Below are 288,358 nucleotides of genomic sequence, written 5' to 3' on the forward strand. Positions count from 1 at the left end.
GGCCGGTTATAACATGCCCAAATCGTTTTTTTAATCATATATCAATTTTTTCAAATGGAACAAGGGTTGCTCATTAGCATATTTGGAAAAAGCTTTTTTTGCGAATAATTTGGTACCACACACTTGGTATTTCGAGTCAAATTATCGTTATGAATCCCATCTTATAATTTCAAATAAACTATAAAATGCGAAAATGTCAAACGTTGACATATAATATGTCATTCTAGTCAGAGTATCATTTTCTATCAAATAACCTAAAAAAAATACCGTGTGTCATTTAAAAATCAAATGTTGTTGCAATTTCCGGTAAAACAGGAAGTGGCCAAAAACAATTGAATACGTCAATCAATCCGAATTTATGGCATATACTAACATACAAAATTTCCTTTTTTTTATCTGAAAAAATTATAAAGGTGAGCCACTTTGGAGACGCACCCTGTATGTTTATCCATCTGGTTAATTATAAATATGAGAAACAAAGACCCAGCCACATTTTGGTGTCCTGATGGAGTAGAAAAATGAAAACCATCTCTTGTTATTGCCAATTATATTATAAATCTACTTCAGTTCCTTCTAGTATTAAGCCAGGACCCAACTCCATAGATACTGATTTGCTATTCAGCATGATGGATGATTTATTGTCATGGTTTTCCATGTCATTTTCCTTCTTTAAAGAAAAACGTCTTACTGCAGTTAAGGCTGCATTCACAGAATCCCTTCGTGTACCTAAATGAACGAGATAGGTAAAGTCGTAGAATTTGAAAAGTAAAGGTACGTTCAGGCTGAGAGCGTCGAGCGTCGCGTCGCGTTTGCGTCGCGTCCACCCCTTTGAACTCGAACCGCGACGCTCAGCGGACGCTAGCGCAACGCCAAACGCGACACTGTCTGCCTGAACGGTCTAATTTAAGTTAAGTGAATTGATTCCATTTCGACACGCGGACGCGACGCAAACGCGACGCAACGCTCTCAGCCTGAATGTACCTTTATTCTTGATGTACTAACTATAAAATTACCTGAATATCTTTTAAACGAATCCCTTTGATAATTGGTCTTGCGTAACATTCCTCTAAAGTTGTAAGGTGGTTCGTCCGAATCGCTGTCTCTTCTGAAATTAAAACCACAGATTAGAAGTTAAGAAAAAACTCAAAATTTTTGAGAGGATGCAGTCAATAATCACCACGTAGGCTAATAAAACTACTTTCTCAATTTGTCCAAAAATCAAAGATTTTCCTTAAGCTTTTTAACCAGGACACCTCAATGAACATCTAATGATGTCTCCTCAATGAACATCTAAGCTAAGAAAGAATGGCGAATGCAGATTCTGTGGGAAGAATGGAACAACACCAGAACGCCTTATCAATGAGTGCGCCGAGACGACAACCATTCGTGCTGTAAACTTTGGTATGACTGGTATCGAAGATGGAGAACTAACCTCTGTAAAACCGTCTCAAATACTAGCTTCTTTCAAAGCCCTGAGACTGTATAATGAGTAATAACTCAAGAAAGCGAGACAATATCCGACAAACTATATTTTTAATCCGTTTTGTACGTCGTCCGTCGAAATATGCCCTGATTACTTGGACAGACTATAGACTATATGGTACAATCAATATACTCTGTTTTTTTTCTCAGGTAAGATTTCGACAGACGATGACAGAAGAAAAGCAGATGACGTCCCATACCAATCTATTTATTTTACTAAAAAAAGTTTCTAATAATTTTTAAGTTATCTATGGATGGGTTTAAATATAAATCCGTCATGCGTCGTGTCTTGTTGTTTTTAACCAGAACCCACTGGTACAGACTTAATATACTCGAATTCCTTGTTTGCAGGGGTTGAATTTTTAGCAAACCCATTCTCATCAACTCTAAAATCATCTTGGAAGTTAAAAACCTACCTTTTTCCATTAAAATCAATTAGTTTTACCTAAATTTTTCATTAGTTTTCCCAGCAGAAACATTTTGTTTCTGAGTTTTAAAGTTTTTTGAATAAATTCCTTGATCGGTATCACTGTCGTTGCAGGGTTCTTTATCCATGACAGCCAAAGATTTTCCTGGATCTCTTACGTAAGGAAGTGAGGTCAGTTTATCATCGTTATTTTTATTAGATTCGGAATTTATGTTGGTTTGTCCTGATTTTTCTGTTCTCCATTTGTACGGGCTGTCCCAAGATTCGGTTTCAGAATTACCACTAAAAATCATATTTCGTCTTTGATTTTTTCCTTCATACAGAGTGTCCCATTTTAGTGTGTTTTACAGGGTTTCTCGTTTATGAGTACCTAGATATACAAAGATGCGGTTTTCACATCACTGTGTTTCTGTGTCCCAGAAATAAGTGCAAATATTTTAACTGGTAATATAGTTCAACCCCAGAAACACGCCTATAAGGGTTTTTTCGCGAAAAAAAAAATTGAAAATTCAAAATTTTTTGAAAAAAATTTTGAAAATTTTTTTAGTTTTTAGTTAAAAACCATAATTTCTTGATAATATGGCAACATAGGTATTAGATTAAATTTACAAGAAAGAAAATCCAGAAAAGATCCAGTGGTTCTCAAAATTTTAGCAAAAAATCATTTTTTTCGGAAATTTTCAAAGTAAAATAACTCCGTTATTTTGGCCTTATTTGAAAAACGATAAAGAGAAAATATGTTTCTTTTATCGAGATCTACCACCCCTTAAAATATTTGCACTTATTTCTGGGACACCCTGTATAGGGCAAATTTGAAAATGTTGCAATTTTCCACCCCCGTGAAAACTGCATCTTTGTATCTCTACTCATAAACTAGAAACCCCATAAAATATGACACGAAGATGGGACACCCTGTACAGGGTGTAATAAATTAATATAGTCTACAAAATGAATAACTTTGAATTTTGACCGTTATTTTTTACCAACATGGCAAATATAAAAGCCCTTTGTCCAAAAAGTTATTGATATTCTTTAAAATGAGTGCCTGAACGAATCAGATAGGTAACTCTTTTTACTTTCGTGAAATAGAAAAGGAAAATTATAAAACAAGTGACAGTTCTTCCTCTTCTTGCAAAAATCAACGCGAAATGTCATAATTGACAAAAGTAAAATGTCATCAGCCTTTGACATTTCTAAATATAAACCGTCTCTAATAGAACAGCCTTGGAGCGAGATTTATGACGTCACGCTAGTTAGATACCACGGATTAATAAATATGTTGTAGAATACACGGAAAACATAATTATTCCTCGTATTTTTGGTTTGTATTTTAAAAATGATATAGTTTACATGAACTATACATAATATATAGTAATAAATACTTTGGCAAATAAACTATGAACCATACAAATGCATCAAATGTTTTACAATATACAAATAATGAATAGGTACATAAGATAATGGGTAAAATGTAAAATATATTTTAAATTTTGGGCTTTGAATATCGATCTAATTTAACAAAAAACATTCAATATCTACTAATAGTGATGTATTATTATTTGCATTCACAAAATTTATATGTATATTTTGCAAGCATCAATGTGCGAAAAATTATATTTGCAAATAATACAATATCATAGAAAAAAAGGCATCAGCGATGGCTATGAAATGAAGATCGCTGTCATTTTATATGTAAAATTTTCTAAAATTTTTGATTTTTGGGATTTAGGTTCGGGAAAACGCTGATTAAGTTTGCATTTGGTTTTCATTATTTTTTGGTTTAAAAAAACGTTACAGCTAACGTTTATAGCCTTCATCAGTGCTGTGTCATATGAAAAAATGTCGAATGTAAATGTGTCGAATATAATCCAAAAATTACATATACGAGGAATGTTTTCCGTGTATTCTACAACATAATTAATCCGTAGTATCTAACTAGCGTGACGTCAGAAATCTCGCTCCGAGGCTGTTCTATTAGAGACGGCATTGCATCAGCATGGCCCGCAAGTTGCTAACCTAATAAAACTAACACTAGAAAAGCCCGCGGGAACTGTCAAATTCAAAGTTATTCGTTTTACAGACTATATTAAATATTATTATAATATAATAAAGTTCAGATATTTAAATATATTTAATTATTATTTTTATCTAAAAATCTCATTGTAAGGACCATATTTGTCCCAAATTTAATTGGGCTTGATTTATGTAGCACGACTGCTTTAATTCAATTAAAATTAGGTCATGTACAGGGTGTCCCAAATTGGAGGGTTTTCATTAGAATGTTTTTTTACTTACCGAATGTTTGTCAAAGGATCGCACATGGACGATGTATCGAAAAATGGAATTTCATCTAATCTAAAACTTATTTTAACAACAGTGGGCTTACTATCGCTAAACCAAGTTGACTCTTGGGCCTTATTGTCTATAGTTTTTAAATCTACCGGGTCTTGGATCTTCCTACATTGATAAAAAGCATTTTGGTTATATAAATGAACCTAGAACATGTCATTAATAAGATAAAATTAAATCAAGTTAATGATTCTAATCAAAGAAATTTACCTGTTGGGAAAAATTATAAAAATCTCTTAGCTTAGCGCCTCTATACTGCAACAAAACGTAAAACATACTTTTGTTTTTCCATTTTTTAGCGAATGGAGCTACAAACTGGGCATCTTTTTCTGTTAGTGCTGGGTAGGCTTCAGATAACCGTCGCCTTGTATTCCTCCTGTACGCTAAAATATTTCTATCCGTAAAAAAAACAACAAATTGAACCTGTCCACCTTCAGAAAATATTTTTTTTATAAAAATTAAGGACCCAGAGCACGATTTTTAAATTCATTGTTGCCAACCATGGACACATTCGGCGCCGTGCTGACTAACTGGAATTTAAATTTCATGCTGGAGATTCAGGTGGTAGCTCTGCTGTAAAAACTGTCAAGTTGCCGTATTTATTTATTTATTTTCTGACATTGACATTCGTTTTGACACTTTAGTTTTGTATTACGTGTGTTTGGTTTAAATGAAGTGTGTTGTGATATTTTAAGATTAAAAAATTTTACTGACAGACCTTGCAGTCGAACAATGTTCTTTTTAGAACCTCTTTTAGTGTGAAATGTACAAGATAGCTTAATAGCCGTAAAAAAATCATTGCAACTTTATTAGAATATTTTGAACGGGAAAGCGGAAGTAATGGCCCTTTATGTCCCTTAAGTGCTATTAAGAAGGTGAGTTTTGTTGATGTAAATAATCTGTTTATAAACTTACGTGCATAAAAATCGGCCCACTGTGAACTTTTGGTTTTAACTGTGTCTTTTAGAATCTATTTATCATGGTAAGTAAAAAATATGAGCTGTTTCAAAGACAATTTAACATGCTTTAATATGAGCATAAATTTATTCAGGGTACTTATCGTTTATATGCGTACCAACGGGTCAACAAATAAAAGGTATTTGTGTTGTGGTGATAATAAGAATAACAAACTTGTCAAATATTGCAATTACTGCCTTTGTAATCGAAATTTTCACATTGTTCTTTTATTCTTTGATTAGTTGTGTTTCATTGTTTGATTAGTTGTGTTTCATTGTTTGATTAGTGTTTCAATTTAATGCATACATCACCGGAAAAAGCCGCCCAAGTATTCGCTTTAATCGAAAATAGACTTAAACAGAGAACTGTAGCTCGGCAACTACATATGACACGCGGAGCGGTTCGAAGAGTGTGTGAACTAGAGATGGGCAAAAGTAACCGGTTTTTTGAATAACCGGTATTTTCCTCTAAAATAACCGGTTATTTAAAGGTAGTTTTTTTTTCACCAGTTAACCTAATAACCATGCATTACGTTCAATAACCTATAGCCGGTTATTTTTTAAAAAATCGTACTTATTTAAAACAAGTAACAATTAAATATTAGCTGTTTGAATGGTAAATTTCGAAGAAGCGAACGGCACGGATCTTCCAGATATTACGACGATAACGGGAGATCCCGCTCCCGCTCCCAAAACGAAAATATATGTCATCAAACATCAAATGTCAAAATTAAATCAGGCATCAGGCGAACCCTGATGATAATAATCAAAACAACGGCCGAATGGCCCTGACAGGTCAGGCCGTAAAACAAAGTACTAATGGCATAGACTACTACTAGCCACCAGCTAGGCAAGTGATACGAACCTAACTTCAAATAGATTCTCTAAATTCTATATTTAAATTTTTACCGACTTTAACGGATTTTCAACGGTTCTTCAAAAGTTTTCCATGGTTTCGCCCAGTTTCACCCACGTTTCACCGTAAATATATTTTATTTGTAGTTTGAAGTCTCTCTTGAAGCTTAGACTAAAGAATACAAAATTGAAGTTCAAGTAATGAATGAAGATAATCTTTCATTATCTATTCATTCAGTCTCCTTATTTTTCTTTGGTATTTGATTAAAATAACTTGGTTGTAGATTGTAGAACTTGTGAGTTGTGTGGTTTATTTGAACGTTAAGTAATTACTAGTTTTAATATCATATCCATGTCTACTCAAAAAGTGAGGTTAGCATTTTTATTTAAATTCATTTTGTACATATACATACTTACATTGCTACAATCTCTATTTAATCATGCGATTTAACTAAGTTTATTATCTAAATTTGAAGTAGACCTATGAAGTGTAGAGGTAAGTAAACCTATAGGAAAACTAAATATTTAGTTTTGCTAGGTTAGGTTATTTGAATAACCGGTTAATTTGTGTCGGTTAATTTTGTCAAGTTATTATTTTTTAAAGATAATTCCGGTTAACCTATAACCGGTTTTTTACCAATAACCGCCCATCTCTAGTGTGAACGATATGAGGAGACTCGATCCTTTCGTAGTCGCCCTGGAACTGGTAGAAAGAGATATACAACGGATCGTGATGACCGCTTTATTGTGTCAACAATGTTAAGAAATCGGCGTCTTAATGCTATTCAGGTGCAACAACAGCCCCGTGAAACACGAGGAGTGACTATTAGTCAGTGGACAGTAACACGAAGATTGAAGGAAAGTAACATGACCCCCAAAACACCCGCAATTGGTCCAAAACTTACCCCAGCTCATCCTGCGTTTTGCACTGGAACATCTGAATTAGACACTAGAACAATGGGAATCTGTTTTATTCTCAGATGAGACCAGGATATGCCTCTATGGTAGCGACCAAAGAAGAAAAGTGTACCGGAGGCCAGGTGAGCGATTCGCAGAATGCTGCATTGAGGAGCGGATTGCTTATGGAGGTGGTTCCTGCATGATCTGGGACGCAATTTCTATGACTGCGCGAACCGACCCAGTTTTCATCCGTTGGGGCGACCGTCGCGTCGGCACGGGAGAGGAGGTTTAACTGGTGCTAGGGATATTGAGGAGATTTTAGCAATTCATGTGGTACCTTACGTCGACTACATTGGAAACGAATTCACTTTTATGCATGCCAATGCGCAGGCACACACATCAAGAATCGTACACGATTACATTTCAGAAGTCGGATTTCGGGTTATGGAATGGCCAGCGTGCAGTCCAGACTTAAATCCGATAGAACATTTATGGGATGAGCTAAAACGAAGAATTCGTACTAGACGAAGAGCCCCAACTTCTATCCCAGAGCTCATTGTTGCAGTAGAGGAAGAGTGGCTTAACATCCCGCAAGAAACAATAATATTTGCACTTATTTCTGGGACACCCTGTATAGGGCAAATTTGAAAATGTTGCAATTTTCGACCCCCGTGAAATCTGCATCTTTGTATCTCTACTCATAAACTAGAAACCCCATAAAATATGACACGAAGATGGGACACCCTGTACAGGGTGTAATAAATTAGTATAGTCTATAAAATGAATAACTTTGAATTTTGACCGTTATTTTTTACCAACATGGCAAATATAAAAGCCCTTTGTCCAAAAAGTTATTGATATTCTTTAAAATGAGTGCCTGAACGAATCAGATAGGTAACTCTTTTTACTTTCGTGAAATAGAAAAGGAAAATTATAAAACAAGTGACAGTTCTTCCTCTTCTTGCAAAAATCAACGCGAAATGTCATAATTGACAAAAGTAAAATGTCATCAGCCTTTGACATTTCTAAATATCAAACCAATACCGTCTCTAATAGAACAGCCTTGGAGCGAGATTTATGACGTCACGCTAGTTAGATACCACGGATTAATAAATATGTTGTAGAATACACGGAAAACATAATTATTCCTCGTATTTTTGGTTTGTATTTTAAAAATGATATAGTTTACATGAACTATACATAATATATAGTAATAAATACTTTGGCAAATAAACTATGAACCATACAAATGCATCAAATGTTTTACAATATACAAATAATGAATAGGTACATAAGACAATGGGTAAAATGTAAAATATATTTTAAATTTTGGGGTTTGAAAATCGATCTAATTTAACAAAAAACATTCAATATCTACTAATAGTGATGTATTATTATTTGCATTCACAAAATTTACACGACTTACACGATTACATTTCAGAAGTCGGATTTCGGGTTATGGAATGGCCAGCGTGCAGTCCAGACTTAAATCCGATAGAACATTTATGGGATGAGCTAAAACGAAGAATTCGTACTAGACGAAGAGCCCCAACTTCTATCCCAGAGCTCATTGTTGCAGTAGAGGAAGAGTGGCTTAACATCCCGCAAGAAACAATATCAAATTTGATCGAATCTATGCCAAATCGTATGAGAGATGTTGTTAGAGGAGGTCATACCCATTATTGAAAATTTAGTTTAATTAATTGTCAATAAATAAATAAATAACATACCTCTTAGTAATAAAAAACGATAATTTGTTTCATGCAGTAATTTAATAATTTTAATTCAAAGAAACCAAAATACAAATTAATATCTCTAAACACTTTTCAAAGAATATGAAATTGTCTTTCAAACAGCATGTATTTTTTCTTAATCTGACAAATAGATTCTAAAAAATACATAATTAACTTTAAAATTTTGCCTTGGGCCGATTTCTATGCACGCAAGTGTATATTTATAATTAATTTATTTTTCTTTCCTAAAATATTTTGATTAAAAAAAAATATATAAAAGTGGACAACGCTGTGCCGGTCAAACTTAATCACGTGACTAAAAGTTTATTTGGTGTGAACTGTTGTTATACCGTATGATCGTAAAAAACGGCGTCCAGTTAGCTTGTAAATGACGATCGATTTCCCATATAATTTTACATATAAAATCACATCGCTGACGCCTTTTTTTTTTCGATGATATTGTACAAATCCAAAGCAAAAAAAATTGAAAATTTGACCGTAGATGGACAGGTTTAGAAGAATAAATACAATAATTTTACCTTTCTGGATAATTTCAGCTGCTTCTTCTTGAGTTAAACTGTTACTGCGTCTTCTTCTTTGAATCTCCTCAACTACTAAAATCAAAATTAATATTGTTTCATCGCTATATACTTTTAAATGTCATTAAAAAAACTTTGTTACCAAGAGAAAAATATTTAAAGTTCAGAAGTCTCTATAAATATATATTTTTTGTATCAAATACAACTTACCGCATGATTTCCTTCGTTCCTTTGCTTTCTTGGCTAGTCGACATTTGGTTAAGAATCCTCTGAAAATGCTTTGAATTTTAACAATTTTCTTTACTTGGGTTTCGTACAACCGAGTTAAATATTCCTCGTTGTAGTACTTCAAGAAAACCTTCGATTTTCCCATCGCCCAATCTTCCATCTTGAGCCTGATCAACAATAATCGACAGTTTTCTTTGGTGACATCCACATTTTCATCAAATTCAAAAGCCAAAAACTGGTACCTGAAATAAAGATTTTTTTACTAAATTAGTACATTCATTTCAAGTTAGTACCTTCTCAAGAACTCTGAAAAAATTATACGTTGAGGATAGCCAGACTGTCTTATTCTAGCTGTTTCTTTGACTGCCAAAGCTTTGACTTGCTGTCGTACCAACTCAGTGTGAAAACTGTCTGGATTTCCTTTAAGATCCGATTTAATACATCTAAAAAAATAATTTTCCAATTTTCATTTTATTACATGAAAAACGGAATAAAATGGGAGAGATTTACCTTACAAAATGTGTTCCTCCAGAACTGTCTCCAACTGATAGTTCTTTTAACAAATCCAGACACAGATATCTAAAGACTGATCCAGAAGTTCTCATGTTTTTAGTTTGGGAAAATTGATTAGAACGAGTTATCTGGAACAAAATAATATTAGAAAAATAATACCATAAAGTAACGTACAAGAAAACATATCAAACACTTGTGACGTTTTTATTTCATTACATTTTATGCAGTATCAAAAAAAAACATGAAATTTATTAAACTAAGAAAAATATTTTAAAAAAATTCTTACCTTTCTAGCTTCTTGTTTGGATTTAGTTCTTGTGGCTTTCTTGAAACTCAAAATCAAGTTTCCAGTCTTGTTTAGTTTGTTCGAAAACAAAGTTTTGATAATTGAATTCTCAGACTCTCTCATAGTTTCGATAACTTCAGGCGGCAAAAAATCTCGGTTTTTATCGGCAACTTCCTTGGCAGAATAAGATACTGTTCCTGTATAATGAGCTACCGAAAATTCTTTACTGTTTGAAAGTTGAACTCTTGTAAATTCTTGGCTCTGTATATTTTCTAAAATATAATGAAAAGAATAAGAATCTTTATTTAAATTATTTAGATCAATATGACATGATTGTTTACAATTGTCAACAAGTGACATTTCTGTTGGTTGGATTTTGTTTAACAGTAGTCGTCATGGCTGGTTATGATGTGTAATTTGTAGGCATATAGGGTATATTAGCCAAATTGAAAAAAAAATCGATATCAAATTAATAAAGGTGTTTTTGAAAAAACGTTTCGTTCAAAAAGTCGGTTGGTATTTTTAATTATTGCGCATCCAAACCAAACCAAAACAAAAACTGTTTATACAGGGTATGTCACGGAAGAGTAAATAACATCAGCTTTCTTATTTTTAATACAAAACCCATATTTACATAATATTTTATAAATAAAGTTAGAATGGCACTGATAAACCGGAAATTTAGTCGGACATATTAAACCCTCAATTATTAGCTCCCTCTAAGTTTTTTGATATGTTCTCATTCCTTAAATTTTTCATTCAGAATTCATTTCATCAAATTTTTAGTTAAAATACATAATGTCTTGATAATATGGCAACATAAGTAATAGATTAAATTTACGAGAAAAAAAAAACAGAAAAGATCCGGTGGTTCTCAAAATTTAAGCAAATTTTATTTTAAATTTTTACAATAAAGTAACTCGGTTATTTTGGACATATTTGAAAAACGATTAAGAGAATATATATTTCCTTTATCAAGATCTACCAGCCTTGAAAATATTTGCACTTATTGGTATAATAAAAAATTTCCAAATTTTCCACCTATATTCCAGGAACGTTTATTAGTAAAAGTTCCCAAATTATACTCAAATTCTCTTACCCATAACATATCTTCCATCCAAATTCTTCTTCGAAGCATCATCAATAATACTCAGCAAACCATACGGTTTACTCAGCAACTGATTCAACGTATCTTTATTATCAAAGTAGCTGATCGGCTCATACTCTACGTCTTCCATCTTAACATCTTGTAGTTCCCAGGCAAAGACTCTTTGAAGATAATGAAACTGAAGTTGTTCATTGAAACAATTCACGAAAAATTGAGGCAAATGGTTTTGTTTGAAGCATTCGAACCCAAAGAAGTCTAGCAGTTTGATAATGTATTTATCACCACTAGAAAATAAAACAAAATAAATATACCGGTTTTTGCTTTTTTAAGTTTTTTAAAGTCATACAATATAGCTTTTCCCATTTCTAGTTTGTCATTGATCACTTCGACGATATAATCAACAAATCTACTGTAAAGATTATTGGCCAGAACATCCCTGATATCTCTTGCTTCGTCTGCGGTGGTTTTCTTTCTGATAATACTTCCTAAAAGAGAAAACAAGATAGAAAAAGTGCGAAGTCTCGTAACATAATTCTTCCTCTACAAAAAGTTATGAGAACACTGTTTTTATTAAGATACTTGGCCACATATCTAGGAAAACCAACAGCCTAGAAATCGAAGTGTTAGAAATATGATTATATAAACAAAGAATTGGGTATCTTTCTTCGTATGTACGACGAATTCGTATCGGAAAGGTTCTGTGTTTTTATTATTTAATTGCTCTAAAAGTAGATTATTCTTTGGTATGATTTTTTACCTCTTTTAACAAGACAGTAATTGGTCATAGCCCATCTAAGTTTTTTCTCGTCAATTTCCATCAAGTCTGCAAATTTTTCAACGTATTCTCTGTTCTCTACGATGGACGATGAGTCTTCAGAGTCTTCTTGAAAACGTATTTCACCTAGACACAAAATACTATACCGGGTGTTCTATAAAAGTGGCTCACTCCTATAACTTCTTTATTTTTTCACGCAAAAAAAGCGAGATTTGGTATTTTATTCTATGACATAAATCAGGATTGATTGACGTTTTCAATTATTTCCGGTCACTTCCTGTTTCACCGGAAATGACTACAACTTCTGATTTTTAAATTTTACCTTTTTACTTTAACTGATAGAAAGGTATATTATTTTAAATACAGGGTTGTTCACCACATACGACACGGAGTATTGTAGCTAAACGATTAGATTTTTACAAATTGTAAGTTTCGGGTTCGTTGAAGGACTATTAGAGCTACAATTTAAAAATATTTTTACAAGATACAGGGTGTCCCAAATAAGTAAAAAATATTATAGTTATTTTTTTTAAATGAAACACCTGTATATTATTCTATTTTTAGTTTCTACGATTGAAATAAAGGTAAATTTGATTAAGGTTTATCACACTTAAATCTTACCGTTTATGAAATATTTTCAATTTTATGAAATTGCAGTAAAAATTTTGTTTGAACAACCCTGTAGAATAACATAATATGTATACTTGTGACATTTTTACTTAAAAAATAGCATTTTAAGTTTCAATCTATGTAGAGAGTGATGGATCTGATCTTAAAGAAAATTTGACTCGAAATAGCAAGTATTTAGTACCATTATTCAAAAGTTCGTTTATTTATCTAAAAAAAAAATATAGGGAGGAGCCGTTATTAAATAAAAAAAAATATTTTCTGAAACTCATTCAGCCTTTTTTACCACTAGTCATATTTTGTTAATAAGTTTTAAACTTGCCTAAGTTCAAAATAGCAGAAACAATAGTAAAAACAGTAAATATCTGTTCTTCCGAAAATTCGAACTCTTCCAAATAACTAAATATCTTCTTGTATTTAATAACATTTTTATCGATGTTGTCCCTTGGCTTATTTCTGTCCTGATTCTTTTTCGAGTCCTCCGGTATACGTAAATACCTGTATTTTCTTTCTGAGTCCAGTTTGTATTTGTCGGTAGCGTCGATACTTCGCAACCCATCATAGATGTAGTACAATATATGAAAGTTTGAATGATCCCTGGAATATTTTACGAAAATGAAATGCAATTAAGTATTTTTTTAATTTAAAAATGATTACATATCGACTGAGGAAACTCTCCATTTTTCCAGGAAGTGTACTTTGAAGCTTGCTGCTGTCAATTTACCAGTTTTTCCATAAAATATTGTAGTTTTTAAGACAGATCTAAAAAATTAGTATACAGGATGGTGCATCGTGGTTGGAAACATAAGAAGAAAACAAACCGAATCACCTAAAGATCACTTAAGCAAAAAAGGTTACAAGACAACGTTTATTCGACGTCGCAGAAGCTTTTACTTTGTTGTAGTACTAGTTCAACGTCGGCACAACGTTACTACAACGTTTACATTTATTTTAATACCTAAGGTACAGAGCTAACTATTTTTTGTAACCAACGTTGCGTTTAGTAAACATGTGGTCGCAAGTCGTGCAAACGCTACTATACTATGTAACTATAGTTGGGTAACTAGTTGTATAAAAAACAACAAATAAAGTTGATATGAAATGATGAAATGAAGGATCGATTTAACTGTCAAGACTTTCGACGAATCGAGGAAATACAAATCGAATTAAAACGTTATTTCTAAGCTTACCATGACGTTGTTTCTTTTAGAAAAAAATACCTACCTTGTTGAGTAAGTGTTTGATGGAGTGCTGGCATGTATCAAGGCATGTATCAATTTTATACCGTTTTTTATTCGAAATATATTGATCGGATCTTGGTGACCAATAAAAAACAAGTGATCAATTGCATGAAGGTAGTTTGTTGTTTTTCCCGATCCTGTCTCACCTGAAATAAAAAAAAATTTAGTTTCAAAAATAGCATTTTTAATAGAATTTTTAGATTTTTTTTAATGGTGTATAATACTTTGAATATGAAAATATCACCCTGGTCCATATCCCCAATTGATCATTATGGTTGCTTTGTAAAATATGTTTTAAATATCTAAGATAACTTATTACCTGTAAAAACAATATACTGTGGAACGTTATGATGTAAAGCATTTTGATATGCTGAATCAGCAATCGCATAGATGTGAGGAGCGTTATCTGATGTTGACTTGCCCAAGTACTTCTTGTGCACCTACAAAAATCAAATTATAAATCTGAAATTTTGTAACAATACAAACACTGTAACTCAATTTTTTTTTAATTATTTAAAAATATAATATAATCATACTTCATCTCCGTATATATTTATTTTTTTGTTGGGATTCAAACAAATCAATATATCTCCAATAAAACTATATATCTCGTCTTTCAAAAATCTTCGTTCCATAGTCTTCAAAACGGTTTTTTCATTTATAATAAGCAGATCTGCCAAATCTTCTTCTAAAATTTCCTCTAAATCGTTTGAAGTTGATGTTTTTATATATTTGCCCAAAACAGTTATCTCGGGATCATTCGTTTTGCAGTGTTGATTTCTGACATCTTCAATCAGTTGCTTTATTTCGAGTCCTAACTAATATTAAATAAGATAAATAAAAAAATAATTAGTGGAAATAATAAAAATAATAAAGTACTTACGTGATAGTTTTGTTCAGGAACTGCCTGTAAGTATGGGTGTTCGATGAGCTCAATGATGTAAGGTCTGTGCTCAAAGTTTTTAACAAGACATCTAAAATTGTGTATGTATTATACAGGGTGGTCCGGCTTGTATTCCGGAAACTTCGGCAGCATATTCTGCAGATAAAAATAAGTAAAAAAGTTCGTAAAAATTTATGTCCTAAATATATATGCTTATAGTTTCGGAGATACAGGGTGTAGAAGTTTCATTTTTACTCCCCTCTATACCATCCGTGTATTAATGGATATGACTAAGAAAGTCCTTTAAGAAGATTTAAATGTGAGTAACATATACAAGTTGTTTGTTAAATTTTTGAAATTTTTTTTTTATTGTATTTTGCTCTCTTAACTTTGTAGTGTCCTGAAGATGCAAATAAATTTTGCGAAACGTCGACAAATTTAAAACAAAGGACTTCCGTTGATTTCTTTCGATCCTAATCCAATTAAAAAAAACACACATTATATATTATTGGATCGACAACAATAAAAATTGTTTTAATATCATTTTTTCGAAAAAAAAAATTATGATTAATTTAAAAAAATAAAAAGCTACCAAATTTATAATTTCAGTCAAATAACTATCTACTCAACATGTTTATTTTTTGTCACTAAAGACGCGTATTGATTATTTCCATTCTAACTATCTTGAGATCGGTTGCTCGTAGTGATTTTTACCAAGAGACATTTTTTACGTAAAAGATCACGGAAATGTATATTTTTTGACTCAGTAGTTTTATACAGGTACGAACGAAAAATTATTACTCTCCAAAACAGTTAAACCTCATGTACGTGGCGCACCGTACAAATAAGAGTCATATTGACATCAAAATCAAATTTATCCTGTCAAAAAACTCCCAGACATCAACTTTCATCCAAATATTGACGTTACTGCAGAAATTATTTGGAAAAAATCGAAATAAAAATGAAACTTCTACGCCCTGTATCTCCGAAAGTAAGAATTTTAGGACATACATTTACAGGAACTATTTGACTTATTTTTATCTGCTGAATATGCTGTTGAAGTTTCCGGAATACAGTTCGGACCACCCCGTATACTGGATGTCTTTTAAATAAGTGCCGCAGAAATACGGCAATCTTTTTTTTTTTTTGAAAAAAAATTGTGGTTGTGTTAAAAAATTGTGGAAATTATTTCTTTTTTAACAAACTCGATGTAGAAATTTAAGAAATTAGAACTATATTGAAAATACTAACTCGTTAATGAAATCATAAAAACCTTCTTCCCAATAGGAAATCTTTTCCAAAGATGGTGGAGGATTCTTTATTATTTGATTCAAAGCTCTGGATGGATGCATGTTCAAAAAAGGCGTTTTTCCTTCACCTAGTTCGATGGCTGTTATTCCTAAACTCCAAACATCAACTCTAAAAAAAAATGTTTCTTAAGAGTCTTAAGACCAATCCAAACTATGCGTTGATGCGTCGATACGAACCGCATCAGACCACAGTGAGTACGGAGTTTTAAGAATATTATTTTTTTTAAGGCGAATAACCTTTAAACTTTTTTGTAATAAAAAAACTCTCTGAGAATTTTTCATCTCAATAAATTATATTAGCAATATATTTTCATAGAAGACGCTAAAATCAGTATCACCATTATTTATTGGTGATCGCCTCACCGATTATCGTAATATCCACCATCAACCTCCTTGATGTTTGCTGTTACCACTTCTGGAGCCATCCAGTATGGTGAACCTACGCATTCCCTTAAAACGTCGTCTTTCTCGTTGAGTCTTTTCGCCAAATTGAAGTCGCACAGTCTCACCTCACCTTCACGAGTGAACATGATATTCCTAGCCTTGATATCTCGATGAATGATGTTGTTATCGTGAAGGAATATCACAGCCTAAAACATTAGTAGAGTTTCGTTATTTATCAGTTATGTTTACAATAATTTTCTAAAACTTCTGAGAATGTTATTATATTTTTTGGAACGTATTTGTTTTTCGAACAAAATGTTTATTAAAATGTAATTTACTAGTATTTTTTGTTAAGTTTCTTACCTTGACAATTTCTTTCAAAATATAAGCTATATGTTCTTCCGACAGTTTACGGTTCCTTTTTATCAAATTATACACTAAATTCAGTGCAGTGCCTCCATCACAATTCTGCAATAAAAATATTATTTTTGTTAAATACTAGACATTAGTTGACATTAGTAAAGTTACTCACATCTAGAATGAACCACATGTCACCATTCTTTTGATAGGCTCCATGAAAAGTTGGAAAATGTAGTGGGTTTTCCAGAGTTTTCAGAACTTCGTATTCTTCTTCTATAAACATTCTTGTGACTTTGTTGTATTTCTGTACTTTTACAGCTACTGTTTTCTGATCCGATTCATTGTCAACAGCTGAGTAACTATACAAAATTGTGTTTTTGACAAAATGGTGAAGGATATTATTACAAAAATTATAATTTATTATTTTTCCTACATCCAAATTTGATGCCTAAAGTTATACAATAAATTTTATCCACGACTCATCTATAATTTGATTATTATACATGAGTTTATGAAATTACACCATTACGAAGAAACAATGTTAAAATTCCCTCATTTTTCTGCTCTAAAATTCGATTTAAAAATTTGAAGTTTTCAATGTTATTTTTGCATTCATCTATGGGTGGTTTCAAAAGTTGTTTTTTAAAAATAAAAACATATTAATATTATCTAAAATTTTTTTATAGTCCTGGATAATATATATATAGGATAATAGGATAATTTTTTTATAGTCCCCAAATAATAACAGCCACCATTATATGCTCGTTGAATAATATACTATATTATGGTATTTATTTATCATTAAACACCAATGAAATGAGTAATGTGATAAACCAATTTTATGATCAAACATTCTTTGTATGATTGTATGATCTCCATTTGATTACTAGATAATCTTTAATAAGTATAATCAAATTATATTTTTTTGTACTTACACTTTGCCAAATGTTCCCTGGCCCAGTAAATCTTGCAGGATGTATCTGGAACCCGGATCAGGAACATCGGCCATCTTTGATTTCATTTTCTTAAATTTGAACTTTAAAATTTCGAATCAAAATAACTGAAGTTTCTAAAATATTAAAATAACTATCAAATAACAAATTTTTATGAAATTGAAAATAATGTCAAATCGGAATTAAATAAATTATACGATTAAAACACATTTATAGATGAATGTGTTGTAGTGTAAAAATCCCGGGATCCCGGTGTATGTTTATCTCCGAAATCCCGATATTAAATCCCAGGAGCCCAAAAATCTCGAAAAATTTAAATGCCCAATCTAAAATGATTCGAATTTATATACTTTAGTCTTTCAAAGATCATATTTTATTTATACTAAGTTGTACGTCAATATCTAAATTTCTTTAAGTTATATTTCCCTGTTTGCTATATTATTTCATTTTTTTTGCAACAAGAATTATTGTATTTTTTTACTTTTACTAAATATGAATGTTACTTTGTTTTGTTCTGTTTTAATAAAGCTCTTTCCTTATTTTCTTTTTAATATACAGGGTGGTCTGAACTGTATTCCGTAAACTTGGGTAGCATATTCTACAGATAAAAATAAGTAAAAAAGTTCGTATAAATGTATGTCCTAAAATGCTTAGTTTCGGAGATACAGGGTGTAAAAATTTAATTTTTATTTCAATTTTTTTTTCGGGAATGCAATTCGGACCACCCTGTATGTAGCTGCATTTTTATTGATTAAGTATTCCCCCAGTTTGTGGTATTTCTTAAATTAAATTTCTCATTATGATAGTCAATTCCAGGATTTCGGAATCCCGGGATTATAGGTTCTTATCCCGGGATTTCAAACCGAGATCCCGATCCCGAAAATTGGAAACCCTATGCGTGATTAATTACTTCTCCCTGATATTATAGCCATCGTCTGTTTTTACTACTCTGAACCGCGCTTCTTTCACATCGTTTCGCATAGTTCTCATCACACCGAGATGGCAATGACTAATTGGCGCGCCATCTTTTGAGTAATTGCCTCGATTTGCGTCAGTTAGGAAATCGTTTCGCTAGCGCATAATTGCCATGATTTTTCCATTACCGGTGCGATCAGGGAAATTAGCATGGTGCAAATGGAGCGCTTATATCGTTACGTAACGCTAGGAATGTCCCCTAGAAGCACTTGTATCTCCTCGAAACTAGAGAGAATTTATTAAAACTGCTTCATGTAAGGACGATTCTGTGTGACACTAAATGCTTGCCACCGATTGTTAATTTGAAAAAATCTTTGATTTTTTTAATGTGTCATAAGAATTTGCGAAGGTTTGCAAAGAATTGCGAAGGTCAGTGGCGTATAGGTACAGCTCTATCAATCTAAAGGTTGTAGGTTCGAAAAGTGGATAGTTGTGAGATGGCCTTTCGGGAATAACAGATATGTGCTTGCGGATTAAGCAAACGGATTCAAAAATGAATAAAGAAGGAAGCAGAGTCAGTATTTTGAAATTTTTTAAAGAAATTCTAGCAGTGAGTTCTACTGTTCAGTCCCAATAAATATCGAACTGCTCTCTTTTGAAGTTTGAAAATACGATCAAATTTTGTTTCGCAGCAAGTACCCCAGAATGGAAGGGCATAACGAAGATGTGACTCAAAAAGGGCATAATAGGCTATTCTAGAGGTTGATAAATTAAGTTCCTTAAAAACTGATCTTAACGCAAAACAAGCAGCGCTTAGTTTCTTCGCTAATTTCACAGAGTCCACGACGTCAATAATGGTGGTGTTATTAAGTACAAAAGGTTGTATAGTACTTTTATATGACAAAACTTTAGTTTCTGATAGGTTGAGGCATAGGAGATTAGAATCGCACCAAGATTTAATGATCTATATAGTATATTATATAGTACCGTAACATCTGTGCCGCTCCATGTGAATAGTACTAATACAAAACAACAAATAAATTAAGAAATTAATTAAAAAAATATTACTTGTTAACAAAAAAATTATTAAATATATTGAATGCTAAAATACCTTATAATTGCGTAGAATTATTTCACTCTCTAAATTATAAGTATTACAGTTATAAATTATATACACACGTTCACATTTTAATTAGCACACAAAATTAACTCGAATTTATTACACGTTACATTTTTGCAAACCTTTTTAAAGCTACTACATAGTTTTTTAATGGTCTCTGGCAAGTCGCAGTTACTTTTTTTAAATCCCTTAATAGAATTAGAACGTCTAACAGGATTTTACACAATCCTCGTGCTATAATCAATACGGAGGTAAATTATAGGTGAATATATAATTCAATCCAGAAAAATTTAGTTTAATTTCCAGAAAAGTTTAGTTTAAGATCTAACGGTTCTAAAAATTTAAGCAAAAAACATTTTTTTTGTAAACTTTCAAAGTAAAATAACTCGTTTATTTTGGACTTTTTTGAAAAAACGGTAAAGAGAATTTATGTTTCTTTTATCGAGATCTACTAGCACTGAAAACAATTGCACTTATTTAAGACTCACCCTGTAGAACATTTAAAAGATTAAATACTATTTAATTCTAAAAATAAGTTTGAATCACCCTGTATAAAAAAATCAAATATGCTATAGGTACATTATTATTAATTAATACAAATTTCAAATAATTGCTTGAATGTAAAATTTTAGAGTTAGAGAAAAAAGAGACACTTCCTATATGAAATAAAAATAGCTCAGAATTATAACACTAAGTAGGTACTTTCATTCTGACAAACGGGAAATAATCAGTAAATATCATCAATTAATTATAGATAAACGACATTTCATATCCCAATCAACTTAATTACTAATTATTTCTGCAAAGTATCAAATGAGTCAAAAACATACAAAAACAGAAAATAAAAATACTCGAGACAATATTGTTATTAGCGTTCAATAAACTATTCGCTGGAAGTAATTTTTTAATGATTCAGCTGGCGGTTTTTCCTTATCGTTCATATGTTTCCGCTCTTTTTGACGAACGCAACGAGAATAACTAAATTTATAAAACTAGCCAGTAAACACGAGTACCACAGTACGAATGTCGCCGCCACTCGCGATGTAAAATCAATGACATCGACTGACTAGTTTTTGAATGTGTAAACAATGCTTTAAATCGAGAAACAAGCGCTATTGTTTATGTTTATTTTCGTTTTTGCTCAAGAAAAGTGATTCAAAATGGACTGTTTTGATAGTTGTGTAAAGTGTTTGGTGTTGTTTTTAGTGTTAACTAATATAGAATCAAGTTTAAGTCAAAACTGTCAGTCTAAACAGACTTGCGGACAGTGTATACAGGAATTAGGGTGTTTCTGGTGTGGTCAACCGGTGAGTAATATCTGCATAATTGCACAAACAATCAAATTACTTTTGTCACCTTTTATTTATTTCTATGCTCGGTCTGTGATTCATTCAGTTGAAGGTTTTAAATATAACAAAATAGTTAATTCATAGTTTTGTTCATAACTTGTCAGAAAAAAATACATGAAAAATTAATTGGTCCGATGTACTCTATACAGTGTGTTTCAAACAGCATGTGCCATCTCTCGTGGGGAGATTCCTCACATAAAAATAAGATTTGTGTTTTCTATATCAACATAAATCCGATTCTGCTTTCTTTCTTAACTACAGGGGGTTGTGGAATGTAGAATGTTTAGGGAGGGAGTTAATCACCGCGACCTTCCAGATCCATTGCGTGTTCCTCTTTCTTGAGTTATAACAAGTTATAACTCATCATATAGTCAGTGTAGTAGTATATCGTATATATATGGTGTATCGTGTAGTATATCGAGTGTCTTAGACCGTTGGAGGTTACGGATGGAGTGTTCCAGGTTCTTCAGTTCCTCCTTTAATTGATTTCCGCTTGGAAAACAGAACGATTCTGGTCCAGTTAGTGGAGTGTTCGCTCCTTTTCTAGCTAGATCATTTGCTTTTTCATTGCCTTCTATCCCTTTAGTGAACAGGCACCCAGAGTAGGAAGACTTTATTTTCTTTGCCTAATTTATTCAGGTTCTCTAGGCATTCTTTGACCAACTTCGAATTGATAGTATAATGAGTTGATCGTGTGTAGTGCTGCTTAACTACAGGAGGTTATTTTTTTTTCTCGATTTATTATAATTTTTTTTCCGAGTGCTTTTAGTGATTCCAATGAAATTTTAAGGGCAAAAGTTACTATAAGCGACAAATCACCCATAAAAAAACATCCAGTATATAGAGGCCTTCTGAAACACAAAATAATAAAAGTTTCTCTGCGGAAATACCTTTTTTTCGACTTTAGAATAACTGAAATCAGTTACATGAAAACGTGTTCCTGCTTTAGATTTTAAACACTTTTCTGGTGTAAGTATGAGCTATAGTAGCACAGAGGGATACAGATTATAAACTTTGTTTTTTCTTTATTGTTTTTCGTGGTTCCAATTTTCGGAATCGGGCACTAGTTAGGTGACTAGTTTGCGCACATAGCACGCCCACTTATGGCCTCTAAAATTGTGCACAGCGCCTGTGTCAGCTAAACAAAAATTGAGCCCACTTTTAAGTGCCTTAGTTAAAAAAATCTAGTATAGTATCCTTTTTGATTGTGAAATGTTTTAGGTAAATGGTTCCTACTGTTTATCAACAGTTCAAGATTCACTATGTCGATCTCGTGAGAAAGAGAACCCAAGGTCCTCTTTTCAAATACTAAAAAATGGTGAACTGTCAGAATCTCAACAGATCAGGCCTCAAAGAGCTAGACTGTCATTGAGGAAGAACGAGAAATATGAAATCAAACTCCAGTATCAACAAAGTGTGAATTATCCAATAGGTAAGCTATTCTGTCATAAAAATAAACCTAATTAAAGGTAACAGTGTATTTTTTTATCGTAACTGACACTGTTTGACTGACCGGAACTGAGACTTGACTGACTTATGTGAACTGACCTTTACACATTTGATTTTTTTATAAACGGAAAACGGAAATTATATGAACATTCAAAAAATAAAATTATTGTTTCTTTTAGATTTGTACTACGTGATGGACTTGTCATTTTCAATGTTATCCTCTAAAGAAAGAGTTGGTACATTGGGACAAACGATAGCCAATGAAATGAGGAAGAAATCTAACAATTTCAAGATTGGGTTTGGCAGTTTTGTGGACAAACTGTCCTTACCATACGTTAATACCAACCCAAGCGCGTAAGTATTAGTACACTCCAAAAAAAAACAGAAAAATAAAAAACTACTAAACATTATACTAATATTTTTACAAACATAATATGACACCCAATAATAGTTGTAATAGCTATTATTTTATTAATTTATTATTCTGCTAAGTTATTTTAATGTTGTAAAAGAAATAAACTATTACAATATAATAAATATTATTCTTTACTAGAAATAGTTTAGTCAAATATTTTTACTTCATAGAAACATATACCAGGTGCGTCTCAAAAGTGTCTCACCCCTATAACTTTTTTATTTTTTCAGATATAAAATACGAGATTTTTTGTGTCAGTATATATAACATAATTTAGGATTGATTGACGTATTCAATTATTTTCGGTCACTTCCTGTTTCACCGGAAATTACTACAACTTTTGATTTTTGAATGACACTCTGGGAATTTTTTTACTTTGTTCAATAGAAAATGACATATCATATGTAAACTTTTGATATATTTGCTTAAAAAAACATCGTCATAATCAAGGAGCCTTGGAAAAAATAGATCTGATCGTCTAATGTTTTTAGCGTCTTGTCCTGCCCAGTAAAAGATGGCCAAATCGTATTTTTAATCAAATCTCAATTTTTTCAAATGGAACGAGGATGGCTCATTAGCATATTTGGAAAAAGCATTTTTTACGAATAATTTGGTACCACACACTTGGTATTTCGAGTCAAATTGTCGTTATGAACCGCATGTTACAATTTCAAATAGCTCAGATGCAAAAATATCAAAAGTTGACATATGATATGTCATTCTATTCAGAGTGTCATTTTCTATCAAATAAAGTAAAAAAATACCGATGGTGCCATTTAAAAATGAAAAGTTGTAGTCATTTTTTGTTGGTAAAACAGGAAGTGACCGAAAACAATCAAATCTCGTTTTCTTTTATCTGATAAAATAAAAAAGTTATAGAGATGAGCCGCTTTTGAGACCCACCCAATAATAAAAAAAATATGAACAATTTTTGGAACTAATACCATTTTATTGCATATATTATGTTAAAAAATGTATGATAACATCAAACCACATAAAATAAAAATTTGCCTTCTATTAACTGATACTGATTCACCAAAAACCAACAAATATATAAGGAACTAAAAATAATTATTCTCAATAGTGTACTTCATTTACAATAAAACAAATTCTGATTATTTTACAGATTAAATTTTTAGAAGTTTAGAATTATTAGATATTAACAGATGATATCAGCAATCCTCGGAAGTAATTCATGTAATCTTCAAACTAAAAAGAGTTCATACTATAGAGAATCAAATTTAGAAAGATTAATTTACACTTAACACTCAAAAAATTAAAAAAAAAACACACTTTTTTTCAAACGCCACAAAAGTATTAATTTTTGCGACGTGATTGACAATTTAATTACCAGGTATTACTTTTAAATCTTTTTATATTAGGAACGTTTGAAATTGTTTGAAAATTTAGTTGTGGCGTTTTAAAAAATAGCATGTCCTATTCGGAGTAAAAATGACTTTTTGTGCCTCGCCTGTAATGTCGTCGTACAGCCTAGCCACAAAAAGTTTCATTTTTACTCCTAATAAAACAATATACTATTATTCTTAAGTCCACTGTTTTTATTTACTTTATCTTTATATGATTTTATTTTTTTTATAACAACAGGCGAATATATTAATAAAATAAATGCTAATTTGTTTTTGAATAGTTTAAAAAATCCCTGTTCCAACAATTATCAATGTGAGTCGCCGTACAGTTTCAAAAATCACTTGCCCATGACTGACGATCCCAGGCAATTTTCGGACGTAGTGACCAAAACTCGAATATCTGGAAATATGGACACTCCAGAAAGTGGATTCGATGCCTTGATGCAAGCCATGGTGTGCGATAATATAGGGTAATGTTTTTAAATATTCCTCTGTCAAAAGTTATTTTTTTTAAGTTTATTATATCATCAGTCAATCAATTATTTATTTATTTCCATAAAACAATGTAAAATTATTGTATAGGAATAGTCAATAAATTCTTAAAACTAACACAGATAAATAATACAAAATATACAAAAACAAACACAACAGATCATAATAAAATTATCATATACTCGTAGGTCTCATATTACAATTTGGAGGTATTCCTCCACACTATAAAAGTTCATTCCCAACAAATAATTTTTTAAATTTATCTTACATTTATTTAGCGTATTACAGGATTTAATTTTAATAGGAAGATTATTAAACATACACATAAAACACTTTACCGATCAGTTTTGTCTGTCAGGTATAATAAAAGACGTCTAGAAAACTGACTGCACTTCTCCAGCTATTTTTTAATCTGTCCTATGTCTGTCTTCTACCTGGCATATAAAACACATAACGTTTTATCTGTCAGGTAAGCCAAAAGTAGCTGGAAGTTTTACCTGTAGCTATATCAACTACAGCATTGTATCAGTATTTATCAACTACAGAAGCATTCGCCGTTGTTTCTTAGCTTCAATCTACTGAGTTGTCCGTTGAGGAGAGAATGTCCTGTTAAAAACCCCGTGACAGTGCGAAGATTGTTCTTACTTCAATCAAGCAAAATCTTTCGAAAAAAATTTCTTCGACTCCCATGTTAATAAATTGATCGCTCTTAAGGCTAAGGCTCTTAAGTTAAATGCCTATTTCCTTCCGATAGTTCCTACCTAAGAAAAGTTGTACGTATCTTTCGATAGCGTAGAAATTGACATAACTAACTTATCAAAAATTAACATTAGATAAAAGTATAAAGAGTTTTTAGATGCGTTAATCATTTGCAGGCAAATATATTTACTAAAAGCTTTTTTTTAAATTAAACTTGCGTCTGGATACTTTTTACTTTTTTTTTCAAAAACATATGCCAAGAATATTACTTTGAGCATAATATTTTAGATGGAGACTTGAAGCTAGACATCTCTTGATAATGTCAACAGATGCAGTGTCACATATCGCAGGAGACGGCAAACTTGGAGGCATCATTGAACCAAACGATGCACAGTGTCACTTAGAAAGAGATGCCAAGGATAATACAGATACCTATACTAAGGGTAAGACAAGAATCTTAAAAAAATCTTAATCTTCTTTTTTTTGTTACCCTTTCCAGTTTTCCTTTTCAGATTTAGTCTATGACTATCCTTCGGTATCTCACATTAACTACATAGCTAGAAAGAATAATATCAATATTATTTTTGCCATAATCACGAAAAATGCGACTATTTTGGAGAACCACTACAGAGGTATATCTGCTGCCATTGATGGTTCTAAGCTGGCGATTTTAACTGAAAATTCCAACAATATCGTAAACATGGTTTCAAGAATTTATGACGTAAGCACTTACATGTATTTATTTTCTGTTTAATTTATACAAGGTGTCATTAAAAAAAGAGCAAGTATTTTAAGATCTGGAACAAAAGAAACATATATTCAAAAACACAAACATATGCAAAATGTGGTTAACGTAAGACGTGGCAACACTACAAGGCATATGAAATTTCAAATTTGATACTAGCTCTTATTTAAGAGACTCCCTATATATGGATACCTACAAATTAATATACACAGGGTGTAAATGAATAAAGTCCGAAAAAATAGTTGACTGTCAATTACTTCAAACTGATTTGGAGGTAGTAAAAATTAAATAAAACTTGTATTTTGACTTTTAGGAAATCCAAAGTGCAGTAAAAATAACTTCAAACGCCAACAAAGATGTCAGCGTGCGTTTCAGTTCTTCATGTCCTGGATTTATCAATGGGAGTGAAAGTGGATACTGTAACGTTACCTTGGGACACACTATAGATTTTACTGTGACCATAGAACCCTTGGAATGTAACCCATATGGTAAGAAGAAAAACTATAATCTTATATTTATTATACATCAACATAAATACAATACTTACATATAAATAAATTCTTTTTTTACCACCTTATCGATCAATTTTTTCATTTTTATTTTTGTGGTATTGCAGATGAAGGCTTGAAATTTGTACAAGTTTGTAGTATTAAAATTAAGTATTTATTATGTATTCTTCATTGTAGATAATAACAAGCGAATCATCGAGATCAAACCTGAAGGTTTGAAGGATAGTTTGACCATAGAGCTGGAAGTATTCTGTGATTGTGATTGTGCCAAATCCAAAGAACTTTCAGCTACCACTTGTTCAAGCCAAGGTGATTTTGAATGTGGAATTTGTATTTGCCACGATGGGTGGTTCGGTGAAAACTGTAAATGTGGCAGAATGGCTGATGGTAGTGAGGATGTCGCTTCCTGTATCAAGCCTGATGGAACTAATAAAATATGCTCTGGTAATTGCCTACACACATATTATTATTTTTTTATTTCCTTAAAAGTACAGATTCATAATAATCTCTGAAATAAGTGCATAAACAATGTCAAGAAAAATATGAAATTTTCAACAATTTTTTTTTTTGCAAAAACAAAAACAAAAAAGGCGTATTTCTGCGTTCAAAACATTTTACCATTTTAAATACATGCACTTATTTCAGAGTTACCCTGTATATATATTTTTTATTGCTTTGTTGGATCATATCAGCCGTCTTTGACAACGTTTTTTTTTACTCGATCGTATGGTATATATAGAATTAAATAAAAAATAAGGAATTATTTTTAGGTCAAGGCAAATGTATTTGCGGAAATTGCAAATGCAAATCTAGGCAGAACGAGAACGAGCATATTTATGGGAAATATTGCGACTGCGATGACTTTTCCTGTCCTCTCAAATGTTCAGGCAAAGGAAAATGCGATTGCGGAAAATGCATTTGTGAAAAAGGTGGGTAATAAAACAAATCAAATGCTATAGGTTATAGTATCTACTTTATTAAATTATAAAGATTTTTCCGGTGCATTTTTTTTATTTAGAGTCATAGATCTTTTGTCGATGTGTATATGTAGCAACTTTGGTTATTATTTTATTAATTTCTGAATACATACTAGGTTGGACTGGATTAGGTTGCGACTGTTCTACTGAAACCAGTCAGTGTATCGAACCAGGTACCAAAGAAATTTGTTCTGGACATGGAGACTGTGTTTGTGGTCAGTGCCAATGCAGGGAAGGTACTGAACGAAGATCGGGAGCTTTCTGTGAAGATTGTACCAGCTGCTCAGCACAAAGGTCAGTAGAAAATGTAATTAGATTAGTATTTTTCATATCTTATACTTGATATGTTGTATTCCACTAACTGATTCACCACGATATACTATGTATATGCTAAATTGAAATTAAACTTTGTATAGTTAACTCCTTACTTGCCATAGCCTCTCTCTAAGAATGGATTTTGATCAAATCCCATTTTTAGTATTATTTTTCGAGTGGAACTCAAGTCCTACCACAATACCCTTCCAGATTTATATACTTTGCATAAAAACAATTATAAAATAAACACAGAAAAACGCAACAATTTTTTTTTTAAATCAGCTGCAAATATTTTAAGTGAAACGTCAAACAAAATTGACAAAATAGCATAGCTTCTGTCTGTAATGTATGGAGTTGATCTCTTCTTAGTCTTTTTATTAATCGATAATATATTGCAATTATTACAAAATAAAATGTAGTACACCTTCTAGAGTCTATTAGACAAAGATCAAGCTTCTAACTAACGCCCAATTGCATTCCTTCAACACTATCTAAGATCATAGAAAGGTTAGTTAAAAAAAGGCTGATATCCTTTCTGTTCAAAATTCTTACTGAACATCAATTTGGATTTCTAAGCAACAAGCCCGCAAATGATACTATGTTTTCCCTCCATAATAAAGTTTACTCCATTACTATCATTCTACAGCAACAATTTTCTGTGGCATTCGACTATATCAATCATAAGATCCTAATTAATAAAGTGCAGCACTATGGGTTCAGGGGAACATCTCTTGAATAGTTTAAGTCATATCTGAGCAATAGAAGTCAACTTGTGAGGGTGGATACCACGTTGTCTTCTAGAAAGCCAATAGAATGTGGAGTACCTCAAAGCTCAGTACTAGGCCCTATTTTGTTTCTTCTTTTTATTAACGACATTGCTAACATAAACATCACTGTTAAAATATGTCTTTTTGCGGACATACATTAGCTTCACTTGGAGCAACAAGGACGTCACGGCACTTCATAGGATTATATCAAATGACTTAATCACCATTAAATCTTGGTGCTATTCGAACCTCCTGAGTCTCAACATGCGACTCAATTTGACCGCATTTTCAAGCTCCAGAAGAGAGCTGTTCGATATTCACTGGGACTAAACAGCAGAACTCATTGCCAGGACTTAAAAAAAATTACAAATATTAACTCTTCCTTCCTTATTTATATTTGAATCCGTTTGCCTAATACGTAAGCATGTATCAGCTTCTCAAGAAAGGCCATCTCACACTCATCCACTCAGGAACGCGGAGCAAGATCTTTATCTACTTACCCCACGCTCAGAGTTAGTTAAAAGTTCAATATTATACAACTCGAAAAAAATGTTCACCTGCCATTTGAAATCAAATCCATAACATCATTTTCTTCATTTCGCAAAGCATTGAAGTCTTATTTACTAGACAAGGCTTTCTACGATGTAAATGACTTATATTTTGATAATCGAATTTGATCTTGTAAGCACTGGTCTAATATTTGCTATTACTATATTTACTATAAACTTACTAAATATTGTTGAATCTTATTTTTATTTTTTTATTCTTTGACATTGTAAACATTTATAAATGTTTATTTTAAACAATAAGACTGACAATGTAATTTTTATACTTGTTTTGTATTCTCTTTTGTTTGTTTATTTTTTTACTTTACCTTTGTCTACAAATTGCAAAATTTTTTGACAATAAAGGCATTATTTACTTAAAGTATAGAAGGAGATTTCAGATAATCAAAATGATTAACTAATTATTCATCTAAATTAAAAACTGTATTTATATTTTTTAATATTCCAGATGTGATGAATTCAGGCCCTGCATCGAACACCTCATACTAGACGAGAAAAATAACACTTTTAATAACAATTTTAACATATCCGAAAAATGTGGAAACCTGGACATCCAACTGGTGGATGCTTTAGAAGAAACCTTGCCAGAAGGAGCTAAAAGATGTCGGAATTTAGTCGATGGCGATTGTACCATTAATTTCATGTACAGCTACGATGATCAGACTATAATGCTGACTGCTGAAAAGAAGAAATCATGTCCAGAACCACCAAACATACTGGGTAAAGCTCAAACAAATAGTATAAATAAGAAAAAGTTTAGTCAACAGTGATATTTTTGGTTTTATTAAAAACATAATTTTTAAATGATGATGTAAAGTATATGTGTTTTTCTTATTTTTTCAGGGCTAATCATTGGCATAGTTGGTAGCATAATACTAGCGGGCATAGTATCACTAATAATTTGGAAATTAGTGACCACGATACACGACAAAAACGAATACGCCAAATTCGAGAAAGAGCGCGAAAATATGAAGTGGAGCAGACACGAAAATCCCCTGTATAAACCTGGAACTAGTACTTTTACCAATCCTCAGTATGGCAGAAATAGCCAAAGGCAGTCGGTTAAATATACCAAAGAAGGTGATCAGTTAAAAATGGACAAAGAACCCAAAGAGACAGAAACAGATGATCATATGGATTCAAAATAACTCAAAAAAGACTTTTTGAATGTGAAAAATCAAGTTTTTTTACTACTGTATCAAATTGCAGGTGCCTTACTTATTTATATTTAGAAAATAACAGAAATAAATTCTTTTTTTATCTTTTGAAAATGAAAAATAATATTCAAGCTTACAAATATTCTGTATAATTTTATTATTAGGTACCTAAACGAGATTTGGTGTGAAAATTACGCTGCCTTACAGGTAATCTATAAAGAAAATAATCTAATTTATGTCTATCCCATTCTGTCTGGACATCAAAACAAATACATGTATATACAGGGTGGCCCAGTCTTTCGGAACAGACAAGTCATTGCAAATAAGTTTAGTTATAGTCTGTCCAACAAATCAAAAAATGAGATACTTTTAAGCTGCGAATTAGATCGGCAGACACAACTGTCACTATCATGGTTTAAACTAATTTAACTATAAATTTTATAATAAATAAAAATGTCAATATTCCATGGGTATAAAAAGTTATAAAAAAATGCATTTTCTAAGAAAACTTGAAGGGATGGGTAAAAAATGGTATAAAACAATTTGATAGACAATTAAATTGTGCATCTGATTCTCCTAAAATATACAGGGTATTTCATTTAAATTAAACAAGTTATTGCCGTTTAAAGCTTGAAATTATTTAAAATAAAGTTTTAGACACTCTGTATGAGGTAGACTTATTTTTATTATTGCAACACAATAACTGATCAATAAATAAACTTCAGTAAATATTTAGTATTAAAAACTTTAATACCCTTGGAGAAATAAAGCCTTAAAATTCTTACTGCAATTTCACAAAATTGAAAATATTTTTAAAACGGTAAGGTTTAAGTGTGATAAACCTATTAATTAAATTTACCTTTATTTTAATCGTAGAAACTAAAAACGTAATAATATACAGGGTGTTATATTTAAAATTATTAATTTAACCAGATAATTTCGCTTTCCATCGTGTTACCTTAATAAACTGCACTAGCGTTTTCTATTATTGGAACACCCTGTATACTTACCTTTAAAAATCGGATCGAAGCGTTGATCCAGTTAAAATATACAGGTAGGGACAAATTTTGAACTAAAACAACATTTTGTAATTGGTTTTTATTTGATCGCGTATCGGCAACATATAAAAAATGTTTTCACTTCTATGTACAGGTACTATATATTTGTTTTTAAAAATTACAATCAAAAATATTACTATAAGCCCGTTCACATAATAGATCGTCCTTAAATCTTAAAAATTCCTAATATAACTTCGAAATATTATTTATTAATAGGTAATAGTATCTTTTCCACTTATTCCGATCGTTACAAACAGAAAAATAAGAACAAAAAAACTAAAAAGATATACACTAAATTTTGGTTTGATTTTTTATTAATTATAAGGCCATAATATATGAAAATATTCTTTTAAATTCAATAAATATATTTCATTTTGGGGATATTTCTTAACAGAGAAAAAATAAAAAATTGTGACTAAACTACGACAGCTGCTACTTTATATTTAGAAATTCTGCAAATTATACGTGATTTAATATACATCACACATCACAGTAGCTGTAGAAATATCATTTTATTTATTAACCTACTGTGACGTTTTATTTAAATTCGTTTTTTTACAGTCATATTGTTTTCCATGACCATAAAAATACAATATATGGTCTGTCCAATGAGTGAGGGAAGATTTCGACAGATGGCATCCAAAAAATGACAGAAAATACAATTTACCTGTGAGTTAAAATGACAGACACAACTGTCACTGTCGAGTATCATCTCTTTGGTTAGACTATAGCTGACCAGTAATATATTTTGATTTCAGTAGTCAAATATTTACAGGGTGGTCCAAACTGTATCCCGAAAACTTCAGCAGAATATTCTGTAGATAAAAATAAGTAAAAAAGTTCGTATAAATGTATGTCCTAAAACGCTTTTTCGAAAATACTGCGTGTAGATTGTTTTTAATTCAATTTTTTCTAAATAATTTCTGATGCAACGTCAATGTTTGGATGAAAATTAGTGTCTGGAAGCTTTTTGACATGATAAATTTGATTTTGATGTCAATATGACTCCTACTTATAGAGGGCGCCACCTACATATTTTTTAACTGGCTTGAAGAGTAATAACTTTTCGTCCATACCTGTATAAAACTATCGAGTAAAAAAATATACATTTACGTGAAAAAGGTCTCTTGGTAAAATTCGCTAAAAGTAATGGTTCTCGAGATATTAATTTGAATCGAAATTATCAATACCTGTCATCACTGACATAAATTAAACAAGTTGACTAAATAGTTATTAGACTGAAATCACAAATTTGAAATGTTTTTGTGCCAAAAGTTCAACAAAAAATGTTTTTATCATCATTTTTTCGAAGATTATTTTTTCACTCAGTAGTTTTATACAGGTACGAAAGAAGTTATTACTCTTTAAACCAGTTAAAACACATGTAGATGGCGCCCCCTCCAAATAGGAGTCATATTGCCGTCAAAATCAAATTTATCATGTCAAAAAACTCCCAGACATCACATTTTCATCCAAATATTGATGTTAATTCAAAACTTATTTGGAAATAATCGAAATAAAAGTGAAACTACACCCTGTATCTCCGAAAATAAGCATTTTAAGATATATATTTATACGATTTTTTTAAATTATTTTTTTTCTGCAAAATATGCTGCCGATGATTCCGAAATACAGTTCGGACCATCCTGTATATAAAAAAGGCCAAACGCAAGAATATTTCATGTTTATTTGCCAAACTATGACAATTTGGTAGTCAATAACCCTTTGAATAAGAAGACTAAGGAAGGAGCATATCAAAAATCTTAGGTCCACCGCGATGGGCCTCAAATATGGCCGACTTAAATTCCGGTTTATCAGTGCCGTTCTAATTTTATTTAAAAAATGTAAAACTATGATGTAGGGTAGACGTGGGGTAGACTCAATATTTTTTTTTATTTTACGTTGTGAATAAATGTTGGTAGTTATTAAAATTGTTATAAAAATATAAAATTCTAATAAAAATAGATAAGTTATAATAAGTATCTATTAACACAAACATCCGATACGCTACTGAAGCAGGTAAGTCAAATTAACGTATTTAAATTCTTTGACATCTGATCTTTGACAAGTAGTAAATAAAAGCTAAAATGCAAGAAAAATATATATTTAGTTAATTTAAGTGAATTTCATAAATGATCGGTTTACTACACGTATGTAGTACTTCCTTAGTCTTCTTATTCAAAGCAATAACCCCAAAATAATCAATAATTATGATATAGCTGAAATCAAAATAATACTGTGTTGTCAACTAAATTATTAACTTTTTAGATCATAGAATTGCTTGAAACAAAACCTTTTAAACAAGCCCGAGCAATTATAACCTCTACAGGAAACAAATTATATAGATATAAATATATTTATTTGTATTTTAAAATTGGCCCTTACGAAGTTATCACTCAAATTAGAATAAATTAAAAAACACCTAGGAGTTAGAGCACATCTTTTAATGTCGATTATTATTAAACTATATTACATCATATTATTTTAAAACGTTTATATACTAGATGTGCCCTATTCTAGGAGATATACTTATATGAAACTTACGGAAAAAGAATTTAAAACAGCATTTCAAACACAACCTTCCTCGTTTTGATACACTTGTCAAAAAAGGCAGTTAATATCACAAAAACAACTTCTTCAATTGTCTATTCGCTAAATAATCTATCGTCTAACATCCGATGTGAAAAGTAATTGGTAACACTCTGTAAATGTAACAAGTTTCCTTATATATTAAAAATTGATATTAAGTTAACTATGTTAAATCATTAATACACATGCTGATTAGGGTGCACCAAAAAAAAAAATATATTTTTTTATTTTAGTTATATCGTTCACGATGATGAAAAAAAAATCTTGTAAAATGTTATTTCTTTCTAACAAATCAGCTTGTTGTTGTTTTCTACAAAACAAAAAATAACCATTTTATTTTGTAGAAAATATATTTTATTTATCTTATTGTAGGTGCCCTGTCTATTTATCTTATTTACTTATAGCTCTCGTCTACCAATCTGAAGGTAGTGGGTTCGAATCCCACACCCGGCATTTCATCAGCCGACTATTTTTATTAAAATAAAAATAGTTTGGGTACCTAGGTTGCCTTAAATGAGTACTTGGGATTCACAATTCTGAGGTAATAATAGGCGGTTGAAGCGTAGTGCTAGCCACATTACCTTCCCTGTATACCGAACGGCTCTGGTATAGTAGTAGCAAGCTGTACCTTGCTACTCCCAAGGCGTTAAATGCTATATACGGGAGCTATTATTATTAAAAAGATTTTTTTTGGTGTATCCTAATGCTGATAAAACTAGTAAGTAAATTTCAAGTAATTTTAACCGAAAAAATATTTCTGAACACTCAGTTCCACACGCTTATTTAAGACTCACTCTGTATAATGCTATAACGGGCTTAGTTTCTTAAAAAAGTGCAAATATTTTAAATGGCGGTACTGGGTGAGCACACACATACACTGTTACCTTAACTTAGGTACCAGAGCACGAAGGTCACAAGCTAAAAAGTTAAAATACTTGCAGTTATTTAAAAGACCCTGTATAACACATTTTTAAATGATTGAAAAATGTCAACGTTCTGTTTTTTTTGTGAACGAAGAATGTTGAATACTGATAGCTGAACAACCCTGTACAGGAATCAGCGATTTAGCTATTTTGATAAAAAAAAAGGAAACTCCCAAATGAATGAATCGGATTAAAACTTCAAAAAGAATTTCAAAAAAATAGAGTCAAGTAAATTTAAAGAAAGAAGTTAATAAGGAAAAATAATATTAATATATGTTAATAACAAAGCTCAAAATTATATTTTTAATCCCGAATACTATACGAATGTTAGAGACTGTCTTACACACAAACCACAGATAATAAAGCATACCCTCTTATTAAAACAATACTCTTCTATTGATATTATAGTCTCTAGCAACGTTTTCGAGAAAGTATTTTAAGAAACCTGGGTCTTTGATATATCTTTTACTATGCTCTCTGGAACAGCATGCGGCCCGTCTGGCCGCCGATACCCGTTGCGTTCACTACTGCGCATCGGAAGAAGATAATATTTTTTTTATTTAGACTTTACTATCAGAATATAAACAAAAATAAAATAAAAAAGTTTTTGCCCTGACCCGGTCTCGAACTCTAACCCCTCACTTCGATTCGGTCGATTTATATTCATTACTAGAATTTAAAGGACTAATAAAAATATAGGATCTTCTTTCAATGCGCAGTAGGGAACGCAACGTTTACCGTCAGCCAGACGGGCCGCATGCTGTTCCAGAGGGCATAGTAAACGATATTAAAGGCCAAGGCTTTTTTAAAATACTTGTTTTCCCGACGTTGCTAGCTCTCGTACTATTAGGAAGCAAGTAAGGGTTATTAACAGTAATTAGGTTAAAATGCAAATAAAATCCTCTACATACTGTATATATTTTCATTGCGAACTTTTGGAAAACATGCTCCTAAACATCGCCTCTAGCCAATTCGCACTACTATTCGCTTTCTGCACTTCAACTGCCTTACACACCTCACACCTAGATACAGAAAAATAAAACACACCTTTGAAACCAAGTACTGTACGATCGAAAAAAAAACGACGTCGTGTCGGCTTTGAAACGACAGCGATCTTCATTTTTAAGCCAACCATGACGGCGTTTTTTTTTCGATCATATGGTAATTTCACGAAGAAACTTGGAACCTCCGAAAGAAACACACTTTGTACATTCCAAACTAAGTTTTAATGAATCATTTGTGTGAAAACCTTGTATTTAAAAATAGTGATTAAAAGTCTTTTGAGTATTACCAGTTACTTTACCCAACCAAACAGTCCTAATTGATAATTTTAAAGTAAGCTACTATAAATATTACTGTACAAGAAAATGTGTGAATTTATGTTATGTATGTAAAAGAGTAAATTAATAAAAGTTTGCATGGTTTTATATAATTTAATAATACTACCGATGTTTTGAATATTTTTAGATCTTCATAATAGTTGATGTTGTATCATGTATGAATGTATCTTAAAAAATTGAAAACAACGATAGGGGAGAGAGTACAATTAAACAATAATCTATGAATGAAAAGCAAACATTTATGTATAAAAATAACAAAAAAACTTCATTTTGTTTGCTTATTGATGCTTTAACCAGATATAGCTTCTAAAGTGTCTTTTTACATGGCTTAAAACAGGACAAGAAAAAGCCCAGAACACACAAGGCGCCAAAATAAAACACTAAATCGATCCTTACTGAAAATATCAAGTCTTTATTAAATAATCAATAAACAAACGTAAAAAACAGCAGTTTTGTCACTCGCGGCTAAATTCATGCTTACAAAGAAAAACTCCTTAACCTAGTGACTAAAAGTTTACTTATGATAACGTGACGTGTCTATATGACGCCGTCGACGGCTATATAACTACTTAAAAATACTCCGTATATATTTTTAAATAATATGAAAATAGAAAAAGAAATGTACAGCATGTTCACTATATTGTAGCCATTGGTGATCTACGTAAAATATATTGTATTTAGAGAAAAGTTTTATTGATGAAATTGTGAAGGTTTGGGCAAATAAAAAATATCTATTCGACCAAGTTTAGGTATCAGACAAAACTCTAAAAAACTTTCATAATATAAACTTTTTTCTAAAACTAATATTTGAGGAGATAGGTTGGCTAAAATAAAAGTAAACACCCTGTACACAATGCTCTAAAACACTTTTTTGATTCTAAAAGGATGTTTCACTAAGATTTATAGAGTTATAAAGATCTTTTAGATAACCTTGAATGAATGGATTGATGAAATATGGTTGTGATTTTCATAATACTTCTTGTTATGATCTTATACAGAGCAACCCAAAATGATTGAAATAGTTGGCAATACATCGTTAGAGGATATTAGAATTAGCGATTGGTACTGAATGAACAAATTATGAGAATTCATTGAGACTTACAACAAGATAACTAGATAAAATCATTAGATATATTTCTGAGCATCTGAAATGGAATTATAAGGATATCGTTAATAAGGGTGTCCATTTTTTTTATAACGAGAAAACGTCAGTAATCGCGATAATTTAAAAATTCAACTCAAGAACCACATTAGATATTGAAACTTCTTTTTTTTGAAGTTCGGATCTTTTACAAGATGTATAAATAAGAAAAAATCGAGAGGCGTGTTTTTTTTTTCATTCAAAAATTTAAAAAACCCCATCCATTGACTTTTGGTGCATAGCAATTTTCAGCAATCCGTGTAACTTTTATGTCACATACTGTCTGCGAAGAAAATACAGCAGAAATATTAAGAACGTTTTTGAAAAAAAACTACAATCAATTATTTCTAATGGATTTCGAGATATCGATTTTTGAATTCAGAGTTCTAATAGCGCGACCACTGTCAAACACCAACTCAATTCCTTATATTCTTTAATCAATACAGAAGAGCATTTTCGAGCACAGTTTATTTATTAAACATCAAAAACTTATAGTTGGATGATTCAAAATACAGTTAACCTAGGAGCATCAAAAGAAAATCATCAGAAACAATAACCCACTGTAATTCAAGTCTTGACAAAATGTTGTTAAAAACTTGACAAAGATAAAATAAACAAAAAACGCAGAAAGGCACCACAAACTTTCAAAAATTCAAACCAAATATATACTAAGAAGATACACGAAAATACGATACTAAAATGTTTAACTAAACTTAACAATAAAAAAGTGTTTTAAGGCACTGTATAAAAATTTAGACAATATAAAAGTATATGTAGTCTTATTTTATATATAAAGTAAGAAAGAAATATAGAAAAAAAATTACGGGCTGCGTATATAACATTATACTCCGTCGGGCCGTCATACATTCACGCCAAACCCACGCGCAAATTACAAAGCCGGACCTAAAGGAAAACCTACACCTACCGGTCATCTTCCTGCTGTTTCTCTCCCACCTCTTCAGTCGCTGCAGTAGCCTGCTCGATACTCTCCACTATCCCGCTGTCTTCGGCAAAGTTCTTTTCGACACTCTGAGGCTTGATCTCTTCCGGTCTTTCGATGACGTCGATCCTCCCGCTCTCCGGGTCACTACGACCAGGTTCGCAAGGAGTTTCAAGGGCTATTCGCTCCCCATCCTCGGGTCCGTCCTTGGTGACGATGGGGTCCTCCTCTGGGTTGGTTTCAAGGAGGGGGGATGTTGTGGACTGGCTCTCTTCCATCACGGGGTCGAAGTTGGAGATGGACGATTGGCTGGCGGACATGGAGGCGGAGCCGAGTCGCGGATGGTAGAACGATTGCGATTGGTCCTTGTGGTGAAGGGAGGAGACGGGTTTCACTTTGACGCGGAAGAATTTAGTGCCTACGGAGAGGTGGTATCGGTTGCCTTCCTGAAATAAGAGTGTACTTGTACAGTTAGGGATTGAAACACAAATATATTCCTAATGAGTCTTAACATACACATATGGCCAAAATTATTGCATATAACGATATTTTATTTTGGACCTAATGATTCTTTTTATATTTTTGGACATATTGGCTTACTACACGACTAACTAATATAAAATTAAAAATCTAAGTGCAACTAGGCTGTTTATAATTTTATTTCATAATGAGTGAAAATCAACAAAAACAAATTTCATTTTAAACAGAAAATGTTGAAAACAATTTTAACTATTTCTCACAACTAATGGTGGGTTCATACAGCCAAATAAAATAAAATAAGAATAAAATAAAATAAGAAATAAGGAATCCTTATTTGTGTGCGTTCATACAGTCAAATAAAATAAAATAAGAAATATATATTTGCTCATGCGCAGTACGATGAGGCTGGATAAAAGTTAACTTTTACGATTGTTTATAGTAATTTTACTATTTATAGTATATTTATTTATTCGTTGCCTACTATATTATACATTTTACTTATGTGAAATTATAAAATAAATTAAATCAAACTGAAAATATTTGTAGGTTAGAATTAAGCGTGCGCAAAGCCGTTTTTCACATAAAATAAAACAAGAAGTTAAAAGATAAAGACTTCTTATTTTATTTGTTATTTTATTTGGCTGTATGAACGCATGTAAGGTATCCCATATAACCAACTTTCTTATTTTATTTTATTTTATTCTTATTTTATTTTGTTTGGCTGTATGAACCCACCATAATAGTCTGTATTGCTTCCTCGAGCCTCAATGCAAGCTCTGAGACGACGTGGCATGCTCTCAATTAAGTTGTCCAGAAGATGTTGAGGAATGGCTTCCCATGTTTCGCCCGCAGCAATTTTCAATTCATTTAAGGTACGGGAGGGATCATTCCTTTTGGCAATATGGCGTTTTAGCATGTCCCAAGCATGCTCGATCACATTCATATCTGGAGACATCGGTGGCCACCACAGTTTTCTTATACCCTCTTCCTCACAAAAATCGCTAACCGCTAAAGTGCGATGGGGAGGAACATTATCGTCCATGTAAACAAATTCATCCCCCACTGCCCTTCGAAATGGACGCACAATAGGCTCTAAAACGTCTCTAAGATATGAGGCATATGTCATCGTGCCATCAATAAAAACAAGAGGAGTTCGAGTTCCGTGCATTATACCTGCCCATACCATAATGCTTCCCCCTGAAACGGGACACGGGGTTGAGCTGCATTCAAGCGTGCTCGTCTTCCAGATGCTCTCCAGACCAAAGTTCGTCGCGAATCTGACACTAGGCCTATTCTTGTTTCATCACTAAACATGACCAAATTCCTATTAGGTCCATTTGCTCTCATCTCCTCAGACCATTGTAGTCACTATGCTGTAAATTTAGCTTCGGAACACGTAGAGGTAGTAAGAGAACACGTAGTACGGTCTTGTACAGCAGTAGTAACTCTCTCTCTACCTCTTCCAGGCCGGTCTGCAACCTAGTTTGTCTCCCTGATTTTTTTTAATATTCGCGAAACATCGCTTTTGTTTAACTCCTACAATTTCAGCTATTGCAACTTGCCGGTAGCCCTGTTGAGACAGTGTTACTATTCTGACTCTATTAAACTGTGAAATAATGTTTCTAGGCATTTTAAGGCCAAAATAATGGTCAAATTTCTTCTGAAACCCCAAAGAAACCACAAATCGAAATAAGCAAGAATTTGTAATAATATTGGATCTGAACGATAAACATTTTAACAAAAAAATGTTTATTACAGATTATCAAAGCTACGTATAAAAAAGATTTTTTAAATTCCTTTCCGTATATTTTTAAAGATATACATATTCAATAATTTTGGACATGTGTGTAGTGTTGAACTTTAGATGGCTAAGTAATAGGATGACTATTTCAATCTCTATCAAGAAGATATCTCTATCTATTTAATAAGATATTGAGTACTTAAATACATATCTCACCCTTCTAGCATGGCAAAAGTCCTTATTCACAACTTCCCCAGTACAATACGACTTGTTAGGAACCTTCTTATTAATGGACAATCCCAACCTCTCCAGAGAATCGGTATGGAGAAAATAGGCGTACTTTGCCTCCTGCAAAATCTTTTTTTTATTATTATAGAGAGATTTATTACACAGAAATTTAGATTTTTTTAATATTAAACCAAACCAAACACATATAATAAAGATCATACCGAATAAACTTTTAGTCACATGATTAGCTTGACCAGCACAGCGTTGCCGATTTTTCAATATTTTCTTTTTATCAAAATATTTTTGTTTCCAAAATGTTTGCGCCCCAAATGACGTAACAAAAAGATTATTTGGCATCGATTGTACTTTAGTTATTCATTGCACAAACCTGCAGAATCCGGAAGTTGGCGTACAGGGGGTCCCAAATCACCAGAACAATGTCCCCTTTTTTGCAGGTGTCGATGCTCAATCTGGGTGGCAAATGGAACGGTGCGATTTCGCTTTTAGAGAGATCGTGCGACGGTAGTAGTGATGTCTGAAGAGGACTAGTACTGGCATCCAATTTTTCTAATTACAAAAAAAATAGACGTAATCTACAAATTTAAAACACTCAAATTGATGAATGTTTGATGAAAGAATAACCACACCATAATTTCACAGTAATACAAGAAAGTCCTTTGCTAGAGGCACTAAACTCAACCTTACCTTCGCAAACAGCAACAGAAGTAATCATTTGAGTTTCGCGTTCGCTTTTAAGCTTGTGCAACTCCTCCTCTAGTTCATCCTTCTCTTTCTTCAACGTGTCAAATTCCTCCATCATCTGACAGTCGATACGTTCCTGCTCGCATTCCGCCAACTGTTGGATCGTAGTCTTGAGCTTGATAACCTCCAAATTCAAATTCTTCTCCCTCTCCCTCAGAGTGTCGATTTGTAAGTCCTTGTCTTCCGCTATGCGCTTGGCTACGTCCTGGGATAGCAAGTCTTTCTGCATAACGAACGACATTTCTAAGTCTTTTATTTTTTCTTCGGTTAATTTGTCACAGCGTTGCCGCTCTTCTAGCACTGCTCGTTCTTTTTCTATTTCGAAATTGTTCTGCATCTGCGCTAAGATGGTCGAAGGTAAACTAGCAAAGTCGCCGGATTTTTCTTTCTCCAAACTCGACAACGATGGACTTCTTTCCATGGTCATTAATTTAAATCTGTAATTATACACGTCAGAAAATTAAGAATACTTATGCACTTAATTACTCGACTTAGCTAGACCTAGCTAAACAGAATTTGGCTGCTATCTCACCGGCGATAAGATGCCGTGCGCAAAAAACGTTCCGCACATATTTTTTGGCGCCCAACGTGGGACCTATTTCATTAAAGCCTATCACTTATATTTTATTCAATTTTTATTTTAAAAATTTTTAAAATAAAATAAGTTTTTAATTTTGCATCTAAAAGAAGAATAAAACACAGTGTGCTGCATTTATAAAAATTGAGAGAAAGCATTTTAAACATTACAGTGTTGGTCACACCATAAAAATACCCTATATAAAATAATGTAGACTTTCCTTCGCTAATTTGATCTGTTATTCTTGATGTTTAGGAAAACAGGTAAGTATTAATAAAATGGTTAAATTCACTCCACATTTTTCCACTTTTCGCTCATGCTTCGTTTAGGACACCCTGTATATAGTGTTAACTTCTAAAATATCGACGACCTCACGACTGCAAAAAGGTGACGTACGCAGGGTGTAACAAAAAAACGATATACACATATTTTTTGGTGCCCAACGTGGGACCCATTTCATTAAATAGTGTCATTTTTTATTTTAGGTAATTTAACAAACGTTAAAAAGATAGTAGTGCCATTTTTAGTAATTTAACTTATAGAATTTGCATAAACTTGAGATATTTAAATTTTTATTTGTTTATTTTTTGGGCATTATACAAAGAAAATCAGTTATGTAGTTTTATAGGCAATTTAAGACTGATTTAATTTTAGACTGAATCTATTTTTTGCTATAATCATTTCGAAAAAATGTATTTTGATAATAGACATAGATGAGACCTATTAATGTGTTTTTGTGGTACTTTTTTTAGATTTTGTTAAATTCAAGAGTTTGATATACCTACTAGCCTTACCTAAGCCTAAATTAATTTAAAAAAAATAGAAGACTGAATATGAGTTTTAATTTTGACTTACCTAGATTTTATATTTTCTATTTCAGCTTTGTGTTCGTGTCTTAAAAATTCGGTGGTTTCCTTTAAAGCTTTTTCTTTTTCAAGCTCTTTCTCGCGAATTTTCTTGCAGAGATCTTCGATTTCATTGGCTTTATCTGACGTAAGTTGCGCCATTTTTTCTTCTAAATGTGCTAACTCTCTCGAAATTTCCTCGTTCCTATCTTCAAGCACCTTTTTGAAAGAATGTCAAGTTACATACCTGTATTAAGTGTGGTATAGTTCGTCTCATATAACTTTTGAAATGTCAGAAAAGTTAAATTTAATATGTATTATATTGTTCTATTAAAAGTAAAAATCATACTTCTTGTGACGAGGCTGTACGTTTGACGGACAAGCGTTAGCGAGCCAACATTCAATGCGATTTAAAAAATGTCAAATGTCAAAATAAAGAAAAGTAACGTGAGAAGAACTATCATACAAAACCTTTATTAGCCTTACCTTCTTATCTCGCTCTAAAACCTTTATAGTGCTCTCCTTCTCTAGCAAACTATACCTAAACGTATCCCTTTCATGCTCCTGTTCTTTCAACATAACCTCAGCTAATTCTTTCTGGCTTTTATCGATTTCTACATCTAAATTTTGCAGGGAACCGCCGAGCCTACTGTACAATTCGGTAAATTCCCTGCTCTCACTAACAAACTGACTCTTTAAGTCTCTAAGCTCGCCGCGCAACGTATTTACATCTTGTTTGGATAACGAGCCCAAATTCGACAGGATTCCTTTCACTTTCTCGTATTGGCTCCTCGAAATTTGCAAGTTGTCCTAAAAAGAAACAATTAATTGATCCAATTTTATTCATAATTGCTATATCATTTATATACAAAACAAATGTGTATAATGATGAATGATAAAATAATGGGAAAAGCTAAACAAAAAATGTGTTTATAACAAATAAACATGCACTTAAGCTTCTGTAATGTAAAAAAGGAAAGGAAAGGGTTAAATTCAGTAAATTTTTTAATAAATAATTTGCTAAAGCTAGCAGGTATCTATCTTGAAAAAAATTCTATATTCTACTATTTTCTTAAAATCCCCAAAAAAATTAAGCAAAATAAAACGACATAGGTAAGTTGAGTGAAACAAAGTAAAAAAAAACAAGCTTAAAAAATAGGCTAATAAAGAATAACTAATAGTGTGCTGTACTAAAAAAAATATGTATAAATATGAGTTATTTACTGTATTATTAGTCTCCTAAAAATATAATTCAATTATCAGTATATTTAAATCAAAATGAACCAAATTAGTAAAAATATTACATAAATAAAAACTGAATAGAATATTAAGAGAAATAACACAAACCTAAACAAAATGTGCTAAAATAAATATTAAAAATAATATAAAATATGAAAATTACAAACTATACAAAAAACAAATAAGGATAATAAAAAATAATATTTTCTGATAAAATGTATAAGATAAACTAAAATTCATGTATACGAAAATGTCAATTTTCCATGTATTTAATTATTTTTTTTATATTTAATAAAAATATCAAGGAAGAAGCGTCAAAATGGCTGACTTAAATTCTGGTTTATCAGAGCCGTTCTAATTTTATTTAAAACGTTTTAAAATATAAACTAGGGTAGACTCAATAATTTTCAGATTTTGTTTTACGTTACTGAAACAATAAAATAATTAATAATATTATAATTATTCATTGATAAAATATGAATATAACAAAATATGCCCCACGTTGGGCGCCAAAAATAAATGTGACACCAATATAAAATTAGTGTTAGACTTTTTTGTTGGTATTTTTATACGATTGAATGCATAAAACATATATTTGGGTTATAAGATCGTATACACTATTATTATTGGTATAGACGTTATTATAAATGCTCTATTGTTAAATATCAAATAGTTCTTAATAACAAAAGAGTAAGAGTATAAATTTTTTTAAATAAAAATCTACGGAGACATAATAGTAGCAAGAACTTCCCGAACCAAGATAGATACCTGTAACATAGCAACGACAATATTGGCGTTGTCCAACTGCCTAACGAATTCCGATCCTTGGCTGTTACCAGTCCCCACACTAGATGGCAGGCTCTCGTCGATGTAGAACTCGTCACTGACAAAATCCTGCTGCTGATGACACATCTGAGGCGACGCGTTATCTCGGGGACTCTGAGGCGACACAGACTTCGAACGGCTCAGCATCAGACTGGATGTTCCGTAATGTGACGCGACATTGCTTCTCGCAATATTCTCGGATAAGTGTAAAGAACTCGTGCTAGACAAGGAACTAGATTGTTCTTTTGAAAGAGCCTGGTTGTAGTGCGAATTAAAGCAACTCTCCGTTGTGGCATTGCTGAAGTTTTTGATGCTCGAGAGCTCATCAATCGAGTCTAGCGAGATGTTTTTGATGTTGGTGAAACTTTCGTTCGTGCTGGTGCTGAGCGTTCGCTGGTCGGTGTCGAACGATTGGGAGGCTCTGTGAAAGGAGCGGGGAGGTTTTTTGGGAGGTAAAACTTGGTTTCTCGCCTGGAATTAATCGGAAATTGAACAGGGATTGTACAACAGTATAACCTGGGCTTTACAGAAGCGACAGTATGCGTAGCACAGAGTGGTATATCGGTCTTAAAACTGATCAAGGTAAGTCGAGAATTTAAGAAAAGATGGCGCGGATGAGTCTTAAATAAGTGCAGATATTTTCAGGGCTTGTAGATCTCGATAAAAGAAACATATTTCCTCTTTACCGTTTTTCAAATAACTCCAAAATAACCGAGTATTTTACTTTGAAAATATACAAAAAAATATTTTCGCTTAAATTTTTCTTCTAAATTTAATCTACTACCTATGTTGCCATATTATCAAGAAATTATGTTTTTTAACTAAAAACTAAAAAAAAATTCAAAAAAATGTTCCCGAAAAAAATCCTTAAAACAAAATTATAAACGCGTTTACAAGGGATAAAAAAAAAGGGAAATACTAACCAGGGATAGGCATTTAATGGACTGCCTTTTGTCGATGACTTTTTTATGTTTTGATGTAAAATACATGTTAAAGAGGTAAAAAAATATAAAGATATAGAAATGGCACCTCTCTTCCTTCCTAACCTACACTTTCAATTAACTTTTTGGTCTAAATTTTAATTTCTACAAAAAATTTAAAAAAAAATAATCCCAAATATAAGGAAATTAAAAAAAAAAACGTTCATCTCTTATATTAACCGTCAACTATACAAAATTTGACAATTGACTATTCGACGTCCTTAAGATTATAGCCCAAAAATATGACAGTCACTTAAAAATTAGTCAACAAACAATTCGCTAGTGTCGCTTCTGTATTGTTAAGTAATTCGGTGCCTTAGCACTGATTCTAAATATATTTCACAGTCGAAATTACTTCTGAGCTCAATGTGACGCAACTAGTTTAAAAATTTTAACTATACTGTAATCTGTAATGCTAGTAAATATTTTTTAATCTCTTTATTATCTTAGAATATCGACAGTTTCGACCCTTGAAAAAATTTACAATCAGGGACATGGTTAGAAAACAGCGTTTACAAATTATTAATATGCCTCTAATAATGACATTTAGTGTCAAAATTCTTAAAGCATGTTTTGTTAAGTCTCTCCAAAGAACGGATACATATAACAGTGATATATTAAGAGGTAAATGTTATTTTCTGTCATTTTTTTGACGTTGGACACTTATATCCAAACAATTCACTAACCTCTGTGCTCGTCGACGCGTCTTGTTTTTCCGTAACTTTCGGGGCGGAAATGACAGCCTGAGCCGCCCCTTGGGGAAATGTCAATTCGAGGGGGCTCTGGCCCACCTTCTCGAATTCTTCGGTGTCCGTTTCGGACTCACAGCCTCTAAAAAAAATCAAGAAAAAAATAAAAGTTAAAAAAAAAAGATTGATATAAATCGAAACTAACTTGTCGTCTTTGAGGTTTGGTAATCCGGGTACAGTAACCAGACAGGGTTCGCTGCCAGTCGCTTTTAGGAGGTTCTTGTCCAGGTTACTGGCAAGGCCCACATCTGATACAGCCTGGATTAGTTTGTCTTCTACAGCTTTCGCGTCATCAACCTTAAAGTACCAAAAAAAAACTTAAAGAAAGAAAACATAGCAGATCCAGCCCAGATTAATTAAAAAACACTGTTATGTAGAGTCTCTAGATACAGAGTACATACTGCAATTAAGGTACTAAAGTACTACTTTTGGAGTAAAACAGGTAGAGGTTCATAACATGTTGGTATAGATTTCAGTGACGTACAATACTACTAAAAGCATTTGATTTTTACTCTGAATAGAACAAGCTATTTTTTTCAAACGTCACAAATAATTTTTTTAAACAATTTCAAACGTTCAAACAAAGCAAATAACTTTCAAAGTTATTTCTGTAACATTTCTAAACTTTAACTGTTAAACTCGTTAGACAGCTCAAGTGAAGATTTGCAGGTCCAATATTAAAACAGATCAATAAAAAATAAATAAATCTCATCATTATTTATATTTTTATAGCTAACAAAACATTCACAATTACTTTTTGTCTTGTTTCTCATGTTTTCTTTAAATGCTCCTGACTTTGAACAATGGCTGCATGATAAATTTAAATGGTCCTAAAAAGTCATTCTATTTAGTTAATAAAATTTATTTACCTTTACTCCATTGCTTTTGGATATAAATACAAAATATTATTACAAATTTTAGAAATTAAATGAGAATTACACTCGTACTTCCAGTATTTGCTTGATTTCTGTCACATAAATGACATTGATTGACAAACAAAAGCAGAAAAACTATAGAAATGGAACATAAAACCATAACCAAGGTAAACAACAGAATAGACCCTAAGATTCATCTCATAAATCCATCACATACTGGCAACGCTGTCGCTATCGCTTGTCACTCAAAATTGATCACGTCCATCGGAAATTGTTTTGCGATTTCTTTAAATAATATCTTTGTGAAGTTTGAAAAAAAAAATATTTTCTCTGAGGTAGGCAACCTTTTTTTCCCCTAAATTCTTTGCACGCCACTGGTAATTTAATAACATAAAAAACAAATAAACTTTCTAGCTCCTTACCTTATCCTTCTCCTGTTCCTTTGCGGCACCGCCCGCCTTGCCCAGGAAAAAGTTCGTCACGCGGTCCATATCGGGCAGCGTCAGACTCTCGGCGAACTCGGGCAGCTCGCGCCTCAGTCTCTCCACGTCCTCCCGCGTGACCTCGGGCAGCTTGGCGTCGAACATGGCGGGCGCCTCGATGGCGAAGGGCGGCGGCACGTCGCCCATGCCCGGAAAAAGGGTGTTGAGGAAGTGACCTTCGAACTGGGCGGTGAACTCCTTACGCCTGGTCAGTTCCTCGTTGTGGATGGTGAGGTTCTGGCAGGCCAGGTCGGACGCCCACTGAAACGTCACGAACGTGCGTCAGAAACGTCAAAGTAGTAAAAGAAATTTTCTATTAGAGATACTGGCTGGTTCATAATTTTCGGGTAGGTATTCTTGAAACTGAGAGAGTAAAACACCCAAGAGAAAGTGTTGAGTAGTTCTACAGAGAGACCACAAGCACAGAGTATATAGCTACGCAACAGAAGCCTCCTTACATGTGTACAGTTGTAGGTATCAAATGGAGACAGACTCTTAAAGCCTGTCTCAGAACCAGATATTTTAATGCGGTAGTTTCGCTACTACATCATAGAGGGCCATAAATTTAAAAGAATTTTGTGTAGCGTTGCCATTGTGTAATTCATATTCTAATAGTCCCTGATAAAGCCTACCTTCAAATTTGTTACATCATTTAAACATATTAAAACAGATCAGAGCGCTTTTTACAAACAGAAGAAATTTGTTATTATAGTATTTTTTTAATCAATTAACATTTTTTGGACTGCATTTTAATAATTATTTCATTATTATTATTACAGTTGAGGGTTGGAACCTTTGGTGTTACACAGCAAAATAAAATTACACTAAATCACCACAATACACCAAAACACTTTTACTTTTACACTGGACGCGCGTTTCGCTAACCATGTTAGCATCAACAGCAGATGATTATAAACTAAAGTACAATCTACAAGTTGAGCGTTTATATACTCGCCCAGTAGGTACCGAGTGGGCGTGGCAAAATCTAGCCAACCCAGTCAGAGCCCACTGAGCGTAACAGTTAATTTCCGCCACTAGAGTAGTAGGAACAAAGAACTTGAAGAAAGGTCAGGTATTTATGAAATTTCTTGTAAAGATTGTAATCAGAAATATGTTGGGCAAACAAGAAGATCAATATTAACTAGATTTAAAGAACATTTCGCTCAGATAAGATATGGTAGACCGGATAAATCTTGCGTTGCCGAACATATTGTTGAAAAAGAACATTGTATAGATCTTAATAATTTAAAATTAATTAAACAAATCTCAAATTACAGGCAATTAGATGCATATGAAAGCATCAGAATTAATAAATGTAAAGATAGTATGAACAGAGTCAACGGTCCAATTCCTTCAAGTTCTTTGTTCCTACTACTCTAGTGGCGGAAATTAACTGTTACGCTCAGTGGGCTCTGACTCGGTTGGCTAGATTTTGCCACGCCCACTCGGTACCTACTGGGCGAGTATATAAACGCTCAACTTGTAGATTGTACTTTAGTTTATAATCATCTGCTGATGATGCTAACATGGTTAGCGAAACGCGCGTCCAGTGTAAAAGTAAAAGTGGTTTGTTGTATTGTGGTGATTTAGTGTAATTTTATTTTGCTATTATTATTATACTCATATTTCATTACTAACGTTCCAGTATTAATAAATATCACTATCAATCGCCCTGTATATTATTAATTTTAAAGGTAATTGAAGATATTGTCTTAGTTCAGAATATAAGATAGTGTATATTAAAAATATATTTTATGAGTATGTTTTGCAATAATATAATTAAAATTATTTTAAAAGCCAAACGAATAATTAATATCTGACAAGAAAAGAAGAATAGAAAGAAACTATTATCAGCTTACTTCGGGTTTCTCTTATTACCGATTCTGAACCGTCCTAGAACTGTGATGCGTATGCGCAGAAGGAAATATGACACTATTTCATTTGCGCATGCGCTGCAGAGTTCTAGGATGGTTCAGAATCGGTAATAACAAGAACCCGAACAAAGCTATCATAAATTAGGTATACTATATGTGTACAGATAAAAAACTTAGAAAATCTTTAGAGGCCATAAGTGGGCGTGCTATGTGCGCAAAAAGTATATCACATAAAATTAATGATACTCACCATTAAAAACAGCTGAGAAAAAGCTCTTCTTCTAACTACTTCGACCACGGCGTTGACATAAGTCGTCGGAGCTAAGTGCACCTGCTGGAAGACTTCGATGTGTTTCCTTAACCTTTGCAAATGTTCGTGGAAATACACTAAGTGAGAATCAAGCTCCCACAGTTTGTTTTCAATATTCTGCACCCACCTACACCGATAATTAAGTTTAAAAAAAAAACTAAAACCAGTAAATTTGTATATTATCTTACCCTATCCTAGCACATAAACTTTTACTAAGCTCATATTTAGCTCTGATAACTCTATTTCTGTCTTCCATTAGTTTCAGATGGCATTGCTTTATATATTCTAATTGTTGTAAATGAGTGGTGCAGAGGTCTGGCAGTATACTTATATCTTTTGTGTGTGAAGCCCTAGTTTCGTTCTAGAAGAACAGAAAAATAGGTGAAAACTTACAAATAATATATTAGAAAATATAATTTAAAATGTCGCAATTAGTGATATTTGATAATGTAAAAAACGTATATTCGATACCAATTAAACTTTTAGTTATGTAATCGAGGGCGCGATTTTTAAATTCATTATTGCCAACCGTGAATATATTCCGCGCCGAGCTAACAAACTGGAATTTAAATTTCCCGCTGGGGTTTCAGATGGTAGCTCTGCTGTAAAAAATGTCAAGCTGCCACATTTATACAGGATGTTTCAAAACAAATGCGAAAAATTTCAGGGGGTGATTCCTTGTTCAAAATAAAGGGTAGTTTGCTTTATAAACGTTGGGTCAAAAGTCAACCATTAGGGAGATATCGCGGTACAAAGAGGGCGGAAAAGTAATGTTTTTATTTTTTATCTTGAAAACGAAAAATGATAGACTAATGAAATTTTATGGAAGTATTAGTGTTATGTAACTTTCTGGTAATTTTCTCACTTTTTTAAAATGAGTGGAAGGGGTTGAAATAAACCGCCCCTATCATTCTTGTTAACGAAATTTAAAAAAAATCTTATGAAACACATGCAAAAAAATTAATTTGGATAGCTTGGTTTGTTTAGATACTTTTTTATCTCTTGTGTTTTTTTGATAAAACTCGCCGATTTGAAATTAAAAAATAAAATGTAAAGCATTACATGTCAGGATAAAAAACATTTTTAGATAAAGAATCTAGTGATAATAACGCTAATAATAAGAATCTAGATAATAACGTATTGCAGTAGAGTAATGTCAATAAAATAATATTAGAAACATCCTAAAAAGTGACAGCGCACTAGATTTTTTCCTAAAAAAATTAGAGCAGCCCACTAGATTCTTTATCTAAAAATGTCTTTTGTCCTGACATGTAATGCTTTACTTTTTATTTTTTAATTTCAAATCGGTGAGTTTTATCAAAAAAACAAAAGAGATAAAAAAGTTTCTAAACAAACCAAGCTATCCCAATTAATTTTTTTGCATGTGTTTGATAAGATATTTCTTTAAATTTCGATAACAAGAATGATAGGGGTAGTTTCCACTTCATTTAAAAATAAAAATTACCAGAAAGTGTGTTTTCATAACAGCAATACTTCCATAAAATTTCATTAGTCTATCTCTTTTCGTTTTCAAGATAAAAAATAAAAACCTTATTTTTCCGCCATCTTTGTACCGCGATATCTCCCTAATGGTTGACTTTTGACCCAACGTTTATGAAGCAAACTACCCTTTATTTTGAACAAAGAATCGCCCCCTGAAGTTTTTCGCATTTGTTTTGAAACACCCTGTATATTTATTTCCTGACATTATTATTCATTTTGACACTTTAGTTTTGTATTACTAGTTTTTAGTTTAAATGAATTTAAGCTTGAAAATGTTTAAACTAGCAGACCTTGCACTCGAACATTGTTCTTTTTTGAACCTCTCTTAGTGCGAGGTGTACAAAATAGCTTAACAGCCGTTGCAAAAAACTCATCGCAACCTTATTAGAATATTTTGAGTTAGAATATTTAAGTGCTGTTAAGGAGGTGAGTTTTGTTGATGTAAATAATAACTGTTTACATATTTACAATTAATTTATTTATGTTTCCTAAAATATTTTGATTAAAAGTAAATATCTAAAATTTTCATTTCTAAAAATGAAAAATAAGGCTTAGAAAATTCAAAACTTTAAAACCTGTATCATTAAATGTAAATAAATCAATTTTGAACATTAATAATTGTTTAATAACATTATTATTGTTAACTATGATAATAAATTTGATGTTTTAACACAAATATTTACTTTAAGATAAACACAAATCAAAATACAAACTTTACGAAAGCGATAAATCAAACAAAACTTACTTGTTGGAATGCTTGGGCCATATCAGACTGATGTTCAACATATTTCTTTATTTTTCTCAACAATTCTTCCAAATCGCAAAGTCTTTTACCCAGCCCCTCAATCTCCTTCCTTTCCGGTTTCTCAGCTGACTGCAGAGTCTCAGATATGTGGTTTTCCAACGAAGGCATTATTTCATTTTCAAACTGAAAAATTATTAATAAAAAATACTGTTGATACGCAAAAAACAACAGGGATATTTGAATCTAAGCCAATAAATAGATTTGAAGGAATTGAACTTAATCCTCGTGGCATCTAAAATTAAATTAAAATGTATAGAGAAATCAATCAAAGTTGGCGTGTATGTCAAAAAAAAGACGTAAAAACTATTACCAACTTAAATTTTTAAGAAATAAAAATCCTACAATAAGAAACAGCAAAGAATATTATACATAGTCATTGATTAATCATGATCCTGCTTAAAGCGCTTGACGTAAAAAGCTGATTTTTGGCAAATGGATTGACGGTGGGGTGTAGAGGTTCGATAAGGAGGGGTTTCTCGAATCTCAAATTCCAAGAGGGTGAAAACGCCCCTCAAATATTACAATATTTGTTATTTAAAAAACGGTTAGTCTTTCGGGAAAACGCTTGGAGAAGCATAATTTATTTGTCTTTTTTACAAATTTTGAAATTTTTTAAAAAATTATACAGGGTGTTCCAAAAAGTTGGGTAATTTCTTAACCACGATTCTGCTTGACGTAAAGAGCTAATTTTTGGAAAACGGATTGACTTTACGGTGTAGAGGTTCGATAAAAAGGAATTTTTCGAAACTCGAATTCTAAGGGGGTGAAACCACCCCTAGAATATTTTTTATTTAAAAAAAGGTAAGTTTTTCGGAAAAAAATATCACAGTTTTGACAGAATGGCATCGTTAAATTATACATATGAACATATTGAAATTAATTAAATCAATGAATAATAATAAATATGTGAGGCAAACGGTTGAATAATCATAAGATGATGATGATTAAGAATTTTATTTGACACCTGTCAAAAGTCAAAGTAAAAAAAGTGTCTTGTGACACGCACGCCATCTTTTATCAATTTTCCAATATTTCTCATCTAAAATTAATTTAAAATGTGCAGTACCTTTCGCAGCTTATCTCTACAGACAGAATGTAACTCTTCCAGACTATTTTTATTCTCTGACGAAGATATCCATTCGTACAGGGTTAAATCTCTTGAACCTTCGTTTTCTTGAGAAATATTTGTCGATTCTGATAATTTGGAACTGTCCAGCGGTTCTTTTTGAGCTTCCAACAAAATATCTATTACAGGCATCTTCTGAAGGACATTCTTATCTTCTGGGAAACTAAATAAATAAAATAATATTGTAGCTATTTTTCATTACTACAATCTACAGGGTCCTGCGACAGTGTGTCTGGCATTTATAGGTACATACTATAAAAAGGAACTTAGGAATTTTGATTAAGTGCGTGCCTAAAGTACGAGGGATGTTTTTTAAGTAAGTACCGTTTTGCGATTCCGCCGCCGCAGCGCTACGGTCGGCGTTCCGCGCATGCGCGCTGGTTACCTACATCTCTTGTCTATGCACAGACGCCAGTACAGTCTGATTCTTCATTGTATACGTTGTTTATTGAGTGTTTAAGATGCCTCCGACAATCGTGAGCCCCGCCGATTGTGAAGTACGGGCTGTCATAAGATTTCTTAGTGCTAAAGGCGTAAAACCGATCGATATTCATCGTGAGATCAGTGAAGTTTACGGACAAAACATTATGAGTGATGGAATGGTAAGGAAATGGGTGAGAGCATTTAAAGATGGCCGCACAAATGTGCATGATGAAGAACGGAGTGGGCGTCCTTCGGTCGTTAATGAAGATTTGGTGCAGAAAGTGGACGAAAAGGTGAAAGAAAACAGACGCTTTACAATTCCATCATTGTGCGACTACTTTCCTCAATGTTCTAGTAGTGTTTTGTATCGCATTGTGACCGAGAACTTGAATTACCGGAAATTGTGTTCACGTTGGGTTCCGAAAATGTTGACGGATTTGCACAAAACCCAACGTTTAGGCAGACTTTCCTTGAGCAGTACCACAATGAAGGTGAAGATTTTTTAGACAAAATTGTTACTGGTGACGAAACATGGGTGGCCTACGTCACACCAGAATCGAAACAACAGTCCATGGAATGGCGATATTCATCATCACCCAAAACAGTGAAGTTTAAGCAATTTCTGCCCGGAAAATCATGTGCACAGTTTTTTAGGACAGAAAAGGAGTATTGCTAGTGGAGTTTCTGCCTCGTAATGAGACAATCAATGCAGCATCTTATTGTGAGACATTGAACAATCTGCGCCGTGCAATCCAAAACAAAAGACGTGGCAAGTTGAGTAAGAGTATTGTTTTGCTGCATGACAATGCCCGTCCACATGTGGCTAATCGGACCAAAGATCCCATCAAATCTTTTAAATGGGAACCTCTAGATCATCCTCCATACAGCCCTGATCTGGCGCCCAGTGACTACCATTTATTCCTGCACTTGAAGAAACACCTGGGCGGTCAGCGTCTTCAAGACGATAACGAAGTCAAAACAGTTGTGATACAGTGGTTAACCAGTCAGGCGGCAGAATTTTATGAGGAGGGTATTGAAAAACTGGTGCCACGTTATGACAAGTGCCTCAATATTCACGGAAATTATGTAGAAAAGTAGATTAAGGTACAAGCTTTCATGTAAAAATAAAATTATTGCGATATCTTTGCACGTTTTTTTTTTAATTCCAGAACGGTACTTACTTAAAAAACATGCCTCGTATATGCTAGCGCGTATTTCAGGAAATATTTGAACTTCTACAGGGTTGCTCAAAAAAGTGTGAGCGGAGCGAGATATTTTTTTTAATAATCACCCTGTATACATTGCATTTTTGGCTTCATTCTTAATCTTGTAACGGTAAAATACCAGAGAAATATTATTAAGTGGCTTTGATAAAAATTTACCGTTGAAAAAGCCATATGTAATATAAGACAGCGAATATCTGCGAAACCGTTAAAAATATTAAATTACTTTAAATACAAAAAATGTACATTTTTTAATTTTGCATCAAAAAAAGAAATAATATACAGAGTGTTCCGTTTAAAAAAAAAACGAAAAAAAAATTATATTTTACAAAATTTGGCATGGGATTTTCAACATCCTGTTTGATTTAAGATTACGAAATTTATAGCAAAGTAAGTACAGACCAGCTACAGTAAATATTTAGTATAGTTTTGATTCCAGGGCCTTTCTTGTATATTTAATATTTTTTTAAAGGCTGAAAAAATATTTTTGTATTTATTTATTAATATCTCTGAAAGTATCAAAATAAATTTAATAATATCTTAGGATAATATGAAGTAATCAGAAAGGAAGTTTTTATAAAACGAGCAACATATGATGGACACACTGTTGCAAGACCCTGAATAACATTTCTTACTGCTCCAAAAGATCAGAAAAAGCTGTCTTGTCGGCCATAAACTCATTATAAACCTTCAAAAACAGATCCCATCTCTTTCTAAATTCCCCCACGATATCTTCTAAGTTTGCAATAACAGCAGACCATCCTTGTTGCTGCAGGTGCTGATCATGAACCAAGTTTTCGCAGAACTCCAACTGAGTTTTAGCTATATTAAAAAAATCCATAGCGACTAAAGTTCTGGTTTTAACGGTGGCTAGAGAGACTGGAAGGTTCATGCATTCTGTAAGCCGCTGTTTGATTTCTAAAATTGATTGATTATACACCCTGTGTTTCAAAAAATACAGGGTGGCCCATCGAAAACGTTCCGCAAGGCATAACGGCCAAGGTATTTTTTTTTTCACAAAATTCAAAAACACGTCAATTTTGTTTGTGAGGGGGACAACTTTTGAAGGGGGGTCAAGTATTCACAAACAAAATTGACGTATTTTTGGATTTTTTGAAAAAAAAAATATCGTGGCCGTTATGCCTTGCGGAACGTTTTCGATGGGCCACCCTGTATGTGCCATCTCTTGTGGGGGGGATTCCTCACGTAAAAATAAGATTTATTTTTTATATCAGCATACAGTACGTCTGTCCGTTCTGTAGCTACGGGGTATCCGTGAGAGGGGAAACGATATTCTCTCGATGTTTTTCGTAAAAAAATTAGACGACGCGACCCATCAATAAAAATTCAACAAATTTGCAAGTGGCCAATAAAATGAGTGGGCGGAGCGATTTGCGGTGACGTACTCGTCAAGTCGACGTATAAAATATATTGCTGTTTATTTAAATGTTTTATAAGGATTATATAAAAAATAATCCTTCTTTTTGCGTGGAGAATCTCCCCACAAGAGGTGGCACGTGTTTTTTAAACACACTGTAGAAATTTAATATGGCTGAAAATATGAAAAAAACTCACCTAGATCGTTATAGTTGAGACTTTTCAAAATATCTAACCTATTAGGTTCATAATTTGTGCTAAACAGATAGATGGGATTTGTATCAGTACCAGCCATGTACGAACATAGATTCTTTTTGACATCTAATGATTCACCCCCGCTTATAAGCAACACCTGTTGGTCCTGGGGTATATTCACTTTTTCCTTAATTTTGTCTTTTAAATCTTCCACACTAAACATTTTAAAATAACAAATTTAATTAAGAAATAAGAACTGTAAGACAAAGTACAGACTGTACCACTTTTCATGTGTTTTATAGGGTTTTTCGTTTATAAGTTGAGATACAAAGATACAGTTTTCATATAACTTTTATAGCTACTTTTTTATGAAACTAAAGACGCTACACACAGATCTGTCCTAACCCTCTAAGTTCCTGAAATTCAGGACAAATTTGAAATTGTTGCTATTTTTGACTCCCCTGGTATCTTGGTTATCACAGTGAAAACTGTGTCCCGTAGCGTTTTTCACGTAGAATACAGTGGCGTAACTAGTTTTTCGCTGGAAGCTGTCATTTTCGACATATGATTAAACCTTATGTTTTTTTAAATTGGACACCCTGTATATTATTTTATATTTATTTTCCCCAATATACTCTATACTTATTTTCATAAATAAGACAAAAAAATGCATTATTTAATATTTTAACATAAATCAATCTAATTTAAAAGAGTATTATTTTATTTAATTTAATTTATTCACAATTTTATTAACAACCAGAGATAATTTTGCTCTCTATGGTGTTATCTTAATTGCACCGAAAATGAACTTTTGCAGCTTTTAACAGACTGTCAATCAAAATTATAGATATTTTCTACGTACTAGTGCAATAATTTTACACACAGAAACTAGCGTGGAATAGCCTAAACTAAAATTTGACATTAAATAAATTATTCCACTCTTTTGATTACCTAATTTAAACCGGCGGCCTATGTTAAAAAGTTATATGTTGTCATAAAGTCCCTAGATATATTGTCAATGTGTACGGCGACATCTTTCGGGAGAGCGAACAACCACTAAGCGTGTTCTCTATATTACCGATGGAGATTCCATCGGTAATACAGGACACTTTTTGGAGCGCCATCTCTTAGACACTGGTGGAAAATCAAGGATGAAATAACGGAAATTGCTAGAAGAGTAAAGAATACTACAGTGATCTCTAGAAATTAGGAGAAACGTCCGCTGAGGTATTTAGAGTGCTTTCAGTACATGGTGCAAAAACTTAAAAATGGCAGTGTTTGGAACAAGAATAGCATTATCCTGCTGTCAGATGGCGCCACTGTCGGTCAAAAATATGTTTGTTTCGTGTATTTTTAGTGAAATTGGTAAACTATTCTTTTAATGTAAGTAATTATAACGACTGCAATTTGTCTATATTTTCTGTAATTCCTACCATGCCTGCAGCAATAAATTGCATTTCTTTTCCAGATAAAAAAATAGACAAACTGCAGTCGTGTAATAATTGTGAAGACATAAAAATTAATTATTTTGAGTTGAGTCTTCATTCAAACCTTTGAATAAGAAGACTAAGGAAGGAGCATAATGCTATCCATGTATTCATGCGTGGTGGGCGGAAAAAGCACTCTAGGGTGGGGATCCTTGACAGTTCTGTTTGACGATTCATTTGACACATTTGAATTTGATTTGAAATTTTATGGATTTGTCAGTCTTTACAGAGGTTATTTTATGTTATTTATTATTTATTCTACTACTGATAGTTGTATAAAGGTAGTAAATCTAGATGGAAATTGTGGCAGAACTTAAATTAACAGTGACACTATCGCGATTTATCGAAAAAGACTCTAAAATAGTTGGTTGTGTAGCGTGCGGTAGATCTCGGCAAAAATTGAGTGAAATAATGGAACAACTTTTCGCTAGTAAGTGACTATATAATATACATACGTGTAGTAAACCGATCATTTATGAAATTCACTTAAATTAACTAAATTATATATTTTTTTTGCATATATTTTTATAACAATTTTAATAACTACCAAATTCACAACGTAAAATAAAATAACAAATTATTGAGTCTACCCCACGTCTACCCTACATCATAGTTTTAAATTTTTTAAATAAAATTAGAACGGCACTGATAAACCGGAATTTAAGTCGGCCATATTTGAGGCCCATCGCGGTGTACCTAAGATTTTTGAATGCTCCTTTCTTAGTCTTCTTATTGAAAGATTCCAACCGACGATATAGGAATATTGCGATTAGGTATAATACATTGCGATAGATGGCGCTGCTAAAAATTGCTGTTAAGGTAATGCAGATTTCTTTTTTAAATTTAATTTGTAGTCTTTTATCCTGGTCATAGATGGCGCACCAAAAAATGTTGTACCAATCTTTTGTACGTAAGATTTCGTTCTGTTTTATTCTCTTCTGTGAATAGAGTTAATAGCAAATTGGACTATTTGGCGAAGATTTGTGTGTTATATTTAATTAGTATTGTGTGTATAATTGGAAAATAAATTCGTTATAGTGTGTATTTATAATCCATTTTTACCTTGTTTCTGAAAATAGGTATAGAGGATATTATATTTTTAGATATTTTTATATTTTAGCTCATAACAAGGTAAATAAAAAAAATATACAAAATATCCCATTTGAAAAAACTTAATTTTGTGCCATATTTCGAAAATGACAGCTCTCAGCGAAAACCTAGTTACGCCACTGGATTCTATATAAAAAACTCTACAGGACTCAGTTTTCACTTTTTCGATAAGTTATAAGATAACCAAGATATATACAGGAGGAGTAAAAAATACCACAATTTCAAATTCGCCCTATATTTCAGAAACTACAGGGGCTAGAACAAATCTGTTTGTAGTATCATTAGTTTCATAAAAAAATAGCATAATAAATAAACCTTATCTTTGTACTTCTACTACATAAATGAAAAGAAAAATTCAGACACCCTATACAGTGAAAATAAACTCTTAATTTGAACAGGTCGAATAAAAATTGGAATGCTATTCAAACAATTCCTAAACTTGGCACCAATTTTTGGCCAAATTTCATAAAATCATCGAATATAAAACACAAGCAGGTATAATTTAGACCTTAAATTTAACAAAAAATAGATTTATGAAGCAAAATTTGTACATACCTTTGCATAATAGTAATTTCATTATCAAAAGAGATCATGTCCCCTGGCTGAACGAAAAATACATAAACCATTGTGACTGTTTTTTATATGGCTCAGTTTCAACTTTTACTTGTCTAGAAAAAAACGAAAATAAAGCTCGATAGAAACATTGTTTAGAGGTGATTAGAAAGGAAGATAACAGATCAGATATAATGAATCACACAGTAGATTTTATTTGTATTTTCTTTTATTTGTATTTGAATTCTAAATTAATTGAACCTATCTAAAAAAAAGCTGCTGATTACCATTATCAACCCTAAAAGATTTGATTCAAATAAACTAAGAATAACAAAATGATGTGGCATTAACACTTCTTGCTAACATGTTGCATAATATTTTTATAAATATGGTTTAAAAAGTGATCTCATGCATATAAAAAAATAATAAGAAAATGTTCAAGTAAAAAAAAATAAGTTTAATGAGATGTAATGATAAAATAAAAGGAAATAACATAGGTAGGTAACTTACATGAATAAGATAAGGTTTGGTAAACAAATTAACTTGCCACATTAATAACAAAAACAATACACAAAACGCATTTATGTAAATATACTTCAACTAGATAGTTTCCTGCACAGAATAAGTAAATTTAGGGCATATTTATTGGTACTGGAATATAATTTAGACCTAGTATTATTAAAAAAAGAATGATTTTATAACTTTTCATAAATATTCTTAAAGGCTTCTTAACACCTAACTATTCATTGTTATGTAAATAAGTACAACTGCCTGAAAAAGGGCTATATAAATAAAATAGGGAAGTACCTAGACCCTTGCATACTTTTAGGATTAAGGAATAAATGGTTTCAGGTAAATAATGACTGGTCAAAGCAGCAGTACAAAAATACAGAAAAAATCTATAGAAATATTACCTGCTATGATCCTTTCTGTCCTTGTCTACTCTCCTACACACAACAAAGAAAATGCAATTAAAAACTACGGTCAAAAAGCAACAAAATACATTTTAACGACTATGTCTCACCGTACACATGCAAAATACCTATAAAATTAAGTTACAAACAAAAGTTTAGATGAATGACACATACGATTTAAGGTGATTTCGACTTGTGTTCTCAGGATCATTCAATCGTTTTCCATTTGATAAAGAACAGTTCGAGCACCATTTTTCCAACGCGTTTTCACTTTTTCCACAACACTAAACTAAATATTGTCCATTGGCCGTTTACAAAGCAATAAGGCAACGAGCCATTATGCTAAAATTAGGCTTTTTTAGCCAAAGCGCAATTCTATGTCGTCCATCAGCTGACAAGGAAGTGTTTTGCAAACTGAAATTTATAAAAATCAAGGACATTTCCATTTAGCGATGTGTCAAACCCGAATTATAGATTTCTTCCTATAACAGATTTCTGTATAACTAAAATATATTGTTTCTACTATTTTCCACAAGATGGCGCACCGGAACAAAAACAAATTTGGACATTTGAACTATTTTATACTTTATATTTTATAAATTGTAATTTATATTAGCGATAAATACAGCTATAATTATGTCAATCTTTTAGTGTCAATAAAATTTCCAAAAAGATTTAGTTTGGATTTGGAACAAATTAAATACCATGTAAAAACTTGCCCTGTATTATGAGTTGCATATATTGCATAATAAAAAAATTTAAAAACTACAAAAGTAGACAAAAAAAAACTATATCATTTGTAGAAGAAAAATTCAAATGGTTATTAGATGAAGAGTTTCTAAATCAACAAGAAGGTTTGGTCTCTGGTTTGGTAAGGAAAAAATATAAAATGAAAAAATATAAACAGATAAACGTCAGATTTGACTTTTGATAAACCCCTCCTTCCTTTTAAAATCTAATCAGCTGTTTGTCTATTTAATTTAAAAAGAATGTTTAAAAAGTTTTTATTAATTACCTGTAGAAAGATTTTACGAATCGGCTAGTGACAGTACTCTTTAAAGACTTGAAGACAATTAACAAAGAGTTTGCTGTTTTTCTAAAAATTTAAAAGGTACCATTCTAGAACGTAGATATCTCAAGAAAAATAACTGGTAATCATGCAGGGAATAATTGATTTAAACATTGCCAGTGATATCGTTGATCTTGAACGTTTGGCCCAAACTAAAGATGTACTGAAAGTGAAAAACCCACAAGTTATTGAAAAGGTAATGAAAAACATCTACACAGAAATTTCCAAATCGTCATTAAACCAAGAAAAATGTTACATACTTTGCTTACGCTATCGGCACGCTGTAAATAGACTATGCCAAATAGGAGACAGGAAATTTGTTATGATAAAATATGAGCATGAACTTTCAAGAGTCGAGGACAAAATTGAAGAATTAAGACCAATTTTAATATCCAGATATGAAGAACATCGAAGGAAAAAACAGAAAGAGTCAATAATATATGTCCAACCAGAGACTCCAGCTAGTAATTATGTAAACGGAGACTCACCTCTATTTTCTAGTGAATTTATATCAGCAAAGCAATTATATGAAGCAATAATCAACAAGATGAACATCCTGGTTGTTGATATTCGACCTACCAATGAGTTTGAGGAGTCCAAAATTAAATTCGAAAACATTATTAATGTACCAGAAGATGTATTAGGCCCAGGACTATCTGCAAATGTCATACAAACCAAGCTGAAAGACGATGCTCAGAATATATGGAACAAAAGAGACAGTTATCTTATTATTGTGTTTCTTGATTGGAATTCCAGTTCTGAGAATGTAACCAGTACGAAACTGAGCTTTCTAAAAGCGTCTATAACAGAGTGGGACATCAACCGTAACTATAAACAAGCCCCAGTAATTCTAGACGGTGGTTTTCGAGGGTTTTTGGAGAGCTATCCAATTTCAGTGTCCAATGTTAACGTGAATTTTGTAAGACACAATGAAGACATTGATGAACTATTAGAACTGGAAAATATCTCATATCCTGAAGAAAACACTGGTGTGATGCAATTGAAGCACTTCACAATTCAGGAACTTGAAGATTCAGTTAATAATGAAGAATCGGAAGAAGAACCTGAAGAGTTACCCAAGAAAATTAATAACATTGAAGAAATTGAGAAGAAAAACATAGAAAAAGATATAGATATAGGGCCTAAAGGTGGTGGATCAGCAGTTGATAAAATGCCTTCAGATATAACCAAAGATGAGACGACACCAGATATAATCCGAAATAAAATTGAGGAACACAGAATGAGGTTACTGAATGAAGCGAGAAACAAGAAAAATAAAATGGTCGGTGGGAAGGCAAAAGGCTCTGAAGGTGACTCATCAGGTTCTGAATCAAAAACCAAACTTCCTCCTCCGATCAGGAGGGAAACTAAACCTAAAAAACCCATGCAAGTCTTTGGTGGATGGTGCGGTCTAGTAAACATTAAAAATACTTGCTACATGAACACGGTATTGCAGTGCTTAAAGTGTATTCCCATTATCAGGAGTATATTGCTGGCGAATTTCGTTAATCACGTCACTAGAAGACCTCCAGAAATTATCCTTGAATTTGCCAGTGTTGTTAGAGCTCTTTGCGAAGGAACTGAGTACGATAAAAAAGTATACAGACCAACTAGTTTTTATGATGTAGTTTGCAAGTTAGATCCGGTATATAAGAAAGGAAATCATGAAGATTGCATGGAGTTCTTTCTGTTTCTTTTAAATCACCTTAATGACGATTGTGCTCAGGATATAACAACAAAAGTTATGAGTGAAAGAGAGAAGTCTTGGTACTCTCACCTACAGGGTAGGACCTCTTTCTGGGTGGATTTGTTTTACCATCAGTTTCAATGTACAAAAATATGTCAGGTGTGTCACTTGCAAGCTGTTTCATATGAAACCGATAATACATTAATGTTATCTGTCCCATACCGCGCGACCTTGAGGATGGTACATTTAAAAGAATTAATCCATGAATACATGGAGGACAATCAGATATTGGACTATAAATGTTCAAGATGTCAAAACATGAAGGTGATAAACCGAAAAAACATCATAGTTGAACCAGAAATCCTAGTTATCGTCTTAAAAAGGTACTACCAAGACGAATACCAAGAAACAAGGAAAAATAACGTTTGTGTGAATTTTGACTTGTCTTTTCAGTTTGGAAAGTGCTTTTACAAGTTGTATTCAGTTGCTCAGCATAGAGGTACGATGGATCATGGTCACTACTACGGACATGGGATTCTAAGCGATAATACCTGGGCAGAGTTCAATGATGAGAGAACCACGAGGTTTGAGAAAGACTGGGATAGTATAAGAGGTTCTGTATGTGCCTTCTTTTACTGTAAGGAGAATAGAAATACTTCGAAAATGTGATTTTTAGCGAATAGATTAAAATAAGGTTTAGTTTTAATTTGTTTTTAATGTTTCAACGCAGCTATTATTAATCCATTCCAAGTTTTTTGATTTTTTTTTTATAAAAATAATGGTGCTTGAAAGTTATAAAGACAGTAGTAGACAAATGTAAATAAAAATAAGTACTAGATAAATATAAAAAAAGGTAAATTTATTATAATTCGCAGTTAACCTTTTGTTGTAAATAACAATAATACCTAAATAAAGTTATTGTTATTAGGGATAAATGAAAACTATATATTTATTAAAATGTTTATATTGTAATAAAAAGTTTCTTGTATTTTCATGATTTTAAACTTTTACATAAAGAACTATTAGTAAGTATATTGCTTTTTATTTATTTTCTGTACCTACCCAATGTCCCAAAAACAAAAATCACATACAGAAATGTTTTTTGCATTATTTTCATTTTGTTTAAAGAAAAACTGTAGGACTAAAAATTTCTTTATTGAAGTTGTTGAATTTTAATTCTTCAAATAAAGGGGTATATGTATTTGAAAATGTATTAATTTTATTATTTTTTTATATAAGTATAGGTATATATTTTATTTTTTACAAGACATTTAATAGGACAAATTTTGTACAAGAATAAAATGTTTTTTTTAAACTCTTATTAAAAAACTGTGTCGAGTTGACTTGAAAAAAGATCGTTGTAATTTTGTATACATGACAAATTATATGGAAAATATTATCAATGGTGAATTCCAAGCTAACTTGACGTCGTTTCTTTTCTCGATAATATGGTACATTTATTAATGATACTTTGTATATGATTAATTTATATATTCATTAGATATAAAATATAGAGAACTCATTTTAGAAAATTTAAAACTTGCACAAATAATAACTGGCCAAAATAACTATACAGGGTGATCCACTGTTTTTAAAATGATCATAATATCAGGTTTCTGTTTGCAGACAACATAGAAACAAAAATAAATTAATTATAAATATATAAATAGTTATTATATATTTACATCAACAAAACTCACATTCTTAACGGCACTTAAGAGACATAAATGGCCATTACTACCGCTTTCCTGTTCAAAATATTCTAATAAAGTTCTCTTTTTTACGGCTATTAAGCTATCTTGTACACTTCGCACTAAAACAGGTTCTAAAAAGAACAATTCGTTCAACTGCAAGGTCTACTAATACACATATGGGTCAATACAAAACTAAAGTGTCAAAACGAATGACAATGTCAAGAAATAAATAAATAAATGCGGCAACTTGACATTTTTTGCAGCAGAGCTACCACCTGAATCCCCAGCGCGAAATTTAAATTCAAGTTGGTCAGCTCGACGCCGAATATGTCCATGGTTGGCAACAATGAATTTAATTTACTAAAAGTTTAATTGACATGAAATATAAGTATAGTTTTTGTACAGTCAATCAAATTATTAAAAAAATATATCTGGAAGTACTTTTTATAAGAGTAATATTTTATAAAAACGATTGGAGTGAAAATCTTAAACCAAAAACCCGATATAGTGCTTTTTCGTAAAGCTGGGTCACCCTGTATATGTTAATTATCTTTCACATAAATCTTTAAATATATACATTTCACGAAAATATATTTAAAAGTGATAAAACTTCAAACATGTCAGTCTTGTGTTGAGAAATACCATACGATCGAAAAAAATCGGCGTCAAAGATGGCCGAGGAATGACAATCGATGATAATTTAGGCGAGGTCAGGCCCTAGACGTAATTTCTTGACCCATATTCTCCTTAATTTTTTTAATGGCTCTTCCTTTTTTAATCTCTCTATGATTAGTGTTAATTTACATCTACAGCTGTCTTTGACGCCGTTTTTTTTTCGATCATGCGGTACTCTAGAATAAAAAAATAAATATGAGAAAAAATTTCCAATTTCTAATGCCGGGTACCAAGGCGACGAAAAGTAAACACGATTTTCAGACAAAAACAAGACAAACTTGCGACAAAAAATGGGGAATTCTGACAAGACAAACTTGATACAAATTGTCCACACCGCAATGACAAAAGTACAACAAAGTCAAAAGTTTGTTTGTTGCGATTTAGTTTTATTAACCATGTGTGATTTCACTGGTCTCCTACTGTTGGCAGCACACGCCACCCATACTGCGCCGACAACTTGTAAAATATACGAACAAAACATAGACACTTTGATCTTTACCGACTCGAGACGGGACATTGAAAAGTCCCCGAATTTTGAAACAAAACAAAAATGAGACAAAAATGTCACAGAAATATATTGGATTTGTCGCAATTTTGTCGTAAAACATGAATGTTTCTGTCTTGTCGTTGTTTTGCCTGCTTGGTCTGGACCAGAGAGAAACTAATAACTAAAGTGATTTCGTAGACAAGTTTATTTTATCACCGCGCATCCCAGACGCGCATAGCGTTTAGCCGGTCAAAAAAGGAAGTTTTCAACTTTGCAAGCTAAACATTTGACAGGATTAATTAGATTGTCAGTAGTTTTTTCTATTTCTTAGCTCTAGAAGGAGATAACTAAAATCTGTTGATAATCGGAGTAATAAATTGTTTTTGACTGAAGGTGCCTGTTCTTTTAGCTTGTCAGAAGAGAAGATTATTGTCATTATTGATTATTTCAGGTTCCACGATTTGTTTTGTGGTTGAGATCCAGAAATAACGTTTCCTTTAAAGGTTTTTTAAGGCAATTATTTTAACATACCTAATAGTAATAGTGAGTACACATAATAATCGTACATTGCTAATTTACATAAGCATAACCTATATAAGATAAATCTGACTGTAAAAGTAAAACATCACATTCTTTTCTGATACCTATGGAACGACTAGGTATTATACCTGGTATTATTACCAGTAATACAAATTATTTTCTTCAACTGATAGGTTCTTGTTATAGAATAAAGACTATCAAAAACATTGAATACCTGCGGGATACCTACTGATGCTCTAGGCGAGCTCCCATCCGTGCTTCCCTGTTCAATCCCAGCCGAGTTAGATAAAAAAGATATTGAAGATTGCAGCCTTGAGTTGGAGTATGGAGTTAAATAAATTATTATGTTCCTACACAGTATTTTATTTATATGTTTTAATAATGCTTTAAAGTCTAATAATAAATTTTCGTTGTCAACAAAATAATCTAAAAAAACTACGAAGATTTCTTATTATAAGCTTTAAAAATTAAGATTCGGTTCAAATATACAAATTTTAAATTTTTGGCGCCAATATATAGGTATAAATGCAACCTACTAATGCACTAACACAGTCTTCAAAAATTAACGTTGATCGGTCTCTCTCACTTTAGTTATTAGTGTTCTCTCTGGTCTGGACCCGGCATATGACTTTCAAGTATTTTAGACATATTAATGACTAACGACACTTGTCTTGATGTCATACTTCAATAATTAATAATTACTAAACCATGACAAACAACTCCAAATGTTAGCTTTCCTGTCCTTCATCATGCGATTTCAAATGTTCATTATACAAGTTCACTTCAACAAACAATTTATCACACATCCCGCATTTCAGGTTATTGTTTGGTTTAGACTTTATGTTGCCACATTCGTCCTCGAATATCACAATGTCAGTGATATTGTGCTGAGCGACCAAGTGACTTTTCAAATCGGTCATATTCACAAACACTAGGTCGCAGTGAATACACCTGATGACCTCGTCGCTCTGGTGTTTCTTCACGTGATTCGTTAGACAATTTGAGGAGGAGAATCCTCGTTGACAGTAGTTACAGATGTAGGGTTTTTCGCCAGTGTGAATTCTTTTGTGGACTGCTAATGAACTTGAACCGTTGAAACCTATCAAAATGTTGACATTTAAATATCATAGCACATACATATACAGGGTATCCCAGAAATGAGTGCAGATATTATAAGGGGTGGTAGATCTGGTCAAAATAAACATATTTTCTCTTTACCATTTTTAAAATAAATTGAAAATAACGGAGTTACTTATCTTTGAAAATTTAAAAAAATAATCGCAACATTTTGAGAACCGCCGGCAGATATCGCCAACTATATCCAAGTAACCGGATCAAGCCCGGATTTCAGTTAATTCGACGCACTGTGTTGCCATATGTACAAGAAAGTATATGTTTAAAAGTAAGTCATAAAATCACAACACCTGAGGAGTTTGCAGAGATGCCTTACATTTTTAAGATTGTGATATTATTACATAAAATAAATTAAAAGTTAAATGTTTAAAAGTTAAAAAAGTTAAATAAAAAAACTTACCCAACATTAATGCCCACTTGCACCGTTTGTATAAACTTTGTTTGAAGCCTAAACAGTGATTAACTATAATAAAATACTATATAGTTAATCACTGTTTAGCCTTTAAACAAAGTTTATACAAACGGTGCAAGTGGGCATAAAAAAGATACTTATGACAGATCGAGTAACTGTACACATCGATCGAGTAACTGTACATTGTGACAGTTCTCTTTTTCGATACACATTTAACTAAAATACACTTCACTGTGCTGCTTTACTTGTACATGCTATTATTTATTATTACAATAACTACTAAAATAACAGTCCCCATTTTTAACTTAACACATTATTTTCATATAGGCTTCATCACAATTTGAACCACTGATTTACAAAACACCTTGAAAAGCACACATTACTTTGAATACCTTTCTGAATGAATAAATGTTGAGAATTATAGTCTCTTATCGCCACTTTACGAACTACTTTCAATCTAAGAAAATACATGTTTCACTCAACAATTTTAAATACGTATTTTGTTTTTTCGCTATTTTTGCGATGTATTTCGGCAATTTCATCGACAGCCCAACCGTCGACCAAGAGAGCCGCGCATCACTGGTAACGTGGTAACTGCTCACTGCTCCTTTGTCGCCATGATACAAGAAGGTTAGATAAGATCCTTGGCGGTCGCAAATCTGTTCTCCGCGCGCATGACGTCACTAGGGTAATAATTTTCTGTTAAGCTCCGCCAACTACATGCGCCATATCTTCTCTCAAAAGATCCCTGGCGGTGGCAAATCGGTTCTCCGCGCGCATGACGTCACCCGGATAGTAATTTTTAAGCTCCGCCCACTACATGCGTAATATCTTATCTAACCTAGAAATTTGTCTATGAATTTATAAATGTAGAACTATGTAGAATGTGAATAACATAGGAGGTTGCAACACTGCAAGGTTTAGATACACCTTAAGATGCGTATTCATTATCCGAACGAACGAACGAACGAATGAAAGTGCGGTATATTTAGACGGGGACCGAACGCATGCGGCCGTTCGTTCGGTCGTGCGCTCGACCATCCGCTTCGAGTCGGTACACCAAAGGCGTTCGCCTGCGTGCGCTTTCAGATTTAAGGTGCGTATTCATTATCCGAACGAACGAACGAACGAACGAACGAACGAACGAATGAAAGTGCGGTATAATTAGACGGGGACCGAACGCATGCGGCCGTTCGTTCGTTCGTGCGCTCGACCATCCGCTTCGAGTCGGTACATCAAAGGCGTTTAGACGTCATGGTACAAAGAATACAAGGTACGATGATAGCGGCTCCAATTTCGTTCAGTTCGCGCATACCACCTGTGACGTCACTAGGAAAATAATGAATAAATAAAAAATAAAGAAAGTTGACAGGAGATCTGCAATTTTTGGGGTTATGGTTAAGAATTGTTTATTTTAAGACTTTTTAGTTCGTTTAATTTAATAATTACTAAAACCAGCAGTTCCAAAAATATATTTAAAAATAATAATTATCTATTAACATGGATTTGGACGATAGGTAAGAATACTGAATTTATTTCTATATTCGGTATAAAATTGTTTATTAGGTTTTTAGTTTGCGATGTTTATGGTAAATAATTTTCATTTTCATTGCCTCTGAATTCACATGAGGACAGAGTTGAGGATATCTATGGAAAAGTAACCACAAGAGGAATTGTTACATCATTTAAAAAATATTGGGAAGTTTATTGTTTCCCATCGAAAAGTAGAAAATGCCAATGCAGATGAACGTATTGTAATTGTGATAGAAGTAATTCTAAGGGTGAAGTTTATTATAATTAGTGGAAGTAATACCAAGGGTGAAGTTTATTATAATTAGTGACCTCTGCTTCTTTTTATATGTAGAAGTTTCTGGTTTTGAGAATAAATCGGTTGAACGACACCCAAAATTTAAAGGAAGTATTTGCATACCCAGAATATGCCCATCAAGGATTATATAGCTCAAATTTCCTTTAATGGTAGGCAATTATTCAATGCAAATTAACTTTTTAAGTGACTAAAATATTAAATAGTTTACAATATGGTATATCACTAAAAATATATTACTTTTAGGTACAATTAGGGCCCGATACATTTCAAAAAGTAGAATATTATTTTATATTAAATGAGGTATTGTACTAACAATCAATTTATATTAATAACGGAGATTAAAAATAACAGAATAAATAGTTCTTTTTCTTATACTACAAAAATAAACTATAGAATACAACAGTATTTAAAAAAAATAAAAAGTGATGTTCCGGCCGAGATTCGAACTCCGGTCTCTCGCTTCCTAGCCCGACTCCTTATGCACTGCTCCATAGTAACTTGCTTAGCGATAATTCAATGACGGTATATAAACAAAAAAAAAACAGGTTTATAACAATATCTTGACGATTTGAACTGGCGCGCGAATGAAGAAATGCGTGCGGTCTTCTCGTGCGGTTCTATCGTGCGGTCCCCGTCCATACCACTAGCGTACGTTCATTCGTTCGTTCGTTCGTTCGTGCGGATAATGAATACGCACCTTTAGAGAAATCTGAGGTGAATAAACAAGTGGCACTAAAAAGTTTTTTCAAATTTTCCGGAAAACGTCAAGAAAAATTTTAAAATTTCAACATTTTTTTTTTCGCAAAAAAAACTCATAGGCGTGTTTCTGGGGTTGAACTATACTACCAGTTATTTGCACTTATTTCTGGGACACCCGTATATACAGGGTGGCGCACCTCATTCGCCTCGGTTGATTATACGAAAACGGAAAGATGTAGAAACAAAATATTTTACGGGTATATGTGGGAAAGCAATGTGCATAACTTAAAATTACTTTGAAATGTACAGGGTGTTGACAAACTTTTTTATTATAGCATGCATATTTCAATATCTCAAAAACCAAAGCATTCAATGTGTAAAGATACAAGAAAAAAGACAATTTTTGACAGTTAATTACAGTTAGTCAGTTTCTTAATTACCTTTTTTGCAGACTTCACACTTATGACTCTTCTCCCCAGTATGTGTCCTCACATGTTTTGTAAGTTCATTCGACTGGCAAAAGGCTTTGGAACAAAGAGAACAAACATACGGTCGTTCTCCTGTATGCGTTCTAATGTGAGCGATTAAATTTGAACTTGTGGCAAAAGCTTTAGGACATAAATGACATTTGTGTGGTCTTTCACCTAAATAAAAATTTAAAAAAAGATTTTTTTATGTATAAAACAATCTTATTCTAACCTGTATGTGTTCTCATGTGTTTTTCAAGATCCTGGGCTTGGCGACAACCTCTGGCACAAACAGGACACTTAAATGGCCTTTCATTGTTATGTATTCGCATATGTATTTTAAAGTTACCGCTATGTGAAAATCCTTTGTTACATATCTTACATTTGTGGGGTAAATCGGCTGCACACATATAAATATAAAAGAATATAGATATTTTGTAAGGAAAACGCAAATAAAATTACCACCATACCATAGTTATGTATCTTCATGTGCCTATTTAACTTAACCTTAGTTTTAAAACCTTTGCCGCAAATTGAGCAATGTTTTCCATCGTCGCTTTCAGTACTCTGTAAATCATTTATATTTTTACAGCTCACATTAACTTGCTCAAGAGACTGAGCTGTCTGTATTTGATTTTGAACAGGCAAAGCAGGTTGTTGAATTAGGTGTATTGGAGCTGTATATGCTGTGTTAAGTGCAAATGCAGATACCGGCCTTATAGGACCTTGTATATTATAAGATTGCTCTGTTAACTGTTGATTTGTTATATTACTGTATGTTATCTGAGTAACTGCTTGATCATGTGTCATAAAATGATCATAATTCGGGTTCTCAGGTAACATAGAGTCTATCATCTTGTTAGTTTCTCTAATATAAATACACTGGTTTATAGGTTGAGAATCTACCTAAAATCATTAACACAGTTTACAGAAGACAACTTATATGATTCATAGTTACTTGGTGAGGTTGATTGGCATTAATATTTGGCTGTTCAATACTAATCACTTCTTTTCGATCCCTTAAACTAGCTAGATATTGCCTCAATTTTACATCAGTCTTCTCACACTGCCGTTTAAATTGAAAGCAAAGGTGTAATTTTGACGCGCATTTGTTACATATTTGACTAGGAAGATTGTCGTTAGGCCAAACCTGAAAATATTGTAATAGATAATGAAAACATACAGTTTGTAGATAATAAACAACTAATATTCACCTGAATTGCGGCACAAGCCATCATCTTTTTGTACATGTTCACTTTAAATAAAGACATCATCGTTCCTTTATCCATACAGACTCTGCAAATTTTCGAAAAGTCCAACTCCATGGTTTATTTTTAAGAAATTTTGGGAAAAATACATTTAAAAATACCTTTCTTGCCAAGTTTATTTACCAAATTTTATCGAAAAACTAACCTAAAAATTGTTTGTCAAACTATTTGACAGGTAGACATGATTACAGATTACAGGTAGCTATTTTTTGAAATTTTATTTTTATATAAATTTATTATATCTTCTGTGTGATAGATGGCCGAAGAGATGGTACTTTCGATCTACGAATAAAAGGGGGCGCTAAAATCGTACCGTTGTCTTGTTTTAAATCTGTGGTTTTATTTTCATTTTATAATTTAGTATTTTCAAATATTTTACATGATTTTCAATTTGTTTAACTCATATATAGCATATATCAAGTTTTCGCAATATAGTATAAAATAATTGGTACTTTGGTATACCGGTACTTTTACTAATGGCATGATAAATGAAACATTTTGCTTAAAACACATTTCTACAAATTTAATTTTAGATTTATAATGGATACAAAGGATACAAATGCAGTTAGAGCTTACGAATTATGTTATACTTGTCTGTCCAATAAGAACTTGGTGTGTGTTCCTAAAGATCATAAAGAATACGAAGATTTTGTTGAACTATTTTACAAATTCACTAATTTGTACATCACTGAAAATGTAATAACTATTTGTGAAAATTGTATATTTAAGCTAAACGAGAGCCACCAATTTCGTACTGTTTGTATAGAATCATATAAAACTTTCAAGACTCTTACAGAAGAATTTATAAATGAAACATCAATAGACCCTACTACAGAAGACAAAAATCAGGAGAATATAGAACCAGCCAATACAATTGAATCATCTGAGACAAATCCTAGAGAGAATATTGAAAACACCTGGAATGTCGGTTATGAAACAATATGTGGAATATGTAAAAAGCAATTTAGCAGCGTTTTAGAACTACGTACACATTTTACATCTCATGAAGAAAATAACGAACTTGAAAGTACAGAATCAAATGAAGATCTTTGCTTCAACTACGTTTGTAGTAAATGTAACACAAAGTTTTCTGTGCTAGGTGACATAAAGCTACATATTGATCAACATAACAATGAATCATTAAAATCTATACCTTCCAAAACCAGAGAAATGCATGAAGATTACCAGAATTTTGAAAATGAACATTACAGAGTGAACTATACATCATCAAAACCCTACGAATGTTTATATTGTCCAAATACATATGGCAGACTGTGTGATCTAAAAGTACATACGAGAATTCACACTGGAGAAAAACCATATAAATGTACAGTTTGTGATAAACACTTTAGGAGAAAAACTCATCTAACTATACATATGAGAATACACACTGGCGAGAAGCCTTACAGTTGTAAGACATGTGGAAAGAGTTTTGCTCAATCCGGAGACGTAACAACTCATGAAAGGACACATACAGGAGAAAAACCATTTGTTTGCAATGTTTGTAACAAGTGTTTTGCACAAAGGCCTTCTTTGAAAACTCACTTAAAAAAACATTTTTTGCTGTCTTAAAAATGTGTCAATTAGTTTTAGAGACACAATATGTATCCAAAATATTACTCTCAACTCAACTACTCTGATAAAAAATATTAATAAAAGCCTAAAACAGTTGAAACTGCACTTGTATGCAGAATTTCATATTCTATTAGAATATGTCTTGATTTGTGCTGAAATGTTGATAGTGTTAAAAAAGATGGCAATCAGACGATCAATGTCAAATCAAAAATAGATATGTTTACTTAATGTATACAGAATGATATAATTACTGAAAAAATTATAGATGTATAAATTGTTGGTAAAATAAAACAATGAATGACCTACAAACTATTTTTATTTCAAAGCAGACATTTTGCGTTAATACATTCTTATTTGACGTTATTCTTCTGCAAGTGCTTGATATAATATATTGAAAATTTCTTCTTTTATTTCGCGTCTCCTTATTGGACATTCAATCTGACTAACTTTATAAGCCACATATTGGGCAAATACTATATCATCACTACTTAGCAAGAACTTTAAAACATCAGGACTATTTGATGATATTAAAGAATTAAACTGCTCTTCGGGAGACATCTCACTAAATGACGAATCGGTTAATCGATAAAAATAATCGGTTTCAAAGGTTTCATCATCGTCTTCGCTCTCAGTATCATACTGTAATCGTAAAAATGCACGACCACTGTCAGAGCCTGCATCTTCCTGTTCGACTGGAAAATCTTCCAAAAATGTTAACGCATTCAATATATTATCATCGTAAGCTGAACCGTCATTGCTTGTTCCTCCCCGTAAATTATATTGGTATTTTCTAAATGTCCCTTTCAAACTTTTCCATTTTGTAATTGCATCTGATTCTAAAATTTTAAAAAGTTAATGACAAATATAGGTAGAGCTATCTGTAACTTACTGTTTAACCCAAGGACCTCTGCTATGGCTTCCCAAATATAATCTTGACATTCTTTATTGTATTTGTACACGCGGTTCTTGGGATTATAGAGACTTGGAAATTTTCGGACCAGTTTTATTAATTTGTAGTGGTCGTATTCGGAGCCTTCGGTGTTACTTATACCTGTAAAATTGAGATTAAATTCAGGAAATCGTGTGAAGTGGGTGAAGCGTACCGTTTTCTTCAGCTACACGAAAAACGTGAGCTCTTAAATCCATTCGGTAATTTGCAGGGTCATTTGCCCCCTCAACCGACCCAACCGACATACTGTTAACGATAAAGAGTGTATGAAAATACAAATTAAATCAAATACAAGCCTACAAGTAAAAACAATCAACAAACAACGCAAAATGCCAAGGTAAATGACAGATAGATAACCACAGATAAAAGAATTTAATTTGAAGACCTGAAGTTCGGCAACCAATTATACTTTTTTTAAAATTATTTAAAACAAAACAATATTTATACAAAACTTTTGTATGTAATTGAGTAATAAAATTAAGTTTCACGTTTCTATGAATGAGGGCACGCCTGCATTAATATTTATATTAACCTGTTAAATATTTAATTTTTGAAATTGAAATAAAAAATCGGAAAACCGCAAGTTCTAGTTACTTTGACTGCTTTGACCCTGTACTAGATTTTGATTTTTAGCTTTTTCGGTTCCGTTTTAAAGGCCGCCGATATTAGAACTATACTCTTTCGTTTTTAGGTGTAAACGCTTCTTGTATTATTCTTTAAATTGATGTTTTTAACGTTTAATCTGGATTTGACCAGATTAAGTAATTTAAACATAAGTTTAAGAGACGCGCTTAGTTGTTACATGAACTAGACGACAAAGGATCCGTAAAGCTTTATCTTAATTCATGAAAATAGCGTAAAAGATATCATTCATATTATTATATGACCGAGCTTGGGTTCAATTAGTCGAAAGAACAACATCGCGATATCAACATCGGGGCATTCAAAATTAAGATATTTTAATGCCGAATACTGCGACGCTATAAAACAAAGCGTGCTATGACAATTTTTTGTTTTAAAATAAAACATCAGTAACAATTCATATTTTTACAGCTACTTATAAGTTTAGTTAGTTTGTTTTATTAAGATAAACCAAAAAAACTGTGATACAATGTGGATAATTCAAATAGTAAGTATTTTTAAACGTATTATTATATAAAATTAAGCATTTTTTTTTAATTGAAGGTTTCTGTTTGTGTTTTTTGTTACTTGACTGATGCTAGAACAGTAATAAAAGAAAATGGTAGAAATATTGTTAGAGACGATACTGAAAAGACGCCTTTTACATTAGATGAGTTTTTGAATAGTACTTACGGTGTTTCTTCCTGGAATGGATCATGGCTATCAGGTATTTTCGAAAAAAAATCATTTTTTTATTCTTCAAAACCGGTTCTCAATTATTATTAGGTACGCGTTTTTGTTTGTTAATATTTTGGTTCAGTTTTTTAATGAAACAGACAAAAAACTTTGAGTCATATTTTTTATGTTTACTTAATGGAATTAGATATACATACGTAGAAATCTGGTACCTTTTATTTATTATTTTGTCTCGTTATATCTATTATTTTTTTAAATTTAATGAATATCGTAGTTAAAAATGAAAAATATACTTTTCAAATTTATGCAAAATTTTTACTTATAACTTCAAAATAAAAACACTAAATCACCACAATACACCAAAACACTGTTACTTTTACACTGGACGCGCGTTTCGCTAACCATGTAGCATCATCAGCATATGATTATACAATATCTGCAACACAATATCTGATCAATAAATAATCTTCAGTAAATATTTAGTATTAAAAACTTTGATACCCTTGGAGAAATGAAACATTAAAATTTTTACTGCAATTTCTTAAAATTGAAAATATTTCAAAAACGGTAAGGTTTAAGTGTGATAAACCTTAATCAAATTTACCTTTATTTCAATCGTAGAATCCAAAAATAGAATAATATACAGGGTGTTCCATTTAAAAAAATACAACTATGATATTTCTTACTTATTTGGGACACTCTGTATCTTGTAAAATATTTTTAAATTGTAGCTCTAATAGTCCTTCAACGAACCCAAAACTTACAATTTGTAAAAATATAATCGTTTAGCTACAATACTCCGTGTCGTATGTGGTGAACAACCCTGATAACCTCAAAGGGGAGGAAAGAAAATTTTAAATCTTAATTTGTTTAAACTTTGTCAAAAATGTTACTCATTAAAAATCGTCAGAAAATGTCTTTTATACTTCTTTACACTCAGGAATTTTTTAGAATTTTTTAAAGTGGTGGAACAATATAAAAAAAATTAAAAACTTTTTTTTTTCTAAAATCTTCTGTTTTAACTAACTTATATTTTTGTTTAGTTTAAAAAAGTGAGTAGAAATAAACATAAAGATTATTATAAAAAAATGAGTCCGAGGTTTTAGAAAAAAATGAGTTTTTAATTTTTTGCATTTTTTTTTAATTTTTTGCAATAACGCAATTGTAAATTAACATTAACGCTTCAAACATCTTCTAAAACAGTTTTTTTTTATTACTTCGAAACAACGTTTGTGGGATAAGACCGGTTTTGCAGCTTAACAAATATTCAATTATATATATTCAAAATTAATAATTATTATAATAATTCAGATTTATGATTCAGGCAGTAAGGCAAGTCTAAATCAAAATAATGTTTTTTGTCGTGGTTTCAAAACATCTTGTTAGAAAATTGAAGAGTATAGGGTTGGTGCATTCCCCGCCGGTGCTGCCACCGCCGGAGAATATCGTAAATAACGAATATACAGTGGTGGCCAAAAGTATGGAAACTTTTTTAATTTGTCATTTATGCTGAGAAATTAAAATATGAAATAAATCGACTTATATAATCGTGACCTACAAATAATTTCCTACAAAACCTAATACATTTAAATAAAAAATTACAGCTATCAAAAAATATATAAAAAATTATGAATATTTTCTTGGTCAAAAGTATGGAAACTTAAGAAGAATGTTTATTAAAATTCAAGATAATATAAAAATTACTAATATTTAGTGGAATATCCCTTTGAATTAATTACTTCTCTACATCTTCGTGGCATCGAATCGATCAATCTCGTACAATCTTTACTGGAAATGGCCGCCCATTCAGTTTTTAGCACTTCCCATAATTCATTTTTATTTGAAATAGAATGGCTTCGAATTTTGCTATCCAAATGGTCCCATAAATGTTCTATGGGGTTAAGATCCGGAGACTGTGAGGGCCAATCCATTAGTGGAACATTATGTTCATTTAACCAATTTTGAACAAACCGAGATTTGTGCTTGGGATCATTGTCTTGCTGGAACAACCATCTGAGTGGCATTTCTTCATCAGCATGAGGCAGCATATTATTCTCCAATATGTCTTTGTATAAAAAACGGTCCATTATCCCATCAATTTTAACAAGAGGACCAACACCTGAACGAGAAAAACACCCGCATACCATTATACTCCCACCCCCATGTTTTACTGTGGGCATCTGGTACTTATGGCTGTACCGTGTACCTTTTGGTCTTCGGACATAACGTCTCCCGTCACTACCAAACAGTTGAAACTTGCTTTCGTCGCTGAACAGTACAGTATTCCATTTCTGATAAGACCAGGTGAGATGATCTTGAGCAAATTTAAAGCGGGCCATCCTATTTTTCTATGATATTAGTGGTTTCTTCACCGCAACTCTTCCAAAAAGTCCCATGTCATCCAACCTTCTTCTCACCGTGCGTGCAGACACCGATATTCCCCTTTCACCCATTTCTCGAGAAATGTCTGTGAATGTTTTTCATGGATCTCCCATTGATATTCTCTTCATTACTTTCATTGTCCTGTTGCATAACTTTCTTGGTCTTCCTGACTTAAAAGCTGTTGAAACGTTCCCTGTTTTATTAAATTTACGAATTATTTTCGAAACGGTGCCTTTTAAAATGTTTAAATTTTTACTTATTTGAATTTGTTTATAACCGCTGTTGTATATAATTCAACTATTTTATTTTTTTAAATCCGTAGAGAAATATTTAGACTTGGGCATGATGTTTATATTTATCTGAAGCAAATCGTACCGTTTATCAGCTTAAACTAAATAATTTTAATGTATTTATTTATGGTTTCCATACTTTTTGGCCACAAGAAATTTATTGTTCTCCTACAAAAACTGCTAAACAGATTTTTGGAATACTTTTATTTGCTGATAAGCTGTTCATTTATATTCCTGAGAGTTTAAGCATAGCAATATTTTCTGTGATATTTTAAAAAGTAAAAAGTTTCCATACTTTTGGCCACCACTGTACATACAAATACACGGGTTTAAATGGCGAGTAAACGAAAAAATTAGTATATAATTATTCTAAAAGTGTTAGAAAGTATAATTTGTGGAAATTCTAAAGAAAAAAATAAAAAGGTTAATATTTTGATATCTTCAGAAGGTCTAACTTGCATTATAATTTATTATTCAACAACATTTATTATTCACCACTATGGTAGCAATAAGCATAGTTTTATCACCGGTTTTGCTAGTGGGGTATAACTGCAGCTATTTCGGCTATAATGAAATTTTTTCAAGGTACATAATTATAATTTTAGAAGATGTTCATAAAACATTTAATCACTAGTTGATTAAAAAAATATACCATTAATATTGCAAATTATATTTCATCCTCCCATAGTATACAGGGTGTCATTGAAATGGTGTAAAAAAAATCAGGGGGTGATAGTACTCCTAAAAATAGTAAAAAAAGTTCCTATAAGTATAGGCCGGAAAATGCACATTAAGGGAGTTAGGGGCACTGAAAGGGCATGAAAGGGTGAATTTAAAAAACTGTTGTTTTGAAGTTGTAAGCTTAAAAAACGAGATAAAATTTCGAAAAAAAATGCTCTGCCATAAATTTTGACCCTAAATCAAATGGTGATACTGAAAAATTATTTGGAAAAGCGGAAAGGGTAGTTTTTGCAAGGGTAGGGGGTTGTTTTGTGATTAACTTTTTAGAGTAAAAAAAAAATTCAAAGTACAATAATTATTTTTTTTAAAAATATAGAAATTTAACTTTTTCATTCAATTTGTTCATTTAGCAATCAAACATCTGTATGTCTAGACATATCTACTTAACAAAACACATTATTATCTAATTGTTTTTTTTAAGATATTGTTTTTTATTAATTGCCTTTTCTTTCTTACTTTGTATATTTCTGATTTTTATCGATTTAATACATTCTGATAACCCGATCAAACAAATATAAATATGATTTTATTTTTAGACACATCGTTTTTGTACAAGGACTCTGGAGATTTCTACGAATTCAACATTGTTACCAAAACGTCAGAATTGTTTTTAAATGGATCGTTTCTCGTACGTATAAGGATAACGAAAATATAGATGGATAAAGAGATAGTTTAATAAGATATATACAGGGTGATTCTTTAATTTGGAGATCGTGACTAATTGCGAGGTTCTGAATGAAGCTTTAGGATCAATTTTCAGTACAAAATTGGGTGTTTCAAGTTAAGATGACTGTGAAATTGCTTATATTTAATAGAACACGAAATTTTAAACACATTTAAGTTTCACTGAGAAGTTTGTTCGTCTAATTTCAATAAAATAATTCAAAACGTCAAAATTAGTGGTAGTAATTTTCAGTTAGTAGAAAAAAAATTCTGATGAATAAAAATAATACATTAACGTTTAGAAGACACCCGGTATATTTAAAATTTGTTTTTTAGGATGAATATGATGGTGCTTCTGTATCGTTTTCTCCTGATCAAACCTATGTGTTGATTAAATATAATTCCTCATCTGTAAGTATAAATTTGTTTTTACTAAAAAAAATTATGTGATCAAGTGAAAATAATGTTAGACAGTAATAGGTTCCAAATTTCCATACCGTTTTAGAGAAAATTATTATAACGTGCACAGGTTTTTAGGCATTCCACTACAGTAGTGTGTGCAGTATATGACAGAACAACAGGGTATGTCTACTAAATACAATATTGTGACTTTATTAAAAGAATAATATTTATTTAAGACAATACTATGACGTAAATAACAAAAATGCCGTCCAGTTGGCACAGTTCGATACCCAAGGCCACGGGGTGGTTTACGTTTATGAAAATAATATTTATTATTTGGAAAGTATCCTTGGAGATGCAGCTCCCATACAGGTTACATGGGACGGAGTAGCTGGAATTATCTATAATGGAGTACCAGATTGGGTATACGAGGGTAAGTACCATACGATAAAAAAAACGGCGTCAAAGATGGCAGGGAAATGACAATCGATGATAATTTTGACGAGGTCAAGCCCTAGACGCTATTACTTGGTCCATACTCTACTTTCTATAATTATTAGTGTTAATTTTGACAAGTTTTATGTCAATTTTTAGTAAATGACGTCTAGAGAATGACCTCACATTTAAAGGGTTAGGCTTTCTGTATTTTTTGTTATACAACATTAATCATATATAATATGGCTATATAATATAATTTATGATAATTTTAGAGGAAGTACTGGGTTCTGGTACAGCGTTATGGTTCTCCCCCGATGGCAAACATCTAGCCTACGCCAAATTCAATGATACCAATGTAAAGGATTTCTTCTATTTCTTGTATGGTACGCCTGGATCATTGACAGATCAGTACCCAACTGTAGCTGAAATCAAATATCCAAAGGTAATAAAATATATATCAAATTCACTAATACAAAAACTTAAATCAATTTGTAACAAAGTAATATATGATATTATATCAATCTCAAGTAATAAATTACAGTAATAATATTTATGGTATTCAATAAAGTTTGGTTTAAAAAATTGGATATAATAGGCTTAAGTTTGTCGATGATTATATGTCCCTGTAGACACGGAAAAATGTGTATAGAGTGTGTATAACACAAGATGAATAAAAACTTTTATACAGGACGTATCATGTAACAGTTACCAATACTAACTTTCATATTTTAGGTACCCTGTAATTTAACAATTCACTTTTGAAAATACAGTTTTTATAAAGTTCAACATACGCTTGGTGCATTTCAATTAATTTCAACAAATTCCAACCGCAGCGCACTATACGGCAGAAACCAGAAATTATCAATATATAGTTCACGCCGCGCCGTCATGTCATGTCGATTGCAACAAAATAATATTGAAATCGGGGTTTTGTCATAATATTTAAGTATTTTAGTTTTTTGCTAGTGCAGTTATTGAAACTATAAAACACTCAGGTACGAGGTTTGTGTGATGTAAGCTGTTTCGGGTAGTAAAAAATAAGTGAAAAAAAAATCGAAAATTATACTTTCTAACACTTCTAGAATAATTATATAGTAATTTTTTCGTTTACTCGCCATTTAAACCCTTGTATTTGTATGTATTCGTTATTTACGATATACTTCGGCGGTGGCAGCACCGGCGGAGAATGCACCAATCATAGGCTGATTCACTTTCATAAAAATTGTATTAAAACTCCTCACAAATCCGCGTAAAAAGGCGTCCTATAATTTTACTTCAGAGATTTTACTGCGTATTCTTGGAGTCATTAGGGCAGATTTATTTATTTATTCATATTCTAGGTGGGCGAAACCAACCCTGTAGTCAACGTTTATGTTTATAATATTGAATCCAACACCACCCAACAGTTCATCTTCCCAGATACCATCAAAAATACCGAAGAAAACAATGATTATGTTTTGTATGGATTGTCTTGGGTCTCGAATACGGAAGCGGTACTCGTATCCACCAATCGGATCCAAAATGAATCGGTCGTACTTAGATGTGGCTTAGAAGGATCATGTAACCAGGTAAGTACTGGCAAATATATATATATAAGCGTATCGGAAACAGGCGTTGTCATGTTCTTATATTTGTACCGGCTCTGTTAAAATTGCTGATATTTATTTATTCTTTCACCTCTTAATTAAATATATTACCTTTTTCAAAAGATACAAATTTTAAAAATAAAACTTTCTTAATGATATAAATCGTACAATAAAAAGTATGGAACTGATATGGAACGGAAGCTTACGTATAGCGTCAATACAATAAAAAATATGGAACGGATATGGAATGGAAACGAAAGGTATAGTCAAAATCAACCTTTTATGGACACTTATTTTTAGTATACAATAGAATAATATATGTAAGAAAAATAAAAAAAATTGTTGTAGAGTTAAAAAAAAATATCAAAAAAGTAACAGTTTCAACTTGAATCACTTATATAGACTTGGTAATTTACAACCAGCCATCAATTTGGATGATTGTGATCTTTAATCACGCCAATACCGTCAATTATGAGCTTAAACTCGTTAAAAAGTTTTATTTTTATTGATGGCGAGCTTAAATTGAAAAGGAACAAGTCATGGATGCATTATCTGTTAAGTCTGTTGCTTTATCAACACTTTTTTATTACTGAATGAACGAGATAACACGTAAGGTTACTATTTATGATGGTTTTATTATTTTTATTTCTAAAAATTCTAATAATAGAAAGTCGTAGGCTAGTTTTAGTGAACCCTAATCGACATTTGATTTCGGAAAATCGAATATACATAATATATCATATTTTACGCAAAATTGTAAAATCTACAGGGATTTTGTGCCTAAACGGTTAATTTTAGCGAAAATTTTCATAAAACCTTTTTTATAAGAAATTTTATTCTCTTTAATTTTGCTCTCCTCAAATTTTCGCGAAAAACGCATAGTTTTCAAGATATTCACAAAATACCGATTTTGGGCGCCATCTTGGCAAGATATTTTAGTGGCTATATCTTCTTTCATTATAATTTTTGCATTGTTAAAATCTATTCTGTGTCCTGTGTCCCATGAAAGCTGACAAATCTTATATTTTTGAAAATCGCCCTTTCTTAAATAATCTTTATGTTCTTTAATTCGAACATTTAATGATCTAGATGTTTGACCAATATAAAATTTATCACATTCACATGGTATTGTGTATATTACATATTAATGTATATTAATAGTATTTATACTAAGTTTAACATAAGTTTTCTCTCAGGGTGAGATATCCTCGATTGCAACTATTCAAAATATCACCCTGTATACCTTATTCTTCTTGAGTCTCAGAGATAATTTGTAAATTTAGCTTTAATTTCTATATCTATATTTAATTAGATTATTTTTTTAGAAAAAAAAACACAGCATACTCATTAATCATATTATGGACATGTTTTTTAAATAAAATTATTATCTGATATGTAGTACATAAGTAGGTACTTAGGTTTAAGTCTCAATGAAAGATGAAAAGGATATGATTCTCAGAGACAATTTAATGTATTACATTATTTTTATCAATCGATTATATTAATAGTTACCTTTCAAAACATTTAAAAAATAAACATGATGTTTTTGGTTAAATTATGAAATTAAATATCTTCATTGTCATTAATTATTTTGATATTTTGCACAGTTGAGTTTTTTATTATTGATTGTTATCAAGTATGAATTACTCAAAATTAGCTAGTGAGCCTATACAGGGTTGTTCACCACATATGACACGGAGTATTGTAGCTAAACGATTAGATTTTTACAAATTGTAAGTTTTGAGTTCGTTGAAGGACTAGTAGAGCTACAATTTAAAAATATTTTTAGAATATACAGACTGTCTCAAATAAATAAAAAATATCAAAGTTGTATTTTTTTTAAATGTTGTATATTATACAACATATATAAAACCTTGTATATTATTACATTTTTAGTTTCTACGATTAAAATAAAGGTAAATTTGATTAAGGTTTACCGCATTATTGAAATATTAAGGTTTTTGTGATAATAAAATAATAATTTCAATGCTTCATTTCTCTGGGCGCATTTAAAACTATTTTCTAAATTTTGTGTTGCAATAATAAAAATTATACTACCTTATACAGAGTGTCTGAAAATTTATTTTAAATAATTACTAGCTTTAAACGGTTATAGCTTCTTTAATTTAAATGGAACACTCTGTATATTTTACGAGAATCAGATGCAAAATATAATTGTCTATCAGATTGTATCATACAATTTTCTACCTATCTCTACAAGTTTTCATAGAAAATACATTTTCTTATAATTTAGACTTAATTTATCAATATACCCATGGAATTTTGACATTTTAAATTTTTTTAAAGCATCAAAAAATGTACAAAATGTACAGGTGCAAAAAACGATAATATTGTAAGCCCGTTTGTTTACAATTATTTTTAGTACGAGTATTAATGAGTTTTTAGTAAGAAATGTCGAGATTTTGAGTCTTTTTTTCTTCTTTTTGAAGTACGTTCTTATACTATTTCCAGTCCTTATGTGATTTATTAAAATGTCATTCCATTCTACCATTTTCTTGTACATGACTTTAGTTAAAATAAAAAGTCTTACATCCTTTTTTATTTGCTGGTAATTGATTTTTATTGATTTTTTTGGTATAGGAAACTTCATACTCACAATCTGGAGGCTGGCTGAGTCCAAGAGTACCAACTTACAACTCTGATGGGACCAAAAGGATTGAAATTCTACCACAATCTGTAGATGACGATTATTTTGATCACCTAGTTCTATCAGAAGCAGCTACAAACAGTCAAAAACGTCTGACATATGGAAACAGGGTGGTCACCACACTGTATGGATGGGATCAAACAAATAACTTGATGTAAGAACTAATATACGGGGTGTCCCAAATTCAAGAGTTGCCAATGGGATTCATATAAGATTTTTTGAAAATTAAAAAACTTTGACTACTTCCGAAAATATTTTGAAAAAAACGAGATAAATTGTAAGGTCTATATTTTTTAGCTACTATGGTGGTTCAGTGAATGGTACACCTTCTCAAAACCAAGTTTATGTTGTCAACACTGAAACAGGTGAAGATAAATGCTTGACTTGTTCCTTTGAAGTTGACGGAGAAAAATGCAAGTATGCTTCAGCATCCTTCAGCAAGTCATTCAGCTATTTTACTAAAAGCTGTTCTGGGCCCAACCCTACATACGTGGTGGTACAAAATTTGAACGATGTAAGTATTAAGTAATATACAGGGTTCTACAACAGTGCTCCTATAATAAGAATCTTAGGAATTCTCAACTTTTAAAAACCATATTAAAAGTCTACCCCAAAAAAATTCCTTGATATCAAAATTATACCAGGTATTTACTACAGTTGGTCTGTACTTACATAAATATCGTAGTCTTAAATCATACAGGGTGTTCAAAATTCTACACGAAACTTTCTAAAATATAATATATTTTTTCTTTATCTTTTTTAAATGGAGCACTCTGTAGAGTGAGTATGTTTTGTTAGTTGGAGAATTAAAAAAATGAACACTTTTTGCATTTCAAGTATTTCCAAATTTTTAACAGTTTTGCCTATAATTGCTGTTTTATATTACAATGTGACTTTCAGCAACGTAATGATTTTAGTCTGGTATTTTACTATTGAAAGAGTAAAAAACATTTTATATATTTTTTTAAGAAATCAATTATTAAAAAATGATATTTTTGATTATGTATAGTTAAAAATTAAAATTTTAAAACAAGGATTGATACTATTTTATTATTTTCAGGAAAACGATTACTTGGTTTGGATAGATAACGCAGAAGTTAGAGAGAAATTACAAAGCAAACTTCAGTATGTCCAGGAAGACTTGACAGTGCCAATTAATGACGAGTTTAGTGCCAGAGTTAGGCTGATTTTACCACCAGATTTGGACAAGACACAAAAATATCCTGCCATTGTCTATGTGTAAGTAATAAAAAAATATTTATTCATCATAAAAAACAAATGGTATAAAATAATTTCCAGACAAATTTCATATAGTGTTAATGTTTATTTAATTTAATTTTGTGTCTTTGATTTATCAAGAAAAAACAATTTTAATGATACATCAACCATATCTCAAACCACTCAACGTAAGAAGCTCAACTTTGGCATACAGGTTGATTCTAGGGTGTAGAGGTTCGATAAGAACGAATTTTTCGAAATTCCAGTTCCAAGGGGGTGAAACCACCCCTCAAATATTACAATATTTTTTATTTAAAAAACGGTCAAGTTTCCGAAAAAAACGCTTAAACACGTATATTTTATTTTACTTTTTTACATATTTTAAGGTTTTTTAAAAATGTATACAGGGTGTTTCGATCGGGTCATTGATTAATCACGATTCTGCTTAAAGCGCTCGACGAAAAAAGCTGATTTTTGAAAAACGGATTGACTTTAGGGTGTAGAGGTTCGATAAGAAGGGATTTTTCGAAACTCGAATTCTAAGGGGGTGAAACCACCCCTCAAATATTAGAATATTTTTTTATTTAAACACCGGTGAGTTTTTCGGAAAAACTCTTAAACACGTATATTTTATTTTGTTGTTTTACATATTTTAAGATTTTTTAAAAATTTATACAGGGTATTTCATAAAATATGACCATTGATGAGTAATCACGATTCTGCTTAAACTGCTTGACGTTTAAAGCTGATTTTTGGCAAACGGACTGACTGTGGGGTGTAGATGTTCGATAAGGAGGGGTTTCTCGAATCTCAAATTCCAAGAGGGTGAAAACGCCCCTCAAATATTACAATATTTACTATTTAAAAAACGGGTAGTCTTTCGGGAAAATGCTTGGAGACGCATAATTTATTTTGTTTTTTTACATATTTTGAATTTTTTTAAAAAATCATACAGGGTGTTCCAAAAAGTTGGGTAATTGATTAATCACGATTCTGCTTAAATTGTTTGACGTAAAACGCTTATGTTTGGCAAACGGATTTTTCGAAAGTCAAATTCCAACGAGATGAAACTACCTCTCAGATATTACCAAGTTATATAATAATATCGCCATATTGATTTTTCCGAGTTTTTTTTCTCGTGCTGACATCAATATGAGAAAACTTTATCCAGTTTGTATGTTAATGGAAATTCTTGGTTTGCTTTATCATCACCATTACAAAAGATTAATTCGACGCGAACGAAGTCGCGTGTATACGCTAGTTACATATAAACATCATGTCAGTCAAAGAAGATTTATTATTATCTCCTAACTATAGTTTACGTATTAAATTATTAAATGAACCCTATGAAGATCTGTAATAATGCATTTTCTGATCCATATTCTTCTTTTACGTCTAGTTTTTTACGCAAAAAGATTTCTAAGTTTTCTACTATATGAACTGTTTTTTATGTTTCTGTTCTGGCGATTTGTTTCACCATTCTATGCCTTTGTTGGTACTACTGAAATAAAATAAAACATTTTATTTCAGATATGCTGGACCAAATTCTAATCAAATAAACGATATGTTCGGCGTGAGGCTTCAAAATTATTTCGTAACCAACAGAAAATATATCTATATCTTGATTGACAGTCGAGGTAGTGGTAGAGATGGCCAGAAAAAAATGTTCCAAATTTACAGGAAACTTGGAACCATCGAGATCGAAGACCAAATAACTGTTACCAAGTAAGTTTTCAATATTTTTCGTACTTTTTTTATCTGTGTGCCTACAAATCAATGTGCAAAAATTTTTAAACGTAGTTTTTTTTTGATGAAAAAAAATGATTGAAAAAAATTTGAAATTTCTTGAAAAAAATTTGATTTTTTTGATTTTGAATGTCCTTATGCTAAAATCGAAATTAAAAAAAAATACTACGACCTCGAAGCTACCATTGTATGAAAATAAAATTTAAATTAATTTTATACAGTGTGAGTCTTTTAAACAAGTGCACATATTTTTAGGGATAGTATATTTCGACCTCAAAAACACGATTTTCGTACTTTTTTTATCTGTGTGCTTACAAAGCAATGCGCAAACATTTTTAAACGTAGTTTTTTTTTGATGAAAAAAAATGATTTTTGAAAAAATTTGGAATTTTTTGAAAAAATTTTGATTTTTTTGATTTTGAATGTCCTTATGCTAAAATCGAAATTTAAAAAAAAATACTACGACCTCGAAGCTACCATTGTATGAAAATAAAATTTAAATTAATTTTATACAGGGTGAGTCTTTTAAACAAGTGCACATATTTTTAGGGATAGTATATTTCGACCTCAAAAACACGATTTTCGTACTTTTTTTATCTGTGTGCTTACAAAGCAACGTGCAAAAATTTTTAAACGTAGTTTTTTTTTTGATGAAAAAAAAATGATTTTTGATAAAATTTGGAATTTTTTGAAAAAATTCTGATTTTTTTGATTTTGAATGTCTTTATGCTAAAATCGAAATTAAAAAAAAAATACTACGACCTCGAAGCTACCATTGTATGAAAATAAAATTTAAATTAATTTTATACAGGGTGAGTCTTTTAAACAAGTGCACATATTTTTAGGGATAGTATATTTCGACCTCAAAAACACGATTATGAGTTTTTTTTCGCAAAATTTTTTTTTTGAAAATTCGGTATTTTTTGAAAAAAAAATTGGAATTTTTTTAGTTTTTTGTTAAAAAACATGATTTCTTGATAATATGGCAACATAGGTAGTAGATTAAATTTACAACAAAGAAAATACCGAAAAGATCCAGTGGCTCTCAAAATTTTATGAAAAAATCTTTTTTTGCAAATTTTTGAAAATAACTCAGTTATTTTGGATTTATATGAAAAACGGCAAAGAGAAAATATGTTTCTTTTATCGAGATTTACCAGCCCTGAAAATAGTTGCACTTATTTAAGACTCTCCCTGTATAGAGGGTGTTTCAAAACAAATACGAAAAACTTTAGGGGGTGATTCCTTGTTCAAAATAAAGGGTAGTTTGCTTTATAAACGTTGGGTCAAAAGTCAACCATTAGGGAGATATCGTGGTACAAAGATGGCGGAAAAATAATGTTTTTATTTTTTATCTTGAAAACGAAAAAAGATACACTAATGAAATTTTATGGAAGCATTACTGTTATGAAAACACACTTTCAGGTAATTTTTTTACTTTTTTAAAATGAGTGGAAGGGGTTGAAATAAACTACCCCTATCATTCTTGTTAACAAAATTTAAAGAAACATCTTATTAAACACATGCAAATGCTTTAATTTGGATAGTTTAGTTTGTTTAGAAACTATTTTACCTCTTGTGTTTTTTTGATAAAACTCACAGATTGGAAATTAAAAAATAAAATGTAAAGCATTACATGTCAGGACAAAAAACATTTTTAGATTAAGAATCTAGTGATAATAACGATAATAATAATCATCTAGATAATAACGTATTGCAGTAGAGTAATGTCAAATAAAATAATATTAGGAACATCCTAAAAAGTAACAGCGGCCGACTAGATTTTTTTCCTAAAAAAAATACAGCAGCCCACTAGATTCTTTATCAGAAAATGTTTTTTGTCCTGACATGTAATGCTTTACATTTTATTTTTTAATTTCAAATCGGTGAGTTTTATCAAAAAAATACAAGAGATAAAATAGTTTCTAAACAAACTAAACTATCCAAATTAAAGCATTTGCATGTGTTTAATAAGATGTTTCTTTAAATTTTGTTAACAAGAATGATAGGGGTAGTTTGTTTCAACCCCTTCCACTCGTTTTAAAAAAGTAAAAAAATTACCTGAAAGTGTGTTTTCATAACAGTAATGCTTCCATAAAATTTTATTAGTCTATCTCTTTTCGTTTTCAAGATAAAAAATAAAAACATTATTTTTCCGCCATCTTTGTACCGCAATATCTCCCTAATGGTTGACTTTTGACCCAACGTTTATGAAGCAAACTACCCTTTATTTTGAACAAGGAATCAGCTCCTGAAGTTTTTCGCATTTGTTTTGAAACACCCTGTATTTTTTTATCCTTTTTTTCAGATATCTTCAGGACACTTACTCATACATCGACAAAGACAACACCGGAATTTGGGGTTGGAGTTATGGAGGATTCGCCTCGACATGGGCCTTAGTAAAAGACGTCGATCACGTGTTCAAATTTGCTCTATCTGTGGCACCTGTCACAAGCTTTATATACTATGACACAATATACACGGAAAGATATATGGGCTTGCCTACGGAAGATGACAATTTACTGGGCTATAACAACACTGATATCACAAGAAACGTCGAAGCCTTAAGAGATAGGTTATATTTCGTTATACACGGAAATGCTGATGATAATGTGCATTATCAGCAAACTATGCTGTTGGTGAAGGCTTTGGAAGCAGCAGATATCATATTCAGGCAACAGGTATTTATTAATAAAATCTTAGTGATGATTGCGTAAAATATGTGATCTAAAATTAACATTTTAAAAATTTAGATTCATACATAAATTTATAAGCTGCTTATACTAACACAGTAGAAATAAATAATATGTTGTTTTATTAGGAGTAAAAATGATATAGTCTATAAAATGAATAACTTTGAATTTTGACCGTTATTTTTTACCAACATGGCAAATATAAAATCCCTCTATCAAAAAAATGACCGATATTGAACGAATCAGATAGGTAACTCTTTTTACTTTCGTGAAATAGAAAAGGAAAATAATAAAACAAGTGACAGTTCTTCCTCTTCTTGCAAAAATCAAAACGAAATGTCATAATTGACAAAAGTAAAATGTCATCAGCTTTTGACATTTCTATTATATTAGACCAATGCCGTCTCTAATAGAACAGCCACAGAGCGAGATTTATGACGTCACGCTAGTTAGATACTACGGATTAATAAATATGTTGTAGAATACATGGAAAACGTAATCATTCCTCGTATTTTTGGTTTGTATTTTAAAAATGATATAGTTTACATGAAATATACATAATATACAGTTAATAAATACAATATAATATATACCTATTTATAGTAATAGATACTTTGGCAAATAAACTATGAACCATACAAATGCAGCAAATGTTTTACAATATACAAATATTGGGTAAAATGTAAAATATATTTTAAATTTTGGGGTTTGAAAATCGATCTAATTTAACAAAAAACATTCAATATCTACTAATAGTGTATTATTATTTGCAATCAGAAAATTTATTTATATATTATAATGTTTACTGCAATTAATAAACTAATATAAACTTGCCAAAAGATGACCACATATTTTTTTAAATTATTATTCTTAACACAAAAACTATCTACATTGACTATGGAGTACGATTTCAGCCATATTGTAAAACATTTGCTGTATTTGTATGGTTTATAGTTTATCTGCCAAAGTATTTATTACTATAAATAGGTATATATATATATATATATATATATATATATATATATATATATATATATATATATATATATATATATATATATATATATATATATATATATATATATATATATATATATATATATATATATATATATATATATATATATTGTATTTATTAACTGTATATTATGTATATTTCATGTAAACTATATAATTTTTAAAATACAAACCAAAAATACGAGGAATAATTATGTTTTCCATGTATTCTACAACATACTTATTAATCCGTAGTATCTAACTAGCGTGACGTCATAAATCTCGCTCTGAGGCTATTCTATTAGAGACGGCATTGCGTCAGCATGGCCGCAAGTTGATAACCTAATAAAATTAACACTAGAAAAGCCCGCGGGAACTGTCAAATTCAAAGTTATTCGTTTTACAGACTATACTTTTTGTGACGAGACTGTACCTACGTATGACATTACAGGTGAGGCACGAAAAGTAATTTTTACTCCCAATGGAACATGCTCTCTTTTCTCAAACGTCACAAATAAATTTTTAAACAATTTTAAACGTTCCAAATAATATAGAAACATTTAAAAATAACATCTGGTAAGTAATTATTATACAGGGTGGTCTGAATTGAATTCCGGAAACATATTCTGCAGATAAAAATAAGTAAAAAAGTTCGTATAAATGTATGTCCTAAAATGCTTAGTTTCGGAGATACAGGGTGTAGAAGTTTCATTTTTATTTCGATTTTTTCCAAATAATTTCTGAAATAACGTCAATATTTGGGTGAAAATTTGTGCTATTTTTGATGTCAATATGACTCCTTAAACTCCTTAAAACTTATTTTGATGTCAATATGACTCCTACTAGTAGAGGGCGCCACCTACATATTCTTTAACTGGTTTGAAGGGTAATAACTTTTCGTCTGTACCTGTATAAAACTACTGAGTAAAAAAATATACATTTACGACGTTTTTTACGTGAAAAAGGTCTCTTGGTAAAAACCGCTACGAGTAATGGTTTTCGAGATATTTGGAATAGAAATTATCAATACCTGTCATCAATGTTGACATAAATTAAACATGTTGACTAAATAGTTATTAGACTCAAATCATAAAATTGAAATGTTTTTGTGCCAAATGTTCAACAGAAACTGAATCGGTCATTTCAGAAACAACATGAGTCAAAAATTACAGTTTTGAGATATTCATGACTCATGTGGTTTCTGAAGGAATCCGGTATTTTCATAGGCTGCAGTACATTAAGTTAAGCCAAGACTGGTGTTGTTTCTGCACGCAATGGTGCGTTTGCGTATAAAAAGAAGATTATTGTGGAAATATCAATTTCAGAAAAAAATTACTCATGTTGTTTCTGAAATGACCGATTCAACTGTTTTACCATCATTTTTTGCAGAAAAATTTTGGTTAATTTAAAAAAATAAAAATTTCCCAAATTTATTATTTCAGTGAAATAACTATCTACTCAACGTGTTTATTTTTCGTCAATAATGACATGTATAGTCTGTCCAACGAGAAGATCCTTGATAGTGATAGATGTGTCTGTCATTTTAATTTCAAAGTAGTTTATTTTATTTTACAAAGAAATAAGTTGGTACAACTGGAACGCATAGCAGGAAATATTTAAAATTTGATTGACAAGTGATTACTTCAAAATATTGTGAAAAAAACTGTATAAAACTGAAAAAATGTAATCGAGTTATTTTATTTAATAAAAACGGTATGTGTTAATACAAAACAAACAAGAACAAGACACTACATACCAAAAAAATATAAAAAAGAACTATTATTTACTTTCAAGCTTTATGAAACTATCCGCATTTATGATTATATTTATCAATATAACTTATGTACAAATACAAATTTGTAATATTCCACAGGAATAAATAAAACAACATAGGTAAATAAAACAAACTATTTTATTAATAATAACTCCTACCAAATTTTATACCTTAAAGGTTGATTAATTAACTTTAATCTTAATTTTTTTAAACCAGTACCTTTTGACATTATTTTTCTGCAGTACTAAAATCCATTATTTGCCTATCGTGTGATGTCGATATTTTACAGCTGCTCCAGTTTTTAGTATGTGTTTAGTTTGATCCTTCTACCTTATACGAGATGCACTTATCTACGACGAAATAGTATACAAACTTTATCGATGGCAACTTCATTGGTGTATAAGACTTTCTGCCTGGGCAGCGAGTATTAACCATAAACTGTGCTCTGGGTCTACAGTTAATTTTCACTCGATTTTTCCTCCACTTGACTTCAAAAGACACAAAACACACGTAATAATACGAATCAAAATGCATCTTCTTCCAAAACGCAGGGTATTTAACAAAAGTTGACACAAAATTATAATCTATAATTTGGCAAGACTTTGACAAGCGTCAAAAATGACAAAAATCTAAAGGCGAGTTCATACGCATCGGCGTCCGTTTATCGTTCATCGTTCCGTCAAACCAATAAAATTGAAATACGATCTGTCATTTTTTAAATAAACCAATAAAACTGGTTAAAAACAACAAGACACGACGTATGACGGATTTATATTTAAACCCATCCATAGATAACTTAAAAATAATTAGAAACTTTTTTTAGTAAAATAAATAGATTGGTATGGGACGTCATCTGCTTTTCTTCTGTCATCGTCTGTCGAAATCTTACCTGAGAAAAAAAACAGAGTATATTTACTATTTTCATCCTAAATATCTTAAGAACGGTTGCTCGTAGCGATTTTTACAAAGAGATATTTTTTACGTAAAAAATCACAGAGATGTATATTTTTTCACTCGGTAATTTTATACAGGTACGGACAAAAAGTTATTCCGCTTCTAAACAGTTAAAACACACGTAGGTGGCGCCCTCTATTAATAAGACTCATATTGATATCAAAATCAAATTTCTCACGTCAAAAAACTCCCAGACGCCCATTTTCATCCAAATATTGACGTTATTTCAGAAATTATTTAGAAAAAATCGAAATAAAAATGAAACTTTTAAACCCTGTATCTCCGAAACTAAGCATTTTAGGACATACATTTATAGGAACTTTTTTACTTATTTTTGTCTGCAGAATATACTGCTAAAGTTTCCGGAATAGAGTTCGGACCACCCTGTATATCGAGAAACTATGGTTACACTCGTCGAATTTGACACTTTATGTCAGTTTAATAATATATTTTCGCACTTTTGTGCTCAGTGTGTTAATTTTATGCCTAGGCGTTAAAATGACTTTTTTATATTGTCAGTCACGTCGCAAAAAGTAATACTTTTGTGACATTTGAAAAAAAAATATTTTTTTATCATAATTTTTACGCTTATGATGCTCATTTGTTTGGTTTAGTTTGGAAACACGCTTATTAAAAGAAGCAAGGGGGCTTTGCTTACAAAAATTATCGGTATGGCATTAACTACAAGGTTATACAGGGTGGACCAAAATTGGCTTGTTTCTTGTTGCAATTAACCTGCTGAAAATATTATAAAAAATTACGATCAAGCAAAACTACGATATTTTATCATTTTTTCTCAGAGTTATCCAGATGAAAATCACAGTCTTTCTGGCGTTTCACGGCATTTGTATCACACAATTGATGCTTTCTTTGCTAAATCGTTTGGACTTGAGAATACAACAACACAAACTAGTAAAAAACTTCATCGAAAATACTTGTAAAATAGGTATAGAAATAACTTATTTAAAAAAATTTCGGCAGTGAATAAAAATAAAATTAAAATAAATTGTTAAATACTTTGAAACATTTTTTGAATCAAGTTATACAGTATTGTACATTGTTTTTTTTTGTTATAAGTAAAATATTAAAAAAATAGCAAACGCTTGTTTTATTTAAAACCGTATTTTTTAAATAATTTCATTTCTGGGTTTGTCATTTATAAAGGCCGGGCAAAACTATTTCGGTTTATTGTTTTGATGTAATATATTTTCATCTTGCGTGCTGTGGCATTGCTTATTATGATAGAGTTTTTTTTTGAAAACCGCATTTCAATTTTATGAAACGAAATTATATTGTTCCGATCTAAATTGAGGTTTATTAAAGAATTTTTATTGGTAATTCCAAGAATAAGTCCTTTTTATTTGTTTAAATATGTTTTATTCGTTTTGACCCATTCTATACGAGCAAAATTGTAAACAAACCGTTTGTTTTTTATACCGTATGATCGTTAAAGTAGGTTTGAAAATGATTTAGCAAAAACTAACTTAATGTACAACGAACTAGTGGAAAAAAAAGACATTCTAATAAATAACATAACACTGAAAATAGTAGAAGAATATACAGGGTTGTTCACCACATACAACACGGAGTATTGTAGCTAAACGATGAGATTTTTACAAATTGTAAGTTTTGGGTTCGTTGAAGGACTATTAGAGCTACAATTTAAAAACATTTTTACAAGATACAGAGTGTCCCAAATAAATAAAAAATATCAAAGTTGTATCTTTTTAAATGGAACACCCTGTATATTATTACATTTTTAGTTTCTACGATTAAAATAAAGGTAAATTTGATTAATGTTTATTACACTTAAACCTTACTGTTTTTGAAATATTTTCAATTTTGTGAAATTGCAGTAAAAATTTTAAGGCTTCATTTCTCCAAGGGTATAAAAGTTTTTAATACTAAATATTTATTGAAGTTTATTTATTGATCAGTTATTGTTTTGCAATAATAAAAATAATACTACCTTATATAGAGTGTCTAAAAATTTATTTTAAATAATTATTAGCTTTAAACGGCAATAACTTGTTTAATTTAAATGGAACACCCTGTATATTTTATGAGAATCAAATGCACAATTTAATTGTTTATCGAATTGTATTATACCATTTTTTACCTGTCTCTTTAAGTTTCCGTAGAAAATGCATTTTCTTGTAATTTAGAACTTATTTATCAATATACCCATGGAATACTGACATTTTAGATTATTTTTAAAGATGTGCGAAATTTTTAAAGGGTACAGATACTAATATTGTCGATATAATTCGTTTATTTCATTAAAACATAAAAAAAACTGTTTAAATATTTGTTAAAGAGGACCAATTAATATGATTCCAGTATTCAAACTACATTAACTGACTGTTTGCGTTGATTGATAATAATTGCCCCAAATACTAAAAAAGAGAGTTTTGTATGTGTATTAGACAGTGTGGTAAAAAGTAACACCTTAAAAATGTTATTTCATTTTTTAATAAATGCTTATTTATAACAATAGAGACGTTCATTTTCATAACTTATTATTATATTGATTTCTGATTCACATCCACATTTATTTAGAATAATTTTTAAATAGTTCTTTTTGCATACAAATGGGTTAGTAATATTATCGTTTTACTAAAAACCTGTACATTATGTATATTTGTTGCTTTAAAAACAATCTAAAATATCAATATTCCATGGGTATATTGATAAATGAGGTCTAAATTATAAGAAAATGCATTTTCTACGAAAACTTGAAGGAATAGGTAAAAAATGGTATAATACAATTTGATAGACTATTAAATTGTGCATCTGATTCTTCTAAAATATACAGGGCGTGCCATTTAAATTAAAGAAGTTATTGGTGTTTGAAGCTAGAAATTATTTAAAATAATTTTTTAGACACTCTGTATGAGGTAGGATTATTTTTATTATTGCAACACAATAACTGAGCAATAAATACTCTTCAGTAAATATTTCGTATCAAAAACTTTGATACCCTTGGAGAAATGAAGCCTTAAAATGTTAACTGCAATTTCACAAAATTGAAAATATTTCAAAAACGGTAAGGTTTAAGTGTAATAAACCTTAATCAAATTTACCTTTATTTTAATCGTAGAAACTAGAAATGAAATAATATACAGGGTGTTCCATTTAAAAAATACAACTTTGATATTTTTTATTTATTTGGGACACTCTGTATCTTGTAAAAATATTTTTAAATTGAAGCTCTAATAGTCCTTCGACGAACCCAAAACTTACAATTTGTGAAAATCTAATCGTTTAGCTACAATACTCCGTGTCGTATGTGGTCAACAACCCTGTATATATAATTGGGACTACTAATACACAGATCGAGATCTCTACTACCAGAAATCAACAATTAAGTTAGCATGGAGTACTTATGGAAAAGACTCAATCAGATTCAAATAAAGAAGAAAACATTCGACCAATGTGTACATGCAGTGTGTATGCATGCGAAAGCTGGACACTTAAAACGGACATCATAAGGAAACTGCAGGTCGCAAAACGCTCAATGGAACGAAATATGTTGGGAATAACCGAGAGAGACCGTTAAAAAATAGAGTGGATACGACAAAAGACCCAGGTAATAGATGTCATTGACTGAGTCAAATCCCCCAAATCGCAATGGGCAGAACACCTGGCAAGAATAACGGACTACAGATGGACCACAAAAATTACAGCATGGTACCCAAGAGGAATTAAGAGGCCTAGAAGAAGACCAAACCTAAGATGGGACCATGATATTAGGAAAATAACAGGGATAACTTGGGCCAGCATAGTCAACAATAGACAATAAAGGGACAACTATAAAGAGAGTATCTAAATATGTGAGAGAAGGTACACCATAAATGGAAATGGTTGAATAAGCTGAAAATGATGAATTGCATAAATTGTATCGAGTGATAATTGTATAAAGTAATGTGTCAACAAATTAAAAATAAAAATCATCCGAAATATTCTAAAAAATCTTTTATGTATATATTTTATATAGCTCTTTATTAAACATCAATTTATCATTTATTAATAAAGCTGTTCAAGCTGCAAAGCCTTTGTTTTGTTTTCTTTTCTAATTTTAGGTGCAGAAAATCGTTTTGTTCTCATATCGTGTTGTCGCGTGTCTATCAATCAATAGTGAAACGATAAATTGACATGTTTATTTTCCGGAAAGGGAGTTTTGTGGTTTATCACTCCATTAGGTAGCTATTTAGTTACTTAATTAAACCAACTTATACTTAACGAAAAACGGTTAAAGTAGTGTTGATGTTTTTTTGTTATCAATCAAATATTTACTCCACATCAGAATTGACATGGAATAAAAATCGCTGTCATTTTAAATTACGTAAAACAGATATTAATAGTAATTTTTTGATACAATTTTATCGTCATGTATAAAACAATATTTTTTCCATAGCGAGTTACGTTATAAAAAAATATTCAGAAATTATTATTTGAAGGCATTTATTACGAGTAGAAAAAATATTTTGCTGGGTTGGCGTTGGTTTATATATAATTTGACAAATAAATAAAGCTGTCTCTTTAGTTGTCAGTTTTGAGTCAATATTTTTTAGTTCTCTTTCGTGTCGATTGCTGATTGAATTGGAGCCAGGAATGGCTCAAAACGAAATAAGTAAATTACCAACAGATATTCAGGCTGAGACGACAAACGCCATACCCAAACTACTTTCATTTAAATCCCGAATAACTTATGAAAAGGAATACAAACATTTTCAAAAATGGAAGCAATTAAAAAACGTGCGAGAAAAAATAAAGGTTTTAACATATCCTCGCTGTTAAAGTACCGTATGATCGAATAAAAACGGCGGCAGCGATGGCTATGAAATGAAGATCGCTGTCATTTTATATGTAAAATTATATGGGAAATGTCATTGATCGTCATTTCCAAGCCAACTGGACGCCGTTTTATTTCGATCATATGGTACTATTTTATCTACTATTTTTGATAAATATAAGGCAATTTTAACAGTTGCTATGGAAGAAAGAATATTAATTATTTTTCTTTTCTTACTTATTTCTCTATTTTTCTTACGTTTTTTATTTCACACTCCCCCCTATGAACAGTACCACACTGGGTACAACTTATTTTGAATTTTCCCTGTGACACGACACTGTATCTTTGTTCCTTCTGAAAGATGTTTATCATATTCATATATGGATGGAATCGATATCGTGAGACGCCATTTTTTGACAGTTTTTTTTGGACGTTACACCTAACTCATTTAAATTCTTTCGAATTTGTTAGTTTTTTTTGAGTTTATTTTGTGTTATTTCACAGTTATTTTATGATCGGTTTTATGGAAAGTGTACATGATCGGTTTTATGGAAAGGAGCTTTGAAAACAGACAAAAAATATGAAAAATATTGTTAACAACTTTTTATCAATAAATAATTAACACCTGTTCAATGAGCCAAAGAATATTTCGACAGATTACATCCAAAAAATACAGACTTTGAACAGAAACTAATCAATTGTAAAATTCCTTTAGAGTGAATTAATTAACATATTTTTATTTTTGTATTTTCACATGTATTTATAGTCTGTCCAACGAGAAGATCCTTGACAGTGAGAGATGTGTCTGTCATTTTAATTTCAAAGTAGTTTATTTTATTTTACAAAGAAATAAGTTGGTACAACTGGAACGCATTGCAGGAAATATTTAAAATTTGATTGACAAGATGACAAGTGATTACTTCAAAATATTGTGAAAAAAACTGTATAAAATTGAAAAAATGTAATCGAGTTATTTTATTTAATAAAAACGGTATGTGTTAATACAAAACAAACAAGAACAAGACACTACATACCAAAAAAATATAAAAAAGAACTATTATTTACTTTCAAGCTTTATGAAACTACCCGCATTTATGATTATATTTATCAATATAACTTATGTACAAATACAAATTTGTAATAGTCCACAGGAATAAATAAAACAACATAGGTAAATAAAACAAACTATTTTATTAATAATAACACCTACCAAATTTTATACCTTAAAGGTTGATTAATTAACTTTAATCTTAATTTTTTTAAACCAGTACCTTTTGACATTATTTTTCTGCAGTACTAAAATCCATTATTTACCTATCGTGTGATGTCGATATTTTACAGCTACTCCAGTTTTTAGTATGTGTTTAGTTTGATCCTTCTACCATATACGAGATGCACTTATCTACGACGAAATGGTATACAAACTTTATCTTTTTTCTGCCTGGGCAGCGAGTATTAACCATAAACTGTGCTCTGGGTCTACAGTTAATTTTCACTCGATTTTTCCTCCACTTGACTTCAAAAGACACAAAACACACGTAATAATACGAATCAAAATGCATCATCTTCCAAAACGCAGGGTATTTAACAAAAGTTGACACAAAATTATAACCTATAATTTGGCAAGACTTTGACAAGCGTCAAAAATGACAAAAATCTAAAGGCGAGTTCATACGCATCGGCGTCCGTTTGTCGTTCATCGTTCCGTCAAACCAATAAAATTGAAATACGATCTGTCATTTTTAAATAAACCAATAAAACTGGTTAAAAACAACAAGACACGACGCATGACGGATTTATATTTAAACCCATCCATAGATAACTTAAAAATTATTAGAAACTTTTTTTAGTAAAATAAATAGATTGGTATGGGACGTCATCTGCTTTTCTTGTGTCATCGTCTGTCGAAATCTTACCTGAGAAAAAAAACAGAGTATACAACTTTATTGGAATACGTCAATTTGACTTAGATGTTTCAGTAGCGTATCTGTATTTTTGTTATGAAATTATTTTATTAACTTCTACTATTAGAAATATATATTTCTTCGCATTTTTAAAAACTAAATAGGTAATATTTTTTGACTCAAAGGAAGACAAAAGCAGCAAATTACTGAATTTATCAAACTTTATATTTTATTTAGTTAAAAATAATAATATTTTCATAACATGGCAGCATACATTTACAAGAAAGAAATTACAGAAAATAATCGGTAGTTCCCAAAATTTAAGCAAACATATTTCTTTTAATTTTCAAGGTAAAATAACTTGGTTATTTTGGACTTATTTGAAAAACGGTAAAGAGAAAATGTGTTCCTTTTATCGATATCTACCAGCCTTGAAAATATTTACACTTATTCAAGATTCACCCTGTGTAGTACATCGATATTCTACCAGCTAAAAGGAACAGACAATTTATTTTTTCAACTTAAATAGACCCGCCATGGAAATAGAGGTCTCAATATTTACCTTAAAACAAATTTCTATTTTAATTTTAATTTTTACTTAACTTTTCGAGTCTAAGAACCATTCTAAACCACTCTATAGGTACAAAAAATTATATAAACATTAAATTCATACTAAACTCTTTAAAATTCCTCAGCTCCAAAACATTTCCTTAAGCACCTATTATCCCTCCTGGACTGAACCCCATCATCCCATCCTGCTCTCATCCAGAATTCCCAACAAACAACACAACAGCCTCACATCTTAACGATAATTAGCACAATTAAGAGCCCCAACTCCTCGCGCCATCACGCCGGACTTGCCTCCACACTATCCAGGACGCTTTTCTGGACTCCGGGACTCTCAGGACCGCCACGGAGGGCGCTGGCGGAGCCAGGCGGCATCCTGCTTGCGTCCCGGCTAGCCTTGCTGATGCAGTATTCGTGCGGGACCGGGGCAGGACATGCTGCCGACTTGGCACCGCGGCCAGCAAACACGTCACAGTCGCTTCCTGGACCAGCAACTTTTCCCTCGGCACTTTTTTGAATGAAAGTCTGGATTTTAAGTCGGGGTTTTAGTAGGAAAGGAATGGGGTGTCGGTTTATGGTAATCGGAACTGGAAATAAGGCTAGTGTCGTTTAGTTTGATTGAAGGTGTTAAAGTTACTGATGGTGCGGATGAATCTTGTGGTTCTGACAGAAAAAGGTAAGTCATACGCTTGAGGAGGGTTAACAGCGCCTTATTTTTGAAAGAAACTCAGTGTTTGTGTCAGAAAATGTTAAAAAACTATAGGAAAAAGCATTTTATAAAAAGATTTGAATGAATCGTTAATATTTAAATTTTACTAGTTATAAACCCTTCAAAAACATTGTTGTCGTTTAAAGATATGAAATTATTCTGGTTTTATCAGTTCATCCTTGATTCTGTGTCTTGAAATCCTTCCTTGATATCTAATATACAGGGTGGTCCGGAAACATATTCTGCAGATAAAAATAAGTAAAAAGTTCCTATAAATGTATGTCCTAAAATGCTTAGTTTCCTAGATACAGGGTGTAGAAGTTTCATTTTTATTTCGATTTTTTCGAAATAATTTCTGAAGTAACGTAAATATTTGGATGAAAATTGGTGTCTGGGAGTTTTTTGAATTGAGAAATTTGATTTTGATGTCAATATGACTCATACTTGTAGAGGGCGCCATCTACATATTTTTTTAGCTGGGTTGAAGTGTAATAACTTTTCGGCCTGTATAAAAAAACTATCGAGTAAAAAATATAAATTTACCACGTTTTTTGCGTAAAAAGGTCTCTTGGTAAAAATCGCCACGAGTAATGGTTTGATCAAAGAAAAAAACGGCGTCAGAAAGATCAGAAAGGATGGTTATATAAAAACTGTTTTAAGAACACATGAGGAATTACACCACAATTTTTTAGACTAATTAGAAAACACCCTGTATATTGTCAACTTGACAATGATTGTTGATAAATCAAAAAATACCTTTTCTGTGAAAAAAGCCCGATTTTCGCAGGAAAAATTTTGGTTTTTATTGAATTTGGGCCTGCGTCTGCAAATACCGGTATGTGTTTTAATATTCTATCTATCTAAATTTTAAATATCATAGTCAGAAATAGTTTTATTATTTATTAACTGTAAAATGGTATACTTATAAGGTTTATCAAATATTGTGATTTACTTTCTACCTTGTAGTCAAAATTTATACTTAATAAACTGTAAAATATATATATATTCTTATGTTTTATTAAAGTGTTACTCTGATATACTAATTATCAGTGTAACTTTAAACTAAATCCTTTTGAAATCAATATAAACATAAAAAATATTTACAGGCAAGAAAAGGCGAAGGCGGTGGGTTAAACGTAGTCTCTATTAAAAACACGGGGGGCGCTTTGACCCAAATTTTACTATTAAGTTTCATATCTTTCTTAATAGAAGATTATTTTCTTTTATCTATGGTCATCTATTTTGTATAATATTCAGGGGCCGGAAAGTGAAATAGCCAAAAGGGGTTCCACCGTTTCCACGAAATTTCAAATAAATAGTTCCAGCCTCGGGCGCTAGGTGGTAGTGCAATTAATTTTTTAGGTTAGAAAGTTGCTACTAGTTATTGCCAGATGGCGTTCCAATCAGATTTTTTTGTATTTTTTTTTTTTTTTTTTTTTTTTTTTTTTTTTTTTTATTGTCAAATTTTCAAAATAAAAAAAAAAAAAAAGTTATAAAAAAATGATTATCAAAACGTTTTTCAAACTATAATTTGTTATATGTGTTTTTATTAGACCATTCATATTGTGTTGTTGAATCTTTGGGAGTAATTCTCGTTTTCTTGCCGATTTTTATAGTCTTATTTTGAAAATTGTACTTTTAAGCACAAAGAGTTCTTTTAAGAACTAAATTTTCGAGTTTTTTTTATTGCATTTCTTGAAATAGTGTGTTGAAAATAGGCAGAAGCATTTAAACATTCGAAGCAAAGAGCTTGTAGCTTTTCTGATAAACTATTTTGAACGAGAACGTGACAATATAGGTCCTTCATTACACTTGACTGCAGTCAAAGAAGTAAGTTTGATTGGTAAGCATATTATGCCACTTTCAAATTTATTTCTACTTATTTCGATTTGTAGCGGGTAGCTGCTTCTTTAAATTTAAATATTTCTACTGTGAGTGTTAGTGACTACTGTTAATAAATTAATTGATTACTAAGATATTAAATTGAAAAAAAGATTGTCACTCAAAGTTTAACACGTGCATCGGAAATTGTTTTGCGATGGCCACGAAATCTTGGGACACCCCGTATAATTTTCTACAATCCGAAACATTCCTATAAATATTATTAAAGGAAAACTCGTAAAATATACACAGTTAAGAAACCGTCTAAAAATGTTTTTCATATTTTTAAACAATTTGGCAAACGGCACAACAGTAAATATTTTCATCAAAAACTAATAGTAACGTTAATTTAAAAATAAATTTGTGAGGACCGTGAAAATGACATTGATAAGCTGGTCAATTTAATATTTTCAGAAACAGATGTTTTTAGATTTGATTTCAATGCCAAAAACTCGGACAAAATTATAACTTTGACATTAATTCGTTGATATAAAAATAAGTATGGCGTTCTTAAAAATAGAAACTTTGATCAAGAAATAGATTTTGATTGAAAAATGTAATTATAACATGTGGAGAAAAAAAAATTACATTTGACTGTGAATTTATTTATAACTAGTAAATATACTCGTAGTTTTTGGGATCTTTTTTACTGTAATAATATTTATAAAGCTCCAAAGTATTTAACTACGCGACGGCACTGCTTTCAACGTAACTTTTCCAATATCTTATTCCTTCCCTTGCGTATACACTTCTCCTTATCTTATTGGTAATTCACTGTGAGTTAAATAGATGACTCGGATTAAATACCTGCTAAACTGGTATCGTAGTCGTTACTTATAGTAGTCTATGAAGTCGATGGTTCGCTTGGGCTGAAAGTGTCTTTCATTTCCATAAAGAAGTCCTCGCAGTTATAAAGTCGCATCAACGCATCATTTGGAATAAGTTAGTACCTACACGGAAGAGGTGCTTTCGTCCAATAAATCTTTTGCGTGCATTAGAAGGAGACCTGCCGATTGATTACGGTATAGAGGTAAATATCCTAATTTATTTGTTTTTCTTTGTAATTTTTCGGTAACTAAGATATACAAACTGGATATGTAACGACACTTACGAATAATACATGTTGCCACTGTAATTGCGTTGGCAGTAACTATTGATTAAATAGGGGTTATTACAGGGTTATTGGTGCATAGTGGTTGAAAAGTGAATATCGCAGTCTAAGAAGGGAATATTTTTTATGGAACGGTTAGCGGAGAGCGAGAAAGAACGCCGACGGGTGCCGCGCATGTGTGCGCAACATATGCAGGTTGATACCAAACATCATAATCGGACGACACCTGGTTAGTCAGGCGTTTTCCATGGACCAAGATAGACCAGCTTCCTTTCATAATAAGGAGTATTGTATTTTGAACGAATAACTAGCCCTCAAATCATTAGATATCGTTCTCTGGGGCTCGTGTAAATGAGGTTTTCAACGAGAATCTTCAGAATATAATAGGGTAGTCACCATAATGGTGTTTGCATTAGCTTCTACACTCATTACTACAATCCATCGAATACAGAGCAACGAGTACTTTCTTCAGCTATAACTAGAAGTTTTGAATAAGTAACTGCTATGGACACATGTCATCCAGTTTGAAAGGATCCATTCCAGAGAAGTTTTCTCGTTATAAATTTGCTTTTTCATATATGTTCTCGTATCATGGTATAAAATTGTTATTTAATAATTAATTTTTTAACGGGTCCCGCAAAGTTCACGAAGAAAGCACGTACTTCACTTCAGCTAATAGAGTAACTGGCTGATCGGGACAAACGATGTCACTCCAAAGTCGTAAAGGACCCAAGCAGTCTGCGGAAGTTGGTATTCTCGATTAAAAATTATGGCTTTTAATAATTGCACATCATTTGGGTGAGTAAATAAATAGTTATTTAATTAGCAGATTAAATCTTTTTAACCCATACCAAGAAAACGTACTTCGTCTTCAGCTAATGAGTAACTTGCTGGATGACGGAGCACTGGCATCCCGGAGAATCTTCAGATAAGGGACCAGTTCAAGAGAAAGACTTATTCTCGTTATAATATTCTTTTAATATAGATTCTCATTGTGTGATAATAATCGGTGTTATAATAGTACTTATATAATCTTTGATGTAACGACCAGCCAAATCAAGAGAACGCGGGTATTCTTCAGCATAAATGGGTAAAATCTGCTGATGGAACATGTCATGAGTTTTGAAATGGGGGCGGCAGGCGCGGAAGGACGAGTGGGGATACCATGTCCAGGAAGTTTTCTCGTTATAATTTGCTTTTAATATATTCTTTTTTTGGTGATAATAATGTTATTTAATAATTTTTTTAACCCAATCCAGAAACGTTCTTCTTCAGCTTATTGTAAACTGCTGATGGACACATGCATCCAGTTCGAAAGGACCCAGTCCGGAAAGTTTTCTCGTTATATTTGCTTTTAATATATTCTTTTGGTGGTAATAATGTTATTTAATCTATTAATTTTTAATTTTTATTAAATTAATAATTTTACTTCTTCAGCTAATGGTACTGCTGATAGACACATGCCCCTCCAGTTTAAGAGGACCCAGTCCAGGAAGTTTTCTCTTTTTTATTTTCTTGTATAATGTCGGCTTTAGTATATTCTTTTGTGATAATAATGTTATTTAATAAATAATTTTTAAACCCCAATCCAAGAAACGTACTTCTTCAGCTAATGGTTAAATTGCGATGGACAACATGCCATCGCAGTTCGAAGCGACCCAGTTCTGGAAAGCTTTTCTCGATTATAATTGCTTTAATATATCCTTTTGGTGATAATAATGTTATTTACTTATTAATTTTGTAACCCCATCAAGAAACGTACTTCTTCAGCTAATGGTAAACTGCTGATGGACACATGTCATCCAGTTTAAAAGGACACAGTCCAGGAAAAATAAATATAGGGTGCACAAGCGCCCAAAAAAAGGTTTTCTTGTTATAATTTGCTTTTTAATATATTCTTTGGTGATAATAATGTTATTTAAATAATTAGTTTTTTAACCCCCAACTCGAGAAAGTACTTCTTCAGCTAATTGTAAACTGCTGATGGACACATGCATCCAGTTCGAAAGGACCCAGTCAGGAAAGTTTTCTCGTTATAATTTGCTTTTAATATACTTCTTTTGTGGTAATAATGTTATTTAATTATTAATTTTTACCCCGCAATCCAAGAAATCGTATTCTTCAGCTAATGGTAACACTGCTGATGGACACATGCATCCAGTTCGAAAGGACCCAGTTCAGGAAAGCTTTCTCGCTTATAATTCTGCTTTTTAATATATTCTTTTGGTGAAATAATGTTATTTACTTATTAATTGTACCCAATCCAAGAAACGTACTTCTTCAGGTAATGGTAACGGCTGATGGACACATGCCATCCAGTTCAAAAAAGGCCAGTCCAGGAAAGTTTTCTCGTTTATATTCGCTTTGTATATTCTTTTGGTGATAATAATGTTATTTAATAATTTAATTTTTAACCCATGTCAAGAACGTACTTCTTCAGCTAATGGTAAATTGCTGATGGAACATGCCATCAGTTCAAAAAGGCCCAGTCCAAGAAAGTTCTCTTCTCGTTATTATTCGCTTTTAATATATTCATATTGGTAGTAATAATGTTATTTAATTATAATTTTTTAACACCCCACTCCAAGAAACGTACTTCTTCAGCTAAAGGTAAACTGCTGATGGAACATGCCATCCAGTTCGAAGGGAAAAAAAAACCCATGTCCAGGAAAGTTTTTCTCGTTAGAATTTGCTTTTTTAATATATTCTTTTGGTGGTAATAATGTTATTTAATTATTAATTTTTAACCCCCAATGCAAGAAACGTACTTCAGCTATTGGTAAACTGTTGATGGACACATGCCATCACCGTTCGAAAGGAACCAGTCCAGAAAGTTTTTCTCGTTATAATTTGCTTTTAATATATTCTTTTGTGATAATTAATGTTATTTAATCAATTAATTTTTTAACCCCCAAATCCAGAAACGCTACCTTCTTCAGCTAATGCGTAAACTGGCCTGATGGACACTTGCCATCGAGTTCGAAAGGGCCCAGTTCAGGAAAGTTTCTCGTTATAATTTGGCTTTTAATATCAGTTCTTTTGGTGATAATATTGTTATATTAAGTATTTAATTTTTAAACCCCAAATCCAAGAAACGTACTTCTTAAGCTAATGTAACTGCTGATGGACACATGCGAAGGACTGCAGTTCGGAAGGACCCAGTCCAAGAAAGTTTTGTCGTTATAACTTTGCTTTCTAGTATTTTTTTTGGGTGATAATAATGTTATTTTAATAACTTAATTTTTAACCCCCGAATCCAAGAAACGTACTTCTTCAGCTAATGGAAACTGCTGATGGACACATGGCATCCAGTTCGAAAGGACCCAGTCCAGGAAAGTTTTCTCGTTATAAAAAAAAAAAATTTAATATACTTTCTTTTAGTGTAAATAATGTTATTTAATTATTAATTTTTTTACCCCAATCCAAGTAAATAACTTCCTTCAGCTAATGGTAAAACTGCTGATAGACACATACCATCCAGTTCAAAAAGGCCAAGTCCAGGAAAGTTTCTCTTTATAATTTGCTTTTAATATTTCTTTTCGGTACATAATAAGGGTTATTTAATAATTAATTTTTAACCCCCAATCCAAGAAACGTACTTTTCTTCAGCTATGGGTAAACTGCTGATGGACACATGCATCCAGTTCAAAAGGACCCAGTTCAAGAAAGTTTTCTAGTTATAATTGCTTTAATATATTATAATTTAAAAAAAAAAAATGTTTTTTAAATATTAATTTTTAACCCCCAATCCAAGAAACGTACTTCTTCAGCTAATGGTAACTGCTGATGGACACATGCCATCCAGTTCGAATGGACCCAGTCCAGGAAAGTTTTCTCGTTATATTGCTTTTTAGTATATTTTTTGGTGATAATAATGTTATTTTAATAATAAATTTTAACGCCCAATCAAGACGTAGCTTCTTCAGCTAAATGGTAAACTGCTGATGGACAATGCCATCCAGTTCAAAAGGGCCCAGTCCACAAAAGTTTTCTCGTTAGAATTCGCTTTATCAATATATCTCCTTTGTGGTGGTAATAATATGTTTTAAGTAATTATTTTTAACCCCAATCCAAGAAACGTACTTTTTCAGCTAATGCTAAAGCGGCTGATGGATACATGCAATCCAGTTCGAATGGACCCAGTCAGAAAGTTTTCTCGTTATAAATTTGCTTTTATATATTCTTTTGGTGATATATGTTTTTTATCCATTAATTTTTACGCCCAATCCAAGAAACGTCAACTTCTTCAGCTAATGGTAAACGCTGATGGACACATGCATCCAGTTCGAAAGGACTCAGTCCAGGACAAGTTTCTCGTTTAATTTGCTTTTTAATATTCTTTTGTGATAATAATGTTATTTCATAATTTAATTTTTTAACCACTTAATCAATAAAACGTACTCTTCAGCTAATGGTAAACTGCTGATGGACACATGCATTCCAGTTCGAAAGGACCAGTCCGGAAAGTTTTCTCGTTATAATTTGCTTTTACCAATATAATCTTTTGGTGATAATATGTTATTTTAATAACTTAATTTTTTAAACCCCAATCCAAGAAACGTACTTCTTCAGCTAATGGTAAACTGCTGATGGACACATGGCATCCAGTTCCGAAGGACCCAGTCCAGGAAAAGTTTTCTCGTTATAATTTTGCTTTTAATATATTTTTTTTTTTTTTTTTTTTTTTTTTTTTTTTTTTTAAAATTTTTAACCCCCACTCAAGAAACGTACTTCTTCAGCTAATGGTAAACGGCTGATGGACACATGCATCCTAGTTCGAAAGACCCAGTCCAGGAAAGTTTTCTTCTTATAAAAAAATTGCCCTTTTAAATATATTCTTTTTGGTGATAAATGTTATTCTACTATTTATTTTTAACCCCAATCCAAGAAACGTACTTCTTCAGCTAAGTATTGGTAAACGGCTGATGGACACATGCAATCCAGTTCGAAAGCACCCAGTCCAGGAAAGTTTTCTCGTTATAATTTGGCTTTTAATATAATCTTTTGTGATAATAATGTTACTTTAATAATTAAATTTTTAACCCGCAATCCAAGAAACGTACTTCTTCAGCTAATGTAAACTGCTGATAGACACATGCCATCCAGTTCAAATGGGCCCAGTCCAGGAAAGTTTGTCTCGTTATAATTTGCTTTTAAATATATTCTTTTGGTGATAATAATGTTTTTAATAATTATTTTTAACCCCAATCCAAGAAACGTCCTTCTTCAGCTAATGGTAAACGGCTGATGGACACATGCCATCCAGTTTCGCAGACCCAGTCAGGAAAGTTTTCTCGTTATAATTTGCTTTTTAATATATTCTTTTGGTGATATAATGTTATTTATAATGAATTTATAACCTCCAACCGAAGAATCGTAACTTTTTCAGCTAATGATAAACTGGTGGTGGACACATGCCATCCAGTTCGAAAGGACCAGTCCAGGAAAGTTTCCTCGTTATAATTTGCTTTATATAGTTCTTTTGGTGATAATAATGTTATTTAATAATTTAAGTTTTTTAGCCGCCAAACCCCTCCAGAAACGTACTTCTTCAGCTAATGGTCAACTGCTGATGGACACATGCCATCCAGTTCGCCAGTTCGCCAGTTCCATGCCATCCGTCCAGGAAAGTTTTCTCGTTATAATTTGCTTTTAATATATTCCTTTTGGTGATAATATGTTATTAAAATTCTAATTTTTAAACCCCTAATCCAAGAAACGTAACTTCTTCAGCTCATGGTAAACTGCCCATGGACACATGCAATCGTTCGAAAGGCGCCAGTCCAGGAAAGTTTTCTCGTTATAATTTGCTTTTAATATATTCTTTTGGTGATATAATTAGCTTATTTAATAATTAATTTTTACCCCTCAAACCAAGAAACGTACTTCTTCAGCTATTGGTAACAGCTGATGGACACATGCAATCCAGTTCAAAAGGACCCAGTCAGGACAGTTTTTTCGTTATAAATTTGCTTTTAATATATTCTTTTGGTGATAATATGTTATTTAACTAATTATTTTTAACCCCCAATCCCAGAAACGTAAATTCTTCAGTTAATGGTACACTGCTGATGGACACATGCCATCCGTTCGAAAGGACCAGTCCAGGAAAGTTTTCTCGTTATAATTTGGCTTTTTATGTTATAATCTTTTTGTGATAATATGCTTATTTAATAATTAATTTTTAACCCCCAATCCAAGAAACGTATTCTTCAGCTATGGTAAACTGCTGATGGACACATGCCATCCGTTCGAAAGGACCATCAGGAAATTTTCTTCGATTATAATTTGCTTTTAATATACTTTTTGGTGATATATAATGTTATTTAAGGTAATTAATGTTTTAACCCTCCAATCCAAGAAACGTACTTCTTCAGTCTAATGGTAACTGCTGATGGACACATGGCATCCAGTTCGGAAGAGGACCATTCCAGGTCAATTTTCTCGTTATAATTTGCTTTTAATATAATCTTTTGGTGCTAATAATGTTATTTAATAATTAATTTTTAACCCCCAATCCAAGACACGTACTTCTTCAGCTAATGTGTAAACGGCTGATGGACACATGCAATCCAGTTCGAAAGGACCCAGTCCAAGAAAGTTTTCTGTTATAATTGCTTTTAATAATATTCTTTTGTGATAATAATGTTATTTAATAATTAATTTTTAACCCCAATCCAAGAAACGTACTTCTTCAGCTATGGTAAACTGCTGATGGACATATGTCATCCAGTTAAAAAGGACCCGTCCAGGAAAGTTTTTCGTTATAATTTGCTTTTAATATAATCTTTGGTGAGTATATAATGTTATTTAATAATTATTTTTACGCCAATCAAGAAACGTAACTTCTCAGCTAATGGTAAACTGCTGTAGACACATGCCATCCAGTTCGAAAGGACCCAGTCAGGAAGTTTTCTCGTTATAATTTGCTTTAATATATTCTTTGGTGATATAATGTTATTTATAATTAATTTTTAACGCCCGAATCCAAGAAACGTACTTCTTCAGCTGAATGGTAACTGCTGATGGATACATGCCATCCAGTTCAAAAGGCTCCAGTCCAAGGAAGTTTTCTCGATTTAATTTGCTTTTAATATAACTTTGGTGATAATATTGTTTATTTAATAATTAATTTTAACCCCCAATCCAAGAAACGTACTTCTTCAGCTATAGGTAAACTGCTGATGGACCATCCATCCAGTTTCGAATGGACCCAGTCCAGGAAAGTTTTCTCGTTATAATTTGCTTTTAATATAATCTTTTGGTGATAATAATGTTATTTAATAATTAATTTTTAACCCCCAATCCAAGAAACGTACTTCTTCAGCTAATGGTAAACGGCTGATGGACACATGCCATCCAGTTCGAAAGGACCCAGTCCAGGAAAGTTTTCTCGTTATAATTTGCTTTTAATATATTCTTTTGGTGATAATAATGTTATTTAATAATTAATTTTTAACCCCCAATCCTAGAAACGTACTTCTTCATTTAATGGTAAACTGCTGATGGAAGTTTATAAAAAGCATTCAGAAAAAAAATATATGTATCGTTCAAATCCTTCAATATTAACATAGTGCACACTCAATTTTTTTTTAGTTATATCAGAGACAAAACCTTGAAGTTTAATTGAGATAACTTTAAATCCTTCATTTCGATTACGCTGATTGGAAAGTGCAAATCATCTTTCCTTAAATTATGCGCGTTAAAAGTCCCGAGAACTAATTAGACGAGTTATGGCGTGCAGAAATCTTGGTAACCGCGCCGAAGACGAACTCCTACTGTAATTAATTTGCCTCATTTCGTCCTGTCTTCGTGTAATTATACCGGTTGGGCTATTCATCATTTAACGTCTGGTAATATGGCTGCGAGAAATCGGTACTTAAGATATTAATAAGTTATTGGTGTAACGCTATAAAAGTTCTGGTAAATATAAATCAGTTAAGAGTCCATTTTACTAGTCCGAAAAAGTAGCAAAATAAGCGTTCGCCGTTTAACGTTTTATATAAAACTGGCACACGTTGCCAAACGTATGAAATAAACCGAGAAACTGTGCACATCGCTAAGAGACGTGGAAGGGGATATAGCAGATTAGTCGCAGTTGACCGGTCGACCCAATCAATAGCTTACTTCGTGTTTCTCTTATTACCGATTCTGAACCGTCCTAGAACTGTCATGCGTATGCGCAGAAGGAAATACGAAGACATTATTTTGTTTGCGCATGCGCTGCAGAGTTCTAGGACGGTTTAGAATCGATAATAACAAGAACCCGAAGAAAGTTATTACCTCTGTCAGTACTTAAAGTTCTAGGGAAAGGTGTACGTCATGCGTTCAGCTTCACGATTTTGTTTATTTATTAACGAGTCGTTGTAATTTTCCCTATAGCTTGAATTTTTTTAAGTGCAAGCTAGAAACACTTGCATTTTTGGTAAAAATAAGTGGAAATGAGTGGGTGTTCGATAGTGGTCGCGCTATCTCGAAATCATTTAGAATTAATAGATTGTAGTTTTTTCAAGAACTTTGTTAATATTTCTGCTGTATTTGCTTTGTAGACAGTAAGTGAAAATCTTTATCAATAAAAAAATTACACGATTGCTGAAAATTGCTATGCTCTAAAAGTAAATGGATGGATTGTTTACAATTTTTGAATGGAAAAAACAACCTTATCGAATTTTTCTATGTAAACATATTGTAAAATATCCGATCTTGAAAATAAAAAAAAGTTTCAATATCTAAAGTGGTTCTTGAGTTATGGCCTGTTATGTGTTAAAAAGTTGAGTGTTTAAATTATCATGATTACTGACGTTTTCTCGTTATAAAAAAATGACACCCTAACGATATCCTTCTAATTCCATTTCAGATGCTCAGAAACATGTCTAATGATTTTATCTAGTTATCTTTTGAAAAAAAAGTTTTTTAAAAATAAGCAGTTTGCGATCGTGATTTTACTTTACTTGATAGGGAAAGGCGTATCGGCAACGCCGCAACAGCACACCGTCGCGCGTCACGTCGGTCGGTCGCATTTCTCTCACTCCGACTTAATAAGATCCCTATGCGATTTACTTCCACACATCTAAATGCCGACCCAAAAGTAACATTTGCCAGCACGGTATAATATATATGGTTTTGTAACAAATTACTACGCTATTTTATGGCAAATGCTGAAGCTCCGCAAACTTTAATCAAGCCTTAACCTTAAATAATGTGTTTTGTTAAATAGTTTAGATTTAGTTTAATAAAAAAATTAATTTATGATATCTAATTTTTAATTAGATGTAATAAGAACGATTATATGCGCTGATGTTGCTTCAATAAATCGCATTATTATCGCATTTGATAGGCTTATCCCGATCTGAAACTAATTTAATCTGACAAAGTTAGTGTCTATTGTTCTAGGACTTGATCACTTCAAGCGCAGGCAACCAATTGTAGAGCTTCCACTAGGCGCTAGAGATGTACAATACTATCGATATTATAAAATCAAAATTTCCCAAGTAGCATTTTCACGACTTGCGACCACATGTTTACTAAACACAACGTTGGATTAGTTACAAAAAATAGTTAGCTCCGTACCTTGGGTATTAAAATAAATGTAAACGTTGTTGTAACGTTGTGCCGACGTTGAGCTAGTTCTTCAACAAAGTAAAAGCTTCTGCGACGTCGAATAAACGTTGTCTTGTAACCTTTTTTGCTTAAGCGATCTTTAGGTGATTCGGACAACGTAGTTCAATGTTGGGCAATAAAGAGTTTTCCGACGTCACTTTCAGGACCTATTCCAACGTTATGCAAACGTCGTCTGTTTTACTAATTCCAACGATGTTTAGATTTCCTTATTCTTACGTTGGTAGGACGTCGAGTCACTACCTTTTTACAACTGTATTGAACCATAACCTTAAATCTTAAATTTTCACTTCATTGTTCTGTTCAGTCAGACAGTTCAGTGCTGTTTTCGTTTCTATAAAAAAAACTTAATTAAAATGGGACGTAAGAAAGGCACATATAAAACAAAATTTAAATATACATCGACATATTACCGATACTTTATCCACTCCCTCGTTTATTTAGAATATAGAGGGCGGCACAAGCTAGACTCTAGGATGACTAAATCAGGCAATCTTGCGACTAGTATACTACCTGTTAAGGCAGAACTCCGACTTTATTAGTCCAGTATGCGACTACTCGAACTACTCCATCTTAATCTCCAAAACAACCAAGTGAAAGCCGCCATGTTGTTGAATAAGAAAATGTTTCGTTCCTAAAATAGCAATTCCTGCTTTTTGAATATATTAACTTGAAATATTTGACCCTAAACAACACGCGGAAACAATTTTTTTTCGACTGCAAATAAATTATTCTCATTTTACTAAAAAAAAATTTCAAGAAATTTTTTAAAACTTCTTTAATTTTAAGGCCCATTAGTATTTTTCAAAGTAGAAACAATACATTTATCAATAAAGTTGTTTGCGTTTAACTTTTATGCCTTGAGTAACGAGTTACAGAGTTGGTTAAAGTGTTTCAATAATTATGTTTTCAAACATCCTTCACACTTAAATACTTCTATTTTGTTTTCCTTTACTGCCATCTGGCATATGTCTCTAACTAAATCATAAAAAGAATATTTTTACTATAATTATCCCAATTTAGGATAAAACGCGACTTAGACGCCATATTATTATAGTTATGTATTTCTGTAAATTAGGACTTTAAACAACGTTGCAGTTTGAACTAAATTAGGCTGCTAGCCAACGTAGGTATCCAACGTCGTTTCGACCCAAAAATTATTCTCCAAACTAGTGCAGACTAGGGTTGGCACGAGGTTGTGCCGACGTTGCTCCCCAACGTTTGGTCGCGTGACACAACGTTGTCCAGACGTCCAAATGCGGCTTGGGTTGTATTAAAAATTTTAGCACACATTTGTAAGTCTGCGAATTTAGAAAAATAATTTGAATCTGAATTCGGCCATGTTTTTTAGCTTCAATCTACTGAGGCGTTCGTTGAGGAGACAGTGTCCTGGTAAAAACCTCGTGACAATTCGAAGATTGTTCTTATTGTCTTAGACCGTTGGAGGATTCCCATTCCAGGCTACTGATGGAGTCTTCTAGGTTCTTGCGTTCCAAGTGAGTTTCCACTTAAGAAGCAGAACGGTTCTGGCCTTGTTAGTGAAGTGTTCGCTCTTTTTCTAGCTAGTTCGTTTGCTTTTTCATTGCATTCTATCCATTGGTGAGCTGGCACTCAGAGTAGGAGGACTTCATTTCCTTTGCCTAATTTGTTCAGCTTGTCTAGGCATTCTTTGGCCACGAATTCTTTAACTTCGAATTGATGAAGGATTCTTAAATAGTTCCTATTTAAGATAAATTGTACGCATCTTTCGATATTCCTAAACAGTTCGATATTCCCAATGTGCATAATATTAATGATTTCGATACAAAAGATATATCAAGTATCGATATTTTTAAAATATCGTTTCGTATTGGCCATCCCTACTGGGTGACTGTAAATTCGATGTCGCCATAGTCCGCAGTTGATAGTTCGGAAAATGCAATTGCGCCAAATCGGCGAGCAAAATTAAGCCCGGTTAATCGGGCCCACGTTTTGATTATTCTACGGGTTTAGACTGGAAAGTGGCTGTATCAGCACCGAAGATTATCTCTTTCGCCCTAATTTCTTTACATTGTCGCATTTTATACTGCATTGACTCAATCATTTATCGAAATCTCCAACCAGTAGTTGAATTATTACCCATTTCCAACAGTTTTAAGTGCCAGCAACGATGATTTTTATGAAATAAAATATCTACTTGGACTGACTTAATAAATTCTTTAATTTTGAAATTTTTTACAACAGTCATTTTCGATCAGATGTACCACGTATCATCATTAGTTTTCATATGTGAATTAAACTAAATTCTAAGACTACTAGCTTATACAGGGTGTCCCAGAAATTAGTGCAAGTATTTTAACTGGTAGTATATTTCTGCATCAATAAAAAATATAGTTTCTTGATAATATGGCAACAGAGGTAGTATATTAAATTTACATGAAAGAAAATCCAGAAAAGATCCAGTGGTTCTCAAAATTTAAGCAAAAAAGCATTTTTTTTGTCTTCTTTTGCATTGTTTTTGTCTTGTTTCTTCCTAGAGTAGTTCTATACCTAAAAATAGTTTTAATATTATACTGTTGGGCTATTCGCCTGATCTCGTCTCGAGTAGCAAGCTCACATACTATTTATTGAGTCACAGTCTCCACAGAAAACACTAATACTTAGGTAACACTAAACAAAAAAATCTTAAAGCTATTTTTGCCTATATTTCAAACTTTGTGGCGTTTTGTTTTAAAATGGTCTATTTCTGAATGAAGATTGTGCAGATTAAATGGGAATTTTCAGTCAATTAGACTCTCTGCAAGACAATGCGCTTCCTTCTTCGGCATGTGAAGCGTTCTAAGTCCGTCACTTTATGGTTGTCCTTAGGCTTGTATCTTGTATGCGACATACAATAATTTATAACAATTGATTGAAAAATGAACGTATTTTTTTTTCTATGAAAATTATTACTATTTTTTATATAAATATTGAGTTATAGACTCAGATGCAAAAAAAACGCAATGGAAAATTCTTTCGTCAAATTTAAAGTGTTATATTTTTTTTTATTTTTAGCCCTATTTTCATGAGTTTTTAGTAAACTGTATATAAATCTGTTTTTCTGAACAGTATTACTGTTCGAGTTACAGGGTTAATTGAAGGGTTGTTTTTACCTTAACTTTAAAACACCCTCGCAATAATTTCTTGAGTAACTTTTCTTAAAGCATTATTTTTCGATCAGCTATGTCTCCTGAGCATTTTATTTTTTGACTTATGTCAACACATGCCTTGGTTAATTTTTAAGAGCGAAATGAACTTGCCATCAACAATTTGTAATTTTTTCAACTATCATTGCTTTATGATGCTATTTTTTAATATTACGAGGTGGCTTTGCTAACTATTGTCGTAATGTCATATCGACACTGATTAGAACTCTATATGAACGTTTAAAAACATTAAAAAGTGACGATATAGGCTTGATTTAACCGAAAGACTAACCGTTTTTTAAATAACAAATATTGTAATATTTGAGAGGCGTTTTCACCCTCTTGGAATGTGAGATTCGAGAAACCCCTCCTTATCGAACCTCTACACCCCAGAGTCAATCCGTTTGCCAAAAATCAGATTTAAACGTCAAACAGTTTAAGCAGAATCGTGATTACTCAATGGTCATATTTTATGAAACACCCTAAACACAATAAATTTTTAAAAAATCTTAAAATATGTAAAACAACAAAATAGAATATACGTGTTTTAAGATTTATTCCGAAAAACTCACCGGTATTTTTAATAAAAAATATTTCACCCCCTTGGAAGTGGAATTTCGAAAAATCCCTTCTTATCGAACCTCTACACCCTAGAATCAACCTGTATGCCAAAATTGAGCTTCTTACGTTGAGTGGTTTGAGCAGGATCGTGATTAATCAGTGAGTCAGTCACTTACGGATTTTATATATTAGTATAGATATACAGGGTGTTTCAAAACAAATGCGAAAAACTTCAGGGGGTGATTCCTTGTTCAAAATAAAGGGTAGTTTGCTTCATAAACGTTGGGTCAAAAGTCAACCATTAGGGAGATATCGCGGTACAAAGATGGCGGAAAAATAATGTTTTTATTTTTTATCTTGAAAACGAAAAGAGATAGACTAATGAAATTTTATGGAAGCATTACTGTTATGAAAACACACTTTCTAGTAATTTTTTCACTTTTTTAAAATGAGTGGAAGGGGTTGAAATAAACTACCCCTATCATTCTTGTTAACGAAATTTAAAGAAAAATCTTATCAAGCACATGCAAAAAAATTAATTTGGATAGGTTAGTTTGTTTAGAAACTTTTTATCTCTTGTATTTTTTTATAAAACTCACCAATTTGAAATTAAAAAATAAAATGTAAAGCATTACATGTCAGGACTAAAAATATTTTTAGATTAAGAATCTAGTGATAATAATGATAATAATAATAATCTAGATAATAACGTATTACAGTAGGGTAATGTCAAATAAAACAATATTAGAAACATCCTAAAAAGTGACAGCGGCTGACTAGATTTTTTTCTAGAAAAATTACAGCTGCCCACTAGATTCTTTATCTAAAAATGTTTTTTGTCCTGACATGTAATGCTTTACATTTTATTTTTTAATTTCAAATCGGTGAGTTTTATCAAAAAAACACAAGAGATAAAAAAGTTTCTAAATAAACTAAACTATCAAAATTAATTTTTTTTGCATGTGTTTGATAAGATTTTTCTTTGAATTTCATTAACAAGAATGATAGGGGTAGTTTATTTCAACCCCTTCCACTCATTTTAAAAAAGTGAAAAAATTACCAGAAAGTGTGTTTTCATAACAGTAATGCTTCCATAAAATTTCATTAGTCTATCTCTTTTCGTTTTCAAGATAAAAAATAAAAACATTATTTTTCCGTCATCTTTGTACCGCGATATCTCCCTAATGGTTGACTTTTGACCCAACGTTTATAAAGCAAACTACCCTTTATTTTGAACAAGGAATCACCCCCTGAAGTTTTTCGCATTTGTTTTGAAACACCCTGTAGATAAGTTCCTTTTAACATACAAAATTGGGAGATCCACAATTCTCAGAAAAAAAACTAGTAAACATAATATTTTTTTTTTCATATTCTTCATATTCGATTTTCAACTAAATTCATAATAGTTTTATAGCACATATATAAACTTTCGATTTTATACGAACTTTTTCCACGGAAACCATCCAATTTCGCTTGAATTGCAAATACACGTGGGATCATAAATAAATTTCGAATTCTCATTTTGCACCGATAGCGCGTCCCGCTTCACCGTGCCAGATCTGTGGAAGTTCCGGGAAAGCGCCGTGAAAAATGGTTGTTTTTCGCCTTCACTAATTACTATTCCGTATATCGAAAAATAATTTGTTCGCAACCGTTGGCTTCGGTTCAAGGCTCGACCTCGACTGTCTGTCCGACTGCCCCAGCTAGGGCTCCTCACATTTTGTATTCTCTGGATTTCGTTCGTCTTTCGGGGACGTCAGTGGTTCCATGATATATCCACGGTCCATCAATTTGAAATATTACCTTTCCATTATGTGCAATTTTGAGCTCTCTGCGTCCGTGTTTTTTGGAAATATCCAAGAAATAACAAATTGTTATATAAGTGTAATATGTATTTGTATAGATATCTACTTGTTTACATTAAAGTTTAAATCTGTGTTGTGAAAAAGCTCTACCCTTGTTTATACAGGGTTGTTCACCACATACGACACGGAGTATTGTAGCTAAACAATGAGATTTTTACAAATTGTAAGTTTGGGGTTCGTTGAAGGACTATTAGAGCTACAATTTAAAAATATTTTTACAAGATGCAGAGTGTCCCAAATAAATAAAAAATATCAAAGTGGTATTTTTTTAAATGGAACACCCTGTATATTATTACATTTTTAGTTTCTACGATTAAAATAGTAAAAATTTGATTAAGGTTTATTACTTAAACCTTACCGTTTTTGAAATATTTTCAATTTTGTGAAATTGCAGTAAAATTTTAAGGCTTCATTTCTCCAAGGATATCAAAGTTTTTAATACTAAATATTTACTGAAGTTTATTTACTGATCAGTTATTGTGTTGCAATAATAAAATAATACTACCTTATACAGAGTGTCTAAAAATTTATTTTAAATAATTATTAGCTTCAAACGGCAATAACTTGTTTAATTTAAATGGAACACCCTCTATATTTTACGAGAATCAGATGCACAATTTAATTGTCTATCAAATTATATTATACCATTTTTTACCTATCTCTTTAAGTTTCCGTAGAAAATGCATTTTCTTGTTATTTAGAACTTATTTATCAATATACCCATGGACTATTGACATTTTAGATTAATTTTAAAGATGTACCAAATTTTTAAAGAGTACAGATACTAATATTGTCGATATAATTCGTTTATTTCATTAAAAAAAAAAAAAACTGTTTAAATATTTGTTAAAGAGGATCAATTAATATGATTCCAGTATTCAAACTACATTAACTGACTGTTTGCGTTGATTAATAATAATTGCTCCAAATACTAAAAAACTGAATTTTGTATGGGCATTAGACAGTGTGATAAAAGTAACACCTTAAAAATGATATTTCATTTTTTAATAAATGCTTATTTATAACAACAGAGACTTTAATTTGATAACTTATTATTATATTGATTTCTGACTCAAATCCACATTTATTTATAATAATTTTTTAACGAACACAATTAAGTATGTAACTAATTAGTATATGGGCGGAAATAATGGTGTTATATTTAATTAATGGTATACTCTTTTATAAAGATTTAAATAGTATTCTTTTTGCATACAAATGGGCTAGTAATATTATCGTTTTGCTAGAACGATAATATTACTAGTCTACTAGTACATTTTGTACATTTGTTGCTTTAAAAACCATCTAAAATGTCAATATTCCATGGATATATTGATAAATGAGGTCTAAATTAAAAGAAAATGCATTTTCTACGAAAACTTGAAGGGATAGGTAAAAATGGTATAATACAATTTGATAGACAATTTAATTGTGCATCTGATTCTCCTAAAATATACAGGGCATTCCATTTAAATTAAAGGAGTTAATGCCGTTTGAAGCTAATAATTATTTAAAATAAATTTTTAGACACTCTGTATAAGGTAGTATTATTTTTATTATTGCAACTCAATAACTGATCAATAAATAAACTTCATTAAATTTTTAGTATTAAAAACATTGATACCCTTGGAGAAACGAAGCTTTAAAATTTTTACTGCAATTTCACAAAATTGAAAATATTTCAAAAACGGTAAGGTTTAAGTATAATAAACCTTAATCAAATTTACCTTTATTTTAATCGTAGAAACTAAAAATGTAATAATATACAGGGTGTTCCATTTAAAAAAATACAACTTTGATATTTTTTATTTATTTGGGACACTCTGTATCTTGTAAAAATATTTTTAAATTGTAGCTCTAATAGTCCTTCAACGAACCCCAAACTTACAATTTGTAAAAATATCATCGTTTAGCCACAATACTCCGTGTCGTATGTGGTGAACAACCCTGTATATTAACTAGTTATTCAGCGTGAGTTAGTTCTGGGAATTCACTGATAGATGGCTACGAGAATACGAGATACCATACCTATTGGTATGATCGGCTAATAAAATAACTACTTAAATATTATGACAAAGCCACGATTTGGCAATATAGCCCAAATTGGCAATGCAGCCTAATATCTGTAAAAAAAACATTTATGATTTCTATATATTATTGTGTGATGTGCCTTTCCAGTATTTCTTTCATTTAACACAGTTTAATTTATTACAGTATATTTTATTTAAAATAAAACATATCTTGTATTGTCCTCCATTTTCCAGAATTGGGGATAGCAAAAGAAGTCGGTGCCAGAACAGTTATAAGTCAAAGTTTTTGGCAGAAGTTGTGATGAATCTACGCAAAAAATGAGATACAGTCTTTATGTCCACATAAGTCACTGAAATGTTTTGTTTAGAAGTTTCTCTAAGAATCTAGGCAGCTAAAGTAGGGTACATTTAATTTTATTATATGTATAATTTATGTTAAACTGGATTTACGGTTACTATTAATACAATTTTTAGTTTGCTATAATATACCGGGTGCGCCTCGAAAGTGGCTCCCACCTATAAATTTTTTATTTTTTCAGATAGAAAAACGAGATTTGGTATGTTAGTATAAGACATAAATTAGGATTGATTGGACTTATTCAATTGTTTTTGGTCACTTCTAAAATGACTACAACTTTTGATTTTTAAATGGCACCCTCGGTATATTTCTACTTTATTCAATAGAAAAAGAGAGTTTGAATAAAATGATATGCCAACTTTTGACATTTTTGCTTAAAAGAATCTATGGCCACAATTTTTTATAAAAGAAGCCTTGGACAAATAGATTTGATCGTCTAATATTTTTCGTGTCTTGTCCTGGTCCGTTAAAAGATGCCCGTATCGTAAAAATACCATTCTTACGATCATATCTCAATTTTTTCAAATAGAACAAGGGTGGCTCATTGGCATATTTGGAAAAAGCATTTTTTACGAATAATTTGGTAGGTTCTACACTTGGTATTTCGAGTCAAATTGTCGTTTTGAATCGCATGTTACAATTTCAAATAAACCATATGCAAAAATGTCAAAAGTTGACATATAATATGTCATATTAATCAGAGTATCATTTTCTATCGAATAAACTGAGGTATCGACCAAAAATTATATTTAAAAATAAAAAGTTGTAGTCATTTCCGGTGAAACAGGAAGTGACATCAGTTGAATACGTCAATCAATCCTAATTTATGTCATTTATAGGTGTGAGCCACTCTTGAGACGCACCCGGTATAGTAGTTGGATAATTTATTAGAAGAAATTACCATCGTAAAATTAAGAATTATGAAAAAAGTTGATATTTCAGGAATTACGATAGATTTGTGATAATATAATTTTGTACCAGGGATTTTTTTAAATAGGCACAAGTATTTTAACTGATAATACAGTTTGACACTAAAAATATTCTTTTAAGTTTTTTTTTGCAAAAAATACATTTTTCTTCACAATAAAAATTCCCGCATTTATTTCATTGTATAATCTAGACACTCTATGCTTCGATATTTGCATAAAAATAGCTATGGATTTATTTCGACCTTTTTTTAAATTTAAAAAAATTAAAGAGCAAAATTCCATTTCGTATGCAGAAATTCAGACCAAATAGGGCCGTCATGTTCTAAGCCAACTACGAAAGTTTGTCTCTATGTTAGCCAAGTTTATTATTTCTACATCAAGTCTCAAAAATAAGCTTGCCGCGCTTTCCACAAAGTTCTGGCGAAGTAAAAGCAGGGACGTGCTGTTGTTACAAAATAGTGTGTCTTTTTTTGAAAAAGCTAAACAATGATAAATAATAAAATAAAATATGTTCTTAGAGTGGGCATTATTTTCAACAAAATCAAATCAAGCGAAAGAGTGCATCTACCAGGTAGCTGGTGAATGTGGTGAGTCGTAAATTGGTGAGACAAAACGTTGAGCAAATGTACGATTTAACGTGCAGAAAGAACATAATATGCAAAGGGGTGAAACAATGAGGTTAGGTTTTGCAGACTATGTGCTTCAAGCAGCAAAAAATAAAGTGGTCGAAAGCCCGGTTGTCCACAAGGAATCATATTGGAAAAAAATACAGGGTGGTCCGAACTGTATTCAGGAAACTTTGACAGCATATTCTGCAGATAAGAATCAGTAAAAAAGTTCGTATAAATGTATGTTCTAAAATGCTTATTTTTGAGATAAGTAGAGATACGTATAAATCAGAGAAATATATATTTTTTCACTCAGTAGTTTTATACATGTACGGAAGAAAAGTTATAACTCTTCAAAACAATTAAAACACATGTGGGTGGTGTCCCCTACAAATAGGAGTCATATGAACATGAAAGACTTTTTGCCACTGTTCTGTTGTAGTCTTCACTTTATTTTTATTAAGTATCTGTTTAGGATGGTGTCTACGCAATCCTCAAATACCTTCGACCGGTACTGAAAAGACGAAAAGGAGTACGAAATTGCCTCTACCACACTATCAAACTTGTAGGCCACAACACACATTCCGTCATAAAGATTCTTCATTGCACTATCTAAATAAATAAATGCCTTTATTGTCAAAAAATTTTTCAATTTGTAGACAAAGGTAAACTAACAAACAAAGTAAAAAAACAAGGTACACAAACAAACAAACAAAAGATAATACAAAACATTATACAAATAATATTGTCAGTCTTATTGTTAAAATAAACATTTATAAATGTTTACAATGTCAAAGAACAAAAATAAAAATAATATTCAAAAATATTTAGCTAGTTTATAGTAAAATATCAATGACCTCTAAATAAATTCATTTCGATGGCATTAGTAAATATAGCAATAGCAAACATTAGACCAGTGTTTACAAGATCAAATTTGATTTTCAAAATATAATTCATTTACGGCGTAGAAAGCCTTGTGTAGTAAATAAGAGTTCAATGCTTTGCGAAATGAAAAAAATGATGTTATGGATCTGATTTCAAATGGCAGGTGATTGTGCATTTTTTTCGAGTTGTATAATATTGAACTTTTAACTAACTCTGAGCGTGGGGTAGGTAGATAAAGATCTTGCTCCGCGTTCCTGAGTGGATAAGTGTGAGATGGCCTTTCTTGAGAAGCTGATACATGTTTACGTATTAGGCAAACGGATTCAAATATAAATAAGGAAGGAAGAGTCAATATTTTTAATTCTTTAAAAAAGTCCCGGCAATGAGTTCTGCTGTTTAGTCCCAGTGAATATCGAACAGCTCTCTCCTGGAGCTTGAAAATGCGGTCAAATTGAGTCGCCCAACACGTACCCGAGAATGGAAGGGCATACCTGAGGTGCGACTCAAAAAGTGCATAATAAACAGTTCTAGCCACTGACCAGTTAAGCTCCTTAGAAACAGACCTTAATGCAAAACAGGCAGAGCTCAAATTTTTCGACAAAGCTTCGATATGTATGTCCCATTTCAGAGAATTGTCCACAACAACATTGTCTTTCCTGTTGAACTCTGTATTCAAAACAAAGTTTGAAAACAAAAAATTCATGTTTGCAAATCTGAAATATTAAAAATGTCTATAAAAAGTGAATTACTTAACTGAAATAAAAACTTACTTCATGCAGTTCCTCAACATTTCTCGTGTCAAAAAACTCCAAAGCACCAATTTTCATCCAATTATTGACGTTATTTTAGAAATTATTTGGAAAAAATCGAAATAAAAATTAAATACAGTTCGGACCATCCTGTATACCAATAATAAAACATACCAATGCTGGCGTTCTCAGTAGATAACCTCATGCTTGACTGTACACTCTACCCAACTCTATCCTTGCTCTAGTAGATAAAGCTCAGGTGTTTTAGAGATTCAGTTAGTTCAAACTTGATACATTTGACAGAAAGGGGCAATGTTGGTATAGAAGAGATATTTTATTTCACAAAATATTGTCATATTGACAGAGTATTGACGAATTTACCAAAGGTCATCAAAGATTTAAATTATATTAAAAATACGGGAGTTTTTAAAAGTTGGTTTTCCTTAATTAAAATTATATCGCACGCCCCTGTGTGGGAGAGGCGAAACGGGATACGCCAGAGGATAAATATAGGAAAAAGGGGCTTATCTAGGTTTTATCTGTACAAATGAAAAAGATACCTCTGATACGGTTAGGATGTTCGTTTTCAATCACTTTGATGACCGCCTCGAATAACTTTTTTTCAATTACTTTTCCGTTTGATTAGGAAGAAATTTATTATATAATCGTAGTTTTATACATATATCTCTATCAGAATCAATAGAAACAATGAAGGGTTCTATACAATAGATTTATTTGAGATAAATCAAAAATTGTAGAGAGAAACAAGCCCTATAACATAGGATACAACATTTTAATAAACAGTTCTTTCCATAAAATCAATAAAATGAAAAATATACGAAATAATATACATGTACTGATTTCTTTCGAAAATCGACAACTATGAAACTATGAACCCTTCCCGGACACAAACGGTACATTGTGAGACAGGAAACTGTAGAGAGAAACAAGCCCTATAACATAGGATACAACATTTTAATGAACAGTGCTTTCCATAAAATCAATAAAATGAAAATATACGAAATAATATACATGTACTGATTTCTTTCGAAAATCGACAACTATGAAACTATGAACCCTTCCCGGACACAAACGGTACATTGTGAGACAGGAAATTGTAGAGAGAAACAAGCCCTATAACATAGGATACAACATTTTAATGAACAGTGCTTTCCATAAAATCAATAAAATGAAAAATATACGCAATAATATACATGTACTGATTTTTTTCGAAAATCGACAACTATGAAACTATGAACCCTTCCCGGACACAAACGGTACATTATGGGACAGGAAATTGTAGAGAGAAACAAGCCCTATAATATAGGATACAACATTTTAATGAACAGTACTTTCCATAAAATCAATAAAATGAAAAATATACGAAATAATATACATGTACTGATTTCTTTCGAAAATCGACAACTATGAAACTATGAACCCTTCCTGGACACAAACGGTACATTATGGGACAGGAAATTGTAGAGAGAAACAAGCCCTATAACATAGGATACAACATTTTAATGAACAGTTCTTTCCATAAAATCAATAAAATGAAAAAATATACGAAATACTATATATATACTGATTTCTTTCGAAAATCGACAACTATGAAATTATGAACCCTTCCCGGACACAAACGGTACATTGTGAGATAGGAAACTGTAGAGAGAAACAAGCCCTATAACATAGGATACAACATTTTAATGAACAGTGCTTTCCATAAAATCAATAAAATGAAAAATATACGCAATAATATACATGTACTGATTTCTTTCGAAAATCGACAACTATGAAACTATGAACCCTTCCCGGACACAAACGGTACATTATGGGACAGGAAATTGTAGAGAGAAACAAGCCCTATAATATAGGATACAACATTTTAATGAACAGTGCTTTCCATAAAATCAATAAAATGAAAAATATACGAAATAATATACATGTACTGATTTCTTTCGAAAATCGACAACTATGAAACTGAACCCTTCCCGGACACAAACGGTACATTGTAAGACAGGAAATTGTAGAGAGAAACAAGCCCTATAACATAGGATACAACATTTTAATGAACAGTGCTTTCCACAAAATCAATAAAATGAAAAATATACGAAATAATATACATGTACTGATTTCTTTCGAAAATCGATAACTATGAAATTATGAACCCTTCCCGGACACAAACGGTACATTGTGAGACAGGAAATTGTAGAGAGAAACAAGCCCTATAACATAGGATACAACATTTTAATGAACAGTGCTTTCCATAAAATCAATAAAATGAAAAATATACGCAATAATATACATGTACTGATTTTTTTCGAAAATTGACAACTATGAAATTATGAACCCTTCCCGGACACAAACGGTACATTATGGGACAGGAAATTGTAGAGAGAAACAAGCCCTATAATATAGGATACAACATTTTAATGAAGAGTGCTTTCCATAAAATCAATAAAATGAAAAATATAGGAAATAACATACATGTACTGATTTCTTTCGAAAATCGACAACTATGAAATTAACAATGACACAAACTGTACTTTGTGAGACAGAAAACTGTGTTTGGGTGAATTATTTTTATTCGATACCAAATCGATCCTTGAGTGCGAGTTAAAAAAGCCGCGGGGGCAGATTTCCCATATTAATCCAACTATACCCTTTATTAAAAAAATTAAAATGTTTGTCATTTCGAAAAGTATGAATTGATATTGTTCCATAAAACCTTTTTCTATCTTCTCACATATTATCTACTCAGACATACACAAGTACAAGACGAAGTACACACGTTCAATACTTGGAACTTTTGACAGCACATCAAATTTTATAACATAATTTTTACGTCTGCAACGTTAGATATAGTATAATTTTATTAAAATACACGCGTTTATGACCTATAATATTTTATTTCATCAAACTTTTCTTTGTTACGAATAAGTTTTTACAAAAAAAAGTATTTTTAGTTTTCTTTTTCTATCATTTTTTTTTAACTAATAGCAGAACACTACTAGGAATATTTTCCCGAATTTAGTTCCTTTTTGTGTGCCAGAATGTTTGAGAAAGTTAAATTTTGTCTGATTTATAACCAAGTCTCCTTTTTTTTATCTATACAGTCCTTTCTCCCAAGAAGAACTTACATAAAATGGCCATAAACCAACCGCCTACGCAAGTATTAGAGCTGAGTATGCCAATCTTCCTAAATAAGATTGAAGCAGAATTATATAAGATTAATTTTCTTGCTTGCCGACCATTTCACTTTTTATTTCGCAAATATTTTCGCCAAATCTTTCTAGAGCATGTAATTTATTGTTTGGTTGACAGAAAATTTTCGGATCAATGATGTTTCGATATGAATATACAATGTGATCAAATAAAAACCATATTAAATAGTTTGTAGACAATGTCAGATAATAATAAGTTATTGGTATTGAATAAATACACCAAAAGAAATAAATTAAATAATATTCTTTTATTCAAAAACTTTAAAGGAAAAAGGGTCGTCGTGGTAGCCATTTTGAAGCATCTTATTCGTCAGTTTGTTTTATTTCTTGAACAAATTATGTTTTTATGAGTTCGTCACTCTTTTCTGTTTTTATTTTGTGATATTTATTGTTTATTTATTGTTTATTTATCGTTTATTATGGGTGATGGGGAACTAACCTCTCTAAAACCGTCTCAGATACTGGCTTTTGTCAAAGCCCTGAGACTGTATGATGAGGTATAATTCAAGAAAGGAGGACACAATAGATCTATAAGTTATATCTACAATTGATTTAGTAATTTTTCATCATATCAAAAACTACCTTGTGAAGAGGAACAAACAAATAAAAAAGTAAATTTCTTATAATCGCAGAATTTTCTACCAGGCATTTAAAAGAAAATAAATAAGAGGAATTTGCTTGTTTTTCTTGTAAATAAAATAAGTGTATCTTAAACGGTAAAGAGACGGGAAGCCAAATCGATATTTCTTATTTATTTAAATCATCTTTTATGAATTCGACATAAATATGCTTGGGACAAAAACGGCCGAGAAGGAGATTTATGAAATAAAAAAAACAACCATCACAAGCTCTATTTTGTCAAGGTCTCGCGAATAACTATGAAAATTTTGTATTAAAGAAGTTTTGCACTGTAGAGTAGAGCGTTTTATTTTTTCTTCTACAGTGTGTTGCCTAATAAAAGCTTCCTCTTTTATTTTAAATGAAAATTTGTATAAAACTATTTAAAAAAGCCGCAAATTAAAGCAAATTGATAATTTTAAATACATAGTTTAAAATTTTTGTTTCCTAAAACAGTTTTTAAATTCTTTTTGTGCCGTTTTATTCTTCTCTTAGAATTAGAATTTTTTAGAATGAGTGGGAGGGGGGTTAATCACTTCGACCTTACAGATCCATTGTGTCCCCCTTTCTTGAATCATAACTCATCATACAGTCCCAGGGCTTTGACAAAAGCCAGTATCTGGGACGGTTTTATAGAGGGTAGTTCTCCATCTCCAATATCAGTCGTACCAAAATATTCATGGCACGAATGGTTGTCGTCTCGGCGCACTCAGTGATGAGGTGTACTGGTGTTTCACCATCTTCCCCCACAGAATCTGCATTCGCCGTTTCTTCTTAGTTTCAATCTACTGAGGTGTTCATTGAGGAGACAGTGTCCTGTTAAAACCCCGTGACAATCCGAAGATTGTTCTTACTCAGACCCAGGAAGATCTGTGATTTTTCTTCATCATAAGCCCTCAGAAACTTCTTCGAGTGTCTTAGACCATTGGAAAATTTCCATTCCAGGTTGCGGATGGAATCTTCCAAGTTCTTGAGTTCCGCCTTGAGTTGGTTACCACTTGGAAAGCAGAACGGTTCTGGTTCAGTTAGTGGAGTGTTCGCTGCTTTCCTAGCTAGATTATTTGCTTTTTCATTGCCTTCTATCCCTTGGTGAGCAGGCACCCAGTGTAGGAGGACTTTGTTTTCTTTGCCTAATTTATACAGCTTCTCTATGCATTCTTTGACCAATTTCGAATCGATTGATACTGAGTTGATCGCCTTTAACGCTGCTTAACTATCAGATAAGATGGCTGATAGTCAAGCAGCGTTAAAGGCGATATTCTTCTCTTGCAGTGGTGCCACCACCTACTTTATCCCCATTCTGCATATTTGTGTGCGTATAAGAGTTCACAGTCATTTTTCCACACAACGAAATTTCAAATTACACCATACGATCGAAAAAAAAACAACGTCAAAGACGGCTAATGACTGACAATCTGTGGTAATTTTCGAGAGGTCAAGTCCTAGTTAAGTCATTTACTTGGCACGTACTCTTCTTTATTTATTAATGGCGCTTACTGTCTTAGTTTTAAGAAGGTTGTAATTTATTTTTATTGAAATTATGAGGTTTTAAATTCGAAATAAAATTTGTCAATGGAACGAAATATGCAACGAACGTAACCTCCGCTTAAAGCCAGGGACTCCTGTAGTTATTCACACATCGCTTATCACTAAAATAAAGTAGAATAGTTAGTGGTAATGTTATTTACGCGAGTAATATTTGTGCCAAGACCAAGAAGATTTGTGGAGCGGATTGTAAATAAATTTACAAACAACTATCTTGTCGCAATGTCGCACTCATGTGAAATATCGTCGCCCGCAGTTCTTGACCTAAACTATTTTAATCTATTATTCTAGTCTGATCTACGATTAAATCAGGTTATTTATTATTAGCATAGTTCTATTTAGATCAAAAGAAACGAAAATGTACTGCCTACAACTAACGTAATTTATAAATGATGTTAAAATGTTTTTTTAATATTTTCTTTTTGCGCCTTTCATTTTGAACTCCATACATAATTTTCATAAATAATATTATATATACGAGGCATGTTTTTTAAGTAAGTACCGTTTTGCGATTCCGCCGCCGCAGCGCTACGGTCGGCGATCCGCGCATGCGCGCTGGTTACCTACATCTCTTGTCTATGCACAGACGCCAGTACAGTCTGATTCTTCATTGTATACGTTGTTTATTGAGTGTTTAAGATGCCTCCGACAATCGTGAGCCCCGCCGATTGTGAAGTACGGGCTGTCATACGATTTCTTAGTGCTAAAGGCGTAAAACCGATCGATATTCATCGTGAGATCTGTGAAGTTTACGGACAAACCATTATGAGTGATGGAATGGTAAGGAAAAGGGTGAGAGCATTTAAAGATGGCCGCACAAATGTGCATGATGAAGAACGGAGTGGGCGTCCTTCGGTCGTTAATGAAGATTCGGTGCAGAAAGTGGACAAAGAGGTGAAAGAAAACAGACGCTTTACAATTTCATCATTGTGCGACTACTTTCCTCAATGTTCTCGTAGTGTTTTGTATCGCATTGTGACCGAGAACTTGAATTACCGGAAATTGTGTTCACGTTGGGTTCCGAAAATGTTGACGGATTTGCACAAAACCCAACGTTTAGGCAGTGCATTGACTTTCCTTGAGCAGTACTACAATGAAGGTGAAGATTTTTTAGGCAAAATTGTTACTGGTGACGAAACATGGGTGGCCTACGTCACACCAGAATCGAAACAACAGTCCATGGAATGGCGACATTCATCATCACCCAAAAGAGTGAAGTTTAAGCAAACAATTTCTGCCCGGAAAATCATGTGCACAGTTTTTTGGGACAGAAAAGGAGTATTGCTAGTGGAGTTTTTGCCTCGCAATGAGACAATCAATGCAGCATCTTATTGTGAGACATTGAACAATCTGCGCCGTGCAATCCAAAACAAAAGATGTGGCAAGTTGAGTAAGGGTATTGTTTTGCTGCATGACAATGCCCGTCCACATGTGGCTAATCGGACCAAAGATCTCATCAAATCTTTTAATTGGGAAACTCTAGATCATCCTCCATACAGCCCTGATCTGGCGCCCAGTGACTACCATTTATTCCTGCACTTGAAGAAACACCTGGGCGGTCAGCGTCTTCAAGACGATAACGAAGTCAAAACAGTTGTGATACAGTGGTTAACCAGTCAGGCGGCATAATTTTATGAGGAGGGTATTGAAAAACTGGTGCCACGTTATGACAAGTGCCTCAATATTCACGGAAATTATGTAGAAAAGTAGATTAAGGTACAGGCTTTCATGTAAAAATAAAATTATTGCGATATCTTTGCACGTTATTTTTAATTCCAAAACGGTACTTACTTAAAAAACATGCCTCGTATGTATAAGTTTATACAGGGTGAGTTTTAAATAAGTATACCTATATTTTTAGGGGTAGTATATTTCGACCCCAGAAACACGATTATGAGGTTTATTTTCGCGAAACAAATGTTCAAAAGAATTGATTTTTTTTAGTTTATAGTTAAAAACATAATTTCTTGATATAATATGGCAATTAATTAAGGCAAGTAGATTAAATTTACAAGAAAAGGAAACCCAGAAAAGATCCAGTGGTTCTCAAAATTCATTTTCGAAAAATCTTTTTAAATTTTCAAAATAAAATAATTCCGTTGTTTTGGACTTACTTAAAAAACGGCAAAGAGAAAATATGGTACTTTTGTACCCCATGTACAAAATATACATATATCTGTATACCATGTACTCTACTATCAGACTATAAACGAAAAGAAAATAAAAAAACTTTACTCCTAGCCGGTATTGAACTCTGGACTTCTCGCTTTATAGGCTGACATTTCGCGCCGCGTTATGGAGACTTCGAAGAAGTTTCTGAGGGCTTATGATCAAGAAAAATCACAGATCTTCCTGGGTCTGAGTAAGAACAATCTTCGGATTGTCACGGGGTTTTTAACAGGACACTGTCTTCTCAATGAACACCTCAGTAGATTGAAACTAAGAAGAAACGGCGAATGCAGATTCTGTGGGGAAGATGGTGAAACACCAGTACACCTCATCACTGAGTGCGCCGAGACGACAACCATTCGTGCCATGAATTTTGGTACGACTGATATTGGAGATGGAGAACTACCCTCTATAAAACCGTCCCAGATACTGGCTCTTGTCAAAGCCCTGGGACTGTATGATGAGTTATGATTCAAGAAAGGGGGACACAATGGATCTGTAAGGTCGAAGTGATTAACCCCCCTCCCACTCATTCTAAATTCTAAAATTCTATGGAGACTTGTTTGACTTTTATTCAATACTAGTATTTAACGGAATAAATAAAAAAAAAATAGGATCTTCTTTCAATGCGCAGTAGTGAACGCGACCTCTATCGGCAGCCAGACGACTCGCACGCTGTTCCAGAGAGCACAGCAAAAGATTTATTAAAGAATATATATGCCTATGGATCTACTCTCTCATACATTATTAATATTTTTCTGTATCTATTTCTAATTGATTTGGGGATGAAATAATATTCGAAACGTGACCTGGATTAAAGTATTCCTGAAATCACACGGTCTCAGCGTCTGGAAAGATAAAATTTAGGTTATGTGTCAAGAAAAAAAAATGTATTCAACCTATCTACACCCTGTATAAGGCAAAAAAGTCCTTAACTTTTAACGGTGATATATTTTCTCTCATACACCGTGATAACTTCTGGCGAAATAGAGTGACACATATTTCTGGAAACTTTTTAATCAGGAAACTCGGCCGACATTACGTGTCCGATAACTTTCCCAGCCTTCGAAGCTGGAACGACTGTTTAAAAAAGTCGATTCGTTTTTGTTCGGACCCAAGTTTGACAGAGCATTCGCATAAATATGAACTGACTCACCAATAACCAGTCCCCAGAAAATAAAATGGTATTAAATAAATTACGAATATGAATAAAAATATTAAATTAGAATTTTCGCTATCATTTTTTTTTTAATGTAGATTGTTATGGGAGTAGTGTGTGCCACTTTCAGGTTGGACTAATAGTAATAAAAACTCATATCAATAATATTAAATAATACATTAGAAAATATTAATTCATTTTAAAATACGAGGCATGTTTTTTAAGTAAGTACCGTTTTGGAATTAAAAAAAACGTGCAAAGATATCGCAATAATTTTATTTTTACATGAAAGCCTGTACCTTAATCTGCTTTTCTACATAATTTCCGTGAATATTGAGGCACTTGTCATAACGTGGCACCAATTTTTCAATACCCTCCTCATAAGACGCTGACCGCCCAGGTGTTTCTTCAGGTGCAGGAATAAATGGTAGTCAATGGGCGCCAGATCAGGGCTGTATGGAGGATGATCTAGAGTTTCCCATTTAAAAGATTTGATGAGATCTTTGGTCCGATTAGCCACATGTCGACGGGCATTGTCATGCAGCAAAACAATACCCTTACTCAACTTGCCACGTCTTTTGTTTTGGATTGCACGGCGCAGATTGTTCAATGTCTCACAATAAGATGCTGCCTTGACTGTCTCATTACGAGGCAGAAACTCCACTAGCAATACTCCTTTTCTGTCCCAAAAAACTGCACATGATTCTCCGGGCAGAAATTGTTTGCTTAAACTTCACTGTTTTGGGTGATGATGAATGTCGCCATTCCATGGACTGTTGTTTCGATTCTGGTGTTTCGTAGGCCACCCATGTTTCGTCACCAGTAACAATTTTGTCTAAAAAATCTTCACCTTCATTGTGGTACTGCTCAAGGAAAGTCAATGCACTGCCTAAACGTTGGGTTTTGTGCAAATCCATCAACATTTTCGGAACCCAACGTGAACACAATTTCCGGTAATTCAAGTTCTCGGTCACAATGCGATACAAAACACTACGAGAACATTGAGGAAAGTAGTCGCACAATGATGAAATTGTAAAGCGTCTGTTTTCTTTCACCTCTTTGTCCACTTTCTGCACCGAATCTTCATTAACGACCGAAGGACGCCCACTCCGTTCTTCATCATGCACATTTGTGCGGCCATCTTTAAATGCTCTCACCCTTTTCCTTACCATTCCATCACTCATAATGGTTTGTCCGTAAACTTCACAGATCTCACGATGAATATCGATCGGTTTTACGCCTTTAGCACTAAGAAATCGTATGACAGCCCGTACTTCACAATCGGCGGGGCTCACGATTGTCGGAGGCATCTTAAACACTCAATAAACAACGTATACAATGAAGAATCAGGCTGTACTGGCGTCTGTGCATAGACAAGAGATGTAGGTAACCAGCGCGCATGCGCGGAATCGCAAAACGGTACTTACTTAAAAAACATGCCTCGTATATAATTTATTAATTTTATTTTAATTTTATTAATTGTGATTAATAAAATTGCCTTTATCTCATCAAGGAAGCGGAATTCGACAAAATATCAAGAGATAACTTTTAATTGGCATTAAACGGCCTACGTAATCTTGATCAAACGAAAAAAATGTCATGTTTTTCTTTTAAAAAATATTACAGTTTTCTTTTAAAAAATATTTTACGTGAGTAGTACTACACTCTGTATATGTAAAAAACGACATTTTTAGGAAAACAATTTTTTGATTATGGGTGGCTGCAACGACGTCCCGTAATCCTGCTGTTAAAACATAACAGCTTTGTTATGTTTTAACAGCAGGACAGCAAGGACGTCGTTGCAGCCACCTAAAATTAATCATAACATATTTAAACTAACAAAGTATATTAAATAAAACAATATTAGAAACGCTTTATAAGTGACAGCTGGCCACTAATTATTTTCAAAAAAGTCGTACACGTTTTATTAATTTTTATTTCATTTTTTAATTAAGTCTGTAAAAAATAAAGTTTTTAAATATGGCAGGCAATCCAGATTTATTTTTTAAAATTTTATTTGAATTTAGTTAACATTCATTTACTTTACGAAAAAGCGAAAAAATATGCAGGTAATTTGCTTTCATTGGTAGTGATCTCCTTTCGTATAATTCTATTATTCTATTCCTATTTATTTTTAAGAAAAAAATTAACATCTAACCCAACGTTTATAAAACAAACTGCCCTTTATTTTTACCAGTAAATCACCCCTCAATTTTTTGCACTTGTTTATTTAAACACCCTGTATAAAGGGTAAAGGACTCACTCTTGGCTGGCTTTACATCGCCAGCCAAGGTAAGAATAGCAGATCCGCGCGCAAATCGCCAAGAGATATAATACGCAGTCTCATCGAGATCGATACCACTGGCTTCCTTTACTAACGAAAAAAACGTATTTAGCGGCTCATACATATGATTTCTTACTTTAAAATACTCGTGTATTTGAAAAGAGCACTCATTACATACCTCCTGTTGTTTCCTAGCTTACTCGTATAATTTTTATACTATTATAGGCCCTAGCCTGTCATAATTTTTATCTTAATATCTTTTGTCAGAGAAAAGATAGAAAGTAGAGTCTGTCCAACGCGGTCCAATGACAAGATCCTTGACAGTGATAGTTGTGTCTGTCATTTTAATTTCAAAGTAGTTTATTTTATTTCACAAAGAATTATAAGTTGGTGCAACTGGAACGAATAGCAGGAAATTAATATATTTAAGATTTGACTGATAAGCGATTACTTCAAAATATTGTGAAAAAAACTGTATAAAACTGAAAAAATGTAATCGAGTTATTTTATTTAAAAAAAAACGGTAGGGTTAATACAAAATAAACAAGAACAAAATAACTTTAATCTTATATTTTTTAAACCAGTACCTTTAGACATTATTTTTCTTCAGTACTAAAATTCATTATTTTCCTATCGTGTGATAATTTACAGTTACTCCAGTAGTATATGTTTAGTACGATCCTTGTAACATATACGAGATGCACTTATCTACGATGAGATGGTATACAAACTTTATTTATGGTAACTTTATTGATGAGGTATAAGACTTTCTGCCTGGGCAGCGAGTATTAATTATAAACTGTGCTCTGGGTCTACAGTTTTTTAATTTTCCCTCAATTTTTCATCCACTTGACTTCAAAAGACACAATACACACGTAATAACACGAATCAAAATGTATCATCTTCCAAAACGCAGATATTTGACATAAGTTGACACAAAATTATAACGTATAATTTGGCAAGACTTTGACAAGCCTTAAAAATCTAAAAGCGAGTTCATACGCATCGGCGTCCGTTTGTCGTTCATCGTTCCGTCAAACCAATAAAATTGAAATATGATCTGTCATTTTTGAAATAAACCAATAAAACTGGTTAAAAAAACAAGAGACGACGTATGACGGATTTATATTTAAACCCATCCATAGTTAACTTAAAAAATATTAGAAACTTTTTTTAATAAAATAAATAGATTGGTATGGGACGTCATCTGCTTTTCTTTTGCCATCGTTTACGCTGACTTTTTGGTAATGCTCTTTGGAAATGTTGTTAATTACATTTTTGTGCATTATCTGTTACCTATAATCCTGTAATAATGTCAAACAGCGCCCTCTAGCTATCATTGTAAAATCTATGGAGACAAAGTTTGTACTGCAAATTATTGAAAAAAAATGGAGCTTAGGTTAAACTTTCCCCACCACTTTATTTTATATTATATATTATATGAGTTAAATTTAAATCTACTAATAGTAAACACAAGAAACTGCAGTAATGATTCCACTGGTTAAAATTATCTAAAAATCTTGAGAAAAAATCGCATAAAAAACAATATCGTTTTTATCGATCACTTGGGATATGAAAGAAAGCTTTTATCAGCTAATTTTCACAGCTTCAGGATAAACCAAACAATTAATCTAACTTTTTCTTTTTACCTCCCATTCCTCTAAACGAAATAAAATAAATCCCAGCCTATTTGAGGTAACACCATAAATCTCTAAATAGAACAAAAAACTATTGAGTTAACTTGACGAATGAACGGGATATAGCAATCGAACACAAGCATCGAAAACTTTTCGGTTATTCTTTGTTGTTTTTAAAGAAAAGGAAACAATGTTTTTTGCAAAAGTTCTCTTAAGGCTGTTATCTTAATTGAATTTTAGAATGAAGGTTTACAACTCAGTTAGATTGAGGATTTCTATAAAATCAGAGTAATAATCCTATTTTTATTGAAATCAACAATATTGTTAATGGCATTATTGGATTTTGTAGATATAAGATGATGAAACGACGTCAATGGCGTTTGAATTATGAATTATATTACGGGTAATTCTGTCAGACTGTAAATGTAATAAAAAAACAAACTAAACTGTTTGTACAGTTACATCAAATTAATTTATATAGTTATTTTAATGGTTTATGTATTTCTATGCGACTAATATTAGCTTTGTTTCAGGATAACTCGGTGGGTCGCCACCACTGCCGCCTGACGTCAGAGCGGTTCGCGTCCTTGACCAGCCTCGGCCGTAATCGCCTCCGCTTCGGCTAGCGTCGCACTAAGACGGGACAGTGGCGGCGCCAAGGGCAAGACGACGTAAGGCGGGGCCAGTGACGGCTCGACCGACACAAACGGGATGCACGCCAATGTGCATGCCGACAGGTAATGTTATTTATTCCTATAATATTTTAAGGATAAGTAATCAACCTAATCTGTTGATGATGCCAAGTCTCAAACACATGCTAAATTGCAATTGAATATTACAACCGGTGACTGATACTCTCCCAAAATTTTCTTTTAATACAAACTGTTAATCTCCTTAGAACTTTCCCTTTGTACCGGGTGTTTTCCCTTTTTTTTCAACAGAAAATTCTAGTTTCTTCTTTTTTTTCCAGAAGTTCATGGCGGCTGCCACCGGACGAGACCCTGCAAGTGGCCGATCCCAAGGCCAAAAAGGCCGAGGTAGGTGACGAAGAGGTCAGTACTCCTGCCCCTTTGGGGCACATGGGCCAATTACGATGCACCATGCAATTGGAAACATTATTAATTAACTATCTTTAAACCTATTTTCTTGTCTTGAGTTGGTTACCAAATTCTAGTTCCAGAATTTTTAGTTTCCTAGTTTTCACATTTCGGTAGTTTTTGAGACAGCATATATATCTATTATGGTCATCTAGTTTATCTCAAGAAGGTGTGTGGTAAAGGGTACCATCTAAAAATGAAAACTTGTAGTCATTTCCGGTGAAACAGGAAGTGACCGAAAACAATTGAATACATCAGTCAATCCTAATTTATGTCTATATATACTAACATACCAAATTCTTAACGCACAATGAGGGTAAAAATTCAAGGCCGTGATAAACCACGGTTTTGACACGACATGACTTTGACCATACTTTGACGCACGAGCTAGCGAGAAAAAAAAGTGGTAAGGATCGTGCAAACACTAAAAACCAAGAAGCATATATGTAACATCTATTATAAAACATCTTTGTATTATTGAGGCATTAGAGAAAAACCTTTGTGTCAAATTAACTGATATACACGCGTTATATCAAAGAAAATAAATTTAACATATTTTTTCTTCTTTTCTAAAACAAATACCAATAAAATCCGTCAAACCTAATAGAAGTATCTTTAACAAGAAATTCTTCTACACAATTTTCTGTTCAAAATTTAAACAAGAAACTAGACAACAAAACGTTTTAGAGCTGATTTTATTTCCCGAAAAAAGCTTAATGCCAATATCGTCGACGGCAATTCCATTTTTACCCGAATTTATAGTTTCCCTGAAGGATCTTATTACGGCGAAGTGGAAATTTTGTTATCAGCGAAAAACGGGTACGTAGGAAAAGTCCAATCTTCAGTTTTGAAAAGCTTATTGTAACGCTATTTGCAATTTTCAAACTTCGTAATATATAGCTTATTTTTTTCTATTTTTTCGAGCCTTAAATAAGTACAACTCTGAAGTTTCCTCGCAATTTTTTTTTTGAAAATTTCGAATTTTTTGAAAAAAAAATTATGTAAAAAACATAATATCTTGATAATATAGCAACATAGGTTCTAGAATAAGCTAGTAGCTATTACGCTGGTAGCTAGTTGCGCCGGCAGCTAGTAGCTAGTAGCTAGTGGTAGTATTGTTACGTTTTTCGTCGGTTCCGTGTGGCTAGAAAGTCACAATTAACAAACAATAACGATTAAAAAGACTTAAAGAACTATATACAAACTATTTATAACTATTTATCTAGAAAGAATTTATTTTAGATTTATAGCGACAAATGTAGTCGTCTATTTATTTCTGTCCTCTTCAGGCCCCAGCCGTCGGATTATATACCCACAGCTAAAGAGTTCTCGAATAATCCATAGATCATTAGGTGCATAGAGAAGGTTTCGAATGTTCTCGTATGTACTACTCCATTCCAGTGGAACTTGATGGTTCTCGAACGTTCGAATGAATCATTACAGAGTCTATTCTTTAATGCGATATTAAGGTCATATGGGGGCGGGACATATAGTTAGGTTAGGTCGAGTCCACACGGATCCGCAACAGTATAATAAAATAAAAATCTACTCTTTAAATTATAGTTAAGAGAATGTGCAATTTTTTTCAATATCTTTGGTGATATTACAAGAAAATTATGTATAAAACTGACAATCATGTGTTCACAAATTGTGATAAAATAAATGAAGTGTAGAAAAGATAAATTTTCTAAAAAATACTTTTCAAATACTTTACTGTATGTCTATTTTCTTATCGATTTTGAAAAAAAAACATTTCTCAAATTAATAATAATTTAAAATTACTTTTTAGAACACCAACACCTTTTTGAGATATGACCTGTTCATCCATTTTAGATTTTTTTTAGTTTTTGAAATTCCCTTTTTTGACAAATGCATCCGGAATGGTCTAGTGGTATGTTAAAGAATGAGTACTGACTATAATTTTAGTATATTTCCCGCTAATTTTAACAGTAGAATAGTTATTTAGATTAGAAGTTCCACTCACTTTGTACAAAATCAAATTTAGTATTTTATTAGTGTTTTAAAAGTAATATGAGTTAGTTAGTTTTGATTTTGACTTTGTACATTGCTTGGCGCAGAAAAGATGGTTTATTTTAAAAGAACATTTTACATTTTCGGTTTATTTGAATATTTCTTCTTCATAATTCAAAACATTTATAAAATATATATTTTTTTTAAATAGAAAAAAGAAAATTAAATACTCAATTTAAAAAATGCAAAAGTGTATCGTTATTATATTAAAAATACTGCGTTCTGGTTGGTTGACTTGCATTTCTAAAAGTCCCATTCGATTTTTGTATTATTACTGATGAAGTTTTCCTATATACAGGGTGCTCCAGAAATAAGTGCAATTATTTTAAGGGGTGGGGTGGTAGATCTTGCCAGAAGAAACATATTTTCTCTTTACTATTTTTAAATCAAATTAATAACAACTGAGTTCTCTTCAAAAAATACTATATGGGTATTTCATCACTGCAAAAAAATCTACAAAATAAAATAGTTATTTTTTGCACACACTGCTAAACAGTTTGCTTTACGTTTCGAAAAGTTTATCTCTTTCCATCGTCGGAAGCAAAAAAGTACAAAGAATAAAGAAAAAACTATTTAAAATATTTAAATTCAACTATTCGAGAAGATAAGTTTTTATAGATAAACAGATATTAAAAGATACAGAGTATCTTTTAGAAATATTTTTAAATTGTAGCTCTAATAGCCCTTCAACGAACTCAAAACTTACAATTTATAAAAATTTAATCGTTTAGCTACAATACTCCGTGTCGTATGTGGTGAACAACCCTGTATACTCAACGCTAACTTAAATAATTCTTCTGTTGATCCGTAGTCCCGATCCAGAACTGTGTATTACTTGGCCCAAATAGACATATTCTTCTACTCTTTCCAGTGATATTATTATTAGAATGTATTTTTTGTCCACTACGGCAAACATTATAATATTATTAATTATACCATTCAAAATTATAATTTTTTGTGCGTTTACGTTAAGCTTCAATTGGAAAAGAGCGATTGTGACTGAAATTTTTATCGTTTTTGTCGGTTATTACAAAAATTGGAATCAATTTCCTGCCAGGGTGCTAAGAATAGTGAAGTAGATAAATTTAATCCTCGGAATGGGTGCGGGTTTTAAATGAACCCCGTGCCTCCCTTAAAGATTCTTCTGGCGTTCCAAAAATAGTCCTTTTGTCGTCTAATAAATTTTAAAAAGTGTGTGCATTGATCTCGGCCGAAGCTCTGAAAGCAGTGAAAAACCGAATCGGATAGAAGACAGGACCGGATTCGGGCTTTTTGTGTGGTATTAATTAAAAGATTAATGCCAAAAATTCATTATTTTATACATGGAGTCAATACAATCCTTAATGATGATTTTTTTTTCTAATTTGTTGAAGTCTAAGACAAGAAAAAATATTATGATCATGATTCGAAAAGCCGATTTTTAGCGGAGGAAAGAAAATTACAACCTTTATTTTTTTAACCTTTGTGAAATATGTCATTTACTAAAAATCGTTAGAAAATGTATTTTATACTTCTTTACACTCAGGAATTTTTTGAAGTGGTGGAACAATATGAAAAAATTTAAAAACTATTTTTTTTCTAAAATCTTATGAAATTATTAATGGGTTAATTGCATTTTAATACATACAATGACATCAACAATGAAGACTAGTTTATTGTTAGGTGACCTAAATAAGCAAAACTTTAAGGGATTATGATTGCTGGTTACTGAAAATCCCAGTTGATGGCGTTATAATGCGCCATCGCCAGCTTGACGCGAATTTTTCAAAAACTCAGTCTTTACGTAATCATTGCGTAGCAATATGATTGAAAATGTGTAATAAGCAATATCATTCTGAATTTGAAGTAAAAAAAATATTTTCTACCCACTTTTTGAACTAAAAAAATGTAAGTTAGATAAAACAGAAGATTTTAGAAAAAAATTAGTTTTTAATTTTTTTCATATTGTTCCACCACTTCAAAAAAATCTAAAAAGTGCAAAGGAGTATAAAAGACATTTTCTGACGATTTTTAGTGAGTCTCGCGAAGGTTAAAAAAATGAGAAATAGAATCGAAAACGAATACCAAGAAATAGAAGCCGAAGAACAAGCAGGATTTAGAGCCGGAAGATCGACGGTGGACCACTTATTTACAGTTACTCAAGTAATAAGTAAAAAGAGCAATCTAAACCAAGAGCTACATCTTGTGTTCGTGGACCTGCGACAGCGTTCCCCTTGTGAGACTTTGGGAAGCTATAAAAAAAAACAATATAAATGTAGAGCTAATAAAAGTAGTAAAATAATTATATAGACAAACAAAAACTAGAGAATAAAAGTCGGCAAAAAGTTAACAACAGGATTTAATGGAACCAAAAGTCTGAAACAAGGGTGCTGTATTTCACCAACACTGTTCAAGATATATCTCGAACAAGTTCTCAAAGTTTGGAAGCAAAAATTTAGAAATATGGGGGTACCCATAGGGGATAACATGCTCTCCACGCTTTGCTTCGCGGACGATCAGGTGATCATAGCACAAGATTACGATGACATAAATTATATGACACGTAAGCTTATAGAAGAATATCAGAAATGGGGACTCGAGATCAATACTAACAAAACAGAATATATATGTATCGGAGGAGAACAACAAGATCTAATACTAGAAGAAGGGAAGAAAATTAAGTGCTGCACAAAATACAAATATTTGGGTATGCAAATCACAAATGATGGACTGTTGCATACAGCAATTAAAGAACGAAACCAACTTGGAAGGAATGCTATCACGGTATTGAATGGGATACTGTGGGACAGCAGCATAAATAACAAGAACAAAACTCTAATATATAATACCATCATCAAGAGTATAACCACGTACAGCTGTGAAGTGTGGCCAATTAAGGCAACAACAAAACGAATGCTGGAAGCTACAGAGATGGATTTTTGGAGATCAACAGGCAAATCAAGACTTGAGGGAATAACTAATGAACGCATAAAAGAGATTATGGAAGTTAAACATACTTAAACTCATATGGTACGGGCATGTCCAAAGAATGGCAGAAATGAGAATCCCAAAGCAAATTATAAACTTGAAACCTGCAGGGAGAAGAAAACCGGGTGGACCGAGAAGAAGTTGGCAGGAAGGGATTGACACGTTTATGGAGGAAAGATCTCTCGGAGACGGTGCATGGAGAGACAGACAGGCATGGAGAGATGGCATCGGAAGACGTAGAACTTTTTAAACCGATTAATATATATATATGAAAAAATTAAGATTTTAATTTTCTTTCCTCCGCTAAAAATCGGCTTTTCGCTTAAGAATAATTATCATATTATTTTTTCATGTCGTCGACTTTTTAGAATTAGAAAAAAATCATCATTAATTAATTTTGAATTTTACTATAAAAATAAAAATAAAATTGAAAAAACAGTTTTTTTTTTGAAAATCTCGAAAACCGTTTGAGTTAAAGAGCTAAAAATTTAGGTGAATTATTTTGATTCGACACAAAAATGGATCCCCTGAGTGCGAGTTAAAAAAGCCGCGAAGACAGATCTCCCACATTAATCCGGCTGTATCCTTTGATTTAAAATTTTGGGACGAAAAATAGTTTGAAGACGGTCCTGTATCAAAGAGAAAGGTTAAAAAGCTTTCAGGGTTTAATTTTAACGAGCGATGGAAAAAAGGGTTTTTAGATCTTTTTTTCTCGAAATAGTTCAAGAATCATCGGCTGAAAAGCGAAGCGCAGGGAAGTGGAAGTAGTGGAAAAAGAAGGGGAAGATGGAGAAAAATGACGATAACGCGTCATCAATGTCGTTTATCTTGAGGTAGGTTTCCTAGAAAAACTCCTCCTATCGATTTATCTCTTAATATAAGCATCGCCCGTTTGAAAATCTGTCACAATCTTAATCAGTCACATTCTAAATATTATAGAGTAGAAATAGCATTTCAAATTAGTAGAAATACCATTTCACTAGTACCAAAAAGTAGGTAAATAAGGGTTCGGCATTTAACGTTTTATGTAAAACTGACTAGGTATTTTTACCTAAATGAAGAAGGAAATTAAAGATAAAGGATTATACTATATCCGTATTGTAACACATTTTTAGACAACTTTATTTTTAAGATTTTGATGGTCAATCATTAACAAAATATTCCTATGTTTGGACTAATCAAAATCTGCAATCGCAAGGAATATCCAGAGATTTGAGACCAAAGGTCCCCCAATAAATAACTGCCGATGTGAAGGCAGGCAGGAACAAAGAGAAGATGCAAGAAATGATACCGACTTGGAAGTTTTATCGTGCGTGGAAGAGAACGATGGAAAGATCAGCACAAGGAAACTTGAGGATGAAATAGGAATAGACACACTACAGCGTTTCGAATTTTGAAACGACATAAATACTATTCCTTCAAATATGAAAAGCACCAAGAGCTACGAGATGGGGACGAAATACGGCGGCAGGCGTTTTGTTTTGATATGATGGAAAGAGCAAACACGGATAGGGAATTTTTAAAAAACATATGTTTTACTGACGAATGCACGTTTACCTTAAATAATGACCCAATATTCAAAATTATCGATATTGGAACAAAGAAAACCAACACAGGTTTGTCGAAACAAGGACGCATTATCCACAGAAAGTAAATGTTTGGGCAGGGATATTCGGACACAATATTATCGGGCCATTATTTCTTACGCGAAATTTAAAAGCAGAATATTATTTGGAACTACTCGAAAATCATATTTTACCTGCTTTACATGATGCCGCTAGGGAAAATCAGGAAGTTTGGTACCAAATGGATGGCTGCCCGGAACATGGTACCCTGGCTGTTCGGGAATATTTAGACAATAGTTTTAACGGAAACGTTATTGGTCTAAATCATACAGTAAATTGGCCAGCAAGGTCTCCTGATATTTTGCCAAATGATTCCTTTCTCTGGGGCCATTTAAAAAACAGGATATACAAGGTTAAAAAATACCCAAATCTAGACGAGTTAAAAAATGCTATTTCTGCCGAATGCAATAGAATTTCAGTTTACCAACTAACGAATGTAAGAAGAGAATTTTATGATCGCCTGGATTATTGTCTAGCAGTCGATGAAGGAATATTTGAACATCTTCTTAAATCCTAAAGTTCTAACAATTTAATAGTACCTAAATTAATAAGTTATTGAGTATTGTAATAATACTATAATTAACCTTTTAATTGATTACTTTATTTACTTTAATTCATATTAATTTGTATTTATAAATACATCTTTAAGATTTCCGATGTAGGTATGAGTTTTCAATAATAATAAAGCACTAAATAGGTAAATTTCTGAAATGACAACTTCATTTAACTGTTATCTTTTACCTTGACTGGTGTTCATAAGTAAATACAGGGCCATAAGAAAGGAGAAATATTTAAAAAGAAATCGGCGATAACTCGTAAACGAGCTAATCAAAAATATCTAAATTTATTCTTTTGAATGTGGGTTTTAGTGCCCTTCAATTAACCTAAATAGAATTATTCTCTAAAATAATTAGGGAAGCCAATAATTGACCCCATTAAAATTTACATGGGATTTCCTATGTCCCGTCCGACGATGCAACACCCGGTATAATTTATATGGTTTTGTAACAAATTGCTCGCAATTTTATGGCAAATGCTGAAGCTCTGCAAACCTTAATCAAGCCTTAATCAAAGAACGTGTGTTTGGAATTTTGAGTGTAGCTTAACTCGACGGGATCGGGCTACAAATCTATATAGAAAGACATTGAAATATACAAAAACAGAAAAATTAGCCGAGTCAAGTTTTAGCAAGTTTTAAACAAATGGAGTCAAACTACTGGTATTGTTAACACACTTATTAAAGAAAATTAAAAATATTCCAGCTATAACTTTACTATGATCTGCCATGAAAATTTATACTGGCAAAATATAATTTCGATTTAGGGTAACACTAGTGGCGTGTTAATGGATTTTTAAAAATATGCACATTAAAATGGGGCTTTATTTCGATAAGGAAAGCTTAATTTTCAGTTGGAAAACCGCGAGAACTCGGAAAATTTTATTTATTTAACCGAGACTCGAAGAAAGACCTAATTTTCTTCGGTTAGAACTGGAAAATTTGCAGTGGCGGCGCCGGCGGTTGACATTATTTGAAGGTTAGTCGAAAATATATACAGAGTGAGTCTTAAATAAATGCAAATATTTTAGGGGTGGTATATTTCGACCCCAGAAACAACGTCTATGAGTTTTTTTCGGAAAAAAAAATGGTGAAAGTCTTTCATTTTCTTTGAAAATTTCCTAGTAGAAGTAGAAATAGTCAAATACATGTCATTATTGACAAAAAATAAACATGTTGAGTTGATAGTTATTTCATAAATGATAAATTCGGTAACTTGTTATTTTTTTTTTAAATTAAACATAAATTTTTCTTCGAAAAAAATTATCATAATACAGTTTCTGTTGAACTTTTGATACAAAATCATTTCAAATTTATGATTTCAGTTTAATAACTATTTAGTCAACATGTTTAATTTATGTCAATGATGACAGGTATAGATAATTTCGACTCCAAATATCTCGAGAACCATTACTCGTAGCGATTTTTACCAAAACGCAAAAGTAAATGCATATATTTTTACTCAGTAGTTTTATACAGGTACGGACGAAAAGTTATTACTCCTCATGCCAGTTAAAAATATGTAGATGGCGCCCTCTACAAGTAGGAATCATATTGACATCAAAATCAAATTTCTCCTATCAAAATACTCTGTATAAATACGTTTTTAACAGTTGTTGAGTTAGGTTATCCTATTTATATTTTCATATACTAAAAAATTATCGTAAAACAAATCATGTGATTTAATTTCAATAAAAAGAAGATAGATGCACAATTATAATAGATATTGGTTTTGATGAATTTTATTTGCAGGCACTATTTTAGGTGCCCCCACTGAAGAAAATGTAAATGTTCTTTTAAAAATGACCATCCAAACTGCGCCGTAATTAGTTTTTAAGAAACTTTCCAAACTTTCTGCCAACTTTTCCCAGACAGTAGAATAAGTGCGAGTACTTGAGAAATTTAAATTTTTTATTAGCGTAGTTTTTCACCAGCATTCGTCAGAAACAGTTTTGGTTGATGATTAGTAAGTATTTAGTAAGAGTTTAGAGTTCTCTTTTACACCTTATAGAGTGAAAAGATTAATTTTGACAGTGTTTTCGGAATAATAAAATCAAAGATATGGAAATATTAAAACAGAATACTGGAAATCTTCAGTAATAGAAATAGTAAAGTTCGAAGAGTAAGATGTTATTATTTCGTTGCCTACTACGACACTTGCATATTTATATATCATCTTTGATTTTACAATTCTAAAGCTGTCATTGAGTTCTAGTTTAGTAGATTTACCATTATTAGTAATAAATATATTTTTGCATCCCACCTTTCAATAAAAAGATAAAATCGAAAGATAAAGATACGATTAAAAAAACGGCGTCAAAGACTGACCGATGTCAATATTGACGAGGTCAACCTCTAGATGTCAATTACTAAAAAAAAATTAACCCTTTATAATAAAAATGAACTACCAACATCTTTGGGCCAACTGGCAGTAAGCGCCATTAAAAAATAAAGAAGAATACGGGCTTGGCGTCTAGGGCTTGACCTCGCCAAAATTATCATCGATTGTCACTCCTCAGCCGACCTTGACGCCGTTTTTTTTTCGATCGTATGGTATATAACACTGATCCCAGTAATTTAGAGTTTTTAGAGCATTTGTTATACATTTTTATATACCAAAATTAAACAAAACGCATTTAGATTCAACGAACGATAACAAAACTTGACACTTCTATAAGAAAAGGAAAAAAAAAACGCCTAAATGAAAGCCCTATTTTCACGCGAGTATTCAGGAAATGGCACAAAAAGCCCACAATAGCCACATTCGCAAACGCAATCGAGGCATATATTAATTCCGATTATTTCCGCCTGACTTCAGGATTCTATTCATGAATGGTCGCTTGCCGGCCTTTTTTATTACACAATTATAGTTTTTGATGCTTTTTCCAGATTAATTTAATGGAATATAAACGACAGAAGGAAATTTTCTGTTTATTTTTAACTAAGGTAGAATTTTTTAATTATGGTTAGGGATATTATGTGTGTGTCACAAAAATCCGAATCATACGTTCCTTCGTAGAGCAGTCGGAGGTATCTCCGTACTTTTGCTCAACTAAAATCTACTCTCAGCCGATCGTCTAACCCGCCTGGTTGGTCCAGGCCGGGTAGACGAAAGTGTAGCTTGTATTGCTTTAGAATCTAGAGTTAGGTCCCGACCCTTACTAGAGGAGGTGGTAGCTTGTGTGCCACTTGTGGAGACTAGTCTTGCGTAAGTGTCAGCAGCCTCTCCTGTAATTATCCTTAAGAGTGCTCCCTCATGCATTAATAATGTTCCTAGTGTTGTTAAAGGATTCCGCAGCTTCACCGGTAGAGTTTTTTATACTTGATCTCATAGTATTCCCACGAGTTGCTAGTATTAGTCAGTCCAGTCAGTCCACTTCTACAGAGAGCATGTAGAAGTATAGGAGGAAATACAACGGGGTGCCTCTGGTCCCGCTATCGTATATAATATAATGAATGCCTTTATTGTCAAAAAAATTCACAATTTGTAGACAAAGGTAAAGTAAACAAACAAAATAGAATACAAAACAAGTATACAAATTACATATTTTATTATTATCAGTCTTATTGTTTAAAATAAACATTTATAAATGTTTACAATGTCAAAGAATAAAAATAAATAAAAATAAGATTTAAAGATATTAAAAAAAATATATTCAAAACTATATTTAGTAAGTTTATAGTAAATATACTAATAACAAATATTAAGATCAAATTCGATTATCAAAATATAACTCATTTACGGATTAGAAAGCCTTGTCTAGTAAATAAGATTTCAATGCTTTGCGAAATGAAGAAAATTATGTTAAGGATTTGATTTCAAATGGCAGGTGATTGTGCATTATTTTCGAGTTGTATAATATTGAAGTTTTAACTAACTCTGAGCGTGGGGTGGGTAGATAAAGACCTTGGTCCGCGTTCCTGAGTGGATAAGTGTGAGATAACCTTTCTTGAGAAGCTGATACATGCTTACGTATTAGGCAAACAGATTCAAATATAAATAAGGAAGGAATAGTTAATATTTTTATTTTTTTTAAAAAGTCGTGGCAATGAATTCTGCCGTTTACTTGTGGTGAATATAGAACAGCTCTCTTCTGGAGCTTGAAAATGCGGTCAAATTGAATCGCACAACACGTACCCCAGAATGGAAGGGCATATCTGAGGTGGGACTCAAAAAGTGCATAATAAACAGTTCTAGGCACTGACAAGTTAAGCTCCTTAGAAACAGATCTTAATGCAAAACAGGCAGAGCTCAATTTTTTCGACAATGCGTCGATATGCATGTCCCATTTTAGAGAATTGTCTACAACAAGCCCTTTTACGACGTCAATGGTGGTGTTGTTAAGTACAAAAGGCTGCAGCGAGTTTTTATACCACAAAGCTTTAGTTTTAGAAATATTGAGACTTATGAGGTTCGAATCGCACCAAAATTTAATGGTGATTAAGTCATTTGATATAATCCTATGAAGTGCCGTGACGTCCTTGTTGCTGCAAGTGAAGCTAATGTCGTCCGCAAAAAGACATATTTTACCACTGATGCTTATGTTAGCAATGTCGTTAATAAAAAGAAGAAACAAAATACAGGGCCTAGTATTAAGCCTTGAGGTACTCCACATTCTATTGGCTTGCTAGAAGACAACGTAGAATTTAGGTTTTTGGTGAGGTTGTCTCCTCTTGGTCCAGGCGGTTAAACCAAGATCCCACCTTCTGTAATCATGACCACAGACAGTAGAGGGCGCCAGCTATGGCAGACAGGTGCAATTGACAGCTTGGTATAATTCCCTAGCCACCACACTACAGCCAGGGACAAAACAGTAGGATGCTCCTTAGACCCAGCCTAAAGTGTTAGAGGAAATTCCTCCTACACACGAAGGTAAGGAGCACATGATAAGGAGCTTCCCCACCAACGACAACGTCTGGCATCTCCTAGAGGAAGTAGGCGGCCGTTCTCATCCAAATGTATATATAATTTTCGAATACCGTAAAAAGAAACGTTTAAAAACGAATACCAGATATTACAATCATGCTATTAAACTGCATCATAAGCCCAAGTGAGACTACGTAAAAGCAAAAGATATTTGAAAAAAACACCAACTTTTATTGAACGTGATCTTTATATTAAGAGAAATAAAGGGAGACAACATGCGATTCCACCGTTCGGATGTGCCTTGAATATTAAAAGCTTTTTAATACACGTAGCGTCAGTAGAGTGAAGTTTTAACGTAAATTGGCTGACAACTGCTTTAAAATAGTTAGCACGTAATACGAAACTCGGAGTCTATAAATGACGTTTTTTTGTCCGCCCTATGTAATTCAAAGGGTTAATTAGTTCGCTTAAGGGCGAGTTTTATTCAAGTCGATTATATGGAAGTTGATCAAAGGTAATAAAATTTCAGTTTTTTTGAAATATTTGGGGGAAAATAAAATTAAAATACGTACCTACTTAAAAAACTAAATATAGTTTTTTTAATGTAATAGGTGAATAAATAGGTACAGAGACAATTTTTTTAGTGGCTCGTAAACAAGAAAAAAGCGAAAAAATATTAAAAATGTCAATTTGCAAATTGGCACAGCGTTACTCACTATATACAGTGATGGCCAAAAGTATGGAAACTTTTTACTTTTTAAAATATCACAGAAAATATTGCTATGCTTAAACTCTCAGGAATATAAATGAACAGCTTATCGGCAAATAAAAGTATCCCAAAAATTACACAGCGAAAAAATCTGTTTAGCAGTTTTTGTAGGAGAACAATAGATTTCTTGTAGCCAAAAGTATGGAAACCATAAATAAGTACATTAAAATTATTTAGTTTAAGCTGATAAACGGTAAGATTTGCTTCAGATAAATATAAACATCATGCCCAAGTCTAAATATTTCTCTACGGATTTAAAAAATAAAATAGTTGAATTATACAAGAACGGTTATAAACAAATTCAAATAAGTAAAAATTTAAACATTTTAAAAGGCACCGTTTCGAAAATAATTCGTAAATTTAATAAAACAGGGAACGTTTCAACAGCTTTTAAGTCAGGAAGACCAAGAAAGTTGTGCAACAGGACAATGAAAGAATGAAGAGAATATCAATGGGAGATCCAAGAAAAACATCCACAGACATTTCTCGAGAAATTGGTGAAAGGGGAATATCGGTGTCTGCACGCACGGTGAGAAGAAGGTTGGATCACACGGGATTTTTTGGAAGAGTTGCGGTGAAGAAACCACTGATATCAAAGAAAAATAGGATGGCCCGCTTTAAATTTGCTCAAGATCATCTCACCTGGTCTTATCAGAAATGGAATACTGTACTGTTTAGCGACGAAAGCAAGTTTCAACTGTTTGGTAGTGACGGGAGACATTATGTCCGAAGACCAAAATGTACCACAGTAAAACATGGGGGTGGGAGTACAATGGTATGGGGGTGTTTTTCTCGCTCAGGTGTTGGTCTGGTTAAAATTGATGGGATAATGGACCGTTTTTTGTACAAAGACATATTGGAGAATAATATGCTGCCTCATGCTGATGAAGAAATGCCACTCAGATGGTTGTTCCAGCAAGAAAATGATCCCAAGCACAAATCTCGGTTTGTTCAAAATTGGTTAAATGAACATAGTGTTCCACTAATGGATTGGCCCTCACAGTCTCCGGATCATAAACCCATAGAAAATTTATGGGACCATGTGGATAGCAAAATTCGAAGCCATTCTATTTCAAATAAAAATGAATTATGGGAAGTGCTAAAAACTGAATGGGCGGCCATTTCCAGTAATGATTGTACGAGATTGATCGATTCGATGCCACGAAGATGTAGAGAAGTAATTAATTCAAAGTGATATTCCACTAAATATTAGTAATTTTTATATTATCTTGAATTTTAATAAACATTCTTCTTAAGTTTCCATACTTTTGACCAAGAAAATATTCATAATTTTTTATATATTTTTTGATATGTATGTGGTTTGAGCAGGATCGTGATTAATCAGTGAGTCAGTCACTTAAGGATTTTATATATTAGTATAGATTATCCGAGCCAACTATTTCAACTATTGTTGATTGCTCTATATACTACTCGCAGTATAGTATTATTGTCGCCCTCTGTTATTTAACTTCGAAAACCACCAACAGAACACTTCTCCAGTATTTTTCCAAAATCTGTTTGGATTTGCTGCGGCTTACACGTTCTGAGAGTGAGAGAGTTTATTTTTAGCTCGCAGCCACTATATCCAGGTTTATTGGTCGTAAGAAAATGTTTATTTACCTTGTCTAATAGTGTTTTAAGTTGAAATTATAGCTCAGTATCGTAGTTAATAAGAAATTTAATCCAGTTCTCCTGTTTTCCCGGATAAAACAGAATAAATATCATGTTTATTCTTTTTAGTAGATATTATATTTTATGATACTATACGACTTATCTTCTATTCGTGTAATTCCTAAATGTTTTTGGCGTAAATAGAGGCATTGTATTTGGCAGTCTTTTTCTACTATACGATTGAAAAAAAAACGGCGTCAAAGAGGGCTCGGGAATGACAATCGATGATAATTTTCTTTCAAAAATGTGCAATTTTAACAAATCGTTTGTACCTTTTTTGCTATGGAGAATTTTGTATTTTTGTAAAAACATCTCCAAAGCACCTTTTTACGTAGAATCTATATAAAAAAATAAATACTTAACCATTAAGTATATTTTTTTTTAAATTAATAATTTAAAAAAGAAAAATTATCAAGAGTAAATTTGATTTTTTATATGGGACACCCTGTATATTTCTAATTCATTGAAAAGAATTTAAATTACCTTTTCAAAAATATAGCATACTTGATATTTTGCTCGATTCCTCTTCGAGATGTATAGTTTTTAAAAATTCGGCTGTAATGCAAAAAATTCTAGCTGTGAGCAGCAATTAAAACGAAAATAAAATTTGCAATGAGACATGCAGAAATTTTATAACCATTGAAACTATATTTAACAACATCAAAACCCATTTATACTGTACCTAATAACAATAAAAAAATTAATAGCAAACCAAAACATGACATTTTGCTACAGGTGTCCGTCATGTGGACCGTCTTCTGTTTTGGACAGACGGGACCGTTTTTGAACATTTCTCGCGGAATTCATTAACTCAGTAGGGGTTAAAGATACCCTCGCATAACCACTAAGTACTTCTAATTCTTGTCTAGATTATACGGTCAATTTAAAAATAAGAACCTTAATTCTTCCGCAAAGATAAAAATTCATAGGCGTTAAGTCTGGCGGCCTCGACGTCCATCGGCTGGGATCTTGGTTAGTTATTCAGTTATTGTCGAAATTGCCTCAAAAATTTGCTGATAACTTCAGGTTTCTGAGGCGGTACCTCGTCTTGCTGAAAAAATATGTTTTCGAGTTCCATTAGGGGCAGATCATCAATAAGGGATCCAAAGCCTATACTAGATAAAGTGGCGAACTTTTAAAAATTTAGTAGTATTTCGAAGGGGACTATAACAAAATATCAAGTTTGCTATATTTTTCGAAAGGTAATTTTAAGATCTTTTTACTTAATTAAAAATATACAGAGTGTTCCAAATCAAAAATCAATTTTTCTGTTGATAACTCTTAAATTACTAATTTTAAAAAATTATACTATTAAATTTTACGTAAAAAGGCGCTTTGGATATGTTTTCACAAAAATACAATATTTTCCATAGAAAAAGTTACAGTGATTTGTTAAAAATGCACATTTTTGAAAAACACCTCGTAACTCCGAAACGGCAACAGATATCGATGTGCGGTTTTCACCATCATGTTTTTGATAAAAATTGAGCTCCAGACACCGATATTAGTTTTTGTCTATCTCCTATAGAAAAAAGTGTTTCTCTTTAAAAGCTTCGATTTGATCCACCCTGTACAGCTTCACTAACTATCGCCATTGTACATCAACTAGCAGAATCTATTTGATATCAAATGTGTAAACACAGAATATTCTTTCAAATCAATGAAGACACGCCTTAAAGAAATAAAGTTACAAAATTAAATATTGTGATTTTTTTTTCATTTTGTAGATCAAAAATGTGACACACAGAATCAAAAATATATTTTTATGATTTCTGACACTATTTTTTTGTCTAGCATAGAAAAACGTTACTCTATGTTATTATTAATCGAATTAAAAAAAATGTGAAACGCCACTGGTTGGGAAGCTTTTAAAATCTGAACAAGTTTAGGCGAACTTCACCATTCAGTAGTTTAATGAACGCGTTATAATTAGTTTAAAATATAGTGAATCTGGTCCAAGGCAAAATAAAAAACTTTTAAAAGACTAAACCTACAAAAAAATATTAATATAAGGTGTAAAAATATGGAGCTACATCGGTATGATAGATACAGAAATCTATCAGAAAGAAACTTAACCGAAGAGGAACAAGAGTTCCAGAAGGAACAAAGATACAGTGTCGTGTCACAGGGAAAATTCAAAATAAGTTGTACCCAGTGTGGTACTGTTCATAGGGGGGAGTGTGAAATAAAAAACGTAAGAAAAGTAGAGAAATAAATATACCTAGAAAAATAATTAATATTCTTTATTAATTTTTCGTCACTTTTTATAATTTTTTAAGTCAGTTGGTTATAGTATTTTATATTGTTAAGGTGTCTCTATATTTACTTATTTTTCTGAGCCAAAGAAAGGTTAAAAATTGCCAACAACCACAAGCTATCGCGTGCTACAAGCTTATAGCAAGTTCTTATCAAAGCAGATACACATAAATTTTAATTAATTATTTTTAACTCGAGTTTGTAACCTAGTGAGCATAATAAAGCGTTTTTTTAGGAACTTAGAAAGGTTACATTGGTTTTTACTATGTTGCAATTTTTTCTGGGTTATTATTAGCAAAATATATTACCTGTGTAAAGAAAAATCACTGATTATCATTATTAAATTATTTAGAATCTAATATAACAGGGAAACTTTGGTAACATATTCTGTAGAAGAAGTTCGTATAAAACATGTCCGAAAAGGTTTCTTTTCGGAGCAGAAGTTCCATTTTAATTTTTTTCTAAATAATTTCTGAGTTTGAATATTTATCAGTTCAGTCTGCTAAGTATATAATCAACATTTTTAATTTATACGAATGATCTCTCAAGCTTATATTGATTATTTCGATTCCAAATACACACACCGGAAAAATATAGGGATATCATTTTATTAAAGTTAAAAATAAATGTTTTGAATAAACAACCACATATTTGTAGGCCGATTCTTCCTACTTCGATTGAAACGAAGTAGTCACACTAGTTATTTCTAAATTTGGGATATTTGCAGAAGTGTTTGTGCATTTTTTGTCAAATGTATAAAAGCACCTAGCATCAATTGTTCAAATTTAACCTGTACTGGCTATGTTTTTATGATAACTGGCCAGAATTCATTCAAATAACTCTGTTTAGTATTAAACGACATTATGGAGCGACACATCTTAACAGAGACGAAATGCTAAGGGCCATGGGTATGCTCGAAGCTGGAATGCGCCAAATCGACGTAGCTAGAGCATTAAATACAACGCAAAGTGTAATATCGCGATTAAGTGCACGGTACCGTGAAAGTGGTGATGTTGCTGAAAGGCACACAGGGCGACATCGCATTACTACCCCTCAGCAAGATCGTTTTTACAATTAAATGCTCGACGCCGACCGACTCTTACAGCACCAAAGCTTAGTTTGGTCCTGACACTGTTCGCAATAGATTAAAGGAGGCCAACTTAAGAAGCAGACGCCCCTGGAGAGCTCAACCCTTAACGAGAGAAAATCGAGAGGTACGATATTTGTGGGCTCAAGATCATGTTCAGTGGTCGAATGAACAATGGGCCAATGTTCTCTTCACAGATGAGTCACGCTTTGGAATTCATCCGGATTCGAGAAGGCTTAGGGTATGGAGAGAACCGGGAAATCTTATTCAGTTGAATCATGTTCAGGAAGTGCACCCTTATCAAGGTGGAACAGTTATGGTCTGAGGACGAGTCCAGTTAGGCCGAAAAACCGATCTCGTTTTTCTTGAAAGGTTTCTAACAGGAATCACATATCGTGATTTAATTCTTGAGCCTGTCGTGTTACAATATGCCAATGATTTTGGGAGAAACTTCATTCTCATGCATGACAATGCACGGTCTCATACAGCCAGAGTGGTAAGTGAGTTTATCAATGCTCATCAATTAAACATCTTACCCTGGCCGGCACAATCTCCTGACCTCAACCCCATCGAGCACGCATGGAATGCGGTCCAAAGAAGAATTTTGAGAATGGGTATGCCTCGTGAAACTCGTAGGGATCTGGTTCGGGCCGTAAATGCAGCGTGGCAGGCTGTACTTCAAGAAGGGATCGACAACCTGATCAGGAGCATGGAGAGACGATGTAGGGCTGTAACAGTAGTAAGTAGTAGTAACAGTAGAGGAGGCCATACCCTTTATTAAGTAAAAATGGTTTTATCTTTTTTTTTTAATTTGCAGTTTAGAATAAAAAAAAATGTGTGTATTTTTTTGAGTTCAATAAAAATCAAGGTAAATTTGAAAAATTCGGTAAATTTCGCATTTTTATTTCCAATACGTGCTGTAAACTATTTGTTTATTTTAATTTTATTATATCAGAGATGCAAATAATAAAATTACTGACGATGGCTGGATAAAATTGTAATATCCCTAGACTTTTCCGGTGTGTGTATTTACCTAGGTTTTTGAAAAAAACCTGGTTACATGGCTGTAAAAAATAACACAGAATTGTTATTTCTACGCCTACTCTCGTATAAAACTTTTTGATCACAGAAAATGTGGTGTTCAAGAGTTTAGATATTCCTATTATGTAACACCTGTACTTTGAATGATTGTAAACAACAATATATGTGTTTACGTAATGCGGAAACACGAGTTCAGTTAACATACGATAGCCGGCAAGTAAGCAGTGTTTTATTTAAACAGCACTGTTTTCGAGCATTCTACAGAAAACATTAGAAAACACAACAGTTTAAAAAATTTCAGGAAAATACAAATGCTTTCATAATAATTAGATACCTCATAGCTGCATGGTAAAGTATATTTTCATCAGTTACAAATATAGTTTTCTTCTTAACATAATTATGAAATTTTTACCTTGTTGATATTTTGTATTTTTATAAAAAAGTAGATAAACGAAAAAAGGTATTAATACAAATGCTGGATTGAGAAAATAATGTATGATCGAAAAAAACGGCGTCAAAAAAAGCTGGTGAATACCTAACAATCGGTGCTTTTTTATTATAAATAAAGATAACACTACTTACAGAAAGATTAAAAAAGGATAGAATGCCTCCAGACACACAAATCTGTTTCCAAAAAATTATTTTTCTCAAATTTTCAACTACACCATTTAGAAATAATTTGTTCAATATAAAAATAAATTAGGTACATCCTTCTTAAAGCCAGCTGGCAGTAAGCGCCATTAAGAAATAAAGAAGGGTACGGGTCAAGTAATAACCTCTAGGGCTTGACCTCGCCAAAATTATCATCGATTGTTATTCCGCAGCCGTCTTTGACGCCGTTTTTTTTTCGATCAGTTCACACCATACGAACTAATTTTTGAAAAACTATTTGTATTGTTTATTTTCAATATTTTTTTTACTATAAACAAAAAAATTCTAATATTACAAGTTCTGTATAGAAAAAAAAATACTGTTACTTTGATATGCCTAGAATAAGATTTTTTATATAAATAGAGTGAACCTATTTTTTGACTTGATTATGTTTTCTCTGTAGGAGCTAGCGTTGCAAGAAGATGAGGGCCATAACTGGTGGTCCATAATCTTCTCGCTCTTAGTGATAGGATTAGTGATATCTGGCATAGTAGCCGCCATTTTCCTAGTTGGTTACGTCGACGAGCTTCTTTATTGGCACGGGGAAAGGATGAAATTAGAGCAATTTTTACAGGTAACTTACAAAAGAAACTATTACTAATATTAGTTAATTTGTTGACTATTTTGTAAATTAGTGTAAAGTTAAAAAAATAGTTATTTAGTGCTCATAAATAAAATTTAAATATTTGTATGTATACGGGATGAGTCTTAAATAAGTGCAAATATTTTTAGGGGTGGGATATTTTGACCCCAGAAACACATCTATAAGTTTATTTCGCAAAAAAACAATTGAAATTTTTTTGAAAAACTTTTTGGATTTTTTTTAATTCTTAGTTAAAAAACATAAGATCTTGATATTATAACGACATAAGTAGTAGATTAAATTTTAGAAAAAAAGAAAACCCACGAACAAATCAATGGTTCTCAAAATATGAGCAAAAAATATATTTCTTAAATTTTCAAGTAAAATTACTGGGTTATTTTGGGCTATTTTGAAAAACGGTCAAGAGAAAATATGTTTCTTTTATCGAGATCTGTCAGCCCTGAAAATATTTGCATTTATGTAAGACTCACCCTGTATATGTAACCTCTTAATTACAAGAAATCGTGTGTAATATACGACAAAATGAAAGAAATTTAAAATTTAGTAAATCATAGATTTTATTTCACATCATTTTAATATTTTAATACTGTATATGTATGATTTAAGCTCTGTATTTTTGTTTACAGGGTGAACTAAATCCAAAACGACTTCCTTCTTCCTGGATTTCCTCCAATCATTTCGTCTTTCAAGCTGATGACGGTAGCTTGGCTATTTTGGACACCAGCAATAACTTTGCCGTCTCAGTTTTAGTCACAAATCACACCTTGGTGAGTGATATTTTAGTGATTCAATTTATAATATAGACACAAATGTGTCAATATATTTTTTATAGAACACAACTATTACTCTATATTAAAAATATTTTTTTTTATTTCAGAGACAACTAAACGTGAGAGGATACCAGTGTTCAAAAAACTTAAAATATGTTCTTTTTCAACACAATGTTAAATCGGTAAGTATACCTAATTAATTTCTTAATTAATTGTTTTGCTAGTATTTTCTGCTTTAAACCTTTTTTTGTGCAGGATAAAAATAAAAAAAATATATTACGTGAAGTTAAGACCGTAAATATAGCCACCCAACTAGAAAGTTCTCATAATTAATAGCTTTGTTTTGAGGAACTGTTTATAAACATGCCAGTGGAATTAGGTTTTCATTAAATCGGTTTGTTTTCGAAATATATATCGTAAAAGGTTGGTATTAAATAATCACTAAAATTATTACATAATTCCAGCGATTATTTAATTATGTCAATATTTTTTATGTTTCCTTTTTTAAATAATTCTTATAGTGTGTTTCTAGGGCTTTTGAAAATGGGTAAAAAAAATACATAAATAGTTGTGATTACTACTTTTCTAAGGCCTTTGAAAATGTGCAAAAAATTAGCCAAAAATTGTCATTTTCCTGAAATTTTTCCATCATGAAAATTGATGATATTCTTCATGTCACCGAATTTATTAAAACTGTTGTTATTTACTTATTAAAAGTCTTAAAATAAAAAAAAAATAGGCCATTGTAGTCTTACGAGAACAGTAATGGATCTAGAAGAAATTTTAACCATGATTAAAAATAGCTCAAAACAAGCATCTAAAAAATTAATTTTTGCACAAAACCAAGATATCCTAGCCTAGCCTTTAAAGGTAAGAATGAATCTACATAAAATTTCCTACAAATTTTGAAATTTTACTAATTTTATGGCTATGATTACTGTCTTTAAGGCCTTTGAAAATGTGTAAAAAAATAGCCAAAAATTGCCATTTTCCCATCGTGAAAATTGGTGATATTTTTCATGTCACCGATTTTGTTAAAACTGCTATTATTTATTAATTAAAAAGCGTAGAATAAGAAAATATAAATGTAAAACCTCTGACGAGGGGTAGGGGACTCAAAAAAACTCACAATCTTTTAGGATGTTTATTTCAAAATCAAAAAAATTAACAATCCCCTACCCTTCGTCAGATTTTTTTTACATTGATATGTATTTATACTGGGTTGGAGAACGTTTAGTTTAAGAAAATATAGATTATTGTTGTCCTACGAGAGCAGAAATGGATGTAGGAGACATTTTAACCTTCATCAAAAATAGCTCAAAACAAAGGTCCAAAAAATTAATTTTCTTTCAAATTTCCTACAATAATTTAGCTATAAATTGTTTCTTGTTGCTAGATCAAAATATATTGCAGTGTGAAGTAAATAAAAGGTTATTGTGTAGTTTCCGACAAATTTCGGACAGTATCTGTGTAGAAAGTATATTTTTAAAAACATAAATCGTTTAAATGACTCACAAGTTTTGCGTTAGACTTCCTCAAAACAAACGTTTGCACGAGATGGGCTAAGAGGGTGTCTGTGGGGACCTTAGGGACCGCGTAAAGGTTACACGGCACTGAATTAAACACAAGAACTATGGATTTTCGCGCTAGGGCACACGAACAAACTGGCCTTTGTCACGCTCCAGAATATCTGGCATTGTTGCATAGCGCCGCTAGCTAGTCCAATCTCTCCTCAAGGAATTCGGGGATTTAATAATTGGATGGGGACCCCGGGGAGAATGCTAATGGGTCAATTTAGTTTGACGAGATTGAAAAAAGTGATAGAGAAGAGTTTATGATAGTTCTGCATGCTATTTCTCTTAAGAGACTAACATTTAGGGTGTACTCCGTTGCTTACCTTGGTTATGGGTTTATGTACCGTTTCTATCGGTTTCCTGAAAGTGTTTTTATTACGGAACACGGTTCCTGTGAAAAATTCGGTTATAACTGTCACCAAACTAACCAGCGCGAGAAGGCTGGTTTTCTGGTTTTGTTTGTCAATCAATGTCATTCATGTGACACAAATCAAGCAAATATTGGAAGTTCGAGTGAAATTCTCATTTAATTTCTAAAATTTGTAATAATATTTTGTATTTACATCCAAAAGCAATGGAGGTAGGCAGTAAAGGTAAATAAATTTCATTAACTTAATAGAATGACTTTTTAGGACCATTTAAACTTATAATATCATGCAGCCATTGTTTCTTAAAGTCAGGAACATTTAAAAAAAAACATGAAAAACAAGACAAGTAATGGTGAATGTTTTGTAAGCTAAAAAAAATATAAATATTGATTAGATTTGTTTATTTATTATTGATATGTTTTAATATTGGACCTGCAAATCTTCACTTGAGCTGTCTAACGAGTTTAACAGTTTATTAATAAAGTACTTTTCAATATTAAACTCCATTGAAAAAAGAAGCAAACGTAAAAATAGAGAATAGGTATATTAAAAATGCATAAAAGATAAATTTTAAGAGGTATTGAAATTTAGAAAACGTCAAAAATTTGACGTTTCCAATATTTTACCACACCGTTCCGTATCCAAACCGATGTTTTTCAGAAACCGCTCGTTACCGTAGTTTTCCGATCTGGTTCGCCTGGTTTTGCAACGGAATACAGCCTTAAACAAATAACGGATGACCAAGCGTTTCGAAAAAGCTCTACAGGATGTTTCAAAAAATATGTGCCATCTTTCGTGGAGAGATTCCTCCTGTAAAGATAAGATTTATTTTTCATATCAACATAGGTCTGATTCTGCTTTGTTTCGTAGCTAAAGGGAGTTAAAGTCATTTTTTTTTCGATTTATTATATTTTCTTCCAAGTGCTTTTAGTAATTTAAAAGAAATTTTGAGGGTAAAAGTTACTATAAGTGCCACATTTTTTAATGCTAAAAAAGTGTCGATAAATTCATCACGGAGGTGCATCTGGGTTATCACTGGAATATTTTTCAAAAAAAAAACATGTGCGCCATTGACTTTTTTTTATATCAAAATTGTGTATGCCATTTAATGGCAATTAAAAGTTATCTCTTGATATTTGGTCGAATTTGGCCTCCTTGATGAGATAATCGCAATTTTATTAATCACAATTAATAAAATTACAATAAAATTAATAAATTATATATTTTACCTAATTTATTATTAAATACTACTACTATTAGTTATTATTACTATTAGTCCAACCTACAGCAATTTTAAATAAAAAAATAATGGTATATTTAAGAAAAATACAGAAAAACTAATTTTAAAAAGTTGTAGCATCCTGTAACTCTAAAACTATGCATTTCCATACGTTTATAGGAACTTTTTTTCATATTTTTTGATAAGGAATCAGTGAGTACTTATTTAAAACTTTTGCAAGTTAATGATATTAAAATTTTTTAAAGCTTGCTGTTAGGATCAACGCAAATTTATAAAAATGCGTTTATCTCATCAAGGAGGCCGAAATCGACAAAATATCAAGACACAACTTTTAATCGGCATTAAACTACGTACACTATTTCGCGAACAAGAGAAAAAAAGTCTGTCGTACATGCTTTTTTTAGAAAAATATTTTAGTGATAACCCAAATGCACATCCCTGGTGAAGATGTCGACACTTTATTAGCTTTAAAATATGTAGCATTTATAGTAACCTTTACCCTCAAAATTTCATTCGAAACGCTAAAAGTACTTAGAAGAAAATTATAATAAATCTAAATAGTATTAAGATTTTAACACCCTGTAGCTACGAAAATAAGCAGAATCGAATCTATGTTGATATGATAAATAAATCTTCACGAGAGATGGCACATGTTTTTTGGAACACCCTGTATAGTAGCTAGATATTCTGTGCTATCATGGCAATTAATCACCCGATATACAGGGTGGGCTTTAAATGAGTGCAAATATTTTTAGGGGTGGTATATTTTGACCCCAGAAACATGATAATAAGGTTTTTTTCGCGAAAAAAAAATCAATATTTAGAATTTTTTGAAAAAAATTTTGGAATTATTTTTAGTTTTTTTTGCAAATTTTCAAAGTAAAATAACTGCGTTATTTTGGACTTGTTTGAAAAACGGTAAAGAAAAAATATGTGTCTATTATCGATATTTCCCAGCCCTGAAAATATTATTTGTACTTATTCAAGACTCACCTTGTATTGCTTACAGAAATTATTGTCTATATTGAAATACTGAAACATAATTAAAAATATCTTCTTTTCCAGGTTTTTAGACAATCCTTCACTTCCCACTACACAATCTACGACGTCAATAAAGAGTGAGTACATTTATTTAATTCGCCCCTTTTTTCAATTTATGGCTCGCTACTTGCGCCGCCATTTTAAATAACGATAATAGCCGGATTAAACCGGTAAAACATGCGAGTTAGAACGGGCGCGAACAAATCCCGAATTTATGGCCTCGACATTCTCGGGAAAGGCCGCCGCCATTTTTCACTGGCAATTTCATATCCGGGAGGTATCCATAAATTCGGCAGATTAAAATTCTATATTTTTTCCTGGATTTATATTTTATAGTCGGATGTAAATACTGAACGATATCAATATTAACAAAACGAGTAATGGCACAAAACAACTGCTAAATTTTTATAGGCTCAACTTTCGTTTAGCTGAAATCTGTTATACAGGGTGTTTCAAAACAAATGCGAAAAACTTCAGGGGGTGATTCCTTGTTCAAAATAAAGGGTAGTTTGCTTCATAAACGTTGGGTCAAAAGTCAACCATTAGGGAGATATTGCAGTACAAAGATGGCGGAAAAATAATGTTCTTATTTTTTATCTTGAAAACGAAAAGAGATAGACAATGAAATTTTATGGAAGCATTACTGTTATGAAAACACACTTTCTGGTAATTTTTTCACTTTTTTAAAATGAGTGGAAGGGGTTGAAATAAACTACCCCTATCATTCTTGTTAACGAAATTTAAAGAAAAATCTTATCAAACACATGCAAAAAAATTAATTTCGATAGTTTAGTTTGTTTAGAAACTTTTTTATCTCTTGTGTTTTTTTTGCAAAAATTGGCAAATTCCCATGTAATTTAAATGGTAAACCGATCGTCTTTGGGGCAAGGTTTATTGTGAATATTAAGGGTTTACAATGGTCTGTTATTTTTTTTAGACAGTAAACTAAAAATTTAGAGGGCGTCGTGGGAGAAACGATCAACATAATAGACATTCTTTAGGAAAGGCTTATTGTTGGCAAAAATATATTTAACAATTACGATTGTAATAATTCCAACCCTGCATTTTCTGTGTAACTTTTCGTTTTCCGAAAGTCCCGTTATCTGAATTCGGACCGCCACAGTATCCACAGATAAAATATGGCTTTAATATTATACTCACACATACACACGAGCGGGGCGTTTGAAAGTCCAGACATAGGTAGTTACACAAAGGGTGGTTTTCGGGGTGTTCTGTACTTGTTCGCAGGATACGAATGTGGCAAAAGTTTTATCTTTTAGATAGCGGCCAACGGAAACGGACTTTTGTATGAGTTTTAGAGGCTATTTCAATGGGTAACAAAATGACCTGGTTGTATTGTAGAGAATTTTTGATTAATAAAGTTTAAACGTTTAAAAAAAACGGAATAATCTAAAAGTCGTCTAATCTAAAAGTACCCTGTATATTGTCAATTAAATACAAAAAATATTTTGTTTATATTTTTTTTATTATACAGGGTTGTTCACCACATACGACACGGAGTATTGTAGCTAAACGATTAGATTTTTACAAATTGTAAGTTTTGGGTTCGTTGAAGGACTATTAGAGCTACAATTTAAAAAATATTTTTGTTAAAGATACAGAGTGTTCCAAATAAATAAAAATATCAAAGTTGTATTTTTTAATGGAACACCCTGTAGTATTATTGCATTTTTAGTTTCTACGATTAAAATAAAGGTAATTTGATTAAGGTTTATTACACTTAAACCTTACCGTTTCTGAAATATTTTCAATTTTACGAAATTGCAGTATAAATTTTAAGGCTTCATTTCTCCGAGGATATCAAAGTTTTTAATACTAAATATTTACTGAAGTTTATTTATTGATCAGTTATTGTGTTGCAATAATAAAAATTATACTACCTTATAGAGAGTGTCTAAAAATTTATTTTAAATAATTACTAGCTTTAAACGACAATAACTTATTTACTTTAAATAGAACACCCTGTATATTTTATGAGAATCAAATGCACAATTTAATTGTCTATCAAATTCTATTACACCATTTCTTACCTATACCTTCAAGTTTTCGTAGAAAATGCATTTTCTTATAATTTAGACCTCATTTATCAATATACCCATGGAATATTGATGGCGCAGATTGTTCAATGTCTCACAATAAGATGCTGCCTTGACTGTCTCATTACGAGGCAGAAACTCCACTAGCAATACTCCTTTTCTGTCCCAAAAAACTGCACATGATTCTCCGGGCAGAAATTGTTTGCTTAAACTTCACTGTTTTGGGTGATGATGAATGTCGCCATTCCATGGACTGTTGTTTCGATTCTGGTGTTTCGTAGGCCACCCATGTTTCGTCACCAGTAACAATTTTGTCTAAAAAATCTTCACCTTCATTGTGGTACTGCTCAAGGAAAGTCAATGCACTGCCTAAACGTTGGGTTTTGTGCAAATCCATCAACATTTTCGGAACCCAACGTGAACACAATTTCCGGTAATTCAAGTTCTCGGTCACAATGCGATACAAAACACTACGAGAACATTGAGGAAAGTAGTCGCACAATGATGAAATTGTAAAGCGTCTGTTTTCTTTCACCTCTTTGTCCACTTTCTGCACCGAATCTTCATTAACGACCGAAGGACGCCCACTCCGTTCTTCATCATGCACATTTGTGCGGCCATCTTTAAATGCTCTCACCCTTTTCCTTACCATTCCATCACTCATAATGGTTTGTCCGTAAACTTCACAGATCTCACGATGAATATCGATCGGTTTTACGCCTTTAGCACTAAGAAATCGTATGACAGCCCGTACTTCACAATCGGCGGGGCTCACGATTGTCGGAGGCATCTTAAATACTCAATAAACAACGTATACAATGAAGAATCAGACTGTACTGGCGTCTGTGCATAGACAAGAGATGTAGGTAACCAGCGCGCATGCGCGGAACGCCGACCGTAGCGCTGCGGCGGCGGAATCGCAAAACGGTACTTACTTAAAAAACATGCCTCGTATTTAGTAGCTGCTCTTAAAATATTTCTTTACACCGACGCAAACCTCGGTAATCCATAATTTAAAAAGAAACGGGATTAGTAACCCTATAAGGGTTTAAAAATAACCTTGCTATACTGCCCCCGGATGAGTATCCTCTTTCAATATTCGATTCAACTACTTCCAGCGGAATAGGGCAGATTATTTCGAGTTTACGAGGGTGTTATCTCTTGTAACAGTTACGGAAGTGTTTGGTTAAAAATTTAAGTTGATCTGTGAGTTCATGCCTTTTAGAAATCTATCAAATGTATCTGTATCTGTTACAGTAAAAGTTGGAAATCAGTGATTGTCAACAATTACTAGTAAAAGCTCACCATTCACTCATTTGCTAAGACTACGCCAGTAAAAGTTCAACAGCTATTTTTGAATCCAATTTTTACTATAGTCTGTCCAACGAGAAGATCCTTGACAGTGAGAGATGTGTCTGTCATTTTAATTTCAAAGTAGTTTATTTTATTTTACAAAGAAATAAGTTGGTACAACTGGAACGCATTGCAGGAAATATTTAAAATTTGATTGACAAGATGACAAGTGATTACTTCAAAATATTGTGAAAAAAACTGTATAAAATTGAAAAAATGTAATCGAGTTATTTTATTTAATAAAAACGGTATGTGTTAATACAAAACAAACAAGAACAAGACACTACATACCAAAAAATATAAAAAAGAACTATTATTTACTTTCAAGCTTTATGAAACTACCCGCATTTATGATTATATTTATCAATATAACTTATGTACAAATACAAATTTGTAATATTCCACAGGAATAAATAAAACAACATAGGTAAATAAAACAAACTATTTTATTAATAATAACACCTACCAAATTTTATACCTTAAAGGTTGATTAATTAACTTTAATCTTAATTTTTTTAAACCAGTACCTTTTGACATAATTTTTCTGCAGTACTAAAATCCATTATTTACCTATCGTGTGATGTCGATATTTTACAGCTACTCCAGTTTTTAGTATGTGTTTAGTTTGATCCTTCTACCATATACGAGATGCACTTATCTACGACGAAATGGTATACAAACTTTATCTTTTTTCTGCCTAGGCAGCGAGTATTAACCATAAACTGTGCTCTGGGTCTACAGTTAATTTTCACTCGATTTTTCCTCCACTTGACTTCAAAAGACACAAAACACACGTAATAATACGAATCAAAATGCATCATCTTCCAAAACGCAGGGTATTTAACAAAAGTTGACACAAAATTATAACCTATAATTTGGCAAGACTTTGACAAGCGTCAAAAATGACAAAAATCTAAAGGCGAGTTCATACGCATCGGCGTCCGTTTGTCGTTCATCGTTCCGTCAAACCAATAAAATTGAAATACGATCTGTCATTTTTAAATAAACCAATAAAACTGGTTAAAAACAACAAGACACGACGCATGACGGATTTATATTTAAACCCATCCATAGATAACTTAAAAATTATTAGAAACTTTTTTTAGTAAAATAAATAGATTGGTATGGGACGTCATCTGCTTTTCTTGTGTCATCGTCTGTCGAAATCTTACCTGAAAAAAAAAACAGAGTATAGTGAATGCCAGCATTCCCTGAACGATAGCAGTTTGAAAGATTCAGTTAGCGCGGTTGCCATGTGTTGTAAAATATAAGGTTAAATAATGAATAATAGGCAATATAAGGATAATATTAAATTGGACTAAACGTTGGCAACTTTGACAGTCATCTGGCGTAAATTCGCTTTGTATTTTTGGTTATGTATAGTTGTTTTGTTATCGTTGAAAAAACTGCTGTACGGTATTTTCTGTGAAATTTTTTGTGAAAAATTAAGGTAAACTAAGCACTCGCAAGAATGTAATAGTGCTTGTTTTTCATTTTTGCACTATAATGAAGTCATAGCAAAAGTTAAACGTGCAAGAGAAAAATATATTAAAGAAGCTTTGAATTGTGAAAGTGACTATGAATTTATTAAACGTTTTAATATGCTTGAAGTAGCGGGTTTGAGAAAACGAATAACTTTCATTGAAGAAAATTCGGACATACTTTATTTTGTCCACGATGAAGAACTTTATTAAAAAAAACTTGTACCAATAATTAATTTTATGTTTATGAATATTTTTTATTTAAAATGTTTACTATGTTTTTCCTTTTAATATTTAACACAGCTCGGGAACTCTATTACCAGAAATCAACAGAAGAATTAAGTGAGCATGGAGTAGTTATCGAAAAAACTATAACGAGGTAGAAAAAAATCTTGTACAAAAAAATGCATTAAATATAATAATAACTGGAAATATCTCAAGAGTATAGTTTTCTCGACAAACATAAACATCCAATAAAAATACCGAGAACGCCTTGGCGATGACAGCTGCATCGATATTGCTGTCCCTCTTCTTCCATTTCAAAAGACAAATATCCTGAAAATCGACCGGCCCTCTGACGAACGCAAACCGGAATTTATGTTTGAGACCGTCGTCTCGAGTGGCAAGAAATAAGAAAAATAAATGGGGTAAACAGAAATGAGGACTCGATATCAAGGAAACATCGACAAAATGAATAATAATTTGATGTAATCGAGAATATTGTTACGGATTACGGAAATAGATTGAAGTTTTGTGATTACAGTGATATACCGTATGATCGAGAAAAAACGGCGTCAAAGGCGGCTGGGGAATGACTATCGATGCTATTTTTGACGAGGTCGAACTCTGCTCAAAGTTAATTAACTTTATTTTGATTTTTTTAGTTAATTAAAATTCTTCTTCTTTTCACTTTAAAGATCTTCAAAAAAATTAAATTTTAATTAAAATTAATACTAAATGTAGAAAATCTAGAAGATAATAGTAAGTTTCCGGATACAGAAATCTATATCCAAAAAATATATTTTTCTAATAATTTGAACTATACCAGTTCTAATTAATAAAAAATCTATATTAGGTAAATCCAGTAACTCGTAATTAATACAGAATGCGTCTTTAAAAGTAAAGAAGAGAAAAATCAAAAAGGCTCTAACCTAACTATCGCCCGTCCCAGTCCCAGGCATTTCGATAACGTCTAGAATTAAAAAAATTGGATTATTCTACTATTAAAATGTATGGATTATCCTTTTTTAATGGTCTAATACAGACTAGACCCTTCAGATTTACTAATACTGTAGCTGTAAACCAATATGTGTGTTCAATTACTAGTAATAACTCGTTAGTTCATGGAAGAAGTATCGTGTTTATCAACAAAGTTAATTGTAGGCCTTTAAATTTTGCTTAATATGGTCATATTTTGTAATATTCAACTCATAATTGTTGATGCTTCTGGTGGATGATGTTCAATTTTATACATGTATAAATTATAAACACACTAAATTGAAGTACTAGAAACGGTAAGGTGAGATATTTTTAAGAATCTGTATTATTACTTATACAATATTTTTTTACTTATAGAATATCTACCCCTGTGTATAGCCTCTAAGAAACAAATTAAATGAACAAAACTATGTCAAAGAAATAGTCTATTGTATAGAGGATTTAAAGAAAACCAAATAGGGATGCTGTAATCAAAGCTTTGTCGATATTGACTTACCGAAATGTATAGGCATACGTTATGTTTGTACAATTTGTTTTTGAATTTCTTCTAGGTTTCTGCATCTTCACTCAGTGAAAGTAGAAATATCAACAGCAGTTTTTTCAGTCCATAAGATTCAACATTTAAAAATACAGGGATACTTAATCATTAATTAACTAATTAATTTTTTTGAGATATAGGCACTATAAGCAGCAAAATATTAGCCTTATAATCCCGGAAGATGTGGGCAATAAATTAAATGATAAAGAATTGTAAATTGTTTATACATATGTAAATCACTTGTTTTAAAATAAAAAAAATTGGCATTTTAAATTTTATATTGTATTTATTTATTAAATGATAAAATTAAAATACTTATATACTACATGATCTAACACTGTAAGTCTTAGTTTCTTTGGTTTGGTTTACTGTTTGCCGAGTACTATGGGTATAGTTCATTAAATTAATAGATTCTATTCTTATGATTGACATATGCATATTAATTGTTTTCTTAAGTTATGTTACAATGAAACTCACTTTATAAACAGTATAATATAATTCTGTATTTTCTTTCGAATGGTATTACAACATATTTTTTACTGTGGACCCTACTAATCAATATACCGTATGATCGAGAAAAAACGGCGTCAACGATGGCTATGAAATGAATCGCTGTCATTTTATATGTAAATTTATATGGGAAAATGTCATCGATCGTCATTTCCCAGCCAACTGGACGCCGTTTTTTTTCGATCATACAATTACTAAATCCCGCTTAAGATGGGCTGGCCACGTATACAGGATGCAAGAAATCCGCAAGTATCGATACTATGGAAAATGGTTTCGTATGGTACATCCTTAGTTTAAAGTAACAGAAAACGAAGAGAAAATAAAAGATAAAGAAAGTCTCACTCTAAGGAGAATAAATTAAAAGCTTTGTAGGGAAGATAGATAAGGGTCGTTATTTTATTCAATTCGAGAACTCTTGTTTGTGTAAGTTAATACTGCTAGTATTTTTTTTCAGTCCTTAGTAATTTGTTTGCTGGGAATGCAAATTTAAAGGAAAGTCATTAATAAGGAAGAGTTAAAGAAAACACAAAAGGATTTTTACAATTTAGGATTTTAAAATATCAATTGTTGTATAAGGCCTGCTTATCTTAACAATATTTTGGAAGGCAAATTTCGAAACATTTTATTGTGTAAATTGTAGATTAAATTATAAATTGTAGATTGTATGGGATGGGGAAAGTTAATCAACGCGACTATACAGATCTATTGTGTCCCCCTTTCTTGAGTTATCATACAATCAGTTCTTTAGTTATCATACAACTCATCATACAGTCTCAGGGGTTTCAAAGAAGCCAGTACCTGAGACAGTTTTACAGAAGTTAGTTCTCCATCTCCGATATCAGTCGTACCAAAGTTCATGACATGAACAGTTATCGTCTCGGCGCAATCAATGATGAGGTCTTCTGATGTTTCCCCATTTTCCTCACAGAATATGCATTAGTCATATTGTTTCTTAGCTTTAATCAACTGAGGTTCATTGAGGAGACAGTTTCCAGTTAAAAATACCATGACAATCCAAAGATTGTTCTTACTTATGTACATCAAATTCCTTCGACCGTTGGAGGATTCCCACTCAAGGTTATTCACCACTGTATTATCTCTGTACTATAATAATAATGTAATTTAGCAAACGATTTCCTAAATCTCTCAATTAACAAGACTCGCGTACGTGAAACAATGCACGCCGAATGATATATAGAGCCAAATCCAAGACGTGGAGGCATAGAGAAGGGTAAATATGACGCTTATTAATTCCATAACCGCTTGAAAGTTTCCCTCTGTGTGTCCTATCACGCGACGATGTTATCGCTGTTGTAGTATTTCACCGCTCGAAACCGTTTAAACAAATCTGACAACCGGGCAAATACGGAACGGAATAATTTAGGGCCTTTCAGGGCAACTTGTTGTCGATTTCGGCTTTTGTTTATGATCGGTCACGAATCATTTTCGCGATTAGATTTAAAGTTGTTCCTGCTTTTTTTCAAATAATCTCTGCGTAAAGGTATAAATCATAATATTTGTGTTATTTTTTATGTAAACACTACTGGCGTTGTAGATTGTATGGGAGAAAGTTAATCAACGCGACCTTATAGATCGATTGTGTCCCCCTTTCTTGAGTTATAACTTCTTATACAGTCTCAGGACTTTGACAAAAGCCAGTCGGTTTTTCAGAAGTTAGTCCTAGAGGTGGGAAATCTAGTTCCTTCGGAGGAACTAGTACTTTAGTTCTAGTTCCGATGAATCCGAATCCATCGTCGTCGTCTTGTATTATATCTGGGATCTGCCGACTGAATAGTTTCCCCTGAACTAGTCTTTTATTTAGTTCCTCTAGTTCTTCTAGGTCCGGATCCGATAACATACGGCTGGCACTCCCCACTCCTGCCTAGGATCGGGCTACGATCGCGCTGACCGATCCCTACGTAAACTAGTCTTTTATTTAGTTCCTCTAGTTCTTCTAGTTCCGGATCCGAAAACATACGGCTGGCACTCCTTTATTATAGAAATAAAGATGTCCATTATTATTATTTTACTTTGAAAATACTAGCACAGAATGTTATAGACAGCATAAAATACAAATTCTAAAGATATATTTTTATCATAGGCAAATTTGACAAAAAAATTAAACATATAATAAACGTGTATCATGGACAAACAGATTATGTAAGTGGTATTGTTCCTTTCATTTAGTTGTTTCAGAAAGTTCAGCAAGTTTTCTATTGTAAGGTGCTGAATTTCACTAGGTAATATCTCGTTTTGACTTACAAAGTTTATGTAAACAACTTTGTGTAAATTGATAAGCTTTAGTTCCTCAAACTTTGACCAGTCATACTCAACTCACTAAAGTAAGGAAGATACAAAAAAAAACTTAGATAGAACAAGATGTACTGCTTCTTTAACAGAACTTATAACTAATAATATTTATAATATTTTCTCTATTTTTTCTCTTCTTCTAGAAAATCTCTCTTTTTATTTCGAAAAGATAGTTTGTCTTTCACTATAGTTTGTCTTTCACTTCTAGCCATCGATTCAGTCGGTGAAAGATGTATCAATTAAGAAAATTAATTCCCTGCCTGGTGAGATTTAATGCAGGGCAACATACATTCTCTGCGACTTGGCTTGCACGCGACATAACTGAACATAATTTACAGTACACCCAAGGTCAAACAATCAGTGACTGCTCGAAGATTAACGATATTAAATAGAAATTAGGTAACAAAACGTTTTTTATATAAGCGATACCAATTGAACTTTTAGTTACGTAATCGAGGTCGCGTTTTTTTTTGTAGTTCTTTGCTCGTAGAGGCTCGTAAAAAAACAATATAAGTTCATTTTTCATGTAACTGATTTCGGCTATTCTAAAGTCAAAGCATTTTTTTTGTCAAATAAAAATAAAAAATTTCCGCAGACACTTTTTTGTGTTTTTATGTTTAGAAAAATGTCTAAGACACACCCCGAAGACTAGTTTTGATGTAACAGATTTCGGCTATACTGAAGTCCGAAAAATGAAAATGACGCATTTCCACAGGAAAAATTTTGTATATTTGTACTCCTAACTCCTTCTAGACCGCATATATGAAGTCATTCTTTATATAACAGATTTCAGCTAAACGAAAGTTGAGCAGAAATCTTAATAGTCGTTGCAAATAAACTCTTCGCAACCTTATTAGAATATTTTGAACTGGAAAGCGGTAGTAATGGCTCTTTAAGTCCGTTAAGTGCTGTTAAGGAGGTGAGTTTTGTTGAAGTAAATATTAACTGATTATATATTTATAATTAATTTATTTTTGTTTTCTTTTTTATCAATTTTGATTATAAGAAAATATGTATAAGTGTGTAACGCTGTGTCGAAAAGTTTATTTGGTAGATTGTACATACGATTCTATTTTAAACTTGTTGTTGCCTTATTTGCATAACAGATTAATTCTAAAAGACCGTTATCTATATTCCTTAGAGAAATAACGAATGCTTGTTCTACCAAAACCATTATGCAAAATCCTAAAACTATTCCCGAGTCGTTCTAAAATTAATCGTTGGCGATTAGAATCTTGCATTTAAAACGAAAAAATAATTGTAGACCGTAATTTCCTGTGTGAACCTTATTTATAACGGCAAAGGATTAGGGCTCGGGGCTCTTTCTTTCGAATAACAATCACTTATCTGGAAAATTAATGACAAAGGATAATGTAAAGTCGCGTGCATCAGTTTATGAATAAACAGAGAATTAATATTTTCACTTATAATATCACAAGAGCTTAAATTATTTTCGGAAATTTTTTTGAGGGCACGAATATTTTGAAAATTATCGAGTCGAAGACGAGGGATAATTTTCCTAAAATATTCGTGCCCGAAAGAAAATTTCCAGGAATAATTTAAGCTTGCGTGGTATTCGGTAAGAAAATTTCACACCTAAATTTGAAAAAAAAAATATTGATCCAACATGACATTTTAAAATAATTTCAATTTGTTAAGTTGGCCAAGGTATTGATGTTTTTGACATATTATGTGTTTTGTCATTTTTGTTTGCGATTCTGTCATTAAGCTATTACTAGTTTTAAAACGTCTGTACGTAGAGTAAGAAGTGTATAGCGAAATGTCGCGATTTGGAAAAGTAAACCAACAAGTCATTAAAGAAGAAATTGAAAATATAAAACCAGATAACACCCGAAAATCAAAATCAAGTGTATATCCATCATATTTCGTTAAATAGAAAAATACCGCTTTAGTTAAATAAAGGCGGCAGAACTATATTTTTTAGAACATGGCAATTTCGAAGAAATTCATATGTAGGTATATCTAACATATTTCCTTAAATAAAAGATATTACCAACCTTAGTTACATCAAATGCTAAAACTCAAATGGGTAATATTTCAATATATAGACATTGTAGTTCATTCACATTATGATTGTAGATCTTATGTTTACCTTTTCAACTGTCAAAAAATTTCCACTAAAGTTTCGTGGCGCCTCGAAAAAATTTCCGGAAATTTTTTCACTTGCCATGGTAACTAGTCAACATTAAAGCATGTTATTGGTTGAAAAGTAGAGGTGTGAAATTTTCAAAAAAAAACAAGAAAAACGAGTAAAAATGTAACTTTTAAATTGTGTTTGTCCAATTGATTAATTTTTTTAAACTAATATACAGGGTCTTTTCTAAAATATGTATATTTTAGTCGTATTCCTGCATCATTGGTTGTAAAAAATAAGGATGTATTCCGTTGCTTACCTTGGTTATGGTTTTAGGTTCCGTTTCTGTCGGTTTCCTGAAAGTTTTCTTATTACAGAACACATAAAAAAGTTAAATAATTTTACGCAGAATCTAAAAATAAAATAAAAAATAGGGTGTTTTTTGTGCCGCTACACTTTTTTTAAAGCACTCTGTATACTCCCTAGTAATTTTAAAATATGTATCTTGACCTTTTCTACAACTTTTGTATTTAACATTTTTTCGTAAACGTCAAAACAAATGAGATAATGAACTTTACTCTATCGTTGACTCAACCTGTACATAACACGTCTTTCTATGAGACACATTTATTAAATGTCGTACTTATCAATTTTTGTCATATCCATTTAGACGACAAATGAATACACCTAAACAGGAAATTATTATGTTGACATTTGTTTCAGCCATCACATACCTGTCCGGTTGGAGTCCTCGCCGAAAGCTCAGCCGGAAAGATTGCAATACGTCAGTTGGCTGGGAGACACCACGTCGCTGTTAATTGTGTTCAATAATAACATCTACTACCGGGGATCCCCAGAGGATGAAACGGATACGCAGCTGACGTTTACCGGTCAGCCTGACGTTGTCTATAATGGGATTCCCGATTGGTTGTATCAAGGTAATATTTATATAGGTTTTAGATAAAATCTGGTATAGGTAATCTGATCCAGTCTACGTATACAGGGAGTTTATAAGGTAGAAGACTACAATAAATATATTTTACAGAATTTCATTTCAAGTCTTTGAATAAGAAGACTAAGGAAGGAGCATATCAAAAATCTTAGGTACACCGCGATGGGCCTCAAATATGGCCGACTTAAATTCCGGTTTACCAGTGTCGTTCTAATTTTATTTAAAAAATGTAAAACTATGATGTAGGGTAGACGTGGGGTAGACTCAATAATTTGTTGTTTTATTTTACGTTGTGAATAAATGTTGGTAGTTATTAAAATTGTTATAAAAATATATAATTCTAATAAAAATAGATAAGTTATAATAAGTATTTATTAACACAAACATCTGATACGCTACTGAAGCAGGTAAGTCAAATTAACGTATCTAAATTCTTTGACATCTAATCTTTGACAAGTAATAAATAAAAGCTAAAATGCAAGAAAAATATATAATTTAGTTAATTTAAGTGAATTTCATAAATGATCGGTTTACTACACGTATGTATATTATATAGTCACTTACTAGCGAAAAGTTGTTCCATTATTTCACTCAATTTTTGCCGAGATCTACCGCACGCTACACAACCAACTATTTTAGAGTCTTTTCGATAAATCGCGATAGTGTCACTGTTAATTTAAGTTCTGCCACAATTTCCATCTAGATTTACTACCTTTATACAACTATCAGTAGTAGAATAAATAATAAATAACATAAAATAAGCTCCGTAAAGACTGACAAATCCACAAAATTTCAAATCAAATTCAAATGTGTCAAATGAATCGTCAAACAGAACTGTCAAGGATCCCCACCCTACAGAGCTTTTATGGTGGCTTTTCCGCCCACCATGCATTAATACATGGATAGCATTATGCTCCTTCCTTAGTCTTCTTATTCAAAGTTTCAAATACAAACTGTCGTTTTCCTTGGAGTCTCCGCGTCGCCGTCATATGAGAGGTCACCCTGTATTTTAAATTTGTATACAGGGTGAGTCTTAAAAAAGCTGCAGATATTTTCAGGGCTGGCAGATCTCCATAAAAGAAACTTATCTTTTCTTTACTGTGAGTTATTTTATTTTGAAAATTAAAAAAAATGCTTTATTTAAAAAATATGTTTTTACTTAAATTTTGATAAAATACTGGATCGTTTATCGGTTTTTTTTTGTAAATTTACCTAAGTTGCCATATTATTAAGATATCATGTTTTTTAACTAAAAATTTAAAAAAATCTAATTTTTTTTCAAAAAATTCCAAATTTTCAAAATTTATTTTTTTTTGCAAAAAAACTTATAATAGTACAGTCATGTTTCTGGGGTCGAATTATACTACCCCTAGAAATATTTGTATTTATCTAAGACTCACCCTGTATAATATTAAAAAAGAACAGACAACATTACCTTTTTAGAACAATTAATTTTATTGTCAAATACTTATCTAGAGCCATAATTCTAATTATTTTGTTGCAATTTTGCAACAAAAGAATTAGAGTTGCAATTGCACTGCAACAAAAGAATGACGTTCTTCAAAGAAATGCTTTTTACCAATTCTCTCTGTTTATTCTTTTTTAAAAACGACTTTATAGTTTCACCTTTCATCCTCAAAACATCAACAAGTTCTCTTCAAACTTGACCGTAACAACCTCGGGGCTGAAGCGTGCTTACACCAAGCTAACTGAAAGGCATTGTACTACGAAATCCAGTAGCATCAAACTGACAGCTCTTACCTGTTGAATATATAATAGAGTTTAAGGAATCTGGCTTGTATAAATCGGAATCATTGACTTATAACATTTATTTTGGAGCTTTATTGTCAATATAATTTTATCAGCGATATAGTTTATCAAAATGTAACGAAAAATACTTAAATTCTTTAAATAATTAATACTGAATTAATGCGGTGGAATTCTGCTGTAAAAAATGTTAAGTTGCCGCATATATTTATTTATTTTCTGAAATTGTCATTCGTTTTGACACTTTAGTTTTGTATGACGAGTTTTTGGTTGAAAATGTTAACTAGCAGACCTTGTAGTAGAATATTGTTCTTTTAGAACCTCTTTTAATGCGAAGGTACAAGATTACTAGGCTTAACAGCCGTAAAACTCATTGCAACTTTATTAGAATATTTTCAGTAAGTTTGATAGATGTAAATAATATCTGTTTATATATTTATTATTAATGTATTTTTGTTTCTTAAAAGATTTTGTAACAACGCTGTGCCGGTCAAGCTTAATCACCTGACTAAGTTTTTTTTTGTATGAACTGTATCAAAATCAAAAATGTATAGTTGGATGATTTCAAAATTTCAAAATACCATTTTCATTTCTCTGAGTATCTGAGCATCAGATCTCTATATTTTTGAAAAATATATTTTGTATGTATGTATAGAAATGTATGGTCGAAATTTAAAGCCTCTCCTAAAACCTATTAAGGAATGAATTTTAAAAATGACATTTTAATAGTTTTTGAGGGTTTTCGATGCGAGTCAGGTCTGTACAATTTCAGTAATCCCCATCCGTACTGGGATTACTTGTCGTTTATACATGAGAGAAAAATATTTATTTTAAAATACGTAAACATTTTTTATTGAATATTGGAATAGAACTCTTATCTTAGCTATTTGAATCATAGACTAACAATTACTAACTAATTATCAGCAAAATAGCGAGAAGAATTTAGACAAAAATAAATCATACAGTAGTTAATTTTACAGCTAAGAAGATAGTTTTTTTAAAGGTCTGCATATGGGGGCTGAATACACATATCAGATTTGAACAATTTTGGATAAGCCGATTTTAAGTAATTTAAGAAAATCTGCATCTATTTTGTATCAAAACTGAACAAAGATAACAATTAAGATAGTAATTAAGTTGTCAACCTATGATTTTAACATTGTCAAATGTAATTTGTTGTGCTGTCTACACCAAAGAATATACCTAGCTAGAAAAAGAACGGACTCTGCCATACTGAAAAATGGTCCTACAGAAATGGCGCCATCTATTGAGTAGGGCTTGTTTTAAATGAATCGAAGCGCGGGCTTTTTAAATGAGCGTATTTACTGAATAATTTTACTCTAAAATAATTAAATTTGATTATTAAATATTATTTTTTACACAAATTCAACAATCCTAATAACAAGTATCGTTGTGATGTGTAAAAAATAAGATTTAACAGTATAATATATACAATTATTATAATAAAATAATAAAATTAAAGCCAAACATGTGAAATATTATTTATTATTTAAAGTTCTTATTTATAAGTCAAATATTTAAACATCGTTTATTATAATAAAACAAGACCGACGTAATACGCCCGAAGTTTTGTAAATGTAGTAAATATAAATAGGTACTTAAATGATGGCAAAAATAAAAGACTTACATTATATTTTTAGGACCAGAAACAAAAGGAATTGTCTAATTAAAACACATATAACAAATTATAGTTTGAAAAATGTTTTGATAATCATTTATTTGATAATATTATGATTGGCGCAATGACAACGACAATATTTTTTGAGAATTTGACAATAATATGACAATGGCCGTTGGAAACTATGGAAACTACAAAAAAATTCTGATTTACCGCCATCTGGCAATAACTAGTAGCAACTTCTTAACCTAAAAATTAATTGCACTACCACCTGGTGGCTAGGGCTGGAACTATTTTATTTGAGATTTCCGTGGAAACGGTGGAACCGCTTTTGCTATTTCACTTTTCCGCCCCTGTCTACACAGCTACGTTACAGTACCTACGCTTAGTGTCCCTAAAATGTATTTTAATTTTGTACTAATTCAGTACAAATCTAGTAATTTAGTACCAGATTAGTATATGCTATACATTACTCTACTATTGATTAACATTCGTTTTAAAAAAATAGTTTTAACTTTATGTTGTTTATTGTTTCAGAGGACGTACTTAAATCTCAAGAAGCCCTCTGGGCATCGTACGATGGTACTCATCTACTCTACGCCACGTTTAACGACAGTGACGTAGGCATTCTAAATTTTCCATGGTTTCAGACCGAAACCGTACTAGCTGCTGGAAAAGCATCCAACAGACCCATGTCTTTCCCGTCTTCTAGAAGCGTTAGATATCCGACAGTAAGTTTTGAGTGATAAATTATGAATATTGTAAATACTATTTTTTTTGCAGCCCGGTACGCCTATACCTCAAGTGCAACTCTGGGTGACGGATTTAGGAAATTTAACTAATAAACCTCAAGAAGTTCTACCACCAAAGGCCTTATTAGGACAGTAAGTAAATTAACATGCCTCACTCTTTATGTCCCACTAAAAAAACTCTCAGAGCAGTCAGAAATGGTTTACAACGGTCCGACGCTTGCGCATGAAGTTTAAATCGAGAGTACCAGTCCTGAAAATATTTGCACTTATTTAAGACTCACCCTGTATAATCACTGTGACTTCTTTATTATTTCATTTTATTATACTTTTTTCTATTGCCTTCTTGCAATTAATTCGCCAAAATTCTATCGATATAATCGGCAAATTCGCTCGATTTAATACAATAATTTAGGCGTGAGTTGATCGGTTATAGAGGGAGCCACTGGCGGCCAGTTAATTCGAGCGCGACGCGTTCAATCTGCCGTGTACCACACTGATAACGGTGCCAGTCGCCATTCGAAACAATTAGCCGGAAATTAGCCAGAACATATGTAATTCCAGAGCTGGATATCGATCCGGGGGAACAAACCGAATAACATTTTACTACGTACAATTCGGCTGTACTGGATAAATGAATTTTAACGGTTGTAAATGTTAATTGAAACTATGATAAATATAACTAATCAAAAATTCGATATAAATTCATAATTTCGTAATATATGATGAGCAATTGTTTGGTATAGTCTGTCCAACGAGAAGATCCTTGACAATGAGAGATGTGTCTGTCATTTTAATTTCAAAGTAGTTTATTTTATTTTACAAAGAAATAAGTTGGTACAACTGGAACGCATTGCAGGAAATATTTAAAATTTGATTGACAAGATGACAAGTGATTACTTCAAAATATTGTGAAAAAAACTGTATAAAATTGAAAAAATGTAATCGAGTTATTTTATTTAATAAAAACGGTATGTGTTAATACAAAACAAACAAGAACAAGACACTACATACCAAAAAATATAAAAAGAACTATTATTTACTTTCAAGCTTTATGAAACTACCCGCATTTATGATTATATTTATCAATATAACTTATGTACAAATACAAATTTGTAATATTCCACAGGAATAAATAAAACAACATAGGTAAATAAAATAAACTATTTTATTAATAATAACACCTACCAAATTTTATACCTTAAAGGTTGATTAATTAACTTTAATCTTATTTTTTTAAACCAGTACCTTTTGACATTATTTTTCTGCAGTACTAAAATCCATTATTTACCTATCGTGTGATGTCGATATTTTACAGCTACTCCAGTTTTTAGTATGTGTTTAGTTTGATCCTTCTACCATATACGAGATGCACTTATCTACGACGAAATGGTATACAAACTTTATCTTTTTTTCTGCCTGGGCAGCGAGTATTAACCATAAACTGTGCTCTGGGTCTACAGTTAATTTTCACTCGATTTTTCCTCCACTTGACTTCAAAAGACACAAAACACACGTAATAATACGAATCAAAATGCATCATCTTCCAAAACGCAGGGTATTTAACAAAAGTTGACACAAAATTATTACCTATAATTTGGCAAGACTTTGACAAGTGTCAAAATGGCAAAAATCTAAAGGCGAGTTCATACGCATCGGCGTCCGTTTATCGTTCATCGTTCCGTCAAACCAATAAAATTGAAATACGATCTGTCATTTTTTAAATAAACCAATAAAACTGGTTAAAAACAACAAGACACGACGCATGACGGATTTATATTTAAACCCATCCATAGATAACTTAAAAATTATTAGAAACTTTTTTTAGTAAAATAAATAGATTGGTATGGGACGTCATCTGCTTTTCTTGTGTCATCGTCTGTCGAAATCTTACCTGAGAAAAAAAACAGAGTATATCTCAAGAAGATACATACAGAGCGTTTCAAAAAACATGTACCGGGTGGCCAACTAAGAATGGACGCCGGCTGTACCTCAGAAACTACTTATCGTATAACTTTGGGAAAAAATTCTAATAAGTAAATCCAACCTGTATTTAGAAACATAAAGTTGATAATGACATCTCGAAAAAGAAACGTCGCATTTGACATTTAATTGCACCCTCTTATAAAAGGAAAAAGTGACAATAATGATCTATTGAATTGAATCTGTTCTACCTATTCAAATAAAGACGGAGAAAAAATAAAAACAGTTTTACAATATTTCAGTTATTTCTGAATATATTTCTTCGTTTGCTATAATTTGACCTTCTTCGAACTTGGACCACACTGTACAGGGTGGGTCAAATTGGACGCTTTTAAAGGGAAACACCCTTTTCTATAGGAGATAGACGAAAAATAATATCGGTGTCTATAACTCAATTTTTATATTTTATGTTTAAGTATAATTTTTTTAAAATTAATAATTTAAGAATTATCAACAAAAAAATTTGATTCTTTTATGGAACACCCTATATATTTTAAATTAGTTGAAAAGAATTTATAATTACCTTTCCAAAAATATAGCATACTTCATATTTTGCTCGATTCCTCTTCGAGATGTAGAGTTCTTAAAAATTCGCCCTCTTTGAATAAGTAGGCTTTGAACGACGCTGGCTGTAATGCCAAAAAATTCTAACTGTGAGCAGCAATTAAAACGAAAATAATATTTACAATGACAGGTGCAGCATTTTATAACTATTTAAACTATATTTAACAACATTAACATATTTAAACTATATCTAATAACAATACAAATTAATAGCCAAACCAAGACATGAGATTTTGCACAGGTGTAAACGAATTCATTAACTCAGTGAGGGTGAAAAATACCCTCGCCTAACCGCTAAGTACTTCTAATTCTTGTTTAGATTATACGGGCCATTTTAAAATAAGAACCTTTATTCTTCCTCAAAGATAAAAAATTAACTAAGGATAACAGGCACTAAGTCCGTCGGCCTTGACGGCCAACGGTTGGGATCTTGGTTAGCTATTCAATTATTCTCACAATTGGCTGCAAAAATTTGCTGATAACTTCAGCGTTCTGGGGCTGTGCCTCGTCTTGCTGGAAAGATGTGTTTTCGAGTTCCATTAGGCAGATCATCAATTAAGGGGTTCAAAGCCTACTAGTTAAAAGTGGCGAACTTATAAAAATTCTGTATTTCGAAGGGGACTATAACAAAATATCAAGTGTGCTATATTTTTGGAAAGGTAATTTTAAGTTATTTTCGCTTAATTAAAAATATACAGGGTGTCCCCAATAAAAAATCAATTTTTCTGTTGATAACTCTTAAATTATTAACTTTAAAAAAATTACACGTAAACCATTAAAGTCTACGTAAAAACGTGCTTTGGAAATGTTTTCACAAAAATACAAAATTTTTACTTATAATATCACAAGAGCTTAAATTATTTTCGGAAATTTTTTTGAGGGCACGAACATTTTGAAAATTATCCCGAGTCGAAGACGAGGGATAATTTTTCTAAAATATTCGTGCCCGAAAGAAAATTTCCAGGAATAATTTAAGCTTGCGTGGTATTCGGTAAGAAAATTTCACACCTAAATTTGAAAAAAAAAAATATTAATCCAACATGACATTTTAAAATAATTTCAATTCGTTAAGTTGGCCAAGGTATTGATGTTTTTGACATATTATGTGTTTTGTCATTTTTGTTTGCGATTCTGTCATTAAGCTATTACTAGTTTTAAAACGTCTGTACGTAGAGTAAGAAGTGTATAGCGAAATGTCGCGATTTGGAAAAGTAAACCAACAAGTCATTAAAGAAGAAATTGAAAATATAAAACCAGATAACACCCGAAAATCAAAATCAAGTGCATTCCATCCATCATATTTCGTTAAATAGAAAAATACCAGCTTTAGTTAAATAAAGGCGGCAGAACTATATTTTTTAGAACATGGCAATTTCGAAGAAATTCATATGTAGGTATATCTAACATATTTCCTTAAATAAAAAATATTACCTACCTTAGTTACATCAAATGCTAAAACTCAAATGGGTAATATTTCAATATATAGACATTGTAGTTCATTCACATTATGATTGTAGATCTTATGTTTACCTTTTCAACTGTCAAAAAATTTCCACTAAAGTTTCGTGGCGCCTCGAAAAAATTTCCGGAATTTTTTTCAGTTGCCATGGTAACTAGTCAACATTAAAGCATGTTATTGGTTGAAAAGTAGAGGTGTGAAATTTTCCATAGAAAAAAAGTTTCAGCGATTTGTTAAAAATGCATATTTTTAAAAAACACCCCGTAACTCATAAACGGTAACAGCTATCGATGTGCGGTTTTGACCATCATGTTTTTGATAAAAAATGAGCTCCAGACACTGATATTAGTTTTCGTCTATCCTACAGAAAAGGGTGTATCCCTTTAAAAGCGTCGAATTTGACCCACCCTGTACATGCAACTATGACTCCGTGTTGCATGCAAATGCAACACATTATCGACTGTTGTATATTCAATTACCCTACCCTCCCAGTCTCTATCTCTGTCCGTGTATCCCTCTAACGATCCGGCTCGTTCGCATACTAAAATCTAATCCTTTCCCCGCAGGGATTACTACTTGACCTCCGCCGGCTGGATAGGTCAGAAGAACACTCAGGTGTCCGTGGTCTGGATCAATCGTTCCCAGAACCTCAGCATCGTGTCGGCGTGTCTCGCACCAACGTGGATGTGCAACGAGGTAAGTCTTAAACCACATTACGTCATAAACATATAGAGAAACATAACCAAATATGGAATAGTATCCTTAATTTGAAATATCTCCATTTCCCGGGAACGAATACGATCAGTGTTGTCAGAAATTTTTGAGGGAATTCCTTCAACGGCAAGCCTTAAAAATCCTTTATATTCCTTCGACTTCATCAAAAATTCCAGATCTTGTAAAGAATCACCAAATGTTAGGAGCTATAATTTGTAAAAATTCTATAATTTTAGATTCTATATTTAAATAAGTTCAACTACGGTAGCAAGCATAGTTTTACGCACTGGTTTTGGTAGTGGCTATAACGAATTTTTTTAAAGGTACATAATGATAATTTTAGAAGATATTTATTTTAATCACTAGTTGATTAAAAAAAGTATACCATTAATATTACAACTTATATTTTATCCTCTCATAGTATATGTCTATTTAATTTTTTGATTATGTAATGAGCACTTTGTTTACTTACTTATTTCGTCGAACTGCTTGAATCCATTTTTGCTTTTGATCAAATCGGTGTGAGATACTACGAAGCTATAAAAAGTTGTTTCGGGAGAGCTGAATATTCAGGAAAGTTGAGTTATTGAATATTATTGCACCCAACAACATCCTAGTTACGCCCTCCTTTACGCGTTAAAACATTTTTTAGGTAATTTTATTAATATTTGAAATTTTCACAACGCAACACGACGCTTAGTTCGAATTCTTTTTCACTTATTTTCTACTACCCCAAACAGCGTTACATCACACAAACCTCGTACCTGAGTGTTTTATAGTTTCAATAACTGCACTAGAATTTAGAATTTAGAATGAGTGGGAGGGGGGTTAATCACTTCGACCTTACAGATCCATTGTGTCCCCCTTTCTTGAATCATAACTCATCATACAGTCCCAGGGCTTTGACAAAAGCCAGTATCTTGGACGGTTTTATAGAGGGTAGTTCTCCATATCCAATACCAGTCGTACCAAAGTTCATGGCACGAATGGTTGTTGTCTCGGCGCACTCAGTGATGAGGTGTACTGGTGTTTCACCATCTTCCCCACAGAATCTGTATTCGCCGTTTCTTCTTAGTTTCAATCTACTGAGGTGTTCATTGAGGAGACAGTGTCCTGTTAAAAACCCCGTGACAATCCGAAGATTGTTCTTACTCAGACCCAGGAAGATCTGTGATTTTTCTTGATCATAAGCCCTCAGAAACTTCTTCGAGTGTCTTGGACCAGTGCAAGATTTCCATTCCAGGTTGCGGATGGAATCTTCCAAGTTCTTGAGTTCCGCCTTGAGTTGGTTACCACTTGGAAAGCAGAACGGTTCTGGTCCAGTTAGTGGAGTGTTCGCTCCTTTCCTAGCTAGATTATTTGCTTTTTCATTGCCTTCTATCCCTTGGTGAGCAGGCACCCAGTGTAGGAGGACTTTGTTGTTGAACACGACGCTTAGTTCGAATTCTTTTTCACTTATTTTCTACTACCCGAAACAGCGTTACATCACACAAACCTCGTACCTGAGTGTTTTATAGTTTCAATAACTGCACTAACAAAAAACTAAAATAGATAAATATTATGATAAAGCCACATAACTTCGATATTATTTTAATGCGATCAACATGAACTGTAACCGAGACGGCGCACAGTGGGGTATTTGACACCGATAGTTGATCGAAATTTTTTTATGTAGACCTTATATAAATTATTGCTATTTTCAATTAAAGAGGAAATGATATGAATAAAATAAAGGATAATTCGTCGATTCTAAAAAAAGAAAGAAAAATCACTGTTCCAGTGTTTCCACGGTCAATGCCACTAATGCCAGTAGTAATATCGCAACTAATACTACTAATGCTACGACTGATCCGCGACCAATGCCCATACCACTAAAGCCGCTACTAATGCCAAATTGTGCTATACTGCTAACGGCACTAATGCGATCGCTTTGTACACAACAATGCCATCGCGGTTTACACCTCGCATTAGTATATCACTGATTGGCAAATTAGAGGAAACCAAGAATGTTTTTCTCATTTTATCAGCAAAGTCGCAAAAAGTCGCAGTATTTTATTTTACTGTATGAAAGCCCAATGTTTACTAAGTAAAATGTATATAGACAATATGCTGAATTCTTCGAAATGCGCAACTAAGTCTCTAAGTATAATAAAAATGTCACAAATTTAATCAAATTTTCTGAACGCCTAACTTTTAATTGCAAAAAAATCGTTAGTATAGAGAATATCAAAATAAATAATATGTTTTTGTAGAATATATACCTGCGGCTTGCTGAGCCATTTTCAATCAAAACAATAATATAAACGTAAAAGGAGCACAAGAACAACAACAATTTATAATTTTAAACATAAAATTTAGCCATTTACCTCTTATCTGTGAGAAGTAACAACTTGGACGTTTCGTTGAAACAAATGAATGCAACTAAACACACCCATAGCAACGCCATTCATGGCAGAGATGATTTAACTTATCATCTATCTTTTTTGGGAAATCTTAAACACATTTGCTTTTTCGAATTTCGATCACCTTTTTCATGCTAATACTCCATTGTGCGGCGTGAAATACATAGTGAAAACTTCTGATTTCTGTCGTAGACAGCGCTGCGGTGGGAATTTTGTGAAATCATATATATAATAGTTATTTTTTGTAAACACTTCTGCGTTAAACCTTAACGGACACTGCTTGTCAAAAGTTATGTTTACAGTAATAAAAATTTGCCCAACAAAGAAAAAAATGCTTAACGTTTCGGAAAGTTTATCTCTTTCCATCGTAGGAAGCAAAAAAATACAAAGAATAAAGAGAAAAACTATTTAAAATATTTAAATTTAACTATTCGAGAACACTTTACTTTTTTTTAAAATAGATACGTCTACAAAAAACCGTTGACGTTCTGTTAATATAATATGTTCTGTTTATAATGTCAAGGAAATGATGTATAAAAGTGACAATCATATGTTCACAAATTGTGATAAAATAAATGAAGTGTAGAAAAGATAAACTGATTTTTCCCGTATACAGCACTGCGGTCGGAATTTGTTGAAATCAACTGAAATTCACCAAGCCTATAAGACAAAAACAAAGTGGTATTCCATATTTGGTTACTTTCCTTTACCAAATAACGGATTTCATGAATAGTATCAGCTTTAATTTAATCCCCATTTTTTTATAAAACCCGAATAGTTTTCAGTGAGATACATTCAAAACTTTTCTACATTATTTGTTTTCATGTTTGCTATAATCCCGTCGGGCCAGTAGCAATATCTATCTCACTAACCGCTAAAAGCTTATCTAACAATGGCAAAACAAACTAGTAATCAGCAGTTTGTATTGTGCTGAAATTAAACAGGATCCTACAAAAGTTTTCATTTTATAAACTCGAGTTTTGTTTACTCAGTTTCAACAGAGAAATTTTATAACAGTAACTTTTGAAAATGTTTTGCTAACAGTAAAAATATATCTTTTGTATTAAAGACCTATGATCTGTTTATTATCAAGTAAAGTTAACTTTTATCTAAACTAATATATAAAATCCTTAAGTGACCGACTCACTGATTAATCACGATCCTGCTCAAACCACTCAACGTAAGAAGTTCAGTTTTGGCATACAGGTTGATTCTAGGGTGTAGAGGTTCGAATATTTGTTATTTAAAAAACGGTTAGTCTTTCGGCAAAACGCTTGGACACGCATAATTTATGTTGATTTTCTACATATTTTGAAATTTTTGGGTGTTCCAAAAAATTGCGTAATTGATTAACCACGATTCTGCTTAAACTGCTTGACGTAAAAGGCTTATTTTTCGCAAACGGATTTTTCAAAAGTCAAATTTCAACGAGATGAAACTACCCCTCAAATATTACCAAGTTATATAATAATATCGCCATATTGTTTTTTCTCATGCTGACATAAATGTGAGAAAATTTTATCCAGTTTGTATGTTAATGGAAATTCTTGTTTTGCTTTATCATTAACATTACAAATGGACGCAAACGAAGTCGCGGGTACATGCTAGTTATTTTATAAAACCCTTTAACACGATATTGCCAAATACCGTATGATCTAAAAAAACGGCGTCCAGTTGGCTTGGACATTCCCCATATAATTTTACATATAAAGTGACAAAGATCCTCATTTTAAATCATATTGTATTTCAACCATTACTGATCGCTGCCTAGTAGAACAAGGAAGTTGATAAAAAATTATACAATTAATGAATGTTCGCCATAGACAAACAAATTATGTAAATTCTATCGTTTCCTTCAGATCTTGACTGCCTTGTCTGCAGAAAAAACTGCATGTGTATGGCCATCTTTATACACAAGGTTTACGTGTAAAAGCATTTAAAACTTAATTTTTTCAGGGTTTGGCCTAATTTTACTCAATTTCCTGTAAATCTTAGGGTTGATTTATGGGCGAGATACTTAGTTTAATGCTTAAGAAATGGTAAAAGGTCAGATGATTAGTTCTGTTAGCAAATATAATCCAGACACGATACTATCTTTAGATAATTACTGGTTGGGGGTATTTTAAGCCTGATTTTTTTATATCGAGAAAATTATGATGAGGCTTTCATGTCCAGGGAGTGGTTATCTGTTATAGAAACTAAAATACAGTGTGTTTTTTTAGGTATTTAACTAGTAGTATAATTTTTTAGACTCCAGAATCAGGAGTTTTAGTATATTTTAAAATTTTCTTCGCAATTTCCGGTAGATTTTAAAAAACTTTTTGGTGCCGCAGGTTTGAGGGTGTATTAAATCTTTGCAATGTTGCCACCTCTCATATTACTTACGTTCTGTATTTTGTATGTTTATAAATTCACAAAATTTTTAATTTTCTACACAATACACTGAATTTTATACCTTAAAAGTCAGTTAATTAATTTTAATATTATTTTTTTAAACCAGTACCTTTTCACCTTATCTCGCCTACAGTACTGAAAGCTGTTATTATTTACCTATCATGCTAATGTATTTATTTTACAGCCACTCCAGTTTTTGATACCATATACAAGATAATATATACAAACTTTATTGGTGGCTAATACAACTCTGGATCTACACTTAATTTTTCCTCGATTTTTCCTGTACTTAAAAGCAATATCGCAAATATTTAGTATTTTCCAGAAACAATTTATTTGACACAAATAATAACCTTTAATTTGACAAGAGTTTCAAAAATCTTAAGTCGAGTTCATACGCATCTACGTCTTTTTGTTGTTCATCGTTCCGTCACTCCATTCATATCGAAATACGATCTGTCAATTTTGAAATAAACCAATAAGACTGGTTAAAAACAACAAGAGACGACGTACGAAGGATTTATATATTAACCCATCCATAACTTAAAAGATATTAGAAACATTTTTAGTAAAATAAATGGATTGATATATGGATTGATCATACTTTTTTTCTTTTTGTCAGACTCATGCAGAAAGAGCACTCGAACGCTCGTGGTTGGATGTCCAAGAACACCCAATATTCTCGCCGGACGGTGACAGTTTTTTGATGCTGGCCCACGTGCAAGAGGGCAGCAGAGAGACCTACACTCACATCAAACACGTGACAGTAACTCAGCAACATATAGCAGTACTGAGCCATGGACCTCACGAAGTCAGCAAGATCCTAGCTTGGGATACCAACAGTCATCTTATGTAAGTACCATTCATCCTGAGTATAGTTAATTTTTTAGCACAAAACATCCCCCTTTAGAACTTCATCTGTCATGTTAAGAAATGAAAGTAAATAATAAAGCGCCTCTCGTGTTTGTTGGCACTCTAAAAATTTCAATTAATGCCTGTATATATTTTTAATATATTTTTTAAATTTACATTTTTTTAATTGTAAAGTAATATATTACATTTAAATGGAATATATTACATTACAATTATGTCAATTACAGGAATACAGGCTTGTTTTCTAACATTTTAAATAAAACGAATTGTTAAATTTCAATATATGTATATTTGTCATAGGCATGAAAAAAATAAAATATAAAATGGACAAACGCTTACTTACATTGAAATAAAACTTCCACTTTTAATTTTGCAATCCAAACCCAATATTTCTATTTCACAAATAAAAATATCCGACAACACTAAAATCACTGAAACTTCCGCGGCTGACAACGAAAACTGAAAAATATAACGGCACTTTTTGTTTTGGACCTGCATATCAACATTACGCTGTACCATTATGAAAATAACTAATAATAACTTGTAAATTTTAATATTTTAACATGATTTTAACTATTTCTGACAATAACTAACTTTTTGTTATCAAGATGTCATATCTTGTTTATTTTATAATCGGTTTTATGCAAGGTGTACAAATTTGGAGATATTGTGTCAGAACTTGGATTACAGTGAAAATATTGGGAATCTTAAACCGACGATACACTTGACGAATATTACTTAATAATAAAAATCTTTTCACAAGAATACTCTGTTAATTTTAATTGTATTTTTGAATGATCATAATCTCTTAATTTTAAAGTATAATTGAAACTACTAATTTCGAGGTTATGAATAAAGCTTTAGACAGAAAAAGTATACTTATACTAATGCATAATGTTAATTTCACTTATTTTTATGCGATAGATGGTATTTAGCGACGGAACAACACAAGACTGGTCAAAAGCATCTGTACGTATCGCAAGATCCAACCAATGATGACCCTAGAAGACTAGAATCGCACTGTATAACGTGTAACCTGGAAGATGTTCTGTGGAGCAGCAGATATCTCTATGGAAACTGTACGCATTTCGATGCACAGGTAGGAATCTTGTTGAAACCTAGACATAGATCGTGTATTCATGCAAGGTAGACAAACAAAAGGCCCTAGGATGGGATCCTTGACAGTTCTGTTTGACACATTTGAATTTGATTTGAAATTTTGTTGATTTATCAGTCTTTACTGAGCTTATTTTATGTTATTTATTATTTATTCTGCTACTGATAGTTGTTTAAAGGTAGTAAATCTAGAAGAAAATTATAGCAGAACTTAAATTAGCAGTGACACACTATTGCGATTTATCGAAAAAGACTGTAAAATAGTTGGTTGTAGCGTGCGGTAGATCTCGAGGGAAATAATGAAATAACTTTTCGCTAGTAAGTGACATAATATACATACGTATAGTAAACCGATCATTTATGAAATTCGCTTAAAATTAACTAATCATATATTTTTTCTTGCATTTTTGCTTTTATTTACCACTTGTCAAAGATTAGATGTCAAAGAATTTAGATACGTCAATTTAACTTACCTGCTTCAGTAGCGTATCGCATGTTTGTGTTAATGAATAATTATTATAACTTATCTATTTTTATTAGAATTATATAATATTTATAACAATTTTAATAACTACCAACATTTATTGACAACGTAAAATAAAAAACAAATTATTGAGTCTACCCTACATCATATTTTTACACCTTTTGAGTAAAATTAGAACGGCACTGATAAACCGGAATTAAAGTCGGCCATTTTAGAGTCCCGTCGCGGTCGATCAAGGATTTTTGATATGCGCCTTCCTTAATCTTTTTATTCAACGATATAGATAAAAGAAAATAACCATATACCTATGCGACTGTATGATGTAGAAATGTATACGCTAGTTTTTAATCCACCTTACCTGACAGGTAAAAGATTATGTGCATACGGGACCTAGGATATAAACACAAAATTATAGGTTTCCTCGAACATTCTCCACTTCGGCTATTCAGTCCCGTACAAATGTTGAAACCCGGGCAGCGTTAAATGCGTCAAAGTTTCTCTAAAGTTCCAAACTAGCAGAACTATTCGAAATAAGCTGTTGTGTTAAATAAAAAGTAATTTTGCGAGGAATAAACCATCCAAGAAATTTAAACTAAGTAACTTTTAAATGAGAAAACTTCTGCCCTTCGCATATATATCTTTTGGGTGTAGGTTTCAGCCATTTTAGCAATCGGAGCGATTAAAGAAAATTAGAGGAGAGAAATAATGTTTTATTTATTACTTGGGATTTGTACTGTGCTTTGTAAAGGTACTATGGGGTTTATACAGTTGTTTGTTACACAAAAATGTTAATTAAAAGAATTTTAAGATGTAATTTAGATGAAAAATGAACGCCAACAGTTTTTTTTCCATAGCAACTGTTAAAATTGCCTTACATCTATCAGAAATAGTAGATAAAATAGTACTTTAACCGCAAGGGTTTTTAACAGCGAGGTTAGGTTAAAAACTTTATTTCTTCTCGCACGTTTTTTAATTGCTTCCATTTTTGAAAATGTTTGTATTCCTTTTCATAAGTTATTCGGGATTTAAATGGAAGTAGTTTGGATATGGCGTTTGTCGCCTCAGCCTGAATATCTGTTGGTAATTTACTTATTTCGTTTTGAGCCATTTCTGGCTCCAATTCAATCAGCAATCGACACGAAAGAGAATTAAAAAATATTGACTCAAAACTGATAACTAAAGAGACAGCTTTATTTATTTTGTCAAATTACATAGAAACCAACGCCAACACAGCACAATATTTTTTCTACTCGTAATAAACTCTATAAAAACAATATATTTATAAAATAATATGTATATATGTATTTCTATTTAATTTTCAGATCAGTCCTCAAGAAGGTTCTGCCATGTCCTTATACTATGTCCTCCAATGTGGAGGTCCCGGTTTACCATTGGCTGGCCTACACAACTCAACTAGTCATAAGTTACTGAAAATTCTGTACGACACTAGAGCGAGTTACGGACATATTCTACAGGACCTTGCAATGCCCAGAAAGACTTCTTTTGAGGCAAATAACTTTTTGGTACAACGTTCAATTTTTATCTTATTAAATAAATTATGGTTTTAGATACCTCTTCCTCAAGGTAGCTTGGCTCAGGTACAACTGTTGTTGCCTCCATCTTGGAGGGAAGAATTAAGAGATGCTGCATATCCAGTAGTAGTCGAAGTGTAAGTTAATATATCAGACAAGTACTATACTAGATGCCCAATATATCCTCTTCCTCTTCCTCTTCCTCTTCCTCTTCCTCTTCCTCTTCCTCTTCCTCTTCCTCTTCCTCTTCCTCTTCCTCTTCCTCTTCCTCTTCCTCTTCCTCTTCCTCTTCCTCTTCCTCTTCCTCTTCCTCTTCCTCTTCCTCTTCCTCTTCCTCTTCCTCTTCCTCTTCCTCTTCCTCTTCCTCTTCCTCTTCCTCTTCCTCTTCCTCTTCCTCCTTCCTCTTCCTCTTCCTCTTCCTCTTCCTCTTCCCTCTTCCTCTTCCTCTTCCTCTTCCTCTTCCTCTTCCTCTTCCTCTTCCTCTTCCTCTTCCTCTTCCTCTTCCTCTTCCTCTTCCTCTTCCTCTTCCTCTTCTTCTTCCTCTTCCTCTTCCTCTCTTCCTCTTCCTCTTCCTCTTCCTCTTCCTCTTCCTCTTCCTCTTCCTCTTCCTCTTCCTCTTCCTCTTCCTCTTCCTCTTCCTCTTCCTCTTCCTCTTCCTCTTCCTCTTCCACTCCTAGAGGTGCGTCTGAAAAGTGGCTCGCCCTTATAACTTTTTATTTTGTCAGTTAAAAAACGAGATTGGGTATGTTAGTATATGACATAAATTAGGATTGATTGACGTATTCAATGGTTTTCGGTCACTTCCTGTTTCACCGGAAATGACTACAAATGACACCCCCGCTATTTTTTTACTTTATTCGATAGAAAATAACACTCTAAATTGAATGACATATCATATGTCAACTTTTAACATTTTCGCATACGGTTTATTTGAAATTATATTATTTGGAATTATATTATATTGCGGTTCGTAACGAAAATTTGACTCGAAATACCAAGTGTGTGGTATCAAATTATTCGTAAAAAAATCCTTTTTCCAAATATGCTAACGAGCCACCCTTGTTCCATTTGAAAAGAATGAGATATTGTTAAAAATACGATTTCAGCATTTTCTAAACTGGCCAGGACAAGACACTAAAAACATTAGATAATCAAATCTATTTTTCCAAGGCTCCTTGATTAAGAATTGGTGTTTTTAACATAGCCATGGCACTCTAGATTGCATTTTAAAATGCGATTTTCTATTAAGCGAGAATGTCAAAAGTTGACATATGATATGTCATTCTATTGAGAATGTCATTTTTTATCGAATAAAGTAAAAAAAATACCGAGGGTGCCATTTAAAAATCAAAAGTAGTATTTAGTTTAGTAGTCATTTCCGGTGAAACAGGAAGTGACCAAAAATAATTGAATACGTCAATCAGTCCTAATTTATGTCATATACTAACATACCAAATCTCGTTTTTTTATCTGAAAAAATAAAAAAGTTATAGGGGTGAGCCACTTTTGAGACGTACCCGTTATACAAACTTGACATAAACAGAAATATGCGAGGTTGTCAACTTGTTTATTAAAAAAATGTATTTCCAAAAATCATATATATTATGATTATTATACTCTATGATCGAAAAATACGGCGTCAAAGATGGCTAGAAAGTGACAATCGATGGTAATTTTGGAGAGGTCAATCTCTAGACGTTTTTTGTCGATCGTATAGTATCTTTAAAACATGTTTTTGTTGAATCGTCTAACTCATCCAATCTTTTTTAGGAACGGTAGACCAGGAAGCAAGGCAGTCACTGAAGAGTTCCGTGTTGACTGGGCAACGTTCATGTCCAGTCATTGTGATGTAGTTTACGTAAAATTAGATGTCAGAGGTTCAAAAGGTCAAACCAACAGAGCTCTGTATCACCAATTAGGAGGTGTGGAGGTAATACCTTGTTGTGACACTATTTTTCCAGATAGAATTATTAAATGTGATTGTTTGTAGGTTCAAGATCAGTTATCAGTGATAGAATATCTTTTAAATAAGGATCATAAATACCATAAGTACCTGGATAAAACCAGGATAGGTATATGGGGGTGGGGGTACGGTGGTTACGTCACTTCCATGGTGCTGGGCATGGGCAATCAACAAAAGGTGTTCAAGTGCGGTATTGCAGTGAATCCTATAACAGACTGGTTATATTATAGTAAGTACTTCTCTATGAATTATACAGTATGTACCCGGATGGGTCTTTACAAGAGGAAAACCTTTTTATTTTCGACCTTCTGAGAAAAATGCATCCTTAGTTCATCCAAAAATTTGCTTGTCCCATTGGGAATATCCAAAAAAAACCACCTCATATAATCTAATCATATCTAACACACCTGTCTAGATAGCTGTGTGATAAATTTGTCATTTTTTAGACTCAGCTTTCACGGAAAAGATTCTCGGTCTTCCCACCGAAAACTACAAGGGATACGTGGAAGCGGACGCTACGCAGAGAGCCAAAAATATTCCCAAAAAGTCGTTCTTCCTTCTTCACGGTTTGGCCGATCTGACAGCTCCATATCAGCACAGCGTATTGCTATCGAGAGCCTTGTCACAAGCGGGAGTTCTCTTTCAATACCAGGTAAAATTTATAGTTCTAATCTACAGTGATTGTACCATTAAATATATTTTTGCTGGATATTTCCAGAGTTACCCTGACGAAGGCCACGACTTGGACGGAGTCCTGGGACACGTCTACATCTCCATGCAAAACTTCTTCGAAGAGTGCCTTAAACTGGACACGGGAGAGCGGGAAACCCCCGAGCCCGAAGATACCTGAAACTTACTTCATCATCTGTTGCCCTACCACAGCCACGTGACGGCCTTCAGGAGGCTGTTCAACACGAGCGAGGACAGCACATAGCGAACAGCAGAACATAAGAAAACCTTTTAGAAACTGGAATATAGCGTAAACTCGCACTCTACCTAGGCTGTGAAACCGGAAGTGACCAAAAACAATTGAATACGGCAATCAATCCTAATTTATGTCATATACTAACATACTAAATGTCGTTTTTTATCTAAAAAAATAAAAAAGTTTTAGAGGTGAGCCACTTTTGGGACGCACCCGGTATACAAGTATTTCTTATATCTATATTTTGTGTGTGATTATATTACAGAACCTAATTCTAATTAAATGAAGTTATTAGCAACACAAGTTCTAAATGGTCAACTCTTATTGATTTATCTATAGGCATATTTTAGGTGATTTTTAATCTCTTTGGTTATTGAGACGTTTCACGTTATACAGACGTCAGGTATGGCACGTATATTTGTCCTAATTTATATTTAAAAGTTTTTTTTTAGATGATGTCATAATTAATTTATTATACTAGTTCTCTGTTCTAAATCTTTTAAAAATAATTTTATCTAATAATACGTATTTTAGAGGTCATTTGACAGTTGTATACAGCCTGGGTAAGATGTTAGATTCGCTTACAATAAAAAAATGTATTTTTTAATATTTTTTATTACACTTCTATAGTTTTGTCTTCAAAATAGATATAATTTCATATTATTTCTTATAATTGATAATTTTATGATCTAGATCTATCCGAAATATGAGTGGAATTATTGAAAAACTTTAGTGACATTTTTGGTTGTGATCAGTCATTTTTAAAAGCAATAAATTTTAAAAAGTCACCAACTCGAAATGTTTGTCGTTTGCTTTGAATAAAAATATCAACGAAGGAGAGGTAGAACTCGATGGGCGATTAATATGGCTGACTTGAATTCCAGTTCAGCAAAAATATCAGATACGCTACAGAAACATCTAAGTCAAATTTAGGTATCCTAATTATTTTTGACAAGTAGTAGTATTTACATGAAAGAAAATCGAGAAAAGATCCAGTGGTTCCCAAAATTTAAGCAAAAAAGCATTTTTTGTTTAAATTTTCAAACTAAAATTACTCGGTTATTTTGGACTTATTTGAAAAATGGACAAGAGAAAAAATGTTTCTTTTGACCAGATCTACCACCCCTTAAACACTTACTTCTGGGACACCCTATACAAAACATTTAAGCCTAAAGCTAGGTTGACATGGGTAGTGAAGTACGATCGTGTCTCACACTTTCGTGAGCTACGAAAGTACCAAAAAGCCATTCGTTCGTGAAACACGAAAATCGTCCAGCGATCGTAGGCTGTTCTATAAAGTTCGTTTGGTGGAAGGTTGTACACTAATGTGCCAAATATTACGACATTAAAAGACGAGTGAAAATAATTAATTGTGGCATTCATGTCAATATCTCTTCATAGAGTTGCCAATATTTACTATTTTACGTCTTTTCATCAGACATTTCTAATTTACTCGCGAGTCATTACTGTATATTAAAATTAAATTTATATTTATTTTAATTATGGTTTTGTTATGCATATGAAGTTAATTTTTATAATCATATACTAAAATATATTTTAAAAAATGTAGCAATTAAACATTAGAACTTTTTTTTGCAACAAATATTATAATCGTAATTATAATAAGTCAATCAATATTTTCTAATGCGAGAATAGTGCAAAATATGCTTTTTTTATCTCAATTTCCACTGCGATTTTTTATTCACTAAAGATTCGTGAAATATCTCACACGTTTGATTTGCTTATTCACGATCGTGGTGTCTTTCGTATTGATTCGTTTCGATTCTTCTTTCACGAATCTACTGTTGACATGAGGCGTGGTCCACGAAAGTGTGGGCCACGATCGAGCTTCACACCCGTTTCAACGTAGTTTTAATGCCCACTTGCACCGTTTGTATAAACTTATTAATCAAAGTTTATACAAACGGTGCAAGTGGGCATAAGTATCACAACACAATTCACTCAAACCAAAAACTCGCAATACAAAATAAACTGTCAAAATGAATGAGAATGTCAGGAAATAAAATAAATAAAAGTGGCAACTTGACAATTCTACAACAGAGCTACAACCTGAATCCCCAGCGGGAAATTTAAATTCCAGTTAGTCAGCCGGGCATCGAATATGTTCATGGTTGGCAAAAATGAATTTAAAAATCGCATGGTAAATATGTATAAAGCCAGCATAGAAAATTATAAAACTATTCCTATATCAATAACTCCACTCATATTTAAGCTATACCTCTGCCTAACCTTTTCTTTGTATTACTTTATATGATTTTCGCCTAACATAGAGATAATATAGAGACTCCAACACTAATACGAAAAGTGTCCGAGAACAATGACAATCCCAAGCGACGCGACGATGTGTAGAAGTGAATGCTTAGTGCATGATAGAAGCCACGTTTCAGTGTTTAGAACAGGAGTTCCACCCTAAAAGGAATATTAGAGAAGAAAATTTATAAGGAATTTTCTATAGAACTGCTTGAAAGAATTTACTAATTGTGTAATTTTGTGTTTTATGTTATCAAACACGATCATTGATATTCTAAATAAATTTGTAAATATTAGGTAATAGTTAGAACGAAGTTCGCGATCTTTCTGATATTTCTATCTATAAGACAAGTTATTAGGCGGAATATTATTTTTAAAGGAAATTATATTAGCACGTGATCGAATAAAAACGACGTCAGGATAGGCCTAAAAGTTTATATTGTGTTAAACGGGAAACTGTTGAATATACTATTACTATAAAAATAGATAGAGTAATATCAACCACAATCAGTCAAACCCAGATGTATGGTGCCGTACAATCGAAAAAAGAAACGGCGTCAAAGACTGCCGGGGAATTACAGTCGGTAATTATTTTGACGAGGTCAAGCCCTAGATGTGATTTAGTTATCCCGTACTGGCGCTTACTGCCAGTTGGGCCTTAAGAATATTGTAATTTAATAATATCTTGCCAAAATTACCATCGATTGTCATTCCCCAGCCGTCTTAGACGCCGTTTTTTTTTTCGATCATATGGTATAAAATCACATTTTCATAAATTTATATCTGGTGTGTATAATTGAGTACTCAATCCTAATTTATGTCATATACTAATATACCAAATCACGTTTTTTTATCTGAAAAAATAAAAAAAATTATAGGGGTGAGCCAATTTTGGGACGCACCCGGTATACAGGGTGTTCCTTAATGATATGCTAATATTTAAGGATATGATTCATGGACCTATTCTAAGAAAAAAACTTCATATATATGTCCTAAACATCTTAACTTTGCAGATACAGGGTGGTAAAATTTTCTATTTTTTTTGTGTATCAGGTTTCATAAAGAAAAAACGTTTTTTTTAGAAAATTTTACCACCCTGTATTTTAGAAATTAAGATGTTTAGGACATACATTGATATGAAGTTTTTTTTCCTCCCAGAATAGGTCCAAGAATCATCTACTTAAATATAAGCATGTCATTAAGAGACACCCTGTATACATAGTTAAACTGAAACTGAAATGTGTTATTTCTAAGCATACTAAAAATATGACGTTACGATTTTTATTAGATCACACGGTATATAATGCCTTTCTTAATAAAAATACACTGATTGTTTTGCAAACAAAAAAATCAGCAAACTTATGCCTAAAAATAATCTTTTATCATATTAAAAAATATTGAAACAATATTTTTAATGTCACAAATATCAAATCAAAATAAAAAATGTATATACAATAATTAATAAAAGCCTTATGTATGTTAAACAGGGTAAAATTTGTTATTATAAAAATTAGTCTATGTTACACTCTGTATAATATGAAACACTAAAGAAAATATCTTAATTAATTTTTATTTAATTATAATAATTTATGTTTCATGGTTTAAAGGGATTGTAAATATGTTTTATGTAGAAAATGTGACATTAAAAATATACTTGCCAGTGGCGTTCAGTGTTATATTTTAACACAATGGTTCATAGAATGATTTTTTATTCATTTTTGATTCCCTGTACTCGTTACGAAGAGACGCCACTGGTTGTTCACTGCAAAAAAAACGTTCTTCCGAAAAATGAGGAATAATTATTAGAAATACATACGTTTCTCTATAACAAAAAAATTCCTTTTGTATTTAGTGTTATCTAGTTGTTAGTGTAAAACCCTAAAGTGTATTCAAGGGCAAAATGCACCAAATGCACACAACTCTTATTGCTGTAAATTGGTACTGCTTTGTTCAAAAGCGAATATCTCCAACAAAAATAAAAAAATCAAACTATTGAGAAAAAATGCACTTTGATGAAAAAGTGGTTTTTAAATTTCTTACTTTACTATGCTATTCCACAGGGTGTTTTAAACTTTCGCAAAAATATCAATATTTTATTTTCCCTCGAATAATAAGAGATACAGAAATGTAAATATATATCCATCTTATCATCTTAAAAATACATGAAATTTTTTTTGAGTACAGTAACATTACAGTAATATAAAATAATATTAAACAGTATTCAAGTGCATGCATCATGTATTTGTTTGCCTTTGGTGCATCTTGGCGTTGAACAAACTGTAGGTCTTAGGCAGGGACATATTTTGTATTTCTAAAACCACTTTTTGTAATATATAGAATTATATAATTGTTACACTCTTCTCTAAATCTTTGTTAATTAATATTAGTACAGAAATAAAATTAAATGAAAAAAAAAATGAAGAAATACGTCAATTAAATATAAATAAAAATGTTTTTTCGGTGATTTTTTTGAGCTTCTAACTAAAATAATCAATAATATGGTTGTGAACCTTAAATCAAAAAATTGTTTGACCATCTCTAAATTTTTTTTTCAGAAATATTTTATTAAAACATTTTATTTTTAAATTCATATAATCATTCCAGAGTCAGTAATATTATCACAGCCAAACTAAATAATGTAAATGACGAGTAAGATGCGTAAGAGACTCGTAAGAGGCGCCACCCTGTATACTTAGGAATGGAAACCAGTAGTGGTATCATTTTATTCCAAAAAAAAATGTCTCAGATAAAGTTAAAATTAAAAAAAAATGTTTTGTACGAATTTGTGTCTTGTTTTCTAAACATTACATTAGAGATGGTCAAAAATTATTTCTTTTTTCTATAGACATTTTTAAGTAGACGCTATATGCTAAAAAGCAAGACAGACAATCTGACTTAAGTGTTAACTAAAAAAAAATGAAAAAATAGTTTAATAAATATTAAGCAAGGCTTTTTTACATATACCTTATACATATGTATTAACAGATTTCTAGGTTTAAGGATAAAAAAATGAATCTTAGATGTTACTAAAAGATATATATGTTTTCAAATGTTATCCTTTCGTGAGAGTCAGTCTTCCTGAATTTTTAATAAATATTTAATTGTATTATTATACAAATTTCTTCTTTAGTAGGTATGTTGAAGCAGTTCGGTTGTTTATTTATTAAAATAAATAAATTTAAGAATAAATAAACTTGAAATATTATCTAAAATAATATAGGGTAAAAAAGAGTAATTTTATATGGAAAGAGACAAAAATTGTTTTAGTCAAAATCGTTTCTGCCTGTCTGTCTGTCTGTCTGTGTACGTCAAAGGACAGAAAAGAAAATACGACGACAGCTTCAACTCACCGAAAATCAAGAAAATGAAGAAAGGTAGAAAGTCTGTATGTCTGTCTCTGTTTGTCTCTGTCTGTTTTTGTCTGTAGCTGACATAGTAAAACTAGTTAGTTTTGAAAACCCCTGTATTATATTGTTGATGATTTTTCAAATTTATTTATACACATAAATTAAACAAAAGCTTCAGAGCGTTCGGTTGTGAATTATTGTAGATACGATTTTTGTTCGTGTTATGTTTGGGAAAATATAACTGAAAATTATTATTGCCTAATAAAAAATAACACTATAACTGTTGTATATCATCAATGTTAAGTAATAATAACGTACGGAACACCAACTAATGTTAAAATCTAATTTTTAAGACTTCAGCTACGTTAGATATATTATGAAATGTTAAATGTTTTCGTTTTTGTAATATTTATTAAAATATGAAAATAAACGAAATGAAGTTTACAATACATCGTTAATGATATGATATCTGTCTATTATTTTCATCCACAAAATTCAAATTTTTATTCACATTAATTATTGTTATTTGGTTTTGTTAATAAAAATCAACACCTCATACTTGCCAGTGTCGTCATGGAAACGCTACAATTAGACATTAAGTCATTTTATTTTAATGACAGCGTCAAAATACCTAATTAGAGTGTTATAAAAATCATCGTGTCAGTTTAAAAAAGTTCTTTATCTGATTAAAATGAACAAAGTGGTAGGTACGCGATAATTTTGTCCTACTATTTTAAAAAATAACCTTTACTTATCTTCTAGACATCTAAAAAAGCCTTTCCTAAAGCCCCAAAAAAGTCTTACGCCAAAGGACAGAAAAGAAAATACGAAAAGGACAATTTCAACTCGCCGAAAAATAAGAAAATGAAGAAAGGCAGACAGCCTAAGCAAAAATCGAATAGATATTTGAACGAATATGCTGAATATGAGTCGAGCAGAGTGGATTTGAGGAAAATACAGCCACATCTTCAGAGAATACCATCAGAAAGTTCAGTTATCTACGTTAAAACTTATCCGAATTGCGATAACATCCCTGTCATCGATTTAACTAAAAGTTCTCATAGCATCTTGTACACGGCAATGAACTCAAAGAGTTTTCCCAGCAGCACGTCACTGAAGTTGATTTATAAATCGAAAAATTTCACTAACAGAATTAACAGGCCTTATTCTTCATCTCTACTAGCATTACCTTTTAAAAAGAGTGTTGAATCTTGTACCAATAATAAAAGTTTGACAAATTTGACCAAATGTAGCAAGGAAAGACTGGCAATCTTGGACATTCCTCCAGCTTACTTTGATGAAGATACTGATGGAAGTGAGTATGCTTTTCATGATTTATCTAAAGCAGATTTGAACGAAGAAGACAAAACTATCGTGGATAGTGTTGTTAATAGGGAAGATGTTCATGATCCAGCTTACAGTTTGGAGACCAAGCAACCTATTGAGAATATGTGTAAGATGTATGGGGTGGGTTCCGGAGATAGATTTGATTGATTTGTGTCGATATTTCTTAATAAAAATAAAGAATTTATTTTTTATAAATCCGATATTTTTCTACTTTCAGATTAGGTACAGGGTGTCCCACAATAAACAGGGTGTCCCACATTAAAATTAAAAGACAGCATTTAATTATTTGCTAGGCATTTAAAACCTGTAATAAAAATACGTTCTTCTAAATATATTTATCAAAAATAAAATATATTCTCTATCATACATAAAACCTTCACAGCATATCAAATCAGATCATTAGAATGGACTTTCCAGCTCAGATAGAAATTGCTCAAAAACAATTCAGACTTGAGCAAGCTCTCTATACCACATTTCACGTTATTTTCCAAAAGAATTTCCAGTTGCCTTACTATTTCTTCGTTTCCTTTGACACAGTCCGAAGTCAGCAATCGTTTGACTTTACTGATTTCTCTCTGAGTGAGTTTCTCAGTGGCAAAAGAAAATTTATTTATGTCCGATGGAAATACACCCATCCATTTTGCTTTTGGTATGGTTAGAAATTCGGAAACATGGGCGTTTGCCTAAAAAAAAGATTCTATGAACTCAATAATTTGTAAACACTTATGACACTTAAGGCACAAGAAAAATCGGAACCATGTGATATAATGAAAAAAAATTACTTTTTACAGAAATAATATACAGAATGTCTCTTGAATAAGTACTAGTATTTTAACAGGTAGTATAGTCTATAAAATGAATAACTTTGAATTTTGACCGTTATTTTTTACCAACATGGCAAATATAAAAGCCCTCTATCCAAAAAGTTACTGATATTCTTTAAAATGAGTGCCTGATCGAATCAGATAGGTAACTCTTTTTACTTTCGTAAAATAGAAAAGGAAAATAATAAAACAGGTGGCAGTTCTTCCTCTTCTTGCAAAAATCAACGCAAAATGTCATAATTGACAAAAATAAAATGTCATCAGCCTTTGACATTTCTAAATATCAGACCAATGCCGTCTCTAATAGAACAGCCTCAGACCGAGATGTATGACGTCACGCTAGTTAGATACCACGGATTAATAAATATGTTGTAGAATACACGGAAAACATAATTATTCCTCGTATTTTTGGTTTGTATTTTAAAAATGATATAGTTTACATGAAATATACATAATATACAGTTAATAAATACAATATATATACCTATTTATAGTAATAAATACTTTGACAAATAAACTATGAACCATACAAATGCATCAAATGTTTTACAATATACAAATAATGAATAGGTACATAAGATAATGGGTAATATGTAAAATATATTTTAAATTTTGGTTTTTGAAAATCGATCTAATTTAACAAAAATATTCAATATCTACTAATAATGATGTATTATTATTTGCATTCACAAAATTTATATGTATATTTTGCAAGCATCAATGTTTGAAAAATTATATTTGCAAATAATACAATATCATAGAAAAAAAGGCGTCAGCGATGGCTATGAAATAAAAATCGCTGTCATTTTATATGTAAAATTATTCTAAAATTTTTTGTTATAGCTAACGTTTATAGCCTTCATCAGTGTCATATGAAAAAAATAGTGTCGAATATAATCCTAAAAATTACATATACGAGGAATAATTATGTTTTTCATCATTCTACAACATAATTAATCCGTAGTATCTAACTAGCGTGACGTCATAAATCTCGCTCCGGGGCTGTTCTATTAGAGACGGCATCAGTATGGCTGCAATTTGCTAACCTAATAAAATTAACACTAGAAAAGACCGCGGGAACTGTCAAATTCAAAGTTATTCGTTTCACAGACTATATAATAAGATCCTGGAACACGAGCATAAGTTTTTTGACACCCTGTATATATTTATTTTTTAGAGAATTACTTACAATGGAACCAAATCTGTAATTCAACATGATTGCAATTCCGTCAGGATCGGCATCGACTAAAATAAACACTGGAACATACATAACCATCCAGAGTTTTTTAAGGAACAATTGTGTGTTTAAATCTGGAAAACCTTTACCCTAGAACAAATTAAAAACAACTGTTTTTTTATTATTAATATACAAAAACAAACAAACTATTTTTAAAGACCGCTATGTAAATAATAAAAACACAGACAATTAGCACGTTAAAAACTTACAGATATTAATATAAAGGGTCTCGTCAACTTATTGGGTAAATTTTCTTCCAGTAATTTATGAAAAATCGATTCTTTTTCGACAACCAAAATGAAATAGGCCGAAGATTGGATTTCTGAGATTTCCAAAGTGTTCTGAGGTATGGAAGTTCCTAAATATAACAGAACATATTTATTTGTTTTGAGCCAAAATATACAAACCAAATGTAAATACACTGTTTTGTAATTTTTTATAATTTTTTATAAATTTGTAATCTATACTAATATATAAAATCCATAAGTGACTGACTCACTGATTAATCACGATTTTGCTCAAACCACTCAACGTAAGAAGCTCAATTTTGGCATACAGGTTGATTTTAAGGTCTAAAGGTTCGATAAGAAGGGATTTTTGAAATTCCAGTGCCAAGAGGGTGAAACCACCTCTCAAATATTACAATATTTTTTTATTTAAAAAACGGTCAAGTTTCCGAAAAAACGCTTAAACACGTATATTTTATTTTGTTTTTTTACATATTTTAAGATTTTTTAAAAATGTATACAGGGTGTTTCGAAAAATCTAGTCATTGATTAATCACGATCCTGCTTAAAGCGCTTGACGTAAAAAACTGATTTTTGGAAAACGGATTGACTTTAGGGTGTAGAGGTTCGATAAGAAGGGATTTTTCGAAAGTCGAAATCTAAGGGGGTGAAACCACCCCTCAAATATTGAAATATGTTTTATTTAAAAACCGGTGAGTTTTTCGGAAAAACTCTTAAACACGTATATTTTCTTTAGTTGTTTTACATATTTTAAGATTTTTTAAAAATTTATACAGGGTGTTTCATAAAACATGACCATTGAGTAATCACGATTCTGCTTAAACTGCTTGACGTTTAAAGTTGATTTTTGGCAAACGGATTGCCTGTGGAGTGTAGAGGTTCGATAAGGAGGGGTTTCACGAATCTCAAATTCCAAGAGGGTGAAAACGCCCCTCAAATATTACAATATTTGTTATTTAAAAAACGGTTAGTCTTTCGGGAAAACGCATAATTTATTTTGGGTTTTTACATATTTTGAAGTTTTTTAAAAAATCATACAAGGTGTTCCAAAAAATTGGGTAATTGATTAACCACGATTCTGCTTAAACTGCTTGACGTAAAAGGCTTGTTTTTGGCAAACGGATTTTTCGAAAGTCAAATTCCAACGAGATGTAACTACCCCTCGAAGTTATATAATAATATCGCCATATTGTTTTTTCTCATGCTGACATAAATGTGAGAAAATTTTATCCAGTTTGTATGTTAATGGAAATTCTTGCTTTGCTTTATCATCACCATTACAAATGATTAATTCGACGCGAACGAAGTCGCGAATACAGGCTAATTTTTAATAAAAAAAAATACTTGATATTATTAATAAATAAATTACCTGGTACATTACAATTAACTATTTCACCATCCTTCATGATCAACTTCAAATCACCGTAAACCAAACCTTTTTGAGCTGTGACGTTTAAAGACCACAATCCAACGTTCAACATTCTACTGATATCTTTCAAAGCACGGTCAGTATACTCTTGTTTTTGTATTAATGTCTTTAGTTGATAATATATTTCTCTAAAGATTATTAGAGGAATTAAAATTTTTTAATAAAAAATTTTATTCTATATTTTTTTTAAGTAAGCAGGTACCTTTTGGTTAACTTGGTGTTCGTTTCAAGCAGATGTTTAATCTTTCTTAAAAGAAAAAGTATGATGTTAAATTTAGTTTGACTACGAGGTAGGCCATACGAGACTGTGGCATTGACTGGATTATCTCTCATTTGATACCTGTAAGAAAAATAGCATTCATTTTGAGAAAAATGCATTCCCAAGTAGCATTTTCACGACTTGCGACCACATGTTTACTAAACACAACGTTGGATTAGTTACAAAAAATAGTTAGCTCCCTACCTTGGGTATTAAAATAAATTTAAACGTTTTTATAACGTTGTGCCGACGTTCGACTAGTACTACAGGAAAGTAGAAGCTTCTGCGACGTCGAATAAACGTTGTCTTGTAACCTTTTTTGCTTAAGTGATCTTTAAGTGATTCGGACAACGTAGTTACAACGTTGGACAATATAGAGTTTTCCGACGTCAGTTTCAGGACCTATTCCAACGTTATGCAAACGTCGTCTGTTTTACTAATTCCAACGTTGTTTAGATTTCCTTATTCTTACGTTGGTAGGACGTCGAGTCACTACTTTTTTGCAACTGTATTGAACCATAACCTTAAATCTTAAATTTTCACTTCATTGTTCTGTTCAGTCAGACAGTTCAGTGCTGTTTTTGTTTTTATAAAAAAAAACTTAATTAAAATGGGACATAGGAAAGATACATATAAAACTAAATTTAAATATACATCGACATATATTACCGATAGTTTATCTACTCCCTCGTTTATTTAGATTATAGAGGGCGGCACAAGCTAGACTCTAGGATGACTAAATTAGGCAATCTTGCGACTAGTGTACTACCTGTTAAGGCCGAACTGCGACTTTATTAGTCCAGTATGCGACTACTCGAACTACTCCATCTTAATCTCCAAAATAACAAAGTGAAAGCCGCCATGTTGTTAAATAAGAAAATGTTTCGTTCCTAAAATAGCAATTCCTGCTTTTTTTGAATACATTAACTTGAAATATTTGACCCTAAAAAACACGCGGAAACAATTTTTTCGGCTGCGAATAAATTATTCTCATTTTACTAAAAAAAAATTCAAGAAAATTTTAAAACTTCTCTAATTTTAAGGCCCATTAGTATTTTTCAAAGTAGAAACAATACATTTATCAATAAAGTTGTTTGCGTTTAACTGTTTTACCTTGGGTAACGAGTTACAGAGTCGGTTAAAGGGTTTCAATAATTATGATCTTCAAACATCCTCCAACTTAAATACTTTTGTTTTGTTTTCCTTCACTGCCATCTGACATATGTCTCTAACTAAATCATAAAAATAATATTTTTACTATAATTATCCCAATTTAGGATAAAACGCGACTTAGACGCCATATTAGTTTTGTATTTCTGTGAATTAGGATTTTAAACAACGTTGCAGTTTGTACTAAATTAGGCTGCTAGCCAACGTCGGTATCCAACGTCGTTTCGACCCAAAAATTATTCTCCAAACTAGTGCACAGACTAGGGTTGGCACGAGGTTGTGCCGACGTTGCGCCCCGACGTTTGGTCGCGTGACACAACGTTGTCCCGACGTCCAAATGCTGCTTGGGTTCTTCATAAACAATTTTGTTTGTTTTATGATTTTTAGGACTTTTGATATGGTAAAGTATAAATGGCATTAACCATTTGAAAGAATGCATTTTTCATGAAATGTCGACAATAAAAAAGATTTTCCTCTTGTAAAAATACAGTTTTTTTTATTTGCATAAAAATAAAAATTTGCATATACAGTAAGACCCACCCTGTATAAATGTTATACTATACCTTCCGTCCTTAAAAATACAATTCGAAATGTGCTCCCTGGGCATAACGAAATGGGGATTATTACCCTTTTCAAAGTCATTCAAAACATCCCCTAAAATATCTTTAATTGATCTGATAATATCTTCGGGATTGGGATCTTTGGGAATCTCGTCTTCTAATTTCGAGAACAACAGAGATTTATCCTTTGATAATTTATTAATGCCTTGCCTAAGAAGTTGTTCGGCTTCCGATAATTTGCCTGATCCGGTAGATAAGACATCGGATTTGCTGTCATCTAGAGAGAAAAAAAAACAAATTCTTTAAAATTCTAATATATCAATATACCTAGTTATCTTATAACTTTTAATAATATTACTTAATTAAAATATATATTTTAATTGACCAAGAAATACAAAATTGAGAGACAGTTGTATGTTTTTAATGTTTACCAATGTACGGGGTGTTCAATTTTTTGTGTGTTTTACGGGGTTTTTCGTTTTTGAGTTAAGGTACAAAGGTGCGGTTTATTTACATCAGTATGCTATTTTACGAGTTATCGCCGATTTCTTTTTAAATATTTCTCCTTTCTTATGGCCCTGTATTTACTTATGAGCACCAGTCAAGGTAAAAGATAACTGTCAAATGAAGTTGTCATTTCAGAAATTTATCTATTTAGTGCTTTATTATTATTATTAAAAAGACACACGCTCAGCTTGGGACACCCTGTAGGTACCTGTTTTGTAAGAAGTTGGTGTGCATTCAAATTCATCTTGGCCACTAGATTCAGATGATATCACGCCACTCTCTTGACTAAACTGAGATAAATACTCAAATATTTTCTGATTCTCTTTAATTTTCTTTTTGGTTGATTTCTTATCTTTTTTCAGTCTGTTTTTCACCTTGAATATTTTCATATGTCCCTTTCTGTATCTAAAACAAACATTTGAAAAAAAAATCATAATCACTATTTCTTTTTGACATCCCCCTATAGCCCTAAGCTAGACTTGGTCTACATCTCTATATCTCTGATCTAAACAATATATCTTACCTTTTTATGTATGCACAGGAAGTAAATTTTATCGATCTATCACCATCGTTATTTCTGCCAATTGGTGATAATAAAATTTCATTTTGATCTTCTACAAGGCTTTTCAACAAATTATCTTTATACAAAACACTATCTTCAGTAATATTACAATACTTAAACGTTGTTATTTTGTCTTTATTTTTTATATCAGCATTCTCAGTTTGGGTTAAAAGCTGTGAGTTTTCACAAATACTTTCACTATTGAGGATGTCACCATCACAAACTGTATTTAAGCTTGCCAAAACATCAAAATTTCCAGTAATATTTTCATTCGCTGATAACAAAGAAACATTTTTCGAATTTTTAACTTTCTGATGTTCAAACTTTGTTTCAGATGTACGAATTTTATTATTGCAGCTTGTATTAACCCCGTCATGGGTCAGGAAATTATTTATTCTTTCTACATCCCAGGGTAAATCTGATTTTAGTATATCTTTCACCATTTCATTTAGTTTATTATTTTCTTGAATAAGTTCATAAATATAATCTCTGCTTTTTGCATTAATATCGTCATTATTTGTAGTAGGAATACTGAAAACATTAAGGTTTTTGGATCTGTCGTTGCTATGAAGCATTTTTTGGCTATAATGAAAATCTTCAAACTTTTTTAATGTTTTTGTGCGATTATTTTTTTCAATATTAAGTTTTTTATTTTTACTTGTACCATTAGATTGTATTGGATTCTCCCCTGAAGACAAAACCATAAGGTTTCTGATATATTTACCATCGTTTTCAAGTTTTGGTTTAAAAGATTCAACTGCTTTTGATTTTCTGGCCAATTCTTGAGCTTCATCTTGGTTTTGGTTTCTTAAATGATTAATTTTGTCTCTACCTTGAGTTGATGCTGTATCAAGCAGTTGACTGTTAAGATTTGTCATTGAACTTGACTGTAAACCCGCAAATTCTTTTAGTCTTTCTTTTAAATTTTTAGTTTTGTCGTTATTTTCTTTTTCATCTCTTTCAAGCTTTGTGTTTTTGTTTTGAAACTTTTTGCTTTCTTCTTTTAATTGCTTAGTTTCTGGTACAATTTCTTCTGCCAATCTATTATTACTAATTGTATATTTACTTATATTTGTACTGTTTTTATCTGGAATTTCTTCGACATTCTTTGTTATTTTCTGAACATCAAATTTAAATTTAGACCAATCATATCTTTCAGAAGCCTTTTTGGTCAAAACTTCACCAGGATGTTTAGTAATTCTAGAAATATTCCTTTCTGCTAATTTTTGAGAATTATTAAGTAAAAGATTTTCATAATTTGAAGAATTCAAGACAGTAGATCGTTTTAAAGATGTAGGTGTATCCAGTGACAATGGTTCACTAAAACTAGATAGCTTTCTTTTACTAGTTTCATATTTATTGAGTTTTTCTGATACACCAAATGATGTAATTTCAGAAAATCCTATTTTTACAGAGTTTTCTGGCTGTTTTTTGTTACCAACCTCATATTTCTGGCTTTCCAAAATTGGTGGATGCATTTCAGAATAATTTTCACTCAATATCTTTTGTAAATAATCCATATAAACAAAGGAGTCTATAGAGTTGGGTTCAAAAAATCCTTCACTAGACACAACATTTTTTTCAGAATTTCTGTTAGAATTAGCTTCAATATTTCCATGAATTTCTATTTTATGACTAATATTCTTATCAAATCCAATATTTCTTAGAATTTTAGAACTACTATTAGATGCACCATCATTTTTCGTTTCTTTTAAAAAATGTTGTGAATGACTCAATATTTTTTCTGATTCAACATTATTTTTCTTGCATATTTTATCACTATTTTCATAATTTTTCTTAGTTTGGCTTGGATTGGTGTTTGTGGGATGCATTTCAGAATGTTTTTTTCTTAGCATTCTTTGTGAATAATCATTATAAACAAACGAGCTTCTCGATTGTGGCTCAAAAAATTCCTTACTAGAATTTTTGTTAGAATTATCTTCCATATTTTCAATTTTACTGCTAATATTCGTATCAAAACCAATATTCTTTACAATCTTAGAAGAACTACTATTAGATGCATCATCATTTTTCGTTTCTTTCAAAAAACTTTGTGTGTGACTCAATATTTTTTCTGATTGAACAACATTTTTTCTGTATATGTTTTGACTGTCTGCATCCAATTTTTTTGTTTGGTTTGATTTAAGGTTGGTGATAACAGAGTCAATGTTTTTAATCGACTTTAAAAATGTTTCTGAATTATCAGTTTCTGTATTCATAAAAATAGGTTCTTTATTAAATAATATAGTTTTTTCTTCATTTTCTTTATTAGTATTTATATTTTTATAACGCCCTATTTGTCTGGCTTGAAGTACTTCAAGAAATGAGTTACTATATGATTTATCCTGTTCTTCCCTCATTTTTACATTTGTTTTATTTTTATTATCTTCAAAAATAGAAGATCTACTTGAAAAAACGATCTCACTATTTATATTTTCAGAAATTTTTCTGTTCTGATCTATAGACTTTTTATTAAAAATATTTTCCCTTATATTTTTGTTGCTTTTTGTGTTATCTATCTTATTTTGCGTGTTTATGATTATATTTTCTTTCGTATTAAATCTAATGTCACCCAGTGGCTCATTTTTTATTCCCGTTAGTCCAAAATGACTTTCAGAATTATTTCTAACATTTTTAAAATCAAAATATTGTTTAGACTTTACTTGTGTGTTATTTTTAAAACTTAAAACTTTCTGTTTATGATCTATAATCTTTTTCTTCTTGAAATATCTATCTAAACTATTTGTTTGTTTGCTATTTGACTTTTTTGATATTTTATTTTGGCTGCACAACTTAACTAAAATTAAATAAAATTATAAAATATAAAATTGTCTATTGGAACCCAACTATGCAGTGCACTAAATACCGTATGATACAAGCAAGTGGGTCAAATTAAGGCGAAGGTGCCTGGCGATAAGCCCAATGATAATTCTTATTTCTAATATTAAACTAAACTCATATAAAAATAAAAACACAAAAAAATTGACACGTAACTTCGTCCTAATTTGAGCCACTCTGTATTTATTACTGCCTTTGAGATCCCAACGGTGGGATTAGAATCTTGTATACCCGATATATTTCCAAAAAAATGATTATTTTAAATATAGAACTTTGTACTTACCCTTTTTTAAACTACCTTCAAAATTGGCAAAATATTTCTCAAAACTGGTGTTTTTGTGGCTAATGTGTTCCTTTCTGTGCAACCCTTCTTTGGTTATTTCTAGCCCTTTTAATAAATCCTTTTCCTTGAAACCATCTCTAATAATTTCAATCCCTTTTAACAAATCTGATGATTTATTTTTCTCAGAACTTTCTAAAATGTTAATAAAACGTTTAATCATTTTATTGAGACACTCTATAGATAAATACTATACCTGTATAATTTTTAATATCTACAGATGAGGATTGATTTTCACTACATGCTTTATTCCTTTCTGAACTCTCTAAAACGTATTTTTTTATTAAAATATTATTGAGACACTGTGTATACATCATACCTGCATTACTTTTCTTATTCTCAGGAACGCTGCTATTTGAAAATGACAATTGTTTGCTTAAATTCAACTTATGTTCACTACCTTCAAAATAATTATCGAGAAACTCACTTAATCTGTTTGTATTATTTGAATTCATTTTCGCTTAATATATACCTAAAACTGTGCTTAAATAGTTTTCTACGGCATTTTTAATGAAAACTTACCTGGAAATTATTAAATCCATACAAAAAATAAAGTTTTTTAAACCCTATTACTACGAAAACATACCTGTAATTAAGCAAAAAATTAAATAAACTGAATCTGTCATAAAAATCTGGCAGTGATTTCAAAGCACACTTTAAGCGCTCTAAATTTTTTGTGTTTATTGGGTTGCATAAGGTCAGAACGTTGAAAGCCTTATTGACGAAATAGTGAACTCGCTGGGATATGTTTAATGTTCCTTAATTCAAATAGGTGGTTTCCTTTAATTAAAAAGCAGTTTTCCAAGATCGAAACACTAAAAATAGTCACAATTATTAGTAAAACGTCTTGTAATTAGTAATATTAATATAATACGGCGTGAAATAAAGAGTATATCTCGAAAAGCACCTGACAGGATACTGAATCAATCTTACACAGGCGATAGGTACCCTGTAACGAGTACTTAGAGTTGGAAAAAAATGTTTTTATATATATTATGAACGGAAAGAGTATTATTGATGATTGAAAGAGGATGTATCTGAGATGGAGAACGTTTTATTAAAAATAATCGCGTGTTATTATGGTGGTTAAAGAAAAGGAAAAGTTTTGCTTATTCTTGTTTTCTTAATAACTGTTTAAACTCGTGGGAATTGAGATATATATAAAAGTATACAAGGTGTTTTCTAAATAATGAGACAGCAGCAATTATTATACAGGACGAATAAAATGTAATTAAATAAATTTTATGCCAAGTCGGTAGCCGTACTATTCTTTTCTCAAAGCAACTTACAACACTTTTGACCCCTCCCTCCCCTGTATCATCGTCGAAAAGCAAGAATCTTATGTTTAGTGGCCAAGAGGACATACTATAACTGACTATACAGGGTGTCCCAGAAATAAACGTGTGCAAGTTTTTTAATGGGTAGCAAGTTTCCGAAAAAACGCTTAAACACGTATATTTTATTTTGTTTTTTTACATATTTTAAGATTTTTTAAAAATATATACAGGGTGTTTCATAAAATATGACCATTGAGTAATCATGATAATTCGACGGGAACGAAGTCGCGGGTACACGCTAGTAAATAAATAAATAAATAAAAAACACGTAATCTGAAACTGTTCGTATATTCTTGAAAATTATATAATAACTTAATTACGTTTATATAATGCGAGTTATAAACATATCAGGCTCTCGCCACGCGATACCTCAACAGAACAATCTCGGCAAATTGCCAATAATTAATATCAATTATCCCCCTCGTACTTTTATGGATTCCTGCTTGTTTTAAGCGCGATCATCGGCCAAAGATATGCTCCCAATTAGCAGCTCAATGTTCTTAATAGCGTTGAATTATCCGATAATTAGCGGGAGAGCTAAACGAACTGCCACATATATTTTTCCCGAGCGCTGCAAACGAAATCTATTAGCGCTATATTAATAAAGATAATATACAGGGTGGACGTAGTAGAACGCTCATTATTTCTCCCAGAGATATAGAGTGCGGTGGCTGATGCCATGTTCAAGATAATTCTTTATTTGTTTGAGGTTAATTTGGTCTTTTGTCCTATTGTTATTGAAAATGTTTAAGTTTACTACGAGATTAGTTTGGCAAATGTTCTAAATTTTGTGTTTTTTTTTTTGAATTTATAGACTGATATAAACATATAGATAGGCTTTTGCGTTCTTGCTAATTTAATTCTTCTGTTGTCCCAAAATTGTAAAAATAAGCCTTTAATTACCTACCTTATTTTTACAACACGGTATCAGTAGTAGTCCTCTTCTTTATGCCCATTCTAACAAAAAAATTAGATAGAAACAGTTAGTTTATTTTAAAATCGACGAAATACCAGAATACCATAATACCAGATGTATTAATATCTAATAATTATGATATTAATAACAGTGTGCTTTGGAAAAAAGTTGCTTTTGACGTAATAGTATAAACGCCAAATTGTTATTAGATCAACATTTTGATAGTCTAGCAGCGTTTTTATCTTTTGACTGCTTTTTCAAAATTTGAATTATCGTTTCTTGTTCACTGTTATTAATATCTTAATTATTAGATATTAATACATCTGGTATTATGGTATTCTGGTCTTTCGTCGATTTTAAAATCAACTAACTGTTTTTATCTTATTTTTTGTTAGAATGGGCATAATCAAGAGGGCTACGGATACCGTATTGTAAAAATAAGGTAATTCAGAGCTTATTTTTTGGTATTTATTATAATTTTGCTAATATCTTCGGTTTGAAAGAAGATATCAAGATGTGGTTTTTGCTGTATACCGACTTGGAAGTTTTATTGTGCGTGGAAGAGAACGATGGAAAGATCAGCACAAAGAAACTTGGGGACGAAATAGGAATAGATCACACTGCAGCGTTTCGAATTTTGAAACGACATAAATACTATTACTTCAAATATGAAAAGCACCAAAAGTTACGAGATGGGGACGAAATACGACGGCAGGCGTTTTGTTTTGATATGATGGAGACAGCAAACACGGATAGGAAATTTTTAAAAAACATATGTTTCACTGACGAATGCACGTTTACCTTAAATAATGAACCCAATGTTCAAAATTATCGATATTGGAACAAAGAAAACCAACACAGGTTTGTCGAAACAAGGACGCGATATCCACAGAAAGTAAATGTTTGGGCAGGGATATTCGGTCACAATATTATCGGGCCATTATTTCTTACGCGAAGTTTAAATGCAGAATATTATTTGGAACTACTCGAAAATCATATTTTACCTGCTTTACATGATGCCGCTAGGGAAAACCAGGAAGTTTGGTACCAAATGGATGGCTGCCCGGCACATATTACCCTGGCTGTACGGGAATATTTAGACAATAGTTTTAGGCCTAAATCATACAGTGGCCTAAATCATACAGTAAATTGGCCAGCAAGGTCTCCTGATATTTCGCCAAATGATTTATTTCTCTGAAGCCATTTAAAAAACAGGATATACAAGGATAAAAAATACTCAAATCTAGACGAGTTAAAAAATGCTATTTCTGCCAAATGAAATAGAATTTCAGTTTACCAACTAGCGAATGTAAGAAGAGAATTTTATGATCGCCTGGGTTATTGTCTAGCAGTCGATAGAGGAATATTTGAACATCTTCTTAAATCCTAAATTTCTAACAATTTAATAGTACCTAAATTAATAAGTTATTGAATATTGTAATAATACTATAATTAACCTTGTAATTGATTATTTTATTTTACTTTAATTCATATTAATTTGTCTTTATAAATACATCTTTAGGATTTCCGATGTAGAAACGAGTTTTCAATAATAATAATAAAGCACTAAATAGGTAAATTTCTGAAATGACAACTTCATTTGACAGTTATCTTTTACCTTGACTGGTGCTCATAAGTAAATACAGGGCCATAAGAAAGGAGAAATATTTTAAAAGAAATCGGCGAAAACTCGTAAACGAGCTAATCAAAAATATCTAACGTTATTCTTTTGAATGTGGGTTTTAGTGCTCTTCAATAAACCTAAATAGAATTATTCTCTAAAATAATTAGGGAAGCCAATAATTGACCCCATTAAAATTTACATGGGATTTCCTATGTCCAGTCCGACGATGCAACACCCGGTATAAATAAATCAAAATTAAAATAATTGGACTTAGTGTGATTTGATTGTAAACCGACGATATATTGAATTATAAAAGACATGAAAATTTTAATATATTGTATTTACGTAACTCTACACACTTTTAAATATACGTACATTGAAAATATAATCAAAACTGAAGCGACATCTTTGTCTTATCTAGTGCCAATAAATAAAATACAAGAAGCCTATCCTCGGTTTCTATAGCCCAGCGCATACATATGTATATATTCGCGGACGCACGGCGATCTCCGAGAGCAACAAGAAGTCGTTCTTTATGAAGATGGCAATTTTCTGCATGCCCTCCACATATAAATATCTTCGCATACGCGAGCGTATTAAGAGTATAGACCCCAGGCGTAAAGTGGTGGTCGAATATTTACCGATAACTGAGAATAACGTCTTGAAATTTATGCCAGCGTCTTGTTATAGGATCGAAGACAGTTAACATGATCGCTATTAGCAGTTTGCACGATCGACGACACGCCAGAAACTTTTTTTTTTTATTATTATTTAAGAGTATATTACGCTGTACTTTCGGGTTGCTCTCAGGGGTCGGGTGCGGATCTGGGGCCGAAGGGAATACACACACACCGGAAAAGTCTAGGGATATTACAATTTTATCCAGCCATCGCACAGTGCTTCGAACATATGGCTCTAGAGGACTCTTTTATTGCAGGCAATTTATTCAAACTAGGTTTATTTGACACAAATGATGAGTACTCTATTGTACTAAATGATGATGTTCTTAGTCCCACGTTTTTGAATAAAAATGTTGGAGCTGTGTTCCATCTAAGGAAATAATAATGTATAGTATGAAAACGGTGTAAGTATTAAATAAATCCCTGTGATAAAAAAGAATTGAAATAACATTAGAACATGATTCCTACAATATAAGCCTAATATAAGATAAAAATGTTTTTCTTTAATGAAAAATAAATATTAATGTTATATTTAATTTAAAAAAACTTAAGATACTATCAATTTACTTTAGGACAAAAAAATGCATAGATCGTACTACTATGATTCAGAAGAATCACTGCTGACAGAATCTTCCAAATTTATAGTATCCAAATCACAGGTAGATGAAGTATCCTCACATATAAGATATTTCTGTACATCATTTTCTAATATGTTACTTTTTCACGTTGTTACTGTTCTTTTTGTTGGTATGAGGGGTTCGGATCTTAATAGTTACCTCTTTAATATCCATATATTATTTTTTCCTTTTCTTGGGTGTGAGGTTTTATAATAAATTGAAAGATGGAAACTTTTTTTATGCGACGTTTCGCTCCAACATAGTGGGCTTTTTCAGGCACAAAAATATTCAATAAATACGATATGTTTTGATATGTTTTTTTAAATGCCTTTTTGAAGTTTGAAAACGTAAAATTTTTATACCCATTTAAGAATCATCTTAAAAAATAAATAAAAACTAAACAATCACGAACTTGTTTAGAAATAAATTTAAAGTACATACCTTGTGTTTAACAATATCCATAGTGGCTTTCAATTAAGTACGTACCGTTTAACTCCATAATATACAGAACTACTATGAATTTTATTCTTTTCACTGATAAGATAACGATCGCAAAATTTATTTTTAGTGAAAATATTTGCTAACAAAAAACGCTGTTTATGAAAAATAATATACAGGATGGTTGAACATTGCTATAAGTATAAAATTACATATTTAGATATTAGTAAATTTTAACTTTTTTTCGATTTTTGTCCATGGGACGAAGCACTGTGCATCGTCAGTAATTTTATTATTTGCATTTCTGATATAATAAAATTAAAATAAACAAATAGTTTACAGGACGTATTGGAAATAAAAATGCGAAATTTACCGAATTTTTCAAATTTACCTTGATATCTATTGAATTCAAAAAAATACACACATTTTTTTTTTATTCTAAACTGTGAATTAAAAAAAAAGATAAAACCATTTTTACTTAATAAAGTGTGTGGCCTCCTCTACTGTTCATTAGAACCCTACATCGTCTCTCCATGCTCCTGATCAGGTTGTCGATCTCTTCCTGAGGTACAGCCTGCCACGCTGCATGCACGGCCCGAACCAGATCCCTACGAGTTTCACGAGGCATACCCATTGTCAAAATTCTTCTTTGGACCGCGTCCCATACGTGCTCGATGGGGTTGAGGTCAGGAGATTGTGCCGGCCAGGGTAAGATGTTTAATTGATGAGCATTGATAAACTCACTTACCACTCTGGCTGTACGAATTAAATCACGATATGTATCGTGATTTAATTCTTGAGCCTGTCGTGTTACCATATGCCAATGATTTTGGGAGAAACTTCATTCTCATGCATGACAATGCACGGCCTCATACAGCCAGAGTCTGATTCACATGATTTCGGTTAGAAACCTTTCAAGAAAAACGAGATCGGTTTTTCGGCCCTAACTGGACTCCTCCCCAGACCATAACTCTTCCATCTTGATAAGGGTGCACTTCCTGAACATGATCCAGCCGAATAAGATTTCCCGGTTCTCTCCATACCCTAAGCCTTCTCGAATCCGGATGAATTCCAAAGCGTGACTCATCCGTGAAAAGAACATTGGCCCATTGTTCATTCGACCACTGAACGTGATCTTGAGCCCACAAATATCGTACCTCTCGATTTCCTCTCGTTAAGGGTTGAGCTCTCCAGGGGAGTCTGCTTCTTAAGTTGACCTCTCTTAATCTATTGCGAACAGTGTCAGGACTAACGGTTACATTATGTGTTTCCTGAATAATTAAACTATGCTCTGGTGCTGTACTGGTAGCTCTGGTCGACGTCGAGCATTCAATTGTAAAAAATGATCTTGCTGAGGGGTAGTAATGCGATGTCGCCCTGTGTGCCTTTCAACAACATCACCACTTTCATGGTAGCGTGCACTTAATCGCGATATTACACTTTACGTTGTATTTAATGCTCTAGCTACGTCGATTTGGCACATTCCAGCTTCGAGCATACCCATGGCCCTTAGCATTTCGTCTCTGTTAAGATGTCTACGCTCCATAACGTCTACGTTTAATACTAAACAGAGTTATTTGAATGAATTCTGGCCAGCTATCATAAAAACATAGCCGGTACAGGTTAAATTTGAACAATTGATGCTAGGTGCTTTTTATACATTTGACAAAAAATGCACTTCTGCAAATATCCCAAATTTAGAAATAACTAGTGTGACTACTTCGTTTCAATCGAAGTAGAAAGAATCGGCCTACAAATATGTGGTTGTTTATTCAAAACATTTATTTTTAACTGAAATATCAAAACTTCAATCTATTTCCGTATTGTAACGGAATTTTGAATTATGTCTTTATTTTCGAGAAAATTTAGTCCAAACGTGAGGAATATTTTGTTGATGTTTGACCATCAAAATCTTAAAAATAAAGAAGTTATCTAAGTGCTACAATACGGATATACTATAGTCCTTTACCTTTAATTTCCTTCTTCATTTGTGTTATATCTAGCCAGTTTTCCATAAAACGTTAAATGCCAAACGCTTATTTTGCTACTTGTTCTGAAATGCATCTTGTGATTTTTTAGTTGCTCCTTTTCTTATTAGATCGTTTGCTCTTTTATTACCTAGAACGTGTCTTAATTTTATTGTACTTAAGATTTTCAAATATATTTTTTTTAATCTCAACTGCTTTTTAGCTCTCAAATGCTTTGATTCTTGACTATGTAATTTCCAAACACAATGGGCATATCCAATTCCTCCCTACAAGCCTGGTGTATTAATCAGCTGGCAAACTCCCGCATTAAATCCGATTGTTAAAAATCCACAATCACGAATAAAAAACGACAAAACCGACGAGCGACGTCTGCATATCGCAAAATTAACGAGAAAGGCCAAATTGGCGGTTGCCGGCCGTTGGTCAGATATCGCTAACACGCTGGCCGCGTGTTAATTTCCAAGTTTTAGCGTGAACAGTTAAAATTAATATGCATATACGTATAACACAAGATAGAGCGGTGTTCTCTGATCAAGTCCAGTATGCCACACGAGAGAGAGACTGGACATTGGGTTAGTTTACATCTTTGAATATAAAGATTAATGAAGGAGTAAAATACTCTACGTGTATTAAGAAGGTAATAATCCTATAATATAAATATATAACATAGAAAAGGTGCCCGGTGGCGTAGCTATATATGTATACAGCTCTCGTCTACCAATCTCAAGGTTGAGGGTTCGAATTCTACAGCCGGCATATCATCAGCCGACTATTTTTATTAAAATAAAAATAGTTTGGGTACCTAGGTCGACTCAGCCTTAAATGAGTACTTGGGATTCACAATCCTGAGGTAATAATAGGCAGTTGAAGCGTAGTGCTAGCCACATTACCTTCCTGGTATACCGAACGGCTCTAGCATAGCAACCTGTACCTTGCTACTCCCAAGGCGTTAAACGCTATATACTGGAGCTATTATTATTACATATAGTATAGAAAAATGCCGGAAAATGATAATTTTTCGCTATTATTTTTTACACAGTTTAAAATGCCTTAGAAAGATAGTAATCATAGTAATAAAATTATGAAAGTTTGAGTATTTGAAGAAAATTTGATGAATAATTCAGAATATAGACACCTTTAAAGGCTAGACGTAGGAAAACTGCACATCGCACAATGCTTTAACACAAATGCAATAACTAAGAGAGACCGTAAGAGAATAGAGTGGATACGACAAAAGGCCCATCAGGTAATAGATGTCATCCACAGAGTCAAATCCCTGAAATGGCAATGGGCAGGACACCTGTAAGATTGATTTAAAATTTTGCTAATTTTTTTGAGCTTCTTTTGTGGTTTTGTTTATAGGTAGTAAATCTACAAGGAGATGAGATTGAGATAATTGAGAATGGTCAAAAGACGATGGGTGGTCAATAAATCTCTAGAATAGTGGAGAAACTCATCAGAAGAAAGACGAACAAATTCATAGAAGAACATTCGCCAAAATTCACGGCTGAACTAATAAGAAAAGGCAGAAAGACAGTCAAAGTTTTAACGGGTCTACTAAAAGACATTGTAAGCTATATTTCATATAATTAAATTTTTGACCATACATTTTCGAGGATACGTTAACCGTTACATTTAGTTATAGCCAATTCTGATCTTTCTTGATTAATTTCAATTGGATTGCATGGTATTCTTATTCTATTATGATTTATCAAACTTATAAAAAGTTAGAATATATTACTAAACGGTTCCTTACAATTTACATTACACAAACTAAATCTTCAAAAATAATATCACTGCATACACTTTAAGTTATTTTAGAAAATGTTCAAAAAATCCGCCATTGTTTTGAGTTGCATCTTTTTAAAACTGAATTACTACCTATTCTCATAGAAGGACCGGTCGACTTAATTAAACTTCTCTCGTACCGCCACTAAAAAAAATCTAAAATGGATAGGTCAGGTGATTGAGGAGGCCCACACAATTGGTCCACCTCTTTCTATCCCTGAGTTTGCATAATTATGATATAAATAATTTTTAACATTTCTTTCATTATGAGGGGGAGGGGGGGGGGAGGAACCACTCTAAAAATTCATATTTACAATTTTTGTTTATTTTAAATTACAAAGTTTGGATGTGACAGCTTCACATTTATGAGAGCAAAGACGATTAAACTTGTTTCCATGGCTAACTAAGTGAAATTGTTTAAAAATGATAAGAATTGGCTATAACTCTGTAATTTTTCGAAGAAAACATATTATAGCTTATATCGCTAAAAAGCTTAAAAAATGGCGCTTTTTATAACTATGGTTTCCATTAAAAAATAACATATGTTTGTGTCATATGTCAAAAATGACAGGCTTTAAAAGAAAACGGGAGGCACAGTCTCATAAATGATGTGATTATCTACAATTTTTATCTGAAAACTTTTTGTCTAAAATAGCTTATAATGGAGTTAGGGACAATTTTTAAAATAGCCGAAATTTGTTTTTTTCGAAATATCTAGTAAGCTTTGGAGTTTTTCAAAAATCTGAAAGGCGCATATTTATGACCCCACAAAACTGCAATTCTTTCCCCATTTAACCGACTCTCTATCTCCAGTAGTTTCCGAGATACCCATAGAGAACATCGTAGGAAACTCACCCTGTATAAAAGTGGGCAACGCTGTGTGTGATTAAGCTTGACCGGCTTAATCACGTGACTAAAGGTTTACTTGCTATGAACTGTAAATAGACATTGGGATTGCAGCATTGCAACTAATATCTAGTCTAGTTAATATCTGTGTGTAAAATATAAACTTACAACAACTATAGTCTGTGAAACGAATAACTTTGAATTTGACAGTTCCCGCGGGCTTTTCTAGTGTTAATTTTATTAGGTTAGCAACTTGCGGCCATGGTGACGCAATGCCGTCACTAATAGAACAGCCTCGGAACGAGATTTATGACGTCACGCTAGTTAGAATAAATAAATATATATCGTAGGCGTACAGCGAAAATCCACTAAGTCACATTTTTGGTTGAATTGGATTAAACACACCACTATGTCCAGTTTTTCACGGTCTTTAACATGAAAAACCCATTAAGTCCAATTTCGGCATCCTTATATTATATTATAAGGATTTTTGGATTATATTCGACACTATTTTTTTCATATGACACAACACTGATGAAGGCTATAATGTTAGCCGAAACGTTTTTTTTAAACAAAAAATGAAAAACCAAATGAAAACTTAATCAGCGTTTTTCCCGAACCTAAATCCCAAGAAAATCAAAAATTTTAGAACAGTTTTACATATAAAATGACAGCGATTTTTATTTCATAGCCATCGCTGACGCCTTTTTTTCTATGATATTGTATTGTTTGCAAATATAATTTTTCGAACATTGATACTTGCAAAATATGCATAAAAATTTTGTGAATGTAAATTAATACAGCACTATTAGTAGATATTGAATGTTTTTTGTTAAATTAGATCGATTTTCAAACCCCCAAATTTAAAGTATATTTTACATTTTACCCATTATCTTATGTATCTATTCATTATTTGTATATCGTAAAACATTTGCTGCATTTGTATGGTTCATAGTTTATTTGCCAAAGTTATTTATTACTATAAATAGGTATATATATTGTATTTATTAACTGTGTATTATGTATATTTCATGTAAACTATATCATTTTTAAATACAAACCAAAAATACGAGGAATAATTATGTTTTCCATGTATTCTACAACATATTTATTAATCCGTAGTATCTAACTAGCGTGACGTCATAAATCTCGCTCCGAGGCTGTTCTATTATAGACGCCATTGGTCTGATATTTAGAAATGTCAAAAGCTAATGACATTTTACTTTTGACAATTATGTCATTTCGTGTTGATTTTTGCACGAAGAGGAAAAACTGTCACTTGTTTTATTATTTTCCTTTTCTATTTCACGAAAGTAAAAAGAGTTACCTATCTGATTCGTTCAGGCCAAAGTCCAGGCACTCAATTCATTAAGAATATCAGTAACTTTTTTGATAGAGGGATTTTATATTTGCCATGTTGGTAAAAAATAACGGTCAAAATTCAAAGTTATTCATTTTATAGACTATACTAGATAAAACATTAAAACTAGTTTTGAATTAGTTCCTTTATTTATGCTATTACTATGATAGACGCACAACTTTACTTAGACGATGTAAACTTAGACACCTTAATAGAACCGTATCTTTCTCGTATGGTGTGACGTGATGTTTAAAAGTTAAAATCATAAAGTGTTAAATAAAAATGACTGGGTCACGTTTCACACCGTACACATATAATAATCTTGTTGATTTTTCGAGTGGGATCACGAACCTCGACCCGATCGCGTTCAAGATCAAACGAATCATTTAACAGCACCACACCGGTGAAAATTTCACTGATGCGAATAGCGCTTTTCCGCACTTAAACCGGAGTTATTTCGCTATACAAGATATTAAAATAATTATACCGTTTATGGTGTATAAACCTTTGGCGGATATCCAAATAATTTGAATGTTCCGGTAAGGTTGACCATTAAATAGTTTTTTGTCTTTGAAGCTGTCTATACTAACTATAAAATTAAAAAATGTTGATGTTCATTTATTGAAAGTTGTTAGAAATTGAACTGATATTTTATACCTCCATATGTATAAAAAATAAAAAAAGCAAATGTAAAATAGCATATTCCTGGAGCTTACCTATTGAGGTCTCACAATGTAAATTCACCTGAAATATCCATTTAGTTTGTTCATCTCATTCAACTATTCAAAGGAATGGATATTTTTTGTTGTAATAACAGTAGTGAATAAAAGTGTTACTAAAACGAATTTTAAGTTTTACACTAACCATTTACACTGATTTGCTTTGACCTGACATAAACATAGTTTCAGGATCTTCAACAACAAAAAAAATTGTACTAAATAAGACCCTGTTGCTTTGATATGCCTGAGAGTATTGAAAAATATGCAATAAAATATGTCATCAAGATCACCGATGTGTCCAGAATCTTGATTGTTTAAATAGAGTTAAAAACTTAAAAAATAAAAAAAAACTTTCTTCAGTAGTAGAAAAACAGTCGCACACACAATTGAAGAATCGAAATGAAAGGCATCTGTCTGCAAGTGTAAGAAATGGCTACAAGGAAGAAAATATTCAAAGAAAAACCTAATGATGGAACATACCAACGCGCGACGTTATTTCGATATGATCTCTTAGGAATGTTCCCTCGTTATAACATTTCCACATTTCCTCTTAAGTTCTGTACCGGCTGAAAGAAATAGAGCTATAACATAAAATATATAAGTGTGCCTATTGTTTGCTATGCGGGCCCAAATTATCCTTGCTAATTTCCTAATATCATGGCCCCATCTCGGGTTTGGTTTTTCTCTAGGTCTCTTAATTCCATGCTGTAATTTTTGTGGTCCATCTATTGTCCGTCCTTCTTGCCAGGTATCCTGCCCATTGCATTGGAATTTGATTCTCTGGATGACATCTATTACCTGAGTCTTTTGTCGTATCCACTCTATTCTTTTACGGTCTTTCTTGGTTATATTCGTACCTTTGAGCGTTGTGCGACCTGCAGTTTCCTTACAATGTCCGTTTTAAGGGTCCAGGTCATGACTGGTAGTACACATTGGTCGAATGTTTTCTTCTTTAGATAGAGTGGCATTCTAGATTTGAAAATGATTGAGTTTCTTCCACAAGTACTCAATGCTAACTTAATTCTTGGGCTGATCACTGATCACAAGATCAGTTGTCCCAAATATATGTATTTTTCTACTATCTTTTATACAGGGTGTTCCAAAAATGAGTGCAGATATTTTAAGGGGTGGTAGATCTGGTTAAAATAAACATATTTTCTCTTTACCATTTTTAAAATAAATTGAAAATAACCGAGTTATTCAACTTTGAAATTTTAAAAAAATAATCGCAACATTTTGAGAACCGCCGGCAGATATCGCCAACTACATCCAATTACCCGGATCAAGCCCGGATTTCAGTTAATTCGACGTACTGTGTTGCCATATGGACAAGAAAGTATATGTTTAAAAGTAAGTTATAAAATCACAACACCTGAGGAGTTTGCAGAGATGCATTTTTAAGATTATGATATTATTACATAAAATAAATTAAAAGTTAAATGTTAAAAAGTTAAAAAAGTTAAAGTAAAAAACTTACCCAACATTATAAAAGATGCTTATGACAGATCGATGTAACTGTGACAGTTCTCTTTTTCGATACACACTTCTAAAATACACGTTACTGTGCTGCTTTACTTGTAAATGCTATTATAATAGGCTAAAACTAAAATAACTGCTAAAATAACAGTCCCCATTTTTAACACATTATTTTCATATAGGCTTCATCACAATTTGAACCACTGATTTACAAAACACCTTGAAAAGCACACATTACTTTGAATACCTTTCTGAATGAATAAATGTTGAGAATTATTGTCTCTTACCGCCACTTTACGAACTACTTTCAATCTAAGAAAATACATACATGTTTCACTCAACAATTTTAAATACGTATTTTGCTTTTTCGCTGTTTTTTCGATGTATTTCGACAAATCCATAGACAGCACAACCGTCGGCCAAGAGAGCCGCGCATTACTGCCAACATGCTAACTGCACTTGTGTCTAGCCCTAGCAGGCAACTATAACGCCCGACCAATCACGTTAGAGTTTTTGACAAACACAAATGAATTAACACCCTTCAAATAACCACGCTAACCAACCTGATTGGTCAAGCTTAATAGTTGACTGCTAGGGCTAGACACTTCTGCTAACTACTCCTTTGTCGCGCCGCCGTGTCGAGCTTGCGTCATGCGAGGTTGCCGTAGTTTCAACAATTTCAAATTCAAGACACTCGAAGCAATCAAATTCTTATTAAATTTTAAAAATAAAACAGAAAAACATGAAAGGAAACAAACAAAACACAAATTAATTGATTATTGATAAGGTCACAAAAAAGAAATTTCTAAAATGTTTATCGTAATTCAGAATTCAATATATCGACAACAGACCGACAAATAATCAATTCATTTTTGTTTTGTTTGTTTCCTTTCATGTTTCTCTGGTTCATTTTTAAAATTTAATACGAATTTGATTGCTTCGAATATCTTGAATTTGAAATTGTTGTAACTACGGCAACGTTGCTTAACATCGTCGTCTGACGCAAGCCCGCCACGACGGCGCGGCGCCGGCGCCTCAAAGGACCAGTTCACCGTGGCACTCTTGGCTGACGTGCGACGTTTGGGCTGTCAATGAATTGTCGAAATGCATCGAAAAAATAGCGAAAAAACAAAATACGTCTTTAAAATTTGTTGAGTGAAACATGTATTTTCTTAGATTGAAAGTAGTTCGGGAGTGAAATAATCGAAAGTGACGATAAGAGACAATCATTCTCAACATTTATTCATTCAGAAAGGTATTCAAAGTAATGTGCGCTTTTCAAGGTGTTTTGTAAATCAGTGGTTCAAATAAAACAGAGAAGAAGAAAAGTAACGTTACATAAAGTTATTTTGCAGCGCAACAAAGATTTTCGTAAACGTCATAAACGTAATGTTTTAGGTAATTTTCAGTGGTTTTTGTTCAGTTTTCATTGAAAGGGTAAGTACTAAAAATAATTAATGTGTTTTTTTTTCTATAATTATTAATAATGAGCACTGATAAAAGATTAAATTTAACATTCCTAATTTTTTGAGTAGAAATTTGTCTATGAATTTAAATTAACTTACACAAGTTAATTTTTTGTTTTACATAGTTCTACATTAAATGTAGAACTATGTAGAATGTGGATAACATAGGAGGTCGCAACACTGCAAGGTTTCGATACACCGTAGGGAAATCTGAGATGAATAAACAAGTGGCACTAAAAAGTTTTTTCAAATTTCCCGGAAAATGTCAAGAAAAATTTTTAATTTTCAACATTTTTTTTCGCAAAAAAAACCTCATAGGCGTGTTTCTGGGGTTGAATTATACTACCAGTTAAAATATTTGCACTTATTTCTGGGACACCCTGTATATGCCTATATAATATTATATGCTGTTTTCTAATATAATAGTAACATTAACTCTGTTAATATGATTTAAATTGATGACATTATATGTTTCAATACTGAAACACATTCTGTTTCAATATATACTATTTACACATGTCTGAAACATATATTTACGTAAAATATAAAACACTGTCCGCTTGAAGCCGAACGCTAGAAGTCTTTAAAAATGTCTAAAAGCACTTCTGACAAACCGAAACACACTCTAACGACTATCATTAGTTTTAGCCGAACGAAAAAGAAAGAAACAGAAACAGATCCGTATGGTAATTATCGTTTTTTCCTTCCTATAAACGGCACAGGACATTAATTGCTATCGGCGTAATGACCGTAGCGTGTATTTAATCATGTAAAACTTAATAGCGAACATGTCCAGCGTCCAGGCGTAGCGGAGAAGCTTAAATCTCCAAGGAAACATTCGAATAAATTCTAGAAAATGCGTAAATATTGCGTAAATCTAACAAGTACCAGAGTCCTAGACATCATCTTCTTGTTAAATATATATGGGAATAACTCAGATTTACATTTAAATATTAACTATTTAAACTGCGCTGCTTTTTAACTTTTTTTCATATTTCATCTCCTTGTTAAATATGTAGGAATAACTTAACTTAGACGAAGGTTAAATAACTACTTAAACGAAGGTTAAACTTCAAAATTAACAATTACTACCTGATAACAATTACTTAATAAGGTTAAACCAAAAAGCCGCAAACTTTCTGTATGATTATTTTTATTTTGTTTTTAATTTTTACGTATGTTATGTTTTTTAAAATCAAAGAAGCGATTGCCATACATTACAAACATCTATAGATGCATTAGCAAAATCTCCCTTTCTTAAATAATACTCTTTTCTCTTTTTGTTCTTTAATTCGAGCATTTAAGGATTGACAAAAAGTCACGTAACGTGGCGTCATTTTTTATTTATTATACACTGCACTGGAACAAAATTGCCATTAGATACAAAATAAAAAACATACAAGAAAAAGGTACCTATCTAATCAAAACAGTCGACTTAACCAACTTGGACTATGGATGTTTTAGTTATACAGTCCTCTACTCCGGTTCTCTCTATTAAATTTGTCCTCCGAAACACAGTCTCAAAGAATAAATATTACTTAGAGATATATTGGATATAGAGAGATCATGGAACAATTATGTTTCCATAAAAAAAATCCCTAAAATTAAAATGCAAATAATTATATAATAAATGGAGATAGTGTTTTCTAAGAGAGCTTGCTTTATATTTACAGAAACTAGATATGAACATAATTAATATAATATACTTACCCTTAAATTATAAAAACACTAATTACCCACGCACTGAGACTCTCACCTGTTCAAGAAACTGCTTTGATCAAAATGTTCTTTGTTTTTCCGTGCTTCACAAAAACTCACGTGACGTGGCGTCATTTTTTACTAAATTACTAAACAGACGGCTGGGCAATGACAATTAGGGTGGGTTAAAAAAATCGACTATTTTTTCACTTTATACTCTGAAAAAAGGTGAGTAGACACTTCTCAAATTCTCTCCAAGTATGAGCTCTTAATTTTAATAGGAAGGTCCTCCGCCTTTCAGTTTTCTATTTTTTCCTTATTATTAGAAAGAAACACTTATATCTCGGTATCTACTATTTGACAAAAATATCTCGTCCCATGTGTTTATAGGAAATTGAATTCTCTACAAAAAAGATCTCTTACAATTTTTTTGCAAACCTCACCGTTCGAAAGTTATTAAAGGCTGAAGTTTGATTATTCAAATAAATACAAAGTTCGTTTGAATATTTACTATTTCCCATATTATTATTAACCAAAAACGGTTTTATGGGAAACCCCCGTAACCACGGCCGCCCCCTGACAATACGTCCTTATTCAAAAATTTGCATTGATCATCAATAATCAGCGTTTATTTGTTGTTGCCTACGTTGAGGAGGAGTGACAAAAGCTCGGGCGAAAATAGCCACACGCCAAACGTCACTAATCTGCCAAATTATAAGATCGATTGGGAATAGATAGACCCAGCAGCGGTTAAATGAAACTCCATTCATTTTAATGACGTTGACCAGTCGGTTCTTTTATATTCTTTTTGGGCCTCTAACAAGGGCCTTTGTCGATTGGATTTTGGTGGGGTGAGTGACGTGAGTACTCCCATGGCTTGATTTTAAGAATATTCTGTTTTGGCTGCTCATCGATATTTTGAAAAACAAGTTACTATTTTTTTGTCTAAAATATACTCTCACCGGTACAAAACCGGTATTTTAGAATTTAATATACAGTGGTGGCCAAAAGTATGGAAACTTTACTTTTTAAAATATCACAGAAAATATTGCAATGCTTAAACTCTCAGGAATATAAATGAACAGCTTATCAGCAAATAAAAGTATTCCAAAAATTACACAGCGAAAAAAATCTGTTTAGCAGTTTTTGTAGGAGAACAATAGATTTCTTGTAGCCAAAAGTATGGAAACCATAAATAAATACATTAAAATTATTTAGTTTAAGCTGATAAACGGTACGATTTGCTTCAGATAAATATAAACATCACGCCCAAGTCTAAATATTTCTCTACGGATTTAAAAAATAAAATAGTTGAATTATACAAGAGCGGTTATAAACAAATTCAAATAAGTAAAAATTTAAACATTTTAAAAGGCACCGTTTCGAAAATAATTCGTAAATTTAATAAAACAGGGAACGTTTCAACAGCTTTTAAGTCAGGAAGACCAAGAAAGTTGTGCAACCAGGACAATGAAAGTAATGAAGAGAATATCAATGGGAGATCCAAGAAAAACATCCACAGACATTTCTCGAGAAATGGGTGAAAGGGGAATATCGGTGTCTGCAAGCACGGTGAGAAGAAGGTTGGATGACATGGGACTTTTTGGAAGAGTTGCGGTGAAGAATCCACTAATATCAAAGAAAAATAGGATGGCCCGCTTTAAATTTGCTCAAGATCATCTCACCTGATCTTATCAGAAATAGAATACTATACTGTTTAGCGACGAAAGCAAGTTTCAACTGTTTGGTAGTGACGGGAGACGTTATGTCCGAAGACCAAAAGGTACACGGTACAGCCATAAGTACCAGATGCCCACAGTAAAACATGGGGGTGGGAGTATAATGGTATGGGGGTGTTTTTCTCGCTCAGGTGTTGGTCCTCTTGTTAAAATTGATGGGATAATGGACCGTTTTTTGTACAAAGACATATTGGAGAATAATATGCTGCCTCATGCTGATAAAGAAATGCCACTCAGATGGTTGTTCCAGCAAGACAATGATCCCAAGCACAAATCTCGGTTTGTTCAAAATTGGTTAAATGAACATAATGTTCCACTAATGAATTGGCCCTCACAGTCTCCGGATCTTAACCCCATAGAAAATGTATGGGACCATTTGGGTAGCAAAATTCGAAGCCATGCTATTTCAAATAAAAAGGGATGTTCCACTAAATATTAGTAATTTTTATATTATCTTGAATTTTAATAAACATTCTTCTTAAGTTTCCATACTTTTGACCAAGAAAATATTCATAATTTTTTATATATTTTTTGATAGCTGTAATTTTTTATTTAAATGTATTAGGTTTTGTAGGAAATTATTTGTAGGTCACGATTATATAAGTCGTTTTATTTCATATTTTAATTTCTCAGCATAAATGACAAATTAAAAAAGTTTCCATACTTTTGACCACCACTGTATTTTGTTCCGATTTTGATGATTTTTTAAGCAATTTGTAGCAAAATTATTTGACTTTTTTGTACTTATTATATACTTAGATGAATCAAAAAACAAACTATCAAGAAAAGATACACCTAGATGATAAAATTATTTTTAAATCCCTTGCTTTGTTAATATACTCCACAGGGTGTTTCAAACTTTCACCAAAATATCAACATTTTATTTTCCCTCGTATAATTTACAGATGGCAACTTTCATTTTTAATTTAGAAAGAGGTACTAAAAAGTAAAGTAATTTTACTACAAATTGCTTAGAAAATAATCAAAACCGGTTTAAAATACATGAAAATTTTAACTATTCTTTTTAATTATTGGTATGTTTTCACTGAAATACTCTTAGACAACAATACAAAAAATAATTAAAAAATTAATTGTTAAAATATAAACGTATAAAATTAAAAAAATATGAATTCTGGGGGTAACTTAACGACTCGTCCCTTATATGTAAATTTATTAATAGTCAGATAAAAGAAGAGTCTCTCTCACACTTAACCTCAATTCATTCAAAAATTATCTAAGACAAAATAAAAGTAACGTTAATAGCCGATAAACTGGTCGCATCAAGGGTCCACCCTTTGAGAACGGAAGCGTCCTTTTGACGGTCGGCAAACGGCTGATTACCATAACAGTTAAAAGGTCAAATTAAAGGGCCACGTGGCCAGTTTGGGTGTTTTGTTTTGCTGATGGATGCCAGTGTTGTCCGGCAGAAATTATGGCCGAAGAGATTATGACACGTTTTTGGATCGGTTTTTATGAATATGGCTATGGGTATGTAAAAAATATGATGGTAGAGTGTAATGTTTTAATGGGTTTATGTTTATTGTTATAGAGTTAATTATTACGGTCTGGGGTAAATTAATTTATTGTGCATGGTTAAGCGAGAAACTAAAGAAATAATTCCAAACACATTTTTTTTACACTTTTTTAGAAATTTCTTTTTAATCTTATACAGTATGTCCCCGGATTGTCTTTACAAGAGAATATAAACTTTTTTATTATTGACAGTTTGAGAAAAATGAATTCTTCATAAAAATTTTTGCTTGTTCTAAAATGGTTAATCCCGTTTGTAATTTTTCAAATTTCCATACAGTTTCAGAGAAAATTAAAAACAACTTGTTCATTAATTGTGGTGGGCTATGACATAGAGCTCCAATATTCTACAATCGGAATATAATTCAAAATATATGCTGAAACTAAACTAAAATGTTTAATACAATTACCAGAAATAATAAAAAAAATATTATATTATGAAACTATTGTTTCTTTTAGCATTCTGTTTTCTTTTGTCCTGTATTTTATGCCGTTTTTTTTTCAGTTATACAAAACTTATTATGGGTATTATGTTAGCTAATATACCGTAGGTTATTTATGGGGTGTCACTAAACCAATATTTGTTACCTGGGGTGTTAGCTTGCGTTGAAAAATGTGTTTTTGGTATGAAATGCGTGTATTACCCACTATTGTAAAAAATTTGACCTTCAATGTAATGAAACATATAGAACATTATATAATTATTGTAAATATGCTTTAGAAATAGAATATACTCAAAGAATTTGTATTAGTGAAAATGGAAGTTAACAAAATTTTCTTCTATTTTCTAATTTCTCCATTCGAGCTTTTAAATCCATTTATCTTTTGTTTACAGACAAAACCAAATATTTTTAACATGTTTGTTTTTGATAGGCATTATATTTTAAAAGTGTATTTTTCAATTCATTTTAATAAAAATTGAATATAATTTTTTTCATAACATTAAATAATTTCAGGCACTCCCAAATTTTATCTTCTTTATGAAATATCCTGTATATACATATTATCTGGTTGGATCGTTGAGATTTCTATCTAGTTTGCTGGCCTACCATAATCATTGACGTTGGAAACTATCGAAAAAGGCATATATCATTGTCAAATGGCTGATAATGATCTTTCTCTTTATTTTGGTCATATGCCACTTTATTATATGATTCTCCTCATATTTGGTTACTGTCACCAGCACACTCCTCTACTGTAATGTATACAGAAATGACTTGCATATTTTATTTATTTCAGGAAGAGTATTATAATAATATATCCATTAATTCTAGTTGGTTAAATAACAATTACCTTATATAATATGTTTTTTACTCATTTAAAGAAAAAAGGTATTTTGTTCTGTGACATGGATTACGATTTTTTACACTTTTAAGCCGTGTCATTTCATTGTATTCAAGAATTCTAAGCTTACACATCTACCATTGACACTTACTTTGCCACCCTATGCGTGTTTAATTTTGCTATTGGCAACCCTTCTGCAATTAAAAAGGATTTACACACCCCAAGTGTGGTTACAAGGATTTGCAAAGTGATAACTTCATTTGTCGAAGAAGAAAAAATGAAAATAATTGAAAAATCAAATACGTCAGTATTTCTGCTTTTAAAATTCAATTTGATACCACCACAGTTTATTTGAAATGTGACTCTGAAGTTTTTTTTGTTTACAATTTTAATTTGTAAAAATAGTATGAAAATAGCAGCATATTCAAATCTAGAAACATATTGAAATATACATTAAAAAAAATATAAGTAATTTTTCAAAAAAATATTCTAACATTATAAGTCTGTCCAACGAGAAGATCCTTGACAGTAATAGATGTGTCTGTCATTTTAATTTCAAAGTAGTTTATTTTATTTTACAAAGAAATAAGTTGGTACAACTGGAACGCATAGCAGGATATATTTAAAATTTGATTGACAAGATGACAAGTGATTACTTCAAAATATTGTGAATAAAACTGAAAAAATGTAATCGAGTTATTTTATTTAATAAAAACGGTATGTGTTAATACAAAACAAACAAGAACAAGACACTACATACGAAAAAAATATAAAAAAGAAGCTATTATTTACTTTCAAGCTTTATGAAACTACCCGCATTTATGATTATGTTTATCAATATAACTTATGTACAAATACAAATTTGTAATATTCCACAGGAATAAATAAAACAACATAGGTAAATAAAACAAACTATTTTATTAATAATAACACCTACCAAATTTTATACCTTAAAGGTTGATTAATTAACTTTGATCTTAATTTTTTTAAACCAGTACCTTTTGACATTATTTTTCTGCAGTACTAAAATCCATTATTTACCTATCGTGTGATGTCGTCTACTCCAGTTTTTAGTATGTGTTTAGTTTGATCCTTCTACCATATACGAGATGCACTTATCTACGACGAAATGGTATACAAACTTTATCGATGGCAACTTCATTGGTGTATAAGACTTTCTTCCTGGGCAGCGAGTATTAACCATAAACTGTGCTCTGGGTCTACAGTTAATTTTCACTCGATTTTTCCTCCACTTAACTTCAAAAGACACAAAACACACGTAATAATACGAATCAAAATGCATCATCTTCCAAAACGCAGGGTATTTAACAAAAGTTGACACAAAATTATAACCTATAATTTGGCAAGACTTTATCGTTATCTAAACAGACCGGTGACCACATTTAGCTTCGCCGCCCCGGGCCCCCGACAAGTTTAGTCCACCACTGATTCAGAATACGCAGACTTTTGAACTTTTTTTTCTTTGACCAGGTTACTGAGTTGATCGCTTTTAAAGCTGCTTGATTATCGGATAAGAGGACTATATCTTGTTTCCGATAGTTACTATCTAAGGTAAGTTGTACGCATCTTCTGATACCGTTACGGTTAGTTTACGGACTAAATACTCCTGCTTTGGTTTTGGAAGCATCAGAACTAGGTACGGTCTTTTAGCGGGCTAGCAAATTACCTTCATAAAAAACCTAATTAAGCTCAATTGACTCTTCAATTGGCATTTTAAAATTTCACACGATCCACACCCTCTTGACAAAACCGTGCGTTAGTTTCTCTGAATGGACCCTAATCGACTAATATACATCTCCAATCGGAGCAAAAAATCATGGTGGCGGCGGAGGCGTCCAAACAGGGCCGTCCATTACCATATTTTAATTGTCAAACCGTTATAAATATATCACCATCGCGGCAACCCCTGGTCCGGAACAGGCTCCTTTCACGGCCCACTCGATAATCTTCAACGTTCACACGCTCCCGCCGATCGGCGATTGTTTGCCCTACCGGATAGAGAAAAAATACTAATAAGAGGGTTGGTATCATACAGGGACGGATTTTTAGCCGACCATACCAATAGGTATGGTAAGTAATAAAGCTGTCTCCATAGTCTCCGGGTCCGTCATTTAGAGCCACCTGGTGATCCGGAAGAAACTAATGGAGTTTTGGCATAACATAATTTTAGCGTTACGTTACTTATTAACGCTAACTAAAACGGTAACGTTATTCAAGCGCAAAATTATTTCTTGTAAAATATACAATAATAAATATAGACTTTTTTACTGCCATTTTATGTTTTATTAGATCATTAGAAGTGTAACATAATTAAAACAAAATTAAAATACATACATACATTTTAAACACCAACAATAGAGCACATAGCGCCTATTTTTTGATTTAATAAATAAATTATAATATAGCGAAAATATTATAGACTACTAATTAACTGTTACTAAAAACACTAAATATGTATTACCAACGATGTACTTACTTATTTATGATTAAACAATTTTTTTTATTTGGTTCATAAATTTATCAAATTTATCATTTCTAAAATGTCAAAATGACTTTCAGTAACGAAAGACAAAATGAAAAGTTTAGTATCTAAACACAAATCACTGAAATCACCGAACTTTCCGACAAATCAGGAATATCTGAATTAATAATTATTTAAATAATGATTTAAAAATAACCTGACGGATCACCAACATTTTGTCAACTAGACAAAAACTAGACCATAGATAATAGTCAACATAGGAACTGTCATGTCATCTTCATATATAAATTAGAAACCTGTACTTTAATGTCTTTTGCGCCGTCTGGCGATGCGGAAGAAACTAAATTTGGAGTTCTATAAAATTACCATTGAGTGTCTAGGGTATGGCTGTCTCTTTAGTTGTCAGTTTTCAGTCAATATTTTTTAATATACTTTTTTAATATATATTTTATATATATACTAATAATATATATTTTATATAAAAATATATTTTTTTATATACCCTTTGCTGTTAAAGTAGTACTATTTTATCTACTATTTTTGATAGATATAAGGCAATTTTAACAATTGCTATGGAAAAAAATTGAAAGACTATGAAACTAGTTAAAGAAATAGTTCGAATATTAAGGGGTGAAAGCCATATTGAGCTATTCCGACCCTGCCCAAACTCATCTATTTAAATGACACTGGTATTTTTTATTTCTACACGCGGGGAGCGCTGGTAGTAACATTGTTACCTAATAAGGGGGGTGTTGCGTAGGGCATTAAGGGCATTAAGGCGCTCTGATTTGGCAACGTTGTGACTAAAGGATGATTTATTTGACATTAGGCCCTTTTGAAATCGAACGTATGTGTACGGTTTCGCTTTTTTTGTTGTCCGTTTTTTTTTTATTTGTACATCGATAAGGGGCGTGAAAAGTATTGTATTGTGGGGGATTTTTTTTTAGGTTACGACGGCTTGAAGTGGCTGTCTAGTGGGAATATTTTATGGTTTGGACAATGGGCGTGTTTTTTTTTGGTTTTGCAAATCAGGAAGTGAATAGGATATTTGCGGGTGATAATAGAATAAAAATGTTCATGATTCCCTTTTTCGAAATTTAACCAAGGGACTGCATTAAAAAAATATCGAATAAAAAATACCTTATGTCGAACACAGCGTGGAATTAATTTCTATATTAGCAGTTCAAGGCAAGAAACTCTTATATAATTTTATTATAAAAAATACCTATAGCCAGTTCAACGAGAGATTATACAGGTTGAGTCTTAAATAAGTTAAAATATTTCAGGGTTGATAGATCACGATAAAAGAAACATATTTTATCTTTACCGTTTTTCAAATAAGTCCAAAATAACAGAGATATTCCACTTTGAAAATTTAAAAAACAAACGATTTTTTGGATAAATTTTGGGAACCATTGGATCATTTTTGGGGTTTCTTTCTTGCACATTTAATCTACTGTCTATGTTGCTATATTATGAAGATATATATTTTTAACTAAGAATTTAACAAATCTCCAAAAAAAATTTCAAAACATTCCGAATTTTCAATTTTTTTTCCATGAAAAAAAAACTCATAGACGTGTTTTTGGAGTCGAAATATACTACCCCTAAATATATTTGCACTTATTTAAAACTCAACCTGTATAACAGTGACAGTTGTTATATGTCATTTCAAGTCTAAAAAAATTGTCTTTTTATCATATTTTGGGTGACGTCTGTGTAATAATAAGTAATAATGAGTAACAATAAGTAATAATATGTAATAATAAGTGCAAATATTTTCAAATAAAAGAAACATATTTTCTCTTAAGCGTTTCTCAAATAACTACAAAATAACTGAGTTATTCAAGTTTAAAATTTTAAAAAAATACATTTATTTTTAATCATCTTTGGGCCTACCGATTTTTTTCTGTATTTGCATCCTTTTTAGTGCCGTAATTGTGGTAATATCAGATATTAAGAAATTATACCGTGGGACAATTAGACAGTTTTAAAAAGTTTTCTAAAATGTACAGGAAAATTTAAAAGAAAATACACGATTTTCATTATCTTTTTTGGGAAAAAACTCATAGACGTGTTTCTGTGGTCGAATTTAAAACTCACCCTACATAATTACCAAATTAACATAAATAAAGGTAAATAATTGTGTAGCAAAATAAATAAAGACAATGGAAGTCCGAAATTCTTTAGGTTTCAGTAACTTTATATAGCTGACTCATATTATTATATTCCATCATTTTTCGATATCATTATCCCGTAATTCTTTTGGTGTCGTGTGCCTTCCAAAGCCTTCTGTCAGCTGTCTACAATCCTTTTTCTGCCAGTCAGTCACACACCTATGCATTATCGTGGAATATAATATTTCGATTTATGCCCTTAACTTTTAAGGGTAAAACCATCATTGTTGTGCCGTTGGGGTCCCCTTCCGAAATCCGTGTTGTATTCAATAATGTTCTAAGCCACTTACAGCTTACGCCACAAACCGTCCACAAACAAATTTAGACGAGCGGGTTTTACGTGCTCCTGAGGATAATTTGGGCAGCTGACTTTCTAGATGTGCACTTTGTCCATTTTTCGAATTTTGGCAAACCAAGAAAAACTGCTACGCTTTTTGTAAAAAACTTACCGGAAAACTAGTATACTTGAAAAATTCGAAATTCATAAAAATAGTACACCTACATGTGAAAAATCTAGTTTTCATGATATCTAAAAAATTTAAAAAAAACTGTCGACTGTCCTTTAGACGTGAAATTTATCTTTATTTTTCTGCTACAACGGTCCGTATCCTCAAATACTCCAGTCGTAGTTCCATTCATTATTCTCTTTACGTAGAATTTAATGGTTTAAGTATAATTTTTTTAAAATTATTAATTTAAGAATTATCAAGAGAAAATTTGATTTTTTATATGGGACACCCTGTATATTTTTAATTTATTAAAAAGAATTTAAAATTACCTTTCCAAAAATATAACACACTTGATATTTTGCTCGATTCCTCTTCGAGATATAGAGTATATAAAAATTCGCCCGCTTTAAATCAGTAGGCTTTGAACGGCACCGGCTGTAATGCAAAAAAATTCTAGCTGTGAGCATCAATTAAAACGAAAATAATATTTGCTATGAGAGATGCAGAATTTTATAACAATTTAAAATATATTTAACCAACATCAACACATTTAAACTATATCTAATAGCAATAAAAATAAATAGCAAACCAAGACATGAGATTTTGCTACAGGTGTTTGACATATCGACCGTCTTCTGTTATGGACAGACGGGGCAGTTTTTGAACATTTCTCGCGGAATGCATTAACTCAGTGGGGGTGAAAGATACCCTCTCATAACTGCTAAGTATTTCTAATTGTTGCTAGATTATACCGAAGAATAAGGAACCTTTATTCTTCCGCAAATATATCCATAGGATTAGATCCATGGGCACTAAGTCAGGCGGCCTCGGCGGCCAACGGCTGTGATCTTGGTTAGCTATTCAATTATTATTGAAATTGGCTGCAAAAATTTGCTGATAACTTCAGCGTTCAGAGGCGGTGCGTCGTCTTGCTGGAAAAATATGTTTTCGAGTTCCATTAAGGGCATATCATCAATAAGGGGTCCAAAGCCTACTAGTTAAAAGTGTGGAACTTTTAAAAATTCTGTATTCTATGTATTATAACAAAATATGAAGTATGCCATATTTTTGGAAAGGTAATTTTAAATTCTTTTCAGTTAATTAAAAATATAGAGGGTGTTCCAAATAAAATATCAATTTTTCTGTTGATAACTCTTAAATTATTAATTTTAAAAAAATTATACTTCCACCATTAAATTCTACGTAAAAAGGTGCTTTGGAAATGTTTTCATAGAAATACAAAATTTTCCATAGCAAAAAAGTTACAGCGATTTGTTAAAAATGCACATTTTTGAAAAACACCCCGTAACACTGAAACGGTAACAGATATTGATGTGCGGTTTTCACCATCATGATTTTGATGAAAATTCGATTTTTTTTTAATTTCCAAACCTTATTTTATTTTGCCAAGTTTTCCCAACTTCCAGAAGCTTCAGAAATCCACCTGCAATTTCCAATGTACCACTTTCGAGCTTTGTAACGTACATTGTTATTGTGCAAAGTGACACACACACAAATTGTCATTTTTACGACCAAGAATACGTATATCAATAAACTGGAATATCCCGCTCCACTAAGACAGCCTTTACACAACACGGGCGTACAAAAATAAAATTAAGGGAGGAACATCGTAATCGGTATATTATTTTCTCGTTTACTTTCAGGCTGCTATTTTGACTGGTTCTTGGGGGTGGTTTCTATCTGAAAAGGGTCGGAATTTTTGTTCGTGGCGTTGTACAATAGTTCGATTATTATGTAAGGGTAGAACTGGAGGGCCATAGGGCATTCTACAACAGAAAAACACACCGCAATTTGACGAAAACGTATGCTTTGTGGGAAAGCGAGTAATGAAATAGTATTTTAAAAGCAGTTTCGTTTAAAAACTATAAATGTACAGGGTGTGTGATGAGTTATAACTCGTTATAACAACTTCATTTGACAGTTATCTTTTACCTTGACTGGTGCTCATAAGTAAATACAGGGCCATAAGAAAGGAGAAATATTTAAAAAGAAATCGGCGATAACTCGTAAACGGGCTAATCAAAAATATCTAAAGTTATTCTTTTGAATGTGGGTTTTAGTGCTCTTCAATAAACCTAAATAGAATTATTCTCTAAAATAATTAGGGAAGCCAATAATTGTCCCCATTAAAATTTACATGGTATTTCCTATGTCCCGCTCGACGATGCAACACCCGGTATAGGTACTAATTCAAATTAATCCGTATTAAAAACAAAGTAGTACCGGTAGTACGCACTTACTTTGAAATTTACAAAGTTATATAGGCAACTAAAAATACAATATTGAAAACATCGGTACCTTAATATCTTACTGTCGAATTCCGACTCAATTTAAGTATTTAAGCGACATGAATGAAACGTTACGTGGGTTCACAGTATCCACCATTGTTGATGACCTACTATTGGCAGCGGCAGGACACTGGGTTCCCTTTTTTATATTTTTTTCTATTTAATTTATGCCCATTAATGTTAATAATAATTTTTTTATAGATAAATTAATCATGCGATAAAAAAATCTTTAAAATATTCATTTTTCTCCAAACGGTTGCAAACAACAAAATGGTCCAACAACCAAAAAAGTTGCGTTGTTAAGAACAAATACCTACCGGGTGTTTATCAAAAATGAATATAATATACAAGGTCGCTTTTATGTATGGAAACGGTCGATTATTAGGTAAAATATACAAGGTACCGCAAAAAGTTAAATACAAAAGTTATAGGATGTTTAAATATCTATTAGCGAGTAATAAATTTAAGTATACAGGGTCGTTCATAAAGTCGTGCCACATCAAAGTTTCATTTTTTTAAATAGAACCCCCCGTATATTATTACATATTTCAATTCTTCCTTCAATTCTAAGCAAAAATCGAAATGGAAAGGGTGATAATAATTATCGGAAAACTTGATACTTTAATAAAAGCAAAAAATATGACGTTAATCAAAATTAATAACAATCATCTATCAAAGAATGAAATCGAAATTATATTACTTACCATAGAAATGCCTTTTGATTTTTAGAACTTAGAAAAAATGCAATAATATTTTCATGTTTTTTTTAATTTTCTCTATAACGGTATGGAAATTTAAAAAAGTATGTGGAATTAACCATTTTAGAACAAGCAAAAAATGTTTATGAAGAATGCATTTTTCTCATAATGTCAATAATAAAACAGTTTTTCCTCTTGTAAAGACAATCCGGGGACATACTGTAGAAAAACCACTGAGTGAAAAAAAATTCAGCATGCCTATAAATATTGTGTAAAAATATATTTTACTCATCTTGTATATCTATGAAAATATTTTTAAAATGTTCAATATTATTGCCCAAATAATATATATATTTTTTTTAAAAAGTAGTGTAAAAATCTCAAATAGATAACTTGATATGGAACTTTTTCTGAGCATTGGGCCACTGTGTATATAGTAGATTGTACTAGTTCGGAGATAACGTGCCTTTTTCAGTTGATAAGATGTATAATCCGATATCAGTGTAAAATTTCAACTCATTTCGTGTTAGATATTTATATAATTTTGTTTAAATTCACAAAAATTATTAAAATAATTTTCACAAGTTAAATAACATCATACAAAACCTAAATTATAATTATACATATAGGTACTAATTTTCAAATTAATCCGTATTAAAAACAAAGTAGTACTGGTAGTACGCACTGACTTTGAAATTTACAAAGTTAAATAGGCAACTAAAAATACAATATTGAAAACATCGGCACCTTAATATCTTACTGTCGAATTCCGACTCAATTTAAGTATTTAAGCGACATGAATGAAGCGTTACGTGGGTTCACAGTATCCACCATTGTTGATGACCTACTATTGGCAGCGGCAGGACACTGGGTTCCCTTTTTTATATTTTTTTTCTATTTAATTTGTGCCCATTAATGTTACAGTTGAGGGTTGGAACCTTTGGTGTTAAACAGCAAAATAAAAACACTAAATCACCACAATACACCAAAACACTTTTACTCTGGACGCGCGTTTCGCTAACCATGTTAGCATCATCAGCAGATGATTATAAACTAAAGTACAATCTACAAGTTGAGCGTTTATATACTCGCTCAGTGGGCACCGAGTGGGCGTGGCAAAATCTAGCCAACCGAGTTAGAGCCAACTGAGCGTAACAGTTAGATTTCCGTCACTAGAGTAGTAGGAACAAAGAACTTGAAGGAATTGGACCGTTGACTCTGTTCATACTATCTTTACATTTATTAATTCTGATGCTTTCATATGCATCTAATTGCCTGTAATTTGAGACTTGTTTAATTAATTTTAAATTATTAAGATCTATACAATGTTCATTATCAACAATATGTTCGGCAACGCAAGATTTATCCGGTCTACCATATCTTATCTGAGCTAAATGTTCTTTAAATCTAGTTAATATTGATCTTCTAGTTTACCCAACATATTTCTGATTACAATCTTTACAAGAAATTTCATAAATACCCTACCTTTCCAGTGGAGGTGTTTTATCCTTTGGATTACCTAATAATTGTTGTAATTTATTATTAGCACTATACACAAGTTTATAATTGACATTCTAAAAAATTCCTTTTAGACCACGGGATAACTCTCTATCAAACGGTATTGAAAAATATTTAGACGTATCTTTCTCCACTTGAAAAGTCGAATTTTCAGAAATCATTAACCTATACCTACGTTTTCTAATTAACTTATCAACTAGGGAAGGAGAATATCCATTACACTCAGCTACATTCCTAATGTAATCTCTTTCTATTTCATATCTTTCGTTGGAAAGTGGGAAACTAAGTAATCTATGAACTAAGAAATAGAAACTAGCCATTTTATGTTCAACACTATGATGTGATTCATTAGGAATATATCTACGTGTGGTGGTATTTTTCCTATAGATATCAAATTCCAGGCAATTATTAGTATTTCTAATAACTAATACATCTAGAAATGGTAATCTGTCGTTGTTCTCAATTTCATGCGTAAATTTAATGGAAGAAAAACGATTATTTAACTTAGAAATAAAATTATCTATGGTGTCTGATGTGTGTCAAAAACAGCAAAAATATCATCCACATACCTAAACCATACTCTTGGAAAATACTCAAACTGATTCTTAGCCTCCACTTCAAACCTGCTCATGAATAAATTAGCCAAAAATGGAGACAATGGATTACCCATTGCTGTACCTTCCCGCTGTTCAAAAAAGTTGTTATTAAATTGAAAACAATTTTGTTTCATACATAACGACGTCAGCTCAATATATTCAACTCACAGTTTTGTTGTCGAGACCATTTGCGTTCAGTAATTCCTTTAAGTAGCCTAAAGTATGTGGAATTGGAACACTTGGGAACAACGAAGATACATCAAAGGAGACCAAATTGGAAAATCAGCCTTAATAATCAAATTCAACTTTTTTTCTTCCCTTGTCTAAATACCTCGCCGAAAACCACACCGTCGTTCCTAAAGACTCCACACCACACGAAAAAAAAATGCCAGGCACAAAACAGGGACAATACCGCAACGTGACGAGCGCCCGCCACACATCGAGCGGCCCTTTTCAGCCCTGCGAGGCCCCTTTTTTGTTTCGTCGTCGCTGTTCTTGACGGGGCCCGATGCCGTCCATGTCTGTCTACCGTCAGTCAGTCTGCGGAATATCGGGTGTCCCCTTTATTCTATCTCTTTGACGGGGGCACGTTTCATCATTTAATACCGATGAATCGGGTTTGTGTTTTCCTTTCATCGAGGCATTCCATGCGTTAAGAATCTTCGTTGGGGCCTTTGGTTTGATTGCAGATTGTATAATCGGGATGAGTATGGAATTGAAATTAGTTGGTACGCAATTTTGTGTATACGATGTAATTTTAATAATTAAAAATAAATATCTTAAAGGTTGAAGTGAAAACACCAAAAAAAAATTGATTTAAAGTTGAGAAAAGCATTATAATAAATTTGATACCAATATCATAGTTTAAGAAAATGAGTAGTTGCACTCTCGTAAATATTTTCTGCCAGTTTTTGCAAGCTGGCAGGTGCAAAGCGTTTTTCGGTCCGTCGAGCTGTGAGGTTCGAGCGTTGCGTCCGAGCACAGGGACGGATTGACAAAAAATGAGTGCCTTACGTGCGCTGCTATTAATTGTGGAAATAATTCAAAAAATTTTTCTCTTTGAGTCTTTTTAGATTTCCATCGGATGTAAATCGGCAAGCTGATAGTAATTATCAATTAACATTTAATTAATTTATACAGGTTGTCTCAAATATGCGCATGAAAATAGTTTTTGGTCAGGGGATTTTCCATAAAATTTTCATTCCAATAATAATTTACGAGATAATTTATATAAATTAGTTTTTGAAACAATTTTTGAGTAAATATTTTGTACATCTAAAGTCTCCGCAAATTATTCATATTTTTTAATTGAAAGAATTTTATAATAGCATAATCTCTTTTTTGTTTTTTTAAATATTTTAAGATTTTTTAAAAACGTATACAAGGTGTTTCGAAAAATCTGGTCATCGATTAATTACGATCCTGCTTAAAGCGCTTGACATAAAAAGCTGTTTTTTTGGAAAACGGATTGACTTTAGGGTATAGAGGTTCGATAAGAAGGGATTTTTCGAAATTCCAGTTCCAAGGGGGTAAAACCACCCCTCAAATATTAGAATATTTTTTATTTAAAAAACGGTGAGTTTTTCGGAAAAACTCTTAAACACGTACATTTTATTTAGTTGTTTTACATATTTTAAGATTTTTAAAAATTTATACAAGGTGTTTCATAAAATATGACCATTGAGTAATCACGATTCTGCTTAAACTGCTTGATGTTTAAAGCTGATTTTTGGCAAACGGATTGATTGTGGGGTGTAGAGGTTCGATAAGGAGGAGTTTCTCGAATCTCAAATTCCAAGAGGGCGAAAACGCCCCTCAAATATTACAATATTTGTTAAAAAACGGTTAGTCTTTCGGGAAAACGCTTGGACAAGCATAATTTATTTGTTTTTTTACATATTTTTAAATTTTTTAAAAAACCATACAGGGTGTTCCAAAAAGTTCGGTAATTTCTTAACCACGATTCTGCTTAAACTGCTTGACGTAAAAAGCTTATTTTTGGCAAACGGATTTTTCGAAAGTCAAATTCCAACGAGATGAAATCTCCCTCAAATATTACCAAGTTATATAATAATATAGCCATATTGTTTTTTCTCATGCTGACATAAAGATGAGAAAATTTTATCCAGTTTGTATGTTAATGGAAATTCTTGCTTTGCTTTATCATCACCATTACAAATGATTACATAATTCGACGCGAACGAAGTCGCTGGTACACGCTAGTACAGTATAAAATAAAAATCTTACTGCAATATTTCTAGCCCTTCAAACGTTGCAATTTAAAAATAATTATTACGACATATTAAACACGGACAAAAACAAATTAATTCTAACACGCTTATCTATCCTTCCCTGGCTATCTGTTCTCTCCTGCTCCACGCCCGAAAACTCAACCGTTAATTAGATTTAACTTATGGCTCGTACACATAGAGCGGTACGTCAAAAGACACGTCATTACCCCGCGCGGAACAATAGGAATAATTTAGCGAAACTTCGACGACATATGATGATAAACTTTGCTGCTGCCGCCTGCCGACGACTACCCGGTAATTATTATCTTTCCTGGTGCCTGCTGTACCGAAGCGGGTATCGTTCGCTGCAACAGAATTTACCCCACACTTTAAGGGCTCGTTCCTGCTATGTAATTCCTGCATCGATGCCGCAACTGATAGTGGCAAAGCTCGGCGACATGTGTCCTGCAACGAATTTATTCGATACGGGGTTTAGAATGTGGTCGTAATGCCAGGGGTTGTTGGAAATGGAGAACATTACGAGGTATGTTACGAACTTATAGGTATATTGCTAACTATTAAACATTCCCCTTACTAATATGTAGAAACAAAAACAATAAATATATACATTAGACACATCGGGCATATGGTAGAAAAATCCACTTCACCCTCAACGGTAATAGGTAAATTAGAGATCATTGACAACATGCGGATGACAGCGACCCCTTTATTCGAAAAACTAGGCATAAAATTAGCATTTTTAAACGAACCATCTGACCCTAACCTAACTAATCTAGTGACGATCTAAAACGCCATCTACTTGAGATAAAACTGCGCGATAAGTGCGATGACGAAGAGCAACACATGCGCCATGCGAGGCAAAACCACTAATTACCGACGCCAATTAAATACGCATCTAGATAGTGTCGGTAACACAGATAGCTGTAGAAATTAAATGGTGCAATATGGTTCGGGTGGCACGTGGGATTAGGAATGTTCGTTAGAGAAAAAAATATCGATAGATATACAGTACGTCTGCGGGATCTGTGTCTATGAAAGGAATGCGGACAAAAAACATTTAAATAAACAGCAATATATTTTATACGTCGACTTGACGAGTACGAGTAGTTTTTGATATCGACATTTAACATTTCGATACTTTCGGACATCCCTAGAAGTGTGCAATATGGTTCGGGTGGCACGTGGGGCGCTTTTATTAGCGATGGGAACAATCGAATGAATTAGACTATCGAATGGTTAATGAATGAATGATTTCAACTATCGAATGGTTTTATTCGAATAAAATCATTCATTCATTTGTATACTAAAGCATATGTGACAACCTCGCCGTGCGACTAAATGGTTATCGTTGAGCCACGACTATCGAATGCTTTTGATAAATGAAAAATGAAATTTAGTATTCGTTTGATTTTTGTGTGCGTCAGTGCATTATTAGTTCTTCCAAATTTTTATAACTTCACCTTATAAATACTGTGCTATTTTTGCGTTTATTAAAATATTTAAAATACTAAAATAGTAGTTTTTTTAATTGACGATTGTGTGCGTGTGCAGGTGTCAAAATTTTTCCGAAAATTTGTGTGATTTTCCGTAGCCCGATCTTTCAATTATTTTATTTTATATGGTATATATGGTCTATTTTTAATGGGAAATTTTGAGAAGTAGCAATTTTTAAGAGAGATGAGATGAACTTGAAGTTTTACACGTGCCAATTTAAAAAAAAGTTAACGATGTTTGTATTTTGTTTATGCTAATTCTCTTACATGTAGTTTTTTGCGAAGAAATATTTCATTTATTTTTTAAAGTAAATGCCAGTAAAAGTAAATATTATTTTTAAATAATAATATAAAGTACCTAATATAAATAATTTTGATTTCTAATTTTTCATTTATATTTTCCTTCCATTACACTGCATGCTTAGAAAATTAATAAATGTTTATATTTCATGATTTTAAAGTTTGTTGTTAATATAACAAATTAGCTCTGTAATTATTATTATTTAATAAACCAACGATGCCAAAAAATTTAAAGACTATATTATTTTTAAATATGATCTAATATAAATAATTTTGACATCTAATTTGTTGTTTATATTTTGCGTAAAAAAAATGTTTATATTAAATTATTTTAAATTTTGCTGTTAATAGGTATAACAAATTATTACTGTTATTATTATTTTTATTAAACCAGTCTTTGTTTAAAAACATTAAAAATCATTTTCCTACATCCAAAATATTTTATTATCTAACCTAACCTAACAACAGAATATTAATAAAAAAAATGCAAAATATATAGACATACTATCCCAAACTAACTAATACCACAGAATAATATTCTTTGCTAATACCAACTAATACCAATATATGGCAACAGCGCCCTTGATAATGTATTTTCTGTGTAAATACTAGCACCTCAATAAAAAAATAATGTGTCCTTATCGTTATATGACTCCGCAAAAAATCAAAGATGCCGGCTTCTTTCATAGCATTGCCACCGACCGCTGTCGGGTTTCTCGGAAAGAAACCTACGTCGCCGGGCGACAACTAAAATTCAGTTAATATTTTATTATAATCGATCCTGACGAATAAATGAATTTCATAAATGAATGAATTTTATAAATGAATGGTTTTTGCTGCCGAATTACTAGAATACAATATTTCAAGGCAGATGACGCATCTATTCGATAATTATTATTCGAATAGTTTTCAATGAATGTTTTTTTACTAGCTATCGAATTATTCGAATGAATTGCAACTATCGAATGTTTCGATAGTATTCATTCGATAGTTCCCACTACTAGCTTTTATTATCATTGTCGGTGCTCGGTAGCTAAAGATATTGAATGCATATCGATATTTCAAAATATCGATACGTTATTGATATCGATATTTAACATGTCGATATTTTCGGACATCCCTAGAATTGTGCAATATGGTTCGGGTGGCGCGTGGGGTGCTTTTATTATTATTGTCGGTGCTCGGTAGCGTCGCGTCGCTTCGCCGATGAATATTAATGATTTTGCGGGAAATTGAGTGGAAATATTTCATGCCCGTATGTTGCGATCGCATCGGAGGGATATCTGCTTGTTTCGATTACCGTAATAATAGTCGGAACGGTCGTGATAATGTCGTTTTTAACCTATTTACCGCGGAAATTAATGAAATCGTCGGATGTATCGGTAGTCAGAAACTGGATGCAAACTAGTATTAGGTACTCATTAGGGTGAACCAAAAAAAAAACTAACATAGGGAATTTGTGAGTTAAAATGAACCAAATAACCGAGCAAAAAATATCCCCGGAAGGCAGGATTTTTAGCTCAATTTAAAAAAATGTCGGTGAACAATCAAAGTTTTTCATTTAAATAACACGTAAAAAATATTTTTCCATTAAAAGTACCATGATCATATGTTTTGATCATCAATCTATCAATATCGATATCAATTTTTGACATAGTCACTCAAAAACAAATGGTATTTTAAATTTCAATCTAGAGTGTTAAAAACTCTAATTTTTAATCAAGGAGCCTTGGAAAAATAGATTTGATCGTCTAATGTTTTTAGTGCCTTGTCCTGGCCGGTTAAAAGATGCCAAAATCGTATTTTTTTATCATATCTCAATTTTTTCAAATGGAACGAGGGTGGCTCATTAGCATATTTGGAAAAAGCTTTTTTTACCAATAATTTGATACCACACACTTGGTATTTTCAGTCAATTTGTCGTTATGAACCGCATGTTACAATTTCAAATAAACCATACGCCAAAATGTCAAAAGTTGACATATGATATAAAGTAAAAAATATCTATCGAATAAAGTAAAAAAAAATACCGAGGGTGCCATTTAAAAATCAAAAGTTGTAGTCATTTCCGGTGAAACCGGAAGTGACCGATAACAATTGAATACGTCAATCAATCCCAATTTATGTCATATACTATTATACCAAATATCGTTGTCTTATCTAAAAAAATTAAAAAGTTATAGGGGTGAGCCACTTTTGAGACGCACCGGTATATATTTATAAAGAGACTAACCTGTGTAAATTATTTTTTTGGGCTAACAGATACACGCGAAATATAAACAAACCTTTTGTTTATTTATTTAGAGTTCAATTTAACCCATGACTTAATCCTCCTCTCGATTTGAAAGCGTCATTGGCGTAGTTTCAGGATTTTCATGTAAACAGGAAATAAGTATTAAATAATTATCTCTATAAAGCATTTATAAATTTCATAAATAAAAGCTAAATGACACGATATCAAAGATCTACAGAAAAAATAAATAGAACATTTTAGCAAATGTTTAGTTATGTTTATTTCCTTGAAAACTGACAAGTTTTGACATGGTTATTTTGTAAAATCAGTATTATTTCATATGGCGGCATCTTTTAACGGTAAAATACGAGCGAAAAATGATTAGGTGGTTTTGATAAAAATTTACTGTCGAAAATGCCATATGAAATATAAAACCGCGAATATCTGCGAAATCGTTAAAAATTTTAAAATACTGTAAATACAAAAATTGTTCATTTTTTAATTCGCCATCTACTGAAAAAAATAGTATACAGTGTGTTCCATTTAAAAAAAAATGAAGAAAACTTATTTTATATTTTAAAAAGTTTGGCGTAGAATTTTGAACATCCTGTATGATTTACGATTACCATATTTGTAGCAAAGTAAGCACAGACCATCAGTAAATACCTAACATAGTTTTGATTTCAGGACAGTTCTTGTATTTTTAATAAATTTTTTAAGAAGGGTTGAAAAATATATATTTTCTATTTATTTATTAATATCTCTGAAACTATCGAAATATATTCACTCATATCTTAGGATTACGTAAAATGATCTGAAGGGAAGCCAAAAATGCAATAATATACAGGGTGTTCCATTTAATATAAATCCTATAGCCACCCTATAGAAGTTAAAATATTTTGAATACATCCTAGTACATATTTTACGTTTCCACTTAAACAAAATTCTCAAGTTTTTTATTCTACGTGCTACAGATGCCGGACGCACTATTGCCGGGCCCTGTATAGAAACACATCGAAGATAATACCATATAACTGAAAAAAACACCGTCCAGTTGGCTGGAAAATGACGATCGATGACATTTCCCATATAAATTTACATATAAAATGACAGCGAACTTCATTCCATAGCCATCGCTGACGCCGTTTTTTTCGAAGTCTCGACGAAACCTTTTTTCTGCCCAAACTAAAACGTAAACCTATTTAATTACAAGCTGTCTAGAAATTTTTATAGAGTGAAATTGAGGCAATGAAGGGACGACCACGTGTGCAACGCTATGCTGTGCGAGGGTAAAATAAATTAAAAACCCCGCCATGAGTCATTCAATTAAGCGTGTTAAGGACCGCCAGTCCTAGGCTGCCTTTGATTGGTAGATAATGGACGATAGATTGTTGACAAATAGTCGGAACGGTCGTGATAATGTCGTTTTTAACCTATTTACCGCGGAAATTAATGAAATCGTCGGATGTATCGGTAGTCAGAAACTGGATGCAAACTAGTATTAGGTACTCATTAGGGTGAACCAAAAAAAAAACTAACATAGGGAATTTGTGAGTTAAAATGAACCAAATAACCGAGCAAAAATATCCCCGGAAGGCAGGATTTTAGCTCAATTAAAAAAATGTCGGTGAACAATCAAAGTTTTTCATTTAAATAACACGTAAAAAATATTTTTCCATTAAAAGTACCATGATCATATGTTTTGATCATCAATCTATCAATATCGATATCAATTTTTGACATAGTCACTCAAAAACAAATGGTATTTTAAATTTCAATCTAGAGTGTTAAAAACACTAATTTTTAATCAAGGAGCCTTGGAAAAATAGATTTGATCGTCTAATGTTTTTAGTGCCTTGTTCTGGCCGGTTAAAAGATGCCAAAATCGTATTTTTTATCATATCTCAATTTTTTCAAATGGAACGAGGGTAGCTCATTAACATATTTGGAAAAAGCATTTTTTACCAATAATTTGATACCACACACTTGGTATTTTCAGTCAATTTGTCGTTATGAACCGCATGTTACAATTTCAAATAAACCATACGCCAAAATGTCAAAAGTTGACATATGATATAAAGTAAAAAATATCTATCGAATAAAGTAAAAAAAATACCGAGGGTGCCATTTAAAAATCAAAAGCTGTAGTCATTTCCGGTGAAACCGGAAGTGACCGAAAACAATTGAATACGTCAATCAATCCCAATTTATGTCATATACTATTATACCAAATATCGTTGTTTAATCTGAAAAAATAAAAAAGTTATAGGGGTGAGCCACTTTTGAGACGCACCCGGTATATATTTATAAAGAGACTAACCTATGTAAATTATTTTTTTGGGCTAACAGATACACGCGAAATATAAGCAAACTTTTTGTTTATTTATTTAGAGTTCAATTTAACCCATGACTGAATCCTCCTCTCGATTTGAAAGCGTCATTGGCGTAGTTTCAGGATTTTCATGTAAACAGAAAATAAGTATTAAATAATTATCTCTATAAAGCATTTATAAATTTCATAAATAAAAGCTAAATGACACGATATCAAAGATCTACAGAAAAAATAAACAGAACATTTTAGCAAATGTTTAGTTTGTTTATTTCCTTGAAAACTGACAAGTTTTGACATGGTTATTTTGTAAAATCAGTATTATTTCATATGGCGGTATCTTTTAACGGTAAAATACGAGCGAAAAATGATTAGGTGGCTTTGATAAAAATTTACTGTCGAAAATGCCATATGAAATATAAAACCGCGAATATCTGCGAAATCGTTAAAAATTTTAAAATACTGTAAATACAAAAATTGTTCATTTTTTAATTCGCCATCTACTGAAAAAATAATATACAGTGTGTTCCATTTAAAAAAAATGAAGAAAACTTATTTTATATTTTAAAAAGTTTAGCGTAGAATTTTGAACATCCTGTATAATTTACGATTACCATATTTGTAGCAAAGTAAGCACAGACCATCAGTAAATACCTAACATAGTTTTGATTTCAGGACAGTCCTTGTATTTTTAATAAATTTTTTAAGAAGGGTTGAAAAATATATATTTTCTATTTATTTATTAATATCTCTGAAACTATCGAAATATATTCACTCATATCTTAGGATTACGTAAAATGATCTGAAAGGAAGCCAAAAATGCAATGATATACAGGGTGTTCCATTTAGAAGAAAAACTTCCCGGTCCACGCACACTTTTTTGAGCCACCGTATAGAAGTTAAAATATTTTGAATACATCTTAGTACATATTTTACGTTTCCACTTAAACAAAATTCTCAAGTTTTTTATTCTACGTGCTACAGATGCCGGACGCACTATTGCCGGGCCCTGTATAGAAACACATCGAAGATAATACCATATAACTGAAAAAAACAGCGTCCAGTTGGCTGGAAAATGTCGATCGATGACATTTCCCATATAAATTTACATATAAAATGACAGCGATCTTCATTTCATAGCCATCGCTGACGCCGTTTTTTTCGAAGTCTCGACGAAACCTTTTTTCTGCCCAAACTAAAACGTAAACCTATTTAATTACAAGCTGTCTAGAAATTTTTATAGAGTGAAATTGAGGCAATGAAGGGACGACCACGTGTGCAACGCTATGCTGTGCGAGGGTAAAATAAATTAAAAACCCCGCCATGAGTCATTCAATTAAGCGTGTTAAGGACCGCCAGTCCTAGGCTGCCTTTGATTGGTAGATAATGGACGATAGATTGTTGACAGACGTTTCATACAATCTATAATTACTTTGATATAGAGGAAAATCGTTCTTTTTTCATCCAATGATTTTTTATGATTCATAAAATCCTTTTTTTCTATAGCAACTGTTAAAATTGCCTTATATCTATCAAAAATAGTACTTTAACCACAAGGGTAGATTAAATGATACTTTAACAGCGAGAATAGGTTAAAAACTTTATTTCTTCTCGCACGTTTTTTAATTGCTTCCTTTTTTTAAAATTTTCGTGTTAGTTATCTGCTTTTAGATACACTCTATATCAATAATTTTTTGGCATAGGTATGCAGAATGTACAAAGCTTTTTGTACCATTTAGGACCATCGTATGACTAAAAATGCATATTTTTCGAAAAAAACGTCGTATTTTCCTTAAAACAAAAAATTAAAAACCGATCAAATTGTTTTTTTCTAATTTCAATACAGATTAGACGCACTTGGTAAAAATTTCAATTTTTTAAAAATTGTAAATTTGCGGTAAAAAAGATTCTTGACCAAATTTTCACACTCTTATAAAACACCCTGTATACGAGAATTTGCTAAATATATTTTCGGAAACCACATAGTATCTTAATCACAATAGAGGCATCTAAAACCTGGTCCAAACCGTATCCCAAAATCTTTTTTAGTTCAAGAGATATTCAACTTTAAATTTACCCTAAAATTTTGCTTCTCCCGATAATTATGTCCGGCAGTTTATTTGACGAAATTGTCCACAAGTACTTGTTAAACGCTTTTATTCACTCACGCACATACGCCAGAAAGCGATCTATCAATAACCTTTTTTGTTTCACTTATTTTTAATGGCCAAGCCCTAAGGGGAATCCCCTGGTGTCGATCCCGCAGATCCCGCACGGTAAATCCCGCAGAACCTCAGAGGGATCCCGCATTTGCGGGATTCAGCATTTGCGGGATTGCATTCCCTAAATTAATCATTTTGGTCGACGATACCATTTTATTGTCTTGTATAAAAAATAACTATGAATAAAAAGATTAAGATTTCAAACTTTATATCAAAGTTGTTGAATAGGTGCTTCCATAGATCCTAACTAAAAAAAGACTTGGTTTTACATGAGATTTCGCAACTTTTTGTAGTGATAAACGGCATTGCGAGACTTGGCAATTTCGACATTTTATGTTTTGGATCGGATCTCATTCTCTTTGTAGGTCTTTCTTCTCTTTTTTGGTATTATATCTTTCAGAATATTGGTAAATAAATAAGTAAACATTTCAAAAACAGGTATAACGATATAGGTTCAAAATGAAACACTTCCACTTGATAAAATATCTACTAAAAAAATTAACTCTCTGTCGGTGCAATTGCACATAATTTTTATCGAAAAAATATTTATAAGCAATAAAAGATTGCTACAGGATATTGTATTATTGGTAACTGAACATACGGAATATCGATATGAAAAAAGTTCATACAAAATGTATTGTTTGCCATGAGCAAAAACTGACAGCTGTTTTGTAATGTAACGTATACTGGTTTTACGATATGTGTTATTAAATTTACTAGTTGATCAAGTTTATAAATTTATTTTTTGTCCTGTCCTTTCGTTGTAGAGCAATTTGACGATGAAGAAACGATAGTAACGTTGCGGACCGGTGTGGACTCGATCTAACCTAACTATATGTCCCGCCCTCAGATGACCTTAACATCGCATTAAAGAATAGACACCGTAATGATTCATTCGAAGTTTCGAGAAGAATCGAGTTCCACTGAATATATTAAAACCGAATTATAACGAGAAAACTTTCCTGGACTGGGTCCTTTCGAACTGGATGGCATGTGTCCATCAGCAGTTTACCATTAGCTGAAGAAGTAGGATTCTTCGGTTGTGGGGTATAAATTCATCATTAAATAACATTATTATCATCAAAAGAATATATTGAAGCCGAATTATAACGAGAAAATTTTCCTGGACTAGGTCCTTTCGAACTGGATGGCATGTGTCCATCAGCAGTTTACCATTAGCTGAAGAAGTAGGATTCTTCGGTTGTGGGGTATAAATTCAACATTAAATAACATTATTATTATCAAAAGAATATATTGAAGCTGAATTATAACGAGAAAATTTTCCTGGACTAGGTCCTTTCGAACTGGATGGCATGTGTCCATCAGCAGTTTACCAATAGCTGAAGAAGTAGGATTCTTCGGTTGTGGGGTATAAATTCATTATTAAATAACATTATTATCATCAAAAGAATATATTGAAGCCGAATTATAACGAGAAAATTTTCCTGGACTGGGTCCTTTCGAACTGGATGGCATGTGTCCATCAGCAGTTTACCATTAGCTGAAGAAGTAGGATTCTTCGGTTGTGGGGTATAAACTCATTATTAAATAACATTATTATCATCAAAAGAATATACTGAAGCCGAATTATAACGAGAAAACTTTCCTGGAGTGAGTCCTTTCGAACAGGATTGCATGTGTCCATCAGCAGTTTACCAATAGCTGAAGAAGTAGGATTCTTCGGTTGTGGGGTATAAATTCATTATTAAATAACATTATTATAATCAAAAGAATATATCAAAACCGAATTATAACGAGAAAACTTTCCTGGACTGGGTCCTTTCGAACTGGATGGCATGTGTCCATCAGCAGTTTACCATTAGCTGAAGAAGTAGGATTCTTCGGTTGTGGGGTATAAATTCATTATTAAATAACATTATTATCATCAAAAGAATATATTGAAGCCGAATTATAACGAGAAAATTTTCCTGGACTGGGTCCTTTCGAACTGGATGGCATGTGTCCATCAGCAGTTTACCATTAGCTGAAGAAGTAGGATTCTTCGGTTGTGGGGTATAAACTCATTATTAAATAACATTATTATCATCAAAAGAATATACTGAAGCCGAATTATAACGAGAAAACTTTCCTGGAGTGAGTCCTTTCGAACAGGATTGCATGTGTCCATCAGCAGTTTACCAATAGCTGAAGAAGTAGGATTCTTCGGTTGTGGGGTATAAATTCATTATTAAATAACATTATTATAATCAAAAGAATATATCAAAACCGAATTATAACGAGAAAACTTTCCTGGACTGGGTCCTTTCGAACTGGATGGCATGTGTCCATCAGCAGTTTACCATTAGCTGAAGAAGTAGGATTCTTCGGTTGTGGGGTATAAACTCATTATTAAATAACATTATTATCATCAAAAGAATATATTGAAGCCGAATTATAACGAGAAAATTTTCCTGGACTAGGTCCTTTCGAACTGGATGGCATGTGTCCATCAGCAGTTTACCAATAGCTGAAGAAGTAGGATTCTTCGGTTGTGGGGTATAAATTCATTATTAAATAACATTATTATCATCAAAAGAATATATTAAAACCGAATTATAACGAGAAAACTTTCCTGGAGTGAGTCCTTTCGAACAGGATTGCATGTGTCCATCAGCAGTTTACCAATAGCTGAAAAAGTAGGATTCTTCGGTTGTGGGGTATAAATTCATTATTAAATAACATTATCTATTAATAACATTATTAAATAACATTATAATCAAAAGAATATATTAAAACCGAATTATAACGAGAAAACTTTCCTGTACTGGGTCCTTTCGAACTGGATGGCATGTGTCCATCAGCAGTTTACCATTAGCTGAAGAAGCAGGATTCTTCGGTTGTGGGGTATAAACTCATTATTAAATAACATTATTATCATCAAAAGAATATATTGAAGCCGAATTATAACGAGAAAATTTTCCTGGACTAGGTCCTTTCGAACTGGATGGCATGTGTCCATCAGCAGTTTACCAATAGCTGAAGAAGTAGGATTCTTCGGTTGTGGGGTATAAATTCATTATTAAATAACATTATTATAATCAAAAGAATATATTGAAGCCGAATTATAACGAGAAAACTTACCTGGACTGGGTCCTTTCGAACTGGATGGCATGTGTCCATCAGCAGTTTACCATTAGCTGAAGAAGTAGGATTCTTCGGTTGAGGGGTATAAATTCATTATTAAATAACATTATTATCACCAAAAGAATATATTAAAACCGAATTTTAACGAGAAAACTTTCCTGGAGTGAGTCCTTTCGAACAGGATGTCATGTGTCCATCAGCAGTTTACCAATAGCTGAAGAAGTAGGATCCTTCGGTTGTGGGGTATAAATTCATTATTAAATAACATTATTATCATCAAAAGAATATATTGAAGCCGAATTATAACGAGAAAACTTTCCTGGACTGGGTTCTTTCGAACTGGATGGCATGTGTCCATCAGCAGTTTACCATTAGCTGAAGAAGTAGGATTCTTCGGTTGAGGGGTATAAATTCATTATTAGATAACATTATTATCACCAAAAGAATATATTAAAACCGAATTTTTACGAGAAAACTTTCCTGGAGTGAGTCCTTTCGAACAGGATGTCATGTGTCCATTAGCAGTTTACCAATAGCTGAAGAAGTAGGATCTTTTGGTTGTGGGGTATAAATTCATTATTAAATAACATTATTATCATCAAAAGAATATATTGAAGCCGAATTATAACGAGAAAACTTTCCTGGACTGGGTCCTTTCGAACTGGATGGCATGTGTCCATCAGCAGTTTACCAATAGCTGAAGAAGTAGGATCCTTCGGTTGTGGGGTATAAATTCATTATTAAATAACATTATTATCATCAAAAGAATATATTGAAGCCGAATTATAACGAGAAAACTTTCCTGGACTGGGTCCTTTCGAACTGAATGGCATGTGTCCATCAGCAGTTTACCATTAGCTGAAGAAGTAGGATTCTTCGGTTGTGGGGTATAAATTTATTATTAAATAACATTATTATCATCAAAAAAGGTATGTTCGTTGTCCGAAACATTTTTTCATGAAACAGTTTCGCGCATTTTTGGTTGAAAATACTTTTTAATTTTTTACACAACAAATTAATAAATTGTATTTATTATTTTATTTATGCAGCTGATAATAATCTTTGAAGAATCGATCAATGTTGAAGTAGGTATAATAATTTAGAATTAGTGGAAAAAAGTTTGTTAACTTTTTTACAAATTAAAAATTACTACTGATAATTTTGACTTCTGAATGCTTACATTGAATTTAGAGAAACAAACTTCTACGCTAATTGAAACCACTAACCAGTAACTGATGGTCATACAGAGTCGTACCAAAATTTATTGCACGAATGGTTGTCGTCCGGTGTTTCACCATTTTCCCCACAGAATCTGCATTATTCATTACCTTCTATCCCTTGCAGATCCATTCTTTGCCCAATTTGTTCAGCTTCTCTATGCATTCTTTGACGACAGATGATTTCCTGACAAACGAAATGATTAAGACTCAGCATCCTGATAGTATAACCAACCAGAGCCATTGCTATCACACACGATAAAAATCATGTAGCATATCTATCGACAATTCCTTTCTAGAGTCGGTTTCCTAGTTGGGCCTAGCCCATGCTCGTATACCATCCGATCTGAAAATAATTAACCCATCCGAGATGGTTGTGCCATCGCGTCTCGCTATCGCCAGCCATAAATTAACGGCGAAAATAACAATTTTTGCTACCGCTTAGACGCGCTCGTGCCCATAAATTTTCCGATTGTGATAAACGCATCCGCGGTGGACGCTTTCGTCGAAAATAAATCTTAACAGCACCTGCTCCTGTATTATGTTTGGTCCTTGGACCATGCCATAAAGAGACACAGCTTTGGAGCTATACCATTCTGTACCCAAGATAACTTATGTGACTCCAAACAGGAAGAAACTTTTGATATTAAATTAGAGCACTAAAGCATGCATTTTCTTCAAAAAAGAACTCTGGGGTTTTCTCTACTGGAAGAAAATCTACAAAATAAAAAACGGAAAAGGATTTAAAGAATCTTTTTTTATACCTAGCTTTGATAATCTGTAATAAACATTTTTTAGTTAAAATGGATATGGTAAACAATGTTTATCGTTCAGACCCAATATTATTACAAATTCTTGCACATTTCGATTTGTGGTCTCTTGGGTTTCAGAAGAAATTTGACCATTGTTTTGGCCTTAAAATGCCTAGAAACATTATTTCACAGGTTAATAGAGTCAGAATAGTAACACTGTCCCGACAGGGCTACCGGCAAGTTGGAATAGCTGAAATTGTAGGAGTTAAACAGATGTTTCGCGAATATTAAAAAAATTCAGGGAGACAAAGACCGGCCTGGAAGAGGTAAAAAGAGAGTTACTACTGCTGTGCAAGACCGTCAAATATCCCTAATTGCAGGACGCAATACCCTGCTTTCTAGTACTGCTATTAAAAATGAGTTAGCTTGCCTTTAACGAGTAAACGTTTCAAGAAAGACCATAGCAAGAAGACTCGATGACAGAGGATTACATTTAAGGAGGCCTCTGTGTGTTTCGAAGCTTAATTTACAGCACAAAATTACGCGACTAGAATGGGCTGCGGAGATACGAGCAAATGAACCTAATTGGAATTTCGTAATGTTTAGTGATGAAACAAGAATAGGCCTGTCAGACTCGCGACGAACTTTGGTCTGCTATTAATTATTCCATGTCCCGTTTCAAAGGGAAAGCATTAGGTATGTTATGGGCAGTTCGAACTCCTCTTGTTTTTATTGATGGCACAATGACAGATGCCTCATATCTTAGAGACGTCTAATAGATGAAAACCTGTCTTCAGCTTCAAAGTAACAATCGCAACAAACCTGTGTCTACTCCGTATACACATGGTCTAAGGCTTTTTATTCTTCCAATCGGGCAAGAGTCGAGTCTATATCATCTTCGAATGTCAAATCTTCGCCGTTTTATATCCAGCCGATAGTTTCGCGCTAACGAAAACATCAGCAGGTGATCAAATATTCGATTCAGAAATGTAGTAATCGAAACGCACCATATACCGGGTGATTCAGTTTCAAATTGGATTGACTTATACCTCTGAATAAAAAAGTGTAAAAGTGAATGTTTCTGAAGCTTACCCAACCTAGTCTCGCAATGCAAATTCTGTTTAAATATCTATTTAGTTTGTCAATGACAAGCAGACTCTCGTCATACATGAAAATAACAAAACAAACACATTTACTGATCTGGATAAAAAAAGCTTTGTACATTTTGGTACACGGTTTGAATGGTGTTATTCAAACCGTGGCTATTACATTACACTTTATCGGTACCTCCAACATCTAAGAAAGGATTAAAGCTACCGAGGCATCCCATTTTCGAAAAATTTCCTCGTTTATGACGCTATAAAAGCCGCAAACCCTATTAATAATTATTAGTTATCACATTTTACATTAACATAGCTCCCCATCTTTTCAATTCTTTGCCGGTCTGAGTTCTTAGCATCTGCAATTACTGGCATTCTAGTTACTTAACAAAGAATATCGAAAATTATGCAAATATTTTATTCTAAGGATTTTATGGATTTAACAAAGGGTCTTTAAAAATACTCGAGTCAGTCAGGTATTTGTCTTAACAATAAGAAATTGGTTTAGGTCTTCGATATCTTTGATAAAAAGATTAATGAAGACTGTTCTCCCCTAATTTTATTTAAAATGTATTAAAATATAATGTGTCTAATACTTTCTTCTTGTCTGTTAGCTCTCGAAGAGTATGGTGACATAGTGTCTCTGTGAGCAAGAAGAATTGGAAGAGAGAAACAATTCGTTAGCAGTTAAAAAATCTTACCATACTTTCATATCCTATCGCTTCGTGGCGATATCGAAAAGATAGGACAACAAACAACAAAAACCATGAGAATGGCTGGATGTCTGAATGACACCATAATAACCTACACAGCAGAAACCAGACTGGATACAGCAAAAACAAAAAGATACTTGGAAACAGGCGAGATGAAAATCCTCCGCAAAATCACAGATAGAACACTGCTAGATAACGAAGAGACAACATAAGGCAAACATGCAAGGTGGATAGCATTAATGAATGGGTATTGAGCAGAAGACGCGAATGGAATGGACATATGTAAGCCGAATGGACGAGGGAAGAATAGTAAGGAGAGCTCGAGACAAATCACCACTGGGAAGAAGAAGCACGGGAAGGCCAAGAAAAAGATGGTGTGATAACCTTACCATCGATTGAATGAACAGGCAATCTGCCTAATATAGAGTAGGAAGAAGACTATTGCTTCCAAAACCACAGCAGGGCAGGGATTAACTTCCTCTTTACCACACAATCTACAACAGCTGATTAAATGCACATCAATCATACACCAAGAGGTAGAAAAAACAATCTCTTTTGATAAAAGCTGTGCCGGAAAATTCCTCCATCCCCTTTTCCATATAGACGACACTATCCAGGCCAAATTCTACTCGATCCACGCTTCACCTGACCCTAAATCTGGTCCGGACAGGGGAGCGGACACCGGGAAAATCCGCTAGCGTTCCGAACAAACACTAATTTGATAGATTATCCGCGCTGTTTATCGCCAAAGGCCCGGCAATGCGAAGGACAATCAAAGAGGAGGGGAACGGCAGCGCCCCCTCCTGTTAATTAGCGGCCGAATCGGCACCACTTTGAGCGGGGGGGCGCAGCCGATATCTGATGTTGGACGAAACGATGTGAAAGGACTCGAAACGCTTATCGGCGAGCGCGGCAACGACGGACGACTTTCGTTCAGCGGAGGGTAAAGGCGGTTCTACAGTATAGGAAAAGTTTGATGTTTCGGCTATAATTACTTCAGTTCGTTTAAAATCTTATCTTCTTCAGATTATTATTTAAACCAATATTTCAACATAAAATTGGCGATACCTACAGCGAATTCTTCTCTGCTGTTTTAACGAGTGTTTGAACATTCATTCCTGTCCAATCCCTGATGTTTCACATCCACGACATCTGTCTTCGAACTAGACCTGGTTTCCCCTCAACTTTACCTTTGATGATAAGTAATGCCGCCATTCATTCCGGATCTTCAGCATCCGACGAAATAACCACAACTCTCAAATAACTACCTATGGGCATCCTAATCAATTAGGTCAAATTTTGTAGAAATTTTAAACAATGGGATCTGGGCAGAGTTAGCCTGCCGTGTGATTTATATGCCGTGATATTACTATGCGATATACTTCCACACATGTAAATACCGATCCAAAAGTAAGAGTTGCCAGCACGGTATATATTACCTGTCACACGAACAAACACTCCTCTTCAAATAAAAATTCCATCCTCACTAATTTAAGAACGAAATAGATTTTCACTTCTGGGTTACCTGTTCGTTTGTCTCCCCCTCAAACTCAAACAAGTAAATGAGCAGCCGAACAGGGAAAGCGAGACGAAACCCAAAAATGGAGCTATGGAAAGACAAGGACGCAGCGGGAAAAAACGAACCTTCCTTAAGATACACAAGAATAAGCGCAAACATGAGAGGGATCAAAGGACACTTCGAAACTTAAAACACCGGCGTCTCGTCGAAAATAAAGGAATCAAAGGTTAGGGCGAACGGTCGCCAGATGGCGCTTTCTCACGTTTGCGTCTCTCTCCAGAGAGGGTTTTCTTCTATTTTCTATTTTTCCGGAACGGTGTGTGCAAACCGAGGAAGTACATCGTTTCTGTTTGTGCCAAATTTGTAAAATTTAGCTACTTTTATTATTATATTTGCTACCAAACTTGGGAAGACGACCGAATAAAAACATAGCAGAATGGAATAACATGAAATAAAATATCTTTTTTGGACCAAGTGTATCGAAGAGTGGGGACAGGAGGGGACAGCTGTCCCCCCTAAAGATTCAGTAAATTGTAATCAAATTTATACCTTACCAACCCCTCATCCCCACCAAAAACTAATGGCCAGATTCTCTTTCAAACGAAAAAGACAGTAGATATTACATATCAATTATCAAGAAAAAGACTAAAACAAAAGGGATATTTTTTAATAAAGCAAAATTTTATACCAGTTTATCGGACACCTAAATTTAACATTAAAATATTAAGAAGTATCCTTTTTTGTTATTTCTAATAGATGTTTAGACTACTCTCCATACACGTAAAGTACTCCATAAATTCGATACAAAATTTTTAACTTACCTTACAAACTATCTCACTTCCATCTTTAACAGGCAAAAATTAGGAAGCACAAACGCGGTCACTTTCCCGAATTTTTAACGGTTTCAGGGGGACAATTTAGGCAAAGAAAATATTATAGAACAAAGCGAAAGAATTGGCAGAATTGGGGTTTTAATTATTACTAAACCATATTTTTAATTCATTTCCCAATAAATACGTTTTGCGACTACGTCCGACTACTGGCATATTCACCTTAGATCGATTACATGAATACGTTATTCAAAGCCGTTAGGATTAAACATTTCTAAAACCAGTTTTTTATAAAAAAGATATAAAGATTAATAAATATAATAACTAATAACAAACGAGTCATATAAATGTGAAAATGAATTAATGAATTGCCTTGCCCTAAGCTGCATATTCATACGAAAGTTGCCGTGGGAACGATCCCACATTAATTAAAGCTATCAAACTGCAATCGCCTCAAAATTAAAGACCACTCATCATGATTCATGAAATCTCTGACCACCTGGCCGAAAACCGTAAAGAAGTTGAAGATAACTTTCGATTTCGAACAGTGCATAGATGCCACATGTTCAAAAAAGAAATAAAACACCGTATAAAACATATATAGGAAAATCAAAACAACTTTCGTTGCACGTCATAAATGACACCATGCGTCGTCTTATGAAGTTTGCTGGTGGTCGTATTATGATGTGCAACCAAAGTTATTTTAATTTCCCATATGTAATGTTATTCTGGAATAATTTTAATCATTTTTTTTAGGTGGAGGATAGAAATGGTTCACTAAGGCACATCAGTATCTGTGGTGCAGGAAAATCAATTACAAAAATTGTTACAAGACAATGGATGCCAAACAAAAGAATAATTTTTGGATAAACGTAAACTTTTTACTCCAGCCCCTCTGGTCTTGCCCCTCTACTGAACCTCTGGGGGGGTCGACCGTTAAAATGTCCATTACTCGTGGGAACAACATGGAAACAATAAATAAAAAAACAAACAAAAATAAAAACGAAACTGCTACACAACGAAAAAGAAGGCTCGAAAAGGCGAAAGAAAAGTATAGAACGAAACGTGAAAAAGAAAGTGAAAATGAAACCTATAGTCGACTACAGAAATGAAGAGAACGGTTAGCAACAGAAACACCTGAGCAATATGATGCCAGGTTAATAGCACCACGTGAGAGACAAAGGCAACTGGTAGAGTCAGAAACACCTGAGCGTCATGAGTCCAGGCTAGCATCACAACGTGACAGACAGAGAGAGTTGTTAGCGGCAGAAACACCTGAGCGTCATGAATCTAGGCTAGCATCAGAACGCGACAGACAGAGAGAGTTGTTAGCGTCAGAAACACCTGAGCGTCAGATTGTTATAAATTATCAGGTAAAAAACCATGTAATAATGATGCACTAAATGAATTAAATAGAATGAGGAATATTCGGTAGGCATTTCCGTTAAATACTAAAAACTAGAATTCAACCAATAAAATTAATATCGTATCATCGTATCGTCGGATAACGGATGCATGAAAATGAAGCTTTACTCGTCATTATATTATAATGTAGTTGCTGGTTTTTAGGTTTCGGTGATTTGACAACAGTGCGGCCCAGCCCAAAATCGGTCTTGGTCGGTAAGCCGAAACCGTTAAAAGGGTCACACGTGACCCGTACGAAGCAACACGTGCCGCCGGGCTAATTCGCCGTTTACCTCGTGACGTAATCCATTTTACAGGACCCCAGAGGGTCGGCTCTGTTCGGCTCTTATCTTTCCGCAGGAACGACCAAAGCGGAATTGGACAATTTTCGGATTTGTTAACTTCTCCTCGGTATAATACGATGATAATCGTTTGACAAACAAACAAGAAACGTCACGACCATTGTACAGGGTGTCACAAATTCGAGCTTCGTAATTGGGATATCGGAAACTACCGTATGATAGGAAAAAAAACGAAATATGAGGTGGAGGAAAAGAGATAAGAGGTCGCTGATTAATATGGCCACCATAAAAGTTTAAAAATTTCAACAATTTTAAACGTATTTGAAAAATTCCGAATACCTCCGAATATTTAAAAATGTCTTCTCCATACCTGTCTGTCTCTCTTCTTGTCGGTCTATCCTGTTTTCTTCTTCCTGCAGGATTCTTATTTCTGCCATTCTTTGGACATGTCTGTACCATACGAGCTGTCTATTGTTCATCTCGTCAACTAATTGTCGTTTAACTTCCATAATCTTTAAAAAAAAATGAAATAAATTAATTAAATAATTTTTTTTTCTAAAAATACTTTTTAATAAATAAATTTTCATTTTTTTAACGAACAAATTTCACAGACATGTTTCTGGGGTGAAAAAAGGCAGTAAAAAAGCTTAACATATACTGTGTTCAATATTTCTCACGGTTTTATAATTATTAATAAACACATTTTTAATTTAGTTTAATTTCCAAATTACTATTTTCTATCTGGTGAACACGATGAGAAAAAAGCAAATGCGTGTGTTCGTAGAAAAGCCACGTGCCCATTTTATGGAACGCGGTCTCACTAATGTGATTTTTATGGTTTCAAAAGGGCGCATCATCCCTTAAAATTAATTTTCTCGCATCACGAAGGCCTTTTACATCGTAAACTTACCTGTCGACTGTGAGAATCCCTGTCATTAAAAGGTTAAAAGGTGGGAAACGTGAGAAAATAATATTTTCTTTAGTTTGATTGATGACTAATTATAGTTTTATTAATTTTTTGCCTTGATTTTCTTCCAAATTGCTTTAACTTTATTATTCTTGTTTTTATCTGCCTCACAGATCTCTTAATTGTTTAATTGATACGTTTATTTTATTTCATGCCAAATTGGCCCAACGTCCTTCTGAGTGTTTATTGGCCGTAAATGTTTTAAACACATCGACATTATTTGGAAAAAATCTTTTAAAGCACGAACTAGTACTTTACTCAACACCTTGTGCCTTATTTTTATCGAAATTTTATGATTATAGATAATAAGATTAAGTACACCGTACAGTACTGAACTAAATTTTACTACCGAAATGTCGAATGGTACTTTGAGAGATTAAAAGAAAAAAAAAATGAAGAGACTTTAAAAGCAACTTTTAAAAGATTTAAAAATTCAAATAAAGAAATAAAGTGGTACTGTCGTTATGGTGGCATTCGTATTGGATAACTTGGCAAGTGTGTCTTGGAATATTCAATAAGTAAAATTCTTCTTCTTCTAGTGCAGATCCATTAATGTATGTTTGCGATAACATTTTCCATTGCTTCTCTGTTCCGGGCGGTGTGTATTAACGACTGAACACCGTGTAACCCTGTCCACTGTCTAATATTCCTCAGCCAAGACATTTTCTTCCGGCAAAATAATCAACAAATGCAAGAATTGATTTTTGGGGTTTCGCATTATGTGCTCCAGGTATGCGGTTTTTTTCATTTTAATCAATTCAAACAATTCGCGCTCTTTGTCAACACGTCTGAGAATTATGATTATTGATTTGTCAATCTAGCCGTCCAAAGTATCTTCAGGATTCTGCGATATAGCCACATCTCGAAAGCCTCCAATTTGTTGAAGGTAGCTGCTTTCAATGTCCAACCTTCCATACCATAAAGGAGCACCGACCACACATAACACTTTAAGAATCTTAATCTATGGCTAAGGTCAAAACCAGAACAGACAAGTACTTTTCGAAACCTCAAGAATGCCTGCCGAGCTTGTTCGATGCGACATTTAATTTCCTTGTCTGATGTCTAATCTTCGGAGAGTCAGATGCCCAAGTACTTAAATCTATCTACTCTTTCTATGGCTTATCTGGGTTTCTGGATATTATCATAAATTTGGTTTTCTTGATGTTGATGTTTAAACTCATTGCTTTGCTCTGTTCTCTTATCTTGTTGACCAGTTGTTGTAGGTCGTGTATATTGTCTGCAATTAAGACCGTATCGTCGGCATAGGTTGTTATTATTAATCCACACTCCATTAACTTTGACTCCCATTTTCACGTCCCAGAGCCCTCTCTCTAAATAGGAGTGGAGATAGCACGCAACCCTGTCGCACCTCCCTTCTAAGTTGTATGAGACTGAACATGGTATCGGATAATTTTATTTGTGTTGTTTTGTTCCAGTATAAATTCCCAATGCATTGGATGTTTTTATGATCTATATCAAGTATTTTCAGGATATCAGGAATGAAGAACTAGCCTCTGTAAAACCGTCTCAGATACTGGCTTCTGTCAAAGCCCTGAGACTGTATGACGAGTTATAATTCAAGAAAGTGGAACCAAATAGATCTATAAGGTACAAACAGAATATGTTGAGAACAATATACCAATAACATACTAAAATTTTCTTTTTAGTCATATTTAATTCAATTACTATTTTATCAATTTTATAATTATTTTAACAATAAATACATTAATTATATTAAAACACATCCCCATTTTTAGAAGAAAAAAGCAATGAAAACGATGGCTAGCCATCATCTCTTCATCGGCTCGGCATAAATTGCATATTTCTATTAAAATAATTTTTATTTGGAAATCGCGAACAATGGTTGATTAAATTTAGCGGCCTAACTACCAGATAACTCGCGCTTAATCATATGTTAGCGCTCGGCACAATAGTGCCGATAATGAGGACGGATTTTTGCGAAAGGGGTAACAGAAAGAAATAGTTAATTCTTTATTATAGTGGGAGTATTAGTGATTATCTTATAAAAGTCAGTGGTGTATCATTAAATGAGTCCGATATGTTAATAAAAATAGGCCCGAATTCTGTACTTGGAAAATAGTAATTGACGTTAATTTTCGCTTAGCGCGCACTTAACTACTGATTTAGGTATTCTCATCTGACGCGCTTAGCGTCTTTACCCATTGCGCTAAGCGATTTGAAAACAGCTACCTTAAAGGATCATTTTGCTTGTCCAACTGTCAGTAAAAATAGAAAAAATTGCGATTTTGTACTTTCTTTTGCTCTCTACTGAAAACTTTTTCTTCTTCTACAAATTCCTCAATAAGTAATTGATAATTTACGCTATAAATATTGATCAAAACATCGAAAATGCTGAAAAGGGTCTTCAACATTTCCTTCGTATAATAAAAATAATGACATATCCATAGAAAAATAGGGTGACATAACTCAACAATAGGTTATGAAATTCAAGTAACATGACATTTTTCATCGTTTTATCCAAGTAAAGTACTATTAGATAGCTGAAAAATTGCGATGCTGCCATTATTTGCTCAACGCGTATTCAGAAAACGATTCGCACGGCAACGAGAATACCAAAATGGACTACTTGAAGTTCGGCTAATCGAATACTTGCGCTTACCGCTTTGGAAGCGTAACGTTTTTATGTCGAAGTTCCAGAATTTGGGCTCTGCTGAATTGAAAATTATCTGAATATTCCCCAAAGCTGTTTACAGCAACACTAGAAGAAATATTCCGTCGACTGGACTGTGGACTGGACCAACAAAAAAATGAAAATAAGTGAGGAATAAACATATAGGGAAATTAAAATAACTTTCGTTGCACATCACAATATGACCACCAGCAAACTCCATAAGACGACGCATGGTGTCACTGATGACGTGCAACGAAGGGTGTTCCAGTTTCCCTATATGTAGTTTTCCAATAGTAAATAAATAAATGCCTTTATTGTCAAGAAATTTTAGAATTTGTAGACAAAGGTAAAGTAAACAAACAAAGTAAACAAACAATGCATAATGCATAATAAACAGTTCTAGCCACTGACAAGTTAAGCTCCTTAGAAACATATCTTAATGCAAAACAGGCAGAGCTTAAGTTTTTCGACGAAACGTCGATATAATAATAATAATAATAAATGTCTATATTTAGTAACCAAGAAAAACAAATTACAAAACATCTTACTATTACTTATATCTATACATATCTAGATATGCATGTCCCATTTCAGAGAATTGTCTACAACAAGCCCTAAGAATTTTACAGATTTTACGACGTTAATGGTGGTGTTGTTAAGTACAAAAGGCTGCAGCGAGTTTTTATACGACAAAGCTTTAGTTTTAGAAATGTGGAGACTCAGGAGATTCGAATCACACCAAGATTTAATGGTGATTAAGTCATTTGATATAATCCTGTGAAGTGCCGTGACGTCCTTGTTGCTCCAAGTGAAGCTAGTGTCGTCCGCAAAAAGAAATATTTTACCACTGATGTTTATGTTAGCAATGTCGTTAATAAAAAGAAGAAACAAAGTCCTTAAGAACTAGAAGTACAAATTAGCGAACTAAATGCAGGCAGCAATAAAGAAGGTCCCAAGATAAATTTAGCAAAAACTAAAGCAATGTACAACGAACTAGACAGAAATGATATTCTAATAAATAACAGAAAACTGGAAATAGTAGAAGAATACATATATTTGGGACAACTAATACACGGCTCGGGATCTCTAATACCAGAAATCAACAAAAGAATTAAGTTAGTATGGAGTACATATGGAAGAAACTCTCTCTCAATCATATTCAATAAAGAAGCATTCAACCAATATGTAGTACCGATCATAACATATCCATGTGAAACCTGGATACTTAAAACAGACATTATAAGGACACTGTAGGTAGCGCAAAGATACACAAGAATCTTCCATGCTCGGTCTTGCTATTGGTCTTGCAGATCAAACGCCAGTCTTGTTCTTGGTCTTGCATTTTGTGCAAGACCAAGACCAGCCTCACTCATTAGTAGTCATCATTCAAGAGATTGCTATCTCTTGTTTTCGATAAACTTTTTATATAAACATTCGATTTCCACCGAATAGAACATATTTTCTTTTTGTATAAGAAAGGAGAAAACGATGGTTGGTACGTCCATGGATGTAAAGGCAACCAAAAGGCACGTTTTGCGGTACTACGCGGCGCGCGTTTAGGGATCGTCCCGATGGCCGGACGGTCCGAAACGAAAGAAACCATATTAATAATATATCGAGATTGTTATCGACGATTTCGCTTGGCGATGCGCACGAAAGTACTTATTCCACCAGTTTACTGTTGAAGCGGTGAAAAATCGCCCGACCTCCGACCTCATTGTCTGTGTGCGTGCCCGTGGTGCCGAAGAAATATGGCCAATGGACAGTACCCGAGCCCTCAGAGCGATAAACAACCAAACCTCGCGTCCACTTGCCAGCAAGTTATATACTTGCTGATCTGTTGCACTAACTGCCTTTTAATGTCCTTCCAAGTATAGTTTAATGAGTTGCTCTAGCAACCACACACATTTTTGTTAGTTACTGTATATTAAAACTATCTACAGGGTGGACTGAACTGTATTCCGGAAATTTCGGCAGTATATTCTGCAGTTCGTATAAATGTATTAGCCTAAGAGCTGACGACATATTTAGAGGACATATTTTAGGCAAGCTAGAATAACTAAAAATGTATAGTTTATTAACTGGTGAACCCAGAATCCTAAGTCTGGCTGGGGGGTTGGGGGTATTTCGCTACTGCGCAACCCATAACATTTGCAAAAAAATAAATCCAAAAAACATTCTTTAGGCAACTTGAAATTTGTTTATTCTTAAATTTTAGCATCTGTTTAACCTAGAAATAGGTGTGCCAGACTTTTTTTCTGGGGTTTAAAGTGTAACCCGACCATTCCAAATATGTTTAATTATTATACCTGGAAAACATACTTTAGGCATTCTAAAATTTTTACAGCGTGTTTATTAGATGATATTAAAAAATATGTGTTAATTGCCAGACGATTTCAATGGGATTTTAATTTTTGCCAGACGCGAATAAAGATTTTAAATGAGCGCGATAAGAAAAAGTCTTATGAGTATCTATAAGCGCGAGAAAGATAGTTTATTGAGATGCGGCTGACGTAACAACATTTTGGAGTCGTAAAAACTTTAAAAAACTAACTAATATTGAAAAAAATAATAAATAAAAAAGATACATTTTTAATAAAATGTATGATTGAAATCCTTTCAATAAGAAGACTTTTTAATATAAGTATTTTGTATCTGAAAGAATAAAAAGACGGATACGGACCATTTTACTTATTTTCATCTGTAGAATATGCTGCCGAAATTTCCGGAATACTGTTCGGACCACCCTGTATTATGTAAATGGTCATGATCATTAGTATTTTATGATATAAATGTATACGAACTTTCTTCTTATTTTTATTTGCAGAATATGCTGGCCTAAGTTTCCGGAATACAGTTAGGATCACACTGTATATTAAAAAAGCGCATAGAAAAAAATAGAAACGGGAAAAATTAAAGACAAATCTTGGTAAAGATGTGTATTCAGCGTAGATACTTTAAGAATACACCAAAAGTTGCTGACTGAACTGAAAAGGGAAGACCCTCAGCAATTAAAATTTCTACGAGTGTCTGCAGAAGATTTTGGATACTGCCAGACCAAGACCAAGAGAGTATTGGTCTTGATCTTGCATTTGTTCATCAGCTAGTTAGTTCCTCACCTAGTATATCATCAAAATTCAGTATCTGACGCGGTTTTACAGAGGTTAGTTCTCCATCTCCGATATCAGTCGTACCAAAGATTATGATTCCCTGATGAATTCTTGTGCCAGTGTCTAGAATAGAATTCCAAAGATATGTAAGCAGATCAAAATGACAATGCGTATTAAGAGCAACTTTTCAACGTTATGTTGTTGTTACTCTGAGGTGGTACCGCATCAGCTCCGCCGTCTGCCTTAACTAAAAATTAATTCGATTTAAGGTGCCGGTGTGGCGCTTCCTTGTCCATTCTACCGGACAATGGCCAACGATTAGAATTCCATCATTTTCTGTTCATCTTAATGTAGCGAGCCAAAACAAAAATTATTTAAAAGTGGTAAGTAAATTTTCATTTAAAATTTTATAAATATAAGTTAAAATAACACCAAAACAAAAAAAATCCTATATCTCTTAAATCATGTTACCTAATTTCAAAATATAGAAATATTTCATTTTTTAATTTAAGATTTTTTGTGTAGGTATATAATATTTATTTATCTATACTAATATATAAAATCCTGAAGTGACTCACTGATTAATCACGATCTTGCTCATACCACTCAACGTAAGAAGCTCAATTTTGGCACACAGGTTGATACTAGGGTGTAGAGGTTCGATAAAAAAAACCCTTCAAACATTACAATATTTTTTATTTAAAAAACGGTCAAGTTTCCGAAAAAACGCTTAAACACGTATCTTTTATTTTGTTTTTTTAGATATTTTAAGATTTCTTAAAAATGTGTACAGGGTGTTTCGAAAAATCTGGTCATTGATTAATCAGGATCCTGCTTAAAGCGCTTGACGTAAAAAGCTGATTTTTGGAATACGGATTGACTTTAGGGTGTAGAGGTTCGATAAGAAGGGATTTTTCGAAACTCGAATTCTAAGGGGGTAAAACCACCCCTCAAATATTAGAATATTTTCTATTTAAAAACCGTTGAGTTTTTCGGAAAAACTCTTAAACACATATATTTTATTTTGTTGTTTTACATATTTTAAGATTTTTTAAAAATTTATACAGTGTGTTTCATAAAATATGACCATTGATTAATCTTAAATGATATGAATTCTGCTTAAACTGCTTGACGTTCAAAAGCTGATTTTTGGTAAACGGATTGACTGTGGGGTGTAGAGGTTCGATAAGGAGGGGTTTCTCGAATCTCAAATTCCAAGAGGGTGAAAACGTCCCTCAAATATTACAATATTTGTTATTCAAAAAACGGTTTGGTTTGGTTGTCTTTCGGGAAAACGCTTGGACACGCATAATTTATTTTTTACATATTTTGAAATTTAAAAAAATTATACAGGGTGTTCCAAAAAGTTGGGTAGCTTATTTTTGGCAAACGGATTTTCAAAAGTCAAATTTCAACGAGATGAAACTACCCCTCAAATATTACCAAGTTATATAATAATATCGCCATATTGTTCTTTCTCATGCTGACATAAATGTGAGAAAATTTTTTTATGCAGTTTGTATGTTAATGAAAATTTTTGCTTTGCTTTATCATCACCATTACAAATGATTAATTCGACGCGAGCGAAGGCGCGGGTACACGCTAGTTACATGTATTTCTTTTTTTTACTGCATTAGGCTATTTAGTAAGGAAAAAGTCATATAATAAAAGACTATTTAATACAAAGTACATAATGTTCTAGGTCATAAATGTCTAGTTACGACTGAAAAATAAAATTACTTCCGTTCAGTAGCGTAGTCAGAATATTTTGCGTAGAGCAGGACAAGTTTTTAAGTTATATATTGATGTTGATGATGCTAACATGACAGCGAAACAAGCGTCAAGTTCAAAAGTAAAGTGTTTTGGTGTATTGTGGTGAACTAGTGTTTTGTTTTGCAGAAATAAAAGAGCCAAGCGAAACTACCCCTGAGATCTGAAGAGGACCACAATAGGTCGCTAGCCACCTTAGAAATCTAATTCTATCCGTTTAAAATAACGTATTTCTCTTGAGGGACAAGAAGAGACCATCCTGTATATATAGTAATATAGTAGTATGGCCGTCAATACAATTTTACAGCAGGAACTCTTAGAAATAATCTAATTGCTAATTGCCCGCAATGGAAATAACATCGACGACTTTAAAACCTAGTGCTTCTTCTTCCACCTGGCTGTTTTATGAAACAGATCTCCGCAGCGTTGCGTTATGTGTCGTCCGCTTCGAATGGACTCGATGCCCTGCGATATATTCTGGTTGCGTAGATTCTAATAACAGATTAAGGGGCAATAACGTTAAATTTAAATAACTCTAGGTGCTGCTACAGGTGTTGGGGAGTGCACGGATTCGGCAGTAAACAGATCAAATTGTGGTTGTTTATACATCTCATAATTTTAGCGCCTGGTATTAAGTGAAACGCTTAATTAAATTTTAAGCACTTTCATATTATACGTGTTGTCATTTAAGTAACTATGTTAATAATTGTTGATTATTTTTCCCTATTGCTTACAGGTGGATGAGAATCATTATTTTTTAGCTTTATATGATTTAGCGTTGGTAGATACTGATGCTAATACATATTCAAGAGAAATATTGAATATATAAAATTATCTTTGGGGGGAGGGGGGGATGAAATGTAAAAACAAAAAATATAAAGAACAAATAACAACTATTAAATCGATTGGTTTCAATCATTTGGTCAATTAGTCTTTTGCACTAGAAAATTGGCAAAAAAACTCTCACTTTATTCATTCATTTACTTGTTCTTCATGTTTGAGTTAAAAAACAGTTTGATTAAAATAAGTGATTTAAATATGTGCATCAATGTGTAAAATCGCTATTTTTGGGGCTTACTCAACCGGGTCTCACAATGCAAATTCACCTCAAATATCCATTTAGTTGGTCATTGGCAAGCACTCTCTACATGAAAATAACAAAACAAACATTTACTGATCTGGATAAAATTGATAGTTAAATAGTAAGACTCACCCGGGGGTACTACGCTCCCTAGCCACTGATATATTCTATTCAATATATCCCATTCCATATTTTCCATCTAATTCAGATATCATTCGGTTATATATTGGTTAATCATCTTGAACAACTAGCTAGTGTTACCTGGAATAGTATAGGGGCTTCCCCCGGACGCAAATCTGACGCTAAACAGATTCGCATCCCAATCGAATAGGCTAATTGGGGTACCTCATTCAGGCCTGACCTCACTAACCCAACGCGGCATCGTGTCAATCGAGAAGACAAGGGAGACCTCAAACTCTCAAGACCAACCTCGAAGGCAAGACGTCACAAGAGGTTTTCTTCTGGTCAAAACCCGTTGCCTTAAGGTTGTCGCCCACTAGACCGCGGCGCGACGCGGCGCGGCGCCATATGGAAATTTCTTTTGTCTGCTTGCCATGTATTTAAATGGACCAACGCACATTAGAGCGCGCAGCGCTGAAGAAGCGCGCCGCGGGATTTCCGTCAAGAAGTCGGAAGACTCTAGCAACTTTTTTTCCGTCTCCCGCGTTTCGGCGCGTTGCAGCGTGCGTACTCACAAGGGAAATAATTGTGCATTCGAGTCTTTTCAGTTGGCTTTTAACTAGGAACTAGTGATATGTATCAATGGCAGAATTGTATTTTTAAAGGTAAATTAGGCAAATCGATTTTCATAAAGGAATATGATATTTTTTTTAGTCTTCCTCACTAGAGACAGATGGACGAAATGCCTTTCTATCAAAGATTTAATATAATTGAGGGGTGTAGAGGCAAAACTGGCAATCTCCACATTTTAACAAAAGTGACAATCTCCAATTTTTAAATTTAATTACCTAAATATATAAAAAGATCAGGGTTTTTTTGACCACATAACTAATATACACATCAGAATAAATAAGAATTATCAAAAATATTAGTAATTTGTCTCTTCTGGAAAAATATGATGAGTAGATATACCCGGTGTTTTTTCTTCTAAAACCCCTCAATTGAAGAGTGCGTAAAATGTTTCCTTTATATTTTGTAATACTGAAAAAAATGATTTTGTCTTTTTATTAAATGTGGAAAAAGATGGTAAAATTCTCCACACTTCTTTCTTTTTTGTTAATCGTATGAGTCCAAACTTTTCCTCACCCCTCTTCCTCTTCCTCTGTTAGAAGAGCACAAAAAATACGCTTTCGTCCGTACTTGAACTCATTGCTTTAAAAACTAAACTACAGTAAGTAAAAAACACTTCGACTATAACTAAATAGCGTTGCCGCGTTTCAAAAGCGCGCTATAGTGGGCGCAGTCCCTTCGCAGCCGGAAAAAATTCTCTTCCCAGCGCCGCGCCGCGCAGCGATCTAGTGGGCGACAACCTTTACAGTACACGCAACGTTTATAGTCAAAAAACTTTCAACCCCCAAATATCAAATCTATGACAAAACACAACACAACAGCCGGCCGGCCTATCAACTACTGACTCGCCTCCGGCAAGCTAAGCCTCCTCTTACATCAAAATTTTACCGGATCGTAAATATTTACATTACTTGCCAATGAATCATACTATTTTCTCTAATCGACTTTCAAATAGAGTGTTTTAGCATTACTAGATAAATAAATAGAGAGTTTCCGAATTATAAAACCATTATTATAAGTTTTACAAATATATTTAATACATGTTCTCATATAAAACCTTTTAAAAGTTCTTTTTTAGTTTCCTCATTATCAATAAACGCTTTTACTTTTAAGAAAGCATACACTTAATATGCATTTGTATATCCAAATAAGGCAATTTTGTGAAAAATAGTACTTATATGTTGCACCTGTGAAACCAAAAACAATAAAATAGCTATAATTTAAGGTAAATTATACGGCGTTTACTGCAATACAGAATGGGAGCATAAGCCGTGCATTTTAGTGCTTTAAAAACTTAGTTTTTACTAGCTTAAGCTCAGGACTTGAAGGACTTAACAATTGACTTTGTAATGAGTTCTATGTTTTTTTTTTGTTTGTTAAGTGTTGTTTTGTGTTTATGTAAAATCTTAAGTTATAGTTTAAAATTTACTCTAAAATTTAATAAAAAATCTATACCAATTAAATCTTCAGCTCTTCCGTAACATCTCTTTTTAGTAGGTATAAAAAATAGAAATAAAATATATTCTTGGATTGGCATTGCCTATAATTTTTTAAAGGCAAATACTAAAAAATTAATATAAAATATATATTATATTATTTAATTATTTCGTATATTTTTCATTTTATTGATTTTATGGAAAGTACTGTTCATTAAAATGTTGTATCCTATGTTATAGGGCTTGTTTCTCTCTACAATTTCCTATCTCACAATGTGCCGTTTGTGTCGGGGATCATAGTTTCATAGTTGTCGATTTTTGAAAGAAATCGGTACATGTATATTATTTCGTATATTTTTCATTTTATTGATTTTATGGAAAGCACTGTTCATTAAAATGTTGTATCCTATGTTTCTCTCTACAATTTCCTATCTCACAATGTACCGTTTGTGTCCGGGAAGTGTTCATAGTTTCATAGTGGTTGATTTTCGAAAGAAATCAGTACATGTATATTGTTTAGTATATTTTTCATTTTATTGATTTTACGGAAAGCACTGTTTAAAAAAAGCAACTTTCTAGAGCAAGTCGTTACTTCAGTAGAGACGACACAGATATATAATCTACATATTATGTAGATTATGATAATATATTATATTATATAATATTATTATCAGATTGTGACAGATTTGCAGAATACTAATAATGTTCAGCAATAAGCTGAAAAATTCGGTCGGCAAGCCACCGCTTGAATGGACCAGGTGATCGCTTGAAGCCGACCATTGGGTCACCTTGGCATTGACCGTGGCAATGGCGAAGACGTTAAGGCTGGTCATGGAGGAACGGCCAGTCCGAAGAAGAATATTTGAAGAACTGCGTGCACCTGCCTGCTGCGATCGGTGCAGCGACTTCATAGACGGCTGTTAACGGTGGTGACGTTACCACAGTGCATCAGTTGCATTGAAGAAGTGGAAGAGAGTGGTTGCTTGCACTTTTTAGGGTTCCGTACCGAAAGGGTAAAAACGGGAACCATATTACTAAGACTTCGCTGTCCGTCCGTCCGTCCGTCCGTCTGTCACAAAGGTCTATCTTATGAACCGTTATAGCTATATTTGTGTAATTATTACTATACTTTAATGTTCTAAGATAATATACTCTGTAATGGGATAATATACTCTGTTCTGTGACGTTGCTTTGTGATCGGGAAGATCATTTTGTGGGCAATAAAGTATTTGTATTTGTATTTTGTGATTGTTCTTATTTAAATCAATGACAATTTTTGATTTTTCTCGGTAGTAAGTCCTTCGTGAGAAATTTCTGCGTGTCTCTTAGACCTTTGGAGGATTTTAATTCCAGGTTATGGACGGAGTCTTCTAAGTTCTTCAGTTATAAGTAAGATTAAATGTCCCGGTTAGTTAATTCTCGAAAAGGACTGGCCAATTTCAATCATCAAATGTCTAATTTTTGAACTAAGTTTGGTTTGGTTTGGTTTGGTCAGTCATCGAATAATCTATTAAAATTTTGAACTTATTTCAAGTCTGAACTCGTTCGATCACCTATCAACATTTATAGTTGAATATGAAGTTGATTATTGAACTCTGAAGATTATTTTTTTAATAATTATGGAGCAGTGCGAGTGCCAAGTCATTATTATTATAGATAGACTTCTAAATTTGTTTTTTTCGGGATAAATTATTTTTTATAATTGCAAACCGTTCATTTAGCTTTACTAGGCTTGATGCATTCTCCGCCGGTGCTGCACCATCACACCATCGGAGAATATCGTAAACAATCGGTATATAGAAATACAGAGGTTTAAATAGGGAGTATAAGAAATAAAGTTTATATAATTATTCTAAACGTGCTAGGAGGTATAATTTGTGAAAATTTTAAAAACTTGTATTATAATTTATTATTCCAGTTAAAAAACTTTTTAGATGAGTTCAATTCGGTAGCGAGCATAGTTTTAAACAGTGGTTTTGCTAGTGGGACACACATATCTTGGGCTATTTCGGCTATAACGAAATTTTTTAAAGGTACATAATTATAATTTTAGAAGATATTCATAAAAAATGTAAGCATTAGTTGATTAAAAAAAAGAGTGTACCTTACTACCTTTCATAGTATATTTTTATTTATTTTTTTGATTATATAATGGGCATTTTATTTACTCACTTGTTTCGTCGAACTGCTTGAATCCCTTTTTGCTTTTGATCAAATCGGTGTGAGAAGTTGTGAAGATATAAAATGTTGATTCGGGAGAGTTGAATATCCGGGAAAGTTGTGTTATTGAATGTTATTGCACCCAACAAGCACGTTTATGCGTTGCCTAATATTATTTCGGAAATTTTATTAAATGGATTTTCGGCAATTTTATTAAAATTTGAAATTGTCAGAACACAACGCGACACCGAATTCGAGTTTTTTTTCATTTCATTTTTACTACCCGAAACAGCGTTACATCACACAAACCTCGTACCTGAGTGTTTTATAGTTTCAATAACTGCTCTAGCAAAAAAGAAAATACCTAAATATTATGACAAAGCCACGATTTCAATAATATTTTAATGCGATCAACATGTACTGTAACTAAATACACAGCGGAAATTTTTGATTTCGGTCGGAATTTTTTTAAATCAACTGAAATTCACCAAGCCTATATCGCGAACTCTTTATATATTGAGACTAACAGGACAATTCTCCGTTCTCAGTTTTTTTTTTTATCCAACACTATAGGGATGAATAAAAAACCCACCGTTAACAAATGACTTTTAAACGTCAAACATTACGTCAAAATACGACGCGCGCGATTAGGGCCGAAGAAAAAGGGTCTCGGGAACAAATCACCGCGTACAAGATGCTACCGTTAAAACCCCCGGCGCGCGGTCTCGCCCCTCGCCAACCCTTTGCACCTTTTTCTTCCAACCCTCAGCGCCCTATTGAGACGTCCGATTCGACACCGATTAGATCCTTAGAATAATAAAGTGATAATATTTCACAGCTTGGATTCCTCGCCGTCTTAAAGGTGGTCCCTCCCGGCCTATTCAAATCTGGTGGAAAAAACACACATGTGGTTTTTTATTATTCCGTATGGAAGGAACTGTTTGTTGGTAACCGGTATCTTGAGAGGCGCTGATTTTAGATAACTGTGTATGTTTTTTTTTGTTTAACCAAGTCCTGTATAATCGAACGAAGTCTTCATCAAATATATTTACAGGGACATCAACAAGAGATTCTTTGAATGTAGTTTACGATTAAACTTCATTTAAACCACGAAATCACTCGAATAATTTAGTGGTTTTTATAGTAGTTCTCACTCCTATAACTTTTTTATTTTTCCAGATAAAAAAAACGAGATTTGGGCTGTATTCCATTGCAAAACCAGGCAAATCAGACAGGTAAACTACGGTAAAAAGCGGTTGCTGAACATCAAACATCGGTTTGATACGGAACAGTTTGGTAAAATATTGGAAACGTCAAATGTTGACGTTTTCTAAATTTCAATACCTCTATTATAAAATTTATCTTTTATGCATTTTTAATGTACCTATTCTCTGCTTTTACGTTTGCTTCTTCTTTTCAATGGAGTTTAATATTGAAAAGTACTTTATTAATAAAAAAAACAGTAAAAAACGGGTAAAACAGGAAGTGACAAAAAACAATTGAACACATGTCAGTCAATTCTAATTTATGTCATATACTAACATACCAAATCTCGTTTTTTTATCTGAAAAAAATAAAAAAGTTATGAGGGTGGGCCACTTTTGAGACGCACCCGGTATATAGCGTAGAGAATTTTGTTTCTATAATTTCAATGTAACGGTAGATAGTAATTTTTAATTAGTAGGAAAAGGGGGAAGTAAACTGTTAAAACATAATGAATATAACTATTGTATATTCATTATGTTTTAATAGTTTACCATAGTATTAAAGATTACATTCATCAATGAACGACTCTGCTAGAAAATAGTAAGACCACTCACCAACTACTTGATGATGCTACCAGCATCTCATAGTCATATATGAAAATAAGATAAAATACTTTTCCTGGCTAGACGTTCCCACATACAGCGAGTTAACCTAAAAACCTAGACCCAGATATACAGACGCACGTCTAGCTCTTGTCTAGGTATTTAATAATTGCGGACGATATTTTTTTGACGTATACCATACGAACAGTCGGTGTTTCTCTTTGATATAAATATGATTCAGTAGGATATTAACCAACCCTACACTGCTTAAACTAAATACAAGTTCTCTGGAAAAAATGCTTATATTTTTGTAGCTAGCTCATACACGAAAAAATCCTGGGTATTTAGGTATGTCGCCATTGAATCAGAAATATATAAAAATAAGTAAAGTTAAGTTAAGTAATAGTAATAAGTAAGTTCTGAAGAACTTTTCCGTGTGTCTTAGACCGTTGGAGGTCTTCCATTCCAGGTTACGGACGGACTCTTCCTCAGTTCTACATTTAGTTAGATTCCGCTTGGAAAACAAAACGGTTCTGGTTCAGTTAGTGGAGTGTTCGCTCCTTTTCTAGCTAGATCATTTGCTTCTTCATTGCCTTCTATTCCTTGGTGAGCAGGCACCCAGAGTAGGAGGTCTTTACTTTCTTTGCTTAATTTGTTCAGCTTCTTTGACCAACCTCGAATTGATGGTTACTGAGTTGTTCGCGTTTAGTGCTGCTTGACTATCGAATAAGATTCTTGTTTCGATAGTTACTTATCTAAGATAAATTGTACGCATCTTTCGATAGCGTATATTTCTGCTTGAAGGTTGCTGGGCTAGGTGTCCATTTATTCGGAGTATTTAGTTATTGTAAGTATCTAGGCATAGAAATCTCAGGATATGGTGATGTAGAAGCGGAGGTGCGAGAACGGACAACGAACAGAAACCAGAATAGCAGGATGCCTGAATGACACAATATGGTGAAATAAAAATATTGAGGTGGAAACTAAAGCGAGAATTTACAAGGCAACGGTACGACCAATAATGACATACACTGCAGAAACTCGACCTGATAGAGCGAAAACTAAACATCTACTAGAGACAACCAAAATGAGAGTACTACGCAGAATAGCTGAAAAACGCTTCTGGACAGGGGGAGAAATGAAAGCATAAGAGGAGCATGCAAGGTGGAAAATGTAAATAGTATGGTACTCAAATCACCGCTATTACGATGGAGCGACAACTTGTCAGTCTGACCGGTAGAGACGACGAAACCAAAGAGGCGAATCGCCTAGTATGAAGAAGGAAGAAGAAGAAGATTTAGTTTTTGGCCCAAATACTCCTATCCCTGTTTCTGTTTTGGTTTTGAAAGCATCAGTATACCACGTTATTGTATTGTTACGTTTTTCGTCGGTTCCATGTGGATAGAAAGTCACAATTTATTTAAACACTATTTATTTAACACTAATTAACAAAAACAATAACGATAAAAGACTTAAAGAACTATTTACAAACGATTTATAACTAAGAATTTATTTTTGAATTTTAGCGCGTCAACTGTACTCGTCTATTTATATAACTGCCCTCTCTAGGCCACAGCCGCCGGCTTTTATACCGACAGCTAAAGATCTCTAGAATAGTCCATAGATCGTTAGGTGCATAGAGAAGGTTTCGAATATTCTCGTATGTACTACTCCATTCCAGTGGGACTCGATTCTTCTCGAACGAATGAATCATTACGGTGTCTATACTTTAATGCGATGTTAAGGTCATCTGAGGGCGGGACATTTAGTTAGGTTAGGTCGAGTCCACACGCGTCCACACAGGGCCAGTCAACTGAGATATACGGCCTTGAACGATCTTTTTTTGGGGTAGTAATTTCCTGGGGCGCTAGATGGCGTATTTTTATTTTAATTTTTCTAGTTGCCTAACAATTGCGTACAAAATTGTTTTTATAGTTGCCTGAATAGGCTTATTAATTATGTTCTGTCATTGTTCTGTATGTCAAATCAGTTTTCCGTTTCCGGCTTCCTCCTTCCTCTTCAGTTGTGTTTTGCAATTGAACGGAGATGTGCGTTTCGCTGTTTTCTGGTTGTTTGGCTGTGTTTTTTTGCAATCTTCATTTTACAATCGTGATTTTGTATTTTTGAATTTTTTGAACTTTGTTTTTGTTTGTTTGATTTTTAAGATCTTTATTAAAGGTAAGGTTTAAGTTAAAGGTCTTTTGATTTATCTAACAATTTTATTTAATAATCCGAGAAAGTGAGGTGAGGTAACCTAACCAAATCCAAATGTTCGTGAATTTTATTTTTTAACAATGTAATATTTACAACGCCATATATTTTTACAAAAAAAAAAAATTGATCATCTCCATATTTTTGTACATAAACTCCACAATGTGATATTACACAATTGTTCAAGTCCATATGTAAAAAATACACGTAAATAAAACATTGTTTCTAATGGACGTCACTTTCTCTTGTATTCCAACGATATTTGTTATGTGTTCTTAAATCTGGTACTATAATAAATATTATACTTTTTAATCTGTTGTTTTATTTGTTTGTAAAATGTTTCATGGTATAATTTTCTGTAAATTAAAATAAAATTATTTATTGTAGGTTTTTATGCACATAAAATGATATAAGCAAACCATTTAACACTTTACAATAGTTTAACCTGGTTTAACCTTTATCCTTTTTATATATAAATCCTTGTTTTTTACCATTTGACTTGTTTGCCAACTTGGGACCAATCAGATG

At 32.3% G+C, this 288,358-nt stretch overlaps 12 protein-coding genes and 1 long non-coding RNA gene across 24 annotated transcripts; 6 read left to right on the forward strand and 7 right to left on the reverse strand.

The window, feature by feature from the left end:
* Positions 1–1,780: 1,780 nt before the first annotated feature.
* LOC115886416 (neither inactivation nor afterpotential protein C-like) lies at positions 1,781–4,590 on the reverse strand. Its single transcript, XM_030905547.1, has 4 exons — positions 4,469–4,590; positions 4,205–4,404; positions 1,928–2,191; positions 1,781–1,868 (listed from the first exon to the last, which is right to left on the reverse strand). The coding sequence occupies exons 1-4, from the start codon at positions 4,532–4,534 to the stop codon at positions 1,781–1,783; spliced, it is 618 nt and encodes a 205-aa protein (XP_030761407.1). The 5' UTR covers positions 4,535–4,590.
* Positions 4,514–20,066, reverse strand: LOC115886415 (neither inactivation nor afterpotential protein C-like). Of its 2 annotated transcripts, none has more exons than XM_030905546.1 (21): positions 19,936–20,066; positions 17,892–18,025; positions 17,129–17,315; positions 16,960–17,064; positions 16,576–16,802; positions 16,154–16,321; positions 14,903–14,993; positions 14,556–14,837; positions 14,339–14,459; positions 14,003–14,165; positions 13,436–13,540; positions 13,101–13,375; positions 12,134–12,277; positions 11,723–11,861; positions 11,368–11,660; positions 10,269–10,540; positions 9,980–10,110; positions 9,763–9,912; positions 9,452–9,711; positions 9,242–9,313; positions 4,514–4,634 (listed from the first exon to the last, which is right to left on the reverse strand). In XM_030905546.1, the coding sequence occupies exons 2-21, from the start codon at positions 17,975–17,977 to the stop codon at positions 4,591–4,593; spliced, it is 3,315 nt and encodes a 1,104-aa protein (XP_030761406.1). In that variant the 5' UTR covers positions 17,978–18,025; positions 19,936–20,066; the 3' UTR covers positions 4,514–4,590. The 2 variants fall into 2 exon arrangements, with proteins under 2 accessions (XP_030761406.1, XP_030761405.1); XM_030905545.1 differs by having other exon boundaries at positions 9,242–9,316.
* Positions 20,067–20,886: 820 nt separating this feature from the next.
* Positions 20,887–30,877, forward strand: LOC115886412 (integrin beta-PS-like). The gene is made up of 12 exons (XM_030905542.1): positions 20,887–21,251; positions 22,515–22,725; positions 22,922–23,096; positions 24,806–24,994; positions 26,004–26,158; positions 26,228–26,436; positions 26,774–26,948; positions 27,147–27,413; positions 27,740–27,898; positions 28,063–28,240; positions 30,043–30,314; positions 30,438–30,877. Exons 1-12 carry the CDS (start codon positions 21,105–21,107, stop codon positions 30,740–30,742), a joined length of 2,442 nt encoding a protein of 813 aa, XP_030761402.1. The 5' UTR covers positions 20,887–21,104; the 3' UTR covers positions 30,743–30,877.
* Positions 30,878–33,925: 3,048 nt separating this feature from the next.
* LOC115886429 (RB1-inducible coiled-coil protein 1) lies at positions 33,926–61,829 on the reverse strand. Of its 5 annotated transcripts, XM_030905572.1 has the most exons (21): positions 61,599–61,829; positions 61,425–61,457; positions 60,514–60,626; positions 57,365–57,576; positions 56,425–56,707; positions 54,084–54,306; positions 52,958–53,140; positions 50,898–51,070; positions 50,650–50,836; positions 48,466–48,786; positions 47,314–47,465; positions 47,106–47,250; positions 45,383–45,910; positions 43,862–44,185; positions 43,386–43,594; positions 41,897–42,390; positions 41,580–41,758; positions 41,180–41,320; positions 38,728–39,188; positions 36,233–36,343; positions 33,926–34,511 (listed from the first exon to the last, which is right to left on the reverse strand). In XM_030905572.1, exons 3-20 carry the CDS (start codon positions 60,582–60,584, stop codon positions 36,244–36,246), a joined length of 4,386 nt encoding a protein of 1,461 aa, XP_030761432.1. In that variant the 5' UTR covers positions 60,585–60,626; positions 61,425–61,457; positions 61,599–61,829; the 3' UTR covers positions 33,926–34,511; positions 36,233–36,243. The 5 variants fall into 5 exon arrangements, with proteins under 5 accessions (XP_030761432.1, XP_030761433.1, XP_030761430.1 ...); XM_030905573.1 differs by lacking the exon at positions 33,926–34,511 and having other exon boundaries at positions 35,852–36,343; positions 41,180–41,311; XM_030905570.1 differs by lacking the exon at positions 33,926–34,511 and having other exon boundaries at positions 35,852–36,343.
* A 529-nt stretch (positions 61,830–62,358) lies between these two features.
* On the forward strand, positions 62,359–65,212 carry LOC115886431 (ubiquitin carboxyl-terminal hydrolase 8-like). Its single transcript, XM_030905575.1, has one exon. It carries the CDS (start codon positions 62,582–62,584, stop codon positions 64,847–64,849), a length of 2,268 nt encoding a protein of 755 aa, XP_030761435.1. The 5' UTR covers positions 62,359–62,581; the 3' UTR covers positions 64,850–65,212.
* A 2,842-nt stretch (positions 65,213–68,054) lies between these two features.
* LOC115886376 (zinc finger protein 184-like) lies at positions 68,055–73,527 on the reverse strand. The gene is made up of 6 exons (XM_030905483.1): positions 73,331–73,527; positions 73,075–73,266; positions 72,587–73,022; positions 72,349–72,516; positions 72,090–72,293; positions 68,055–68,675 (listed from the first exon to the last, which is right to left on the reverse strand). The coding sequence occupies exons 1-6, from the start codon at positions 73,439–73,441 to the stop codon at positions 68,305–68,307; spliced, it is 1,482 nt and encodes a 493-aa protein (XP_030761343.1). The 5' UTR covers positions 73,442–73,527; the 3' UTR covers positions 68,055–68,304.
* Positions 73,528–73,723: 196 nt separating this feature from the next.
* LOC115886377 (zinc finger protein 195-like) lies at positions 73,724–75,264 on the forward strand. Of its 2 annotated transcripts, none has more exons than XM_030905484.1 (2): positions 73,724–73,863; positions 73,918–75,264. In XM_030905484.1, the coding sequence occupies exon 2, from the start codon at positions 73,925–73,927 to the stop codon at positions 74,954–74,956; it is 1,032 nt and encodes a 343-aa protein (XP_030761344.1). In that variant the 5' UTR covers positions 73,724–73,863; positions 73,918–73,924; the 3' UTR covers positions 74,957–75,264. The 2 variants fall into 2 exon arrangements, with proteins under 2 accessions (XP_030761344.1, XP_030761345.1); XM_030905485.1 differs by having other exon boundaries at positions 73,724–73,848.
* LOC115886378 lies at positions 75,258–76,247 on the reverse strand. Its single transcript, XM_030905486.1, has 3 exons — positions 76,063–76,247; positions 75,849–76,010; positions 75,258–75,795 (listed from the first exon to the last, which is right to left on the reverse strand). The coding sequence occupies exons 1-3, from the start codon at positions 76,151–76,153 to the stop codon at positions 75,320–75,322; spliced, it is 729 nt and encodes a 242-aa protein (XP_030761346.1). The 5' UTR covers positions 76,154–76,247; the 3' UTR covers positions 75,258–75,319.
* Positions 76,248–76,780: 533 nt separating this feature from the next.
* Positions 76,781–96,876, forward strand: LOC115886379 (venom dipeptidyl peptidase 4). Its single transcript, XM_030905487.1, has 14 exons — positions 76,781–77,037; positions 77,094–77,256; positions 81,175–81,266; positions 81,638–81,712; positions 81,831–81,883; positions 81,940–82,136; positions 82,414–82,583; positions 83,482–83,709; positions 86,329–86,549; positions 86,693–86,909; positions 87,456–87,634; positions 89,144–89,338; positions 91,668–92,040; positions 96,577–96,876. The coding sequence occupies exons 1-14, from the start codon at positions 77,020–77,022 to the stop codon at positions 96,715–96,717; spliced, it is 2,322 nt and encodes a 773-aa protein (XP_030761347.1). The 5' UTR covers positions 76,781–77,019; the 3' UTR covers positions 96,718–96,876.
* On the reverse strand, positions 82,528–103,352 carry LOC115886380. Its single transcript, XR_004050890.1, has 2 exons — positions 103,154–103,352; positions 82,528–82,563 (listed from the first exon to the last, which is right to left on the reverse strand). It is a non-coding gene; the product is annotated as an uncharacterized LOC115886380 (long non-coding RNA).
* Positions 103,353–103,470: 118 nt separating this feature from the next.
* Positions 103,471–202,587, forward strand: LOC115886382 (inactive dipeptidyl peptidase 10). 3 transcript variants are annotated; one of them, XM_030905497.1, is made up of 19 exons: positions 103,471–103,718; positions 140,680–140,883; positions 141,117–141,198; positions 161,168–161,338; positions 161,995–162,135; positions 162,246–162,320; positions 166,386–166,438; positions 178,647–178,861; positions 182,819–183,012; positions 183,065–183,165; positions 187,603–187,732; positions 193,169–193,398; positions 194,344–194,518; positions 196,342–196,527; positions 196,588–196,688; positions 198,322–198,481; positions 198,542–198,743; positions 198,961–199,166; positions 199,233–202,587. In XM_030905497.1, exons 2-19 carry the CDS (start codon positions 140,858–140,860, stop codon positions 199,362–199,364), a joined length of 2,580 nt encoding a protein of 859 aa, XP_030761357.1. In that variant the 5' UTR covers positions 103,471–103,718; positions 140,680–140,857; the 3' UTR covers positions 199,365–202,587. The 3 variants fall into 3 exon arrangements, with proteins under 3 accessions (XP_030761357.1, XP_030761358.1, XP_030761356.1); XM_030905498.1 differs by having other exon boundaries at positions 141,117–141,183; XM_030905496.1 differs by lacking the exons at positions 103,471–103,718; positions 140,680–140,883; positions 141,117–141,198 and adding an exon at positions 157,699–157,923.
* Positions 202,588–205,645: 3,058 nt separating this feature from the next.
* On the forward strand, positions 205,646–206,601 carry LOC115886384. Of its 2 annotated transcripts, none has more exons than XM_030905503.1 (2): positions 205,646–205,760; positions 205,820–206,594. In XM_030905503.1, exons 1-2 carry the CDS (start codon positions 205,749–205,751, stop codon positions 206,549–206,551), a joined length of 744 nt encoding a protein of 247 aa, XP_030761363.1. In that variant the 5' UTR covers positions 205,646–205,748; the 3' UTR covers positions 206,552–206,594. The 2 variants fall into 2 exon arrangements, with proteins under 2 accessions (XP_030761363.1, XP_030761364.1); XM_030905504.1 differs by having other exon boundaries at positions 205,657–205,764; positions 205,820–206,601.
* Positions 206,602–206,681: 80 nt separating this feature from the next.
* Positions 206,682–222,069, reverse strand: LOC115886383 (uncharacterized protein PF11_0213). Of its 3 annotated transcripts, none has more exons than XM_030905499.1 (13): positions 221,994–222,069; positions 216,901–217,193; positions 216,698–216,850; positions 216,575–216,643; positions 216,322–216,513; positions 213,162–215,997; positions 212,847–213,043; positions 212,135–212,408; positions 210,345–210,482; positions 210,083–210,270; positions 208,675–208,823; positions 208,418–208,555; positions 206,682–207,087 (listed from the first exon to the last, which is right to left on the reverse strand). In XM_030905499.1, exons 3-13 carry the CDS (start codon positions 216,831–216,833, stop codon positions 206,791–206,793), a joined length of 4,614 nt encoding a protein of 1,537 aa, XP_030761359.1. In that variant the 5' UTR covers positions 216,834–216,850; positions 216,901–217,193; positions 221,994–222,069; the 3' UTR covers positions 206,682–206,790. The 3 variants fall into 3 exon arrangements, with proteins under 3 accessions (XP_030761359.1, XP_030761361.1, XP_030761362.1); XM_030905501.1 differs by lacking the exon at positions 221,994–222,069 and adding an exon at positions 217,253–217,300; XM_030905502.1 differs by lacking the exon at positions 221,994–222,069 and having other exon boundaries at positions 216,901–217,259.
* Positions 222,070–288,358: the final 66,289 nt, after the last annotated feature.

This window comes from Sitophilus oryzae, unplaced genomic scaffold (assembly GCF_002938485.1).
Source record: "Sitophilus oryzae breed Bouriz unplaced genomic scaffold, Soryzae_2.0 scaffold_488_pilon_pilon, whole genome shotgun sequence".
Classification (NCBI taxonomy): Eukaryota; Metazoa; Arthropoda; class Insecta; order Coleoptera; family Curculionidae; genus Sitophilus; species Sitophilus oryzae.

Bases quoted from the DNA above. Each gene is read 5' to 3' on its own strand.
- LOC115886416 (XM_030905547.1), bottom strand. From the start codon at position 4,534: ATGTTTTACGTTTTGTTGCAGTATAGAGGCGCTAAGCTAAGAGATTTT. The intron at 4,405-4,468 runs GTAAATTTCTTT...GACATGTTCTAG, and splicing joins TTTATAATTTTTCCCAACAG to GTTCATTTATATAACCAAAA. The intron at 2,192-4,204 runs GTAAGTAAAAAA...TATGATTTTTAG, and splicing joins GATCCTTTGACAAACATTCG to TGGTAATTCTGAAACCGAAT.
- LOC115886415 (XM_030905545.1), bottom strand. From the start codon at position 17,977: ATGAAATCAAAGATGGCCGATGTTCCTGATCCGGGTTCCAGATACATC. The intron at 16,803-16,959 runs GTAAGAAACTTA...CTAATGTTTTAG, and splicing joins TTTTGAAAGAAATTGTCAAG to GCTGTGATATTCCTTCACGA. The intron at 9,913-9,979 runs GTAAATCTCTCC...TTATTTTTTTAG, and splicing joins GGAGGAACACATTTTGTAAG to ATGTATTAAATCGGATCTTA.
- LOC115886412 (XM_030905542.1), top strand. From the start codon at position 21,105: ATGGACTGTTTTGATAGTTGTGTAAAGTGTTTGGTGTTGTTTTTAGTG. The intron at 28,241-30,042 runs GTCAGTAGAAAA...TTAATATTCCAG, and splicing joins ACCAGCTGCTCAGCACAAAG to ATGTGATGAATTCAGGCCCT. The intron at 30,315-30,437 runs GTAAAGCTCAAA...TTATTTTTTCAG, and splicing joins AGAACCACCAAACATACTGG to GGCTAATCATTGGCATAGTT.
- LOC115886429 (XM_030905572.1), bottom strand. From the start codon at position 60,584: ATGGTTTATGTATTTTTCGTTCAGCCAGGGGACATGATCTCTTTTGAT. The intron at 42,391-43,385 runs GTAAGTCAAAAT...GTATAATTACAG, and splicing joins ATAGAAAATATAAAATCTAG to ATTTAAATTAATGACCATGG. The intron at 39,189-41,179 runs GTGAGATATGTA...CTCTTATTTCAG, and splicing joins ACTTTTGCCATGCTAGAAGG to GAAGGCAACCGATACCACCT.
- LOC115886431 (XM_030905575.1), top strand. From the start codon at position 62,582: ATGCAGGGAATAATTGATTTAAACATTGCCAGTGATATCGTTGATCTT.
- LOC115886376 (XM_030905483.1), bottom strand. From the start codon at position 73,441: ATGGAGTTGGACTTTTCGAAAATTTGCAGAGTCTGTATGGATAAAGGA. The intron at 73,267-73,330 runs GTGAATATTAGT...CAATATTTTCAG, and splicing joins TGGCTTGTGCCGCAATTCAG to GTTTGGCCTAACGACAATCT. The intron at 68,676-72,089 runs GTAATTAAGAAA...ACATTTTGATAG, and splicing joins GTGTGAAGTCTGCAAAAAAG to GTTTCAACGGTTCAAGTTCA.
- LOC115886377 (XM_030905484.1), top strand. From the start codon at position 73,925: ATGGATACAAAGGATACAAATGCAGTTAGAGCTTACGAATTATGTTAT.
- LOC115886378 (XM_030905486.1), bottom strand. From the start codon at position 76,153: ATGTCGGTTGGGTCGGTTGAGGGGGCAAATGACCCTGCAAATTACCGA. The intron at 76,011-76,062 runs GTACGCTTCACC...TCAATTTTACAG, and splicing joins TCGTGTAGCTGAAGAAAACG to GTATAAGTAACACCGAAGGC. The intron at 75,796-75,848 runs GTAAGTTACAGA...TTAAAATTTTAG, and splicing joins AGAGGTCCTTGGGTTAAACA to AATCAGATGCAATTACAAAA.
- LOC115886379 (XM_030905487.1), top strand. The intron at 77,257-81,174 runs GTATTTTCGAAA...TTTTATTTTTAG, and splicing joins GAATGGATCATGGCTATCAG to ACACATCGTTTTTGTACAAG. The intron at 86,910-87,455 runs GTAAGTATTAAG...TATTATTTTCAG, and splicing joins TGGTACAAAATTTGAACGAT to GAAAACGATTACTTGGTTTG.
- LOC115886382 (XM_030905496.1), top strand. From the start codon at position 157,753: ATGGAGCTACATCGGTATGATAGATACAGAAATCTATCAGAAAGAAAC. The intron at 183,166-187,602 runs GTAAGTAAATTA...CTTTCCCCGCAG, and splicing joins CCAAAGGCCTTATTAGGACA to GGATTACTACTTGACCTCCG. The intron at 193,399-194,343 runs GTAAGTACCATT...TTTATGCGATAG, and splicing joins GATACCAACAGTCATCTTAT to ATGGTATTTAGCGACGGAAC.
- LOC115886383 (XM_030905499.1), bottom strand. From the start codon at position 216,833: ATGAATTCAAATAATACAAACAGATTAAGTGAGTTTCTCGATAATTAT. The intron at 216,644-216,697 runs GTATGATGTATA...AATACGTTTTAG, and splicing joins GAATAAGAAAAGTAATGCAG to AGAGTTCAGAAAGGAATAAA. The intron at 216,514-216,574 runs GTATAGTATTTA...TTAACATTTTAG, and splicing joins AGATATTAAAAATTATACAG to AAAGTTCTGAGAAAAATAAA.